The sequence below is a fragment of the Pristiophorus japonicus genome, chromosome 1 (assembly GCF_044704955.1).
Source record: "Pristiophorus japonicus isolate sPriJap1 chromosome 1, sPriJap1.hap1, whole genome shotgun sequence".
NCBI classification, from domain to species: Eukaryota; Metazoa; Chordata; class Chondrichthyes; family Pristiophoridae; genus Pristiophorus; species Pristiophorus japonicus.
Window position 1 is genome coordinate 125093254 of NC_091977.1, and position 288358 is coordinate 125381611.

Sequence of the window (288358 nt, forward strand, 5' to 3'; positions counted from 1 at the left end):
TGACCCTCAAATACAACTGCTCCTTCTCACTCTCTCCCTCGACTTCAACTCTCTGCGCATGTGCACCTGACCCCTGACCCCCAAAATCGCCGAGAAAAAGCATCTGTGAAAAAAAGAAAAAAAACCATTTGCGCATGCGCAGTTCAGTGCCGCACCATCCATCGAGAAGAAAGTCGATCTTGATCGACTATAATGCTGCATACCGCCCGCTGCACACTGCTCGCATACTGCTCGCATACCGCCAAAAAAAATGTCACCAAACTAGCGCTCTTCAGTCTCGGCGGTATTCCGGCGGTTTTAAATGACGCACCACTGGAATACCGCCGACAAATGGGCGGGCCTTATGTCCTGATGAATTTCGGGCCCATTGAAATGGTTAATTTAAAAACAACTTAAAGTATGAAAATAATTTAGAACTTCATTTGTAGAGAAACAATAGAAGGAATATTGCTAGTGTAGGTATTACCTTTTTATCAGATGAATGTAAAAGTGTAGCAATGTAACTTTTAAAAATGGGGAAGTCAATGTGATTTTAAAATCTGTCTCAGTTTCAATATTTGTGTCTATTGCTACACTAAAATGACTCTCTTTAATATTACTAACATTTCTAATGACTCATTTTACATTGTGGAAATATCAGGCTGGGTGAAATGTGCCTTTCCAAAGTGACTAATCACACTATTAAAAAATAAAAAGTATGGAAACAAATCTAGAATATAGAAAACTTTGGCTTTAGTTTGCTAATGCAGTTCAGGAATGTTTAGAAACTGTATCAGAATCACAGCAATTCATGAATGGGAGTGAATGGCTTAGTGGTGAGTCAGAAGGTGAAGGGATTGAGCCGCACTCCAGGCAGCTCTAGAACAATGGCCTAGAAATTTGATCGTGCTCGGAAATGGGCACATAGGGGTTGGAATCTTCCCAACCCTGTGAGTGCGAGTTTGGAGGCGGGCCCATTGTCAAAATGTCCGAGATTGACATCGGGTCAGGATCCTGCTCTAAACCCACCTCTGTGTCAGATCTGACCTGTCAGGATTGCGTGCGGATTGCAGACCCAACAACAAGTGATGGGCCAGCTACTTAAGAGGATTAAAAGTAGGCACTTATAATTTTACCAACCTTTTGATGGGTTTGTTGTCCCTCGGGGAGCACGGCAGGCAAGTGAAATCGGGTTCTCAGTGACTCTCCATTACCTTGGTTAGTTAACAGCTGCTGAAGTGGTATACCAGCTGCCATTTCATAGCTGTTCACTTTCCAATGTCAGAAGCTGAAGCCTTCATGATTTGGAAGAAACTTTTCACCTGTATGCACTTTGAAAGTGTTTGCAGTGAACTCTCTATTAACTGTCACCTCCTTGGAGCAACCTCTCTCACCATTGACAGATTGCTTCTGTCATCTCAACCTCACCTGCCATCTATTCCAGTAAATCTGTCCAAGAACTAAAGAGTTGAAAATAAATATTTCAATGTTTGACAATACATCAACATTAACAATACATGAACATTGGCTAAAGGACCCAAGTGCCTACCCTTGTGTATTGTTACTTGGTATGATTGGACAAGGATGAGGGTGAGTGTGAGGGGTGGCTAGTGAGATGGAGAAGTGATAATATAGATAGAGAGAGAGGAATAGGTGGAGGTGCAAGGTAAGTTGGTGTGAGTAAGGATGTGCAGGGGTAGAATAGGGAAGCTGGGGAGATGATGAGTGGCACAGCAGGATGAGGTTGAGTGTGGCTTTGCAGTAACATTTCATGATCTACTGAGATCATTGAAAGGTGTGTGTCACTGCAGCCTGGTCCTTCTGATGACATCCCTGCTTGTGCCCTTATGTTCAATGTGTAATCAGGCTGCATTGGTGTCCTGGGGAGGTCTCTTCCACCCATTGGAAGAGATGAGGGCCTCCCTGCATGCTCTGATTCCTTCCAGAAGCATCTAGAGGGAGTGATGGGAGAGCCTGGGTGCAGCCGTGCACCTCTGTGCAGTGCTGCATAACACTGACAGAAGAACTGTCAAAAGCAAGTGCAAAAGCAAAAGCAAACCGGCTGATGATGTGTCATCACAGGACGTCATCAGACCGGTTTCCTGTTAATTGGTCAGGAACCCTGCAGGGCTGGCTTAACAAGCCCCATCAACGGAAGATTGGGTACAGAGGGTGGAATGGAGTTGAGAGTGGCTTTCCCACACGCCATCAATGCCAGCAGCACCCAACCCACCACGGGTGGCAACATCGTGGCTAGGGAGTGGGGTGAGCTCTGCCCTCGCCTGTTCACATAGTCCAGACAGCACGATAAATTTGAGCTAGGACCTCCTTAAAATGATTCAGACGTGCAGCCAGCATTACCCGCATTATTCGTTGGCTGCATGCCTGTTGGGAAGAGTGGAAATCGGACGTCTCTGATGCCACTTAAAGGCAGCCAGCACCTCTTAAAGGCTGTGGACAAGAGGAAACGTTGTCATGGAGCTAAAATGCCTGCTAAATGTAGAGACGGGGCAACCTGGTTCTTTAATGCTACATTGTAAGACCTGGTGCAGGCAGTGGACAGGAGGAGGGAGATCCTCTTCCCCCCAAGGGGGCAGAAAACTGCTCCAGGCAACACCTCTGTCGCCAGTGGGAAGAGATCACAGAGGAGGTCAATGCCAGGAGCTTATCTCCCAGGACATGGCTGCAATGCTGCAAAGGGTTAACTGACCTAACCAGAGGCGTCAAGGTAAGAATACTGCTCTCTTTCTCTTTGCTCTCATTTCCACCACCTCTGACCTCACTACTCACAATACTCCTCTTGCCCGCATCCCTTCACCCTTCTACAATCAGTGTACCATGCAATATTCCATCTCCTTCTTCTCCTAATCACACACGATTGCAACCCTCACTTCCCCTCACATCTTACAACTATTCAACCATGACAGGCACATTCTTTAAAGACCTTACAAGAGTATCACTCACACACTCCCACCTTTCTTGCAGGAGAAGGTCACTCACAACGTACGACAGGAGGCTGCCACCGGAGGAGGCCGAGCCGCCTGCACACCCTCATGGAAGAAAACATGTTAGCCTTCAGGAGCAGGGGGAGAATCATGGCCATGGCGAGTATCAACACTGAAGGAGACGTCAGGCAGGATTTCTTCACACCTAATCCATTTTTTTCCTTCTTCTATCTCTCCCTAGATACTCTGAATGACAAACCACAGATGCTTTCATCACACACTTCTCTCTGTTCTCCCTTCACACTAAAAGTTAGCCCTTCTCCCTCTTTTTCATTTCGAGTGCTGAAAATGTGGAAATACCTCTGCCACTTCAGTAAGAGGTGGATAACCTCCTTCTTTCCTAAATGGGTTTCTATGTTTTAGCGCCTTTGTTCAACAAGTTGCTTGTTGGCTACAATAGCATCGTTAAAATTTTAACATATGCAGCTTCTCTCGATCTGATCCTAGCAAGCACCAGCTCAGATATTGGCACCATGTATTCATTAGAGAGTAGGCTAATGGAGGTGTCTTCATGTGTTGAATCACAGGGCACAAGTGTGCAGGAGCTAGGGCAGGGAATAGGATGCATAGGCACCAGCTCACCATAGGGTGAGGTCGCATGCTAGCTAGACAACTCAGATGAAGACTTTGAGGAACCAGGCTAACCAAGAAGGCTGATGGGCATACACCAGGAATTGCTGAGAGCTCTAGTAGCCAGGGGCACTGGAGGTTGATGCTGTTCCTGCTCTTCCTCGTCTTCATGCTTCTCCTTCTCCTGTTCCTGCTGTAAATGTTGCTGCACAGGTGATGCAAATGGCTGGTCTCTCAATATGGCAAAGTTATGGAGCAAATAGCAGATGGCTAGAAGTCTGGATGCCCGCTTTGGGGTATACTGCAAAGCCCCTCCCGAATGCTCCATTCCTGAAGCGAAAGCATTGTTTGAGCACGCCAAGTGTCTACTCTGTGATGTTTCTGGTGGCAGGATGGCTCTTGTTGTACGCAAGCTCTGTAGCTGTGCCCGGGTTCATTACAAGAATCAGGAGCCAAGTCTGAAGTCGATGGACTTTGTCATCCAATTGAAGGTAATTATTGACCTCATTAGGAGATTGGCTAGAAAGTAGAGGACAGGGAATAGGAATAATGGGTATGTACTCGAATTGGAAGGAAGTGACTGATGGTATTCCTCAAGCATCTCTGCTCGGGCCTCAGCAATTCATTATATTTATTAATTATGTAGATATTACAAGAGAGAGCTAGATATCCAAGTTTGTTGATGATACACAGATTAGTGGCATAATAAGTAGCATAAAATTACAAAGAGATAGATAGATTTCGATGCAGGTAAGTGTGACCAAAAAAGGATCGATCCGAGTATTATTTAAATGTTGAAAAGCTAGGAGCAGTGGAAGTTTAAAGAGAGTTAGGGGTCCATGTACATAGATCTCTAAAATGTAATAATCAGGTACAAAAAAATAATTTAAAAAGGGTAATGAAATGTTGGCTTTTATAACTAGAGGGCTAGAATATAAAGGGAAGGAAGTTTTGCTACAGTTGTACTAAACCCTGGTTAGCTCACAACTGGAGTACTGTTTACAGTTCTGGGTACTGCACCTTAGAAAGGATATATTGGCCTTGGAAGGATTGCTGTGCAGATTCACCAGAATGTTACCAGGGCTCCAAGGGTTAGATTATGAGGAGAATGTAAATGAACTAGGTTTGTATTCCTTGCAATATAGAAGGTTAAGGGGTGATTTGATTGAGGTTTTTTGGATTTTGAAAGGATTTGATAGGGTGGAGAGAGAAATTTCTGTTGGTGGGGGAGTCGAGAGCAAGGGGACATAATCTTAAATTCAGAGTATGCAGGAGAGAAATTAGTAAACACTTCTTTATGCAAAGGGTGGAAGTAGTGTGGAACTCTCTCTCCTACAAAAAACCATAGATGATAGCTCAATTAATAATTTTACATCTGAGATTGATAGATTTTTGCTAGCCAGGAGTATTAAGGGATATGAGCCAAGGCGGGTAGATGGGGTTAGGTACAGATCAGCAGAACAGGCTGAATGGGCAGAATAGTTTACTCCTATTCCTATATTACCAAATGAATCATGACTGCTGCCAGGAAACCGGGCACAGACCTGTGCTGACTGTAATGGCAAACCAGCTGGATGTTGAGGGAGTGGAATTTCTTTCTATTGAGAAAGATCCCAGATTGGTGGTGTTGTGTATGAAGAAAGAGTCAGACTGAACACTGTGAGATCAAAGTAAAGTGTGACCTTAGTCTTTTACTGCAGGTCTCCAGAGTGCCTCTCCAACCAATGAAGCCTTCTTAAATACCTGTGCTCCCAAGGGATTATGGGATCCCTTGGGACTCCGGGGAATGGGCCCTCTGGTGGCTGTACAGAGTAAATACAAGTCCACATAGAAACAACATTCCCCCCAAAGTCAATAGTGTAACTATTTACAATGTGAGTCGATCTGGGGCCCTTCTTGCCCTGGTTGATCGTCTCGGTGTGAAAGCTGGTGTTGTTGAATCATTTGTTGGGCCCTCGCTGGGCTGCTGTGCAGCTGGCCTTGCTGGGCTGCCTAGTGTGTTGGGCCCTGCAGGGCTGCTGTGGATGATGGGTTCTGTTTCGTGGTCAACTGTGCTGTCGGTTGCCACTGGTGTGTGTGTTGGGGGATCAAAAAAGGTAGGGTCCAAGGTGGGTTGCTCAGGGTAGTCCGTGAATCTGAGTTTGATTTGGTCCAAGTGTTTCCGGTGAATGAGTCCATTTGAAAGTTTGACCCGAAACACCCTGCTCCCCTCTTTGGCCATGACAGTGCCGGGAAGCCACTTGGGACCTTGTCCATAATTTAATACAAATACAGGATCATTGACTTCAACCTCGCGTGACACATTTGCGCTATCATGGTATGCACTTTGTTGAAGCCACCTGCTCTCTACCTGTTCATGTAGATCAGGGTGAACTAACGAGAGCCTTGTCTTAAGTGCCTTTTTCATGAGCAGCTCAGCAGGTGGGATCCCAGTGAGTGAGTGTGGTCTCGTGCAGGAGCTAAGCAGGATTCGGGATAGGCGAGTCTGCAGTGAGCCTTCAGTTACCCTCTTCAAGCCTTGCTTGATGGTTTGCACTGCTCAATCTGCCTGGATGCTAGTTTAAACGGGGCAGATGTGACATGTTTGATCCCATTACGGGTCATGAATTCTTTGAACTCAGCACTGGTAAAACATGACCCGTTGTCGCTCACCAGGACATCGGGTAGGCCATGTGTGGCAAACATGGCCCGCAGGCTTTCAGTAGTGGCAGCGCACATGCTAGCCGACATTCTCTCACATTCAATCCACTTGGAGTGCGCATCTACAACCACAAGGAACATTTTACCCAAGAATGGGCCTGCATAGTCGACATGTACCCTAGACCACGGTTTGGAGGGCGAAGACCATAAACTTAGCGCCGCCTCCCTGGGCACATTGCTTAACTGCGAGCATGTATTACATCTGTGAACGCAGGACTCTAAGTCCGCATCGATATCGGGCCACCACACCTGGGATCTGGCTATCACTTTCATCATTACAATGCCTGGTTGGGTACTGTGGAGGTCATTGATGAAGGTGTCTCTGCCCTTTTTGGGGACCACTACTCGATTGCCCCACAGAAGGCAGTCTGCCTGTATAGACATTTCATCTTTGCGCAGTTGGAACGGCTTTATCTCTTCCTGCATTTCCACTGGGGCACTGGACCAGCTCCCATGAAGCACACAGCTTTTGACTAGAGATAATAAGGAGTCCTCGCTTGTCCAGGTTTTGATCTGCCGGGCAGTGATGGTTGATTGCTTACTCAAATGCTTCCATAACCATGGCTAGATTTGTGGGCTGCGCCATTTCCACCCCCGTGGTGGGCAATGGCAGCCTACTGAGAGTATCGGCGCAGTTTTCTGTGCCTGGCCTGTGGCGGATGGCGTAGTTGTATGCGGACAACGTGAGCGCCCATCTCTGGATGCGGGCCGATGCGTTGGTATTTATCCCTTTACTCTCCGAAAATAGGGATATAAGTGGCTTATGGTCAGTTTCCAATTCGAATTTTAGTCCAAACAGGTATTGATGCATTTTCTTTACCCCATAGACACACGCTAACGTTTCTTTTTCAATCATGCTGTAGGCTCTCTCGGCCTTAGACAGACTCCTGAATGCATAAGCAACCGATTGCAGTTTCCCGAAATCATTAGCTTGTTGCAATACAAACCCGACGCCATATGACGACGCATCACATGCTAGTACCAAACGCTAACATGGATCATACAACACAAGCAATTTGTTTGGGCATAACAATTTTCTCGCTTTTACAAAGGCATTTTCTTGGCTTTTGCCCCAAACCCATTCGCCCCCTTTTCATAGTAAGACATGTAGTGGTTCTAGCAGGGTGCTGAGACCCGGTAAGAAGTTACCAAAGTAGTTCAAGAGTCCCAGAAACGATCGCAGCTCTGTCACGTTCTGTGGCCTCGGCGCGTCTTTGATTGCCTTCGTCTTCGCGTTGGTGGGCCTGATGCCGTCCGCTGCAATCCTCCTTCCCAGGAACTCCACTTCAGGCTCCAGGAAAACGCACTTCGAGTGTTTTAACCTGAGCCCCACGCAGTTGAGTCGACGAAGAACCTTCTCCAGGTTCTGCAGGTGCTCGATTGTGTTCTGACCTGTGACCAAGATGTCATCCTGGAAGATCACCATGTGCGGGACCGACTTCAGTAAACTTTCCATGTTTCTCTGGAATATCGCCGTCGCTGATCGGATTCCAAACGGGCATCTGTTATAAACAAAAAGACCTTTGTGCGTGTTGATGCAGGTGAGGGCCTTCGATGATTCCTCCAGTTCGTTCGTCATGTAGGCTGAATTCAGATCCAGCTTCGTGAACGTCTTTCCTCCTGCCAGCGTTGCAAAGAGGTCATCGGCTTTTGGTAATGGATGTTGGTCCTGCAGGGAGAAACGATTGATAGTCACTTTGTAATCACCACATATTCTGATGGTGCCGTCCCCCTTGAGGACTGGGACAACAGGACTGGCCCACTCGGTGAACTCGATCGGTGAAATTATACCCTCTCGTTGCAGCTGGTCCAGTTCGATCTCTACCCCTTCTCTCATCATGTACGGTACTGCTCTCGCCTTGTGACGGATGTGTCGTGCCCCCGGAATTAGGTGGATCTGCACTTTTGCTCCTTGTAATTTCCCAATGCCTGGTTCGAACAGCGAAGGAAATTTGTTTAAGACCTGGGCGCACAAAGTGTCGTCAGCGGGCGATAGCACTCGGACGTCGTCCCAGTTCCAGCGTATCTTTCCCAGCCAGCTCCTGCCGAGCAGCATGGCACTATCACCCAGTACCATCCAGAGTAGTAGCTTGTGCACCGCTCCATCGTAGGAGACTTTTACGGTAGCACTGCCGATTACAGGAATCAATTCTTTAGTGTAAGTTCTTAGTCTCGTGCAAACAGGGGTTAAGACTGACCTTGAGGTCTTGTTGCACCACAACATTTCGAAAGTCTTTTTGCCCATGATGGACTGGCTCGCGCCCGTGTCCAGCACCATTGACACCGAGAGTGCATTTAGTTCAACATTCAGCATTATTGGGGGACAATTCGTGGTGAATGTGTGCATCCCATGTACCTCTGCCTGCTCTTTCTGAGGCTCTGGTTCATAGTGATCCTCCATGGATCTGTCCTTCTCTGCAACATGGTAGTTTGCAGGTTTACCAGGCTTCGCAGCTCACCTGCACACTTGTTGGAGGTGTCCCATTGTTCCACAGCCCTTGCAAACGTATCCTTTGAATTGGCATGAATGGAAACGATGATCACCCCCGCAGCGCCAACAAGGTGTTAATGGCCTTGCATTCATCACCCTTGATGGTGGACTCTGAGACATCTGCAAACGTGTTGCTGCAGGTATGTGTGACCTGCCCTGTACGTTACGATTCGAAAACAACATCACTTTGTTCACAGTACTTGTAGCAGCACTTGTGTGCTGAGAGATTTGCTTCATATTGTCACTGGTGGCAATGAATGCCTGGGCTATCGCTATGGCCTTACTCAAGGTTGGGGTCTCTACAGTCAAAAGCTTGCGAAGTATGGTTTCGTGGCCAATGCCAAGTACGAAAAAGTCTCTGAGCATGTGCTCCAAATATTCTTCAAATTCGCAATGTCCTGCAAGGCGTCTCAGCTCGGCGACATCACTCACCACTTCCTGCCCTTTAGACCTTTTGTAGGTGTAGAACCGGTACCTCACCATCAGAACGGGTTCAAATGCTCTCAGACCAGTGTGCACAAATCGCCTTATGATTTCTCCGTGGGTTTCGCTGAAGTGAGCAGATTCCTCATGAGGCCATACGTTGGTGCCCCACAGATGGTGAGAAGAATCGCGCTTCGTTTGGCAGCGCTATCTTCCCCATCTAGCTCATTGGCCACGAAGTATTGGTCGATTCGCTCCACAAAAGTTTCCCAATCATCTCCCTCTGAAAATTTCTCCAGGATGCCCACTGTTCTCTGCATCTTTGGGTTCACTATCTGTATCTCATCGCCAGTTGTTGTGTATGGAGAAAGAGTCAGACTGAACAATGTAAGCTCAAAGTATAGTGTGACCTTAGTCTTTTATTGCAGGTCTCCAGAGTGCCTCTCCAACCTGTGAAGCCTTCTTAAATACCTGTGCTCCCAAGGGATTATGGTATCGCTTGGGACTCCAGGGAATGAGCCCTCTGGTGGCTATACAGAGTAAATACAAGTCCACATATGTATAACAGGTGTTATAAAACAAATTTTGACACTGAGCCACATAAGGAGATATCAGGGCAGATGACCAAAAGCTTGATCAAAGAGGTAGATTTTAACAAGCATCTTAAAGGAGGAAAGGGAGTTAGAAAGACGGAGAGGTTTAGGGACTGAATTCCAATGCTTGAGGTCTTGTCAGCCAAAGTCACGGCCACCAATGGTGGAACGATTATAATCAGGAATGCTCAAGAGTGCAGAATTTGAGGAGTGCAGATATCTAGGGGCTTGTGAGGCTGAAGTAGATTACAGAGATAGGGAGGGACAAGGCCATGGAGGGATTTGTAAATAAGGATGAGAATTTTTTATATCTAGTCGTTGCTTAACCGGGAGCCAGTGTAGGTCAGTGAACACAGGAATGATGGGTGAACGGGACTTGGTTTGAGTTAGGACACGGGCAGCAGAGTTTTGGATGACCTCGAGTTTATGGAGTAAAGGATGTGGGAGGCCAGTCCGGAATGCATTGGAACAGTCTAGTGTTGAGATAACAAAGGCATGGATGAGGGTTTCAGCAGCAGGTGAGCTGAGACAAGGGCAGAGTCGGGTGATGTTATGGAAGTGGAAATAGGTGGTCTTAGTGATGGTGCAGAAATGTGGTCAGAAGTTCATCTCGGGGTCAAATATGACAGCAAGGTTGCAAACAGTCTGGTTCAGCCTCAGACAGTTGCCAGAGAGAGGGATGGCTAGGGAACAGAGTTCATGGCAGGGATTGAAGACAATGGCTTTGGTCTTCCCAATATTTAGTTGGAAGAAATTTCTGCTCTTCCAGGACTCGATATTGGACAAGGAGTCTGACAGCTTAAAGATAGTGGGGGCAACTTCTGCTGGGGTAGCGGCCAATATATCACTTCTCATGGGGTATACTGGCCATCGCTGTTCTGTTCGGCCTCTAAAATACCAGGGTCACAGAAACACTTAACATGGGAAGTCCTCATGTGAACTTTTGGACTTGGCATATCCCAACCTATTTTCAGCCTTTCTGTCACACTGTGCGCTGGTACAGTTCTTGACTCCTTTTATATTCATGTACTTTCTTTCCCAAGATGAGATGACCCAAAAAAGTGTTGGCTTGACGCTAAGAACGTTGCAGCATGTCTGTCAAGCACTCTACTTATCCCAAGCTCCAGCAGAAGTACTAACACACAAAACTCTTCAGTTAGTGATTTTGAGGTGAAGCAGAAGTGAACTGTGGTATGTAAACAAATCTTTTTCTTTATCTCACTTTCTTTGGGAGCTGATTTATTGCTCAGCAAGCTAAGAGATACAAGTGCTGTGAAATACAACACTTCCCATTTCATTCACATTAAGGCAAACTTTTTGAGGCTGATTAGCTTTGCATGTGGAGTGGGGAAATTAGCCACAAAAGCCCTATATCTGATTTCTCTGACAGGCATCTTTGGTGTGAAATTGAAGCTACGCTAATAGCATGTGTGGGCCTCATTTTCATTGAAAAATTACTTAAATGTGCTACCTCATTGGTTAGCCAGTTGAAATGTGTGCATCAGGGATCCTGGATCCATCGCACTTGTTGGCTCAGTGCCCACCTTTATCAATTCCTGTGGGTGGTGCCATTTTATTGATTCCTGATCCTGTTCATAACCTAAGTCATAACTGAAAACATCCTGGATTGCTTTTGCAAAAGCTATTACATGACCTGATCCTGTTGAGCCAGTTTTATTGTTTTTTTTCTGTGAATTAACTTTATTCTCAGGATGTCTGTCCCCTCAGGAAGGCTTAAAACATGTACAACATGGAGTTAAAACTCCACGGCATTTGGAGGCCCAACCAGAATTCCTCCCATACCCCCCGCTTCAAATCGCACACCAACAAATATCGGGGCCATTATTTCAGATTTATTTAGTGCACTGCAGCAGAAATAAAAGCACATTGTTCATTACAAGTAGGAAAATAATATTTGAATATAGAGAACAGATCATGTCAGGACACAGAACCATCTTACCCAATCACTGATATACATTTCAGAACTCAAATCATCATTTATTAATGGATGAGATCTTACTGGAAGAGGAATATACTGAAGCTCCTATTACTTGTACAATGTATTCAAGAGCTCTGTAAATGGAACGGGGACTTTTATTTATTGATTGGAACATACATAATGGACATTCTAAATTGAATGAGTAAAACTGCCCTGTAGAACGAGATGAAAAGCACATTTTAAACCTGCGATAAACTGATGGATCCAGGCTTATTTTTGCGAAATGTATGAAATTCTTGTTAGTTTATCAGGTTTAAAAGTTAAGCCAAAGATAACATTACAGTAGAATATAAATTGTAGAAATATTACCGGTCTGCTTTTTTGATATATTGGCTGAACATGAAAGTTATTTGTGCTACACAGAGACTCCTTTGTATTCTGGTCACAAGTTCTATTCTTTTTTTAGTTCCATTACACTAATCTTTACGTGATTATATTCTCCTTAAGAGTTCACAAACATACACATACACAAGATGGCTCTACAGGATCTTGTCAGTGACCTTGTCACATGATCCTTTTATTATATACATAGTAGTTGCTCTACCACAGAAGCCCACTAGGTGGAGCAGTAGTCCATTAAAGGGTTAAAGGGAGGTCTGTCTTACACTTTATCCACTCCCTTTTGATCCCTTAGCATCATTCACAATGGGTGACACGCGACCAGAATGTTGTTTACTTGGGTGGGTCAGGTGTGGGTCACCATGGCGGGTCGAGATTCCGTTGTTGATTCCAACCCGCTCCTAAAATCAACTTTGCGCTAATGGAGCCTATTAACCCTGCCCTGAACATTAGCCAGTCCTATTAAATGATGTAGGTCTGACGATGACATCGATGACATGTTTTCAACCGCAATATTTAAAGGAGCCATGGCCACCTTGCATTTGAAGGTTCACCTAGGATTGTGCAGACAGTACACTGCGCAACTGGACAGTTGCAAACAGTTCAAGAGATGATTGAACCGGGGCAGAGGGCTGCACCCAGGTTCTCCGATGACTCCCTCCATATGGTTGTAGAGGGAGTCAGAGCACGCAGGGAGGTCCTCTTCCCTTCTAATGGGCAGGAGACTTGCCCAGGCGACCAAAAGAGCCTGGCTTCAAATAGCTGAAGAGGTTATCAGCAAGGATGGTGTGAGAAGGACCTGGGTGCAGTATCGCAAACGCTTCAATGATCTCATTGGAAAGGTGAGTACAAAGCCACACTCAACTTCATTCTGCTGTGCCTCTTAACACATCCCCATCACTCTGTCTTCCCGACCCTACTCCTGCACATCCTTACTCACACCAACAGACCTTGCACCTCCACCCATCCCTCGCTCTCTCTCTCTCTTCATACTCACATCCCCATCTCAGTAGCCACCCCTCATACACACCCTCACCCTAGTGCAATCATACCAGCTAACAGCACACGTGGAGGCCACTTGGCTTTGGCACCCCACTCCATCATAGTCACCCTCTAAAGATGTAACCCAACCATTCCACACTCATTCCATCACTCTCACTCCACCTTCTCTTCTTTCCCTTCTTGCAGGAAAAGAGAACGCACAATAAGAGGGAGAGAGATATCGCCATCATTGGCAACCCTAACAACAGCAGAAGAGGCTGTCTTAGAAGTTTCTGGAGTTGCCGAGCAGCTGGAGGTGGGAGAGGGGGACATCTCAGTAACCTAGTGACAGAATTACATATCATACAGCAACATAGCATACATCAGTCACTCATATGGGATCTAATGTCAGCAACCAGTGAATGGTCATCATAGGTATAATGGTATCTGTACCAATTCTTTATATGACATATCTAACTCCGCAATAGCTTCTGCCTGAGGAAAGTGATCAACTGTGAGGTGAGACTTTTTAATTGTATTTTCCATGTTGTGCACCAATAAGCTGGATCAATGGCCACTCGACATCCGCCTCAGGTTGACAGATGTGGTTCCCGAGCTGCATAATTCCTGTGGTCACACAGGGAAACTTGAAAGGTAGATTTAAATAGACCCTTACGGGTCTGACAACTACCTGAGAATGATTTAAATTAGCTCGCCCACCTCTGCTGTTCAGGTCGCGGCTGGCAAATGCGCCCGAGGGAAAGGCACCTGGGGCAGGATAATGGCGGATTTCCGACCTGCTTCAAGATATTGCAAATTTCCACTGACCCGCCTCCAATCGCACACGCAGACCAAAAATATTCCGACCACAGTGCCAGTTGCTTTAAATGGGTTATCAGCCCTCCTAAAATATCAGAGAGAAATTTCAAATGACTATTATCCCATGGTCTAATTTCATGGCCAACTTTTGTGAATGTGATTATCATTATTTGGAAGGGTTCATTGTGCGGAGGAATTGGCCGAAGTAATTGACCATATAATTTGGGGAAGGGTCTCTTGAAAGTGTTTCATTAGCAATGGTGGCATAATTGGGCTTTTATTGTGCAAAGTTTACAGGGGTTGCGGGGTAGGCAGATGGCTGGAATGTATCTGATCTGATCAACTTGAAATGAGAAAGTACTCCATTGCCTCCAACGCAACCATACATCAACTTACTAAGAGCAAAAAGTACTTTTAAAAAGAAAATAAGGATGCTTTCCTCATGCATAGCTGTGGCTCAGCAGGTAGCACTCTTGCCTCTGAGTCAGAAGGTTGTGGGTTTAAGTCCCACTCCAGGAATTTCAGCACATAAAAATCTAGGCTAACACTCCAGTGTAGTGCTGAGGGAGCACTGCACTGTTGGAGGTGCAGTTTTCGGATGAGATATTAAACCAAGGCCCTGTCTGCTCTCTCAAGTGGACGTAAAAGATCTCAGGGCACTATTTTGATGAAGATCAGGGGAGTTATCCCCGGGGTCCTGGCCAATATTTATTCCTCAATCAACGTAACAAAAAAACAGATTATCTTATCATTATCACATTGCTGTTTGTGGGAACTTGCTTGTATGCAAATTGCCTGCCACGTTTCCCACATTACAACAGTGACTACACTCCAAAAATACTTAAATTGGCTGTAAAGTGCTTTAAGACATCCGGTGGTCATGACAGATGCTATATAAATCCAAGTCGTTCTTTTTTTTCTTTTACATTGTTTGTTATGTGCTTAAGCTTTTTAGTTAAAAAAAAAATCAAGTGATTCTTTAATAATTAAGGTAGTAACATAAGATAATGCTATCTAATATACAATTGGATGATTTAAGCTATCTCATTGATAATGATCACACATGAATAGAAATGATAGTATTCTTCTGGATCAGTAATAAACATGTGTGTTTACTGTTCAAAGTACCTATGTACCTCCATAGGTTAGCATGAGGTATATTTACTTTAGGTACATGGTTTACTACTGACGGTAGCATATATTGTATGTACTGAAGAAAGAATTAAGTGCCTGATTGGTTTTGCATTTTACTTGTACGGACTTGCCCTGAGCATTCACTATTACTGACGTAGAGCATAATCTCATTTATCAAACAGTGACTTAGTGAATAAAATCCAGGATCAGTGGTTATCATAATAGTTATAATGATGTTACCGACAACAACAAAACACCTGTGCTCCTGTCTGCTGCCAGATATGGAGTTGATAACTTTAAACTTCTTAAAACCTGCTAAATCTTTTCTTGCATATTTAAATGTGGAGTTTCTGAAGTTAGCACCATGTTGTGGTATATCTGTGTCTGAGAGAGGGTGAGGGGAGTTACTTATGTTTGTCTCTAATACAACTAAATTAGCTACTTGTGTGAGGTGAGACAAAGTATTATTATTTCTCGCACCACAACTTTGAGCATCTTCACTGTTTGAGCTTGACAAACTTAATCCGTTCGGATCGGGGCCGCTCGGATCGGGGCTGCTCGGGACTGCTCGGATCGGGGCTGTTCGGGGCCGCTCGGATCGGGGCTGCTCGAGGCCGCTCGGATCGGGCCGGCTGCTCGGGGCCGCTCGGATCGGGGCTGCTCGGGGCCGCTCGGATCGGAGCTACTCGGATCGGGGCTGCTCGAGGCCGCTCGAATCGGGCCGGCTGCTCGGGGCCGCTCGGATCGGGTCTGCTCGGGGCCGCTCGGATCGGGTCTGCTCGGGGCCGCTCGGATCGGGGCTGCTCGGGGCCGCTCGGATCGGAGCTACTCGGATCGGGGCTGCTCGAGGCCGCTCGAATCGGGCCGGCTGTTCGGGGCCGCTCGGATCGGGTCTGCTCGGGGCCGCTCGGATCGGGGCTGCTCGGGGCCGCTCGGATCGGGGCTGCTCGGGGCCGCTCGGATCGGGGCTGCTCGGGACCGCTCGGATCGGGGCTGCTCGGGACCGCTCGGATCGGGGCTGCTCGGATCGGGGCTGCTCGGGGCCGCTCAGATCGGGCTGGCTGCTCGGGACCGCTCGGTTCGGGGCCGCTCGGATCGGGGCTGCTCGAGACCGCTCGGATCGGAAACGCTCGGGACCGCTCGGATTGGGACTGCTCGGGACCGTTCGGATCGGGGCTGCTCGGGGCCGCTCGGATCGGGGCTGCTCGGATCGGGCTGGCTGCTCGGGACCGCTCGGTTCGGGGCCGCTCGAATCGGGGCTGCTCGGGACCGCTCGGACTGGGGCCGCTTGGGTCGGGGCTGCTCAAGGCCGCTCGGATCAGGACCTCTCGGATCGGAAACGCTCGGGACTGCTCGGATTGGGACTGCTCGGGACCGTTCGGATTGAGGCCGCTCGGGACCGCTCGGATCGGGGCCGCTCGAATCGGGCCGTTTGGGACCGCTCAGATCAGGGCCGCTCGGATAGGGACCGCTCGGATCAGGGCCGCTCGGGATCGCTCGGATCAGGACTTCTCAAATAAGGGCCGCTCGGATCGAGACCGCTTGGATCGGGGCCGCTCAGACCGGGGCCGCTTGGGACCGCTCGGATCAGGGCCGCTCAGACCGGGACCGCTCGGATCGGGACTGCTCGAGGCCGCTCGAATCTGGGCCGTTTGGGACCGCTCGGATCGGGACTGCTCGAGGCCGCTCGAATCTGGGCCGTTTGGGACCGCTCGGATCGGGACCGCTCGGATCAGGGCCGCTCAAATCGGGGCCGCTCGGATCAGGACTTCTCAAATAAGGGCCGCTCGGATCGAGACCGCTCGGATCCGCTTCGGATCGGAACCGCTCGAATCGGGGCCGCTCGGATCGGGACTGCTCGGGACCGCTCGGATCGGGGCCGCTCAGACCGGGGCCGCTTGGGACCGCTCGGATCGGGACTGCTCGAGGCCGCTCAGACCGGGGCCGCTTGGGACCGCTCGGATCGGGACTGCTCGGATCAGGGCCGCTCGGATCGGAAACGCTCGGGGCCGCTCGGATCGGAAACGCTCGGGGCCACTCGGATCGGGGTTGCTCAGGGCTGCTCGGATCGGGACCATTCAGATCGGGGCCGCTCGGTTCGGGGGCTCAGCTGGCAACATGGTCAGGGGCCACAGTTCCGGTTCACGCCGGGAGACATCTGGGATGGGGACTCGACCGGGCGGAGACTCCACAACAAAAGCAAGATACAAATAGTCACTTCAATGTTAATATAGATACAATTATTGGTAAGTAAGTTGTTGTTTTTAGTATGACCTTTTTAAACATACAAAGCTTGTCTGCCTCTTTAGAAAGTGAAATCGAAGCCCCATAAGCAGCTGTTATCTTATCTCCTGGTAAATAAATATTGCATGACACTAACAAAGGAAAGGACAGGAACTCACTGTACTGCACCTACGTAGCACCATTACCTGTGCGAATACTATCAGAGCTCCAGAGGACTTTTCAATTCATCTTTCCTTCAGAATGTTTTGACTCTGAAAAAGCAGTGAATGTAAGTAGCAGAATGTTTAATTGAAAATAATCTGATGTATTTGAAGTCATTTAAACTAGGAAGAAAGAGGATAGGGAAAATAAAAGCCATCAGGAAGAAAGAAGATTGGGAAACTAAAAGCCATCAGAAATATCAAGTAAAGAATTTAGAAATAGATGAGGTAAATGTATAAAGAAAAAATAATTGAGTAAAAAGAAAGCACACAGGAGAAATTAAGGGAATTATAAGTTGGGAAAAGTCTAAGATAAAGAACAAGGTGTGAACTTGAAACAAAATAATCAAATGAAAAGGAAATCAAATGACTAAATATCTAGATGAGGAGAACATAATTAGAAGCAGCCAACGCAGATTTCAGAAAGAAAGATGATGCGTGCCAAACCTGATACATTCTTTAAGGAGGTGACTTATACGGTGGATTAGGGAAATGCACTGGATTTGATATACATGGACTCTCAGAAAGCCTTTGACAAGGTACCACACAGGAGACTATTGAAGAAGATTAAGGGATATGGAATTAGGGGAAGGGTAGCAAATTGGAACAAAAATTAGTTAGAAGGGAGGGAACAGAGAGTAGGAGTTAAGGACAGTTTCACAGTTGGAAGTAAATGTCCCACAGGGTTCTATTCTGGGACTGCTTCTGTTCACTGTGTATATTAATTATTTGGAAAAAGGCTAAATGGAGTAATCTCCAAATTTGAAGAAAATACTAAAACAGGCTGGGGCTTCTGCCACACTTCCAGTGAAGTAATGCAGGTGGAGCGGAAGCAGCTCCATTACAGACAGTGTCAGCTTTGATGCTAATACATTTGTGGGGTGAAGACTTGGAATTGCATTTCCACTCATGATTGTACTTTGTTGGCTGAACTGGGGAAGAGCCAATCCCGAGGGGGTGGAGCACAGGTCATCATTTGTGTGGCACGTTCTGTTAATTTGTCCATGAACATTGCAAACGGGTCCTACAACCAACATAGGACCCCAATTTGCTTATGTACTATGGTAATAATTCTGATGATCAAAAGAAGCTGCAAAGGGGAACTTGATGAGAATTGGAATGGGCAAAAAAGTGTCAGATAGAATTCAGTATCAGTAAATGTGAGGTGGCACAATTGTAAAGGGATGAGACAGGGTAGATAGAAACAGAAGGGGCAATTTCAGTTACTAGCTACCTGATTCTCACCTGAAAGATTGGCAACTGCCAGTTGAAAATCATGGCAAGGTACCTCAGCCATGACACCGAAGATGGATCTGTAAATAGGTGAGCACTGCACTCACATGTATTGGGTGGGAAGCTGCTTACATATGCAAAGAGGGGGCCTATGTTGGTTGTAGGACCCGGTTTGAAATTTTCATGGACAAATGGGCAGAGTGCGACAATGCTCCGCCCAATTGTACTAGGGTTGAGCAGCTGAAGAACATAAGAACATAAGAAATAGGAGCAGGAGTAGGTCATAAGGCCCCTCAAGCCTGCTCCACCATTCAATAAGATCATGGCTGATCTGATCTTGGCCTCAAATCCACTTCCCTTCAGCAGTGGGAAACGCACAAGGAAATCATTTGAAAAAATGGACTTATCTTTCTGGGCCTGCTGCTCCTTTGTGCCCTATGCTCTTGGCATGGCTAGCACCAAGCACCAAATGCAACTGCCAAGGGATAAAATAGAGTCGCGTGTGTGAATTATATCATCAGATCTCAACTGTTGAATTTCAATGAGATCCTCGCTTGCCTGGTGTGAGGGGCTCACCAGCTCCTACCAGAGTCGTGTATCCTTTGCTGCATTTGTAATTCTACCCAGTGATTCCACTGCCCAAGCAACCTTAACTGAAAACATCCTTTTTCTACTGCTGTAATTGTGTCTTTTATCAATATTGCTACTCCCCCTCCTTTCCCATGTTCCCTAATCTTTCTAAAGATAGTAGAGCCTGGAATATTTAGCTCCTACTTATGCTCAGGTTGTAGCCAGGTTTCTGTAATGGCTACTACATTCATACCCTTTAAGCTGAATTTGTACTTCTAAATCACTGGTTTTATTTATTTGGCTACATGCATTTGTGCGCATAATTCTTACTTGAGTAACTGTCTCCACCCTGTCCATATGTCCTGCTGTTTCTTTTCTCACACTTTAGGCTTGTATTTTCCCCACCCACTATCCCAATTAGTTTAAATATTTCCCCACTGCCCTTTTCGCAAGGATACGGGTGCCTCTCCACTTTAGATGAAGGCCACCCCGTCTGTACAGCCTTCCCTGGCCCCAAAAGTAGTCCCAGTGTCCCAAGATTCGAAAACATTCCCTCATTTGTCAAAGACACAATTATACTTTTGTCTTATTGGTGATCATTTCTTGCTATTTCTACAAGGGTTCTCTGGAGGGAGTTTGGTAAATGCTACCATGCCCTGCCCTGAACACAAGGCATAAATGGCTAAAAGTCCCCATTTATGCCAATTCTCCAAGGGTTCTGCCAGTCTCCTGCCAAAGAAAATTCAGGACCTATGTTTCTAGACATAGAAAAGGAAGTTGGACAAGGACAATACCTTTTTATAAACATATCTTTATTTTTTAAATATATATGCATTCATCATCCTACTTATTAAAAGATGACATAAGAACATAAGAACATAAGAATTAGGAACAGGAGTAGGCCATCTAGCCCCTCGAGCCTGCTCCGCCATTCAATAAGATCATGGCTGATCTGGCCATGGACTCAGCTCCACTTACCCGCCCTCTCCCCGTAACCCTTAATTCCCTTATTGGTTAAAAATCTATCTATCTGTGACTTGAATACATTCAATGAGCTAGCCTCAACTGCTTCCTTGGGCAGAGAATTCCACAGATTCACAACCCTCTGGGAGAAGAAATTCCTTCTCAACTCGGTTTTAAATTGGCCCTTCTGTATTTTGAGGCTGTGCCCCCTAGTTCTAGTCTCCCCTACCAGTGGAAACAACCTCTCTGCCTCTATCTTGTCTATCTCTTTCATTATTTTAAATGTTTCTATAAGATCACCCCTCATCCTTCTGAACTCCAACGAGTAAAGACCCAGTCTACTCAATCTATCATCATAAGGTAAACCCCTCATCTCCGGAATCAGCCTAGTGAATCGTCACTGTACCCCCTCCAAAGCCAGTATATCCTTCGTTAAGTAAGGTGACCAAAACTGCACGCAGTACTCCAGGTGCGGCCTTACCAATACCCTATACAGTTGCAGCAGGACCTCCCTGCTTTTGTACTCCATCCCTCTTGTACTTCTGAATATTTTGGGTTTATCATTGCTCAATCTGTGGAACATAAGGGGTCATGTCAGGCATTGAGAGCATTTTCAGATTGCACCAGCTTAGTTCATATCCCACAATGCTGCAGCGTGCAAGCTCCTTTTACCACTCACCCCCTCCTCCCAATACAAGGAGAAATTGGAGCACAGTGTTTTACTACAATTTTAGAAGTAACAGACGGATCCAGGTTACACACTACATCTTATTGTAATTAATGTAATTAAAGTGTTAGATGATTTAATAAAGGAAAAAAAAACTCAATACCAGGATTTTAATGTTATTTCTGTTCTTTCTTACAATTCGTGGGTGGCTCAATCAAAAATGAAGTCACGGTTTCTCTTGTTTTTGCATATCTCATGATCAAAGTAAGGTAAATAGACTTCAAGGCAGGCATTATAGTGTGCTGATGTAACATGGCTTATATTTCACTGATTTTATGATGCATTGGTTAGTCTGATTACCGAAGAACTGCAAAACTAATAATGGGATTTATTTTTTTCACAGTAGCTGCAAAAGAAACCATAACAGAGACAAGAAAAAAATGAAGAAAATTACTGAAATGAGTGATAGTGACAGTAAGTTTGATAAACTCTCTGCACAGCATCACATATATGCCACTGGCAAAGTAGAGCATCAGTTCAAAACATGGACAAAAACTAGGTAAAGCTTTTAAAATATTTAGGGGGTGAAATTGCCCCACGCTCGGTTTGCGGCACTTAATTCGAATTAAGTAATTTATTTTTTGCCCAGTTGTTGTGAAAATAAACCACACGGAGTCATGGGTAGGCTATGATGTGAGAAACTTTATTACAAGCATGCAGGGGAGAGAACTTTAGCAAAGCGAAGACTCTCTCCAATCAAACAATTACATCAGATTTTATACATGATTGGGCAGAAGCGTAAGCTCGACAATTTATAAAGATAAGAAACGTCCATATATGTCTGACTGACAGCTGCTCAACCATTGACTCTGCCCATGTGACAGGTTAATGTCTACGCCTATAACCAGCTCTCTTCCATAACTAAAACAGAGCCTAGCATGTAGGCTTTGAGAGATGCTTTCCGTTATCTCAAATGTTTCAGTTTCAAGGCCCTTACATCTCACTTTCTGTGGTTCTTCAACCCCCATATCTGAAGTCACAAGTTCAACTTATTGTCCTTTGTCCTAAACTGCTGAAGCCTGCAGTTTTAATGTTTTTAGCTTACAAATGGCCAAGTTTCCCGTCATGCCTTGCGATTACAATGGCTTGTTACTGGCATAGCTACAGCATCCATTAAAAGTTTATTCTGACTTACACGTCATGGAATAATCGCGGCTTCTCATCACATCAGCATATTAAACAATGCTACAATCCTAACAGCCCCTTAAACCAGCTCCAGACCCTCCAGGTTGCCACATCATATCCATAGACGGATATAAGAACCCCGGAATTAGGCACTTTAACAAAAAAATCATCCGGGCACTCTCTGGGCGAGAGGGAGGTGGGAGCGGGCGCTATGAGTCAGCACAACACGGGCGTGTCGTGTCGCGCTGATGTGTTACAATGTCCCTTCCCTTCTCTTAAAGGGGAGGGCCACTGCCAACTCTGCAGCCACTTCTGTGGCGCCCACTGGGCCATCAGGGAGGGTTTCAGTCTGGCCAGCAACCAGGCACCCAAGAGGCCGGCCTGGCCGAACCAGCGTCTGCCATTGTCATACCGACTGCAAAGTTGGCTGACAAAAAAAAGAAAGATGGCGGTCGCGGCGCAAGGCTTTAAGGATGGATGAGGCGCCCCAACCACCAAAGCTTTGTGACCCGCAAAGCTGTTGGTGGTATCACCCTGCGCCATAGTGGCTCCCGCGGGCCAACTTCCCCCAATGGGCGTAAAGGGGCCGGCGCGGGGTGATTAGGAGTGGGCGGCACACTGATGACATCATCGCCATGTGCGCCGCCACCCGAGGCATAAAATACGGGGCGCAGCAGAAACCTGTTTGCGCTACCGCCATCCTGGGGACAATTCCAGCTGAGTCGCCTCCGCAGCCTGCCCCCGGGCAAAAAGTTATTATCGCCCCATTAGCGCCTCCTGGAGGTGCTAACTGGTCTTTCGGAAAGGGGCACTTTTGGCCCCTTAATCTTTGGGTATTTCCTGTATTTGCATTGTCTAATCACCAGTGTCACACTTTTGAACATAGAATTCTACTTTGTTTAAGTTAATGTTTATTGCAATAGATATAAATCACTACTGTATCTTGAGGTGTCTGCAATACAACTGAAGAGATTGAGTTAAAATGTGATTGCATGCTTGACATACATTTACCAATGTTGCATTACATTTTCCCAAATCAATCACATTCAAATCCAATTTGCTCTCTTACCAAAACAGAATTACAATTCAGCCCATCTTAATTCATCCATTCAGAACAACTCTACACTACCCCATTGCTGCATCTAATTTTTTTTTAACAATTCCAGTGATTTTTGCCTCCATCACTCTGCTTGGTGTTTTTCTGCATGAAGACGAACCACCTGACATTAGTTCTAAGGTTGCTGTTTATTAATTTGAACCTGTGTGCCCTTGTCCTACACTCACTGTTTATTTTAAAATCGATTAACCTTTTTCATACCTGTTGTATCTCTGTAAAGCATGCACTCCCATGTTCCGCCACCAGGAAGCGCAACCCCTGAAGTCCCAAGGGATCCCAGCATCCCTTGGGATCACTGTATATAAGCCGGCCCCGAAGGCTTGTTCCTCACTCTGGAATGTCTTAATAAAGACTGAGGTCACTGTTATTTTAACCTCCCTGTGTGCAGTCTCATCTGTGTTAGGAACACAATAATACCATTTACATTCTTGCATACCTCTTAGATGCTTCCTTTCCAAGCTGAAAAGTTCAAGTATCCCCCTGCCTTTCCTCCGAGGGATTAGCCTCGTAGCTCTTAGCTGCACTCTCTCCAATGCTTGAAAGTTTCCGTTTCTCAGCAACCAGAACTGGTGTGGTCTAACCAGAATACTGTTAAGTTTGATCATGACTTCTTCTGATTTGTATTCTTTTGTTTTGGTGTGTAGTTCAACATTTGATTGGCTTTGTTAACTGCTGCTCTGCATTGGTTGGGCACGATGAGCTCTTGGGCCCTGATATTTACGGGAAGATATTCATATATGGAAGGGGGAGGGGAGGCAGTAATATTGACCTCTTGGTCTTTTTCAGTCTCATCCTTAGCTATTGCAACACCATTCATGGTGTACGTGTGTCGTTTGCTTTCCTTTCCTGTATAATGCATTACATTCGTTTGGATTAAATTTCATCTGCTAGTGTTGGCCCAGTCACATATTTTGTTTAGCTCATTCTGTAATTTCTGAGCTGCCTCCTTTGATTCTGTTGTTCCTCTGAGTTTGGTATCATCTGCCAATTTGACCAATTTGTATTGAGTTTCTGACTCAAGTCATCGATGTAAATTAGAAACATTATTGATTCCAGTTCTATGCACAAATTTGGTGGTTTGGGGACCTGCTGGATGCTTCCAAAAATAACAGCCAGGTGGCTTTCAGACCCACAGCCTTGCTACACCCTGTAAAAAAAGTGCCATATTTACCAGGGGGCTGCTGATGGTCCCTTCATAAATAGAATTAGTGAATCATGGAATTTTACAGCATAGAAAGAAGCCATTCGGCCCATCATACCCATGCCGACTCTTTCCGTAAGAACTATCCACTTAATCCCATTACTGTGCATTTCTCATACCCTATTAATTAAAAAAATATATACTCATCCACCTCACTTTTAAAAGCCACTATAAATTCTGCAATCACCAATGTTTTTGGTAGACCATTCCATGGCCTAACAACTCTCGGCATGATAATAATTCTCATAACTTCCTTTTTTCTGTGGTCTGAAGGAACATTCCTATAACCTGTACCGCCTGCTTCTTCTGGCCAGTTTTGTATGCTGGGGAAAATGGGCATAAACCCAGAAAAATGACAGAGGCCTTATAATGTCATCAATGTTCCTGTTAACTTTTGTGGATGCGCGACCCCTTTAACAGGCTGCACGGGCCCATTCAAATTCCATGTGTGCACGTTTTTTCCATTTAAAAGCAGCTGAGCAGCCTGCAAGGGACCTCCAGACCTGAGTGGGAACATTGAATGTCACCCCATTTCATTTACATACAATTTAATTTGAATGACTTTAATTTAAATCCACTGCCTATTTTAGGTAGATAACTTTCAGCCCCTGCACTGTATCTAAAGCTCAAAGAAAGTGGTCCATCTGTGGCATTTCTCTTTGTTTTTCTGGACTTCTCACAACTACCTGGAATATGCTTCATCCTCATCGCATCCTGGAGAAACTCCATTTTTCCATCTGCTCCAATGATTCAAGCTTCTGCTGCAGAGCTTCTGAAATGTCCTTCCCTTTCCTCAGCCAAGGTTTCCTTTTCACTGTACTCAATAGAACTCTTGGCCAGTACTGCCTCATTTCCTTTACCTTTACTGTCACGCATCCCACTCCACTCACAACCATGACAACTGCCCTTCTCCTGACACCTTTCTGTGCAACCACAGGAGATGCAATATGTGCCCATTAACCTCAAAAAAAAAATTTATCTGGATCCCAAACACTCCTTCCATGTGACACAGCAATTCACGTGTACTTCATCTAATCTAATATACTGTATTTGTTGCTCCCTATGTGGTCTCCAAACATTGCGAGATCAAATGTAGATTAGGTGACCAACTTGCTGAATAGCTCTGTTCTGCCCACAAGTGTGACACTGCTCCCTGTAATTCCCCCTCCAGTTTCCAATCTCATCTCTCTGGGCTGGATTTAACTTCCAGGCAAAGCGAGCAGTGGGCCTATCACGAGTGGTAGCAGGGAGACGAGGCTGACTTTAATGGCTGGGCATCATTAACATGCCACTTGCCGACCAAAACCGTCGGGAAGTTGGCAGTAATTGAAGAATCCTTCTGTAATAAAACACTAGATTCCCATTTCTGCTTATGTTGGGAGTAGGTAATCAGTGGGAAGTATTCAAAGAAGTATTTGGTACAATACAAATCTAGTTTCAACACCCTAAAAGACAAAAACTCCACTGATGAAGTGAAGCAACCACGATCAACAAATGAGGTAAGATACAATATCAAGCTAAAAGAAAAGGCTTACACAAATTCAAAGAAAAAGCGAAATCCAGTTGACTGGGTGAGCTATAAAAAGCAACATAGGGATACAAAGAAAATATTAAGAACTGCAAAAACCCAATGTGAATAATAAAATCTACAAGGGATTTCAAAGCTTACAGCAAAAGTTCTTATAAATATATTCAGACTAGAGTATCAAAAGAATAGGTGAGGAAATTGCAGATGCATTTTCCAAAGCTCTCTTGATTTGGGAATTGCATTGTTGGATTGGAAAATTGCAAAAGTCACTCCATTATTTAAGAAGGGAGGGAGAGAGAAACCAGGTAATTACAGACCGATCAGATTTTCATCCACCTTCTGCGCATGCGCAAAAAAAAAAAGAAATTTTTGATGTGATCCCAAAGGGCGAGCATGCGAAGTACAGTTCCGGGTCTGCAATCGGCCATTTTTAAAAAGCCAGGTGTGCGTGTAAGAACGTTGAATGTTGTATGAGAGCATTGGAAACATCGGAGCTGCAATAGAAGATGCAACGCGGTACAAGGACCAATAATTTCTTACAGAATGAAGTGGAGGCACTAGTTACTGTGATTGAGGCCAGATGGCAGGAGCTGGACACCAGCAGAGGTCACATAAAAGTTCAACCCAAATAAATGAAGAAACACTAGAACCAAGTTGTAGAAGATTACTGTGCAATGGTGACCACCACGAGATTTGGAGGCCAGTGTAAAAAGAAATGGCAGGACCTTGGCCAAGTAGTTAGTGTAAGTAATATTTTCATTTCTTCAATGGAATTGTAATTGTAAATGTGACCATCTGTATATGTCCCACCCAGCAGAAAGAAACCCTCTCTAAAAAGTTGTATTTTCATTGGCAGAGGAAGGTGGCACATAACAAAAGGGAAAGAACTCAAACAGCAGGAGGCCCGGCAAATCTGCATCCACTGACACCCTTGGAAGAGAGGGTCGCTGCTATGATGGTTCCTGCCTGGAGAAAAGCAACCACCACTGCACAAGCTGAGCCCACACTCGAAGGAGAGGGTATGTCTGGAAAATTCCACAGTCTGGCTTTGCTAAATGTTAAGTATTGCGCGGGCTAGCCATGGGGATGTCTCCGTCAGCTACGCTTCGGTTGATGCAATGTGCTATCATTTATGGAGTCCTTCAAATCAGCCTGCTGCCTGTGCTGTGTGAGCCGACTCATGCCACCCATCCTGCCCCCTCCTCTGCTGCTAACTATTTGTCTGTGTTCTGTTATGCAGAACTTGAGGCCAACCCTGCTTATGCAGAAGAAGATTCAGACGAGGACAAGCCTGAAGAGAAGACCATCTTCCAAACCCACCCTCCAGACCAAGAGCATGGGGGTGAGGGTGAGGGGATGGAGATGGATGAAGCCCCCACTGTTTTATAGAATTTGGAAGAGGTGCAGATGCCACCCATTGAGGTGCCAGCCCCTTCCGTGACTAGTGGTTTGAGTGTTGGTGGGACATTCCATGGTTTCCTACCGTCCGAGGCTGTGGGTCCCAGTGGTGGGGTGCGAGCCACACCCTTGGGGAGGAGGGGAAGGAGAGCTCGACTGCGCTCGCCTGAGGTGCAGGATGTAACAGATGTGCTTCAGATGATGGCAATCAGTGCGGAGAGCATTGACCTTACGCGATCACTCCTGGACACCATCAATGGGGTGGGTGATGAGGTAGCACGACTGTCGGGAGAAGTAACAGCAATCTCACGAGAAATGGGAATGATGTCCGGGACCATGAGTGAGGGAATATTCCAGTCAGCTGATGTGCTGTCAATGAACATCAGGGAGGAAATGTCAGAGATGGTGCAATTACTATCAGTGAACATGAGGGAGGGAATGTTGCAGGTAGTTGAGACACTTTTGCTCAACATGAGGGAGGGAATGTTGCATGAGGGATGGCATGTTGGAGTTAGCTGCTGCAATAAGGGAACATGCCCAGATCCTGTGTCCATTGACAGAATCAACTGCCACTCCTACATCAATCCCCCAACCAGCCTCTGAAGAGCCCCAAGCTGGGGCCTCCACATTGTCCCCTGGGCCCTCCACATTGCCGCCTGCCTCCCACTACCACCCCTCCATCAATAGTGCTCACTACCCGAGATCTTAGAAAGAATAAGCTTGGTAGCAACCCCAGAAACACTGCGCCACCGTCTGTGGGCAGGGCTGGTGGGGTCACCAAGAACAAGCATGGCGGGCGGTCTTAGAATAAGGTGGAGGAGAGATGGGTGCAGCCTTTCTTTGCTGCTGTTGTTGTTGTTGTTGTTATTTTGTTACTGTTGTAACTGTTGTTCTCAACTTAAAAGTTTTTTGTAAGTTATGTAAATTTACAAGTTTAAAAGTTAGTAAATGATCTTAAAGTTTTTAAGTGATTTTAGAGTTTGTAATTGATCTTAAAGTTTGTAAATGATCGTAACTGAAAACTTAAAAGTTTGATTCAAGAATAATTTTATTAAAGTTAAGTACAAAGAACAGTTTGTTAAACTTTTGAATAAAATATATTTTACATTAAAACTGAATAATTTAAATTATTTGTTCCATTATTAACACAAATTTTGGAACTCAAGAAGAATCATTTACTTTATTTGTTTGATTATTAACACAACTTTTGAAGTAAACACTAATCATTTCCATCATTTGTTCCATTAACACAACATAACATTACGGAACAGGTCCAAACAGTAAACATGGTCCACATGGAATAGTTGTCGCTGAGCCTTCAGGACAAAGTGTTCACAGATGAGCTGCTGGCGCAAGGCTCGAGCAATTGTTAAAGGGGCATGATGGCCCGCCCTCCTCCGCCGTCGTGCCTCAGGTTCAGGTACCAGCATGGCTTCCTCGTCCTCACCCTCGTCCTCCTGCTCGTCATCTGCATCTTGCTCATCATTATCATCAGCCACTCTCACCGCAGGTGGGTCTTCCCATTTCAGCTGCTGCTGCCTCATGTTATGCAGCATGCAGCACACAATGGTGAACTGACCGACAATCTCAGGGGAGTATAGCAAGTAGCCTCCGGAATGGTCCAGGCATCGGAAACGCTGTTTCAAGATGCCAATGGTCCTCTATGAAGCTGCATGTCCCAATGCGCGACATGTATTCCCAGTCAGCTTCCCTCCGGGTTACGCATAGGTCCAGGTGGCGAGGCCATAACCTTTGTCTTGCAGTAGCCAGCTCTGCCTTTCTGGCTGCTGTTGAAACATGGCAGATATAGCGCTGTCGCGTCGGATGAACACATCATGAGTGCTCCCAGGGTATCTTGCATTGACTGCCATGATGCGTTGCATATCGTCAATATGAGCTGTACATTAATGGAATGGAAGCCTTTTCTGTTCCTGTACATCTTGGAATCCTCCAAAGGTACTCGCTCGACGATGTAAGTACAGTCAATGCGGCCCTATACCGTTGGGAAGCCACCAATCCTGGAGAAGCCCTCAGCCCTGTCATGCATCGCCTGGGCGGTCATGGGGAACTTTATGTAGTCATTCCCCCAGGCATATAGTGCAGCTGTTATCTGCCGAATGCAGACATGTGTTGCATGTTGAGAAATGGTGCACATATCCCCAGTTGAAGCTTGAAACGATCTGGAGACATAGAATGAAAGTGCCGCTGTAACCTTCACTTCAACTGATAAAGCAGTCCTCCTGATGCTTCTAGGTTGCAGGTCTGCTTTCACCAACTCACAGAACTCAGTTAAAATTACTTTGCGGAAACCCAGCCTTCTGACATAGTCTGCATCGAAAAATAGAAACATAGAAAATAGGTGCAGGAGTAGGCCATTCTGCACTTCGAGCCTGCACCACCATTCAATAAGATCACGGCTGATCATTCCCTCAGTACCCTTTTCCTGCTTTCTCTCCATACCCCTTGATCCCCTTAGCCGTAAGGGTCATATCTAACTCCCTCTTGAATATATCCAATGAACTGGCATCAACAACTCTCTGCGGCAGGGAATTCCACAGGTTAACAACTCTCTGAGTGAGGAAGTTTCTCCTCATCTCAGTCCTATATGGCCTACCCCTTATCCTAAGACTGTGTCCCCTGGTTCTGGACTTCCCCAACATCGGGAACAATCTACCCGCATCTAACCTGTTCCGTCCCGTCAGAATCTTGTTTGTTCCTATGAGATCCTCTCTCATCCTTCTAAACTCCAATGTATAAAGGCCCAGTTGATCCAATCTCTCCTCATATGTCAGTCCTGCCATCCTGGGAATCAGTCTGGTGAACCTTCGCTGCACTCCCTCAATAGCAAGAATGTCCTTCCTCAGATTAGGAGAGCAAAACTGAACACAATATTCCAGGTGAGGCCTTACCAAGGCCCTGTACAACTGCAGTAAGACCTCCTTGCTCCTGTACTCAAATCACCTAGGTATGAAGGCCAACACACCATTTGCCTTCTTTACCGCCTTCTGTACCTGTATGCCAACTTTCAATGACTGATGAACCATGACACCCAGGTCTCGTTGTACCTCCCCTTTTCCTAATCTGCCACCATTCAGATAATATTCTGTCTTTGTGATTTTGCCCCCAAAGTGGATAATCTCACATTTATTGCATTATACTGCATCTGCCACAGGTTTGCCCACTCACCTAACCTGTCCAAATCACCCTGCAGCCTCTTAGCGTTCCCCTCACAGCTCACACCGCCACCCAGTTTAGTGTCATTGGCAAACTTGGAGATATTACACTCAATTCCTTCATCCAAATCATTGTTGTATATTGTAAAGAGCTGGGATCCCAGCACTGAGCCCTGCGGCACTCCATTAGTCACTGTCTGCCATTCTGAAAAGGACCCGTTTATCCCGACACTCTGCTTCCTATCTGCCAACCAGTTCTCTATCCACATCAGTATATTACCCCCAATACCATGTGCTTTGATTTTGCACACCAATCTCTTGTGTGGGACCTTGTCAAAAGCCTTTTGAAAGTCCAAATACACCACATCCACTGGTTCTCCCTTGTCCACTCTACTAGTTACATCCTCAAAAAATTCCAGAAGATTTGTCAAGCATGATTTCCCCTTCATAAATCCATGCTGACTTGGACCGATCCTGTCACTGCTTTCCAAATACGCTGCTATTTCATCCTTAATAATTGATTCCAACATTTTCCCCACTACTGAAGTCAGGCTAACCGGTCTATAATAACCCGCTTTCTCTCTCCCTCCCTTTTTAAAAAGTGGTGTTACTTTTTAAAGTACCCTCCAGTCCATAGGAACTGATCCAAAGTCGATAAACTGTTGGAAAATGATCACCAATGCATCCACTATTTCTAGGGCCACTTCCTTAAGTACTCTGGGATGCAGACTATCAGGTCCCGGGGATTTATCTGCCTTCAATCCCATCAATTTCCCTAATACAATTTCCCGCCTAATAAGGATCTCCTTCAGTTCCTCCTTCTCACTAGACCCTCGGTCCCCTAGTACTTCCGGAAGGTTTTTTATGTCTTCCTTCGTGAAGACAGAACCAAAGTATTTGTTCAATTGGTCTGCCATTTCTTTGTTCCCCATTATAAATTCACCTGTATCCGACTGCAAGGGACCTATGTTTGTCTTCACTAATCTTTTTCTCTTCACATATCTATAGAAGTTTTTGCAGTCAGTTTTTACGTTCTCGGCAAGCTTCTTCTCGTACTCTATTTTCCCCCTCTTAATTAAACCCTTTGTCCTCCTCTGCTGAATTCTAAATTTCTCCCAGTCCTCAGGTTTGCTACTTTTTCTGATTAATTTCTGCCTTTTCCTTGGATTTAACACTATCCTTAATTTCCCTTGTTAGCTACGGTTGAGCCACCTTTCCCATTTTATTTTTACTCCAGACAGGGATGTACAATTGCTGAAGTTCATCCATGTGATCTTTAAATGTTTGCCATTGCCTATCCACCGTCAACCCTTTAAGTATTATTTGCCAGTCTATTCTAGCCAATTCATGCCTCAAACCATCGAAGTTATCTTTCCTTAAGTTCAGGACCCTAGTTTCTGAATTAACTGTGTCACTCTCCATCCTAATAAAGAATTCTACCATGTTATGGTCACTCTTCCCTAAGGGGTCTCGCACAACAAGATTGCTAATTAGTCCTTTCTCATTACACATCACCCAGTCTAGGATGGCCAGCTCCCTGGTTGGTTCCTCGGCATATTGGTCTAGAAAACCATCCCTAATACAGTCCAGGAAATCCTCCTCCACCGCATTGCTACCAGTTTGATTAGCCCAATCAATATTTAGATTAAAGTCACCCAATGATAACTGCTGTACCTTTATTGCATGCATCCCAATTTCTTGTTTGATGCTGTCCCCAACCTTACTACTACTGTTTGGTGGTCTATACACAGCTCCCACTAGCGTTTTCTGCCCCATGATATTCCATAGCTCCACCCATACTGATTCCACATCATCCAAACTAATGTCCTTTCTTACTATTGCATTAATTTCCTCTTTAACCAGCAATGCCACCCCGCCTCCTTTTCCTTTCTGTCTATCCTTCCTAAATGTTGAATACCCCTGGATGTTGAGTTCCCAGCCTTGGTCACCCTGGAGCCACGTCTCATACATCATACCCGTTAACAGCTCTCTGCGCAGTTAATTCGTCCACCTTATTCCGAATACTCCTCGCATTGAGGCACAGAGCTTTCAGGCTTGTCTTTCTAACGCACTTTGCCTCTTTAGAATTTTTCTGTAATGTGTCCCTTTTTGCTTTTTGCCTTGGGTTTCTCTGCCCTCCACTTTTACTTTTCTTCTTTCTATCTCTTCTACCCCCATTTTACTTCCCTCTGACTCCCTGCATAGTTTCCCATCCCCCTGCCATTTTAGTTTAACTCCTCCCCAACAGCACCAGCAAACACTCCCCCTAGGACATTGGTTCCGGTCCATGACTCAGGTGCAGTTACAAATGCCTGTCGCGATATACCCGAGGTGTATAAAGCCTCCTGCCCAACACCCTACAGGCTCTGAAGTTCCTCATGTGATGACGTCGAATCATTTGTCTCCTCCTTAGCACCATGATGCAGAAGGCTCACACAAGTTATGGCATTGTTAGTATTGCCCCCATGCTGAAATTTTACCTTTGCAAGAAGCTCACAAAGGGAGTCAGGACAGGTTGTTTGTTATCTCTCCCCAAGGTCTGTATGGACTACACCCAGGTCTCAGCAGTCTTGGGACTTCTCCCCCCATCCCCCCGGACTCATTGCATTCTTGTGACTTCTCCTCCCCCGAGCTCATTTGCTGCCTAGTGAAGTTTTCCAATCGCCAACTCCGCATCCCCCTCCCCCCGTCCCTGGACTTGTTTTGCAGCCGAGCCCTGAGCCCCTGTGTCTGGGCGCGGGGCCGATTCTACTGGCCGACGCTGCGACCCTCCAGCCCTGTTTGAAGATATTCGGTGGTGGCGTGTGAGTAAAAAAACAATGAAAACTTCAGAATTCCATGAAACTTCCATGTGCTCTGTTGAAAGGTGAAACATTTCACCTTTATATTGGATAATTAAAGTGTTCTTGACTCCCTCCAAAAACTTCGATGAAAAGCAATGGCGTCTTTCAGCGCCAATTTCTCAATGTGCGCTGCTTTCTGTTAACTCTCCAGAAGGTTTTTCGGGAGTCGCCAGATACACCAACCTAGCAGAAATTTTTTTTTGGCCAAACCGTGAAAAATCATCAAAACTGGCGCAGACATGAGGGAATGCCCCCTATAACGTCCAAAAAATTTAACGTAAAAAAACGTAACTAACTCAGTTACGCTGGTGCAGATTCCTGGGGGAAACTGATTTAAATACCTACCCCCAAAAATACGGCGTGCGCCAAAAAAATGCCGCAAATGACCCGGGAAAATTGAACCCTTGGTCTCGTTATTTAAGGAGGGATATACTTGCATTGGAGGCAGTTCAGAGAAAGTTCACTCGGTTGATTCCGGAGATGAAGGGATTGACTTATGAAGAAAGGTTGAGCAGGTTGGGCCTATTATACTCATTGGAGTTTAGAAGAATGAGAGGTGATCTTATTGAAACATATAAGATACTGAGGATGCTCGACAGGGTAGATGCAGAGAGGATGTTTCCACACGTGGAGGAATCTAGATCTAGGGGGAATCTCGAACAAGGGGGCATAGTTTAAGAATAAGGGGTTGCCCATTTAGAATTGAGATGAGGAGGAATTTCTTTTTTTAAGAGGGTTGTAAATCTGTGGAATTCTCTGCCCCAGAGAGCTGTGGAGGCCGGGCCATTGAATATATTGAAGGTGGAGATAGACAGATATTTGAACAATAAGGGAGTCAAGGGTTATGGGGAGCAGGCGGGGAAGTGGAGCTGAGTCCATGATCAGATCAGCCATGATATTAAATGGCAGAGCAGGCTCGAGGGGCCAATGGCCTACTCCTGCTCCTATTTCTTATGTTCTTATGTTCTTATGCAGTGCCTTGACCAGATCTCATCTGGAGAACTGTGATCAGTTCTGGGCACCACACCTCAGGAGCAGTGCCGCACAGATTCACCAGAATGTTACTGCGGCTTAAAGGGTTATATTATGAAGACAGATTACATAAACTCAGCTTGTATTCTCTTAAATTTAGATGGTTGAAGGACAATCTAATTGAGGTGTTTAAAATGAATAAAGGATTTGATAGGGAGGATAGAGATAGATTGTTTCCTCTGTTGGGGAATCCAGAACAAGGAGAGACTTTTTCACACAAAGAATAGTAGCAAGCCATATGTAACACTTTTCCCCAAAAGGCTCTTGCTCCTTCTGGCCTACAAAGAAACTAAAAAGAAATGTAAACAATTTACCTTGCTGTGCCTCTTTTGGCCCTTGCTGCTGTTCCTGGTAGTTTTGGCTTGGCAGAGAAGCTCTCACTGCTCCCCAGCTGAAACCTCAGTTTAAGATAGCAGATCAGGCCTCGATGATGTCATTGAAGTCAATCTGCATATTTAAAGAAGACCCCGTCATCTTATGGTGGGTGTACTTGCTGCCTCCAATTTAACATTTCCGTTGGCCAGACAGAGATGTGTAAGGAGCGGGTAAGTACCCCGTTCCATTTTAAATGCCAGGCAGGGGGAGTTAAAATCGATCCTTCTATCTTTAGCTTCCTGTATGGTTCCAACTATACAAGCTCCAGGAATAATAACTCCGATTTCTCCTGGCATTCCTGCAGCTTCTGCCTGAATATTACTTTTGTAATTTCAGACCTCAATAATTTCCTCCGTTTCCCTTACAGCATGGTGTGCTGGTGATGTGGGATGGGTTTGTCATTGTCCAGGGGCTGGCGACCCTTCGTCATAACAAATGCTTGTGGGAAGGGGGAGGTCTGAATCCTTAATATTGGCCTGCTTTTTCTCTTTTTGAGGGCTCAAGGATTCATTGTTTTGTCTGCATTTTCTCTTTAAATTTCAGACCTTATCTGAAGGCTTTCTGTGTTTTCAATTTCTCTAATTTTCTTGGCATTTTCCCTGAGTGGACCTTTCACTAACTTATCTATTGGCACAATCTTTTGTTTCTTTTATGCTTTTCATTTCTTCAATGTTTCCTTTTGTTGCCCGATTTTTTACATCATGTAACAATCTCCTGCTTTTCTTTTAAGCAGGTTATAGGTCATTTACTGATTAACTCCCTCTCTGTGCAAGGTATTCTTTAACTCCGCCCCACCCCCTCACCCTTTTTACCGACTTTATTAAAACGTTTGCAAATGTTTCATCTTTTTTCCTGAAGATTTCTCTACCTAAACCTGGTGCTGACTGACCTGCTGTCAGCTTCCAGCCATTTATTTTTTGCGTCAGAATTCCAGCATTTGCTGTTTTTTGTTTTGTTTTTTAAGAAATTAGGGAAATATGGAATAAAACTTTTCAATCTATTGTGCAATTTCCTCGAAAATACATGTACTATTTAGACTGTCCCAGACTTAACCAGCTTGTTTAATCTCTATGCATGACTACAGATAGCATTTTTAAGAAGATACGACACCAATATTTCTACCTGACCCACAAAGATAATTAAGTCAAATCTTGTGACATCACTAGCTACATTTTCAATGCTGATTGATTGCATTCCACGGATGACATTTTCAGAACAACATAAGTACATTCTCAAATATATTTTGCAACTACCAAGGGTGGAGTTGGGATATTTCTAACCTGAAATATTCTACATTTGCGCTGAACATTAACTGAACCCTAAGAAAATCACTGCAATTAATTTTCAGAGTCAAAACAAGCTGTGTAGGTTTACATTTTTAAAGCACTGTTCTACTAAATATTGCCTATCCTTTTTCCTCAAATCGATTATCTCCTTTCTCACATTCAATTCAGCATTTCAGTCATGAACTGACCATGCTCACCCACCAAGACAAGTACATTTGAATGGAAGGAAGTCCAAGGGCTCAGAACCTTTATGAGTTCCGAGCATGGAGTCAAGTGTGACTGCAGTTTGAGTTACTGGGCTGGCCATTAGTCTGCATATGTATGATTAGCCTTATCATATCAGAAAGCAATGCAAGAACACATCTGTGAAGTTTTCATTTGATGCTTCTGTCAGTTCTCTGACATTTACCTTTCATTTTCGCTTTCCATTAATCCCTTTATCACAGTTCATTCAAGTTAATTATGTTCTTATTTTGCGTAAACGAAAGACAAATGTTGATGCACAGAATCAATAAAGCTTCACAAAATAAACAACTGTACTATTCCAAATTGTATTTATTAATACATTTTTAACAATATTAGGGGGCCAAAGTTCAGTTTCCTGAAAAGGCCTTTGACCGTTTGAAAGTGGCAGTGATGCGGCGGAGTCGAATGGCCGCCGATTTGGGGTTGAATGGCCGCCGCCAGCAAAATTCACCTCGGGGGTTTTTCAGGCGGTCCCTACTTTCACCCCACTGCTGCCGACCCACCCTAAGTGCGTAATCAAAGTGCGCACCGCCGATCTCATGCACATCCAGCCAAATTCACCGTGAAAAATCTTTGATCCGCCGCGTGGTACCCCCGACAGCTTTTTCTGTCGGTGCACCGTGTTGGAGTGTGTGCGACATGGCAGCATGGTGGTTATTCAAGGGGAGGGTGCACTGCCATGGCCGCCAAGTTTTTTTTTGTCAGCCGACTGCTATGTCGGGCCGCCAATTATGCCCCCAGGTTCGGCCGGGCCGCCAACAGGCAGCCTGGCATCCCCTTGTGGGTGCCAGGCTGCTGGCCCAGTAGAAGGCCTCCCTGGTAGCCCAGTGGATCAAAGTTTCAAAATGAAGAAGAGTGACGCACAAAGTGACGCACATGGGTCATGACATCATCACCGCTCTGCTGATGATTGATAGTGGCGGTGACTCCGTCCCGCTTCCACTTCCTCCCCTCTTGATGTTCATCTTCTGCTTACCACCCCACTTCTGCCCCCATTATGACCGACTTCCGGTCCGCCTGAAAAAAAAATGACAAAGAGCTAAATTTCGCGAAAGAGGCAACCTCATCCGACGCGGCGGAAAAAACACTTTAAAAATGGTGTGCCAGGTTTCCGGAAGGCCTGAATTTCTACCCCAAGGTATCAAAACATCTGTGTTCAAATCCAACAGCAAAACAATTGTTTGAAATGCATCCCAGGCTGTTGAGCGAAGTAAAAGTGGAAGTAGCATGGGTCTTGACCATCATTTTCCAGTCCTCTTTGGATCTGGGCATAGTGCCGGAGGATTGGAGGACTGCTAATGTAGTACCCTTGTTTAAGAAGGGTAAAAGGGATAGGCCGAGTAACTACAGGCCTGTCAGCCAAACCTCAGTGGTGAGAAAATTATTGGAAAAAGTCCTGAAAGACAGGATAAATCTACATTTGGAAAGGCAAGGATTAATTAGGGACAGTCAGCATGGATTTGTTAAGGGAAGATCGTGTTTGACTAACCTGATTAAATTTTTTGAGGTAACCAAGAAGGTCGATGAGGGTTGTGCGTACGATGTAGTGTATATGGACTTTAGCAAGGCTTTTGATAAGGTCCCACATGGTAGCCTGGTCATGAAGATTAAAGCCCATGGGATACAGGGCAAAGTGGCAAGTTGGATCTAAAATTGTCTTGGAGGTAGGAAGCAAAGAGTAATGATTGATGGATGTTTTTGTGACTGGAAGGATGTTTCCAGTGGGGTTCCGCAGGGCTCAGTACTGGGTCCCTTGCTTTTTGTAGTATATATCAACGATTTAGATTTGAATATAGGGAGTATGATTAAGAAGTTGGCAGACGACACTAAAATTGACTGTGAAACATAAACATAGAAACATAGAAAATAGGTGCAGGAGCAGGCCATTCAGCCCTTCGAGCCTGCACCGCCATTCAATGAGTTCATGGCTGAACATGAAACTTCAGTACCCCCTTCCTGCTTTCTCGCCATAACCCTTGATCCCCCGAGTAGTAAGGACTTCATCTAACTCCCTTTTGAATATATTTAGTGAATTGGCCTCAACTACTTTCTGTGGTAGAGAATTCCACAGGTTCACCACTCTCTGGGTGAAGAAGTTTCTCCTCATCTCGGTCCTAAATGGCTTACCCCTTATCCTCAGACTGTGACCCCTGGTTCTGGACTTCCCCAACATTGGGAACATTCTTTCTGCATCTAACCTGTCTAAACCCGTCAGAATTTTAAACGTTTCTATGAGGTCCCCTCTCATTCTTCTGAACTCCAGTGAATACAAGCCCAATTGATCCAATCTTTCTTGATAGGTCAGTCCCGCCATCCCGGGAATCAGTCTGGTGAACCTTCGCTGCACTCCCTCAATAGCAAGAATGTCCTTCCTCAAGTTAGGAGACCAAAACTGTACACAATACTCCAGGTGTGGCCTCACCAAGGCCCTGTACAACTGTAGCAACACCTCCCTGCCCCTGTATTCAAATCCCCTCGCTATGAAGGCCATTTGCTTTCTTAACCTTGAGGTTGATAATGAAGAAGAAAGTCATGGGCGGCAGGAGTATATCAATCTACTGGTCAGGTGGGCAGAGCAGTGGCAAATGGAAGTATGAAAAGTGTGAGGTGATGCACTTTGGGAGGGCTAATAAGGAAAGGGTATACATATTAAGTGGTAGGCCACTTAATAGTGCAGATGAACAAAGAGACCTTGGAGTGCTTGTCCACGGATCCCTGAAAGTAGCAGGCCAGGTGGATAAGGTGGTAAGAAGGCATACAGAATGCTTGCCTTTATTGGCCGAGGCATAGAATATAAGAGCAAGGAGGTAATGCTTAAATTGTATAATACTTTGGTTAGGCTCAGCTGGAGTACTGCGTGCAGTTCTGGTTGTCGTATTATAGGAAGGACGTGATTGCACTTGAGAGGATGCAGAGGAGATTTACTAGGATGTTGCCTGGAATGGAGAATCTTTAGTTATGAGGACAGATTGGATAGGCTGGATTTGTTCTCATTGGAACAGAGGAGGTTGAGAGGAGATCTCATTGAGGTGTACAAAATATTGAGGGGCCTGGACATAGTGGATAGTAAGAGTCTATTTCCATTGGTTGAGGGGTCTATTACGAGGGGCATAGTTTTAAGGTTGGTTGGTGGAAGGTTTAGAGGGGATTTGAGGGGGGGGGGCTTCTTGTGGGGATCTTGCTGCCTGGAAGAGTGGTGGATGCTGAAACCCTCACCACTTTTAAGAGATGGTTGGATGGGCACTTAAAATGCAGGGTTACGGACCTAGAGCTGGTAATTGGGATTAGACAGGATGACCTTTTGTTGGACGGCGCAGATATAATGGTAAGTACTGCAGGGAATAGAATACGGCCAGGGTGATCTCCTGGACTAGTTTCGATTGCCTAGATTGGTCAGAGAGGAATTTTCCCAGATTTTTTCTCCCTAAATTGGCCTGGGTTTTTATCTGGTTTTTGCCTATCCCAGGAGATCACATGGCTGCGGTTGGGGTGGAGTGTAGAATGTTTCAGTATAAGGGATGTTGCAGTTGTGTGAGACAGACTAGTTGGGCTGGGTGTTCTTTGCCTTTCCGTCATTGTTCATAGGTATAAACCTTTAGGGCTGCTGACCAAGGGCCGTGTGGCTCTTTTTCGGCTGGCGCGGACACAATGGGCCGCAATGGCCTCCTTCTGCGCTGTGGATTTCGAGGTTTCTATGTTGCATCTGGGCTCTTTTTGAGTAGTCTAAAAAAAACAGTTTGCAGATGCTCAGTGTCTCAGCCCACGCAAAAGGAATGGTCACTTGGCCAATGTACCCAAAGAGTGTTGATATGCATGTCATTGTAACCAGTATGAGATGATACCTTCAGGAAAGGAGGATAGAAAACTTGCAAAATGTCAAATAAGTTGATGTTTAGACCGATATGTTTTAGCTAGCCTGCCAGAGTTCTATTACATGATATTCTGAGTAGGTGGGAAATCAAACCAGGCACAAACAGCAAAAGCTGAGATGTGAATCAACCTTTTCATTTTAATATTTGTGCTTTATATGCAGACGTTTACCCGAGCACATCTTCTGGTGAGCATATACCACTGTCTCCAAGGTTTTGGATGCGGAAGAAAACCACTGTGTCTCCGACATCTGAAAACCCTGTGCAAATAGGTAAGAGACATTTATAACACAAGATGAACTTATTTTTATTGCACACTGGAAGAATGGCTGCAAATTTCCTCCTCTTACCACCAGCATTTATGACCCACCACAAGGCCTTCGATCGCATTCCCGGACTACGTCCCCACCTCCGATGCCCCGGCTCTGATGCTTCCCTGCCGCCGGATGCTCCGATGCTACTCTCCTCCCAACCAATGCCCCAATGCTTTCCCACTGATGCTTCAGCCCCGATACTCTTTCCCCCCCCCCCGATCCTCCTCCAGCCCCCGAACACCCCCCTGACTCTACCCGATCCCTCCCTCCTTCCCTCTCTATGGCCCAGTGGCGCAGACCTATCCCAGTCAGCCAGCCTGTCGATCTGGCTACTTCGGGTGGGAAATGGAGGTTTACAATGCAAACCAGGGTCTGCCATTAAATTCGGAAAGATCTGTGGGAAACCTGTTTTCCCGGGTTTCCTGACCACTTCCCAGCTTCCCCCCCGCCGCCCCCACTCACACTCCCAACCCACCAACTGATTAAAATTCAGGCCTAGCTCTAACAGTGACAGTACAAAATGCAATTCTAAACTTGAGAGACCTTGACCTGAATTTTCCTGAAGAAATATGCTCGATTCTCAAGCAGTCATCTAGCAGTTTGGCATGTAAAAAGGGGCAGTAAAACCCTCTGTCCCTAAAAATAGGGACTGCAATTTCCCTCCCCTGATCCCACTGTGAACCTAATCTGCTCGCTAGAAATGTGTCCCACCCCAGGTAAATGAAGCAGGGGGCATGGCCAAGTACTCCTCAGATATCTCTGCATTTCTGCCCACTTACCACTCCTGAGTATTACCACCACTGCAAAAGTATGGTGCCTCACAAAGCAACATGAAGGAGCAGATCATGAAAGAGATTATGAAGTTGAATGGTCACACAGGAGGGAAATTTTTCGACACTATTTTGGCTGCTTGTCACTTTCACTACTTTGAAGCCACAGTTACTGAGCATTTAAAGATACTTCACTCTACGGCATCTGCAGACGATGGAGACATAAGAACATAAGAAATAGGAACAGGAGTAGGCCATATGGTCCTCGAGCCTGCTCCACCATTCAATAAGATCTTGGCTGATCTGATCATGGACTCAGCTCCACTTCCTTGCCCGCTCCCCATAACCCCCCTTATCCCCTTATCGTTTAAGAAACTGTCTATTTCTATCTTAAATTTATTCAGTGTCCCAGCTTCCACAGTTCTCTGAGGCAGCGAATTCCACAGATTTACAGCCCTCTGAGAGAAGAAATTTCTGCTATAAATGGATGGCCCCTTATTCTAAGATCATGCCCTCTAGTTCTAGTCTCCCTATCTGCATTTTTCCTGTAAAACAAAGTCTGGGAGGGCTGCCGCCTCCTCAGACACCATCAGACATATGCTAGTTGTTGAAACCTGACTTTCAGTTATTTTCTATTGTAGGACTGCCTTGTCTGTGGCTGTGATGGTGAAAAATGCATCTGGATGCTTCCAGGTGGCCTCTAGTTGCTGCATTGGACACATCACAGGTGCCTGTTACGGTATACCTTAGAGTTAATTTAGTTTCACATGGATCCATCAATGTATGGAGAGAGCCATTAACTTCTTCCTAGTTGTTTCCAAATATGCAGGATTTCCAAAAATGCAGGGTAACATTGATGCCACCCATGTGTCTATGAAAACCCCATCTGAAAGCACCATCAGCAGGAATGTCAAGATAGTGAGTGCTGCTAACCACCTCATTAAGTATGTCAATGCCTGATACCCAGGGAGTAGCCATGATTCTTTTATTTTCAGGTAATGCAGGATATCTGCACTTCTCAGCCACAGCAACATGACAGGGTAGCTGATTGTACAGGGTTACCCAGTTCAACCTTGGCTGATGACCACTCTTTTGGAATCCAAGATCAGAGGCTGAAAACAAGCTCAATGACTTGGGCGTTAACAGTAATTCCTGAGGAACAGACCATTGGAATTCTTGGACTAGACTTTCCACTTCACATCGCCCATCTAAGGCCCATCTATCTCCCAAAACAGACCTCTATCGCCCATTTTGAGCAAAAAGTGGAAACTAGGCCCAAAACATCGCCGGAAAAATAGGCCCACAAGTTTCCACTTTGAGCGCCGAGATGATCGCCCAAATGATCGCCCATACAAGGCCCATCCCAAGTTTCAGCACCTATCATGCACTTCGCTGGGCCGATGCAAGGCCCAAAAGAGTGCTCAAAAATATTTGCTTTTTCAGGACCTGAGAGAGGGAAATGGACACTACGGACGCCATTTTTAGCTTCTGAGGAAGGGTGGAGAATTAATTCTGAGTTATTTAGAGAGTAAAATTGAAGCAAATTGTACTCATAAATTTGGGACAGGGAATATAAATAGGTATTATCAACTTATTTTGCTAAATAGATCTCATATATTGGAATTATTTAGTGAATAGCTTCTACATAATGAAGTTATTTAATGATATCAAACTGACTGGTTTACAGCTTAGAGACTACAGAAAGGGCAGACTACAGTGATTAGAGAGTATAGAGTGCAGAGATTATTAAAATCAGTGAAAGTAATTATTGATATTGATAGTGATTATGGTGCCGATGCTTTCCCTGCCTTTAATTGCAACTGCTCACACACTTGTTACTGAAAGGATCAATCAAAGAGGTGGCACAGTAATGCGTAGACGGAGACGAAGACACAGGAGGAGACCGTACAGCCAACGAAGGTACTTGGAGAAGCAATCCTACCTGAACTTGTCTGAAAATGCTTGTCTTAGGAGGCTGCGATTCCGGAAGGAGGTCATGGATGAGATATGTCAACTTGCCAAGGATGATCTGCAGCCTTCCAGCACCATCAGAACCGTACTGTCCGTTGAGGTGAAGGTTACTGCTGCCCTAGCCTTCTACGCATCGGGATCTTTTCAGGCACCAGCTGGCGACATCTGCCATATCTCTCAGCACGCTACACACTGCTGTATTTGACAGGTGACTGAAGCCCTTTACGCTCGCAGGATGGAAAGCTTTCCAATGACCAGGGAGGCACAGACCAAGAGTTTATTGAGAACATAGGGGAGCTTAATCAGCCTGGCGATCTAGCACCGGTACCACCACACCTTTCCCGAAGACCAGTAGCCAATGGCAGTTACACGGCCGCTAAGCTTTTGCGTCAGCATCTCTTTAATGTTAGCTTCACATGAACTATTATTGTTGATATTCAAACATTCAATTACAGTTACGTTTAAACAAAAGTTTCATTTCCGTGGAGAAACAGAATAAACAAACAAATATGCATGAAAAATTGTACGTTGTAAAACTTATGTAAGTAAGAGAGAAGGTACAAAAGTTGTAGAAACATTTTTTTTTATTGAGAAACATTAATTTTTTAAAGAACTAATGAACGACACCCTCCCTCCAACCCCCTACCTCCCGCACCAATCCACCCTTCCCTCAAAATCCCCAAAACGTTAGAAGAAGAAGAAATTGAACATTTTAAAGAACAAGTGGCCATTTAAGTAATAATAACAAATGACTGTTTTAGTCATGACAACAAGTGACCATTTCAGTCATGAAAACAAGTGACCATTTTAATCATGATAACAAATGACCATCTCAGTCATGATAACAAGTGACCATTTCAGTGATGCTAACAAGTGACCATTTCAGTTATGATAACAAGTGACCATTTTATCAGGATAACAGGTGACCATTTAAGTCATGATAACAAATGACCATTTCAGTCATGACAATAAGTGACCATTTAAGTCATGCTAACAAGTGACCATTTCAGTAACGATAACAAGTGACCATTTCAGAAAGATTGGCAAGAGAACAGTTAAGTAATGATAACAAGTGAACATTTAACTATTGAATACAAGTGGCCAATTTAGTAACAATAATAATAAAGTAACAATAACAAGAGAATAATAAAGTGATAATAACAAGTGATATTTTAAAATAAATGAACTTTTGAGAAGCACTCCCCTCTCCCTACTTGCGGCCACATTTCCCTCCAGATCCTGTCCCACCCCTTGTTCGCATCCCATCCGCCCGTTTTGGTCTCCGCAGGTCGTGCAGAGTGCGACGGCAAGACTTCCTGCCGTGGTGGAGGTAACGAAGCGGAAGCAGACGCCTCAGGCTCTACTTCTGAGTCAGGAGGAACTGTGTCCTCCGTACTCGCTTGTGTGCTTGGGGTCTCGCTGCGAGCAGACACGACACCTTGGGGTGCAGCGCCGTGTCCAGCCAGCAACATGTGCCGGAGGGCATTTGTTGCGGCTGTCTGCTCCCTGATCGCCTCCAACGTCTCCCGGGCAGTCTGTGACTGCTCAGAAGACCAGCTGGAGAAGCGCGAGCAGAACTCGCTTCAGGTTGTGGAGAACTGGCTCCAATTGTCTGAGAAACCGCGAACCCCTGGATAAGGTCGCGACTGATCACGACCGTCTCCCTGCACAGGGAAAGTAAGCTCTCCGTCTGGTCCTCTGTGGCAGGCGAGTGCATATCACGCTGACCGGACCGCCGTGGGGTCAGCGTCTGCAATATCACGGCCTTGGCGTCACCACCTGCACACCGCTTGGTCCCGGTGCCTCACCTGTCTCAAAAGAGATGGCCACAGGTTGTTCCCCCCCCCACAAAAAAAATCTCCTGTTCTTCTTCCTCCTCCTCCTCCTCCTCACGCACAGCCGCAGCAGGAATCTGCACTGGCTCCTCCTCCTGGGAGTTTCCTGATTGGTTAGTGGACGTATCCGTTGACTCCATCAGTACTTGTTGACCTTTGAAAGACAAATGGAAGTTATAAACAACGTTTAACAATGCAAATCAATTCATCTCAATTAAGAACTCAAAACATTACCATTAGCCCATATGCACAAGCGGTCACCAGGCCTAACATGACCTCATCTGAAGATCATGAAAACATAGAAAATAGGTGCAGGAGTAGGCCTTTCGGCCCTTCTAGCCTGCACCGCCATTCAATGAGTTCATGGCTGAACATGCAACTTCAGTACCCCATTCCTGCTTTCTCGCCATACCCCTTGATCCTCCTAGAAGTAAGGACTTCATCTAACTCCTTTTTGAATATATTTAGTGAATTGGCCTCAACAACTTTCTGTGGTAGAGAATTCCACAGGTTCACCACTCTCTGGGTGAAGAAGTTTCTCCTCATCTTGGTCCTAAATGGCTTACCCCTTATCCTTAGACTGTGACCCCTGGTTCTGGACTTCCCCAACATTGGGAACATTCTTCCTGCATCTAACCTGTCTAAACCCGTCAGAATTTTAAACGTTTCTATGAGGTCCCCTTTCATTCTTCTGAACTCCAGTGAATACAAGCCCAGTTGATCCAGTCTTTTTTTGATGTCAGTCCCGCCATCCCGGGAATCAGTCTGGTGAACCTTCGCTGCACTCCCTCAATAGCAAGAATGTCCTTCCTCAAGTTAGGAGACCAAAACTGTACACAATACTCCAGGTGTGGCCTCACCAAGGCCCTGTACAACTGTAGCAACACCTCCCTGCCCCTGTACTCAAATCCCCTCGCTATGAAGGCCAACATGCCAATTGCTTTCTTAACCGTCTGCTGTACCTGTATGCCAACCTTCAATGACTGATGTACCATGACACCCAGGTCTCGTTGCACCTCCCCTTTTCCTAATCTGTCACCATTCAAATAATAGTCTGTCTCTCTGTTTTTACCACCAAAGTGGATAACCTCACATTTATCCACATTATACTTCATCTGCCATGCATTTGCCCACTCACCTAACCTATCCAAGTCGTTCTGCAGCCTCATAGCATCCTTCTCACAGCTCACACTGCCACCCAACTTAGTGTCATCCGCAAATTTGGAGGTACTACATTTAATCCCCTCGTCTAAATCATTAATGTACAGTGTAAACAGCTGGGGCCCCATCAATAGTACATCTCAGTAGTATAACTCAATTTCATATCAAATTAAAGTATCATTGCATAGGATTACTCGCGTAACAAATATTTACTATTGATTCAAACATTGCACAATGCACAGTTCTCTTTACTCACGTGATTCTAGGGTGGGTTCGGCCACACCACAGGGTTGTAACCGAACGGTTTTCTGGCCCCACCAAGGCCACTGCAAGCTCCTCGTACGCATTGCCCCCCCTGGTTGATGGAAATCTTCTTCTGTAATGGATAAGATAACACTGCACAGCATAAGCAAATGGATTTGGCAATAAACATTTAGGACTGACATATTTGTAAGTTCAATTTGAAGTTTGCAATACATTGCATATGAAGATATTTCATACTGTAACATTAAAATTTATGTTACGGTACATAAATGTAATCATAATTTAATCCTAATTTAGTTACTTAGTCATGCTTAAAGATTACGATATAACATTGCAGATTCTAATTAGATTTTCCATACAACGTTAAATAATAAATATGGATGATTTCTAATTTAAATTTCAACTTACTCTTGCAGCTGCCAGTAGACTGCTCCATCTTTTCCGGCACTGGTCCGGTGTCCGGGCTTCATTTGCATGTCGGCAATCTCTGCCCAAATCCTCCGATATGCATGGGGTGGAGGTTTCCCATGCCCACCCTGTGTCAGATTCTCCCACCTTGTGCTTACACAATTCACCAGGGTTTCATTTGCCTCGTCGCTGAAGGGTTTGGCCCTTCTCTTTCCTACACCTCCCTCCATCTTTTAAATTTATTTGTATTTTCAATCGCACTAGATAACCTGCTTCCTTTCTCCTCTCTCTCTCTCACCCAGACACACACAGAGCTTCTGAGCATGTGTGAAGACCTTTGACCTCTCAAAACACGGGAAGGAGCATCAACCTGAAAATAAAATCAACCTGCACATGCGCAGTAATGCGTTGCTGGGGAAGCTTTTTTTTCATTCACTTCTGTTTTCTTTGGGCGATCATGAGATCGCCGAGAAATCACATCGCCCATTTGATATCACTGGGCTAAGGCCGAGTGGAAAATCACAAAAAAAAAATGGGCCTTGAGCCGGCGATCAGTACGGGCGATAGGTCCCGCAGCGCTCGACCAAGGCCCATTTTTTCCGGCCTTAGCCACAAAGTGGAAAGTCTAGCCCCTTGTTTCTTGTGCATGGACAGGTCAGGGGAAGCCTTGCATTATAGTTCAGCAGTGGTTTCCACAATTGTAGTGGCTTGCTGTATGCCCCATCATTTTGTTATTACAAAAGGAGTGTGTTTGCCAAGCATAGAAGTTGAAAAGGAAGAGGATGCTGATCATGACAAAGAAACGCTAGAGTGTAAAAAGGGTGCCCTCCGTCTGCATGACACAGACAGCCCTTAATAATTCCATGCTTTGCTATCAGATAATCATTCAGTTATTCTGTAAAACCACTAGGAGCCAAAATTGGCCTTTTCTATAAGGCCCATGGCCGCCTGAAAGTGGTAGTCACGGGTCGGTGTGGACTAGCCGTCGAGTCTCCGTGGAGGGGCCGCAATTTTAGATGTTGCCGTTCCTCAGTTTTGGAACAGTGCAGGGGACCACCCCGCCCGTTTTCCTGCTGCGGCGTGCATGCGCCGACCCCTTACTGACCAGCGGCAACCCTTTCCCTAAATTGCCCGGCGGGAAATTGCCCCACAGGAGCGGCGCCGCCTTTTGCTGTTGGTACCCTTTCGGCCACCCTTAAAGGGGAGGTGATGCTGCCGGCGACTCCACGTTATTTTCTTTTGTCGGCCAACTGCCAGGTTGGGCCGACAATAATGCCCGCGGTTTCCTCCCTGGTGGCTCAATTTTGGCCACTAAAGTGGCTGCAGAGTGTGTAGTGATCCTCCTCTTTAACTAAAGGGAGGAACATTGTGAAGCACCAGTGCGATAATGTCATCAGCGCAGTGCTGATGACTTGTAGCGTCGGCCACTCTGACACCCCCCAATTTCGCCCCACTAGTGGTGGCTACTCCAACCCAACTGCACTACCGTCCCAATGATGAGGCCACTTCCGCCCCGTTCCAAAAAAACCCACAAAGTGCTGAATTTCTCCGGATTGTCCGCCCCATGAATTGGGGTGGACGGAACACATCACAAATGGTAGGTGCGACTCACTTTGTGTAGTGAGCAATTTCGGCTGCCTAATATCCTCTCTGGGAGAGGACAGCTACAAATATTATTCATCATAGAAGACAGCTAACATGATGTGATTGGGATTACGGAGACGTGGCTCCATGATGATCAGGGCTGGGAACTCAACATCCAGGGGTATTCAACATTCAGGAAGGCTAGAATAAAAGGAAAAGGAGGTGGGCTAGCATTGCTGGTTAAAGAGGAGATTAATGCAATAGTTAGGAAAGACATTAGCTTGGATGATGTGGAATCTATATGGGTAGAGCTGCAGAACACTAAAGGGCAAAAAACGTTAGTGGGAGTTGTGTACAGACCTCCAAACAGTAGTAGTGATGTTGGGGAGGGCATCAAACAGGAAATTAGGAGTGTATGCAATAAAGGTGCAGCAGTTATAATGGGTGACTTTAATATGCACATAGATTGGACTAGCCAAACTGGAAGCAATACGGTGGAGGAGGATTTCATGGAGTGCATAAGGGATGGTTTTCTAGACCAATATGTCGAGGAACCAACTAGGGGGGAGGCCATCTTAGACTGGGTGTTGTGTAATGAGAGAGGATTAATTAGCAATCTCATTGTGCGAGGCCCCTTGGGGAAGAGTGACCATAATATGGTGGAATTCTGCATTAGGATGGAGAATGAAACAGTTAATTCAGAGACCATGGTCCAGAACTTAAAGAAGGGTAACTTTGAAGGTATGAGGCGTGAATTGGCTAAGATAGATTGGCGAATGATACTTAAGGGGTTGACTGTGGATGGGCAATGGCAGACATTTAGAGACCGCATGGATGAATTACAACAGTTGTACATTCCTGTCTGGCGTAAAAATAAAAAAGGGAAGGTGGCTCAACCGTGGCTATCTAGGGAAATCAGGGATAGTATTAAAGCCAAGGAAGTGGCATACAAATTGGCCAGAAATAGCAGCGAACCTGGGGACTGGGAGAAATTTAGAACTCAGCAGAGGAGGACAAAGGGTTTGATTAGGGCAGGGAAAATGGAGTACGAGAAGAAGCTTGCAGGGAACATTAAGGCGGATTGCAAAAGTTTCTATAGGTATGTAAAGAGAAAAAGGTTAGTAAAGACAAACGTAGGTCCCCTGCAGTCAGAATCAGGGGAAGTCATAACGGGGAACAAAGAAATGGCAGATCAATTGAACAAGTACTTTGGTTCAGTATTCACTAAGGAGGACACAAACAACCTTCCGGATATAAAAGGGGTCAGAGGGTCTAGTAAGGAGGAGGAACTGAGGGAAATCTTTATTAGTCGGGAAATTGTGTTGGGGAAATTGATGGGATTGAAGGCCGATAAATCCCCAGGGCCTGATGGACTGCATCCCAGAGTACTTAAGGAGGTGGCCTTGGAAATAGCGGATGCATTGACAGTCATTTTCCAACATTCCATTGACTCTGGATCAGTTCCTATCGAGTGGAGGGTAGCCAATGTAACCCCACTTTTTAAAAAAGGAGGGAGAGAAAGCAGGGAATTATAGACCGGTCAGCCTGACCTCAGTAGTGGGTAAAATGATGGAATCAATTATTAAGGATGTCATAGCAGCGCATTTGGAAAATGGTGACATGATAGGTCCAAGTCAGCATGGATTTGTGAAAGGGAGATCATGCTTGACAAATCTTCTGGAATTTTTTGAGGATGTTTCCAGTAAAGTGGACAAAGGAGAACCAGTTGATGTGGTATATTTGGACTTTCAGAAGGCTTTCGACAAGGTCCCACACAAGAGATTAATGTGCAAAGTTAAAGCACATGGGATTGGGGGTAGTGTGCTGACGTGGATTGAGAACTGGTTGTCAGACAGGAAGCAAAGAGTAGGAGTAAATGGGTACTTTTCAGAATGGCAGGCAGTGACTAGTGGGGTACCGCAAGGTTCTGTGCTGGGGCCCCAGCTGTTTACATTGTACATTATGGCACTAAGTTGGGTGGCAGTGTGAGCTGCGAGGAGGATGCTATGAGGCTGCAGAGTGACTTGGATAGGTTAGGTGAGTGGGCAAATGAGTGGCAGATGAAGTATAATGTGGATAAATGTGAGGTTATCCACTTTGGTGGTAATAACAGAGAGACAGACTATTATCTGAATGGTGACAGATTAGGAAAAGGGAAGGTGCAACGAGACCTGGGTGTCATGGTACATCAGTCATTGAAGGTTGGCATGCAGGTACAGCAGGCGGCTAAGAAAGCAAATGGCATGTTGGCCTTCGTAGCGAGGGGATTTGAGTACAGGGGCAGGGAGGTGTTGCTACAGTTGTACAGGGCCTTGGTGAGGCCACACCTGGAGTATTGTGTACAGTTTTGGTCTCCTAACTTGAGGAAGGACATTCTTGCTATTGAGGGAGTGCAGCAACGATTCACCAGACTGATTCCCGGGATGGTGGGATTGACCTATCAAGAAAGACTGGATCAACTGGGCTTGTATTCACTGGAGTTCAGAAGAGTGAGAGGGGACCTCATAGAAACGTTTAAAATTCTGACGGGTTTGGACAGGTTGGATGCAGGAAGAATGTTCCCAATGTTGGGGAAGTCCAGAACCAGGGGTCACAGTCTGAGGATAAGGGGTAAGCCATTTAGGACTGAGATGAGGAGAAACTTCTTCACCCAGAGAATGGTGAACCTGTGGAATTCTCTACCACAGAAAGTAGTTGAGGCCAATTCACTAAATATATTCAAAAGGGAGTTAGATGAAGTCCTTACTACTCGGGGATCAAGGGGTATGGCGTGAAAGCAGGAAGGGGGTACTGAAGTTTCATGTTCAGCCATGAACTCATTGAATGGCGGTGCAGGCTAGAAGGGCTGAATGGCCTGCTCCTGCACCTATTTTCTATGTTTCTATGTTTCTAACAGAAAGTCTCCCTGAAAAAAATATACAAACACACCAAATTACCAGAAATGTACCTGTTTACTATCATCTTGTTCCTTCATTGTGTCTCACGACTGCAGCTGCCTCTTATCACCATGACTACTTCTTCTGCCGAAAGCACTTTTCACTCACTCCCCTTACCTCTTATTCCTATGTGGTGCTATCTCAGTATCGGAGGTTTGAGGTTTGTGGCTGGGATTGTAATGATAGAGCCCTTGGGGACAGGGCTTCCAGCCGTGTCGCCCCCAGGACGTGGTTCCAGTGCCCAAAGAAGTTTAATGACCTCAGATGAGCCCTTGACATTTCAGTGAAACCAATATCCTTGAAGGATTTGCTTCCTGTCATGATGCTTCTCCATCAATTGCCTACCAGGCCAAGACCAAAAGCTCCCCCCTGTGCTAGTATTGGCATGGGCTATATTGATGCTGGCACATTATCCCTGCCATGACAAACAGCAACCTCTGTGAACCTTTCTTGCAGCTTATGAATGCTGGGCCCGGACTCAGTTAGACTTAATGTTCAATATGAGAAGAGTTTGAATCATCCCAACTAATTCCTAAAAGTCCAAAACTCGGGTACTGTTTAGGTCATCTATGCAAGCAGTCATTGCTGCCATTCTGGAAGTGACAGATGCCCTCATGTCTTGGATAAAGGGGAATCAGTGGATGTGGTGTATTTGGACTTCCAGAAGGCATTTGACAAGGTGCCACATAAAAGGATATTGCACAAGATAAAAGTTCACGGGGTTGGGGGTAATATATTAGCATGGATAGAGGATTGGCTAACTAACAGAAAACAGAGAGTCGGGATAAATGGTTCATTCTCTGGTTGGCAACCAGTAACTAGTGGGGTGCCGCAGGGATCAGTGCTGGGACCTCAACTATTTACAATCTATATTACTGACTTGGAAGAAGGAACTGAGTGTAACGTAGCCAAGTTTGCTGAGGATACAAAGATGGGAGGAAAAGCAATGTCTGAGGAGGACACAAAAAATCTGCAAAAGGATATAGACAGGCCAAGTGAGTGGGCAAAAATTTGGCAGATGGAGTATAATGTTGGAAAGTGCGAGGTCACACACTTTGGCAGAAAAAATCGAGCAAGTTACTATTTAAATGGAGCAAGATTGCAAAGTGCCACAGTACAGCGAAACGTACAAGATTATGAGGGGGCTTGACAAGGTGGATGCAGAGAGGATGTTTCCACTGGTGGGGGAGACTAGAGCTAGAGGGCATGATCTTAGAATAAGGGGCCGCCCATTTAAAACACAGATGAGGAGAAATTTCTTCTCTGAGAGGGTTGTTAATCTGTGGAATTCGCTGCCTCAGAGAGCTGTGGAAGCTGAATAAATTTAAGACAGAAATAGACAGTTTCATAAACGATAAGTGGGTAAGGGGTTATGGGGAGCAGATGGGTAAGTGAAGCTGAGTCCATGATCAGATCAGCCATGATCTTATTAAATGGCGGAGCAGGCTCAAGGGACCGTATGTCTACTCCTGCTCCTATTTCTTATGTTCTTATGTTCTTATGTGGATGCAGAGAACATGTTTCCACTGATAGGGGAGACTAGAATTAGGGGCATAATCTTAGAATAAGGGGCTGCCCATTTAAAACTGAGATGAGGAGGAATTCTTCTCTCAAAGGATTGTAAATCTGTGGAATTCGCTGCCTCAGAGAGCTGTGGAAGCCGGGATATTGAATAAATTTAAGACAGAGATAGACAGTTTCTTAACCAATAAGGGAATAAGGGAATAAGGGGAGCGGGCAGGGAAGTGGACCTGAGTCCATGATCAGATCAGCCATGATCGTATTAAATGGCGGAGCAGGCTCGAGGGGCCATATGGCCTACTCCTGCTCCTATTTCTTATGTTCTTCTGTTGTTATGCTCGCCTGGACTGCCACAGTCACGAGGGTATTCCTCATATCAAGGCATACAGCCTGCATTGTGTTACAAGTATGAGTTGTGGACTATATTGTTCCACCATCTGCACCACATAAGAGGAGACTGTCTCCACTGCTTGTACATGAGATCTATGTTTATGAATGATAGAACTTTTAAAGATTGGGACCCTAAAATCTTGATCCTTTTGTCCCACAGTGAAGGACAGCTCCACTTGCCTCCTCCAGGGAGAGTCAGCTGTTTCCTCATCATTTCCTTCCAGCTCCTCCTGCTCATGGGTGCTTTGTGATTCACCCAGCGATATACCTGCTGTCTTAATAATGCCCTCATTCCGAGTGGGTTTATATGGAGTGATGCTTGACAAAGTAAGGTGCTATGACAGCATGGCTGAATCAGGTGGAGGAAGGGTCCCTCTGGAGATGCCAGGCTCCTTGTCAGATGCTTTCCTTTCTGTAAGTGGTCAGCATCTGTAAAAGAAAAGAAAAATGACATTAATTTTGGGAAGGTGTTCGCTGCTTTGTGAATGAGAAGATGTGAGTTAACAATAATATGCAGCCTTTCTAATCATCAGCATATCTGCAGACATCTAAAGCTCACAGTTGTGCAAGTGCTTCATCCCATTACCAGCATGAACTTGACTGATGTTCATCAACCTCTCCGTCTCTCACCACCTCGCCAGTGTATCTGCCCAGCTTCTTCCACATGCCAACTGAGGGGCCTGATGCTACCCATTCCTCCACTTGTGGTAGTCCTTTCCCCCTGGTTGTGGCTATGTTTCTCCTTTGCAAAAAAGACAAAGGTCATGATTTTCAAGAGGTTTTCTGAGCGGGTTTTCACAGCGATTTGGCCCTCCGTGGTGCCATTCTGGAAGTGACAGATGCCCTCATGTCTTGGATAAAGGGGAATCAGTGGATGTGGTGTATTTGGACTTCCAGAAGGCATTTGACAAGGTGCCACATAAAAGGATATTGCACAAGATAAAAGTTCACGGGGTTGGGGGTAATATATTAGCATGGATAGAGGATTGGCTAACTAACAGAAAACAGAGAGTCGGGATAAATGGTTCATTCTCTGGTTGGCAACCAGTAACTAGTGGGGTGCCGCAGGGATCAGTGCTGGGACCTCAACTATTTACAATCTATATTACTGACTTGGAAGAAGGAACTGAGTGTAACGTAGCCAAGTTTGCTGAGGATACAAAGATGGGAGGAAAAGCAATGTCTGAGGAGGACACAAAAAATCTGCAAAAGGATATAGACAGGCCAAGTGAGTGGGCAAAAATTTGGCAGATGGAGTATAATGTTGGAAAGTGCGAGGTCACACACTTTGGCAGAAAAAATCGAGCAAGTTACTATTTAAATGGAGCAAGATTGCAAAGTGCCACAGTACAGCGAAACGTACAAGATTATGAGGGGGCTTGACAAGGTGGATGCAGAGAGGATGTTTCCACTGGTGGGGGAGACTAGAGCTAGAGGGCATGATCTTAGAATAAGGGGCCGCCCATTTAAAACACAGATGAGGAGAAATTTCTTCTCTGAGAGGGTTGTTAATCTGTGGAATTCGCTGCCTCAGAGAGCTGTGGAAGCTGAATAAATTTAAGACAGAAATAGACAGTTTCATAAACGATAAGTGGGTAAGGGGTTATGGGGAGCAGATGGGTAAGTGAAGCTGAGTCCATGATCAGATCAGCCATGATCTTATTAAATGGCGGAGCAGGCTCAAGGGACCGTATGTCTACTCCTGCTCCTATTTCTTATGTTCTTATGTTCTTATGTGGATGCAGAGAACATGTTTCCACTGATAGGGGAGACTAGAATTAGGGGCATAATCTTAGAATAAGGGGCTGCCCATTTAAAACTGAGATGAGGAGGAATTCTTCTCTCAAAGGATTGTAAATCTGTGGAATTCGCTGCCTCAGAGAGCTGTGGAAGCCGGGATATTGAATAAATTTAAGACAGAGATAGACAGTTTCTTAACCAATAAGGGAATAAGGGAATAAGGGGAGCGGGCAGGGAAGTGGACCTGAGTCCATGATCAGATCAGCCATGATCGTATTAAATGGCGGAGCAGGCTCGAGGGGCCATATGGCCTACTCCTGCTCCTATTTCTTATGTTCTTCTGTTGTTATGCTCGCCTGGACTGCCACAGTCACGAGGGTATTCCTCATATCAAGGCATACAGCCTGCATTGTGTTACAAGTATGAGTTGTGGACTATATTGTTCCACCATCTGCACCACATAAGAGGAGACTGTCTCCACTGCTTGTACATGAGATCTATGTTTATGAATGATAGAACTTTTAAAGATTGGGACCCTAAAATCTTGATCCTTTTGTCCCACAGTGAAGGACAGCTCCACTTGCCTCCTCCAGGGAGAGTCAGCTGTTTCCTCATCATTTCCTTCCAGCTCCTCCTGCTCATGGGTGCTTTGTGATTCACCCAGCGATATACCTGCTGTCTTAATAATGCCCTCATTCCGAGTGGGTTTATATGGAGTGATGCTTGACAAAGTAAGGTGCTATGACAGCATGGCTGAATCAGGTGGAGGAAGGGTCCCTCTGGAGATGCCAGGCTCCTTGTCAGATGCTTTCCTTTCTGTAAGTGGTCAGCATCTGTAAAAGAAAAGAAAAATGACATTAATTTTGGGAAGGTGTTCGCTGCTTTGTGAATGAGAAGATGTGAGTTAACAATAATATGCAGCCTTTCTAATCATCAGCATATCTGCAGACATCTAAAGCTCACAGTTGTGCAAGTGCTTCATCCCATTACCAGCATGAACTTGACTGATGTTCATCAACCTCTCCGTCTCTCACCACCTCGCCAGTGTATCTGCCCAGCTTCTTCCACATGCCAACTGAGGGGCCTGATGCTACCCATTCCTCCACTTGTGGTAGTCCTTTCCCCCTGGTTGTGGCTATGTTTCTCCTTTGCAAAAAAGACAAAGGTCATGATTTTCAAGAGGTTTTCTGAGCGGGTTTTCACAGCGATTTGGCCCTCCGTGGTGAAAACCTGGTCGCAAAGTTTAGGTAAGATCCTCAGGTACGTGTTTGCGGTGGCGCTTCCACGTAACGCTGGGAAGAAGTGCGCCAATGTGCAACGACTCCGATTGCGTTTGCATCGAGTTTCGGCACTCTCCCGACCCGTACGCCGTGCCCAGAATAGCGACAGGTCAAACCTGTCATAAATGTTTTTGGAAAGTTTCCGCTCCTCCCCCCCCCCCCACCCCCGCCCCGCCCTCCCAAGGCCTCTCTCACAGCGTAAACGACCCCGGACTAAAGTTGCTGAAACTTGTGTTTTGGACCGAGAATAATTGTGGAATGCTTTCTTTACCAACCCTGGCGCAGACCCCAAAGGCCTAAAGTTCGACCTAAAAAGAGTAGTGCAGCGAAAATGGTAATTTTCACGTATCACTACCGTTTTCGCCGAAAAACCCTAAAAGCCGAAAATCTGGCCACTGGATTTAGACATGCTACAGACTAATTCACAATGGTCTAGAAAGCCCACACTATTGTCTGTTTACCTTCAGGGTATAATCAGTGCAAGTAACTTTTATTGGCAGAAAAATGGGCAAGAAACCGTTTATGCCGGTTTTCTGCCTTAAAATCAATCCCCCCGAATTCCCGAATGCATTTTGTCCCTTCCCACGACCTACTTGCTGAGTTCCCAGTGAGCTCAGTTACATATATTACACTGAGAGTCAGTCGTACTGCAGCTCTGAATTTGGATGAAAATGGGTGCTCCTGAATTTCTGTCCTGTTTTGTCTTATAAGACATTTCATCAAACATTTAGAAAACATATAGGAAATATGGTACAAGTACAGGAACATTTATCAGAATAGTTTCATCAGAACATTAATAGATATAACAGAATGGATAATACCGTAGATAGTTTGAGAAAAAATACGTGTAATTTACTCACTAAAGTGTCTTTACTTGCAGATGCCTGGGAGAGAAATGCTCCAGTGCCGGGTTGTCCAGTAACTGTTCACAGATCTAAAAGTATTTCTGAGTTGGAAGATTGTATGACTGAAAGTGTTGATCTGCCTGGAAGTATACCAGACATGAAGGAGAAATTTGACCATTACTCATCATGTGCTGTTAGAAACACTAACATTGATGAAAAATCTGATCAGAGTAAGTTCACTTTACTATACTTATACAGGTATTTTTGAAAGATTGTTAGAGACTTGAAAGTAGAAAAGAAATAACAAAACTAAAAGACATATCTCAAAGGAGCAATGAGGTCAATTTTCGCCTTCACTGCCTGGGCACTAATCTGGTGGAGTGAGTCGCCCATCTGTTACCATAGAAGCATAAATCATAGATGTTTACAGCACGGAAGGAGGCCATTTCGGCCCATCGTGTCCGTGCCAGCCAACAAGAGTCTATCCAGCCTAATCTCACTTTCCAGCTCTAGGTCCGTAATCCATCAGGTTACTTCAAGTGCACATTCAAATACTTTTTAAATGTGGTGAGGGTTTCTGCCTCTACCACCCTTTTAGGCAGTGAGTTCCAGACCCCCACAACCCTCTGCGTGAAGAAATTTCCCCTCAAATCCTGTCTAAATCTTCTACCAATTACTTTAAATTTATGCCTTCTGGTTGTTGACCCCTCTGCTAAGGAAAAGAGGCCCTTTCTATCCACGATATCTAGGCCCCTCATAATTTTATACACCTCAATGAGGTCTCCCCTTAGCCTCCTCTGTTCCAAGGTAAACAAATCCAGCCTATACAATCTGTCCTCATAGCTAAGATTCTCCACTCCCGGCAACATCTTCGTAAATCTCCTCTGTACCCTCTCCAGTGCAATCACAACCTTCCTGCGATGACCAGAACTGCACACAGTACTCTAGCTGTGGCCTAACCAGTGTTTTGTACAGTTCAAGCATAACCCCCCTGCTCTTGTATTCTGTGCCTCAGCTAATAAAGACGAGCATTCCGTATGCCTTCTTAACCACCTTATCTACCTGGCTTGCTACCTTCAAGGATCTGTGGCCATGCACTCCACGGTCCCTTTGTTCCTCTACACTTCTCAGTGTTCTACATTTAATGTGTATTTCCTTTCCTTGTTAGCCCTTCCCAAATGCATTACCTCACACTTCTCCAGATTAAATTCCATTTGCTCACCTGACCAGTTGATTGATATTTTCCTGCAGTCCGCAGCTTTCTTCTTCATTATAAATACACAGCCAATTCCAGTATCATCTGCAAACTTCTTAATCATACCACGTATATTCAAGTCTAGATCATTAATGTATAACCTCAAAAAGCAAGGAACCTAGTACTGAGCCCTGCGGAACCCCACGAGAAACATCCTTCCAGTCACACAACCACCCATCAACCATTACCCTTTGCTTCCTGCCTCTGAGCCAATTTTGGATCCAACTTTGCCCTGGATCCCATGGGCTTTTACTTTCGTGACCAGTCTGCCATGTGGGACCTTATCAAAAGCTTTGGTAAAGTCCATATACACTACATCATAAACACTGCCCTCATCAACCTTCCTGGTTACCTCCTCGAAAAATTCAATCAATTTAGTCAGACATGACCTTCCCTTAACAAACCTGTGCTGACTGTCCTTGATTAATCCATGTCTTTCTAAATGAGGATATATCCTGTCCTACATAAGAACATAAGAATTAGGAACAGGAGTAGGCCATCTAGCCCCTCGAGCCTGCTCCGCCATTCAACAAGATCATGGCTGATCTGGCCGTGGACTCAGCTCCACTTACCCGCCCTCTCCCCATAACCCTTAATTCCCTTATTGGTTAAAAATCTATCTATCTGTGACTTGAATGCATTCAATGAGCTAGCCTCAACTGCTTCCTTGGGCAGAGAATTCCACAGATTCACAACCCTCTGGGAGAAGAAATTCCTTCTCAACTCGGTTTTAAATTGGCTCCCCTGTATTTTGAGGCTGTGCCCCCTAGTTCTAGTCTCCCTGACCAGTGGAAACAACCTCCCTGCCTCTATCTTGTCTATCCCTTTCATTATTTTAAATGTTTCTATAAGATCACCCCTCATCCTTCTGAACTCCAACGAGTAAAGACCCAGTCTACTCAATCTATCATCATAAGGTAACCCCCTCATCTCTGGAATCAGCCTAGTGAATCGTCTCTGTACCCCCTCCAAGGCTAGTATATCCTTCCTTAAGTAAGGTGACCAAAACTACACGCAGTACTCCAGGTGCAGCCTCACCAATACCCTGTACAGTTGCAGCAGGACCTCCCTGCTTTTGTACTCCATCCCTCTCACAATGAAGGCCAACATTCCATTCGCCTTCCTGATTACCTGCTGCACCTGCAAACTAACTTTTTGGGATTCATGCACAAGGAAAATCCCCTCCGTGCCTTTCAGTTCCGCGCGGAGGGGTTTCCTGTACGGGCTGCTCCTGCACACCCTCAACTTTGCCATCCTCGCCGGCCGTCCGGACACGCCATGGCGTACCATCTTGCCGTCCGGAGGAGGCGGGGGTCCCCGATGGAGGGCACTCTACGCAGGGGTCCTCCCACTATTCATCGGGGACTTGGCCTGGAGGGTGGTGCACGGAGCAGTGCCGTGCAACAAATTTTTAAGCTGGTTCACGGACTCCCAGGCCGCCTGCAATTTCTGCGGTCTGGAGGAGTCCGTGTTCCATGTTTTTTATGGAATGCACAAGGTTGCAGCCCCTGTTTTATTATTTGAAGGGGCTGCTCCTGAAATTCTGGCTGCACTTCAGTCCCACTCTCCTGATCTTTGGGCACCCTGTGCGGAGGGGAGCGGGTAGGTCCGAAGGCCTCCTCGTAGGACTGCTCCTGGGCACGGCCAAGGGTGCCATCAGCCGGTCCAGGCAGCGGGCGGTCGAGGGGGTCGTTCAACCTGACTGCCTGCCTCTCTTCCGCTCTTACATCCGGTCCAGGGTGTCCTTGGAGATGGAGCACGCGGTGTCCACCGGTACGCTCGCGGCCTTCCGCGAGAGGTGGGCACCGGAGGGACTGGAGTGCATCATCACGCCCGGCAACCAAATTTTAATTTGATTTTACGTTTTAAAGTTTAATTTGTTTTAATTGCCGGTACTTTTAGTGTCCCCCTCTCCTTTTATAGGGGGCACTGGAAAAAGGAAAAATTTGATTTTAGTGCCCAAAAAAAAAACCACAAAAAAAAAAGGGCCTTGTAAATGTCTCGTGTGTGTCATCCAGGTCGGGTGGCACGGATACATGTTTTATGTTTTGCAGGTAGACTCTAAAAGAGTTTCATGCACAAGGACCCCCAGGTCCCTCTGCACCGCAGCATGTTGTAATTTCTCCCCATTCAAATAATATTCCCTTTTACTGTTTTTTTTTCCAAGGTGGATGACCTCACATTTTCCGACATTGTATTCCATCTGCCAAACTTTAGCCCATTCACTTAACCTATCCAAATCTCTTTGCAGCTTCTCTGTGTCCTCTACACAACCCGCTTTCCCACTAATCTTTGTGTCATCTGCAAATTTTGTTACACTACACTCTGTCCCCTCTTCCAGGTCATCTATATACAGTTGTGGTCCCAGCACCGATCCCTGTGGCACACCACTAACCACCGATTTCCAACCCGAAAAGGACCCATTTATCCCGACTCTCTGCTTTCTGTTAGCCAGCCAATTCTCAATCCATGCTAATACATTTCCTCTGACTCCGCATACCTTTATCTTCTACAGTAACCTTTTGTGTGGCACCTTATCGAATGCCTTTTGGAAATCTAAATACACCACATCCATCGGTACACCTCTATCCACCATGCTCATTATATCCTCAAAGAATTCCAGTAAATTAGTTAAACATGATTTCCCCTTCATGAATCCATGTTGCGTCTGCTTGATTGCACTATTCCTATCTAGATGTCCCGCTATTTTTTCCTTAATGATAGCTTCAAGCATTTTCCCCACTACAGATGTTGAACTAACTGGCCTATAGTTACCTGCCTTTTGTCTGCCCCCTTTTTTAAACAGAGGCGTTCCATTAGCTGCTTTCCAATCCGATGGTACCTCCCCAGAGTCCAGAGAATTTTGGTAGATTATAACGAATGCATCTGCTATAACTTCCGCCATCTCTTTTAATACCCTGGGATGCATTTCATCCGGACCAGGGGACTTGTCTACCTTGAGATCCATTAGCCTGTCCAGCACTACCCCCCTAGTGATAGTGATTGTCTCAAGGTTCTCCCTTCCCACATTCCCGTGACCAGCAATTTTTGGCATGGTTTTTATGTCTTCCACTGTGAAGACTGAAGCAAAATAATTGTTTAAGGTCTCAGCCATTTGCACATTTCCCATTATTAAATTCCCCTTCTCATCTTCTAAGGAACCAACATTTACTTTAGTCACTCTTTTCCGGTTTATATTTCCGTAAAAGCTTTTACTATCTGTTTTTATGTTTTGCGCAAGTTTACTTTCGTAATCTATCTTTCCTTTCTTTATTGCTTTCTTAGTCATTCTTTGCTGGCGTTTAAAATTTTCCCAATCTTCTAGTTTCCCACTAACCTTGGCCACCTTATATGCATTGGTTTTTAATTTGATACTCTCCTTTATTTCCTTGGTTATCCACGGCTGGTTATCCCTTCTCTTACCGCCCTTCTTTTTCACTGGAATATATTTTTGTTGAGCACTATGAAAGAGCTCCTTAAAAGTCCTCCACTGTTCCTCAATTGTGCCACCGTTTGGTCTGTGTTCCCAGTCTACTTTAGCTAATTCTGCCCTCATCCCACTGTAGTCCCCTTTGTTTAAGCATAGTACGCTCGTTTGAGACACTACTTCTTCACCCTCAATCTGTATTACAAATTCAACCATACTGTGATCACTCATTCCGAGAGGATCTTTTACTGGGAGATCATTTATTATTCCTGTCTCATCTCCTTCATGATCTTTTCTAATAATTTTCCCACCACTGAGGTTAGGTTGACTGGCCTGTAGTTACTTGGTCTATCTCTTTCTCCCTTCTTAAACCAAGGTATGGCATTAGCAGTCCTCCAGTCCTCTGAGGATTGGAAAATGATAGTCAAAGCCTCTGCTATTTCCTCTTTTGCTTTGATTCGCTTAACGGCCTGAGATACATTTCATCCGGGCCTGGGGACTTATCCACTTTTAAAGCTGCTAAACCCCTTAATATCTCCTCTCTTATTATGTTTATTTCATCGAATATTTCACACTCCTCCTCCTCGATAGCAGTGTCTGCATCGGCCTTCTCTTTTTTGAAAATAGACGTAACGTATTAAGAACCATACCTACATCTTCCACCTCCACACACAGATTACCCTATGGTCTCTAATAGGCCCTACCCTTTCTTTAGTTATCCTCTTGCTCTTAATATATTTATAAAACATCTTTGGGTTTTCCTTGATTTTACTTACCAAAAATTTTTCATGCTCTCTCCTTGCTTTCCTAATAATCTTTTTAATTTCACCCCTGGACTTTCTATACACCCCTAGAGGTTCTGCAGTATTTAACCCTCGCTATCTGATATAAGCCTCCCTTTTTTTCTTTATCCTAACCTCTATGTCCCTCGACATCCAGGGGGCTGTAGATTTGTTAGTCCCACCCTTTTTTTTTTAAAGGGCACATATTTGGCCAGAACCCTCCAGATCTCCTCCTTGAATGCCTCCCACTGCTCTGACAAGTAGCTGTTTCCAGTCCACTCTGGCTGAATCACCTTTCAGCTTAGCAAAGTTGGCTTTTTCCAAATTTAGAACTTTTATTCCTGGTCTATCCTTGTTCTTTTCCATAACTACCTTAAATCTAACTGAATTATGGTCACGAGTACCTAAATGCTTTCCCACTGATGCCCAGCTTCATTCCCTAAAACTAAGTCCAGAACCGGCCCCTCTGTGTTGGGCTTTCTACATACTGGCTAAAAAAGTTCTCTTGAATATATTTTAGGAATTCTGCACCCTCTATACCCTTCAGACTAATTTTTTCTCAGTTAATATTAGGATAGTTGAAATCCCCTACTATTACTGCCCTATGGTTTTTGCACTTCTCGGAAATTTGTCGACATATTTGCTCTTCCATCTCCCTCTCACTGTTTGGGAGTCTATAGTACATGCCCAGCAGATCGCCCCGTTTTTGTTTTTCAGTTCAACCCATATAGCCTCGTTTGATGATCCCTCTAACATATCGTCCCTCCTCACAGCTGTAATAGTTTATTTAATCAATCCCGTGACTCCCCCCTCCATTTTTACCCCCCTCTCTATCCTGTCTGAAAATCCTGTAACTAGGAATGTTGAGCTGCCATACCTGCCCCTCTTTTAGCCATGCCTCTGTAATAGCTACAATATCATACTCCCAAGTGTCTACCTATGCTCTCAGCTCATCTGCCTTATTCGCTATACTCCTTGCATTGAAGTATATACCATTTAGTACAGCCAGACCTCCCTATTGACTACTTTCTAGTCCTTGTTTCCTCTGTCCTTCAAATTCACGTTCTACATTTTTGCTTTCCAATTCCAGCTTTATTTCCCTCCCTCCTGAATCTATTCTCAGGTTCCTATCAGTCTGCCAAGCTAGTTTAAATCCTCCCCAACAGCACTAGCAACCTCCCCTGCCCCCCACTCCCCCACGAGGATATTGGTCCCGGCTCTGTTGAGGCACAACCTGTCCGGCTTGTACAGGTCCCACCTCCCCAGAAGTGGTACCAATGCCTCAGAAATCTAAAGCCCTCCCTCCTGCACCATCTCTCCAGCCACGCATTCATCTGCTCTGTCCTCCTATTTCTGTACTCACTAGCTAGTGGCACCGGGAGTAATCCGGAGATTACTACCTTTTGAGGCCCTGCTTTTTAATCTCTCTCCTAGCTCCCTAAACTCTGCCTGCAGGACTTCATCTCTCTTTCTACCTATGTCATCGGTACCGATATAGACTACGACCTACAGGGTGATCTCCTGGACTAGTTTCGATTGCCTGGATGGGTCGGAGAGGAATTTTTCCAGATTTTTCTCTCCCTAATTTGGCCTGGGTTTTTAATCTGGTTTTTGCCTCACCCAGAAGATCGCATGGCTCCGGTTGGGGTGGATTGTAGAATGTTTTGGTATAAGGGATGTCGCAGTTGTGGTGAGGCGGATTGGTTGGGCTGGGTGCTCTTTGCCTTTCCTCATTGTTCATAGGTTTATATGTAATCTTTAGGGCTGCTGACCAAGGGCCGTGTGGCTGTTTGTCAGCCGTCGCGGACACGATGGGCCGGAATGGCCTCCTTCTGCGCTGTAACTTTCTATGTTTCTATGTTTCTACGACCTCTGGCTGTTCACCCTCTCCCCCCAGGATGCTCTGCAGCCGCTCGGTGACATCCTTGACCGTGGCACCAGGGAGGCAACATATCATCCTGGAGTCATGTCTGTGGCTGCAGAAACGCCTGTCTGCTACCATACTATTGAATCCCCTACCACTATAGCTCTTCCAGTCTTCTTCCTACACCCCTTTGTAGCTGAACTATCTGTGCTGCCGTAGACTTTGCTCTGGCAGCACTCCCCAGAGGCACCATCGCCCCCACCAGTACTCAGAAGAGAATACCGGTTGGAGAATGAGATGGACTGGGGAGTCTCTTGCATTACCTGCCTAGTCCTCCTCTTCTGTCTGGCGGTCACCCACTCCCTCTCTGCCTGCACACTCTTAAGTGCAGGGTGACCACCTCTAGAAACGTACTATCCACGTAACTCTCAGTCTCGCAGATGCACTGCAGTGACTCCAGCCGCTGCTCAAGCTCCGAAACGTGGAGCTCGAGTTGGTGCAGCTGGAGACACCTCCTGCACACATGGTCATCCAGGCTGCGCAAAGCATCCAGGACTTCCCACATGCCATAGGATGTGCAGTCCATGGGAATGAGCTGCCCTGCCATCCCTCTAATTATACTCGGAACTATGAAGCAGAAATAAACTCTAAACTTCAGCAAAACACACCCAGCAGCTACTCAGTAAACAGCTGGTTTAATTAATTAAGTTTTTTAGATAATAAATATAATTTATCTATTTAATTGTGGCTCCTAACTTACACCAATGCCCAAGGTTTTAAAAAAAGAAAGGGTAAAACTCACCAAGCAACTGGCCAATCACTTGCCTGCTTGGCTGTGATGTCACACTTTGATTCTTTTTACTTTTTATCTCTTACCCACGCAGGTCAGTTTGGCGCTGCTGCAGATCGCTCTCCCCGATCTCCGGCTCTCCTGCTGTGTGACGCCTTTGTAGTCCCGCACCGGTGAGGTCTCGCGATGTTAGGTCGCTCCTCCCGATCGGGTTTTCATTTAATTGATTTGCACGATGTGGTTTTGGATGATATGGAAGTTCTGTAAAGGACAGACATTCCACTCCACCAGACTACTACACAGGCGGTGAAGTCAACATTTTACTCCAATATTTTAGTATGGTGTCCTGCAAGGTACTTTAGTGATGAAACTCTACCATAGTTTAGAGCTAACCCAGGTGCCAAATGTTCATTAATTTGTGTTTGCTCGCATTAACAAAGCATCTGTTAATTTTTGCCCAAAATCCTAAAATTCCTTATCAGATTGAACCAGCTCAATGCATGTTAACCAACAAACCTGCCATTATTGTTTTTGTTTTGGTTCGCTAAGGGCTTTTTAAGCACTAATTAAAGGTTAATGTATAAATTTGCTAATGTAGCCTTCCTGCCAAATCATGTTAAAAATTCCCACTTTAAAAATGGTGCTAAGGTAGTGGAGAGAGTGACGCAAAGCAGGAGACATCGAACAAAGTGATTCAGTTGTTTCAGTCCACACTGCGGCATACGGCATCAGCAAATCTCATTATTCTGGTCATGTTGGAAGAGCAGGAGGATAATCAGCAGCTGAGATAAAGCAGGGAGGTTTTTTTTTTGCTTGCAATATGTCAAGTACAATGAGACTTGATGGTGAGTGAAAACAATGTTCCATACAGCTTCAAAAATTTAATTTTAATCCTTTGCATATCTACTTCACTCTGAGTGGTTATGACCCAGATAAAGATTTGCCATCCTCACTGGCACCCTTAATAATATTGTAAGGTTACTTTGTAAAAATGTCAGCTTTGCATATTGAAATAAAATCAACATTTCCAAGGCAGCATGTGTAGAGCAGATGTCCGAGCTGCCAAAGTCTCATCAAGTAGTAATGTGTGAGGAGGCTACCCGATATTCCTCTCTGTACAGCTAGGCCATTCAGGTGTTAAATCATGGAGCACTTTTTCACACAAACGGTAATGGAAATCTTGAACTCACTCCCCAAAAAGGCTATGGATGCTGGGTCAATTGAAATTTTCAAGACAGAGATTAAGAGATTTTTCTTAGGTAAGATTATCGAAGGATATGGAACAAAGGTGGGTAAATAGAGTTGAGATACAGATCAGCTATGATCTAATTGAATGGTGGAACAGGCTCAAGGTGGAATTGTCGATTCCTGTCCCTATGTTACTCTGCCCGGGGAATACTAATAGCCTAATAAATTCAATGGATACAGAGTAAGATCTGGGTCTACATTTTACAAAGGAAGCCACTGATAAATGGTATCATTTCTTAGAACCAGATCTGTAGGCATACAGCACCATAAGGTCCATATTGCCAGTAAAAGTACAACATCAATTAACCATTTTGCCCTTCCAGGTAAGGGTCAGTCAATTTGCTTTTCATTGCTATATTGCTCAGATCACATTTGTTCTATTTTACCGTGATGGTGACTACACTGAATTTAGCTCCATGATTCAGCAACAGGAGAGGCTGATAAGCTTTTATATGGGGGCAAAATTGCCCTCTGCCCCAAACGGAGCAGATAATTCGAATTAAATGAAGATTCTCTGCCCCGATCCTTGGGGTGGAGAATAGAGGGATTTTGCCCTCTTTTCCTGTGTGATTTAGTCGGGGTGGTGTTTCGGACGGCTCAGGGGAGGAAGTGGGTTGGGAACGGGACGGATGGTGGGCAGTGTCATCACGCCGCATGGACGTGCCACGTCATGCTGGCGCATAGCTACGTCCCTCCCCTTCAGTTAAAGGGGAGGGCTGCTGCGAGCTCTGCAGCCACTTTAGTGGCGTCCACTGGGCCACCAGGGAGGATTTCGGCCGGGCCAGTGGCCCAGCACCCAAGACGGGGTGCCGGGCAGCCTGTTGACGGCCCGGCCAAACCCGTAGCCGCCATTGTTGGGCCGACTTCAGAGTTGTCTGACAATTAAAATAAAATGGCGGCCACGGTGGATTGCCCTTCCCTTTAAGGGCGGATGCGCCGCCCAGCCACTGGCAGCTTCCCGCTGGGCAAAGCTGTCGGGGATACTGACTGGCGGCTGCTCCGCTCCTGCAAGGCAATTTCCCTCATGGGATGGAAAAAGGTTGCCACCGGGCGGGTTGGAAACTCGTTTCCACTGCTCCTGGCCTGGGGGCAATTTCTGATGGGTTGGCCAATCCGCCTGCCCCTGGTTGGAAAGGCCTTACTGCTGTATTACTGCCTCAGGCAGTAATGGACCTTAAGGGGGGGGTAATTTTGGCCCCTAGCCCTTTTAGTGTATGGGACAACCATGTACTTCACCCATATAGTCATTCAAGTACCCATGTGACATCCTACGGTGCACATCAACAGAAAAAAATACCATTCACAGATGATCAAATGGTGTGTGACCATCATTAAATAATCCTGGATGTGAATCCCCAGTCTTCAGGACCTCCAAAAATGCCCCTGTCTTTAGAGAATCATGCTGGAGTGAGTTGGTGGAATAGTACAGCATAAGAAGGAAGAGGAATTCAAGGAGGATGACAAGGAGCTAACAGAAGCAGAGCAGCCACTACAAGAAGCAACCGTGCTCTGTCAGGCTAGGGTTAAGGAATCCTTTCCTAAGTCTACCTTTATGTTTCATTAGACATATTTTCTATGTTTTTATAACCAATCTTGCATTATTAATACTGTTTGATTTGAAAACATACATTTAATAAATAACTACAAAGCTTAAGATGATGTGTGTGTCTTTACAAAAAAAATGATGGTTTGCTTACTGTGATGTGTCATAGTGCTTCATAATGTGTTATTAGCAGTGCACTGTGATTTTTCTGTGATATTACTCCTATATGATGTACTCCTATATAATGTAATAATAAAAGGAGTAGGTATGGAGAATTCAGAAGAGCGTTTCTGTATGCTGCATTGGGATGATTCTGACTGAGTGCCTGAAATGCCTATAATGGCTCTGGGGATCTGATTCAAGGACTTCTTTCTGACATTTATGCAGTTCCTATGCTTCGATCTCCAGATTCTTCTTGCAGTGTAATTCTGCATGACAGCGCAAACTCTGCTTGATCACAAACTTGCAGACCTTTGAATCCATCATTCATGGTTCTCTGGCATCTGACTTCAAACAAACTAAAACCAGTCATTATTGTGTCTTGGATTTTGGATCCTAGCACCTTAATGGCATCAATGACAGCATTGTTGAAGATCCTTAACTGAGAGATGGTGGTACAGCCCTGAGGCCAGGAAATGGAGGGAGAAGGCCTTGTCAAGACCTCATAAGAACATAAGAAATATGTGGTGACGCACATGCGCAATGACGTCACTACCGCTCCGCTGCTGACTGACACCAGACTGATTCCAGAATTGGGGGATTGTCCTATGTGGACTAGGCCCCTTGAGGCTGCTCCACCATTCAATAAGATCATGGCTGATCTTCTATCTCAACTCCACTTTCCTGCACTATCTCCATATCCCTGGATTCCCTTAATATACAAACATCTAGCGATCTCTGTCTTGAATATCCTCAATGACTGAGCCTTCAACGCCCTCTGGGGTAGAGAATTCCAAAGATTCACCACCCTCTGAGCAAAGAAATTTCTCCTCATCTCAGTCCTAAATGGCTGATCCTTTATTCTGAGACTTTGACCCCTGGTTCTAGACTTCCAAGTCAGGGGAAACATCCTCCCTGCATCTACCCTGTCAAGCCCTGTAAGAATTTTGTATGTTTCAATGAGATTATCTCTCATTCTTCTAAAATCCAGAGAATATAGGCCTAGTCCACTCAATCTCTCCTCATAGGACAATCCCCCATCCAGGAATCAGTCTGGTGAGCATTCGTTGCACTCCCTCTATGGCAAGTATCTCCTTCCTCAGGTAAGGAGACCAAAACTGTACACAATACTCCAGGGGGTAGAAATTCACCCCCACCAGAAACCTGGCACACCTACCGTTTTCCAAGTGTTTTTACCATCACGTCAGACAAGGCGGACTCTTGATCCATTTTCAGCTCTTTGGCAATTTTTTTGGAGCGGAACGGAATCCGGTCATAATGGGGGTGGAAGTACAGCGGTAAGTACTGGTGAGGTACAGAAGTGTCAGTCAGCGGCAGAGACGACACTGCGTGTGTGCGTCACCACGTCTCTCCCCTCATTTAAAGGAGAGAGAATCAGCGATTGTTTAGGTTCGGCCCACTGGGCCACCAGGGAGGGTTTCAGCTGGGCCAGCGGCCTGGCACCCAAGAGCGGATGCCAGGATGTATGTTAGCGGCTCGACCGAACCCAGGGCCATAATTATCCAGCTGATCGAAAAAAAAATAACATGGTGGCCGTGGCAGTGTGCCCTTCCCTTGAAGGGCCGCCACGCTGCTGTGGCTCACACAGTGAAAGGAAAATGCACCGATAGAAAAAGCTAGCGGGGGCATCACATGGCGCATCGTGGATTTTCTCACCTAAACTTCACGGGGGGTGCCATGTAGGTGCAGGCAAGCGGCGGTGCACACTTTGATGACGCGCTTTGGACAGTCAGCAGCAGTGGGGCGGAAGTGGGGACTGCCAGAAAATTCCCTGAGGTGAATTTCGATCGTGGCGGCCATTGGGCCGGAAGTTGACGGCCGCTTGACTTCGCCGCCTGGCCGCCGCTTTCTGGCGGTAAATGGCCTTTTTGGGAGGCTGAATTTCAGCCCCCAGGTGTGGTCTCATCAGAGCCCTATACAATTGCAGTAAGACGTTTTGACTCTTATACTCAAATCCTCTTGTAATAAAGGCCAGCATACCATCTGCTTTCTTAATTGCTTGCTGTACCTGCATGTTAACTTTCAGTGATTTGTGCACAAGGACACACAGATCCCTCTGAACACTAACATTTCCCAATCTCTCACCGTTTTGAAAATGCTCTGCTTTTCTATTTTTCCTACCAAAGTGGATAACTTCACATTTTTCTATATTATATTCCATTTGCCATGTTCTTGCCCACTCACTTAGCCTGTCTATATTCCCTTGAAGCCTCTTTGAATCCTTCCCAACTTACATTCCCACCAGGCTTTGTAACATCAGCAAACTTGGATATATTACATTTGGTCTCCTCATCCAAATCATTGATATAGATTATAGACCTCTTCTTCCTTCATTTTGCAAACAGCACTTACCTGCTGAAAACATTGGTCTCACTGCAGCCAGTTGGGAGTCTCCTCTTGGCAACGGGCAGGAAAGATCTTCTTGGTGGCGGAAGTCCTGCCAAGAGGTGCAACAGATTTGACCATCAATCTAGGGACCTAACTTAAGACCTGAGGAGGTTTCAGAGGCATGGATAGAAATCCAACCCTGCTGAATTCGGCCCCAAAAGAAGAGAATGCAGTCCAATATTTGGGACTTTATTGATGATCAAACTTTTGAAGTGATTTTTTTGAAAGACCAATCATGGTTGATACCGCCTGTAAAAACTCATTTTTGTTTTAGTTACGCAAGTCACACCTCCTAAAGAATCCTTTATGAAGCGATTTGGTGTAAGAATAAAACAGATGTCACCCTTCAAACAATTAACTGCACGAGAAAGGAATGACAGTGCTTCAAATGAAGGTACTTACGTAAATTACATGATGGTCACATATCAGTTTAAATTTTAGTGTGCTTAAGTTGTCATTCATAAGAGGTTTGAAGAACCTTGAAATATAGGGCCAGAATTTGCTATGCAGGGTATCTAATGGTGTCTGCCGTTAGTTAGACCTGCTCCTACACCCTTCAGCTCAACATTTTTTCCCCACAAAGTTGCTGAAAGTGTGAGCTTATAAAGGCGCAGCGAGGGAAACAGGGCATGTGGGACCTGAGTGAACAAGGCAACCAACAGGTATCGCCTTAACCAATGAGATTTAAGGATTGGGAAATAAACAGAGGAAGGACTGAGAAGGAAGATGAATTCAATATCAAATCAGGTACAGAAAGAGAAATAAAAAGGGTGAAAGAAAGATTGGCGAACGAGAGAGAGAAAAAAGAAATAGCAAAAAATAAATGTATTTTTAAAATCTTCCCAAAAAATTCAAAACCTGAAGGAATGAGACTCCATACTTGTAATAGTTAAGTTTCGGTACCAAAGAGGCAGTCATTAACACTTATCAGGTCATTCGAAGGGTGCTTGGTTGGAGATAACCTTGCAACCCTCTGGAGCAACTTTATAGAGCTGATTCTTCAACCTGCAGTCGGAGCTATTTACTGAAATAAAAACAGAAAATGCTAGAAATACGCAGCAGTATCGGTGGTGAGAGAAACCGAGTTAACGTTTCAGGTCGATTAACTTTCGTCACAACTGGAAAAGGTTCGAGACGTGCTGAATTCTAAGCTTCCTGCTCTTTCCCTGCATTTTTAAAATTATTCTTCATGTACTTATATAATTCCCTCGTATGTTTTTGTCCATAAGAATGACCCATTATCTAGTTGATGTGCTAATGCAGCCACTGTGCAAACTCTTCCTTTTATTTGTTCCGACAGGTTTCTACTTAGCGTGTTAGCCACAGTCCAAATTTTCTTTCAGTCAACATCAGAAATACTGAAGGGAGCACTTTACCTCTAAATCATTCAGGCTATGTAAATTATTTATTTACTATCAGAGTGCATATTTAAACTTTACTTTGACTCTTATGTCCAATTATTTTCCACGGCTTCTTGCTTTAACAATATAGTTGATTCCCAAGAATTCCCGATATAGTGAGAAGAAATTTATGATATTTAATATGCTTTATAAAATGTGATTTACAACCCACTTTGTTAATGGGATAGAACACTATCCTAGATTAAGTAATTTGAATTTTAGATAGGCTACAGTATCAGATCACAATTTTTTCTTTCCTTTTTCTGACAACTGATCGATGTCCTGTGTTGTTGTACATAGTAAATTGGAGAATATGATATCTCCCTCTTGCCTCTCTCTCTTTCCTTTGTGTTGTTTAAATCCCTTTATAGCCTTGCCATTCCCTTTCTCTGTAACCCTGCACACCCCCCCAACCCCCACCCCCAAACTCTCCGTTTCTCTGATTCTAGTCTATGGTGCATCCCTCCCTCCCTTCATCCCACTATTGGTAGCCATACCTACAGCCATCTAAACCCCACCTTCCCTAAATCCCTTCGCCTGTCCACCTCGCTCTCCTACTTTAAGACTCCCCATAAAATCTATCTCTTTTGAACAGCTTTAGGTCAACCTTCATAATATTTCATTTCTTAATAGCATCCATTTTTGAAGCAGCCACTATGAAGCGTTTTGAGACATTTTTCTATGTCAAAGTTGTTGTGTCCTTAGATGCTCTAATAAGGACTCCATGAGGCAATGTGTTGTACTTGAACTGTAGTGACCTTAGTCCTTTATTTGTTAACTCCAGAGTGAGGATCACACTTGGTGATCTGCCTTTTATACTAGGCCAGGCACACCTGTACAGGTAACCTACAAGTCTCCCACTGCAGTGCTCTCTGGTGGCACACCTTGAGATAGTACCAACAGTAGCCATGTCTGATACATGACATCACTTCCCCCTAAGCCTTTAGTGCAAATCGCCTCTGCATTGACTGTGCTCTGGGCTTGGCTCTATCTGATTGACCCTTGGCAGGTCGTTTTAATCTTGGGTGAGTGGTTGGTGCAGTAGAGTGCTGGTGGTTGCTGTTTGTGTGTGTCCCTGACCATTCCATTCTCCCCCCCGCCCCCTCCCCCCCACATATAGATTATGCCGGAGGCTCATTGCATTCATATACATTCAAGTTCAGAAAAACAAGGTTACATTACATTCGATTAGTGAGATACATATCGATGCGGTGATCGGTGCGTGAGGACAAACTAGTTCCAGAACTGCTGGATGATGTCCCTGCAGTCTGGTGGCGACGCGGTGCCCAGTGCTGGCAGCGGGAACCCGGTTGGCTCGAGTTGCCTGCTCTTGGGGCTGTTGCCGTGGTTCCTAGCGTTGGGCAGGTTCACAGATGCCTGTGACCTCCCTGTCCTTTCTTTGAACCCTGGGTCGCTGCTGCTCCCTGAGGAGCTGTCGTCTAGCAGTGCACAGGGAATGGCTGACTCACTGGCCTGGGCGCTGTTTGGTTTGGGATCCTGGCTGGTCCCGGTCCCCTTTGGAGGAACTGTAGCAGGTGACCCATCGTTTACGGGTATGGCCTTGGTGGCGACGGGGTCTGGGGACTACGCCTCAGCACAGTCTGCTCTTTCAGGCTCGTGGCGGTTGGTGCCATCGGGTGCCTAAGAAGTGGAGCCGTTCAGGGGCAGGGTATCGATACCGGTGCCGTTGCCCTGCTGAGGTTGCTTGCTCTGCAGTTCATGTGTGTTGGCTGCTTGTGGCCATACTCCATGGTGCATAACTCTGGTTCCCGGGACAAAGGCTACAGCATTGGGTACCTTGCTGGACCTGTGTGCTCCCAATGGGTGTCTGCCCGCAGCATTGGCTGCGTGCAGTTGAAATCCTACATCGCACAACTTTTCATTACTTATGGTGGATACTCTGTAGCTCCGATCGCGATCGCGTGACTTTTCATCGCTGGTTGCATGTACACAATTCAGATAATCAATTACACATTTTACATGATCGCGTGACTTTTCCTACATATTGCATATACATAACTCTGATCATCAGTTACACATTTTGTCTCTCACTTACAGTTGCTATTACATTGCTTGAGTGTGTGGAACTTTCCCTTTAATTGTAGTAGGTTGTAGGCCTTCTTTAAGAGAGCCTTGCTTGCTTTACCCCAATCCTCTTCTCCGTTTGGTGCCACGTGTTGCTCCATTAGCACCTCACCTTGTGGTTTGGGCGCCATCTTTCCTCCATCCACAATGTCGACTGCGGTGATCCTCTTCTCCCCGGGTTTTGCCACCGAAGCTGGGAAGTTGCCTTTGGATCCGATTTATCTTCCTCCGGAGTCCTGCCACTGGAGCCTGGAAGGTGCGTTCGGGTTGTCTCAGCGGGATCATCTCCACGCAGTCATGTTGAGCGGTCTATGCCTCGGGTGCTGCACTGGTCTGCTCTCTGGTGCCGGGTCCACCCTCATGTGAGGGCTTGCTATGCCTCCGACCGCGGAGGACATCAATTGCTGGAGGGTTGAAGTCTTCCCACTTCCAATAGATCTTCTCCATCCACCTTCTGCTGAGCAGCGTTGGTCCATCACGTGCAACAATCCACAGAGGTAACTTGTGTACCGTGCCATCATGGAGTACCTTTACATGTGCACTACCAACGACTGGGATAATTTTACTGGTGTAGGTGTGTAACTTTGCCTGAACCGGGACCAACTTGGGTCGTTCAGCTTGATTGTCCCATAGCCTCTTAAAGGCTTCTTGAGTCATTACAGACTGGCTCGCCCCCGTGTCCACCTCCATGAAGACTGGAACACCATCAATCTCGACTTCCATCTTCATCAGGGAACACTCGGTGGTGCAGGTAAACATGCTATGTACCTCATCGTGGGGCTGAGTTGCCTCTCTGCCTATCGTTTCATAATCCGTGGTGGATTCATGGCCATATGCAGACTCTTCATCGACACAGTGAGTCATATTTCTCTTACACATTGACTGGAGGTGGCTCTTTGTGCTGCAGCCTTTGCATACATAGTCTTTAAAGCGGCACTGGTGAGCCCTGTGATTCCCGCCACAACACCAGCATGGAGCTACTCGATTAGCCCCCCTCGGCGGACTCTGAGTTAAGGGTCTCGGGGGCCTGTTCTCTCTTCCCTGAGAGGGTTCGCACTCTATAGTCCAGCCTCTAAACGGCGCCAGTCTATGCACAGTACTTGCCGGGTTTGAGTCCTGAGGGTGAGTCATCTGCCTAGAGCCACAGGTCGAGGTCATGAATGCCTGGCTCACGGAGATGGCCTTCTGCAGTGTGACTGTGGTATCCACCGACAGTAGCTTGTGAAGAAGGCCCTCATGACCAATTCCAATGACAAAAATGTCCCGCAGCGCTTCGTTGAAGTGGTTGCCAAACTCGCATGGCGCTGCCAGCCTTCTGAGGTCCGCGGCGTATTCCGCGATTTGCTGGCCTTTGGCCCGTCGGTGGGTCACTATGAGGATGCTCTCCTTGGGCTTGAGTTGCTCCTGGATCAGGGTTACGAGCTCTTGTACGTCTTGGTCGTTGTCTTCGCTGGTGCCAGCAAGTCCCTGACGAGGCCATAGACGGTGGGCCCACAACTGGTTAGCAAGATGGCTCTGCGCTTATCAGCTACTGTGGCTGGGTTGTCTCCTGCCAGGTCGTTTGATGTGAAGAAATGTTCGAGCCTCTCCACAAAGGCGTTCCAATCATCACCATCGGCGAACTGCTGCAACGTACCAAGGGTAGCCATTTTCCCGTGAAAGTTCGTAATCTCGTCGCCAATTGTTGTGTCCTCAGATGCTCTAATAATGACTTCACGAGGCAATGTGTTGTACTTGAACTGTAATGACCTTAGTCCTTTATTTTTTAACTCCAGAGTGAGGATCACACTTGGTGGCCTGCCTTTTATACTAGGCCAGGCACACCTGTACAGGTAACCTACGAGTCTCCCACTGCAGTACCCTCTGGTGGCACACCTTGATTTTGTACCAACAGTAGCCATGTAGGATACATGACAAAAGTCACGATATAAATGCTATAGTTCTTTCTCTCTCTGCCTCTTCTCTTCTGCTTCTGTCTGTATTTTTCTCTTTCTCATCTGCTTTTCACTCCCTAATTCTTCCCTTGGCTTTCTCTCTGTCTTCTGCTACTATCTTTGTATTTTTTTTCTGGTTTCCTTCAGGGTGGGAGATGGTGGATGGTAGGTGAAAAGGACAGGAACAGCTGGTCATTGCAGGTTCCATTTAGTGTGGGACTTGTGGAAAAAGTGTGCTTCCCTTCCCATTTCCTCATTCTCCTCACTCTCCCCTCTCATTCTATCCCCTACCCCTCAAGTTTTCTACTACTCCCACCCTTCCTACCAACCACTCACTCATTTTATTACTTCTACCTCTTCCCCTTTGAACTACCAATTCAACCCCTTCATCATCCCCTTCCTCTGGTTCTCTTGTCACTCATCTCACCCTTAACTCTCCATTCACTTTCTCCCCACTTTCACTCGCTTTCCCCAAGAGTAGGTGGCAAAAGGTCAGAGATCCTTTCACCCTCAGCCTGGAGCCTTTCACTTCTCTGCCTGACCACTTTCCAACAAAGAGGCATTGTTTTCATTCAAAATGTAACTTTCTTACTTTATTTAAGAATAAATCAAATTAAAATTAGTAAAGACACTTGGGATGATTTTATCTGTGGCTTTGAAGTGTGAAATAGGGCAGTAGTGGCCTGAGAGTGCACTTGGCCATTTATTGCTCCGTGTATGATGGAAGGCTCTCATATACACACTCACACCCTTCACACGCACACACTCTATTTAATCCTACTGCCCTGCTGGAAGGAGAGGGGTTGAGCTGGTTCACTTAGGTTGGGCCTAGGAGTGAGTAGAGGTAGAGGGTGGAAAAAATATGGAACTATCAAGAGGGACAAAAAAACCTTCAATGATTTGACTGATCCATGCTGTCACGTGATTATCATGGATCAATCAGCAACATTACATACTCATTATTATTACACAGACACAAGTTTATGGATAGAGGGAGGGAGGAAGGGATGGATGCTATATTACTTATTATTGATATTTGACCTGTCTTCTGTACTTACACCAAAGTCCTCTTCAACTATTTGTCACCACGGAAGAAAACTCATAGAAAGAATGTAGGAACTTCCGAAGATCTCATGTCTGATGCAATGGCTTACATTCCATATGAACACGCCAGGATTCACATTGTCAAGGTAAAAGAAAAACAGTAATCATCTTTAATGTTTATTACTTTTTACTTAGAGGACTTGATAATATGTCACTGTAGCATGCTGATATTTTTTAAGATTAATAATTAAAAAAAATAAAGCTCTTCCAAAGTCACAATGATTGATGATTTAAGGAAATTGCATGTGTTTTTCCATCCAGACTTTAGACAATCTGCACAGAAAGTGATATCTCAGGGTTGATTTTAACCCTACCCATCCAGCAGAAACTGGGCGAGTGGGCTGTTAAGAATGAGTAGGTTACTTACCTACTCAGATCTGACCATTTGAGATACCCGCCTAAAGTATGTGGGAGCCTACTGACTGGGAGACTGTGATGTGGGAGCTTTGCAGAGACATGAAAACGTGGGGCCGTAATTTGCAGCCCCTATAGGTGCGAACCAGGTCTGCATGCGCCCGTAAAGGCCACGCAAATCGCATGCACGAAAACTCAGAACTTGCGATCTGTCAAGAATTTTCTTGACAGATCCAACGCATCCCCAGGAAAAGGGCAACCACGGGCAGAGAGGTGGGCTATTTGCCCAACTTCTGCCCAACAAATGCCTGTGAAATTCTTATGCCTGGTAAAAGCAGGAATAAGGCTTGATTTTACCAGCGTAAGAGTTTAAATAAACATAAAAATAATTTTTTATCAATCATTTATATCGTAAAAAACCTATACAATAAGTTAAGATTATTTTTAGCCCCTTTAAAACATTTAATTTATTTTTCAAAAAATTAAATACTTATTTTAAATATTTAATTAAATGGTATTTTAATTAATTTTAAATATATAGTGTTTTTTTTATTTATTTGATGTGTAGATGTATTTTTTGAGTATTCCCATTCAAGTGTATGGGGTTTCTGTACATACAGAATCCCCATAAGCATGAATGGAGATTCTCTTTTTTTATTGTTGGGCTGGCCCACGTGATCTCAGGGGTGCTCGCGGAACCGTGTACACCCCTGGGATACGTGGGCCTCTACCCACGGGTTCCCGGAAAGGTCCAGGACTGCGAGTCTCCATACCTCCCGGACCACCAGGTATGCAGGCATTTTATTTGCAGATCGGAGGCATTTCCCCCGCGGGAAGTGTCCGACCGCAAATTCAGGGCCATGATGTCAACAACAGCTTGTTATAACTAAGACCTGGAGATATTCCAGAAGTATGGTTTGCCCCCATTTAGAAATTACTCTATCTGCTATTGTAGCTGAGAGAATTGTTGGAGAAGCATATACAGAAAGTGAATTTGAACAATGGAATTTTTTTCCAGTATATAAAAAGGGGTTTCAGCAAATTCTCATTTGTTAAAAGTGGAATCTACTGTGCTCTTTTTGTGGTGTAAGCAGTCAGAGGTAGAAACACATTTACCTTAATTGTGACTTACCTATCTCAGGTAGTAGAAGATATGCATCAGATGAGGAATAAATATAGAAAACTCATCTGTGAAATTGAAGAAAGTTTACAGACACCAGGAAAGGAAAATCAGGTACAAAATGCTGAGATGCTAATGTTCTTATAATTAGAGATATTTAAATATTTATCATCTAAAATATAGTATAGTATCAACTAATACAGTAATTCAATGTGATTCACTCACGGAACATTTTGCCCACGATGGACTTTGATATATATGATTACAGAAGTTTCCATTCCTGCAGCAGTATGTATTGTAAGAAAAATGTAATTGTTTATTGCTACAAGCAAAAGTTTTAAACTTGAATCAAAAAATAAAGGTTCAGAGTAAAAAAATGTAATGTTTACTAAATTGAATAATTTGCTTTATTTGACTCAGGAACAGTGCATGCAAATCTTGAAAAAGCAGTATAGTGACAAGATGAACATTTTTAAAGAAGCACTCAAAGCATATCAAGAGCACATAAAGAAGAATAACAAGTACTGGGAAGAAATGGTCCAGGTACAATCTAGAAGAAATATGCAAATGTAGACTTTATATCACTTAGCGCCTATGGCATTGTGCTTTCTATCTTATAACTTTAACAAAAGTATACCTTACTGAATTTGCTCAAAAGTCCTGAATGTCATATTATAATGTGTCTTAGTTATTTCATGCTACTGTACTTTAAAATCAGTGAAATAGGCAGCCTGGGGGTAGACATTTTGTGTAGAACTACTCTGTCTATCACTTCATAAAATTCCATGCAGTGACATGATGAAATGCTGCCCACTGCCGATCTTCACGATGTCATTGGGATAAACTTTGTGGGATAATTTTGACTTTGTGCAATAGTGTAAAACGAATGATTGCGAATCGGCAGTCTGTTTACATCTCTCCCGATTTCTATGTTCATTGCAGTCACCTGTTTTGCACCATCAGACAAAGTCAAGATCTCCCCCTGCGAGTCAATGGATGGAAAGTTCAATACAAAGGTTTGGGAAAGGGCTAGGTATCTTCTAAATAAAATTTTACAGATTACAGTGTAATATTTACAGAAAACGTCCGTGTGGCTTCCTTACAAAATGGGGGCAGGGGAGGGTGCTGATATTCCCCTGGAATGACATCTAATGTTTCATTTAGCAGCATTCCAGGGTAGGAGGGCTTAGTCCCAAGATGCACTCCAAGTGTCACGGGAACTCCCCGATAATAAGTAAAACAGGTGACCTCCCAATGACCCTGCATACTCCAGTAAGGTCAGCGATGGAGGTTACCGGCAGGGGTGATCATGACATAATTAGCCAGATTACATCCCCAAAGATGCTCTGCCCCAAAGTAGATTTTGTCCATGATAAAATAAATTGAAGTTTATTAATCTGCTATTTTGTTAAATAATTCTAGTATCTGAAGAATGAAAATAACCAACTGATCCAAGAAAAGTCTGATGTCCACATCCAAAATAAACAGGAATATGAGAAATGGGAGAATGAGAAGGTAAAATATCACTGTCAACTGCGGTAAAATGTGTACCTGATTCAAGCAGAGAAATTCAATCTACTAAATTGCTTTCCTTTTTGCGTACAGACCTTTTGAACCACATATAATATTTGAACATGAAACCATATTCCAAATATAAAAATGTTTTCCAATTATCTATTTTTTTAATTCCTATTTTCTTGACTTTTTTGTGTTATTAAGGTGACAGAGGTGCTGGGGACTAGAATATTTTTATAAGCATCAGACAGCAAAAAACATGTTCATTTCTATCATACTTAATCAAGTTGGCTGGAGACAAAGCTAACTTTTCTACCTATTGGTGATGAATAAACAAGAAACTAGCTTGCAGTTAGCTGAACAGAATGACAATATCATCGATCTGCTAACTCCACTCGTCTGCAACTTTGCACTGTAGCTCAGGGTTGTTAGCGGTGAAATCTTCTTTGAGTATATTGATGAATTATTTGGGGATTTTTTTTTCAAGCAGCTTTGAGAGAAGCTGCAGTGAATTCTTGCACCATCTAATGGACAAGTTTTATAGAAATGTTTCTCCCAAAGTTATTCACATGGGCATATAAAAGTACAGAAAGAGAATGGCCCAGATTTTGCAGTGGTAATGACGGTGAACTATCAGCGTTCTCTGTCATTACCATTATAGAAACCTAGAAACATAGAAAATAGGTGCAGGAGTAGGCCATTCGGCCCTTCGAGCCTGCACCACCATTCAATAACATTCAATTATGAAATTGACTGGAACTTCAGGATTTAGCGCATGTGCATCTAAACCCGGAAATCCTGAAGTTGCTGTCAGTTATTCACTACTCCCATTAAATAATGCAATTAGATCAGAACAGCTTAGGTTTTCATCAGTTCGACTGATTTCACTGATTGTCACTATGGGGAGTTCCATGGCACAGCCTGTGGCGGAGCAGTGAATGACTGACCGCAACCCCATTAAAAGTTAAGCCTTGCTGGAATAGGTGTAACTGGGGTTTTAATGGTGTATTGACTGTTGAACAAACGTTCTGGCCCCGAAAAACAAATTTAATATTTGTGGAATGTCAAATTTTTCCATTATGATAGAAAATTATTAGATTTTTAAAATAATTTAAAAAATCATTAAAAAAAATGTCAAGTTATTTTTATCTGTTATGGGGATGTGGGCATCACTGGCAAGGCCAGCATTTATTGCTCATCCATACTTGCCCTTGAGAAGGTGGTGGTGAGCCTCTTTCTTGGATCGCTGCAGTCCATGTGGTGATACTTCTTTGCAGCAGTTTGGTACAACTCAGAGAGCTGTTAAGCGTCAACCACTTTACTGTGGGTTTGGAGTCACAGACCAGATAAGGACAACAGATTTCCTTCGCTAAAGGACATTAGTGAACCAGATGGGTTTTTACGATAATCTGGTAGTTTCATGGTCACCATGAAAAAGTTTATTTATGATATTTCATCTTCTACCTTAACCCCACATGTATGTCCCAATCTTTATTTCGTCTGTAATTTTTTTTTAAAGTAAATTGAATCAGTGATTTTTATTTCATGGTTTGCTGTCTGTGAGATTACTTCAGTGTGATTTCCTGCTTAGACAGCTTGATGATGTCACTACTGCATTGCACTGGGGATACCATCTTGAAAGCGCTACAATCAATTTAACATCGAAAAAGCTTAAGTTTAAGCCACAGAGATTACAAACCTTTGTGGGCAACTTTCTTTCTGGTCAACAGCGATCGTTGTTGCTTCGCCGCCAACTGCAATTTTTTTTTGCTCTTCTGGTTTTGTTTTCAAAGTCTATGACACAAGTGTCAGAACTTTCAACTTTAGTGTTTAACAGGCAGCTAATCCAATATCAACTATTTTACACCCCTGCCGACGTTGAAAGTTCTGCCCAAATTTTTTTGTAAAAGGGCATTGAGATGAAAGACAGGTAAATATTAATGAGCTAGGCTTTGATGTTATTTCCTTGAAAATTATAAATAATAAGCACTTTATTAGCCTGTCTTGGCAATCAATAAATGCCTCACACCCATTGTGTTGGGAGGTCACTGGTCCTGGCCAGTTAGCATGAGTTGTCTTGCATAAGTCCTCCCCTTGTGTTGTAAACACAGCTAGATTAAAAAACAAAGACACTTGCTGCTGTTTTACCGCCGTTTTTGGGCAGAAAAAGTAATTTTTTTTGGGTGGTAAACACGACACACAAAATTTAGCGCCAGGGTGGAAAATTCGGTAGCGGTTATGTGCAGGCGGGAAAATATATTGCCCACCCTTTTTGTTCACCATATTTATGATGTCAACCAGTGTGCAACGCCCCACTATCGCTGCGGGCGGGAAATTCGCTGATACCGCCATTTTTACCACCGGCCATAAAACCCGCCGTGAAAACTCAAGTCTTACCTGCTTGGGCCCACGATGCACTCAGCACTAACAACGCCATTTTGAAAAACGGAGCAGAAGTTCAGTGAATAAAAGGATTTTGAGAGAAGGCTGCGTTTTACATCTTGAGCATTATGTGAGTTCATAATTTGTTTTTAAGTCTATTTGAGGCTATTTGAGCACATTGGAGGACACGGGTTTTCAGGGAACAACGCTCATAACTGCAGCTTTCAAAAAGAGGTGGTCACAGAGATGTCAGCCCATAAAGGCAGACCTACAGCCTACCAGCAGGAACAGGACTGCACTGCGTTGAGGGAAGGTGACTGCGGCACTTGCCTTCTATGCCTCCAGTTCCTTTCAGGCATCAGAAGGGAACATATGCTGCATCTCACAGTTCACTGCACATAGCTGCATTCACCAGGTAACTATTACACTGTTAGGCTTGACAGAGACATTAATTTTGGGAGTTATATTTTAAGAGAGAATTGTATAAAACTTGGTGAATGCCTAATCAGATTTTGCTTAACAATCTAGCTAGAATCAGTAGATTGGTACTACTTCTAATGTGCTCTCAAAAAGAAAAATATTGTGCCATGGCACTGAAACAATTTAAAGACTACGCAGACCACAAAAGCTAATTGAACTGTCCAAGGAAATTTACACTACATGTTGTAATTGTTGTCAATTAAGTCAATTAAACATAACCACAAATGCATAATTTGATTATGATTATGTCCCAAGCAAAACAAAAACAATATGGACAATACCTTTAAACAAAGATCTACCCTTTAAGCATCAATTTGTTGGCACTTACAGAATAGTACATCTGTAGTGGGGAAAATGCTTGACATCTTGATAGGAACAGTGCAATCAAGCAGATGCAGCAAGGATTCATGAAGGGGAAATCATGTTTAACTAATTTACTGGAATTCTTTGAGGATATAACGAGCATGGTGGATAGAGGTGTACCGATGGATGTGGTGTATTTAGATTTCCAAAAGGCATTCGATAAGGTGCCACACAAAAGGTTACTGCAGAAGATAAAGGTACATGGAGTCAGAGGAAATGTATTAGCATGGATAGAGAATTGGCTGGCGAACAGAAAGCAGAGAGTCGGGATAAATGGGTCCTTTTCGGGTTGGAAATCGGTGGTTAGTGGTGTGCCACAGGGATCGGTGCTGGGACCACAACTGTTTACAATATACATAGATGACCTGGAAGAGGGGACAGAGTGTAGTGCAACAAAATTTGCAGATGACACTAAGACTAGTGGGAAAGCGGGTTGTGAGGAGGACACAGAGAGGCTGCAAAGAGATTTGGATAGGTTAAGCGAATGGGCTAAGGTTTGCCAGATGGAATACAATGTCGGAAAGTGTGAGTTCATCCACCTTGGGGAAAAAAAACAGTAAAAGGGAATATTATTTGAATGGGGAGAAATTACAACATGCTGAGACGCAGAGGGACCTGGGGGTCCTTGTGCATGAATCCCAAAAAGTTAGTTTGCAGGTGCAGCAGGTAATCAGGAAGGCGAATGGAATGTTGACCTTCATTGCGAGAGGGATGGAGTACAAAAGCAGGGAGGTCCTGCTGCAACTGTATAGGGTATTGGTAAGGCAGCACCTGGAGTACTGCGTGCAGTTTTGGTCACCTTACTTAAGGAAGAATATACTAGCTTTGGAGGGGGTACAGAGACGATTCACTAGGCTGATTCCGAAGATGAGAGGGTTACCTTATGATGATAGATTGAGTAGACTGGGTCTTTACTCGTTGGAGTTCAGAAGAGGAGCCAGAGGTTTACCAAAACCGAAAGGGATTCCACTCGCTGAACATACAGATTATCTGCGACCATACGAAGCGCATCATGGCAGTCAGTGCCCAGTTTCCAGGGAGCATCCATGATGCTTTCATCTTGCATGAGAGCAGTGTCTTTGACCTGTTTGAGCATCAGCCACAAGGCTATAACTGGATGTTGGGGAACAAAGGTTACGGCGTTGCCACCTGGCTCATGCCGCCTCTTCGGAACCCTCAGACTGAAGCCGAGCATCGCTACAATAACAGCCATAAGCAACATCGGCAAAAAGACAATTGGAGTGCTCAAGCAGTGCTTCTGTTGCTTGGACCATTCTGGAGGCAGCCTGCAATGCTCTTCTCAGCAGGTTACTGAGATCATTGTGGTGTGCTGCGTGCTACACAAATTAGCCATCATTAGACAGGAATTGCCAATGGGGACTGCAGGATATAGAAACATAGAAAATAGGTGCAGGAGTAGGCTATTCGGCTCTTCGAGCCTGCATTACCATTCAATATGATCATGGCTGATGATGCAACTTCAGTACCCCATTCTTGCTTTCTCTCCATAGCCCTTGATCCCTTTAGCTGTAAGGGCCACATCTAACTCCCTTTTGAATATATCTAACGAACTGGCCTCAACAACTTTCTGTGGTAAAGAATTCCACAGGTTCACAACTCTCTGAGTGAAGAAGTTTCTCCTCATCACGGTCCTAAATGATTTACCCCTTATCCTTAGACTGTGACCCCTGGTTCTGGACTTCCCCAACATCGGGAACATTCTTCCTGCATCTAATCTGTCCAATCCCGTCAGAATGTTATATGTTTCTATGAGATCCCCTCTCATTCTTCTAAATTCTAGTGAATATAAACCTAGTTGATCCAGTCTTTCTTCGTACGTCAGTCCTGCCATCCCGGGAATCAGTCTGGTGAATCTTCGCTGCACTCCCTGAATAGCAAGAATGTCCTTCCTCAGATTAGGAGACCAAAACTGTACACAATATTCAAGGTGAGGCAAGACCTTCCTGCTGCATTTCTAGCCCTTAGGTTCATATCTTGCTTTGTCTTACAAAACGTGTTCTTGGTTCTTCTTTGAAATTATTATAGACCTATTGGAGCACATGCAAAAGTCACAAAAGTTTGGTTCAAATTACAAGGGAATTCTATTGTTACATCCCTGGGTTATGCTATCTTATAGTTAGATATTGGGCAGTATGGGCACACCTCTAAATGCAAGATTCTTAGACTTCCTACGGCAGTGACTAGCTCTAGTCTAGGCAAGAGAATAAGGCAAGACCATAAGAAACATAGAAACATAGAAAATAGGTGCAGGAGTAGGCCATTCGGCCCTTCTAGCCTGCACCGCCATTCAATGAGTTCATGGCTCAACATGCAACTTCAGTACCCCATTCCTGCTTTCTCGCCATACCCCTTGATCCCCCTAGTAGTAAGGACTTCATCTAACTCCCTTTTGAATATATTTAGTGAATTGGCCTCAACAACTTTCTGTGGTAGAGAATTCCACAGGTTCACCACTCTCTGGGTGAAGAAGTTTCTCCTCATCTCGGTCCTAAATGGCTTACCCCTTATCCTTAGACTGTGACCTCTGGTTCTGGACTTCCCCAACATTGGGAACATTCTTCCTGCATCTAACCTGTCTAAACCCGTCAGAATTTTAAACGTTTCTATGAGGTCCCCTCTCACTCTTCTGAACTCCAGTGAATACAAGCCCAGTTGATCCAGTCTTTCTTGATAGGTCAGTCCCGCCATCCCGGGAATCAGTCTGGTGAATCTTCGCTGCACTCCCTCAATAGCAAGAATGTCCTTCCTCAAGTTAGGAGACCAAAACTGTACACAATACTCCAGGTGTGGCCTCACCAAGGCCCTGTACAACTGTAGCAACACCTCCCTGCCCCTGTATTCAAATCCCCTCGCTATGAAGGCCAACATGCCATTTGCTTTCTTAACCGCCTGCTGTACCTGCATGCCAACCTTCAATGACTGATGTACCATGACACCCAGGTCTCGTTGCACCTCCCCTTTTCCTAATCTGTCACCATTCAGATAATAGTCTGTCTCTCTGTTTTTACCACCAAAGTGGATAACCTCACATTTATCCACATTATACTTCATCTGCCATGCATTTGCCCACTCACCTAACCTATCCAAGTCACTCTGCAGCCTCATAGCATCCTCCTCGCAGCTCACTCTGCCACCCAACTTAGTGTCATCCGCAAATTTGGAGATACTACATTTAATCCCCTCGTCTAAATCATTAATGTACAGTGTAAACAGTTGCGGCCCCAGCACAGAACCTTGCGGTACCCCACTAGTCACTGCCTGCCATTCTGAAAAGTACCCATTTACTCCTACTCTTTGCTTCCTGTCTGACAACCAGTTCTCAATCCACGTCAGCACACTACCCCCAATCCCATGTGCTTTAACTTTGCACATTAATCTCTTGTGTGGGACCTTGTTGAAAGCCTTCTGAAAGTCCAAATATACCACATCAACTGGTTCTCCCTTGTCCACTCGACTGGAAACATCCTCTTGCAAACATAAGCTTGCAATATAATTTTTTAAAATATTTTTTATTTTATTTGACTTTCTAAAAATAAAAATTATTTGTTCAGGTAATTTTTTCATTTATGTTGGAAAATTGATTACCATTTCAAAATGAAGAATTTTAATGCTTGAGGGTTCTTTGCTGTGAAGTATCTCACTGACATGCAATTTCACGTGTAATGTTTTAATACCTTGGGGGAAATGTTCAACTTCTGTCCAAAACAGACATAAATTCGATAGAGCGGCCATGTCATCCGCCCAAACCAGAGTTGGAATGCTTGAGGTTCAGGCCTCAATTAAATGCCACCAGCGAGCTGCCGCTGTCAAACGAGGGATTCACAAGGGCTGGGAGCAGGCTGTTTTTCTTTTAACGTGGGCCCATTTGAAAATCACGTCCTTTGAGTCCTATTTGCATTACCTTATGCATTGACAATCGAGCTTGCTTTGTCCTAGTTTCTATTCCTTTAATTATCTGATGCACTGTAACCACTTTAGATAGAATTGTTTTAATAAAAGATCAAACATTTTTAGAAATTTCTCTGTGATCGCATCACAGTGCATGATAATGAATCAAAGCTATTATGCAAATTATATTAATAGATTCTTTAATCGTTGTGCACTAATTCATTATGGCTGTGTTTAACTCAATGAATTTTGAAGTAGTTCTATCAAAAGTAGCTATTTTGGCTTCAGTAGTAACTGGAGAGTAATGGCCTTGAAATTCCCGCCTCCCCGGGTCCGTATGGAGTTCCTATGGACCCGGGAAGGCATCGGAAATACTGGTTTCCAGCGCGCAATACGCATGCACTGGAAACCGGCATTTCGGATCTGTCAAGTTTCTGGCTTGACAGATTGTAGCCAGATCGGGAGTGAGGACAATTGTAAGTGTAAATTTCCGATATTTACGCTTACAAATGTCCTCAAAAATCTTGCGCCTGAAAAAGCAGGCGCATAGCTTACTTTCACAGGCACAAGTGTTTTAAAAATCACAGAAACATCTAAAAGTAAAGTTATTAAAACATATATTATCATTAAAAACGCTCCCCACAATGGTAAGTTTATTTTTAAAAACTTTTTTAAAAATCGGGAAATTATTTTATTTTAGACATTAATAACTTTACACTAATTACATCAAATGAATGTAGTGTAATTATTTTCCATTTTTTATTACTGTTTTGGGTAATTTGGGTCTATCACAATCATAGTAATAGCTGTTTAAGACCCTATGGAACTCCTTTTACTATGATACTGTTATGTATTTAACCCTTGGCAACCTGTATGACACCACCAGAGGGCTTACCTTTTGGAGTCCCAAGGGATCCCAGCATCCCTTGGGAGCACTGTATATAAACAGGCCATCCACGCGGTACCTGCACTCTGGAGTCAAATTAAAGGAGCTAAAGTCACACTTATTCATTGCTCACAGTACTCAGTTTCATCCTTTATTATGAGCGTATCAATTGGCGACGAGATAACGAACAACCGTGTGAAAATGAAAGAACAGTTGGAATCCTGGAGAAGTTCTCAGAAGGGGATGATTGGGAGGCCTTCGTGGAGAGACTCAACCAATACTTCGTGGCCAACAAGCTGGAAGGGGACGATAACGCTGCCAAACGAAGGCTGATCCTCCTTACCGTCTGTGGGGCAACAACCTATGGCCTCATGAAGAATCTTCTAGCTCCGGTAAAACCAACAACTAAATCCTATGAAAAATTGTGTACACTGGTCCGGGAGCACCTAAATCCTAAGGAAAGCGTTTTGATAGTGAGGTATCGGTTCTATACATGTCAATGGTCGGAGGGCCAGGAAGTGGCGAGCTACGTCGCCGAACTAAGGCGCCTCGCAGGACATTGCGAATTTGATGGATTCCTAGAACAAATGCTGAGAGACTTTTTTGTGCTTGGCATTAGCCATAAGGTAATCCTTCGCAAACTGATGACTGTTGAAACTCTGAATCTGAGCAAAGCCATAACGATGACCTCAGCATTTATGTCTACCAGTGACAACAACAAACACATTTTGCAGCATAAAGAGGTTTCGGCTAATACTGTGCACAAAGTAACATCGTTTTCGAGCAGGAATATACATGGCAGAATGTACACACTGGCTGCTGCACGACCTCAGATGACCCAGAGTCCGCCATCAATCGTTAATGTGAGGCAGTTGGCATTGTGGAGGTGATCATCGGGCCCATCAATGCCGCTTCAAGCAGTATGCATGCAACGGCTGCAGAACAATGGGACACCTCCAGTGAATGTGCAGGTGAGCTGCAAACCCTGCAAACCCTGCAAACCACCACGTTGCAGAGGAAGATCGGTCCACGGTGGATCAGGCTGAATTGGAGACTCGAACCTTGGAGGTAGAAGTGTACAGGGTACACACCTTCACCACGACATGTCCACCAATAATGTTAAAAGTTGAACTGAGCGGAATTCCAGTAGCCATGGAAGTGGACACAGATGCAAGTCAGTCCATAATGAGCAAACAAGGCAACAAGGTACACAGGCCCAAGCTCAGCCCCATTCACACCAAGCTAAGAACTTACACCAAGGAACTGATCCCTGTAATTGGCAGTGCAGAAGTTAAAGTCTCCGATGATGGAGCAGTGCACTAACTCCCATTATGGATTGTGCCAGGGGATGGCCCCACACTGTTTGGCAGAAGCTGGCTGGGAAAAATCCACTGGAACTGGGACGACATCCGAGCACTTTCGTCCGTTGACGACGCCTCATGTGCTCAGGTTCTGAGCAGATTTCCATCATTGTTCAAGCCAGGCATTGGAAGCTTATCGGGGGTGAAAGTGCAGATACATTTGGTTCCCGGAACGCAACCTATTCACCACAAGGCACGGGCGGTACCGTATATGATGTGTGAAAAAGTGGAAATTGAGCTGGACAGGCTGCAGCGAGAAGGCATTATCGCGCCGGTGGAATTCAATGAGTGGGCCAGTCCGATCGTCCCGGGACTTAAAGGTGACGGCACGGTCAGATTTGTGGGGACTATAAAGTAACGATTAACCAATTTTCGCTGCAAGCTCAGTATCCACTACCCAAGGCAGAAGACCTATTTGCTTCAATGGCAGGAGGGAAGACGTTCACCAAATTGGAACTGACCTCGGCCCACATGACGCAGGAGCTGGAGGAATCTTCGAAAGGCCTCACCTGCATCAACACGCACAAAGGTCTGTTCATCTATAACAGATGCCTGTTCGGGATTCGGTCGCCGCGACAATCTTCCACGGAGCATGGAGAGCCTGCTAAAGTCGGTCCCTCGCACCATGGTCTTCCAGGACGAAATACTGGTTACAGGTCGGGACACCATTGAGCACTTGAAGAATCTGGAAGAGGATCTCAGTCGGTTAGATCGCGTGGGACTCAGGTTGAAACGCTCGAAGTGTGTTTTCCTGGCGCTGGAAGTCATTTTCTTGGGAAGAAGAATCGCAGCAGACGGCATCAGACCCACCGCGCCAAGATGGAGGCCATCAAGAACGCGCCGAGACCACAGAATGTGATGGAGCTGTGGTCGTTACTGGGACTCCTCAACTACTTCGGTAATTTCCTACCCGGGTTAAGCACCTTGCTAGAACCCCTACATGTGCTACTGCGCAAGGGAGACGACTGGGTATGGGGAAATTCACAAGAGGCTGCCTTGAGAGAGCCAGAAATCTGTCGTGTTCAAACAAACTACATGGGTTATACAGGACAAGCAAACGATTAGCGCTAGTTTGCGATGAATCGTCGTACGGGGTCGGGTGTGTGTTACAACAGGCTAACGAATCGGGGATATTGCAACCGGTCGCGTATAAGTCCAGGTGCCTGTCCGAGGCCAAAAGGGCCTACAGCATGATTAAGAAAGAGGCTCTGGCGTGCGTTTATGGGGTGAAAATAATGCACCAATAGTTCTTTGGCCTCAAGTTTGAGCTTGAAACTGACCACAAGCGCCTCATATCGCTATTTTCAGAGAGCAGAGGGATTAACACCAATGCCTCTGCCCGCATCCAAAGATGGGTGCTCACGCTGTCGGCATACAACTATGTAATCCACCATAGACCTGGCACAGAGAACTGCGCTGATGCTCTCAGTCGGCTACCATTGCCCACCACCGAACATGCTCATGGTAATGGATGCATTCGAAAACGAGTAGTTTTTCTTTTTCCTTTCTTTATCAGTAGGTAACCTTTTAGCATTGTTGTTGCCAAATTAAGTTAATCTAAGGTTTAAGTCATAGCAGGAGAGCTCGGACACGTGTCATGCTCCTCCTGTAATATGTGGGAAGTCAAGGACGCTTCCAGTGTCCCTGGCGACTATACATGCGAGAAGTGCATCCGCCTGCAGTTCCTGACAGACCGCATTGCGGCACTGGAGCTGCGGGTGGATGTACTCTGGAGTATCAACGATGCCGAGAATGACGTGAATAGCACGTTTAGTGTGCTGGTCTTACCACAGGTAAAGGGTTCACAGCCAGATAGGGAATGGGTGACCAACAGGAAGAGCAGTGCAAGGAAGAAAGTGCAGGGGTCCCCTATGGTCATCCCACTGCAAAACAGTTACACCACTTTGGGTACTGTTGAGGGGGATGACTCATCAGGGGAGAGTAGCAGCAGCCAAGTTCATGGCACTGTGGGTGGCTCTGCTGCACAGGAGGGCAGAAAAAAGAGTGGGAGAGCTATAGTGGTAGGGGATTCTATTGTAAGGGGAATAGATAGACGTTTCTGCGACTGCAACCAAGATTCCAGGATGGCATGTTGCCTCCCTGGTGCAAGGGTCAAGGATGTCTCGGAGCGGGTGCAGGAAATTTTGAAAAGGGAGGGTGAACAGCCAGTTGTCGTGGTGCATATAAGTACCAATGATATAGGTAAAAAACGGGATGAGGTCCTATGAGACAAACTTAGGGAGCTAGGAGCTAAATTAAAAAGTAGGACCTCAAAAGTAGTAATCTCAGGATTGCAACCAGTGCCACGTGCTAGTCAGAGTAGGAATAGCTCAGATGAATACGTGGCTTGAGCAGTGGTGCAGAAGGGAGGGATTCAAATTCCTGGGACATTGGAATTGGTTCTGGGGGCAGTCTGCACCTGGGCAGGACTGGAACCAATCTCCTAGGGGGCGTGTTTGATCGTGCTGTTGGGGAGGAGTTAAACTCATATGCCAGGGGGATGGGAACCTATGCAGGGAGACAGAGGGAAGTAGAATGGGGGTAGAAGCAAAAGATAGAAAGAAGAAAAGTAAAAGTGGAGGGCAGAGAAACCTAAGGCAAAAAGCAAAAAGAGCCACATTACAGCAAAATTCTGAAGGGGCAAAGTGTGTTAGAAAGACAAGCCTGAAGGCTCTGTGTCTCAATGCGAGGAGTATTCGGAATAAGGTGGACGAATTAACTGCGCAGATAGCAGTTAACGGTTATGATGTAATTGGCATCACGGAGAAATGGCTCCAGGATGACCAAGGCTAGGAACTCAACATCCAGGGGTATTCAACATTTAGGAAGGAGAGACAGAAAGGAAAAGGAGGCGGGGTGGCATTGCTGGTTAAAGAGGAAATTAATGCAATAGTAAGGAAGGACATTAGCTTGGATGATGTGGAATCGGTATGGGTGGAGCTACGGAATACCAAAGGGCAGAAACGCTAGTGGGAGTTGTGTACAGACCACCAAACAGTAGTAGTGAGTTTGGGGACAGCATCAAACAAGAAATAAAGGATGTGTGCAATAAGGGTACAGCAGTTATCATGGGTGACTTTAATCTACATATTGATTGGGCTAACCAAACGTAGCAATACTGTGGAGGAGGATTTCCTGGAGTGTATTAGGGATGGTTTTCTAGACCAATATGCCGAGGAACCAACCAGGGAGCTGGCCATCCTAGACTGGGTGATGTGTAATGAGAAAGGACTAATTAGCAATCTTTTTGTGCGAGGCCCCTTGGGGAAGGGTGACCATAAAATGGTAGAATTCTTTATTAGGATGGAGAGTGACACAGCTAATTCAGAAACTAGGGTCCTGAACTTAAGGAAAGGAAACTTCGATGGTATGAGGTGTGAATTGGCTAGAATTGATTGGCAAATGATACTTAAAGGGTTGACGGTGGATAGGCAATGGCAAGCTTTCAAAGATCACATGGATGAACTTCAACAATTGTACATCCCTGTTTGGTGTAAAAATAAAATGGGGAAGGTGGCTCAACTGTGGCTAACATGGGAAATTAAGGATAATGTTAAATCCAAGGAAGCGCATATAAATTGGCCAGAAAAAGCAGCAAACCTGAGGACTGGGAGAAATTTAGAGGAGGACAAAGGGTTTAATTAAGAAGGGGGAAATAGAGTACGAGAGGAAGCTTGCCGGGAATATAAAAACTGGCTGCAAAAGCTTTTTTAGATATGTGAAGAGAAAAAGATTAGTGAAGACAAACGTAGGTCCCTTGGCAGTCGATTCAGGTGAATTTATAATGGGAACAAAGAAATGGCAGACCAATTGAACAAATACTTTGGTTCTGTCTTCACGAAGGAAGACACAAATAACCTTCCGGAAGTACTAGGGGACCGAGGGTCCAGTGAGAAGGAGGAACTGAAGGATATCCTTATTAGGCGGGAAATTGTGTTAGAGAAATTGATGGGATTGAAGGCCAATAATTCCCCGGGGCCTGATAGTCTGCATCTCAGAGTACTTAAGGAAGTGGCCCTAGAAATAGTGGATGCATTGGTGATCATTTTTCAACAGTCTATCGACTCTGGGTCAGTTCTTATGGACTGGAGGGTAGTTAACGTAACACCACTTTTCAAAAAGGGAGAGAGAGAGAAAACACGTAATTATAGACCCGTTAGTCTGACATCAGTGGTGGGGAAAATGTTGGAATCAATTATTAAGGATGAAATAGCAGCGCATTTGGAAAGCAGTGACATGATTGGTCCAAGTCAGCATGAATTTATGAAAGGGAAATCATGCTTGACAAATCTTCTGGAATTTTTTGAGGATGTAACTAGTAGAGTGGACAAGGGAGAACCAGTGGATTTAGTGTATTTGGACTTTCAAAAGGCTTTTGACAAGGTCCCACACAAGAGATTGGTGTGCAAAATCAAAGCACATGGTATTGGGGGTAATGTACTGAAGTGGATAGAGAACTGGTTGGCAGACAGGAAGCAGAGAGTCGGGATAAACAGGTCCTTTTCAGAATGGCAGACAGTGACTAGTGGAATGCCGCAGGGCTCAGTGCTGGGACCCCAGCTCTTCACAATATACATTAATGATTTAGATGAAGGAATTGAGTGTAATATCTCCAAGTTTGCAGATGACACTAAACTGAGTGGCGGTGTGAGCTGTGAGGAGGACACTAAGAGGCTGCAGGGTGACTTGGACAGGTTAGGTGAGTGGGCAAATGCATGGCAGATGCAGTATAACGTGGATAAATGTGAGGTTATCCACTTTGGGGGCAAAAACACGAAGGCAGAATATTATTTGAATGATGGCAGATTAGGAAAAGGGGACATGCAACGAGACCTGGGTGTCATGGTTCATCAGTCATTGAAAGTTGGCATGCAGGTACAACAGGCGGTGAAGAAGGTAAATGGTATGTTGGCCTTCATAGCTAGGGGATTTGAGTATAGGAGCAGGGAGGTCTTACTGCAGTTGTACAGGGCCTTGGTGAAGCCTCACCTGGAATATTATGTTCAGTTTTGGTCGCCTAATCTGAGGAAGGACATTCGTGCTATTGAGGGAGTGCAGCGAAGGTTCACCAGACTGATTCCCGGGATGGCTGCACTGACATATGAGGAGAGACTGGATCAACTGGGCCTTTATGCACTGGAGTTTAGAAGGATGAGAGGGGATCTCATAGAAAGATATAAGATTCTGACGGGACAGGACAAGTTAGACGCGGGTAGAATGTTTCCTATGTTGGGGAAGTCCAGAACCAGGGGACACTGTCTTAGGATAAGGGTAGGCCATTTAGGACTGAGATGAGGAGAAACCTCTTCACTCAGAGAGTTGTTAACCTGTGGAATTCCCTACCGCAGAGAATTGTTGATGCCAATTCATTGGATATATTCAAGAGGGATTTAGATATGGACCTTATGGCTAGGGGATCAAGGGGTATGGAGAGAAACCAGGAAAGGGGTACTGAGGGAATGATTAGCCATGATCTTATTGAATAGTGGTGCAGGCTCGAAGGGCCGAATGGCCTACTCCTGCACCTATTTTCGATGTTTCTATGTTAAAAGTCACCTGTTATGTCCCACCAGATCAGAACCTGGACCGGCCAGGATCCTTTACAGTCCTTGGTAAAAAAACTGTATTCTCCAAGGGAGCTGGTCCAGCGTCCCAGCAGAGATGCACGAGGCGATTAAGCCGTTCCGCCGCCGCAAAGACAAAATGTCCTTGCAGGCGGACTGTCTGTTGTGGGGTAATTGCGTGGTCTTGCCCAAGAAAGGCAGAGAAACATTCATTTGTGACCTACACAGCACCCACCCAAGCATTGCAATGATGAAAGCCATGGCCAGATCCCATGTGTGGTGGCCCGGCATCGACTCAGATTTAGAGTCATGCGTGCGCTAGTGCAACACTTGCTCTCAGCTGAGCAATGCACCCAGAGAGGCACCGTTTGTGGTCGTGGCCCTCCAAACCATGGTCGAGGATCCATGTGGACCCATTTGTAGGCAAAATGCTCTTGGTTGTCGTGGATGCTTATTCAAAATGGATTGAATGTGTAATAAGTCTGTAAGCACGTCCACCGCCACCATCGAAAGCCTATGAGCCACGTTTGCCACACACGGCCTGCCTGATGTCCTAGTCAGCGTCAATGGGCCGTACTTCACCAGCGTTAAATTCAAGGAATTCATGACCCGCAATAGGATCAAGCACGTCACATCTGCCCCGTTCAAGCCCGCATCCAATGGCCAGGCAGAACGGGCAGTTCAGACCATCAAGCAAAGCTTGAAACGCATGCCGGAAGGCTTTCTGCAGACCCGGTTGTCCCGAGTGCTGCTCAGCTACTGCACCAGACCCCACTCGCTCACTGGGGTTCCCTCAGCCGAGCTGCTCATGAAAGGGGCGCTCAAAACAAGGCTCTCTCTTGTCCAGCCTGATCTCCATTATCACGTCGAGGGCAGGCAGAATCAGCAAAGTATGTACCATGATCGTGCAAATTTGTCACGCGATATTGAGGTCAATGACCCTGTGTTTGTGCTCAATTATGGACATAGTCCCAAATGGCTCACTGGCATGGTCATAATCAAAGAAGGGAGCTGGGTGTGTCAGGTCAAATTGGCCAATGGACTAACGTGCAGAAAACATTTGGACCAAATCAAATTGTGGTTCACCAACAGCTACGAACAACCCGAAGAAGACACCACCAACTTTGACCCTCCAACACACACACAAGTGGCAACCGACATCATGGTTGACCATGAAGCCGAACTCACCATCTCCAGTAGCATCCCCAGTCTGGGCAAGGCCGGCTGCCCAGCAACCCAGCGAAGAACTAACCAACTCACCCACATCCACATTTGTACCGAGATGATCGTCTCACCCTGTAAATAAGTGTACTATTGACTTTACGAGGGAGTGATGTTATGTATTTAACCCTTGGCAACCTATATCACACCACCACCAGAGGGCCTACCTGTTGGAGTCCCAAGGGATCCCAGCATCCCTTGGGAGCACTGTATATAAATAGGCCACTCACGAGGTACCTGTTCTCTGAAGTCTTATTAAAGGAGCTACGGTGACACTTACTCATTGCTCACAGTACTCAGTTTCATCCTTATGAGCGTATCAGATAGCTTACCTGATTGGCTGCCCAGAGCCATGTGACATCAGCTCCAGCACTGCGCACGCCCCACCGTGCATGCGCTGCGACTGCCAGTCGAAGGAGGCCATAGGCTCAGAAGTGCAGACGTGGGCAGCAGCTTAAGGTAAGTATGGATTTTTTCTCTAAAATGCCCGCGGGAAGGCCAAACTGGAATTTCAGGGCCTTTATTACTACAGAATGGACATGAACAATAACTTTTTATTTTATAGACTAAAATTCTGGAAGGATTTTCCCAGAAGTTGGACCTGTTACACACACATCAGACTTCAAGTAAGCACTTACAGCATTAAAAGACAATTGTTGTTAATTGTGTTTTTTTTTTTAAATGAACAAATCCCATTCTCAAATGCATCTGATTTAAAATTTGGCCAAAAGGATTCATTTTATAATCCTGCGTGATTTTTCTAAGAATCTTTCTAGGAGTTTAAAATAGGATACAGTATTTAATATGATAAATTATGAAGAGATTATTGTCTTAATTGCATTTGTATATATTTGCTTTATACTCAGTAGATAACAATTTAACTTTAATAACTTGGGTGAGATAATTTTAGACAAATTGTTTGTGATTATTCATAAATAGTATATACTAACTTCTATTTCCTAATAATTAGCAATTGTTATTTTTTGCTTGATAAATAGCAATAATCTTTAATCCTTAGTATGTTAGTTATGATGCATCAACTGTAAAGAGTGTTCTGGCTATCAATGTCTTCTAATAGCCTGAACTGAAAATGGACTAAAATTCCCTTCCTTTTAATTGCTACATGATATATTGCCAAAACGAATAGGAGTGATTTCAAGCAATTAATCTGAATTCCGATTCATTCTGCAATTCCACCCCCCCACCCCCGCCCCGCCGCTCCCCCATCTTCACCCCAGCACTCACTAGACTAATATCCTCCAGAGGACCGATCTCCTGCTCCTTCGACTCCCTCCCCACCCAACTCCTAAATATGCACATACCTCTCGTCATAATGTTCACTGAAATCTTTGTGACTCCTTTTGCTCAGCTATCATTTCCCTCCCTTTCAAAACTGCCATCGTCATAACCACCTCAAAAAAACTATCCTTGATCTTTCTATCTGCTCCAACTACAACCAATATTTAACATCCCTTTCTTTCCAAGGTCCTTGAATGCATTACTTTCACTTAGTTCCAAGGTAATCTCTTCCACAATTCGCTCCTTGAATCCTACAATCTGGCTTTCACCCTGCCCATAATACAGACATCACCTTAATTAAAGTTACTAATGACATCCTCTGACTTTGGTACACAATCCTTCCTTGTCCTCTGTGATCTCTTTGTGGTATTCAACACAATTAATCACTCCATCCTAATCCACCATTTTTTCTGTGTGGTCTACCACTGAGGAATACCCACCCCTGGTTCCACTCCTATTGATCCCAGCAAAACGAGAACATTTCCAGCAATAGTTTTTCTTCCTGCAGCTACATAGTTGCCCTCCAGAGTACTGCATGATTAGATCCTTGGCCACATCTTCTATGTTTACATGCTGCCCCAGGTTACATTATCTATGAACATGGGATCAGTTTTCAAATGTATGCTGACACCACCACCCTTGATTTCACAACCACTTCTGTTTTGATAGAATATCTATCTGACATCAAGTTGTGGATGAGCCAGAAATTTTTCCAATTGAACATCAGGAAAATCAAAGTCATCTTACTCAGCTCCCACAAAAATATTTATCCACTGTAACCCTCATCCACGCTTTCCTGACCTCAAGATTTGACTTGTTGAAAGCACTTCTTGCCAGCTTTTGACCTCCCCACAAAAACTCTAACTTATCAAAAACTCTGCAACCCATATTCTGTCTCACAATAAGTCCCAATCGGCCATCATCCATATCTCATATCTTCTCAGACTTGTGCTGGCCCTTATCTCCCAACTCATTGAATTCAATATCCTTGTCCTAGTTTATGAACAGGGTGGGGGGATGGTTTCCTGCCCTATCTCTGCAATTTCCAATAGCTATTCATCTCAATCTGCATCATCTAATCCTAACTCCTCTTCATCTTCAGTGGCAGACACATAAACTGCCTTAGCTCTACTCTTTGGAACTCCCACCTTAAAATCCTCTTTATATTCTTTCCCACTTTAAAAAGCCTTTTCAATAACCAAACTTTTGGTCATCTTTCTTCACCCTCTTGCAAAGGTTTGGTGCCTGTTCCTCGACTCCTTTCCAAAGTACCTTGGAATATTTTTCTATATTAAATATCTGGGTCTGTTACAGACAAATTGATAGAGATTTATTGCTATTATTAGTCAATAACTCTGTTATGTATTTAACCCTTGGCAACCTGTATCACACCACCAGAGGGCCTACCTTTTGGTGTCCCAAGAGATCCCAGTATCCCTTGGGAGCACTCTATATAAGCAGGCCACCCACGCGGTACCTGCACTCTGGAGTCGAATTAAAGGAGCTAAAGTCACACTTACTCATTGCTCACAGTACTCAGTTTCATCCTTTATTATGAGCGTATCAATTGGCGACGAGATAACAAACAACCGTGCGAAAATGAAAGAACAGTTGGTATCCTGGAGAAGTTCTCAGAAAGGGACGATTGGAAGGCCTTCGTGGGGAGACTCGACCAATATTTTGTGGCCAACGAGCTAGAAGGGGACGAGAATGCTGCCAAATGAAGGGCGATCCTCCTTACCATCTGTGGGGCAACAACCTATGGCCTCATGAAGAATCTTCTAGCTCCGGTAAAACCAACAACTAAATCCTATGAAGAATTGTGTACACTGTTCCGGGAGCACCTAAATCCTAAGGAAAGTGTTTTGATGGCGAGGTATCGGTTCTATACATGTCAATGGTCGGAGGGCCAGGAAGTGGCGAGCTACGTCGCCGAACTAAGGTGCTTTGCAAGACATTGCGAATTTGGTGGATTCCTTGAACAAATGCTGAGAGTCGTTTTGTGCTTGGCATTGGCCATGAGGTAATCCTTCGCAAACTATTGACTGTTGAAACACCGAATCTTAACAAAGCCATAACGATAGCCCAGGCATTTATGTCCACCAGCGATAACACTAAACAAATTTCACAGCATAAAGAGGTTTCGACCAGTACTGTGCACAAAGTAACGTCGTTTTCGAGCAGGAATATACATAGCAGAACATACACGCCGGCTGCTGCACGACCTCAGATGACCCAAAGTTTGCCATCAATCGTTAATGCGAGGCAGTTAACATATTGTTGGCATTGTGGAGGTGATCATCGGCCCCATCAGTGCCGCTTCAAGCACTATGCATGCAACAGCTGCAGAACAATGGGACACCTCCAGCGAATGTGCAGGCGAGCTGCAAACCCTGCAAACCCTGCAAACCATCACGTTGCAGAGGAAGATCGATCCACGGTGGATCAGGCTGAACTAGAGACTCGAACTGAGGAGGCAGAAGTGTACGGGGTACAGCCATTCATCACGAAATGTCCACCAATAATGTTAAAATTTGAACTAAACGGAATTCCAGTATCCATGGAACTGGACACGGGTGCAAGTCAGTCCATAATCAGCAAAAAGGCCTTCGACAGGCTGTGGTGCAACAAGGCACACAGGCCCAAGTTCAGCCCCGTTCATACCAAGGTAAGAACTTACACCAAAGAACTTATCCCTGTAATTGGCAGCGCAGAAGTGAATGTCAACTATGATGGAGCAGTGCGCGAACTCCCGCTATGGATCATGCCAGGGGTGGCCCCACACTGTTCGGCAGAAGCTGGCTGGGAAAAATCCGCTGCAACTGGGACAACATCTGAGAGATTTCATCTGTCGATGACGCCTCATGTGCCCAGGTGCTGAGCAGATTTCCATCGTTGTTCGAACCAGGCATTGGAAGTTTCTCAGGGGCGAAAGTACAGATCCATTTGGTTCCCGGTACACGATCCATCTACCACAAGGCACGGGCGGTACCATATATGATGCGAGAGAAAGTGGAAATTGAGCTGGACAGGCTGCAGCGAGAAGGCATCATCACGCCAGTGGAATTCAACGAGTGGGCCAGTCCGATTGTCCCGGTACTCAAAGGTGATGGCACGGTCAGAATTTATGGGGATGATAAAGTAACGATTAACCATTTTTTTGCTACAGGACTAGTACCCGCTACCCAAGGTAGACGACCTATTTGCGACCCTGGCTGGAGGGAAGACGTTCATCAAGTTGGACCTGACCTCGGCCTACATGATGCAGGAGCTGGAGGTATCTTCGAAAGGCCTCACCTGCATCAACACGCACAAAGGTCTGTTCATCTATAACAGATGCCCGTTCGGGATTCAGTCGCCACGGCAATTTTCCAACAGAACATGGAGAGCCTGCTAAAGTCGGTTCCACGCACCGTGGTTTTCCAGGACGACATACAGGTCACAGGTTGGGACACCATCGAACACTTGAAGAATCTGGAAGAGGTTCTCTAAGTCGGCTAGATCAAGTGGGACTCAGGTTGAAATGCTCGAAGTGTGTTTTCCTGGCACCAGAGTTCGAGTTCTTGGGAAGAAGAATCACAGCAGACGGCATCAGACCCACCAACGCCAAGACGAAGGCCATTAAGAATGCGCTGAGACCACAGAACTTGATGGAGCTGCGGTAGTTTCTGGGACTCCTCAACTATTTTGGTAATTTCCTACCCGGGTTAAGCACCTTGCTTGAACCCCTACATGTGCTGCTGCGCAAGGGAGACGACTGGGTATGGGGGAATTCACAAGAGGCTGCCTTTGAGAAAGCCAGAAATCTGTTGTGTTCAAACAAACTGCTTGTTCTGTATAATACATGTAAACGATTAGTGCTAGCTTGCGATGCGTCATAATACGGCGTCGGGTGTGTGTCACAACAGGCTAACGAATCGGGGATTTTGCAACCGGCTGCTTATGCGTCCAGGAGTCTGTCCAAGGCCGAAAGGGCCTACAGCATGATTGAAAAAGAAGCTCTGGCGTGCGTTTACAGGGTGAAAAATATGCACCAGTATTTGTTTGGTCTCAAGTTTGAGCTTGAAACTGACCATAAGCCTCTCATATCGCTATTCTCAGAGAGCAAAGGGATTAATACCAATGCCTCTGCCTGCATCCAAAGATGGGTGCTCACACTGCCGGCATACAACTATGTAATCCGCCACAGACCGGGCACAGAGAACTGCACTGATGCTCTCAGTTGGCTACCATTGCCCACCACCGGGGTGGAAATGGCACAGCCTGCGGACTTACTCATGGTGATGGATGCATTCAAAAACTAAAAGTCACCCGTTACGGCCCGCCAGATCAGGACCTCGACCAGCCAGGATCCTATACTGTACCTGGTAAAAAACTGTGTCCTCCATGGGAGCGGTCCAGCGTCCCAGCGGAGATGAAGGAAGAGATTAAGCCATTCCAGCGGCGCAAAGACGAAATGTCCTCACAAGCGGACTGTCTTTTGTGGAGTAATTGCGTGGTCTTACCCAAGAAAGGCAGAGAAGCATTCATACGTGACCTACACAGCACCCACACAGGCATTGTAATGATGAAAGCCATAGCCAGATCCCATGTGTGGTGGCCCGACATCGATGCAGATTTAGAGTCATGCGTGCGCCAGTGCAACACTTGCTCTCAACTGAGCAATGCTCCCAGAAAGGCACCACTAAACTTGTGGTCGTGGGCCTCCAAACTGTGGTCGAGGATCCACGTTGACTATGCAGGCCCATTTCTAGGCAAAATGCTCTTGGTTGTCGTGGATGCTTATTCAAAATGGATTGAATGTGTAATAATATATGTAAGCAGGTCCAACGCCACCATTGAAAGCCTACGAGCAATGTTTGTCACACATGGCCTCCCTGATGTCCTAGTCAGCAACAATGGGCCATGTTTCACCAGTGCTGAATTCAAGGAATTCATGACCCGCAATGGGATCAAGCACGTCATATCTGCCCCATTCAAGCCCGCATCCAACAGCCAGGCAGAACGGACAGTCCAGACAATCAAGCAAAGCTTGCAACGCGTATCGGAAGGCTCCCTGTAGACCCGCCTGTCCCAAGTTTTGCTCAGCTACTGCACAAAACCCCACTCGCTCACCGGGATTCCCCCAGCTGAGCTGCTCATGAAAAGGCCGCTCAAAACAAGGCTCTCTCTTGTCCACCCTGATCTCTATGATCACGTCGAGGGCAGGCGGCATCAACAAAGCATGTACCATGATCACGCAAATTTGTCACGCGATATTGAGGTCAATGATCCTGTGTTTGTACTCAATTATGGACATGGTCGCAAATGGCTTGCTGGCACGGTCATAGCTAAAGAAGAGAGTAGGGTGTTTCAGGTCAAATTGGCCAATGGACTAACATGCAGAAAGCATTTGGACCAAATCAAATTCACCAACAGCTACAAGCAACCTGAAGAGGACACCACCAACTTCGACCCTCCAACACACACACACACAAGTGGCAACTGACATCATGGTTGACCACGAAGCCGAACTCACCATCCCCAGCAGCCCAGCAAGGTCGGCTGCCCAGCAGCCCAGTGAAGAACCAACCAACTCAACCACACGTGCATTTGTACCGAGACGATCGACAAGGGAGTGAAAAGCCCCAGATCGTCTCACCCTGTAAATAAGTGTACTATTGACTTTATGAGGGAGTGATGTTATGTATTTAACCCTTGGCAACCTGTATCACACCACCACCAGAGGGCTGACCTGTTGGAGTCCCAAGGGATTCCAGCATCCCTTGGAAGCACTGTATATAGACAGGCCACCCACGAGGTACCTGCACTCTGGAGTCGAATTAAAGGAGCTATGGTCACACTTACTCATTGCTTACAGTACTCAGTTTCATCCTTTATTATGAGTGTAACAAACTCCTTTAATATTGAATCATGCGACTACCAGGATGGTAGAAAGTGAATTAGATGGATCTTGGTCTTTTTTTGTCTTGCAATTCCTATGTTCCTACTATGTAAACACAAATTGTTGTACCATACAGTCCTCCAACTCTGGTCTACTGCACATCTCTCTCCCTCTCTATCATTGGGTTGATTTTAATGGGGAAGGCAGGTTGGGAGAGTGGATTTCCTCCAGGCCCTGCCACATTTAACCGTAGCCGACTCTGGGCATCTAGGCCTGCGGCACTTGGCTGCACAGAGGAGCAAGGGAGGGAGGGATCGCGCGGGGCCTGGGGGGTGGCTGGAGGAGCAGCAGAGGGCTGTTGCAAGAGGATCAGGGTCTGCATAACGGCCGCAGGAGCGAGGGCAAGGGTGTTGGGAGGGTCGCAAGAAGATGGGGGGCCTAGCGAGCGGCTGGAGGAGCATGGTGGGGGGATTCAGAAGAGGGTCGGGGACTGGAGGAGCAGGGCAAGGGAGGCCATGTGGGGGGCATTGGAGCTTTGGGGCGAGGGGGGTGGTTTGGGGGGACTGCTGCATGAGGGAAATCGGAGGCCTAGTGGGGGGATCAGAGGCTTCAGTGGGGTGGGGGAGGAGCCTCATGGGGGATCGGATGCCTCGGGGGTGGGGGGGGGGGAAATCGGGAGTCTGGGTGGCATTTGAGGCTTTGTGGAGGGGGGTCTCCGGTCACAGGGAGTGGGTTAGGCAGGGATGCTGGATTTGGGAGGTAAGGGTAAAAGCAGTCCTCACTTTGCATTAGCTAGCGGGTTTCACGAAGCGTGCAAAATCCGACCAGCTAAAGTTCAATTCAAAATGGAGGTTATAGCAGAGGCTTCCAGCCTCATTATAATATTATAATAGACGACCCGCCTCCTGGCAGCAGATTGGTTGCCCGCCCTCGCCCCGGCTCCGTTAAAACTGGAGGGTTGGAAGGTTCAGAGCGGGATACACATTTTTAACACTTTAGCTACCCTCAAACCACCTTTTTTAAGGTTAAAATTCCCTTCCTCCTCAGTGGCACAGCATTCATTTCTTATTCTTTGGAACTCCCTTCCTAACTCTTATTAAATTACTCACAATTTTATTTTCAGTTGTAAGATTAATGTTCTGCTAATCACAAAGATTTCTTGTGAATATAAAATAGAACAGGATTGGCTCAGAATACAGAAGATTAGTGAAAGACACATTGAAGCCTAAATTTTCCTCTGGGTTGGTATTGCTGCTGGAAGTCAGTCAAGGCAGGTCGTCCTGCCTGACTCTGATCCTGACCCATTTTCCAGGGGCAGGGTCAATTACATATGAATGGTGGACTCTCAGCAATATCTCTGCTCCTCAGAGTGAGTCCACCATTGCCGGGGACAAAAATGTTGAGGCGTTCACTGTAAATGGACAGGATTACTTCTGAAGGGTTCAGAAGATCCCTAAACGTGCAATACAGTTAAGGGTGTAATAATTGTGAATGAGCCCTTATGTAACCAAAGCCGACAATTGGAGAAGCTAAAAGAGGGAGAGCAAAGTGGCAAATCAAGATTATCTCCTTTTTAGGGAATCCTGATGCCCCTGCAGCACCAGTCCCTCTACCTTCTTCTTGCCCACCTAGCCATGTTGGTTAGTGGTACAGAGGCAGGAAGGAAGGGAAATTAGTCAGAATCCCAAGCCCTGCTCCTTTCCATCATTTACATGTGGCAGGGTGAGCAAAGTGCAGGCAGCTGACATTAATGGCAGTGTGGGGAGAGGACATTTTCAGTGATCCATTGTGGGGCAGGAAGTCGATGGCAGATCTCCCCACCCCAAGTTTCTCCCAACATTGGAAAAGGGCAGATTCTGAGGGGCAGAGCCCAGTCCTTAAAATATATTCGGAAACATGTAGCTGAGTCTCGTGGCCATCAACTACAATTAGCATAATGGAAAAAAAGGAAAGAAAGTGAGTTATTTCAGGTTTAGAGGACAAACTGGTACAGTAGTATAAGTATGTTCTCCTGTACAAAAATATGACTGCATGTGATATTTTCTGTTGGAAAGACTGATCGGCAATTGCCTAAGGAAATTCCTGTATCATTTTGACAGGATTATACAAATGTAGATTCTGTGAAAAGAAATGAAGCATACTTTTCACTTGAGGACCGTTTTAAAGTGCTTCTGTTCAGCAAATTGTCTTCCCCTACTAGTTACTGTGTAATAGTGCATTTTGAAAGGAGTTGAAAGTAACCTGAAGCTGGAAATATGGTCCCAGCATGGAAGATGTGGAAGTAGGGGAAAAATAATCTGGGACTTAGAAAATGACCCCATAAGCAGTTGTGTTAATCTTCCTTTTGAATGACACGGTGCCTGACTTTAATTTACAAACTGTTACCCTAGCCCTCAAAGAACTTCAGATGACTAGACTAGAGCTAGAAAGAGTGCAAGAAATGCTAAAACCCCAGCAAGAAACTATCACAGAAAAACAGGAGAAAAATTGTCTGCAAGCGACCTCAGAAACAAAACTATCAGATGGTCCTGATTTGGAAGCACAGCAGAACTATTCACAGGAGGTTCAAGGACAAAGGCAAAACCCAAAGGTAAGTGTAATGGATGTCTCCTTGCTTCAGTCAATTCTTGGCAGAATTATGGGATGCCCAATTGTAATAATGCTTTTCATCTCAGTTATTTATCTCGGCCCTGAAAGTCCATGGGATTTTGTGTGGAATTTCAGGGCTCTCATGTCTACAGAACAGTCCCATGAATACTTTCTAGAGTTTGACATTCGAGATTATATTAGATCATTTAAAATATGATGTGTTCATGATATAAGCTCCAATTATGTGAGAGAACATCATAATTGCATTCATGAAGAACCACAAAGATAAATACTGTTGAGGGATGCCGATCTAGCTTATCCCTCCAAATTCTTTCCTTGACTTCATTACCTAGATCATTCTAGGTGCTGATCACTCTTTGCATGATGAAGTGCTTTCTGACATCAGTCTTGAATTTGTATTTCATCAATTTGAACTATGTTCCCTTGACCTACAGACCTGGTTTCAGTTAAAATAGTCCTCAGGATCAACTTTGTGTATTCCACCTATATATCACTATAGGATACCGTCTCCTCACTTACATACCCAAGCCTGTATTTCAAGCCTCGTGATGCGATGTAGTATTCGGAGGACTTTTGAAAGTGCTGGACGAGGGCAGTTATAGTTACAATACCTGATTAAAGGGATTTTGTGTTAAGATGATTAGGTGGCTGAAATCGCCCCTTTCTATAAGAACCGTGGCCGCATCAAAGAGGCGACTATAGATCGGTAAGCCATTTTACAAATTGCCCTCGTGGATTTTCCCAGCGGTCTGCCCACGTTGTCGCCCCGTCGACTCCTTACCGACTGGCGGCAACCCGCTTTCCGACCCAAGTGGGAAATTGCCCCGCGGGAAATTGCGCCGCGGGAGCGGATCGGCCACCGCTCGGTGCTCCCGATAGCTTTTCCCATTGGGAAGCTGTGTGTGGTTGGGCAGCGCGTCTGCCCCCTAAAGGGGAGGGTGAACTGCCGCGCCGCCATTTTATTTTAATTGTCGGTCGACTGCCAGATCGGCCCGACAATGGTGGCCACGGGTTCGGCCGGGCCACCAACAGGCAGGCCAGCACCCCCTCTTGGGTACCGGGCCGAAACTTTACAGGTGGCCCAGTGTTTGCTATTAAAGTGGCTGCAGAATTTGCAACAGCCCTCCCCTTTAACTGAAGGGGAGGGACATTGTGACATCAGCACTGCGCTGATGACTCAGAGTGACGGCTGTTCCGACCCGCCCGCACTTCCGCCCCACTGATGACACCACATCCGTCCCGTTCCAAAAAAAAACTAAGAGCTGAATTTCCCCGGATTGTCCGCCCCATGCATTGGGGCGGACGGAGCACTTAAAAATCGGTAGGTGCGCCCTGATTCGGGCGGAGGAAAATTTTGGCGCTCAGAGCTCTCTACATCCACATTTACAGCATGCAGGAGTTCTGGTCTGCAGCCTCTGAGTTGACGTCAAACTCCTGATAATAGACAAAACTGATTTAAAAAAATTATGTTGATAACTTGAAGGGCTGGATTTTCCACCACAATTTGAGACATTAAGGAGCGATTGGGAGAGAGAAATGTGATTAGTACCATTCCACTGGAAGTGATTTCCGACATTGGATTATAGGGGTAGTGTTCAAATGATATGTTAATGATGGGAGTACATCATTCAACATATTTCATGTGATTAGTAACTTAATAATGTTGGGCACCAGGATGCATTCCTGATGTTAACATAGTGGAGGGGGGAGGCCTTAAAAATTAAAGGGTCACCCTGTCTAGTTCAATGAATTGAAGAGTGATCGGATGCACTAGACAAGGCATGATATTTAAGAAAAAATGTTTATTAAAGTATATCTTCATGTTATGATGTGACAGTTGCTGTAACCATTTCCCTCCCATCTACCCACTTGTTGTGGTTAGCTGAATAATAAATGTAATATAGCATCTGCCCTCATATCCTGGTGTACACATTGTTCAAAGAGACAGGGGCCGATTTTGGTTTGTTTTGGTAATTGGGCAGGTGGCAGCTGTTGCAATTGCGCCACCCAATCGCAGCCAGAACCATCTTGGTGGTCGGGTCTCATTAGCATGCAGTTGATGAACTGCAAGCACCAGATAGGCCTCCAAGGCAGCTCACTGGTCGGCTCCTACTCCGAGCCAGCCAACAGTGTGGGCCTGGCGAGAAAGGAGATGGCATTTCTAGTGAGATTCTACAAGAACTGGCTGCAGGCTAGAGTATTTTTGTGGGACCAGGAGAAGTGGCCAGTTAATCTGTTTTGGGTGGTGGTGGTTGAGAATTGAATGATTTTAGATCATCTACTTTTGTTAAAATGAGAGAAAACAGAAATTTCTACCTTTGTGCTGCCCTAGTAAACTGTGGAGAACTTTTAAGATCAAATACAAATTGAGGTCTCTTTTTGCAAGCAAAGAATTGATCTGACGAGGGATCTTCTGTAATCCCACTGGATGATTTCAACTGTGTCACATGCAAGAACCAATTTATACATTATTCCTCTCACCATTTCTAACCTTATTTTCTTCTGTAGAATTGGATAGATACATTGGGAGAAACAGAAAATGCTGGAATAGAAAAATGGGCTACTGTCATAGGACCACCAGAAGAAGATCAAGAAAAAGATGTATGCATTAATGCTTCAGAGGTAGGGTTTTATTACCGAATGAAAAAGGGTACTAATGCTAAGCACTGTTTAAAAATGCATGGCAAGCTGACTCAAGACTGTGAAAAGGTAATGATCAGCTGACAACAAAATGCTTTAATAGCTTAAACACTAATATCAGACACTATCCTTGACATTTGGGACCAATGTTAAACCCTGTCCAGAAAAATAAGATGCTGGTTGTGTCTCTCCGATTACTGTTGGAAGAAGAGTGCACAAGTAATTGCACTTCATGACTCATCATCTAGTGGTATCTTCCTGTGAGAAGATTTAAAAGTATGGAGAAGTGCAATGCCGCAAAGGTGCAGTTTAGTCACGATGCTTTCTGAGGATGGAGGTAACATGTATTCATCCACAATGACCTGAGTGTAGTCAGCATTGTTAATGAATATTTTGTTCTAGATTACAAGCGACATTCATATTAAGGAGCAACAATATAAAAACTTTTCTATTTTCTATTTACCCTGATGTGAAAATATTGCATGTAATTACTAAAAAGTAGTTGCTTGTTAAAATGGTAATCATCACTAGTAATCACCAATTGACATCAGTTTGTAATATTCTTTAGTCAATGATATTGATCTTCAGTTTTGACCATTATAGTCTAGAAATTACTGTTGGCAATATTAACAGATGAGCACTTATTGCATTTGTTTGACACCACTTTGTCTGCTATTTTAGCAGACACTGGGGGGCTCTTCTGGGTGAATATCCAGCAGGGTGGGCCTTCTGCCGACCCCTCTGTAAATACCCAAACCCCAACTTTCCTGGGTTGGGGCGCTTTACGTATGCACGATTGTAAAGAGGGTACCTGTAAATGCAATCAAGGAATCTCCGGCGATGCTGCAGCGGAAGATCAATGCAGCACCAGAAGAGCGTGTAGGCAACCTTAAAAGGAAAATTCACCCTGATGATCAGAACGAAGGCTCCCATTGAAGGTCTTGGCTGAGACTGAGGTCTTCAGCAAGTAAGTGTTTGGGGCTAACTAGCGGTAGAGGAGGCTGCTGCAAGGCCCTCTCTCTCCACTGGGGGAACTTGGGGTCTTTATTGTTTCTTTGCAAGACTTACTGTCACTTTCTTCATGGCAGCTTGGGAAGTGTTGGTAACTGGGACAGAAAGAAAATAAATCCTTCAGCAATCGAGGTTCCAGCCCTGCTCCCTGCTACCAGCTGAATGTAGTAGGTGGGGAAGGAACAGACAGTGCTGGCTGAGGTGTAGGGAAGGAAATTTCAATCACTGTGACAAGCAGTTGTTGGCATTGTTGTGTATCTGTAAAGAATGCACTCCCATGTTCCACCACCAGGGAGCGCATCCCCTGAAGTCCCAAGGGATCCCAGCATCCCTTGGGAGCACTGTATATAAGCCGGCCCCTAAGGCCTGTTCCTCACTCTGGAGTGTCTTAATAAAGACTGAGGTCACTGTTACTTTAACCTCTCTGTGTGCAGTCTCATCTGTGTTAGGAACACAATAACTGGCGACGAGTATATGAATCCAACGCAAAGATGCAGCAAACTGTGGGCATCCTAGAGAAGTTCTCGGAGGGTAAGGACTGGGAAGCCTATGTCGAACGGCTAGACAAGTACATTGTAGACAATGAACTGGACGGAGAAGGAAACGCTGCAAAAAGAGTGGTCCTCCTCACGGTCTGCGGGACACCGACCTACAGCCACATGAAGAATCTTCTGGCTCCGGTGAAACCCACGGATAAGTCGTATGAGGAGCTGTGTACACTGGTTCGGGAGCATCTTAACCCGAGGGGAGAGCGTGCTGATGGCGAGGTATCGGTTCTACATGTGCCAGCGATCTGAAGGTCAGGAAGTGGCGAGCTACGTCGCCGAGCTAAGGCGACTTGTAGGACAATGTGAGTTTGATGGCTACCTGGAGCAAATGCTCAGAGACTTTCTTGTACTGGGCACTGGCCATGAGACCATCCTATGAAAACATTTGACTGTAGAGACACCGACCCTTAGTAAGGATATTGCGATAGCACAGGCGTTTATGTCCACCAGTGATAACACTAAACAAATCTCTCAGCACACAAGTGCTAGCAATGTTCATAAATTAACTGGAACTGTGTATGCGAGCAGAAATGTACAGGGCAGAAAGCACGAGTCTGTAACTGCCAGCAAGCCTCAGGTGACCCAGATGACTCAGAGTCCGCAACAAAAGATGAATGCAAGGCAATTCACACCTTGTTGGCATTGTGGAGGCTTCCATTCAGCCTATTCATGCCGCTTCAAAGGATATGTTTGCAAGAGCTGTGGAACAATGGGACACTTCCAAGCTCTACAAAACCGGCTAACCACCACGAGGCAGAGGAAGATCGGTCCATAGTGGAGCAAAGCAATTTTGAGCCTCAGAGAGAGGATGCAGATGCTGAAGTACACGGGGTGCACACATTTTTGACGAAATGTCCACCTATAATGCTAAATGTAAAATGGAATAGCTTACCCGTAGCCATGGAACTGGACACTGGCGCTAGCCAATCCATCATGAGTAAAAAGATGTTTGAGAGACTGTGGTGCAACAAGGCACTCAGACCAGCCCTGAGCCCCATCCACACAAAACTGAGAACGTACACCAAGGAGCTTATCACTGTCCTGGACAGCGCCATGGTCAAGGTCACCTACGAGGGCACGGTGCACGAACTGCCACTCTGGATCGTCCCGGTCAATGGCCCCACACTGCTTGGAAGGAGCTGGCTGGGCAAAATCCACTGGAACTGGGATGACATCCGAGTGCTATCACATGTTAATGAGGCCTCATGTACCCAGGTTCTAAACACATTTCCTTCCCTTTTTGAGCCAGGCATTGGAAACTTTTCCGGGGTGAAGGTGCGGATCCACTTGATCCCAGAGGCACGACCCATTCACCACCAGGCGCGAGTGGTACCTAACATGATGAGGGAGAGAGTGGAAATCGAGTTGGACAGGCTGTAACGCGAGGGCATCATCTCCCCAGTGGAATGCAGCGAGTGGGCCAGCCCGATTGTCCCAGCACTCAAAAGTGATGGCACGGTCAGGATTTGCGGCGATTATAAAGTAACTATTAATCATTTCTCGCTACAGGACCAATACCTAAGGCAGATGACCTATTTGCGATGCTGGCAGGAGGCAAGACATTCAGCAAGCTCGAACTGACTTCGGCCTACATGACGCAGGAGCTGGAGGAGTCTTCGAAGGGCCTTACCTGCATCAACAAGCACAAGGGACTGTTCATCTACAACAGATGCCCCTTTGGAATTCGGTCAGCTGCAGCGATCTTCCAGAGAAACATGGAGAGCCTACTCAAGTCTGTACCATGCACAGTGGCTTGTCAGGACGATATATTGGTCATGGGTTGGGACACCGTCGAGCACCTACAAAACCTGGAGGAGGTCCTCCAACAACTGGATCGCGTAGGGCTGCGTCTTCATGGTAACAGAAGTGGAGTTTTTGGGGAGAAAGATCACGGCGGACGGCATTCGGCCCACAGACGCCAAGACAGAAGCTATCAGGAACGCGCCCAGGCCACAGAACATCATGGAGCTGCGGTCGTTCCTGGGACTCCTCAACTATTTTGGTAACTTCCTACCGGGGTTAAGCACCCTTTTAGAGCCCCTACATGTGTTATTGCATAAAGGTGAGAACTGGGTATGAGGAAAAAAACAAGTAATTGCTTTTGAGAAAGCCAGAAACATTTTATGCTCCAACAAGCTGCTTGTATTGTATAACCTGTGTAAAAGACTTGTGCTAGCATGTGATGCATCGTCCTACGGAGTCGGGTGTGTATTGCAACAAGCTAACGTTGCGGGGAAGTTGCAACCTGTCGCCAATGCCTCCAGGAGCTTGTCTAAGGCTGAGAGAAAGACATCAGAAAATGCATCAGTACCTGTTTGGCCTCAAATTTGAGCTGGAAACCGATCACAAGCCCCTCATATCCCTGTTCACTGAAAACAAGGGGATAAATACTAATGCCTCAGCCCGCATACAAAGGTGGGCACTCGCGCTATCAGCGTATAACTATACCATCTGCCACAGGCCAGGCACCGAGAACTTTGCGGATGCTTTCAGTCAGCTACCATTGCCCACCACGGGGGTGGAAATGGTGCAGCCCGCAGACTTGTTGATGGTCATGGAAGCGTTTGAAAATGATAACTCACCTGTCACGGCCCGCCAGATTAGGACTTGGACCAGCCAAGATCCTCTGCTATCCCTAGTAAAAAACTGTGTACCGCATGGGAGCTGGGCCAGCATCCCCATTGAAATGCAACAGCTCATCAAGCCGTTCCAGCGGCGAAAGGATGAGCTGTCCATTCAGGCAGACTGCCTGTTATGGGTAACCCCGTAGTGCTACCCAAAAAGGGCAGGGAGACGTTCATCTCGGATCTCCACAGCACACACCCGGGTATAGTAATGATGAATGCGATAGCCAGATCCCACGTGTGGTGGCCCGGTATCGACTTTGACTTAGAGTCCTGTGTACGACAATGCAGCATGTGTGCTCAGTTGAGCAACGCGCCCAGAGAGGCACCACTAAGTTTGTGGTCCTGGCCCTCCAGACCATTGTCCAGGATCCATGTCGACTATGCGAGCCGTTTCTCGGTAAAATGTTCCTGGTGGTGGTGGATGCTTTTTCAAAATGGATTGAATGTGAAATAATGTCGGGAAGCACCGCCACTGCCACCATTGAAAGCCTGAGGGCCATGTTTGCCACCAACGGCCTGCCTGACATACTGGTCATTTACAATGGACCATGTTTCACCAGTGCCGAATTTAAAGAATTCATGACCCCCAATGGGATCAAACATGTCACCTTGGCCCCATTTAAACCAGCCTCCAATGGGCAGGCAGAGTGGGCAGTACAAACAATCAAACAGAGCCTTAAACGAGTCACAGAAGGCTCACTCCAAATCCGCCTGTCCCAAGTACTGCTCAGCTACCGCACGAGACCCCACTCACTCACAGGAGTGCCCCCGGCTGAGCTACTCATGAAAAGAACACTTAAAACCAGACTGTCGCTGGTTCACCCCAACCTGCATGATCAGGTAGAGAGCAGGCAGCAGCAACAAAATGTAAACGATGGTCGTGCCACTGTGTCACGGGAAATTGATCTGAATGACCCTGTGGTATGTGTTAAACTATGGACATGGTCCCAAGTGGATCGCGGGCACGGTGATAGCTAAATAAGGGAGTAGGGTGTTTGTAGTCAAACTAGACAATGGGCAAATTTGCAGAAAGCAGCTGGACCAAACGAGGCTGCGGTTCACAGACTGCCCTGAACAACCCACAGCAGACACCACCTTTTTTGAGTCCACAACACACACCCAAAGGATCAACGACACCACGCCGGACCAGGAAATCAAACCCATCACGCCCAACAGCCCAGCAAGGCCAGGCTCACCCAGCAGCCCTGCAGGGCCAACAACACGCCAGCCCAGCAAGGGCACAGCCAACACATCAGAACAGACATTTGTACCGAGGCAGTCCACCAGGGAAAGAAAGGCTCCCTACCGCCTCACCTTGTAAATAGTTTTCACTTTGACTTTGGCGGGGGAAGTGATGTTGTGTATCTGTAAAGCATGAACTCCCATGATCCACCACCAGGATGTGAATCTCCTGAAGTCCCAAGAGATCCCAGCATCCCTTGGGAGCACTGTATATAAGCCGGCCCCTAAGGCTTGTTCCTCACTCTGGAGTGTTTTAATAAAGACTGAGGTCACTCTTACTTTAACCTCTCTGAGTGCAGTATCATCTGTGTTTGGAACACAATAGGCTTCACAACCCAAATTCTCTGACATTTTCCGTTGTAATTCCATCCAATTTTGGGCAGGATTGCGGGGGAGATTGACTCATTTAAAATAAACAGGATAACGTCTCCATTAAAAAAAAACATGCAGAGGAGTATCAGTGAGCACACTGGGGGTCAATGCTGTGATTCTCAGTGCCTGTATCACTGGTGTGCATTGGGTCCCGAGTCCTGACTCTCTGCATTATGGGTCGATGATGCCTAAGGCCTATTTAGCCTTCTATTTGCCTGACATGCTTTATGTACCTAAATGTGTTTGAGCAGCAGGCTAATGAACACCCCAGTCTTAATGCAAGTTATGGGTCCTCCCCATAGTGAAGCTGAAATGTCTGAGCAGTGCTCTAGATGCACGATGTCTGTTTAAAATGAACACTTAACAGAGATCCTCACCAAAAAATGAATTATTGCCTCTGGGGTGGCTCTCCCTCAAGAGAGCCATCCTTCTTCAATGTCACTTCTTGGACCTCCAATAAAAGCGGTTATTATAGAATCATAGAATCATAGAATGATTACAGCACAGAAGATGGCCATTCAGCCCATCGAGTCCATGCCGGCTCTCTGCAAGAGCACGTCAGCTCGTCCCACTCACCCGCCCTTTCCCTGCAGCCCTGCAGATTTTTTTTCCTGAATATAAAAAAATGGCAGTGCAATACCATCAGCCAGCAGTTCTTTCACAACTGTTGACACCAATATTAGATTTACAAGACTCTGTTTCAAACCTTCTAAAGCCAAATTTGAACCAATAATTGGAACAAGATTGTTGGGTAATACTATGCCTGACAATGAATCGAAGCAATTTTACCTAAAGAATCACTGACAGACTCCTGGAATGTAATAAGCTTTTAGAGTTGACAGAAGCTATTGAACCTGTGGTATAAGGTGAATTGTCAACCCATCAATATTCTCAGTAACTATTGCACCCCTCACATAAACTTACATTCAACCCCCTCAACTGCAACCGGTGTTCCTATATTGGTCAGTGCATTCTAACTGTCTTATATGATAATGTATTACAGCCTGCTAAGGGAGATATTCAGGAAAAGGCTTACATGATGTCTCCCAATCCAGAGAAGACCAACATGACAGAGGATAGAGTGCTGGGGACCAATCAGACAAAAATCAAAGAAGCTCACGTCAGGCTGGAGAAGCTGAAACGGACCCTGAGTAACAAAGAAGATGAAATTATTGAGCTTTTAAAAAATAAAAATAAGCTAGAAAATGATTTTTGTACATGGACCAAACAACAGATTGTCCAGGTTGACACATCAAGTGTAGTTCTATTGAAGAGAATTTTAGAAAAGGTGAGAATTTTAAAACCATGCCTATTCAATGTTATAGTGGTGATTTTTATGCACTGATTGTTGAGTTAGTCTTTTCAATTCTCATTACCTGTATCAGCTTGACTTTGCTGCTTTTGAGTCAGAATGTTATGAGTTCAATCCCAATCTAGTAACTAATCTAAGCTGATACTCCAGTGAATTACTCCAGTGAATTACTGAGGGAGTGTTTCATTGTCTGAGGTGATGTCTTTTGATGACACTTTAAACCAAAATCCCATTTGCCTTTTCAAGGTGATGTTGTTTGAAAAATAGCCATTCCTTGCATATTCCAGTACAGATGGTCACAGACAATTTGCACAGTGATAGAGTGATAGCACTTATGATTCATGGCTGCACAGTTGTTGTGTTCAGACCACATGTGTACAATCAATAGTGCTACTGACGATGGAAAATTCTACTCTTTGAAAAAAAAATCCAGTTCCCCTGGTAGATGCTCTGCTGCATTCTCACATGCTTGGTATTCCTCTATTCTTTTTCTTCTTTTTCCCTCTTTTTAATATTCCTGTTACTTATGGGTGAATCTCAAGGGCCTACCAGAGTGGGGTGGGTGAGTAGTGGTGAAGAACAGCTGCCACAGCCCCAGGTGACTGATTTATTTAGTATGGAATCTTTGTCTTTAGTGGATCAAGGCCAGGCCTCAGGCCTGTTCCCACCGATAAGCCCCACTTCAGCAGGCCAGTATGCGGCAGGTCGGGACCATAAAAGGAACGGTGTGGAGGCATACTACTCCAGGGAACAGTGCGAGCTGATGCAGGAGGGCGACGGCAGCGAAGAATGATGTAATCAAGGTCCAGGTCGGTGATTGGAGTGTGGGCAGATACAGCAGGAGGTCGGGGTGAAGGAGCGGCGAGAGAATGTAGGAACGTGATCGGGGCCCAGGAGAGGCGTGAGTTCGGGGCCAGGGGCCCAGGGGCAGCACGGGCCAGCTCACACTGCGATATGTTGTGCGCACTAGGTCTGTGGAGCTGAGCTGGTCTCCAGTCATCTTGGGTAATCCTTGCCACTGGACCAAGACCTAGCTCTGTCAAGCCCATGTGGTGGCTGATGTGCAACGGCCACCACACATTAAAAAAATCCACACACAGGCATTTTCCACCCTTGAGGATGTAGTTCGGGTCCTTCATTGAAACACCTGTGAACTCATCCTTTTTTGGCGTGGAAGCAAGTCATCCTCGTTTTGAGGGACCGCCTATGATGATGATGATGATGCCTCCTCTCACTTGGAATAGCAGATTACTGATGTATCCCTGGATTGAGTCCGAGGAAACTCTCTGCTTGGGCGTTCCCGTCCCTTGACCATGTCCCCTCCGACATGGATAGGGCATATGGAAGTTCCACTCCAAACAAGGTCCCGTGGAAATTAGGAGCTTGGACTGGTATCTGGCATATCTGGGTTCTGACTTATTTTGCAAGCCTTCAGTTGCATTCCTGCTCTCCTTACAGCAGAAGTGTGCCAGAAGGCCAGTGGATTTTTGGGCCCATTGAATGTTTACTTTTATAATCCTAGATGCCCAATTTATATGTGTGAAATTATTAAGAAACAGTGGGTCTGAAAATCTGCAACACTTTTGATACACTGCCATCATAGCTCCAGCTCCAGGTTTCCATAGGTTTTATAAAGGTGGAGCATCCACCTCCTCAAGTATGATCGGTGGTGCAGGAGAGCATGTGGCTGGGGGCAGGAACTTACAGATTGGTTGTCCTTGGCCTAGGAGGAAAATGGTGGGCCATTACGCTAAATGAAAGCCTGGCAAATCGAAGATGTGGATCCAATCTATGCATCGAAGCCAGAATTATGGCCTGGCACTCCAAACCCCCCTGATTCCACAATTCCAGCCTGGTCACCCGAGGTTAGAATTCCTGGCCTCTTGACATGGTGGATACCTGAGATCAGCCCCAAATGAGGTGATCACCTTCCCAGGTTATGCAAATTAGATCACTTCCCTTTGATCCAATAAACTTGAGGTCAGTGCCAGAAGTCATGGCGGGTGGATCCAGGTATTTATGCCAGGGACAAAGACCCGAATGTTTTCAGCTTGTTACAGGTCATCTCCCACCACTGATCACCCACATTTAACAACTGGTCTTTTTCCAGACTGAACCATTCATCCTTGCATCTAGCAGTGATGTGAGAAGTCAGTGCCGAAGCACAAAAGCCATAATAACCCTATTACATTCTTTGTCAATCTAACCAAACAGCTAGCAACTATTTAAGTCATTTATGGCAACATAATCAAAACAAATTAATTTGTATCTGCCTCATGTCCTGCATATGCCTGTGGATGTTTGCCTCCAGCCTATTCTAATGCTTCTTCTTCTAAGTGCCTCCTCAGTGTCTGTGATGTGGATGGCTGTGCCACATTAGAATGAAATTAGAATTAAACTGGTTTATTTATGAAATGATGCATGAATAAACAGTATAGAGTTTTCATTGTTTTACAATTTCCCCAATACTCCTCAGTTATGGAAAACAAAAAAAATACAACTTACTGTTTGGATCTTATCTAAGCTTCTGAAGCTGAGCATGTCCACACTTTTAGAACACAGACAGCTTCAAGTTGCTGCCTTGCTGCGTTTGCAAGAGAAAGAGAGAACGCATACACAAGAGCACCACCCCGCCCCTAAACTTGATGAGATGAGGGGTTACTCAGCCCATGGAGTTATCAATCAAACTGCTAGACTGAGGTGAATGCTTACCCTTTCATATGTGAGCAGGAGGTAGCCCAACACCTACCTTAGTTAAGCTTACCAATGTGCGAACAGAATGGAATGACATCTGATGCCTCAGTTGCCATCAGAAGTGATCTTCTTACTACCTGTACAACCTGAAATGTTTGAGATTGTAGATAACAATCCGACCTGCCTACTAATTAGTACCCCAAATCACTATTGCTGGGACTAGTTCCAGCGAGCTGGCATATTGTTGAGAAAAATGCTGAAGCATTACAACATTATTATGGGCTGGAAATTGGCCAGCCTTGCACTTGTTTTTTGGCGATATTTCACTGTTTTTAGTGGATAAAGGTGATCAGGTAAATTAACCAAAGTCTTGCGTCGGCTGTTTTGAAATACCGCTGAAAAGCAGACCGCCATCGTGCAAGACGAAAAAAAGCACCATCGCTTTAAATTGGCCGTTTGACACACCCGTATTCTGGGTGAAAAAAAACGCCGAGGAAAGCCTGCATTGCAGCCCCAGAAATAGCAGTAAGTATGAAGACCTGCAAAAAAGGTAAGTTAAAGTTTTTATTTTTTTAATTTTTTTTCAGCGGTTCACTAGATAACTTGTGAATGTTTTGTGATTTTTTATTTTTTGTTTTTTTCAATTTTTTTTGTGTTTTCCTCTTCTGTCTATCTTTTAGCGGTAATCGGCCTTGGACTAAAGTTGACGAGGACCGCGGTTTCCGCCGCAAATCTTCGTGCAACGCCGATTTTTACCGCTGAACACTTTTTTTTTGCCAATTTTAGGTCTTTAAAAAATCGCAGAGTGATGAGCGATATTTTTGGTGGAAAATGCCAAAAAAATACCGCTATCATCAAAAGACCAATTTCTAGCCCGAAAAGTTAAAATAAATCAACTCTGGCAACTTAAGCAGCATTCAATTTGCCACATATATATGTAATGCTTTCAGTGCAGGTTCTGGCAAAACAATATGGTAAATAGAGATGTGAGTCCTGTACTTTTTATTCTAACCTTTTTTCAATCCGAGTTATTCCATTCTTTATAAAACAAGTAATTTTTGTCTATTTTCTGCCAGCTTCATTTTGTTTACAATGCAGTTCCAGAAGCACAGCGATTCATTGACAGCCTCTTAAATGACAGTAGTGGGAAGGCAATGGCAGCCAAGGAAACTTTGAACAGAGTACAACAAAATGTGATAAACTCTAAAAGAACATTTGGCAGAAATCCCACAGATTCTAACAGGTACAGAAAAAACCCAGTCCTTCAGATGAAGTAGTCTGTTCCCTCATTCTCCCTACCATGTAATTTATGCTATTCCTCAGAAAAACTGTTAATTTTTTCCACATATATAGCATAAGGCAGTGCAAGTTAGCTGCTTCATTGCGTCATTTTCTGTAATGATACTGGGACCTCTGCTGTCAGTGCAGAGAGAGTGACAGACCAGTCCAACTGTACCATCAGCATGAGTTATATGCAAATCAACTGAATGGAGAAGCTAGCTCTTCTGCTGACCATTGTAAATGACTCATGCCTACATGTGACTCCTGTGGTTAGTGTTGCTAACATGGGAAGTTGTTGAAAGAAGTACAACGGACATGATCTTCACCGTGCGACAACTACAAGAGAAATGCAGGGAACATCACCAACCCTTGTACATAGCCTTCTTTGACCTCATAAATGCCTTTGACACTGTCAACCATAAGGGATTATGGAGAGTCCTCCTTCATTTCGGCTGCCCTCAAAAGTTTGTCACCATCCTCCGTCTGCACCATGATGACATTCAAGCCGTGATCCTGACCAATGGATCCACCACAGACCCAATCCATGTCCGGACCGGGGTTAATCAAGGATGCATCATCACACCAATGCTCTTTTCGATCTTCCTTACTGCAATGCTTCGTCTCACCCTTTGCAAGTTCCCCGCTGGAGTGGATCTAAAAGTGGAACTAAAATGGGGGAATCTATTCCAACTCCATCGCCTCCAGGCCAGATCAAAGGTCGTCCCAACCTCTGTCATTGAACTACAGTAGGCGGGCGATGCTTGCATCTGTGCTCACTTAGAGGCTGAACTCCAAGCCATCGCCAACACCTTCACCGAGGCCTTAAGTTAAACATCCGTAAGACAAAGGTCCTCTACCAACCTGACCCCACCACACAGCACTGCCCCCCGATGATCAAAATACATGATGAGGCATTGGACAACGTGGACCATTTTCCATACCTCGGGAGCATAGTGTCAGCAAGAGCAGACATCGACGACAAGGTCCAACACTGCCTCCCGTGTGCCAGCGCAGCCTTTGGTTGCCTGAGGAAGAGAGTGTTTGAAGACCAGGACCTCAAATCCAGCACCAAACTTATGGTCTACAGGGCAGTAGTCATACCCACCCTCCTATATGGCTCAGAGACGTGGACTATATACAGCAGACACCTCAAAATGCTGGAGATGTACCACCAATGCTGCCTCCCCAAGATCCTGCAAATCCATAGGAGGAGCAGGAAGCCTTCGGCCTCCCCCAGCTCTGATTGCCAACCTCCCCCATTCCATGATTGCCGACCTCACCCCAGCCCCCTCGAGCATGGGCCTCTCTGATCTCCCGATTGCCAGGGACTATTACCAAGTGTCCATGGCTGCATCTTACTGCTGCTGGTGTTCACCATCTGCCCACCAGTCAGGCTGTCCATTTGGCCGGTTGCTGGGCAGGAAACAGAGCTAAAGAATGTTAACGAGGCCCTGCTGTTAGATCAACAGGACCTCTGCATCCCCGGCCTTGTCAAGTTCTTTGGTCATTTTCAAGCTCACCTGATTGATCCAGGAACTGATTTTACATCCAGAACTATCCAGGCAGATGACACAGATCCTTCAACAATGTACTGTTATTCTGTGAAGTGCTTTACCCTGCAGCTGCCAATGCATCAGGGACTACTCAGAGCTGGTTGACCTGTTTTGCAGGGATCAGATTCCACAGGAACTTTACAAAAGTCTGGAAGAAGCACAGGCTGATCTTTGGGAAGCAGAAATGGTGCTGAAAGCACTAAGCAGCATTAGGTCTGGATGTATTAATGATCAGCTGAACCCTATTATGGCAGGTGAGATCACTAATTCTAATAGAAAAAGTACCTTGTGCACCTTTCATTGTAAATGATTCAGAAGTATTTATTGTTAAAATGTTATTGATCATCTTTTCTGCAATTCCTCTGTTGATCTCCCTGTGCTCTGCTAATATCATGAAACAAGTACAGCTGAAGAAGGTCAGTATTAGTTTATCCATCTGTAAAGGCCCTACTGCTCCCTTACCGCCCCCCACCCCGATCACAGCATCCAACTCTTCCTTAATAATTCTAGTGTTTTCACCTCCACCAACTCCCCTATAAATCTATTCCACAGGGGTGGAAATGGCATAGCCCACAGATTTAGCCATGGTTATGGAAGCATTTGAAAGTGAGCAATCACCCGTCACTGCCAGCAGATCAAAAACTGGACGAGCCGGGACCCGTTCTGCCTTCTGTGGGGCAATCGAGTAGTAATTCCCAAGAAGGGAGGAGATACCTTCATCAGTGACCTCCATAGTACCCACCCAGGCATCGTAATGATGAAAGCGATAGCCAGATCCCACGTGTGGTGGCCCGGTATCGATGCGTTCACAGATGTAATACATGCTCGCAGTTAAGCAGTGTATCCAGGGAGGTGCCGCTAAGTTTATGATCTTGGCCCTCCAAACCATGGTCTATGGTACACGTCGACTATGCAGGCCCATTCTTGGGTAAAATACTCTTTGTGGTTGTCGATGCGTACTCCAAGTGGATTGAATGTGAGATAATGTCGGCTAGCACGTCTGCTGCCATTACCGAAAGCCTGTGGGCTATGTTTGCCACAAATGGCCTACCCGATGTCCTGGTGAGCGACAACGGGCCATGTTTTACCAGTGCTGAGTTCAAAGAATTCATGCGCAACGGGATCAAACATGTCACATCTGCCCCGTTTAAACCAGTGTCCAATAGTCAGGCAGAGAGAGCAGTGCAAACCATCAAGCAAGGCTTGAAGAGGGTAACTGAAGGCTCACTGCAGACTCGCCTATCTCGAGTCCTGCTTAGCTACTGCACAAGACCCCACTCACTCACTTGGATCCCACCTGCTGAACTGCTTATGAAAAGAGCACTTAAGACAAGGCTCTCGTTAGTTCACCCTGATCTACATGAACAGGTAGAGAGCAGGCGGCTTCAACAAAGTACATACCATGATAGCGCAAATGTGTCACACGAGATTGAAATCAATGATCCTGTATTTTTATTGAATTATGGACAAGGTCCCAAGTGGCTTCCCGGCACTGTCATGGCCAAAGAGGGGAGCAGGGTTTTTTGGGTCAAATTTTCAAATGGACTCATTCACCGGAAATCAAACTCAGATTCACGGACTATCCTGAACAACCCACTTTGGATCCTACCTTCTTTGACCCCCCAACATACACACCAGTGGCAACTGGCACCACGGTTGACCACGAAGCAGAACCCATCACCCACAGCAGCCCAGCAGGACCCACCACACCAGGCAGCCCAGCAAGGCCAGCTGCACAGCAGCCCAGCGAGGGCCCAACAACACCAGCTTTCACACCGAGACGATCAACCAGGGCAAGAAGGGCCCCAGATCGACTCACATTGTAAATAGTTACACTATTGACTTTGGGCCAGGGGGAGTGTTGTTATATATGCATACTTGTATTTACTCTGTACAATCATCAGAGGGCTCATCCCCTGAGTCCCAAAGGATCCCGTAATCCCATGGGAGCACAGGTATTTAAGGAGGCCTCACAGGTTGGAGAGGCACTCTGGAGACCTGCAATAAAAGACTGTCACACTTTACTGTGAGCTCACAGTGTTCAGTCTGACTCTTTCTCCATACATAACAGATAGTATGCAGGTACAGCAAGTGATCAGGAAGGCCAATTGTATCTTGGCCTTTATTGCAAAAGTGATGGAGTATAAAAGCAGGGAAGTCTTGCTACAGCTATATAAAGTTTTGGTGAGGCCACACCTGGAATACTACGTGCAGTTGTGGTTTCCATATTTACGAAAGGATATACTTGCTTTAGAGGCAGTTCAGAGAAGGTTCACTAGGTTGATTCTGGGGATGAGGGGGTGGACTTATGAGGAAAGGTTGAGTAGGTTAGGCCTCTACTCATTGGAGTTCAGAAGAATGAGAGGTGATCTTATCGAAACATATAAGATTATGAGGGAGCTTGACAAGGTGGATGCAGAGAGGATGTTTCCATTGATGGGGGAGACTAGAACTAGAGGGCATGATCTTAGAATAAGGGGCCATTCATTTGAAACAGAGATGAGGAGAAATTTCTTCTCTCAGAGGGTTGTAAATCTGTGGAATTCGCTGCCTCAGAGAGCTGTGGAAACTGGGACATTGAATAAATTTAAGACAGAAATAGACAGTTTCTTAAATGACAAGGGGATAAGGGTTTATGGGGAGCGGGCAGGGAAGTGGAGCTGAGTCCATGATCAGATCAGCTATGATCTTATGGAATGGTGGAGCAGACTCAAGGAGCCGTTTGGCCAACTCCTATTCCTATTTCTTATGTTCTTATTATGTTCTTAAGTTTACCTGGAGTGGGACTTAAGCCATTAACCTTCTGACTCAGTGGAAGTGTGCTCTCAATCCCTCAACAGCCTCTGTATTGTATGATTTCTTGACTGACATCAAATGATAGATGAGCCACAACTTTCTTTGGCTCAGTATTGCGAAGAACATAATCTTTAGCAGTCGCAACAGATTATGGGGCCAAAATTCAGGGTCCGTATAAGGCCGTTTTGCGGCGGCCAAGCGGCGGAGTCAAGTGGCCACCGCTTTGCAGTCCATTGGTCGCCCCCAACTCAAATTCACCTCGGCCTATCCCCACTTCCGACCTGCTGTTGCCGACCACCGCAAGCGCATCATCAAAGTGCGCACCGCTGCTATCCCGCACCTACAAGTCAATCTGCCCCAAATTTAGTGAAAAAAATCCACGAGCCGCTGCATGGTTCCCCCGACAGCTTTTTCTGTCGGTGCACCTTGTTCTGCCTGTGTGCGGCACGGCAGCGCGATGGTCCTTCAAGGGGAGGGTCCACTGCCGTGGCCGCCATGTTGTTAATTTTGGAGGCCGACTTCCCGATCGCCTGGCAAATTATTGCCCCGGGCTCGGCTGGGGCGCCGACAGGCAGCCTGGCACCCCCTTTGTGTGCCAGGCCGCTGGCCTGGCCAAAACCCTCCCTGGTGGCCCAGTGGACCGATGTTTGTGAATGCCAAATGCTCTCCCCTTTAAGTGAAGCGGAGAGCATGGTGACGCAAACGCGTTGTGATATCATCTCCGCTCCGCCGATGAGTGACAGCAGCGGAGACTCGGTCCCACCCCAACTTCTGCCCCTCACCAGGACTTACCACCGCACTTCTGCCCCCATTATGACCGACTTCCGGTCCAAATGAGAAAAAAAGTTTAATGTAAAAAAAATAACTCGGAAGACCACTTCATCACACATGGCAGTAAAAAAAGGTTAAAACTCGTGGATGCACCAGCTTTCTGGCGTGCCTGAATTTCGGCCCCTATGTTTTCTTGTCCCAGATTCTAACCTCCTTCCTGGCCCCTTTCTCAGGCTGAACCAGACCATTCGCACCCTTGGTATAATACTTGATCCTGAGCTGAGCCTTAAATATCACATCCTATCCACCGTCAAAATTGCCTGCCTCCACCATTACTTCAACCCCTCTCTTGTTGAAACCCTTGTACATGCATTTGTCACTTCCAAATCCGACTGCTCCAACACCCTCCATACTGTACTCGCATCAACTTCAACTTGTCCAAAACTCCATGGGGTCGAAATTCACCTTCGCCGAAAACGGATCACATCTACCGTTTTTCCCGTGTTTTCACCGCACGGTGGATGCAGTGGCCTCCTGCGTGAAATTCAGCTCTTTGTCTTTTTTTCCCGAGCGAGGCGCAAGTCAGTCATAATGGGGGCTGAAGTAGGATAGAGAGCAGAAGATTGGTCATAAGAGGGGCGGAAGTGGGAGTGGGCGGAGTGGTCGCAGCTGTCAGTCATCAGTGTAGCGCTGATGATGTCATCATGCTGGCGCATTACCATGTCGCTCCCCTTCACTTAAAAAGGAGAGTTGCTGCGAGCTCTGCGATTATTTTAGTTAGGTCCACTGGGCCACCAGGGTGGGTTTCGGCCAAGCCAGCGGCCTGGCACCCAAGAGCGGGTGCTAGGCTGCCTGTTGGTGGCCTGACCGAACCCAGGGGCATAATTGTCAGGCCGACCTGGCAATCGACCGACAAAAAAATAAAATGGGGCCGCACCGCCATTTTGCACACACTGCAAACACAGTGCACCGACAGGAAAAACTGTCGGGGGCACCACGCGGTGGTCGTAAGATTTCTTTTGGTGATTTTGCTTGCGGTGCAGGAGTTTGGCGGTGCACGCTTTGATGTCGCACTTAGGAGGATTCGGCAGCAGCAGGGCGGAAGTGGGGACCACCGGAAGAATTTCGCAAGCGCCGGTCATTCGACAAATAAAACGGCGGCCATTCGACACTGCCATGTGGCAGCCGCTTTCCGACAGTATCAGGCCTTATTGGGAGTCTGAATTTCGGCCCCACATATCTCATGTCCTGTTCCACAATAAGCCTCATTCATTTTCTACCCGCATCCTCACTGGTTGTACAAAATCTTAAATTTAAAATTCTCAGGCCTAGAGATTTGAGGCTGCTGCAAACCTGCCGATGGCACCACAAGCCGCAGTAAATGGTTACCAAACTCTATAGTGCTGGCAGTACCAGTAAATTGGTAATTAACATTAGCGCAGCGCTAAACGCACTGTGCAAGGCCGTTTTCATGGTAGTAGTGCCAGTTGGAGGCCCAATGTAGCATGGCCATGGTGTCATTGCAGCAAGTACAGCCTTCTCTTAAAGCAAGGCTGTCATTCCCCTTAAAGGAGAACTGCCTTCTAAAATGAATAAAATAAAAATAATTTTAAAATAGGCCGTTTTTAGCTCTTAATGCTCAACTGCCTTCTGAAAATAAAATTAACAATAAAAAAAATTCCCAAATGGCAGTCTTCAGCTCATGAAGCTGAATTGCCTTCGCCACTTAAAAAAGTGGCAAAAGTGCTTCAGCACTAAAACAGTGGCTGAGCAAGCCAGGGAAGGACATCCAGAGTCTCGCTGCAGTACTCCAGCTTTGCACAGGGGGTCAACGCTGTGGCCACAGTGGCCAGGAGGCCGTCCAGAAAGAAGGATGTGGAAATGTATCACCAAGGCTGCCAGCAATGTTGCCCCCACAACCTGGCTCCAGTGCCCAAAGAAGTTTCATAACCTCAGACCAGTGGTCAATGTCAGTGAATGCACTCCTACCAACTGCAACACTAGCCTTGCACACTGCTGAATGTAGTCCCCCGCCCCCTCCACCACACCCCCCCCACCCTCACTGCCTGCAATCACTCACCTACCAACAATCTCTACCAATTGCGAGGCACACCTCCTATTCCTAGCTTCACTTCACTCCCTTGGAAGAGACTGTGTTGCCCATTCTTGGCAGGGGCATGGCTGAGCCCAGTGACAGCGCTCTGGCCCTCACCAAAATGGTGGCTGCTGGGTATTGCGCCAGAGGCGGGCATTAGAGCGATGTCAAATTTTTGGGGCTTATAATACTCTTGTGAAGTGCCTTGGGATGTTTTACTACGTTAAAGGTGCCATATAAATGCAAGTTGTTGTTGAAGTAAATTGTTTGACCTCATCCTCACTAACTTACCTGCTGCAGATCGGTCTATCGATTATATTATTGGTAGGAGTGACCACCGAATGGTTTGGCCTCCATGGTGAGGTCAGCAAAATTGTATACGACTATAATCTGTAAATTCATGCCCTGGCACATTCCTCCCCCCCCCTTCCCCCACACCGATCAATATCAAGTTGCGAGACCAACCCTGTAACAATGGGAATCTCCTGGTCCTGCTCAGTGCTTTCTCACAGTGGCTTCATCTCTCCCAATTTGATGCAGACATTGTTTCACATAACGCCCCTAATAATGGATAACATAACCCAACATTTGAAACTTAAAACAAAACCTAAACTTACATTTCTAATGATAATTGTGCAGAACAAACTTGTGTTAAATATAGTATGCAACATCTATTGACTTTTGGTTACTTGTCTTTTGCTCTGTGCATCCATTTTTTGTGGAAATTTTAATCGGGCTGTCAGTACAGAGCAAAAACATTTTCATTTAGCTTGAATCAATTTAAAATGATGAATTTTGCTCCCAGCTAGCTTTTAGATGATTAATGTAGAAAAGTTAGTTCCATTTTTTTGATTGAGCTTAATAGAAGTGCTTTAGCTTTATTAATTACATTAATTAAATGATAATCATAAAATTGCAGCAATCTCATCAATAATAATTTTTTAAATTCTGTGTGTATGGAAGGTTTTAGAAAAACGGAAGAAGCAACATTGAGGCTTAATCTGGGACAGGAGGAAATTAAACAAATTGCTGCTGATAGCATCATAAATGATGGACAGGTGAGAGAAAATTACAGTATATTCATCTTAAGAGACTGACATTTTATTAGAAGGGTGAATTTTCATGTCAATTCTTGTGAAGCATGTCAGGTCTGAAACTGGGACCCGTCTTTACTTTGAGGCACACTCAGTGTCAACAACCTCACCTGTATAAAATATATATATACAATGAAAGTTCTGCCCCATCATTTTATCTTAACTACAACGACAGAAGCTTTCCTCGAACTTCAGAAGATTACCTCCAGCTACACAATCTGACACTTTCATTGACCCTCCAGCTATTTTTATAATCATTCCAAGGGTGATGCCAATTTGTGCATTTTTCTCCTAATACTGTCTCTACCCTCATATCTTTATTTCTCAAGTTCACGGGTGCTGATTTATTGCCTGCAATGCTCTGAAAGCGTATGTTTTTCAATTCACTGACAGGATATTCACATTTCTCAAGATTAATGTTCATTCAAAGCTGAAAGCATTTTGCACAAACGCTAAAGTTGGAAGATAAATTGGGTGCAAAGGCCACAGACTCATTTAAAAGCAAGGCCCCCTCCTCCAAGAAGCCTCTCTCCTCACTCACTCTGGTATCAGGTTGGGGTATGATGACACTGGATTCAGGCGGCATTTACACTAAAACTCCAGCATTGTTGTAATGCAAAGTCACTTTACAAAGTTGTACTGTAAATGCATTTTAAGAGCAGATTTGCTCCCTATGTGTCAGAAAAGCACAAGTGAACATTATAAAACAAAGAAAACATTAGGCCCCTTAAAAATAAGTTAAGATCAGTGAGGACCTCTGCAGTAATACTGAAACACTAACACTGAACACTGAAACTTGTGTTTCTGTTTGTGTTAACAGAAAGTTAAATGTTGCATGACATAGAAAAAAAAAGTACAATCCGAACATTATAGCAAGAACTTATAAGAACATAAGAAATAGGAGCAGGAGTAGGCCATTTGGCCCCTCGCGCCATTCAATGAGATCATGCCTGATCTTCTACGTCAACTCCACTTACCTGCACGATCCCCAGATTTCCTGAATATCCAAAAATCGTTCACCCTCTGTCTTGAATATATTCAACCACTGACCTTCCACAGCTCTCTGGTGTAGAGAAATCCAAAGATTCACCACCCTCCTTATCCCAGTCCTAAATGGCCAACCCTTTATTCTGAGACTATGACACCTGGTTCTAGACTTCCCAGTCAGGGGAAACAGCCTTCCTGCATCTACCCTGTCAAGCCCTGTAAGAATTTTGTATGTTTCAATGAGATCGCCTCTCATTCTTCTAAACTCTAGAGAATATAGGCCTAGTCTATCAATCTCTCCTCTTGTTGCACTCCCTCTATGGCAAATATATCCTTCCTTAGGTAAGGAGACCAAACTGTACAGAGTATTCCAAGTGTGGCCTCACCAGGGCCCTATATAATTGTAGTAAGATGTCTTTACTCTTATACTCAAATCCTCTTCTACTAAAAGCCAAACTCAATGCCTTGAAGAAAGAACATAATGGGCCTGAAATAGCTTTTCCAATCTGTCAAGTTCTGGGAGAGAAGAACATTCGCATGGGCAAGATTGCACTATTTGCCCATCTCTTGCCCAGCGAATGTCCTTAAAACTCTTGCGCTGGTAAAAGCAGGTACATAGCTTACTTTTACCAGCATAAGAGTTTTAAAACATATAAAAAATATTTAACAATAACATTTAAAAACACACTTTTATGTTAAAAACCCTGCCCACTAAGGTAAGTTTATTTAAAACCCTAATTACAAAACTTTAAAAAAAGCCGAAAAATATATATTTTTTCTAACACATTTATTAACTTTAATTTAAATTAATGTTAAATATGTGAGATCATTTTTAAATGTTTTTATTTGTGTTTGGGTGTTTGGGGGGTGGGGGGGTGTTTCTCATTCATAATAACGAGAACTCCTATTTACGAAGTTCCCATTATTATGAATGGGAATACTGTGCCTTCATTGGCTGGCCAGTGCCACATGACTCCAGCTTCTCCCTCCGCATCTCCCAAGACGTGAACATGCTCCGATGCGCAAGGAGAGGAGGCCTCCGACTGGGATCGCTGGAGGGCGCAATAGCAAAAGGTAGATGCAGAACTTTTTTTACTATCTTCAGGCAAGCGCCTGCGGGAAGCCCAGAACCGGGATTTCAGGCCCATTAATGTGATAATCGGAACTGGATGTGCAGTAGAATAGTAATCACACATGAATATTTTGATAATCAAAATTGAAATTTGCTTTCCTTCACTTCGCTGCTATTCTAATACGGACCAACCACAGCAAGCAAAATAACTTTAGAAGAAACTTTTTTTACAGTAATATTTTCTAATACATTTTCTGTTCTTTAAATGAATCTATGTTAGAATCATACTAGAGAGAGTACAGAGGAGATTTACAAGGATGTTGCCTGGACTGGAGAATTTTAGCTTTGAGGAAAGATTGGATAGACTGGGTTTGTTTACTTTCAAACAGAGGCTGAGGGGAGACCTTATTGAGGTGTATAAAATTATGAGGGACTATATAGAGTGGATAGGAAGGACCTCAGCAGTGGGGTCAACTACTAGGGGGCATAGATTTAAAGTAATTGGTAGAAGGTTTAGAGGGGATTTAAGGGGAAATTTCTTCATCCAGAGGATGGTAGAGGCAGAAACCTTCACCACATTTAAAAAGTACTTGGATGTGCACTTGAAGTGCTGTAACCTACAAGGCTATGGACCAAGAGCTGGAAAGTGGGATTAGACTGGATAGCTCTTTGTTGGCCGGCACAGACACGGACATGATGGGCCAAAATGGCCTCTGTCCGTGCTGTAAAGTTCTATGACTCTATGATTTTATGATTAGCTAGATGCGGACGGTCGGCATGGCAGCTCAGAACTCCTTGCTTCTTTTCATACCGGTGACTTTCCGTTACTGGCATTACCCAGCCCTATTAAATGGTGCAGGTCTGAGAACGTCATCGATGACTTATTTCCAGCGGGGTTATTTAAAGCAGCCTTGGCCACATTGCATTTAAAGGTATATCCAGGCGTGTGCAGGCAGTACACAATACCATCTGGTTATTGCTGAGCCTTGCAGAGATGGCTTCACAGAGACAGAGGGCTGTACCCAGGTTTTCAGATGACTCCTTACATATTCTTATGGAGGGAGTCAGAGCATGGGACTCGAGATACTTGACTATATCTTGCAAGTGTACAGTCCTCCTCCAAATCTCCCTGTTCGATAGTGTTAATTTTGTTCAGAATTTTCCTCAAGCCGTTTCTAACCATAGTTACTGAGCCTTCTAGAGTGGCTAAATCAAAAATATTGACAAAGTAGGTACCGGTGTTAAAGGTGGTTGCAACATCATTCCTTAAGCTCCGACGCCTTCTGACATGCCATGTATCATTATTGCCCTTCCCAGTTCCCTTCATAGTCTCGGTCTTAGTTACTTCCGAGATAACATTCAATCCAGAATAATTTGGAAATTCGCTGTAGTACAGGGTCTCCAAATCCTCCTCTACCAGTGTGTCACAGGTCCTTTCCCAAAATCCCTCGATTCATTTATGCATTAATCGTTCATATAATTGTATGGTTTTAGATTTGCACCATGCCAGCATCCCTAAGCCTGTTAAATTAATTATTACTGGCGTGACTTCATCATGGACGTCATGGTATAGAACCTTTTGGGTTGGGATTATACTAGTCCATTTATTGGTCCTGGGGTGTGTTTAGGGCAAACAACTGGAAATGTGTTTTATTCATCAGGAAAGGGATTTGCGGACGAACCTTTAACTCTAGTGCATGTATGACTGCACTTCCAATCCTGTACCCTTCCCTCTACCATTAGCCATTTTGGCTTTTAGTACTAATAAAGTTGAAATCTTAGGGCTGTCATTCTCTTTCTTTTACTACGTTGTGAGGTAGTAAGAATCTGTAGGTCTCGTCTGTGAATAGAAGGTGGCTCCGGACCTAGGGCCAAGGAGGCTTCTACAGCTCCTGCTCCCTGTCCATTTTCACTTGGATCATGTGGTACCTGGTGAGGTGCGTGCCATTGGGCATTTCCTCCGTGTCGTCCCAGTAGACCAGCTGCATCCCAATCATTCACATAATCGTGGTTTGCGGTCTCCTTGACCTGCTTGTGGGCCAAAAAAGCTTCATCTGGTTAATATTAAACCATTTCATTCTCTTGGGTAGCTGAACTGCATACACCATGGGGCTAGCCTTATCGTTGATACTGTATGGTCCCTTGTATCGCGCAACTTCGAACCATCACCTGGCTACCGACCTCTCATTCTTGTGGCTTACTCGGGTTTAGAGGTAATCGATTGCCTTGCCCCGATATTGTGGGCAGCTGCCAGGTGTAACTCTCTGAGTTTCTCACAAGTAATTTAAGAACTTATCCCTGGTTAATTCTTTGATCTGTTTCTCTGCCAATGTAGGAACAAGTGTGTTGGGGTTCTCTTGGGTCTCCCTGTAACCAATTCATGAAGAGAATATCCCATTCCCTTCGACTCTGGACTGCGTATATTCATTAGAATTAGAGGCAGTATTTCGTCCCACTTGGTGGATTTTCATTCAGTTCTTTATGTAAAGCAGTTTTAGGGTATGGTTCATTCTCTCCACAATTCCCGACAACTACAGGTTATGGGCTACATGCCATTTTCCTTCAATCCCCAACAGTTTAAGAGTAGCCTGCATCACCTGACCTGTGAAATGGCTCCCTTGGTGTGACTCCACTACACGAGGGAATCCCCATCTCGAGAACACCTCTTTGACTGGTGTTTTTGCTGTCCACAGTGCCGTGGCTGTTTTACAAGGGAATGCTTCCACCCACTTAATGAAATTGTCCACTAACACCAGACAATATTTATTGCCCTTCTGAGTAAGGGGTAAGGGTCCAATAAAATCAATCTGGGCACATTGCCATGACCCTTCAGCCCTTCGGCTATATCCTAGAGTTGCCTTTTTCAAGTGTGGGTCGGGATTATTGGCAGCACATATCAAGCAGCTTTTCCGAACATCCTCCACATCTCCCCTAAGGTGCTTCCACTCTATTCCAGGTGGTTTCGGGTCCTGGATGCTCTGCCCCGGACCTCCAGATGCTAGTTGAATGAATTCCTCCCAGTATCCCTCTGGAACTATCCACTTGTCACCTTTAAATGGCATCCTTTCTCTGATTTCTACATCTCTAGCTCTGCAGGGTGCCTCTATGTCTCTTCCCTCTTCCTTTTCCTTTATAATTGCCCTTAGCGCCACATCTTTTAACTGAATGGTTTTAAGATGCGGTGGAAGGGGTACTGTACTCTGAGCAGAGGCGGCAGTGACCACCACTCCTGACTGGTAAGAGTCCCATGAGACACCTCTCTCTGCACCCCTCCGAACCAGTTTGTCAGCTTTCTGAATGCCTTTCCACCTGGGCTCGGTTGTAGAGTGGGCCTTGACCTTGTGGATGTAATACTTGTATTCTTTTCCCTTTACAGCTTCCAATATTGTTGCCAACATTGGGGCTGTGATCAACGGCTTTCCATCTGCTGACTTAAACCCTCGTCTGTCCCAAAAGGCCAAATATTCTGTACATGAGTTGCATGTGAACATTGAGTCGGAGCAGATGGTGTAAGGAGGGGGAAATTCAGTGGGGCATGTGACCACATAGATGACTGCGACCAATTTTGTCTGATGAGCAATTCCGTTGGCAACACCACCTGTTAACCCCGAAGAGGGACGGCTAATGGGCAGCTAAGTACTTACCGCCGGTGGTGACCGGTTCTTCAGCTCACGGTAAATTTAGTTGGGTGGTGGGGGCAATGCCAAGAGGTACAGCTGCACCTTGGCAGGACCGGAACCAATGTCCTAGGAAGAGTGTTTGCTAGTGCAGTTGGGGAGGGGTTAAACTAATATGGCAGGGGGATGGGAACCTACGCAGGGAGACAGAGGGAAGTAGAAGGGGAGCAGAAGCAAAAGATAGAAAGAAGAAAAGTAAAAGTGGAGGGCAGAGAAACCCAAGGCAAAAATCAAAAACGGCCACATTACAGCAAAATTCTAAAGGGGCAAAGTGTGTTAAAAAGACAAGCCTGAAGGCTCTGTGCCTCAATGTGAGGAGTATTCGGAATAAGGTGGACGAATTAACTACACAAGCAGCAATTAATGAATATGATATAATTGGCATCACGGAGATATGGCTCTAGGGTGACCAAGGCTGGGAACTCAACATCCAGGGGTATTCAACATTCAAGAAGGATAGACAGAAAGGAAAAGGAGGTGAGTAGCGTTGCTGGTTAAAGAGGAAATTAACGCAATAGTAAGGAAGGACATTAGCTTGGATGATGTGAGATCTGTATGGGTGGAGCTGCGGAATACCAAAGGGCAGAAAACACTAGTGGAAGTTGTGTAAAGACCACCAAACAGTCGTAGTGAGGTTGGGGACAGCATCAAACAAGAAATTAGGGATGCGTGCAATAAAGGTACAACAGTTATCATTGGCGACTTTAATCTACATATAGATTGCATTAACCAAACTGGTAGCAATACAGTGGAGGAGGATTTCCTGGAGTGTATTAGGGATGGTTTTCTAGACCAATATGTCAAGGAACCAAATAGAGGGCTGGCCATCCTCGACTGGTTGATGTGTAATGAGAAATGACAAATTAGCAATCTTTTTGTGCGAGGCTTCTTAGAGAAGAGTGACCATAACATGGTAGAATTCTTTATTAAGATGGAGAGTGATGCAGTTAATTCAGAGACTCGGGTCCTGATCTTAAGGAAAGGTAACTTCGATGGTATGAGACGTGAATTGGCTAGAATAGACTGGCAAATTATACTTAAAGGGTTGATGGTGGATAGGCATTGGCAAACATTTAAAGATCACATGGATGAACTTCAACAATTGTACATCCCTGTCTGGAGTAAAAATAAAATGGGGAAGGTGGCTCAACTGTGGCTAACAAGGGAAATTAAGGATAGTGTTAGATCCAAGGAAGAGGCATATAAATTGGCCAGAAAAAGCAGCAAACTTGAGGACTGGGAGGAATTTAGAATTCAGCAGAGGAGGACAAAGGGTTTAATTAGGAGGGGGAAAATAAAGCATGACAGGAAGCTTGCCGGGAACATAAAAACTGACTGCAAAAGCTTCTATAGATATGTGAAGAGAAAAAGATTAGTGAAGACAAACATAGGTGCCTTGCAGTCAGAATCAGGTGAATTTATAATGGGGAACAAAGAAATGGCAGATCAGTTGAACAAATACTTTGGCTCTGTCTTCAAGAAGGAAGACACAAATAACCTTCCGGAAATACTGGAAGACCGAGGGTCTAGTGAGGAGGAGGAACTGAAGGAAATCCTTATTAGTCAGGAAATTGTATTTGGGAAATTGATGGGATTGAAGGCCGATAAATCCCCAGGGCCTGATAGGCTGCATCCCAGAGTACTTAAGGAAGTGGCCCTAGAAATAGTGGATGCATTGGTGATCATTTTCCAACAGTCTATTGATTCTGGATCAGTTCCTATGGACTGGAGGGTAGCTAATGTAACACCATTTTTTTAAAAAGGAGGGAGGGAGAAAACGGGGAATTAGGGACCAGTTAGCCTGACATCGGTGGCGGGGAAAATGTTGGAATCAATTATTAAAGATGAAATAGCAGCGCATTTGGAAAGCAGTGACAGGATCGGTCCAATTCAGCAAGGATTTATGAAAGGGAAATCATGCTTTACAAATCTTGTAGAATTTTTTGAGAATGTAACGAGTAGAGTGGACAAGGGAGAACCAGTGAATGTGGTGTATTTGGACTTTCAAAAGGCTTTTGAAAAGGTCCCACACAAGAGATTAGTGTGCAAAATCAAAGCACATGGTATTGTATTGATGTGGATAGAGAACTGGTTGGCAGTCAGGAAGCAGAGAGTCAGAAAAAAACGATCCTTTTTAGAATGACAGGCAGTGACCAGTGGAGTGCTGCAGGGCTCAGTGCTGGGACCCCAGCTATTTACAATATACATCAATTATTTAGATGAAGGAATTGAATGTAATATCTCCAAGTTTGCAGATGACACTAAACTGGGTGGCGGTGTGAGCTGTGAGGAGGATGCTAAGAGGCTGCAGGATGACTTGGACAGGTTAGGTGAGTGGGCAAATGCATGGCAGATGCAGTATAATGTGGATAAATGTGAGGTTATCCACTTTGGTGGCAAAAACAGGAAGACAGAATATTATCTGAATGGTGACAGATTAGCAAAAAGCGAGGTGCAACGGGACCTGGGTGTCATGGTACATCAGTCATTGAAAGTTGGCATGCAGGTACAGCAGGCGGTGAAGAAGGCAAATGGCATTCTTTGTTTCTATGTTTCTATGCTCTACTGCCACCCACGTGGTGACATCATCGAGTATGCAATGCCCCCTTGCTGCCACGGCATGGACTTGGGTAAGTATGGTGGCCTTACCGGCATGCATTTGTACAGCCTGGAAAAGCTGGCGGGACTCGGGGATCCCGGGGCAGTAGCGTCTAGAGATCCAGGTCAATGGTTATGTTTATTTTTTTTCGCATTTATGTATTAATGGGATCAGTGAGGAGGTGTGGATGAGGGAAATTTTTGGCTACTTTAAAAAAGAAAATGTTTTCAGCTCGCATACAGTCGGGAAATTCAGTAGGCCTCCTGAGATGCCGTTCCATTGGCGCCCAAGGATGAGTGTGCAATGCCACTTTTCGCGCTGCTCTCTCACTTTGAGTGGGAAGACTGAATTTTTCAGTTTGAGGCGGCACCCACCGCCTGGCGTTACAATCAGCAATCAGCCAGTGTCACCACCTCAAAAATGGCGACACCGAATTTCGACCCCTAAGAGTATTGTGGAGTAACAGGGCCAATTCCACATTCCGATGCAGGCTAATCTTAAACTGTTGGGATTGAAGGAAAATGGCTTGTAGCCAATACCTGCAGTCATCGGGAATTGTGGTTAGAATGAACCCTTAACAAATCCGTGCTGAATGTCCCTAATTAATCCTTGCCTTTCCAAATGTAGATTTATCCTGTCTTTCAGGATTTTTTCCAATAATTCTCCCACCACTGAGGTTAGGCTGACAGGCCTGTAATTACTCAGCCGATCCCTTTCTCCCTTCTTAAACAAGGGTACTACATTAGCAGTCCTCCAATCCTCTGGCACCATGCCCAACTCGAAAGAGGACTGGAACATGATGGTCAAGGCCTCTGCTATTTCCTCTTTTACTGGGGACTTATCTACTTTCAAAGCTGCTAAACCCCTTAATACTTCCGCACTCACTATATTTATTTCATCCAGAATATCATACTCCTCCTCGACAGCAGTATCTGCATTGCCCCTTTTCTTTGTGAAGAACTTTACCAACATCTTCTGCCTCCACACAAAGATTACCCTCATGGTCTCTAATAGGCCCTACCCTTTCTTTAGTTACCCTCTTACTCTTAAATATATTTATAGAACATCTTAGGGCTTTCCTTAATTTTTCTGACCAAGAATTTTTTGTGCTCTCTCTTAGCATTCCTAATATCCTTTTTAATTTTGCCTCTTAACTTTCTATATTCCTCTCAAGATTCTATAGCATTTAGCTGTTGGTATATGACATAAGCATCCTTTTTTTTCTTTATCCTCCCCTGTAAGTCCCCAGACATCCAGGGCGCTCCAGAATTATTACTCCCACTCTTTTTCTATAAGGGCACATGTTTGACCTGAGCTTTCCGGATCTCCTCCTTGAATGCCTCCCACTGTTTCGACACTGATTTACCCACAAGTGGGAAATTCTAAGAGAGTTACACCTGGGAGCTGCCCACAATATTGGGGCAAGGCAATCGATTACCTCTAGCCTGAGTAAGCCACAGGAATGAGAGGTCAGTAGCCAGGTGATGGTTCGAAATTGCGCGAGGGTTGGTGTACAAGGGACCATACAGTATCATCGATAAGGCTAGCCCCATGGTGTGTGCCCCAGAGAGCTGTGGAAGCTGGGTCATTGAATATATTTAAGGCGGATATAGATTTTTGTATGATAAGGGAATGAAGGGTTATGGGGAGCAGAGAGCAGTTCCCGAGCCTGGTTGGGTTAACTCCTGCACAGCTTTACACTTAGCCTCATCTATCACGCATTCTCCCGGTCGAATAGTGAGTTCCAGAAACCGAACCTCCTCTTGACCTATCTGTGCCTTCTTGGGATTAACCTTATATCCGGCTGTTTTAAGTAATCTTAACAACTCCTCCAACAGTTTCTCATGTTCTCCTTCACTTTCAAAAAACAACAGTAAATCATCTACATACTATATCCATTGATCTGGGTGACTGAACTCCTGTATGCATGCTTCCACACACTAATGAAAAATAGAGGGACTGTTATGGAATCCCTGTGGCTGGCAAGTCCATGTATACTATTGTGCTTTAAAGGTGAAGGCAAATTTGTATTGATCCTCGGGGTGCAACGGGATAGACCAAAATCCATTTGATATATCTCGGACCGTAAATATCGTGCCGTGCCTAGGGATGTTACTAATCAGATCTACTATGTCTGCTACTCTAGGCGTACAAGCAGGGATGTTCTTGTTCAACACCCTACAATCGATATCCATTAGGCAGGAGCCATTCGGCTTCTTTACTGGCTATATAGGAAAGTTTACGTGTGTAGCCAAAGATCTCCCGATTCCATGTTCCACAAGAGCTGTTACAGCCTTTTCCAGGTCCCTCTCTGCTTCTTTGGGGAAGGTATATTGTTTTTGTGGGCGGAGCATGGGCTCTCTTCCTACCCTGACTTCTACCCTTGTCACCCTCCCATAGTCGAGCTTATGCATGTAAATTTTAATTTTATTATGTCCCCCACTGTACTCCACAGCTGAAATTTCCTACTACCTACCAAAAATGTATCGATGATGTGCCTAAAAATCTCGGTTTGCAGAGGCTGTATTCAGGAATTTTGCTAATGGAAGGAATGTAATTTGGGACATCATCTAGATGGGGAATTTTAACCCCAGAAATGGGGATATCAAAAAAATGTGAAATCTCAAATCAGAACTTAACCCACCTCGAACCTGCCCGCTTCTAATTTTAAAGGAGGTGGGATAGGGGTGGACAAGCAGCCCACTCCCAGGAGGCAGGTGGCTCATTTAAATATTTTAATGAGGCTGCATGCCTCAGATTCTTTTTTTGGCTCCTGGGATGTGAGTGTCGATGGCAAGGCCAGCATTTATTGCCATCCCTAATTGACCGTGAGAAGGAGGTGGTGAACTGCCTTCTTGAACAGCTGCAGTCCCTGTGGTGAAGATACTCCCACAGTGCTGTGAGGCTGGGAGTTCCAAGATTTTGACTCGGTGACAATGAAGGAACGGTGATATATTTCCAAATCGGGATGGTATGTGACTTGGACGTGAACTTGCCGGTGAAGGTGTTCCCATGCACCTGCTGCCCTTGTCTTTCTAGCTGGTAGAGGTCGTAGGTTTAGGAGGTGCTGTAGAAGAAGCCTTGGCGCGTTGCTGCAGTGCATCTTGTAGATGGTACACACTGCAACCACGGTGCGGCTGTGATGGAGGGAGTGAATGTTAAAGGTGGTGGATGGGGCGCCAATCAAGCGAGGTGTTTTGTCGTGGATGGTGTCGAGCTTCTTGAGTGTTGTTGGAGCTGCACTTATCCAGGCATGTGGAGAGTATTTCATCACACTCCTGACTTGTGCCTTGTAGATGGTGGAAAGGCTTTGGGGAATCAGGAGGTGAGACACTCGCTGCAGAATACCCAACCTTTGACCTGCTCTTGTAGCCACAACATTTGTGTGACTGATCCAGTTAAGTTTCTGGTCAATGGTGATCCCCAGAATAGTGATGGTGGGGAATTCAACTATGGTATGCTATTGAATATCAAGGGGAGGTGGTTAGACTTGCTCTTGCTGGAGATGGTCATGCCTGGCACTTGTATGGCACAAAGGTTACTTGTCACTTATCAGTCCCAGCTTGAATGTTGTCCAGGTTTTGCGCATGGGGACATGGACGGCTTCTTTATCTGAGGAGTTACGAATGGAACTGAACACTCTGCAATCATCAGCAAACATCCCCTCGGATTCGGCAGAGTCAACACGGATTTATCAAAGGGAAATCATGTTTGAGAAATCTGTTAGAGTTTTTTGAGATTGTAACTAGCAGATTAGGGGGGCGACCAGTGGATGTGGTGTATTTGGATTTTCAGAAGGCCTTCGATAAGAGTAAAGACGCCATACTGCAATTATATAGGACCTTGGTGAGACTGCACCTGGAGCATTGTGTACAGTTTTGGTCTCCTTTCCTAAGGAAGAATATACCTGCCATTCAGGGAATGCAATAAAGGTTCAGCAGACTGATTCCTGGGATGGGAGGTTGTCCTTTGAGGAGAGATTGATAGACTAGGCCTATATTCCAAGAATGAGAGGTGATCTCATTGAAACATCCAAAATTCTTACTGGATTTGACAGGCTAGATGCAGGGAGGATGTATCCTTTGGGAGAGGAGTCTAGAATCACGGGTCACAGTCTCAGAATAAGGGGTCAGCCGTTTAGGACTGAGATGAGGAGAAACTTCTTCACTCAAAGGGTGGTAAATGTCTGGAATTCTCTACCGCAGAGGGTTGTGGAGGCTCTATTTTTGAGTATATTCAAGACCGAGATAGATAGATTTTTGGATATTACAGGAATCAAGGGATATGGGGATAGTGCAGGAAAGTGGAGTTGAGGTAGAAGATCAGCCATGATCTCATTGAACGGCATATCAGGCTGAAGGGGCTGAATGGCCTACTCCTGCTCCTAATTCTTATGTTTTTATGTATGTTCTTATGTGCGGTCCTTGCGGATCCTAAACTGAGAATTAGTGAGCAGTTATTGGTTATTGATCGCACTGTCGACGACACATCCATCACTTTGCTGATGATTGAGGGTAGACTGATGGTACAGCAATTAACCAGGTTTGATTTGTTCTTTTTGTGGACAAGACATACCTGGGTAGTTTTCCACATTGTCAGGTAGATGCCAGTGTTGTAACTGTACTGGAAAAGCTTGGCTGGAGATGCGGATAGTTCTGGAGCACAGAACTTCAGAACGGCAGCTGGGATATTCTCAGGGCCCATAGCCTTTGTGTATCCCGTGTGCTCAGCCATTTCTGGATATCACATGGAGTGAGTCAAATTGGCTGAAGACTGGCTACTGTGATGTTGGGGACCTCAGGAAGAGGCCAATATGGATCATCCACTCAGCACTTCTGGCTGAAGATGGTTGCAAATGCTTCAGCCCTGTCTTTTACACTCACGTGGTGGGCTCCGCTATCATTGAGAATGGGGATGTTCATGGAGCCTCCTCCTCCCATTAATTTAATTGTCCACCAATTCATGACTGGATGTGGCAGAACTGCAGAGCTTTGCAGATCTGTTGGTTGTGGGATCATTTAGATCTGTCTATAGCATGTTGCTTCCACTTAGCATGCATATAGTCCTTTGTTGCAGCTTCCCCAGGTTGGCACCTCATTTTTAGGTACGCTTGGTGCTACTCCAAGAATGCTCTTCTACACATCTCATTGAACCAGCATTGATCCCCTGGCTTGATGGTAATGGTAGAGTGAGAAATATGCCGGACCATGAGATTACAGATTGTGGTGGAATACAATTCTGCTGCTTCTGTTGACCCACAGCACCTCATGGATGCCCAGTATTGAGCTGCTAGATCTGTTCTGAATCAATCCCATTTAGCACGGTGGAAGTGCCACACAACACGATGGAGGGTGTCCTCAGTGTGAAGATGGGACTTTGGGGGGGAAATTGCCCTCTGCCCCGTTTGGGCGGATAATTTGAATTAAATGGTGAAGTACCGCCAGGATAGATGGAGAATAGAACAGAATTCGGCACTTTTCTGTGAAAAAACAGGGCGGTGTTGGGGAGGGAAATCGCCTCCGCGGAGCGCTGTAGGGACGAAATCAACAACTGAGAACCCAATTTCACCTGACTCGCATTCATTCATAACAAGGCTCCTTGGCCTTCTTAAAGGGCAGGTATATCAAGTAGGTACTACACATTTTGATCAGTAGGATTGTTGCCTTTGTTGTGTCTTGAGTGGGAAAATGGCAAGTCCGAGAGGAAGCACATTGAGGCACTGCTACAAGCTGTGGAGGGCAGGAGGCACCTCCTACTTTCAGAGTCTGGCAGGCCCTCTCGGCAGGTCTCCCACAATGCTTGGGCAGAGGTGTCAGCCACCTCTATCCTGGACCGGAAGGCGATTCAGTGTCGAAAGAGGTTCAACAACATCACTCAAGTGATGAAAGTGAGTACATGCTCCCCCTACTATTGACCTTCAGCCTCTGAGCCTCTCCTTCTCCAACTCTTATTTACCTACCTCTATTTGTAGTCAGCAAACCACCATTTCACTGATGAGTCAACCATATGTCATGTGTACATACTCACAGCTGATGACCCCTTTCAGTTATGCCTTACACTTGCAGCTAATGAAGCTGCACATCCATTAGTTCCACATGTCTAACTGGACTGCTACTCACCAACCGTTCTTTGCTTTGTAGCCCAAGATGGTACACAACCGTCGGGAGCAACAGAGAACGGGAGGTGGAGAGGCGGAACCGTGGCAGCTCAGCGATGTGGAGGAAAGAGTTCTGCAGCTAGTGGGACTGCAGGGTGCTTGCCCAGTGGCTGTCAGCACCGTCGATCCCGCTCGGGGCAGCATTGAAAATGAAGGCTTTCCTTTGATACCATCTGCCCGGAATTGGACAAACGCCTATCAGTAACGTGGCCAGCAATGTGTGCATTTTGGTTGCCGTATGCTGCACCCCCCTCTCTCACCTTCATGCCACTTTTTTCCTATTTATGCTTGCAAATGATGCTCCAGACCAGCCTGAGCCTAGGCCAAGTGAGGCGAGTGAGCAAATATGGGAGGAGGATGCTGAGGAAGAGACATATCCAAGCACCGTGTCACTGCTTCTCACCCTCAGACGCACCAGCTCAGACACTGGAAGTACGCGTTCCAAACAGCTTAGCTTAGGAGAGGGGTCTGCACTGGGTGATGCACCGGGGCCTAGCGGGCTGCAGCATGGTCAAGGGCAAAGGGAACCTCGGGAGCCAGCTCCCCGGAGGGCGACTTCGCGCGCGGGTTCTGCTGGACAGGACTCAAATTAGCACCTCGATGTGGAGGCATTCGAACAAAGGATGCAAGTCGTGCACTCGGAGATGCTTGGGGCAATGGCAAGGGTGCTGGAGAGCCTGTTGCAAGTGATAAGGAGCGTGGAGGAATCTGCCTCCCATATTGTGGACAGCTCTGCGCACATCATGGAGCCCATCATTGCCAATGTGCAGACGATGGTGGACTCCTAGAGAGACTGTGCGGATCCAGATCTCATGACACGTGTCATGGGCGATGTGGCAGCTGCCATTACAGCACAGGTGGAAGCGACCCAATGTCTTAGTGCTGTTGGATGGGAGGATGGCTACTGGCATAGAAGCTCAGAATGCTCTAACACAGTCTCAGCAAGAGGCCCCGCAGCTTCTTACCGCTGTCATGCAGTCAGTGGCTGATGGCATCGAGTGTGTGTCTGCTCTCATGCAGTCTCAGCTGGATGCCACGTGAGATCTGACTGCTGCCATCACCGTTGGGTCCACCACAGTCCACCGGGGTTCTGACTGTGTCACAACAGCTCACCCAACTGTGCTCCAGCAGATTGGTGGGGATGCTGAGGTGCTAACCTGGGGGAGTGTCACCGGGTCATTGGAGCAGGAACCTGCTGTGTTCTCTCAGGATAACAGCATTCCCGATTCCAGCCTTTCCACTCCGTCATTGCAACCAGCCATGGCTTGCACCCAGCCAATCCAAACTGCTGGTGCCGAGGCTGAGGCGGCCCAATCAGCAGCCAGCCCTTCCAGGGTCAGAGCTGGTCGAGGGCGACCTAGAAGGACATCTGTAGCATCTGGAGGTGAAAGAGAGCAGCCTTTTCATAGCCATGCTGCAGCCACAGGGGAGACACTGCGGCGTAGTTGTAGAGTAGGTCGATGTAAAAGGGGCTATAAGGAAATGCACACGGGTGATTGAGAATGTGGATGTTGTTGCACATTATTGTTCTAGAAATGTTGATTAGAAACTTTAATATCTATTGCTGTGTCTCATTTCAGTGTGGGGAATGATGTGTGGAAGAGCTCATTGGTGTGGACAAGGGGTGCACAGAGGAAGCTGGAAGTGGCGACCAACTTAGTAGAAACGAGCAGCAATGAGATGTTGTCGTACTTACCTTGAAGGATTAGGATGGTGAGGCCGCTTCCAGTGTGCTCGTGGAGCCTCCTCCTGCTCCACCTCCGCCTCCTCCTCCTGCGCCTCCTCCCCCAATTGATCAGCTGAGGGAGGGCAGTAGGTAGTAATCAGCAGGAGGTTTACTTGCTCGTGTTTGATCTGAAGCCATGAGACTTCCTGGTGCTCAGAGTCAATGTTGTGTACTAGAAACATAGAAACATAGAAAATAGGTGCAGCAGTAGGCCATTCGGCCCTTCGAGCCTGCACCACCATTCAATATGATCATGGCTGAACATGCAACTTCGGTACCCCATTCCTGCTTTCTCTCCATACCCCGATCCCTTTAGCCGTAAGGGCCACATCTAGCTCTCTTTTGAATATATCCAACGAACTGGACTCAACAACATTCTGTGGTAGTGAATTGCACAGGTTCACAATTCTCTGGGTGAAAAAGTTTCTCCTCATCTCGGTCCTATATCGCTTACCCCTTATCCTTAGACTGTGACCCCTGGTTCTGGACTTCCCCAACATCGGGAACATTCTTCCTGCATCTAACCTGTCCAAGAGTGTTATATGTTTATATGAGATCCCCTCTCATTCTTCTAAATTCCAGTGAATATATGCCTAGTCGATCCAGTCTTTCTTCATATGTCAGTCCTGCCATCCCGGGAATCAGTCTGGTGAACCTTCGCTGCACTCCCTCAATAGCAAGAATGTCCTTCCACAGATTAGGAGACCAAAACTGCACAAATACTCAAGGTGTCGTCTCACCAAGGCCCTGTACAACTGCAGTAAGACCTCCCTGCTCCTATACTCAAATACTCTCGCTATGAAGGCCAACATGCCCTTTGCTTTCTTTACTACCTGCTGTACCTGCATGCCTACTTTCAATGACTGATGTACAATGACGCCCAGGTCTCGTTGCACCTCACCTTTTACTAATCTGTCACCATTCAGATAATAATCTGCCTTCCTGTTTTTGCCACCAAAGTGGATAACCTCACAGTTATCCACATTATACTGCATCTGCCATGCATTTGCCTACTCACCTAATCTGTCCAAGTCACCCTGCAGCCTCTTAGCATCCTCCTCACATCTCACACTGCCACCCAGCTTAGTTTCATCTGCAAACTTGGAGATATTACATTCAATTCAGTCGGCCAGGTGTGAGTTCCCTAATGAGCAGTCTGAAGACTTAAAGATGTTACAGTAATCAATTCCAGAGAGTACTGAATACCTCCGAATGCAGGAATGGAGGTCCTCGTTTTTCTGTAGGGAGTTATAATTTATCTTTGCTACCTCATTAGCTTGTTAAGGGTTTCTCTCCCCCTTCCCTGCCCCCCCTGTCAGAGTTGTGATATATTCTTACAACATCACTAACAAATACAAATTACAAGATGGCTCCTCAACAGAAAACTGTCATCATGTGACTTTGCCACATGATCCTTTATTATTTACATCAGTAGTTGCATTACCACAGTAGTCCATTAGGTGGAGCAGTAGTTCATTAGGGGGGCTCTGTTCTACTTCTCCCTCCTGATTGAAGAAGTAATCATAACAATATCATCATCATATATAACTTGCATGGTTATATACAACAAAAGATATGAACTTATTTTTTCAAAGTTACAAATCAAACTTAAGCACTGGTTTTCTGTTTTGAACAGAACTTTCCAAACGTGATGTCAAACTTAGACTAATTCTAGGCTGAGCCTGAAGAGAGTTTTTCTCCAAGGGCAACCCTTAATCTACATTTGGACTCTCAACTACCTCAGACTGTTCATCTGCCTGACTTGGACTCCGATTTAAATTCTGATTTTTTTTCCTGGACTTGTTTCTAATACATCTGATGTAGGATTTGCTACTGATACTCTACTTGTAACAAGACTATCTCTGACGCATCAGAAATAATCAAATCATTCCAACTTTCAACTCCTTCCACATCTGTGGGTAAAATATGATCAATCTGAAAAAACTTTTATCCTGCAGGCAATTCACCTTGGTTGTCTGACAACTGGAAATAATGCGAAATTCTCGGAAGTATTGGTTGACCATATTCATCGACATGTTCTGCCAAGCTAAATCAAAAGTAAAGTTAGGGGTTGTCAACAACTTCCACCTGATTTCTTCATTTTTCATCCCACAAACAAAGCGGTCACACAATGCATGGTCCTGAAAGTTTCCGAAATGACAGTGACTGTAGCGTTTTTAAAGCTACAATGTACTCACTGATACCCTCATCAATTAATTGATCTCATTTTCCAAAATGATAACCTTCAGCGTTTTCCAGGATTGTAGTGCTGTTCTCTCTGTCAGTGATGTGTCCTTTGGCTTAACAGCAACAAGCACATTTTTCAAGGTGTCATACGCATCGGTGACTGTTTCAGACAAGAAACTAGCCCGTTTTCTTTCTAAAACCACCTGGTTATGGTTTTCATCATTGGGGACTTCAACATGCTAATCACGGTGGAAAACATTTCTAGCCGCTCCACATATGCTCCGAAAGTCTCTGGGTCACGCTGGAACTCACTCAAATGCCCTATTATTGCCATAAGCCCGGCTATCTGGACTCTGGCAGTTCAGCTAAGTGTGCTTGTAATTTACCTTGGATTTTTAGTTGTTCTGCAAAACAAAGAACCTCTCAAAGTCGCTCTTTTGTTTGGCAGTAACAACCTCCAACAAAATTTTCAGCTAGGGAATCCAGAAATCCTATCCTCATGGCCAATATGATATTTTCTTACGACATCACTAACAAATACACATTACAAGATAGCTTCTTAACAGAAAACTGCCTTTATTATTTACATCAATAGTTGCATTACCACAGTAGTCCACTAGGTGGAGCAGTAGTCTGCTAGGGGGAGCTTTATTACAAGAGTGCATGTTGCTGTTTCAATTTTCTGCCAGCATCTCAGGGCAGGAACCTTTGTTGTGCTTTTACAGGTGTAAGCTGCTTAGCAAAATGACCCCAACCCCTTGATTTAGGATGGGGTCAACAAAATGGGATCTCAACAATTTTAAGCCCAAAATTATAAATAGCCCAAACAATTATTAAAACAAATCTTCTCATGTGAATCCATAGTCGCATGATCTAAATGAGTTAACATATTTCTGATAATACAGGCAAAGACATTGATGTGAAGTTCAGATTCTTGATGTATTATCTTACTTCAATTTAAAAAATGCTTCAGCTTTTTTTATTTGCGTTAATGAAACAAAAGGATTCTGAAATTTAGTGCCTTACTAGCATGGGAATACTGAAGATGTTTTTCGGAAATTCCTCTCTCTGCTATTATTGCAAAGGTGTTAAACAGTTTTAAATAAATGGGTTAATGGCCCTACTAAAATAGCAGAGAGGAATTTCAGATGAGAACATTAAGTATTCATACATTGACATTCTATGATCTTGTAATTTCAAAGCCAGTATTTATTTGTAATTACATTATGCAATGCAATTTTTTTGCCATGTTATTTATTTTTTTTACTGGTCTTAGAGCCTGAAGGACGAATTGGATAAAAGGACAGCAGAGATACAGAGCTTAGCACCACCTGAACACAAGAATGCTGCTAATAAATTCCAAACACTACAGGCTGAGGTGGATAAACATACTCTCACTTGAGCATAAGGGCAGTAACTGTCATTCAATGCTATACATCAAACATCTTTCTCAGTGAACATCTTTCAATGATGTTTTGTAAAAATACAAATAATACAACAGAAAATAAGAGGTTTGTAAAAAGTTGCACAATATGTTCCACTAAATGCTTCTCACATCCAAACCCACGGCATTAGGTGCTTTAATACTTTAAAAAATGGTCTATTGCAGAGATGTTTCTGATGCCCGATTACGAAGGTGGAACAGGGTTGAATGTCCTAGTTCATATCTTAAATAATTTGCTTAAACATTTTTAGATGCAAACCTGACAAAGTCAACATTAGGGGTCCATTACACACCACCAGGTTAGCATTAGAAAGAAGACAGTTTGTTTTATGACGAGATAAATAGGGTATGTGAGATGAGGAAAGTTATTTTAATGAGCAACTTCAATCAAACAAATGGAAACAGAAAAGCCCAAGTGGTTTAGAGTTAATGCATGACTGCTTCATGCCCTAATGTGCCAGGGAAGCCATGAGAGGCAGTGAACATCTTGACCTGGTATTTGAAAATAACACAGAGACATGAAGGAAATGGAAGTTGTGACTGTCAGAGGACAGTGACCATAGAATGATCAAGTATGACATGATCTAGGCTTCAAAAATACCAAGCAACAGAAGCAAAATTGCCCCTTGCCCCGACTGAGGTCGGTAATCTTCTGGGGCCAGGACTTTTATAGCTTGGCCCGGAAGCCCCGCCCCCAACGCGGAATTGGGCCTATAGTCCCTGAAAGGAAGTGGAGTGCTGTCTCTGGCACTCCGCTTCGTATAAGGGCGGTCGCAGGGCGCTACTGCGGCACTTAGTCCAGCGTTATGCGGGTGTTCTGCATAGTGCTGATGCGCTACAATGCCCCTCACCTTCGATTAAATGGGAGGGCCACTGCACACTCTGTAGGTACTTTGGTGGCTGCTACTGTGCCACCAGAGCAGCGTGAGACCAGTGTTCAGCAACTCGGCACCCAAGACGGAATGCCGGACTGCACGATGGCGGCCAAGACCACGCAAAATCGCTATGGTCAAGCCGACCCAAGAGTCAGCCAACAAACAAAGATGGCAGCTTGGGGCACTGCTGGCCTCCCCTTTAAACAGTGCCCCGAGAGCAGATGTCAGCCAGCTTCCCGGGTCGTGGGGCAATTTCCCCCGTGGGACGTTAAGGAGTCGCCGCGAGGCGGTGAGGGGTCGCCGCGCATGGCGATGACATCATTGCCAGTTGCACGGCAGTCCATGGGGCGTGGCGCTGCCGGGTCATCACCTCCCAAACCTTCCGAGCAATTTCTTGGGGGGTGGTGGTGCCCCCCTCTCTCGGGCGAAAACTGCCTTGTAAAAGGGGCAATTTCGCCCTCAGGTAGATAACCTTAAACGGGCTAACTTAAAAGAAATAAGGGAACAGTTGAGAGAAATTGATTGGGCAGGGGAACGGGTTGGGGAGCAGCTAGTTTAACAGTGCTTCAGCAGAGGACAAGTGCAACAATTTTTTTTTTAAACCATTCCCAGGAAATTGCTTGGCTGCATGTGAGAGGAGGGAGGGGAGGTGAGGGTGAACGGAAGTTACACCATGCCAGGATGAGACAGGCTTGTTGGACCAGCTGGCATTACCTGTTCTTCTTTTCTATATGTTCGTATGTAAAGGCACAATGCCGAGTATCCAGGATAATATATGAATATGACCAATCGCAATACCAAATGAATTAACAAATTAATCAAAAGTGAAAAAAGAAGGAAAGACAAATTCTACAAATCTGCAGGGAGAAATGAAAAGTTCATTTGGATGAATATGGAAACATGCAGAAGAAGAAAGAAAGTAAGACTTGGAATTACATAGCGCCTTCCACGACTATTGGACGTCCCAAAGCACTTTACAGCCAATGAAGAAAGGGTGGTCAAAGGGGAAAAGAGAGACCTAGAAAAAAGCATAGATGCAGATAACAAGCCTAATCGGAAGACATTATTTCAGTACTTCAACAGTGAGGTTGCAGTCAGAGAAAAGGTAAGAACCTTAAAAAGTGGGCTCAAAAATGAGGATGAGCACAAAATATTTAATACTCTGAAATGAAATAAGTAAATTATAAAATTGGGCCCTCTATTCTGGTGTTGACCAGGTGCAGCACTTCCAAAGTAGGCTGCACAGGTCCAGGGTGAGCTACAGGCAAATTTGGCTTACTCTGCCATTAACATGGTCTGGTTGCTCACCTGTCGCAGGCCTGCCCCTGGCAGGGCTTTGTGCCAGCCTCTGAGTCAGAAGGTTGTGGGTTCAAGTCCCACTCCAGAGACTTGAGCACAAATATCGATGCTGACACTCCAGTGCAGTACCGAGGAAGTGCTACACTGTTGGAGATATCATTTTTCAGATGAGACGTTAAACCGAGGCCCTCTCTGCCATCTCAGGTGGACATAAAAGATCCTATGGCACTATTTTGAAGAAGAGCAGGGGATTTATCCCCTGTGCCCTAGCAGATATTTATCCCTCAATCAACATCACTAAAACAGATTATCTGTTCATTATCACATTGCTTTTTGTGGGAGCTTGTTGTGTGCAAATTGGTTGCCGTGTTTTCTACATTACAACAGTGACTACACTCCAAAAAGTACTTCATTGGCTATAAAGCGCTTTGGGATGTCCAATGCCTGTATAAATCCAAATCTTTCTTTCAAGTGAGGGAGCAAAAAGTAGTGTAGCTGCAGGGTTACAGGCCTGGCGGATAATCTTAGGACAATAGTCAGAAGGCCTCAAGGACCTGATGTTTGCCTAAATGAAAAATATGACCACCTACCTTTTAGGATGCTCTTTAGCTTGCTGCTAGAGCCACTAGGTTCTGATGGGGTCCTAGCATAAGGCTGATTGTCGGCTTTGCAGGGAGCCTCTGCACCTGGCCATCCCTGGGCTGCAAAAAGGAAATTGAATAGCATGTGAATGGTAGGACTGCAGTGCGTGCAGCCCAAGGTCCATCCTTTGGAGGAAGACTCAGAAATTCCAACACAAGCTAAAGAAGGCAGACATCCAACATAACTTTTGCATGTGGTGAATAAGTGTTCTACAGGGGCAAAGATCAGGAAAATTGATCCCTCTATTTTAATCACCGGGAACTGATCAATGCATCATTGGGAAGAATTTATAAGGATTTTTTAAACAATTGTTTCTACTTTTAATGAAAGCAAAGAAGACTCTTTCACTATCATACAGTTTTTTTTCTGTGTAGTTAAAACAGCTGAAGTTGGAAAATAAGAATCTGGCCGAGAATTTTAATTCTGAGAGGACACTAAGAAAGAAGTACTATAATATGGTGGAGGACTTGAAAGGTGTGTATGAACATTGTGTGCGGGATAAAATTCATGTCAGACCTCACAACACTCATCTGACAAAAGTACCACTAGGTAAATGTGTTTGTCCAGAATTAACAAAGCTTCCTGCAAAATAAGATGGAACAGCACACAAAGAATTTATAAATGTAGCCTGACTAGGTCAAGTGTGCATTGCTTGTGATCTCATATCCTGAGGTACAAGTCCTTAGTAAGATAATGTTTAATGTATATATTGACCCTGTATAATTTTTTTTACTCAACTATTATTTCTTAATATACTTGCAGCAATTTGGTCACAACTGTTAATCCATCAGTGAAGGCACCATTGCATTATAACAAAATGACCATTGGCACCTGCACTAAGAGCTGCAGTGTATACATTACAAAAAAATACCATTTCAAGGCTGTTGTCTCATTTTTGGGTTTAAGTAACAGTTATAAACATTTTGCTCTCCTAGCATATGACATCTATGATCATCCAGTAACCTCTGTACAAAGTACCACTTGTTCACCTCTAACTAATTTGAAGGTTATCTATTTTCCATGCCCTTTATCCCATTAAATGTCTAGGAAACACTTTTATAATCATGACATAGTCTAAGAAACACATACATTTTCCATTCTTATCACGGATATCCTTGGAAAAAGATCACGGGGAGGATCACGGTGTAGGTCTTGCAGGGTCACACAGAAAATTCCTATTTTTAATTCCTGATTTTTGAACGAATCCGGGCAATAGCAAATCGCTTGGTCTAACTATATAGAACCATATCCTGGAGCCCAAGGTGTGCCAATACTGGTGTGGGTGCTTGCAACCATTATGCAAATTGTCTGACCTCAGGAATTCTGACTGAATCAGATACTTGCATCATCGGCAGGTCACAGGCAATAGTTATGCTAATATAGAGGATTTGTCGATTTTTGAGTCTATTTCCTCCCTCCAAAGCAGCACTTATCCTTGGAGGCTTTAATTGTCTAAGTCTGTATGTTCCTAAAACCACCAATTTTAGACTAAGCCAGATATTTATGATCTCAGCTTCAATTGATGTTGCTGGGAGTCTGTTCCAAATATCTACCACTCTGTGTGGGAAATTATTTAAATCAGTTTATCTAAATCACGGCAGTAATAGCCCACCAATGATGTTCCAGCAAGGTCGAGAACACACAGCACAGAGATCTCCAGCTTAACCTACCTGCTGATTTCTAGTATAAGAAAACTGTTCAGCCCCATTAGGTGGCTGTGGTGAAAACTGGACATCATTGGCCTGAACAGCTGCAGCACGAGAAGATCCCATAATGAATGTACAATGATTTTGGTGACCTTCTAAAATGTTTTTCTGCAAAAGGTAGCAAGTAATTATTTGCAGAAAAGGATTTCCAACAGACCTACAAAAATGTTGTACATAAAGACCTGAAAAATTAACCATGATGAACTGTGATAGCACTTTCTGTTACATAGGAAAAATCCGGGTTTTCTGTCGAATACGACCTTTGAGTAAATCTGAGCTAGCCCATGGAAGCCAGTGTATTGTCAATTCTCCTGATGAATACACTGTTACCATCAAAAGTAATCGTGGTGCTAAGGAGTTCCGGTTTGATCATGTTTTTAACTGTTCCACATCACAGGAAGAAATCTTCAGAGATACCAACAGGTCAGTTTTATTATCAACCGTCCAAAATTGCAGTAAGCAGTCAATGATTTGGAAACTATGTCGAAAAGAAACAGTTTAGTACTTTTAAGTCTTTGTTTTTGACTCATTTTTTAAATAATTTTATCTCTTTCAGAGATTTCAATTAATAACTCTCTGATTGCTCAGTTAATAACAGTACAGGTACAGCGTCGAAAATCCGGAGTTCTGAAATTTGGAATGTTCCGGAATCAGGACACCGGGCCGATCCATGGAGGGGTCGTCCGGAAACCGAAAAATGTTCCGAAATCCACATTCCCCCACCTCGGCCGCCCCCTCGACCCTCCGCCTTTGCCGCCCGTCCTCCGGCCGCCCGATCTCCCCCTGCCTCGGCCCCCTGCCTTGGCCGCCCGATCTCTGAACACCACCCACCAACCTCGGCTGCCCTACCTTACCCTGCCTCGGCCGGCCGACCTCCCCCTGATTCGGCCGCCTGACCTCCGACCCCCCTACTTACTTCAGCTGCACTCTAAAAAAAGAAAAAAAAGCTTACTTATCTGTCATTTTGCCAGAATGGGGATTATCGAAAAAGGACATTTGGTAAAAGAGTCTGAAATAATGAGCTACATGTTTGGGAATTAAATAAAGTTAACCTGTTTTGGGCTAGTTTTTAGTAAGAATATGAAAGAATGGAAGTGGAAGTTTCCATACATCTAGTACCGTACTCTCATAAATATCTAGGCTGCACTCCCCTCCCCTCCCCTACCTACGTTGGCCCAGGCGTTTCCAAATTCAGGATGTGAGAAAGATGTTCTGAAGTCCTGAAATTCGCAGAATCCGGAACAGCCTTGGTCCCGAGGCTTCCGGATTTTCGGCGTTGTACCTGTACTGCCCAGTGTGGAACTATGGGACCTCAGCGCCCTCTTTTGATGATTTTAGAAAATAGCATCACACAAAGCCCACTTATATTTCCTTTCTAAGCGTTTGTTAAAATATATTGAAATGTTTGCAAATGATTCAACTCGTTCTACAGAAGTATTGGATTCATGGATGCTTTGACTTGTTATGCCAAATCAGCCAAAATATTTAAAATAAACCTTCAACAGTTAATCATGCCATATCAATAGCCTGGTAGGCATTTCAGAGTTAGAGTGTTGCTCGAAGTATTCTCTTGCAGAAGGACTGAATAGCACAGTGGACCAATACAGTCCTTTCCTTGTTTTAACAACTGGGCCTGGATTTTCAGTCTTCTGTCGTCCCTGTTAGCGCCGCGGAGGAGCGGCAGTGACGGCGGTAAGCACTTCCAGGCAGGCGGCCAGCTTACTGCGCCTCGCCGTGACCTTCAGTGCCGGTTTCGACAGGGCGCGCAGCAATACCGCCCGGAAGAGGCAAACCAGTGTGCAACGCCCCTGGTTACGACACCGGCTTGATCTTTGGATGCTGCCCGATCTGTGGCACTCCATAGAGTGCCCTATTGGGACTGCCTGTGAAAGATGGCGGTCCGAGCTGTAGCAGCCACAGTGAGGGAAGTAACATCGGCCTGAGGTAAGTGTGATTGTTTTTTATTTTTTTTTGCGATTTATGTTGTGGTAGTGTGAGTTATTTATTGGGAATATTTTTGGTGAGTATTTTTCAGGGATTTATTTCCCCCCACGCCTCTCTTACAGTACTCTGAGACTGGCTGTTTAGCTCGGGATTTTTGGTTGCTCAGCCGGCCTAGCGTCCTAAGAGAGGTGTGTAACGCCTCCCTTAGCGCTCCACCCCACGCTCAAGGCCCAGCTGATGAATTTTGCTGACTAAGGCACAAACTATTCCCGGATGAAAACTTTACTGCCCCACCGCCATTACCATTCAAAATGAGCAGAATCGAAAATCCAGATCCTGAAGTCCTAATTATGGCGCACTGATGAAGCAAAGTACAGGAAAATTTACTTCCTATATTGTTACAAGCTATTCTTGAAAATGCTTGTTGTTGACAAACCTGGGACAAATGCTCCCTTTCGTATCATCATCATAGGCAGTCCCTTGAAATCGAGCAACATTTGCTTCCACTCCTAAAGTGAGTTCTTGGTGGCTGAACAGTCCAACACGAGAGCCACAGACCCTGTCACAGGTGGGACAGATATTCGTCAGGGGAAGGGGTGGGTGGGACTGATTTACCACACGCTCCTTCCACTGCCTGCGCCTGACCTCTTCACGCTCGCAGTGTTGAGATTCGAAGAGCTCAACGCTCTCCCGGATGTACTTTCTCCACTTAGGGTGGTCTTCGGCCAGGGACTCCCAGGTGTCAGTGATGATGTTGCACTTCACCAGGGAGGATTTGAGGGTGTCCTTGTAACGTTTCTGCTGCCCACCTTTGGCTCATTTGCCGCTCCGCATAGAGCAATTGCTTAGGGAGTCTCGTGTCTGACATGTGAACTAAGTGGCCTGCCCAGCGAAGCTGATCGAGAGTGGTTAGTGCTTCAAAGCTGGGGTGTTAGCCTGGGCGAGAACACTGATGTTGGTGCGTCTGTCCTCCTGGAGATTTGCAGGATCTTGCGGAGACATCGTTGGTGACATATTTCCAGCATCTTGATGTGTCTCCTGTACATCATCCATGCCTCTGATCCATACAGGACGGTGGGTATTACTACAGCCCGGTGGACCATGAGCTTGGTGGTAGATTTGAGCGCCTGGTCTTCGAACACTCTTTTTCCTCAGGCGGCCAAAGGCTGCACTGGCGCACTGGAGGCGATGTTGAATCTCCGTATCAATGTCTGCCTTTGTTGACAAGAGGCACCCGAGGCATGGGAGGTGGTCCATGTTGTCAAGAGCCGGGCCATGAATCTTGATGACTGGGGGCAGTGCTGTGCAGCGAGGACAGGCTGGTGGAGGACTTTTGTCTTACGGATGTTAAGCGTGAGGCCCATGCTTTCATATGCCTCGGTGAATATATCAACTACATCCTGGAGTTCAGCCTCAGAGTGTGTGCAGACGCAGGCGTTGTCCGCGTATTGCAGGTCAACGACAGAGGTTTGGGTGATCTTGGACCTGGCCTGGAGTTGGCGTAGGTTAAACAGCTTCCCACTGGTTCTATAGTTTAGTTCCACTCCAGCGGGGAGCTTGTCAACAGTGAGGTGGAGCATGGCAGCGAGGAAGATTGAGAAGAGGATTGGACGCAGCCCTGTTTGACCCCGGTCCGGACATGGAATGGGTCTGTAATGGATCTGCTGGTAAGGATCATAGCTTGCATGTCATCGTGGAGCAGGCAAAGGATGTTGACAAACTTTTGGGGGCATCCAAAATGGAGGAGGACGCTCCATAAGCCCTCACAGTCGACAGTGTCAAAGGCCTTTGTAAGATCGAAAAAGGCAATGTATAAGGGCTGGCGCTGCATTTTTCGTGCAGTTGTCGTGCTGCAAAGATCATGTCCATTGTTCCCCGTAGGGGACGAAATCCGCACTGTGATTCCAGGCGGAGCTCCTCGGCCACAGGGAGAAGACGGTTGAGGAGAACTCTAGCGACAACCTTCCCAGTGGTTGATAGCAGGGAGATTCCCCTGTAGTTGCCGCAGTCGGATTTGTTCCCCTTTTTAAAAATGGACACGATCACTGCATCTCTAAGATCTCCCGGCATGCTCTCCTCCCTGCAAATGAGAGAGATGAGGTCATGTATCCACGGCAACAGCGCCTCTCCACCATATTTTGGCACCTCGGCAGGAATTCCATCTGCACCCGTAGCCTTGTTATTCTTGAGCTGTTTTATGGCTTTGCCTACCTCGTGAAGGTTGGGGTTTCACTGAGGTGGTGGCGGGTCGCATGCTGCGGGATGGAGTTGAGAACATTCAAGTCAAAGGCAGAGTTTCGATTGAGGAGATCTTCGAAGTGCTCCTTCCAGCGGGCCCTGACAGCCTCGGTGTCCTTGATGAGTGTTTTCCTGTTCTTGGTCAGGAGTGGGGTGGGGCCTTGGGAGTTTGGACTGTAGGTGGCCTTGACTGCAATGAAGAATCCTCGCATGTCGTGGCTGTCGGCTAGTTGTTGTATCACCTGTGCTTTCTCCGTCCACCACCTGTTCTTTAGGTCCAGGGTTTTTTGTTGGACCTCAGCCTTGAGCCATCTATAACGTTGCTTTGTAGCTCCCAAGTTGGGTTGTTGCTTGAGGCTCAGAAAGGCTCTGCACTTACGATCTATTCGTTCTTGGATCTCCTCATCATTTTCATCAAACCAGTCCTGGTGTTTTCTGGTTGAGTAACCAAGTGTCTCTTCACAGTCACTGGTTATGGAGGCATGGAGGGCAGACCAAGCGCTGTGGGCATTGATCATCTCAGGATCATCAAGGCACACCAGAATGGCTTTGAGGCGCTGGCTATATAGGGCTGTCTTAGCTGGGTCTTTAAGTGCCCCGGTATTAACTTTTTTGCGGCACTGCTTCTGTTGTCCACTCTGCTTTGGGGCTATGTTAATATTGATGATGGATCGGATTAGGCGATGGTCCATCCAGCAGTCATCAGCTCCTGTCATGGCATGGGTGATGCGCACATCCTTGCGATCCCTGGCTCAGACGATGACCTAGTCCACAGGTGCCAGTGTTTGGAGCGAGGATGTTGCCACGATGCCTTTATTTGCCCCTCTGGCGGAACAGGGTGTTGGTGATGAGGAGTTTGTCAGGAGTAGGGTGCCGTTGGAGTTGGATTTCCCTACTCCCTCTCTGCCAATCATGCCTCCCCAGAGGGCTGTGTCTTTGCCGACCCTGGCGTTAAAGTCACCCAGGAGGATCAATTTGTCGCCCGTGGGGACATGGGACAGGGATGTCTCGAGGTTGGAATAAAAACCCTCTTTAGCCTCATCCGTTGCATCGAGTGTTGGGGTGTATGCACTGATGACTGTGGCGCATTGGTTCCGGGATAGGGTAAGGCGAAGGGTCATGAGGCATTCGTTAATCCTGCAGTGGTTCAATGACTCATGGAGGGGGCTGACCAGTTCATTTTTGATGGCGAAGCCGACTCCATGATGGTGGTGTTCTTCCTCTTGTTTTCCTTTTCAGAAAAATATATAACCTCCACCATGTTCCTTGAGCTAGCCTTCCCCAGCCCGCCAGGTCTCACTTAGGGCAGCGATGCCGATGTCAAAGCATCTAAGTTCCCAGGCAACTATGGCGGTGCGGCGTTCCGGCCTGTTGCTGTTGAAGTTGAATATATTCAATGACCCAGCCTCCACAGCTCTCTGGGGCAGAGAATTCCACAGATTTATGACCCTCTGAGAGAAGAAATTCCTTCTCATCTCAGTTCTAAATGGGCAACTCCTTATTCTGAAACTATGTCTCCTAGTTGTAGATTCCCCCATGAATGGAAACATTCTCTCTGCATCTACCTTGTTGAGCCCCCTCAGTATCTTACATGTTTCAATAAGATCACCTCTCATTCTTCTAAACTCCAATGAGTACAGGCCCAACCTGCTCAACCTTTCTTCATAAGTCAACCCCTTCATCTCAGGAATCAACCTAGTGAACCTTCTTTGAACTTCCTCCATTGCAAGTATATCCCTCTTTAAATAAGGAGACCAAAACTGTACACAGTACTCTAGGTGTGATCTCACCAATATCCTGTACAGTTGTAGCAGGACTTCTCTGTTTTTATACTCTATCCCCCTTGCAATAAAGGCCAACATTCCATTTGCCTTCCTGATTACTTGCTGTACCTGCATACTCACTTTTTGTGTTTCATGCACAAGGACCCCCAGGTCCCTCTGTACTGTAGCATTTTGTAATCTCTCTCCATTTAAATAATAATTTGCTTTTTTATTTTTCCTGCCAAAGTGGATAACCTCACATTTTCCCACATTATACTCCATCTGTCAAATGTTTGCCCATTCACTTAGCCTGTCTATATCCCTTTGCAGATTCTTTGTGTCCTTCTCACAACTTGCTTTCCCATCCATCTTTGTATCATCAGCAAATTTGGCTACCTTACACTTGGCCCCTTCATCCAAATCATTAATATAGATTGTAAATAGTTGAGGCCCCAGCACCGATCCCTGTGCTACCCCATTAGTTACCATTTGCCAACTGGAAAATGACCCATTTATCCCGATTCTCTGTTTTCTAATAGTTAGCCAATCCTTTATCCATATTACCCCCAACCCCGTGAGCTTTTATCTTGTGCAGTAACCTTTTATGTGGCATCTTATCGAATGCCTTCTGGAAATCCAAATACACCACATTTACTGGTTCCCCCTTATCCACCCTGCTTGTTACATCCTCAAAGAACGGCAACAAATTTGTCAAATATGATTTCCCTTTCATAAAACCATGCTAACTCTGCTTGACTGTATTATGCTTTTCCAAATGTCCTGCTACTGCTTCCTTAATAATGCACTCCAGCATTTTCCCAACGACAAGTGTTAGGCTAGCTGGTTTATTGTTTCCTGCTTTTTGTCTCCCTCCTTTTTTAAATAGGGGCATTACATTTGCGAAATTCCAATCTGCTGGGATCTCTCCAGAATCCAGGGCATTTTGATACATTGCAACCAATGTATCCATTATCTCTGCAGCCACTAAGCATTATTACAGCCACTAAGCATTAATCATTATTACAGCTAAGCAAATCCTATTGTTCTATCGATTTTTATTCTGTCCCTTTAACTGCTCTTAATTGCCGTACAATTGTGCAAACCTAAAATAAATAAATCTCCGGGGTTGGATAAGATGTTGTGATAGAGCTCCACCTCGTGGACTACTGCTCCACCTAGTGGACTACTGATGTATTGCAACTGCTGATGTAAATACAATGAAAGGGTCATGTGAAAAAGTCACATGATGACAATTTGGAGTTATCTTGTCGATCTTGATTCTTCGTGATGTCGTAAGAATATATCACAGATTTATCCGAGGAGCCATAAGGAACTAAGGCGAAAATTGTAGGAACTCTCGTAAAATCTTCCAGAAATCACTGGGGAGATGGATAAAGTGACCCAAGAAACTACAGATCAGTCAGTTTGACATTAATTGTGGATAAAGTTATGGAAACCTTTATTAAAGATAAGGTCATGGAGCATCTGGATAGAAATAAAATCCTTAAAGATAGCTAATATGGGTTCCTGAAGGGGAGGTCTTACCAATCTAATTTACTGGTTTTCTTTGAGCGTGCGACACAGGAGCTTGATAAGGGTAAGGCAGTGGATGTGGTGTACTTGGATTTCAGTTGGACCTTTTTAATATAGTTCCTCTGGAAAGACTGATAATGAAAATAAAGAAAGTGTGACTCAGTGGAAATACTTTATAATTTGTATGTAATCGGTTGACTGACAGAACTACAGGGATTGTCATCAGCCTGGGAGAATGCTAACAGTGGGCTCCACAGGGCCTTGTTTTGGGACCTCTTTTGTTTAATAGCTTCATAAATGATCTGGAGCTAGGAGTCACAAGCACAATGGCAACATTTGTAGATGATATAGAGCTAATGAAGGTGATAGACTGCAAAACTTAATAGGATAAGTTACAGGAGGATTTAAATATACTTGGGACATGGCCAGACAGGTAGCAGATGACATTCAGTGTACAGCGCTTCATATGGGAACTAAAAATACAGGAAGAGACTTTTATAATGTGCATGGAAAATGAAAAAGACCTGGGGGTCCTGATTGACAATAAATTGAAGATATTGCAACTACGTATAGTGGCAGTGAGTAAAGCAAATAAGATGTTGGGATGTATAAAAGGCCAATATTGAGCCGAAATAGTGAGGTAATCGTGCCACTTTATAAATTATTGGTGCAAGAAGCATTTAGAATAGATAGATAGATTCTTTCATAAAATAATATGTTGGGCTTCAGTATATGAATAATTTAAGACATGACATATGGTAAGTGCAGCATGCTTGGGAAGAACAAGTGACTTTGTACCTATGGTTCCCAAAGCTTTCCACTACTGGGGTTTTCTCACCTCATGTCTGGAACTGTTGTAGACTAATTGATTGTCATTGTTCAACAACTCCATTATTATTGCATCATATGACTACCAGGATGGCAGAAGGTGAACTGGATGGACCATGCTCTCTTTTTGTCTAGCAATTCCTATGCCCAATTTCAAAGGACAGCATCAATTTACACTCCTGCTCCAGACTTGTTTCAAGTCTCTTTTCGTCTCTGGGCCTATTTTGAAATCCTCCTCAGACTTCAGAGTATTGCATCCAAAAAGAAGTTTACTGAATGCAGATGGCTGCCCATCTACACAGAGAAGTTCTGCAGATCAAAGAGTTAGAAAGCAAATGATTTATCTGCAGTTAATTGAAATTTTAACTATAATAGATGATGTATAAAATTGGTCCTTTTGGCTATGAATAAAGAATTGTATATGTTTCATTAGCTGTTGTAAAGTATGACTTTAATAGGTTGAGCACTTTTGCAAGACTGCACATTTATATATTTTATTATAAATTTGTTTAAAAATGCAATATTGTCATTAAAGTTTCAGAAATTTGGGGAAGTAATTTATTTAGACATTAATAGGAAGAAAATGACTTATCTATTTTATAAAATAAATTAGTTATCCAGGAAGAAAGAAAATTACTTCAAGGTAGGTTTTAATTATTTTCTCTGATTAATTAATGTATTCTCTATTTCAGCTCAGCTCACTATAATTTATGTAAAGCTGCTCAAGCACTATGGGTGAATGAGGGCTAATGGTGTATGATATTGTTCAGACTTTGTGACTGCTTGATGGATTATAATGGTCATTTCCTATAGTCAGTTATTATAAATATATATTTTATTTTGTTATCGAATCAAAACAATATTATATTAAATATTTCAATACTAATAATTAATTATAAAATAAAAAAATAATACAAGTTTCTCAGTTAAATCACAGAAACATAATTCAGAAAGGCATTTAAGACTCTCTTGAATTAGCCCAGATAATGAAGCATCCCATGTCCGCATGCAGCAAGACCTGGACAATATTCAGGCTTGGGCTGATCAGAAGGCAACTAATGTTCATGCCACACAATTGCCAGGCAATGACCATCTCCAACAAGAGAGAGCCTAACCACCATTCTTGACATTCAAAGGCATTACCATTACCACGCCCCCGACCATCAGCATTCTAGGAGTCACTATTGACCGGACACTCAACTGGACTAGTCACTTAAATGTTGTGGCTACTGGAGCAGGTCAGAGGCTGGATATTCTGAGGCAAGTGTCTCACCTCCTGATTCCCCAAAGCCTTTCCACCATCTGCAAGGCACAAGTTAGGAGTGTGATGGAAAACTTTCCACATACCTGGATAGGTGCAGCTCCAGTAACACTCAAGAAGCTCGACTCCACCCAGGAGAAAGCAATCCACTTGATCAGCACCTCATTCACTAGCCTAAACATCCAACCCCACCACCACTGGTGTACCATGGCTGCAGTGTGTGATATCTACAGGATGCACTGCAACATCTCCCATAGCTGAGACCTCCGCCACCTAGAAGGACAAGGGCAGCAGGTGCATGGAAATATCATCACCTCTAGGTTCCCCTTCAGGTCACACACCATCCTGACTTGGACATATATCATCATTCCTTCATTGTTGCTGGGTCAAAATCATGGAATTCCCTCCCTACCAGCATTGTGGGAGCACAGACTACAAGGGTTAAGAAGAGGTCCATGACCACCACCTCAGGCAATAAATGGCAATAAATTCCGGCCTTGCCAGCAAAGCCCACATTTGAGAATGAATGAAAATGAAGCTGATTTCAACAAGCACAGTGGTAGGGATGCTGTAGTTGACCTCAAGGATAAAAAAATCAAGGATTCCTGCTCGTGATTGTTATTCAATGAGTGTACATATATGCGGCATTTGAGTGGGGGTGGTTCAGGCTAAGCTCTGATGCCTTTCACAGCTGAATAGTCTGCTGACACTCACTCTCTAGGTTCTCATGCATGAAGAAAAGGTGAAGTACCAGAGGCTGACCAGCACACATTGTAAAATACCCTATTCTTATATACATTTATACATAGGATTAGGATTTGGTTTAATCTCATGATTAAGGTTTTTGCTTTTTTAAAACTTATAAATAGTTTGTAGATGTGTACTCTCACCACAAATAATAAAATGGTCAAGTTGCTTATTCCCAGAATTCATCAGGGTATGGATGACATTTAGCAAGAAAAAGCTTTGTCAGCAAGGGGAGGTAATTTGTTAGCAACGAATGCTGAATAAGGGGTCTGTGGTCTCCCAGATAAGAGTTTAGCCTATATCACAAAAAAATAAAGACAATGATCAACAGATCAGTTAGGAAACTGAAACACAACTCCTTTTAAGGGAAGGTGATGTGTGACTAGAGCCCTATAAAGATCTTAAGCATTCCATCATAATTCCTAGTGAAAGACATGGCTGAAAGAATCGACAAATGATTACATTCTCTATCCATTCCGCATTTAAGCGAGTGATCAGGCAACCCTCTCCCAGGCCTCAAGTCATGCAGCTCTTGACTTGGTTGGTTAAGTGCATGAAATTCTCATGTTCTCTATAAAAGAAAGAAAGACTTGCATTTATATAGCCTTTCATGACCTCAGGATGTCCCAAAATGCTTTACAGCCAATGAAGGACTTTTTGAAGTATTGTCACTGTTATAATGTAGCAAACACAGCAAACAATTTGTCCCACAAACAGCAATGTGATAATGACCAAATAATCTATTTTTATTATGTTAATTGAGGGATAAATATTGGTCAGGACACCAGAGATAACCACGCTACTCTTCTTCGAAATGCTGCCATGGGATCTTTTTGTCCTCCTGAGAGAGCAGATGGGGCCTTGGTTTAATGTCTCATCTGAAAGACGGCACTTCCAACAATGCAGTATTCCCCCAGTACTGGACTAGAGTGTCAGCCTAGATTTTTATGTTCCAGTCTCTGGAGTGGGACTTGAACCCACAACCTACTGACTCAGAGGCAAGAGTGCTACCAACTGAGCCACGGCTGAGGAAAGATTAGGAAGTCATCACATGAAGAATCAGATGGCACAACCCAGCATCCTTATATATTGGATTGACATAGGACTGTGCTATATCATTCGAGATGTAATTATTCTCAGTCAAATATCAATAATGTTTCCAAGCACTCTATAATTATTGAATCAATAATTAATGTTTTTTTATGCCCACAGACTAATTCAATCAGCTGTAGATGGCTACAATGTGTGCATCTTTGCATTTGGTCAGACAGGCTCCGGAAAAACATTTACAATGATTGGAGAGAAGGAATGGACAAATTCAGGAATAACACTCAGAGCGTTCAAGAGAATATTTCAAATTATTGTTGAAAACCAAACTACATTTACATTTAAGGTGAGATGATAAATACATCTAGAATTATAATTTAAAATATTAATTCAACTTTCTCAAAGCATTGGAATGTTTTCTTATTTATCTCAAATTACAAATGCACCACGGTGACAAATGTAGAGTAGTCCGAATCCTGGATATGTGAGGTGCTGATGCACATTATTGAAGACATGTTGATATCTTTGGAGTGGGTGGCAGGTCCAGAGCCATCTGATTCACAGCCCTAAAGGGCTGAGGCCTTGTTACCAGTTTTAGGTTCTCTCAAAAGTGTTCAGACGGTTGCAATACAGACCTTCAGCTGCACTTGGCAATCTCCTCAATGGACAGACTCACCAAAGAGGCAGCTCAAATAAGAAAGAAAATATCTACTGCCTTGTGCAGTGTCAATCCTGTCATGGGGTCTGATAATCTTCATATCTACAGGGAAAGTGGCAAAGAGGCCAGGAGAGGCAGTGAGTTGTAACGGACCATGGACATTGGTGCTCTCCCTCATGAATAATCCCCCGTATTATTGCACAGCAGCCTGAAAGGAGGCCAGGCCAAGCTTCCTTCGCATCAGAAGAAGAGTTGCAGTCTGAAGCTAGTCCACCTGATGTTCATGCTAAGAGATCATGTGCCACCTAGGGTCCTGGAACTTGATCCAGACATGAAAAAAGGACCAGACTAATTAGCTGTGCAAATATGACACCTACAGGGACATGCAAATATTTTGTTTGACAGTGAATCTGTGCAATGGAAATCTGTGCAATAAAGATGTTGGCTGCAGATGATGCTTTGTTCAAAATAAGTAATCAGGAGGTCAGATATCTGTAGCAGATGTAATGGTGGTGGTAGGCACTGTAGATGGATTCTGGGTTGGCTTAGTTTATCAATTAATTCTCGGGATATGGGCAGCGTTGGCAAGGTTGACATTTGTTGCCCATTCCTAATTGCCCAAGTAGGTGTTGGTGTGCTGCGTTCTTGAACTGCTGCAGTAGTGGTTTGATACAGCTGAGTAGCTTGCTAGGCCACTTCAGAAGGAAATTAAGAATCAACCACATTGGTGGGGGACTGGAATCACATATAGGCCAGACCAGGTAAGGGCAGCAGGTTTTCCGCCTTAATGGAGTAGGGCTTTTAGGACATCCAACAGCTTCACGGTCACTTTTACTGATACCAGCTTTTTATTTCTAGCTTTTTTTCTCAAACTGCTATGGTGAGATTTGAACTCACGTTATCTGGATTATTAGTCCAAGCCTCTAGATTAATAGTCCAGTAACATAAGCACTACGCTACCGTACTCACAGTTATTAAAGAATGATGTCAAGAGGGAGGTATTAAATGCAGGGGTTAAAATGGCTGAAATAACCTGTTTGCTTGATAAGGTTCTAAAAGATAGTTCTCCCAGTAGGAGCTTGACTGACAGCTCCTCTCTCTAGATCTTCTTAACATAGAAACATAGAAACATAGAAAATAGGTGCAGGAGTAGGCCATTCGGCCCTTCTAGCCTGCACCGCCATTCAATGAGTTCATGGCTGAACATTCAACTTCAGTACCCCATTCCTGCTTTCTCGCCATACCCCTTGATCCCCCTAGCAGTAAGGACCTCATCTAACTCCTTTTTGAATATATTTAGTGAATTGGCCTCAACAACTTTCTGTGGTAGAGAATTCCACAGGTTCACCACTCTCTGGGTGAAGAAGTTCCTCCGCATCTCGGTCCTAAATGGCTTACCCCTTATCCTTAGACTGTGACCCCTGGTTCTGGACTTCCCCAACATTGGGAACATTCTTCCTGCATCTAACCTGTCTAACCCCGTCAGAATTTTATATGTTTCTATGAGGTCCCCTCTCATTCTTCTGAACTCCAGTGAATACAAGCCCAGTTGATCCAGTCTTTCTTGCTAGGTCAGTCCCGCCATCCCGGGAATCAGTCTGGTGAACCTTCGCTGCACTCCCTCAATAGCAAGAATGTCCTTCCTCAGGTTAGGAGACCAAAACTGTACACAATACTCCAGGTGTGGCCTCACCAATGCCCTGTACAACTGTAGCAACACCTCCCTGCCCCTGTACTCAAATCCCCTTGCTATGAAGGCCAACATGCCATTTGCTTTCTTAACCGCCTGCTGCACCTGCATGCCAACCTTCAATGACTGATGTACCATGACACCCAGGTCTCTTTGCACCTCCCCTTTTCCTAATCTGTCACCATTCAGATAATAGTCTGTCTCTCTGTTTTTACCACCAAAGTGGATAACCTCACATTTATCCACATTATACTTCATCTGCCATGCATTTGCCCACTCACCTAACCTATCCAAGTCGCTCTGCAGCCTCACAGCATCCTCCTCGCAGCTCACACTGCCACCCAACTTAGTGTCATCCGCAAATTTGGAGATACTACATTTAATCCCCTCATCTAAATCATTAATGTACAGTGTAAACAGCTGGGGCCCCAGCACAGAACCTTGCGGTACCCCACTAGTCACTGCCTGCCATTCTGAAAAGTATCCATTTACTCCTACTCTTTGCTTCCTGTCTGACAACCAGTTCTCAATCCATGTCAGTACACTACCCCCAATCCCATGTGCTCTAACTTTGCACATCAATCTCTTGTGTGGGACCTTGTCGAACGCCTTCTGAAAGTCCAAATATACCACATCAACTGGTTCTCCCTTATCCACTCTACTGGAAACATCCTCAAAAAATTCCAGAAGATTTGTCAAGCATGATTTCCCTTTCACAAATCCATGCTGACTTGGACCTATCATGTCACCTCTTTCCAAATGCACTGCTATGACATCCTTAATAATTGATTCCATCATTTTACCCACTACCGATGTCAGGCTGACCGGTCTATAATTCCCTGTTTTCTCTCTCCCTCCTTTTTTAAAAAGTGGGGTTACATTGGCTACCCTCCACTCCATAGGAACTGATCCAGAGTCAATGGAATGTTGGAAAATGACTGTAAACGCATCCACTATTTCCAAGGCCACCTCCTTAAGTACTCTGGGATGCAGTCCATCAGGCCCTGGGGATTTATCGGCCTTCAATCCCATCAATTTCCCCAACACAATTTCCCGGCTAATAAGGATTTCCCTCAGTTCCTCCTCCTTACTAGACCCCCCGACCCCTTTTATAACCGGAAGGTTGTTCGTGTCCTCCTTCGTGAATACCGAACCAAAGTACTTGTTCAATTGGTCCGCCATTTCTTTGTTCCCCGTTATGACTTCCCCTGATTCTGACTGCAGGGGACCTACATTTGTCTTTACTAACCTTTTTCTCTTTACATATCTATAGAAACTTTTGCAATCCGTCTTAATGTTCCCTGCAAGCTTCTTCTCATACTCCATTTTCCCTGCCCTAATCAAACCCTTTGTCCTCCTCTGCTGAGTTCTAAATTTCTCCCAGTCCCCAGGTTCGCTGCTATTTCTGGCCAATTTGTATGCCACTTCCTTGGCTTTAATACTATCCCTGATTTCCCTTGATAGCCACGGTTGAGCCACCTTCCCTTTTTTATTTCTATGCCAGACAGGAATGTACAATTGTTGTAGTTCATCCATGCGGTCTCTAAATGTCTGCCATTGCCCATCCACAGTCAACCCCTTAAGTATCATTCGCCAATCCATCTCAGCCAATTCACGCCTCATACCTTCAAAGTTAGCCTTCTTTAAGTTCTGGACCATGGTCTCTGAATTAACTGTTTCATTCTCCATCCTAATGCAGAATTCCACCATATTATGGTCACTCTTTCCCAAGGGGCCTCTCACAACGAGATTGCTAATTAATCCTTTCTCATTACATAACACCCAGTCTAAGATGGCCTCCCCCCTAGTTGGTTCCTCGACATATTGGTCTAAAAAACCATCCCTTATGCACTCCAGAAAATCCTCCTCCACCGTATTGCTTCCAGTTTGGTTAGCCCAATCTATGTGCATATTAAAGTCACCCATTATAACTGCTGCACCTTTATTGCACGCACCCCTAATTTCCTGTTTGATGCCCTCCCCAACATCACTACTACTGTTTGGAGGTCTGTACACAACTCCCACTAACGTTTTTTGCCCTTTGGTGTTCTGCAGCTCTACCCATATAGATTCCACATCATCCAAGCTAATGTCCTTCCTAACTATTGCCTTAATCTCCTCCTTAACCAGCAATGCTACCCCACCTCCTTTTCCTTTTATTCTATCCTTCCTGAATGTTGAATACCCCTGGATGTTGAGTTCCCAGCCCTGCTCATCCTGGAGCCACGTCTCCGTAATCCCAATCACATCATATTTGTTAACATCTATTTGCACAGTTAATTCATCCACCTTATTGCGGATACTCCTTGCATTAAGACACAAAGCCTTTAGGCTTGTTTTTTTAACACCCTCTGTCCTTTTAGAATTTTGCTGTACAATGGCCCTTTTTGTTCTTTGCCTTGGGTTTCTCTGCCCTCCACTTTTCCTCATCTCCTTTCTGTCTTTTGTTTTTGCCTCCTTTTTGTTTCCCTCTATCTCCCTGCATTGGTTCCCATCCCCCTGCCATATTAGTTTAACTCCTCCCCAACAGCACTAGCAAACACTCCCCCGAGGACATTGGTTCCGATTCTGCCCAGGTGCAGACCGTCCGGATTGTACTGGTCCCACCTCCCCCAGAACCGGTTCCAATGCCCCAGGAATTTGAATCCCTCCCTGCTGCACCATTGCTCAAGCCACGTATTCATCTGAGCTATCCTGCGATTCCTACTCTGACTAGCACGTGGCACTGGTAGCAATCCCGAGATTACTACTTTTGAGGTCCTACTTTTTAATTTAGCTCCTAGCTCCTTAAATTCATTTCGTAGGAACTCATCCCTTTTTTTACCTATGTCATTGGTACCAACGTGCACCACGACAACTGGCTGTTCTCCCTCCCTTTTTAGAATGTCCTCCACCCGCTCCGAGACATCCTTGACCCTTGCACCAGGGAGGCAACATACCATCCTGGAGTCTCGGTTGCGGCCGCAGAAACGCCTATCTATTCCCCTTACAATTGAATCCCCTATCACTATCGCTCTTCCACTCTTTTTCCTGCCCTCCTGTGCAACAGAGCCAGCCACGGTGCCATGAACTTGGCTGCTGCTGCCCTCCCCTGATGAGTCATCCCCCTCAACAGTACTCAAAGCGGTGTATCTGTTTTGCAGGGGGATGACCACAGGGGACCCCTGCACTACCTTCCTTGCACTACTCTTCCTGCTGGTCTTCCATTCCCTCGCTGGCTGTGGACCCTTCTCCTGCAGTAAGACCAACTCGCTACACGTGATACTCACGTCATTCTCAGCATCGTGGATGCTCCAGAGTGAATCCACCTTCAGCTCCAACTCCGCAACGCGGACCGTCAGTAGCCGGAGGTGGACACACTTCCCGCACATGTAGTCGTCAGGGACACTGGTGTTGTCCCTGTGTTCCCACATGGTACAGGAGGAGCATATCACGTGACCGAGCTGTCCTGCCATGACTTAACCCTTAGATACACTTAAATTGCCGACAACAATGTTAAAAGTTACTGACTAATAAAGAAAAAGAAAAACTACTCACCAATCAGCAGCCAATCACTTACCACGTTGGCTGTGACGTCACCTTTTGATTTCTTTCTACTTCTTTTTTGCCTTCTCTCCCAGCTGGAGCTGCACCGGTACGCCTCTCTCATATGTTGAGTCATCCTGGTCCTCCTCTGGCTGCTCCACTCTTGATCCTCCAGGTATATGTCCGAGCCAATAGTCAGGTTGTGGAGCACACAACAGGCAACAATAATTCTGGGAACTTTTGCAGAAGTGTACGACAGGTCTCCCCCTGAACGATCCAGGCTGTGGAATCTCTGCTTTACTAAGCCTATCGTGTTCTCCATTGTCACAATGGTGGAAGCAGTAGCATCATTATATCTCTGCTCTGTTTAATTACAATGAAATGGTGTCAATAAGCACAGCCATAGTTGGTTGTCAAGGTCCACTAAGAGCCATCTCTAGAATCCTTGCCCGTCCTCAAACAAGGGGGGATTTCCAGATTGGAGTAGGATGAAGACACTGTGTGAGTTGCCCTAGGCCCTGCCATTGATATAGAAACATAGGAACAGAAGTAGGCCATTCAGTCTCATGAGCCTGCTCTGCCATTCAAAGAGATCATGGCTGATCTGCAACCTAACTCCATATACCCACCCGCCTTTGGCCCATTCCCTTAATACCTTTGGTTAACAAAAAGCCATCAATCTCCAATTTAAAATTAACAATTGATCGAGCATCAATTGCCGTTTTCAGAAGAGAGTTCCAAACTTCGACCACTCTTTGTATGTAGAAGTGTTTCCTAATTTCACTCCTGAAAGGTCCGGCTCTAAGTTTTAGACTATGGGGTAGAAATTCACCCCCGCCGGAAACCTGGTATACCTACCGTTTTCCAGTGTTTTTACCGTCGCATCAGATGAGATGGACTCTTGATCCATTTTCAGCACTTTGGCAATTTTTTTGGAGCGGAACAAAAGTCGGTCACAATGGCGGCGGAAGTGCAGTGGTAAGTACTGTAGTGGTGCAGAAGTGGGGGGGGGGAAACGGAGTCACCACCGCTGTCAGTCAGCGGCAGAGCGGTGGTGACGTCACTGCACATGTGCATCACCAAGTCGCTCCCCTCATTTAAAGGAGAGAGAATCAGCGATTGTTTAGGCGCGGTCACTGGGCCACTAAGGAGGGTTTCGACCGGGCCAGTGACCTGACACCCTTGGGCAAAAAAAAACATGGCCCGTGGCAGTGCGAGCTCCCCTTGAAGGGCCGCCGTGCTGCTGTGGATCACACAGTGAAAGGAAGGTACACCGCCAGAAAAAGCTGTTGGGGGCATTGCGCGGCGGATCTATGGTTTTTTTCAGCTAAATTTTGCAGGGGGTGCCATGCAGGTGCGGGAGTGCTTTGATGCCACGCTTTAGATGATCGGCAGCAATGGGGTGTAAGTGTGGACCGCCAGAAAAATCCCTGAGGTGAATTTCGATTGTGGCGGCCATTGGACCGGGAGTCGGCAGCCGCACGACTCCGCCACCTGGGGGCCGCTTTCTGCCGGTAAATGGCCTTTTTGGGAGGCTGAATTTTGGCCCCTATGCACCCCCAATCCTAGAATCCCCAACTAGCAGAAATAGTTTCTCTCTACCTACCCGATCTGTTCCCCTTAATATCCTGAAAACTGCAATCAGATCACCCCTTAACCTTCTAAATTCGAGGGATTACAACCCAAATTTGTGTAATTTCTCCTTGAAGTCCTGGTATCATTCTGGTAAACCTATGCTGCATGCCCTCCAAGGCCAATGTATTCTTCCTGAAGTGTGGTGCCCAGAACTGCTCACAGTACTCCAGGTGTGGTCTGACCAGGGTTTTGTACAGCTGCAGCATAACTGCTACTCTTTGTACTCTAATCCTCCAGATATAAAGGCTAGCATTCCATTAGCCTTTTTAATTATCTTCTGTACCTGTTCATGACATTTTAATGATCTATGTACCTGAACCCCCAAGTATTTTTGGACATCTACTGTTTTTAGCTTTTTCCCATTTAGAAAGTACCCTGTTCTATCCTTTTTAGGTCCAAAGTGGATAACCTCACATTTGCTTACTTTGAAATCCATTTGCCACAGTTTTGCCCGTTCACTTAATCTATCAATAGCCCTTTGTAATGCTACACAGCCTACAAAGCCACCTATCATGTGTCATCGGCAAATTAGGATATATGACTTTCTATGTCATCATTTAAGTCGTTAATAAATATTGTTAATAGTTGAGGCCCCCGACACAGATCCCTGCTGGACACTACTAGTCACATCCTGTCAATTTGAGTACCTATCCATTTTCCCTACTCTGTCTCCTGCCACTCAGCCAATTTCCTAACCAGGTCAATAATTTGCCCTCAATTCCGTGGGCTCCTACCTTAGATAACAGTCTCTAATGTTGGACTTTAACAAATGCCTTCTGGAAGTCCATATGAATAACATCCATCGACATTCCCCTGTCCACTATTTTAGACACCTCTTCAAAAAATTCAATCAGGTTTGTCAGGTATGACCTACCTTTCACAAATCCATGCTGGCTTTCTCTGATCAACTGGAAATTTTCAAGGTATTCAGTCACCCTATCCTTACTTATAGACTCTAGCAATTTTGTGATAACAGACATTAGGCTAACTGGTCTATAATTCCCTGGTTTCCCTCTCTTGCCATTCTGAAAAAGGGAAGTGACATGTACAATTTTCCAATCTAAAGGGATGGTTCCTGAATCTAGAGAACTTTGGAAGATTATAGTTAGGGCATCTGCAATGTCCTCACCTACTTCCTTTAAAACTCTGGGATGGAAACCATCTGGTCCTGTAGACTTGTCATTCTTTAGTGCCATTATTTTCCTTAGTACTGTTATTTTACTTATGCTCATTTTATTGAGCTCCTGTCCCCGATTCTATGTTGGTTTCTTTGGGATTTCAGACATGCTATCCTCTTCTTCTACTGTAAATACTGACGTAAAGAAATTATTCAACACGTCCGCCATATGCATTATCTTGTTCCAGCAATCATACACTTTCTTGACACTAATTGAGTCATAACTCTTCTGAGTCATGTAAGGGGCAGTCTTCTCCACTGGAAATCACATGCCCACATGAGCCCTGTCAATAACACTTTGGCAAACCAGCGAGATGGTAAAATCATGGGCACGTGGTTGTTGTGACCATAGTGATATTTAGATAGCAATAGTATTTGACACGTTGGGCTAGAATTTTGGTTGTCAGGAAAAATGATAGTTTTACACCAAAATTACCGTTTTCGCTGCACTACCGTTTTTAGACCTAAATTTCGGCCTTTACTATCGGTAAACTCGACGTTGCATTCATGGCGCAAACTGCGAGTTTTGGCAACTTTAGTCCGAGGCCGGTAGTGGTGCGAGAGAGTTCTTGGGAGGGGGAAAAAAACATTGCAAAAAACATTGAAAAAACATTCACAAAACATTCACAAAACCCTTACCTACTAAATCGCTGAAAAATAATTTAAAAATAAAAACTTTAACTTACCTTTTTTGCAAGTCTTCATACTTACTGCTGCTGGCAGGGCTGCACCACAGGTTTGATCCTATTGGTATTCTGGGCATGGCGGAGAGTGCCGAGATTATGACGGTACAATCGGCACACCTCTCCCCGGCGGTACGTGACTGGGTTTTCACCATGGAGGGTCAAATCGCGCCGAAAACCTGGTCGCAAAGTCAATGAAATTCTAACCTCTTATATTGAAGTGTAGTACAGCAAAAATGAAAATTGTGAGAAAGACCAGCGAAAGAAGTACAAAGGCTGAAATAACATTATTGTATGCGGAACCTTGTAGAAAGAGACGAAAAAAAAGAAAGGAAAAAAACGAGAGGGGAAGGAGGGACAAGAGGGGAAGGAGGGACAAGAGGGGAAGGAAGGTCGAGGGGTAGGAGGGACGAGAGGGGAAGGAGGGACGAGAGGGGAAGGAGGGATGAGGGGGAAGGAAGGTCAAGAGGGGAAGAAGGGACTAGAGAGGAAGGAAGGAAGGAAGGACAGTATTTCAGTGTTTTATAACTGGTTGCTGTATTATTGTTTGCTATAGGTCTTGACCTACATGTTGGAGTTGTACAATGAACAACTTTTGGATCTTTTTATCAACCCTAGTGAAGGTTTCACCACAAAGCTTGAAATAAGGAAGGACAAAAAAGGATTTGTATACATCCAGGGAGCAGAAATAAAGGAGGTCACCAGTGCAGAAATGCTCTGTGCATTATTTGAGCAGGGTTGTACAAATCGTCATACAGCAGCCACAAGTAAGACTACCCCGTGTCACATGAAAAACCTCATGATATCCACTTATTTAACAAATAAGGCCAAGTTTTACTTACCTATTTATGTTAGTATAATATGCCATATGATTTTAATAGAGCAGTTGAATGTGCCATATGCCTTGTTTATTCCATTATAATGCCCAGGTCAACATCTACTTGCTGATTACATATTGCATTTGAACTGAAGAAAGGGGGTTGGGGGAGAGAAATGAAATTGTAATGATGCTAATAATAAATCTGTCATAAATATAAAACATGCTGTAAATTAAATGCACCACACAGTGGAATCTGCATAGAAATATTCCAGATAGTTCAAAGTGCTGTAGCACACTTGAGTATAAATTTATCGTAGATCATGTATTGTTATTTATTCTCTTTTTTCCAATATTTTGGTCATTAACTCATTTTACTGTGACTTGTTCACATTTATGCAAAAAAAGACAGACAAATCTAAGTATAGGATTCTAATAACTTATGCTAATCTCCTAAGTGTATTCCAGCAAAAATAATGTAATTGTTTAGTACAGGGAATGAATTGCCAGCAACTAATATGAACTAGAATTTTTTCTTGACTATTACCTATTAACACATCTCAGATTGATTTATAAATTGCGTGTGCGGTATTTAGACGATTACTTAACTGCATAGAAAACTCAGAATTTCCTCACGGGTGCTCCTGATCAGTCGCTTTGGCAGAAGTTTAGCAGAAACTCCAGATAGATGCATAAACAAGGCCCCCGCTGATACTTCTGCCACCAAAGGAGAGCTCACTGCTGCCAGGCTGCAAAATTTAACTTTCTTCAACAGAAATTCAAACTAAATTAGCTGATGTGTAGTTGTTTATAAAATAACAAAGTATAGAAAATGTGCTCTCAGTGCTAAGCTGTTGGAAGTGCAGAAGAACATGAGTTCAATCCTCCTGTTTGCCCTCACCTTGACCCCGTTCCAAATGCTAGGGACAGGGCCATTTAAATAATAGGGCCGACACTCACACCAGTATTGATGCTATTGGTGCACCAGCTCATAGGCCTGGTAAGATTTCAGAGCAGCATCCTGCCGGGGGTAGGGGGATCCTGACTGTTGTGTCCTTAGATGCTCTAATAATGACTCCACAAGGCAGTGTGTTGTACTTGAACTATAGTGACCGTAGTCCTTTATTAGTTAACTCCAGAGTGAGGATCACACCTGGCGGCCTGCCTTTTATACGAGGCCAGGCACCTGTACAGGTAACCTACGAGTCTCCCACTGCTGTGCCACCTTGATATAGTACCAACAGTAGCCATATAGGATACATGACACTGGCAGTCCTGCCTCCTAACCTGGTGATGTCACAATGGGTTTGGAGAAGGTGGGGGGGGGGCCGTGTCAGCATAAGAAGCACTCCCCCTCCACTTCCCACATTGGAATTTGTCTTCCGAGCCAGAAAGGGGCAGAAAACTTGCAGAAATGGGTTCTGTCCAAAATTCCTGCTCCTCCGCTCTCACTAAACCAGGTTTCCATCTCTTATGTGGTATAACTTGACTTTCCTAGATATGAGTCGTCCAGGAATTGCATAATGTAGTCACATGCAGCACATTTTATGTCAGTTCACTCCTGTGAGACTATCATTTTTTTCAGAAATGAATACTGAAAGTTCACGTTCCCATTTGATTGTTGGAGTGACCATAAACAGCACAAATCTCACCAATGGATCTGTAACTTCTGGAAAGCTCAGTCTGGTCGATTTAGCAGGAAGTGAGAGAGCATCAAAAACTGGAGCTGCAGATGAACAGTTAAAGGTCATTCTTACCCACATTCTTAACTGGTTTCTCTCATTCAAATTTATATTTCTTATGCATTGGTGTTTAATAAATATTCTTGGTGGCCTGAGGAAGATATGATTTCATGTTCAGTTTCTCTACTTAATCCGCCCAATGAATCAATTACACTTGATCCTCGGATTCATGCTGTCATTAAAAATATTCAGATTAATTTCAAACTTTGTACTGCCAATGCAGAGCATCACCTACCAAATGTGCTTGTTGGAAATTGAAGAATGCACTTTGCCTAATTGACCATCAATTTAAATCGTGTGCAGTGTCCACCTGAATTTTCAGTGTGTCAACCTCTCACCAACAACACACAAAAGAAAAAAAGAAAGACTTACATTTATATAGTGCCTTTCACCACCACCAGACATTTCAGAGCACTTTACAGCCAATGAAGTACCTTTGGAGTGCAGTCACTATTGTAAGGTGGGAAACACGGCAGCCAATTTGCACACAGCAACTCCCACAAACAGCAGTGTGATAATGACCAGATAAACTGTTTTTGTTATGTTGATTGAGAGATAAATATTGGCCAGGACACCAGGGAAAACTCCCCTGATCTTCTTCGAAATAGTGCTATGGGATCTTTTACATCCACTTGAAAGAGCAGACAGGCCCTCAGTTTAACGTCTCATCTAAAAAATGGTACCTCTGACAGTGCAGCACTCCCTCAGCACTGCACTGGAGTGTTAGCTTAGATTTATGTGTTCAAGTCCCTGGAGTGGGATTTGACTACCCACTGAGCCACAGCTGATATGCTAAGTACCTCTTACATGCATACTTTTCTTCTAAACAGGCCAGAACTTACTTAACATGTCAATGTACGTATGTGCAGTGGTGATATCCCATCGTGCCAGCTTGGCTCAGTTCGTAACACTCTCACCTCTAAGTCAGAAGGTCATGGATTTAGATCCCTTCCAGAACTGCCGTGCAAATTCTAAGCCAACTCTCTAGTGCAGAGGGAGTGCTGCATTGTTGGAATTGTCATTCACTAGATGAGACATTAAACTGGAGTCCCTTTTGTCTGTCATACAGCGGTAAAGATTTCCTGGTACTGTTTGAAGACCAGGGAATTTCCCTGGCCAACATTCCTCCCTCAGCCACAACCAAAAACACATATATGCTAAAAGTGCTACCTTTGTTTAAGAAGGGAGAAAGGGATAGACTGAGTAATTACACGCAGGTCAGCTTTACCTCAGTGGTGGGAAAATTATTTGCAACTATCCTGAAGGACAGAATAAATCTACATTTAGAAAGACATGGATTAATCAGGGACAGTCAGCATGGATTTGTTAAGGGAAGATCGTGTCTGACTAACTTGATTGACTTTTTCGAGGAGGTAACCAGGAGGGTCGATGAGGAGAGTATGTATGATGTAGTGTATATGGATTTTAGCAAAGCTTTTGATAAGGTCCCACATGGCAGATCGGTCACGAAAGTAAAAGCCCATGGGATCCAGGGCAAAGTGGCAAGTTAGATCCAAAATTAGCTCAAAGACAGGAAGCAAAGGGCAATGGTTGATGGGTGTTTTTGTGACTGGAAAGATGTTTCTGGTGGGGTTCCGCAGGGCTCAGTAGTAGGTCCCTTGCTTTTTGTGGTATACATCAATGATCTAGACTTGAATGTTGGGGGTACGATTAAGAAGTTTGCAGATGATACTAAAATTGGTTGTGTGGTTGATAATGAAGAAGAAAGCTGTAGACTGCAGGAAGATATCAATCAGCTGGTCAGGTGGGCAGAACAGTGGCAAATGGAATTTAATCCAGAGAAGTGTGAGGTAATGCATTTGGGGAGGGCTAACAAGGAAAGGGAATACACATTAAATCGTAGGATACTCTGAAGTGTAGAGGAACAAAGGAACCTAGGAATGCATGTCCACAGATCCCTGAAGGTAGCAGGCCAGGTAGATAAAGTAATTAAGAAGGCATACGGAATGCTTGCCTTTATTAGCCGAGGCATAGAATATAAGAGCAGGGAGGTTATGCTAGAACTGTACAAAACACTCGTTAGGCCACAGCTGGAGTACTGCATGCAGTTCTGGTCACCACATTACAGGAAGGACGTGATCGCACTGGAGAGGGTACAGAGGAGATTTATGAACATGTTGTCGGAAATGGAGAATCTTAGCTATGAGGACAGATTGGACAGGCTGGGTTTGTTTTCCTTGAAACAGAGGAGACTGAGGGGAGACCTCATTGAGGTGTATAAAATTATGAGGGGCCTAGATATAGTGGATAGAAAGGGCCTATTTCCCTTCGCAGAGGGATCAAAAACCAAGGGGCATACATTTTAAGTAATTGGTAGAAGGTTTAGAGGGGATTTGAGGGGAAATTTCTTCACGCAGAAAGTTGTGGGGATCTGTAACTCATTGCCTGAAAGGGTGGTAGAGGCAGAGACCCTTACCACATTTAAAAAGTACTTGGATGTGCACTTGAAGTGCTGTAACCTGCAGGGCTATGGACCAAGACTGGAAAGAGGGATTAGGCTGGATAGCCTCTTGTTGGCCGGCACGGACACAATGGACCGAAATAGCCTCCTTCCGTGCTGTAAACTTCTATGATTCTCTGATTCTATATCTCATTGCTGTTTAATGTGGTCTTCTTGTGCACAAAATGGCTGTTGTGTTTGTCTACAAAACAGTCATTGCATTAAAGTAACAAAGCATTTTAATGTATTACTAAGAGATGCAATAAGATGCTATATATTAACCAATCTAATCTTAAAAGTTCATCTTGGAGCACTGTTGCTCAAGGCAAACCAAGAAATAATTGAGGTACTTCTTGCTGATAGCTGTTGAGGATAATAATGTTCGCTACTAGTCACTAAGAAATTGTGTTTACAGAATAAAATTATGTAAAGAGTAAACGATTTTCATCTGACAATTTTCCAGAGACTCATTTCAAAATGTTTGTGTTGGTAGAGTCAGTGAAAAAGAAAAGATAATGGCCTGTCATTTGCAGGCCCCAATATTTTTTTGCTGTGTACATGTATTTTTTGGGGTATTTCCATTCATGCTTATGGGGTTTCCGTACATACAGAGTCCCCATAAGCATGAATGGGAGTCCCTTTCTATCATTCGTTGGGCCGGCCCATGTAATCCTAGGAGCACTTGCGAACCACATGCGCCCCTGGGATACGTGGGCCTCTACCAGCGGGCACCCGGAGCGACCCAGGACCGCGAATCTCCGTACCTCCCAGACCACCAAGTACACAAGCATATTATTTGCGGATCAGAGGTATTTCCCCGTGCGAAGTCATGACCGCAAATTCAGGGCCAATAAACAAGAGCCTGAAAGTTGCATCCAAAGCTGTGCCCATTTTGCCACTGCCAAAAAACACCAAACCCAAACCTGTATATATTCTTCTTTGAGTCTTAAAATTTAAAGTTTCAACTCATTCATGCACATCAGGTACAGCATGCTTAAAGAACCTGCAATCAGGGTAGCTTTTCAATTTTTAAAGCAATTTACCCTTTGCCATAAAAAATGCTAAAAGAAACAAATAATGCAGAGCAGGTCTCAATGAGAATACATTTATATAAACTGCTCAAAAATTGCAATGAAAAGACCATGCTATGCCTGAAAATCTGGATGCAATGTTGAGAGACCCTCCTCCTCTCCCTGCCTCCCAAATAAGCTCAATTGGAGGATACTCGCATTTGAGATCAGGGCATGGCCAGTTTTGTGGGTGGGGATTCATTCAGATGAAAGGTTTGATGGATAGTAATAACTTTTATTTATATAGTGCCTTTAACGTAGTAAAACATCCCAAGGTGCTTCACAACAGTGTTACAGACAAACAGATACATTTGACACCGAGCCACAGAAGAAATTAAGGCAGATGATCAAAAGCTTGTTTAAAGAGGTAGGTTTTAATCGTCTTAAAGGAGGAGAGGTAGAGAGGTATAGAAACTTAGGGAGGGAGTTCCAGAGCTTAAGGCCCAGGCAGCTGAAGGCACGTCCACCGATGGTTGAGCAGGTATGTTCAAGAGGCCAGAATTTGAGGAGCGCAGACATGATGAATGTGAAAGGTCAAGGAGATTTGGGCAGATTGTAGTTATGTGTGTGACTCACTTATGTCTAAAATTCCGTGATCTTTTAAGCCATATGATATGGTGGCATTGTGGTTATGTTACTGGACTAGTAATCCAGACTAGCAGCAGAACTGGTCTCCAGTCATCTTGGTGAATCCCGTGTGGTGGCTGGTGCGCAACGGCCATCACACGTTAAAAAAATCCACGCAGAGGCATCTTCCACCCTTCAACGTGTAGTTCGGGATCTGGAATATTAGGTCCTTCATTGAAACTGTTGTGTATCTGTAAAGCATGCACTTCCATGTTCCGCCACCAGGGAGCGCATCCCCTGAAGTCCCAAGTGATCCCAGCATCCCTTGGGAGCACTGTATATAAGCCGGCCCCAAGGCCTGTTCCTCACTCTGGAGTGTCTTAATAAAGACTTGGGTCACTGTTACTTTAACCTCCCTGTGTGCAGTCTCATCTGTGTTAGGAACACAACAACTGGTGACGAGTGTACGAATCCAACGCAAAGATACAGCAAACTGTGGGCATCCTGGAGAAGTTCTCGGAGGGTGAGGACTGGGAAGCCTATGTCGAACGGCTAGACCAATACTTTGTAGCCAACGAGCTGGACGGAGAAGGAAGCACTGCAAAAAGGAGAGCGGTCCTCCTCATGGTCTGTGGGGCACTGACCTACAGACTCATGAAGAATCTTCTGGCTCCGGTGAAACCCACAGATAAGTCGTATGAGGAGCTGTGTACACTGGTTCGGGAGCATCTTAACCCGAGTGAGAGCGCGCTGGTGGCGAGGTATTGGTTCTACACGTGCCAGCGATCTGAAGCTCAAGAAGTGGCGAGCTACGTCGCCAAGCTAAGGCGACTTGCAGGACAATGTGAGTTTGATGGCTACCTGGAGCAAATGCTCAGAGACTTTTTTGTACTGGGCATTGGCCACGAGACCATCCTACGAAAACTTCTGACTATCGAGACACAATCCCTCAACAATGCCATTGCCACCAGTGACAACACCAAACAAATCTCTCAGCACACAAGTGCTAGCAATGTTCATAAATTAACTGGAACTGTGTTTGCGAGCAGAAATGTATAGGGCAGAAACTACGAGTCTGCAACTGCCAGCAGGCCTCAGGTGACCCAGATGACTCAGAGTCCGCAACAAAGAATGAATGCAAGGCAATTCACACCTTGTTGGTGTTGTGGAGGCTTCCATTCAGCCTATTCATGCTGCTTCAAAGGGGTAAAGAAAATGCATCAGTACCTGTTTGGCCTCAAATTTGAGCTGGAATCCGATCACAAGCCCCTCACATCCCTGTTCGCTGAAAACAAAGGGATAAATACTAATGCCTCAGCCCGCATACAAAGATGGGCACTCGCGCTATCAACGTATAATTATACCATCCGCCACAGGCCATGCACTGAGAACTGTGCCGATGCTCTCAGTCGGCTACCTTTGCCCACCACGGAGGTGGAAATGGCGCAGCCTGCAAACTTGTTGATGGTGGCGCAGCCCCCAGACCTGTTGATGGTCATGGAAGCGTTTGAAAATGATAAATTACCTGTCACGGCCAGCCAGATTAGGACTTGGACCAGCCAAGATCCTCTGCTGTCCCTAGTAAAAAACTGTGTGCTGCATATGAGCTGAGCCAGCATCCCCGTTGAAATGCAAGAGCTGATCAAGCCGTTCCAGCGCCGAAAGGATGAGCTGTCCATTCAGGCAGACTGCCTGTTGTGGGGTAACTACGTAGTGCTGCCCAAAAAGGGCAGGGAGACGTTCATCTCGGATCTCCACAGCACACACCCGGGTATAGTAATGATGAAAGCGATAGCCAGATCCCACGTGTGGTGGCCCAGTATCGACTCTGACTTAGAGTCCTGTGTATGGCAATGCAGCGTGTGTGCTCAGTTGAGCAACGCGCCCAGAGAGGCACCACTAAATTGTGGCCCTGGCCCTCCAGACCATGGTCGAGGATCCATGTCGACTATGCGGGCCCGTTTCTCGGTAAAATGTTCCTGGTGGTGGTGGATGCTTTTTCAAAATGGATTGAATGTGAAATAATGTCAGGAAGCACAGCCACCACCACCATTGAGAGCCTGAGGGCCATGTTTGCCACCCACAGCCTGCCTGACACACTGGTCAGTGACAACAGGCCATGTTTCACCAGTGCCGAATTTAAAGAATTCATGACCTGCAATGGGATCAAACATGTCACCTTGGCCCCGTTTAAACCAGCCTCCAATGGGCAGGCAGAGCGGGCAGTACAAGCAATCAAACAGAGCCTTAAACGAGTCACAGAAGGCTCACTCCAAACCTGCCTGTCCCGAGTACTGCTCAGCTACCGCACGAGACCCCACTCGCTCACAGGCGTGCCCCCGGCTGAGCTACTCATGAAAAGGACACTTAGAACCAGACTCTTGCTGGTTCACCCCAACTTGCATGATCAGGTAGAGAGCAGGCGGCAGCAACAAAATGTAAACGATTGGTCGCACCACTGTGTCACGGGAAATTGATCTGAATGACCCTGTGTATGTGCTAGACTATGGACATGGTCCCAAGTGGATCGCGGGCACGGTGATAGCTAAAGAAGGGAGTAGAGTGTTCGTAGTCAAACTAGACAATGGATAAATTTGCAGAAAGCACCTGGACCAAACGGGGCTGCGGTTCACAGACTGCCCTGAACAACCCACAGCAGACACCACCTTTTTCGAGCCCACAACACACACCCAAAGGATCAACGACACCACGCCGGATCAGGAAATCAAACCCATCACGCCCAACAGCCCAGCAAGGCCAGGCTCACCAGGCAGCCCTGCAGGGCCAACAACACGCCAGGCCAACGAGGGCACAGCTAACACACCAGAACAGACATTTGTACCGAGGCGGTCCACCAGTGAAAGAAATGCTCCCAACTGCTTCACCTTGTAAATAGTTTTAACTTTGACTTTGGGGCGGAGAGTGATGTTGTGTATCTGTAAAACATGCACTCCCATGTTCCAACGTCAGGGAACGCATCCCCTGAAGTCCCAAGGGATCCCAGCATCCGGTATATAAGCCGGCCCCTAAGGCCTGTTCCTCACTCTGGAGTGTCTTAATAAAGACTGAGGTCACTGTTACTTTAACCTTCCTGTGTGCAGTCTCATCTGTGTTAGGAACACAATGGAAACACCTGTGAACTCATCCGTTTTTGGCATGGAAGCAAGTCATCCTTGATTCGAGGGACTGCCTATGATGGAGTAATCCAGAGACCTGGATGAATGATCTGGAGATGTGAGTTCTAATCCCACCATGGCAGCTTGGGAATTTAAATTCTATTCAATAAATCTAGAATAAAAAGCTCGTATCAGTAATGGTAATCAGCAAACTACTGGATTGTTGTAAAAACCCATCTGGTTCACTAATATCCTTTAGGGAAGGAAATCTGCCATCCTTACCTACATTGCAACAGTAACTACACTCCAAAAGTTCTTCATTGGCCTACATGTGACTCCAGACTCATAGCAATGTGGTTGATTCTTAACTGCCTTCTGAAATGGCTGAGCAAGCCACTCAGTTGCATAAGGCAGCTCACCACCATCTTTTCAAGGGTAATTAGGCATGGGCAATAAATGCTTTGCTGGCCTTGCCAGTGATGCCCACATCCCATGAATGAATTTATAAAAAGTCATGTCATTGGTTTCTGCCCAGATCACTGTGTCTTAACTGCAGAGGAAACTCCATACCAAGAACTCCAATGAGACCAAACATTTCTTCTCCTTCTTAGGCGGTCCCTCGGACTGAGGATGGCTTGCTTCCACACCAAAAAGGGATGTGTTCTGTTATGTCTTCAGATGCTCTAATAATGCCTCCACGAGACAATGTGCTGTGCTTGAACTGTAGTGACCTTAGTCCATTTAATGTAACGCCAGAGTGAGGATCACACATGGTGGCCTGCCTTTTATACTAGGCCTGGCATACCTATACAGGTAACCTACAAGTCTCCCACTGCGGTGCCTTCTGGTGGGACATCTTGTAATAGTACAAGCAATAACCATGTCGGATACATGACATGTTCAATGAGCTCACAGGTGTTTCAATGAAGGACCTAATATTCCAGGTCCCGAACTGCATATTGAAGGGTGGAAGATGCCTGTGCGTGGATTTTTTTATGTGTGGTGACCGTTGCATACCAGCCACCACACGGGCTTGACAAAGCTTGGTCTTGGTCCAGTGGCAAGGGTTAACCAAGACGACTGGAGACCAGCTCTGCTGCACAGACCTTGTGCACACACATATTGTAGTGTGGGCTGGCCCGTGCCGCCCCTGGGCTCACACCTCTTCTGGGCCCCAAACTCGCGCCTCTCCTGGGCTCCGATCACATCACTCTGCAATCTCTCGCTGCTCCTTCGCCCCGACCTCGCCACTCCTGCTGTACCCGTCCATGCTCCAATCACCGACCTGGGTTATGGTGATGTCCAATCCAGTCGCTCTCTTCATAGCCATCGCCCTCCTGCACCGGCTCGCGCTGCTCCCTGGAGTGGTTTGCCGCCATGCTGCTCCTTTTCTGGCCCCGACCTGCCGCTGATATTCCCACGTAGGTCGGGGCTGCTCTCAGGCCGTCAGTCACCGCTCCTTAAACATCACTGCTAAAAATAAATGATATAATTGTTGCTCTTTTTGCAGCATCCTGCAGAAAATGTTAATAGAATGTTAACCTGGGTACTTTTATCTTCTGATGATCACAGGAAGCCAATTCCATCAACAAGTCTCTGAGTTCATTGAGTGATGTCATCTCCGCCCTCTCAGCAGAACAATCTTTCATTCCATACCGTAATAACAAACTCACGTTGCTCATGCAGGACTCATTGGGTGGAAATTCAAAAACACTGATGTTTGTGAACATTTCCCCAGCGGATTGCAATGTTGAGGAAAGCATCAGCTCATTGACGTAAGTATTTAACTGAAATAGAATTGCAGCGCAAAGTATGCAAAGTCTCTGTAACACTCAGATAAATAAAAATCCAATTAGCATTCCAATCTAAGGCACATGGTACAATAGTACTCTCGTAGTCCAAGATGTATGTTACAATAGCACTCTAGCTCGATTAATGTGCTACTCTAGCCCAAGTCTTCACAAACAAGGATCAAAATTCTTGTGTGTGTGATATCGAGGCAGGTCCAGTGTTTAGTTGGATATCTGCCTGTTGTGCAATGCTATTATCATGTGTACTTGAGGGATTTACACAGTGAGTTTTTTAAGTGGCGCCAGTGAAGCCTGATTTCTCACCCCCCCAAACAGGCATCCAGCCAATAAGCAGTGTGAGAAGCGCTGGCCGTATTATACGGAGCTACCTGCACAAATGTCACTTTGTCCTTGCACCTACGTGAACAGGTGCAGCACCCTGCACGCTCGTTTTTGGACATGTTCACATTTCTAGGCATATCTGTTTTATATTAGGTGCAGTATGTGGGGTGCACCTTTCCTTAAAAACTCATTTTAATTACCTACAGTGCCTGTTACTCCTATAGGTGGTATAGTGATGATTTTTCAACGGTTAAGTTGTCATTCTGTGTGACAGACAATTAACTGCTATTTTATAGTGAAGGTATATCACCCTGTGATTGATCAATCTAGCCACCAATTTCCCCCAAAACACTCAAAATGCTTTCTGGTACTTTTAATTAATTTATGCACTATTTCTTTCCTCGGTAACTGAAATTTCTATGTGTAAAATAAGGGTTTAAACAAATAAAACATTGAAAAAAATCTGTTTCTCAATAACATGATTACTTTTATCCACTGGTTTCCCTTTTATATGTTTCAATGCCTTAATTAAAGGTTTGAATTGAAGGCCTCACCCTCTCCTAAAAGCTTGCAAATTAGCAAAGCAACACTGCTCCTTGCAGCAGCGAGCTGCCTGTGGCTCCCTGTTAGTTACTGATTTGAGTGTTAGCTAGAAGACGAAGTTGCAGTGAACATCACCCTGTCCTCACCGAGCTCCACCGTTCTCCATGGCCTAGCAGCTCAATTTCAGAATTGTCATCCCCATTTTCAAATGTCTCTATGATCATGCCCCACCCTACCTTTCCTTACTGATCATCCTTTACCGTATGTTTCTGCAAACACCCTCTGCTTCCTTTAACACTGGACTGCCAATCCCTCAGTTCCTCTGCTCCACCATCGGCGGCCACACTTTCAGCCACTATGCTTTGGTCCTCTGAAATTCTGCAGCCTCTGCTTTGCTGTTTCTTTTCATACACTTAAATCCCTCCTTTTCAACCATGCCGTAGGTTGCCAATCCTAACCTCGCCATTCGCCTTCACTTTCCCCATCCACAGTGTCCACTGAACCCCTTTCCCTCTTCATTGTAAAGTGCTCTCAGATGTGTTTCTACATCTGATGAGTGCTTTTTAAGTACAAGTTATTATGTCACTTTCAGTGAGGAGAGGTCAGGAAACCTCCACAGTGCAGCCACAATCAACACGCTGTCCTTTCTTCCACCACAAGATGGTGTGAGAGAGAAACCAGACTTGAAACAATTATTTGGACACTATATTATGTATCATAATAAACAAATGGCACTAGTTATAATTGTTGCTCGGACTTGGGCATAGGATTCCTAATTAATTTAAACTCTGCTCATTCACATGATCAGCAGAACATATAACCTTGTAACCCACTACTTCTTATTATCCTAAAATGCCCAAAGGAAGAATCAATTTTAAATGCCCTGTAGATGGGTTGAATATTACCAATAAACATCTTTTACTACTTTCAGAAGATTCATTTTATCATTAAGTATTATTGTTACATATGAATTTTTGTATTTGAGCTATGCAACCAAGTATTTTAGTGATTTGTTCTTAAACAAGAAAATTAACTGTAATTATTCTCCTTTTGAAAATGTTGGATTAAAAAAACATGCTCAGATTTAAACAATATCTTTATTTCACCAAAGCAGTTATGCATCTCGTGTTAAGTTGATAACAAATAATGCACAGAAGAACTCCGAGACGAAAGAGATAGCTCGACTGAAGCAGGTAATGAGAATTTTTAATGAACATTTAGAAACACGGTGTAATTTTAACCCGCAAAAATGGTTGGGTTTGGGTCAGGTGGGAAGCTTAAATGTAAAAAAAAATCTAAAACGCAAACACAACCTGCCTCGAACCTGTACATTTTGGGTTTTATCTGACACCAGATTTGGGGCGGGCGACCACCCACTCCTGGGAGGTGAGTCGCTCATTGAGATATTCAGTAAGCTTGTGTGCATATGATTTTATCTGTACTTCAGGCTAAATGCTGACCGACTGGGATCCTGGGCTTTGGGAAACCCGTCAGCTGAAGGGAGGCAAGGATTGCTGCATGGAGCACACAAATGCTTTTCCAGCTCTGCTTGTGGGCCAGGAGGAATAAAAGTGCTTCCCCCCAGCACCCCAAACAAACCTGTACATCTCCTCAGTGAACAGATACCCGCCCCCCGCATGATCAATTCCCAATTGCGATCACCTACCCCTCCCCGCGATCGCCTACACCCCCCGCGATCGCCTACCACTCCCCGCGATCACCTACCCCTCCCCGCGATCACCTACACCCCCCGCGATCGCCTACCACTCCCCGCGATCACCTACACGCCCCGCGATCACCTACCCCTCCCCGCGATCACCTACACCCCCCGCGATTGCCTACCACTCCCCGCGATCACCTACACGGCCCGCGATCACCTACACTCCCCGCGATCACCTACACCCCCCGCGATCACCTACACCCCCCGCGATCACCTACACCCCCCGCGATCACCTACACCCCCCGCGATCACCTACACCCTCCGCGATCACCTACACTCCCCGCGATCACCTACACCCCCCGCGATCACCTACACCCCCCGCGATCACCTACACTCCCCGCGATCACCTACACCCCCTGCGATCACCTACACTCCCCGCGATCACCTACACCCCCCGCAATCGCCTACCACTCCCCGCGATCACCTACACGCCCCGCGATCACCTACACCCCCCGCGATCACCTACACTCCCCGCGATCACCTACACCCCCCGCGATCACCTACACCCCCCGCGATCAACTACACCCCCCGCGATCACCTACACTCACCGCGATCACCTCCACTCACCGCGATCAACTACACTCCCCGCTATCACCTACACTCCCCGCGATCACCTACACCCCCAGCGATCACCTACACCCCCCCCCGCTATCACCTACACTCCCCGCGATCACTTACACCCCCCGCGATCACCTACACCGCCCCCCCGCTAACACCTCCACCCCCCGCGATCACCTACACCCCCCGCGATCACCTGCACTCCCCGCGATCACCTACACCCTCCGCGATCACCTACACTCCCCGCGATCACCTGCACCCCCCGCGATCACCTGCACTCCCCGCGATCACCTACACCCCCCGCGATCACCTACACTCCCCGCAATCACCTACACCCTCCGCGATCACGTACACTCCCTGTGATCACCTACACCCCCCGCGATCACCTACACTCCCCGCAATCACCTACACCCTCCGCGATCACGTACACTCCCTGTGATCACCTACACTCCCCGCGATCACCTACACCCATTGTGATCACCTACACTCCCCGCGATCACCTACACTCCCCGCGATCACCTACACTCCCCGCGATCACCTACACCCCTCCCCGCGATCACCTACACTCCCCGCAATCACCTACACCCCCCACGATCACCTACACTCCCCGCAATCACCTACATTCCCCGCAATCACCTACACCCCCCGCGATCACGTACACTCCCTGTGATCACCTACACTCCCCGCGATCACCTACACCCATTGTGATCACCTACACTCCCCGCGATCACCTACACTCCCCGCGATCACCTACACTCCCCGCGATCACCTACACCCCTCCCCGCAATCACCTACACTCCCCGCGATCACCTACACCCCCCACGATCACCTACACTCCCCGCAATCACCTACATTCCCCGCAATCACCTACACCCCCCGCAATCACCTACACCCCCCACGATCACCTACACTCCCCGCAATCACCTACATTCCCCGCAATCACCTACACTCCCCGCGATCACCTACACCCCCCCCCCCCCGCAATCACCTACACCCCCCACGATCACCTACACTCCCCGCAATCACCTACATTCCCCGCAATCACCTACACTCCCCACGATCACCTACACTCCCCGCAATCACCTACATTCCCCGCTATCACCTACACTCCCCGCTATCACCTACACTCCCCGCAATCACCTACATTCCCCGCAATCACCTACACTCCCCACGATCACCTACACTCCCCGCAATCACCTACACCCCCCACGATCACCTACACTCCCCGCAATCACCTACACCCCCCGCAATCACCTACACCCCCCACGATCACCTACACTCCCCGCAATCACCTACACTCCCCGCAATCACCTACATTCCCCGCTATCACCTACACTCCCCGCTATCACCTACACTCCCCGCGATCACCTACACTCCCCGCGATCACCTACACCCCTCCCCGCAATCACCTACACTCCCCGCGATCACCTACACCCCCCACGATCACCTACACTCCCCGCAATCACCTACATTCCCCGCAATCACCTACACCCCCCGCAATCACCTACACCCCCCGCGATCAACTACACCCCCCGCGATCACCTACACTCACCGCGATCACCTCCACTCACCGCGATCAACTACACTCCCCGCTATCACCTACACTCCCCGCGATCACCTACACCCCCAGCGATCACCTACACCCCCCCCCGCTATCACCTACACTCCCCGCGATCACTTACACCCCCCGCGATCACCTACACCGCCCCCCCGCTAACACCTCCACCCCCCGCGATCACCTACACCCCCCGCGATCACCTGCACTCCCCGCGATCACCTACACCCTCCGCGATCACCTACACTCCCCGCGATCACCTGCACCCCCCGCGATCACCTGCACTCCCCGCGATCACCTACACCCCCCGCGATCACCTACACTCCCCGCAATCACCTACACCCTCCGCGATCACGTACACTCCCTGTGATCACCTACACCCCCCGCGATCACCTACACTCCCCGCAATCACCTACACCCTCCGCGATCACGTACACTCCCTGTGATCACCTACACTCCCCGCGATCACCTACACCCATTGTGATCACCTACACTCCCCGCGATCACCTACACTCCCCGCGATCACCTACACTCCCCGCGATCACCTACACCCCTCCCCGCGATCACCTACACTCCCCGCAATCACCTACACCCCCCACGATCACCTACACTCCCCGCAATCACCTACATTCCCCGCAATCACCTACACCCCCCGCGATCACGTACACTCCCTGTGATCACCTACACTCCCCGCGATCACCTACACCCATTGTGATCACCTACACTCCCCGCGATCACCTACACTCCCCGCGATCACCTACACTCCCCGCGATCACCTACACCCCTCCCCGCAATCACCTACACTCCCCGCGATCACCTACACCCCCCACGATCACCTACACTCCCCGCAATCACCTACATTCCCCGCAATCACCTACACCCCCCGCAATCACCTACACCCCCCACGATCACCTACACTCCCCGCAATCACCTACATTCCCCGCAATCACCTACACTCCCCGCGATCACCTACACCCCCCCCCCCCCGCAATCACCTACACCCCCCACGATCACCTACACTCCCCGCAATCACCTACATTCCCCGCAATCACCTACACTCCCCACGATCACCTACACTCCCCGCAATCACCTACATTCCCCGCTATCACCTACACTCCCCGCTATCACCTACACTCCCCGCAATCACCTACATTCCCCGCAATCACCTACACTCCCCACGATCACCTACACTCCCCGCAATCACCTACACCCCCCACGATCACCTACACTCCCCGCAATCACCTACATTCCCCGCAATCACCTACACCCCCCGCAATCACCTACACCCCCCACGATCACCTACACTCCCCGCAATCACCTACACTCCCCGCAATCACCTACATTCCCCGCTATCACCTACACTCCCCGCTATCACCTACACTCCCCGCGATCACCTACACTCCCCGCGATCACCTACACCCCTCCCCGCAATCACCTACACTCCCCGCGATCACCTACACCCCCCACGATCACCTACACTCCCCGCAATCACCTACATTCCCCGCAATCACCTACACCCCCCGCAATCACCTACACCCCCCACGATCACCTACACTCCCCGCAATCACCTACATTCCCCGCAATCACCTACACTCCCCGCGATCACCTACACCCCCCCCCCCCCCGCAATCACCTACACCCCCCACGATCACCTACACTCCCCGCAATCACCTACATTCCCCGCAATCACCTACACTCCCCACGATCACCTACACTCCCCGCAATCACCTACATTCCCCGCTATCACCTACACTCCCCGCTATCACCTACACTCCCCGCAATCACCTACATTCCCCGCAATCACCTACACTCCCCACGATCACCTACACTCCCCGCAATCACCTACATTCCCCGCTATCACCTACACTCCCCGCTATCACCTACACTCCCCGCGATCACCTACACTCCCCGCTATCACCTACACCCCCCCCCCCCGCTGTCACCTACACTCCCCGCTATCACCTACACTTCTCGCGATCACCTACACCCCCCCGCGATCACCTACACCCCCCACGATCACCTACACTCCCCGCGATCACCTGCACTCCCCGCGATCACCTACACTCCCCGCGATCACCTACACCCCCCGCGATCACCTATACCCCCCGCGATCACCTATACCCCCCGCGATCACCGACACTCCCCGCGATCACCGACACTCCCCGCGATCACCTACACCCCCCGCGATCACCTACACTCCCCAACCCCCACGATCACTGACCCCCCGTGATCACCTAACCATCCATGGTCACCTACCCCCACCGCCCCCGTTGTGATCACTGATGCCATCCCCCCGCCATCACCTACCCCCTTCCCGGGATCACCAATCCCCCCAACGATCACCAACCAGCCCCGTGATCACCTATCCCCCGCGATCACCTAATCCGCCTCCCCTCTGTGATCACTGAGCACACCCACCGCGATCATCAACCCTTCTGCGATCATGACCCCACCACGATCACCAACGCACCACATGATCACAGACCCCCACCCAGCAATCACTAAACCGTCTCCCACCACAATCACCAACCCCCCCGTGATCACCGACTCCACCAACAATCACCAACCCCCCTCCAACCCCCGCCCACGTGATCACTGACCACCTCCTGTGATCACCGAGCCCCTCTATGATCACCGATCACCTTCACGAACACTGAGCCCCTTCTCCCATGATCACCGGCCCTCCCGATTTCATCAACCCCCTTGGCATCATCAACCCCCCCAAGATCACTGACCCCCCACTCCCCGCTTGCAATCTTCGACCCCCATTTTGTGGTCCCAGAACCCCCCTCGCGATCACTCACCCACCCCACGATGACTGACGCCTTGCCTGGAATCTCTGTCTCCCCCACGATCACCCATCGCTCCCTCCCCTTTCCTCCCAACCTCCCATTTCGGTCCCCAATCTCTCTCCACCCCCCGTAATCACACTCCGACCCTCCAAACCCCACTGGGTTTCTGAGCTTGAGGAGCACTGCAGGGCATACGGGAGTCTAAGAATTTCCTGGAGTGCACATTCCAGTAGGTGGTCACCCCTCAACTACAGAGAGTTCAGGCGGATAGTTAATGGTTGGCTATTCAGTAGGGTGGGAAGACGCAGGCTGTGCAGGAATCCTCTGGGAGTTTATCACTCTCAAACAGGTTTCCAGCTTTGAATACTACTGAAGGTAATGACACCTTCGTGGAGTGCAGTCTAGAGCACATCCATAGCATTGTGGAGCAAATGACTGCATACGGAAGCACAGCAAAGTGTAGAAATGCAATGGTCATAGGGGATTTCATAGTCAGGAGGATAGATAGGTGTATCTGCAACAGCCAACGCGAGTCCTGCAGGGTACGTTGCCTCCCTGGTGCTTGATTAAGGATGTCACTGAGAGGGTGCAGAACATTTTGAGGGGGGCGGGGAACAGCAGAAAGTGTGGCCATGTGAGAACCAATGTCACAGGAAAGAAAAAGGTTGAGGACCTACAGTCAAAGTTTCAGGAGATAGGGAGGAAATTAAAAAGCAGGACCTCAAAGGTAGTAATCTCTGAATTACTCCCAATGCCACTTGCTATTGAGTATAGGAATAGAAGGAGAGACAATTAGCGGCAGGTCGGGGCCATAAAAGGAGCGGCGAGCATAGAAACATAGAAAATAGGTGCAGGAGTAGGCCATTCGGCCCTTAGAGCCTGCACTGCCATTCAATAAGATCATGGCTGATCATTCATCTCAGTACCCCTTGCCTGCTTTTTCTCCATACCCCTTGATCCCTTTAGCCATAAGGGTCATATCTAACTCCCTCTTGAATATATCCAATCAACTGGCATCAACAAATCTCTGCGGCAGGAAATTCCACAGGTTAACAACTCTCTGACTGAAGAAGTTTCTCCTCATCTCAGTCCTAAATGGCCTACCCCTTATCCTAAGACTGTGTCCCCTGGTTCTGGACTTCCCCAACATCGGGAACATTCTTTCCGCATCTAACCTGTCCCGTCCCGTCAGAATCTTATACGTTTCTATGAGATCCCCTCTCAGCCTTCTAAACTCCAGTGTATAAAGGCCCAGTTGATCCAGTCTCTCCTCATATGTCAGTCCAGCCATCCCTGGAATCAGTCTGGTGAACCTTCGCTGCACTCCCTCAATAGCAAGAACATCCTTCCACAGATTAGGAGACCAAAACTGAACACAATATTCCAGGTGAGACCTCACCAAGGCCCTGTACAATTGCAGTAAGACCTCCCTGCTCCTATACTCAAATCCACTAGCTATGAAGGCCAACATACCATTTGCTGCCTTCACCGCTTGCTGTACCTGCATGCCAACTTTCAACGACTGATGAACCATGACACCCAGGTCTCGTTGCACCTCCCCTTTTCCTCATCTGCCGCCATTCAGATAATTTTCTGCCATCGTGTTTTTGCCCCCAAAGTGGATAACCTCACATTTATCCACATTATACTGCATCTGCCATGCATTTGCCCAGTCACCTAACCTGTCCAAATGACCCTGCAGCCTCTTAGCATCCTCCTCACAGCTCACACCTGCACCCAGTTTAGTGTCATCTGCAAACTTGGAGATATTACACTCAATTCCTTCATCCAAATCATTAATGTATATTGTAAAGAGCTGGAGTCCCCGCACTGAACCCTGCGGCACTCCACTAGTCACCGCCTCCCATTCCGAAAAGGACCCGTTTATCCCGACTCTCTGCTTCCTGTCTGCCAACCAATTCTCTATCCACGTCAGTACATTACCCCCGATACCATGTGCTTTGATTTTGCACACCAATCTCTTATTTGGGACCTTGTCAAAAGCCTTTTGAAAGTCCAAATACACCACATCCACTGGTTCTCCCTTGTCCACTCTGCAAGTTACATCCTCAAAAAATGCCAGAAGATTTGTCAAGCATGATTTCCCTTTCATAAATCCATGCTGACTTGGACTGATCCTGTCACTGCTTTCCAAATGCGCTGCTATTTCATCCTTAATGATTGATTCCAACATTTTCCCCACTACTGATGTCAGACTAACCGGTCTATAATTACCCGTTTTCTCTCTCCCTCCTTTTTTAAACAGTGGTGTTACATTAGCTACCCTCCAGTCCATAGGAACTGATCCAGAGTCGATAGACGGTTGGAAGATGATCACCAATGCATCCACTATTTCTATGGCCACTTCCTTAAGTACTCTGAGATGCAGACAATCAGGCCCCGGGGATTTATCGGCCTTCAATTCCATCAATTTCCCGAACACTTTTTCCCGCCTAATAAGGATAGCCTTCAGTTCCTCCTTCTCACTCGACCCTCGGTCCTCCAGTACATCCGGAAAGTTATTTGTGTCTTCCTTTGTGAAAACAGAACCAAAGTATTTGTTTAACTAGTCTGCCATTTCTTTGTTCCCCATGATAAATTCACCTGAATCCGACTGCAAGGGACCTATGTTTGTCTTCACTAATCTTTTTCTCTTCACATATCTATAGAAGCTTTTGCAGTCAGTTTTTATGTTCCCGGCAAGCTTCCTCTCGTACTCTATTTTCCCCCTCCTAATTAAACCCTTTGTCCTCCTCTGCTGAATTCTAAATTTCTCCCAGTCCTCGGGTTTGCTGCTTTTTCTGGCCAATTTATATGCCTCTTCCTTGGATCTAACACTATCCTTAATTTCCCTTGTTAGCCACGGTTGAACCACCTTCCCTGTTTTATTTTTACTCCAGATAAGGATGTACAATTGTTGAAGTTTATCATGTGATCTATAAATGTTTGCCATTGCCTATCCGCCGCCAACCTTTTAAGTATCATTTGCCAGTCTATTCTAGCCAATTCACGCCTCATGCCGTCGAAGTTAGCTTTCCTTAAGTTCAGGACCATAGTCTCTGAATTAACTGTGTCACTCACCATCTTAATAAAGAATTCTACCATATTATGGTCACTCTTCCCCAAGGGGCCTCGCACAACAAGATTGCTCATTCGTCCCTTCTCATTATACATCACCCAGTCTATGATGGCCAGCTCTCTAGTTGGTTCCTCAACATATTGGTCAAGAAAACCATCCCTAATACACTCCAGGAAATCCTCCTCCACCGCATTGCTACCTGTTTTGTTAGCCCAATCTACATGTAAATTAAAGTCGCCCATGTTAACTGCTGTACCTTTATTGCGCACATTTCTTGTTTGATGCTGTCCCCAACCTCACTACTACTGTTTGGTGGCCTGTACAAAATGCCCATCAACGTTTTCTGCCCTTTGGTATTCCGTGGCTGCACCCATAGCAGTGGCCTGGGAGCAGCGTGGAGGCATGCCACTCCAGGGAGCAGCGCAAGCTGCGACGGCAGCGAAAAGTGACATCAAGGCCCAGGTCGGTGATTGGAGCATGGGCAGACACAGCAGGAGCGGCGAGGTCAGGCGAAGGAGCGGCGAGAAACTGTGGAGGGATCTGATCGGGGCCCAGGAGAGGCGTGAGTTCGGGGGCAGGGGCCCAGGGGCAACACGGGCCAGCCCACAATGCGATATATGTGCGCACTAGGTCTGTGCAGCAGAGCTGGTCTCCTGTCATCTTGGATAATCCTTGCCATTGGATAAAGGCCTAGCTCTGTCAAGCCCGTGTGATGGCTGGTGTGTAACGGCCACCACACGTTAATAAAATCCATGCACAGGCATCTTCCATCTTTCAGGATGTAGTTCAGTATCTGGAATTTTAGATCCATCATTGGAACACCTGTGAACTTATCCTTTTTTGGCGTGGAAACAAGTCATCCTCGTTTCGAGGGACCGCCTATGAAGATGATGAGTAGGATAAAACAGGTCAACACGTGGTTGGAGAAATGGTACAAGGGCTTCAGATATCTGGGGCATTAGGAACAGTTCTGAGCAGTAGGGATCTGTTCAAGGTGGATCGATTGCACCTCAACAGAGCTGGGACCAATATCCTTGTGGGAAGGTTAACTAGTGCTGTGAAGAGAATTTCAACTAATTTGGCAAGGGGAGGAGAAAAAGGTGCGGATTACTGAGAGAGGCAAAAACATTAGTGTGAAGAATAGTTCCGAAATAGGAGGGATCAGACAGGGGGCCAATGCACACAGTCTAAGATGGGTTAGGTGTGCATGTACTTGAATGCACGGAGAAGAAATAAGGTTGAATTACTAAATAATGTTGCTGAGCTGCAGACATAAATCGTCACATGGGACTATGATATAGTAGCAATAACACAGACCTAGCTCAATGAAGAGGAGGATTGGGAACTTAATATTCCTGGTTACAAGGTATTCAGGAAAGATAGGGAAGGAAAAAAAGGAAGAGGTGGCAGTATTGATCAAATAAACTATTATAGAACTGGAGAAGGATGATGTAGTTGAGGAGTCAAGGACAGAATCTATTTGGTTAGAATTAAGGAACGATAGAGGAACTATTAAGTTACTGGGTATATACTATAGGTCAACAAATAGTGGGAAGGAGATAGAGGAGCAGATTTGCAGGCAAATATCAAAAGATGCAAGAACTAAAGAGTAGTGATAATGGTGGACTTCAATTATCCCAATATAGGGCCCAACTTTGGCCATGACTTGATCAATTTTTTTGGAGTAAGTTGGTTTTTCTGGCATGTTAGAAAATGCCATTTTCCCCCAAAAATTTGCTCCAGAGTAAGGCAGTTAGGTACAATTTTTTTTAGGTCAGTATTTTTTTCAAAAGGGGCGTTCCCAGACACTTATGACAGTTTTGGCCATTTATGCCACTTTGACCATCAAAAACGTACTCCAAATCCACTGAGGTCAGCGTATGTATCCAGCTCTAAAAAACCTTGGGGCAGTTAAGAAAAAGCAGCGCACATTTGGCAGACATTAGGGCAGAGATAAGGGAGGGAAGGGAACTGGAAAGGAGCTCAATAACCAAGCACCAAACATTAAGGAAAAGCTCAAACCATTAAAATACAATAAAAAAAAGTAGTAAATCCTATCTTATCTTTAAACTCTGCCCGGTGATTTCGGTGAACACCTCACCGAAACGCTGCAGGATATCTTTGTTATCGGAATCGGCCACAAGGGTCTTCTTCACAGGCTACTATCTGCGGATACCACAGTCACACTGCAGAAGGCCATCTCCATGAGCCAGGCATTCATGACCTCGACCTGGGCTCTAGGCGGATGACTCATCCTCAGGACTCAAACCCGGCAAGTACTGTACACAGAATGGCGTCTTTTAGAGGCTGGACTGTAGAACATGAATCTCCTCAGGGGAGAGAGAACTGGCCCATGAGTCCCTTAACTCTGAGTCCGCCGAGGGGGGCTAATCGATTAGCACCATGCTGGCGTTGCGGAGGAAACCATCGGGCACACTAGTGCCGTTTTAAGGACTATGTGCAAAGGGTGCAGCACAAAGGGCCACCTCCAGCAAATGTGTAAAAGAAATGGGACTCACCGTGTTGATGAAGAGTCTGCAGAGGGCCATGAATCCAGCGCAGATTATGAAGGAGTGGTCAGAGAGGTAGCCCAGCCCCACGATGAGGTGTACGGAATGTTTACCTGCACCACAGAATGTTCCCCATTGAGAATGGAAGTCAAAATAAACGGTGCTCCAGTCTTCATGGAGGTGGACACGAGGGCGAGCCAGTCAGTAATTAATCAAGAAGCTTTTGAGAGGCTATGGGACAATCAAGCTGAATGACCCAAGTTGGTCCTGGTCCAGGCAAAGCTGCACACCTACACCAATGAACTTATCCCAGTCGTTGATAGTGCAGATGTAAAGGTACTCCATGGCACGGTGCACAAGTTACCACTGTGGATTGTTGCAGGTGAGGGACCAATGCTACTCGGAAGAAGGTGGATGGAGAAATCCATTGGAGCTGGGAAGATTTCATCCCTCCAGCGATCGACGTCCCCCACGCTCAGAGGCAAAGCAAGCCCCCACCTGAGGTTGGATCCGGCATCAGAGAGCAGATCAGCACAGCACCCGAGGCACGTACTGCTCAGCACGACTGCATGGAGATAATCCAGCTGAGACAACCCGAACGTACCTTCCAGGCTCCAGTGGCAGGACTCCGAAGGAAGAAAATTGGATCCAGAGGTGGCTTCCCAGCTTCGGTGGAAGAACCTGGTAAGAAGAGGATCACAGCAGTCGACATCGTGGATGGAAGAAAAATGGTGCCCAAACCACGAGGAGAAGCACTGAAGGAAAAGATGGCGGCAGCCAGACCACGTGGTGCAGCGCTGAGGGAGCAACACATGGTACCAAGTGAAGAAGATGGTTGGGGTAAAGATAGCAAGGTTCTCTTAAAGGAGGCCAGCAACCCACCACACTTAAAGGGACAGTTCCACCTTCTCAATCAATGTAACAGCAACTGTGAGTTAAATGTAAAGCTTGTAATTAATGATCAGAGTTTTATACATGTAATAAGCAAAGAAAATTCATGCGATTGTGATCGGAGCTACAGTTTATCTACAATGAGCATTGAAACATTGTGCGATGCAGGATTTCAGCCGTATTCAGATAATGTAGCGGGCAAACACACATCGGGAGCACACAGGTCCAGCAGGCTAGCCAATGCTGTAGCCTGCGTCCCTGGGACCAGAGTGATGCACCACAGTGTGTGGGCACAAGCAGCTAATATAGACAAGCTGCAGAGCAAGCGATCTCAGGAGGGCAACGGCACCGGTATCGATACCCTGCTCCTGATCGGTTCCACTTCTCAGGCATCCGATAGCATCAACCGCCACGAGCCTCAAAGAGCAAACTGCGCTAAGGCGCAGCCCCCAAACCCTATCGCCACCAAGGCTACAGCCGGGAACGAAGGGTCACCCGCAACGGTTCTCCCAAATGGGACCGGGACCAGCCAGGATCCCAAACCAAATAACGCCCAGGCAAGCGAGTCAGCAGTTCCTTGTACACTGCTAGACGACTGCTCCTCAGGGAGCAGCAGCGACCTGGGGCACAAGGAAAGGACAGGGAGGTCACAGGCATCTGTGAACCTGCCCGACGCTAGGAGCAACGGCAAAGGCCCCGAGAGCAGGCAACTTGAGCCAACCGGGTTCCCACTGCCAGCACTGGGCACCGCGCCACCACCTGACTACCTGAACACCATCCAGCAGTCCTGGAACTAGCTTGTCCTCACGCACCGGTGCTGACACCTGTACTGAGTCCAAGTATGTATCAAGAATGTACCTCACCAGTCAAATGTACTTGCCTCACAACTGTACCACAAATGTAATGATGTAAATGCAATGTTTTTTCTGGACTTGAATGTATATGAATGTAACGAGCCACCGGCATAATCTATATGTGGGGGGGAGAGAATGGAGTGGTCATGGACTCTCAAACAGAAACCACCAGCACCTCTACTGCAAACGAAACACCACCTACTCACCCAAGATGGAAACAACCCTCCAAGGATCAACCAGATAGAGCTAAGCCCAGAGCACAGTCAATGTATGAAGGCGATTTGCACTAAGGACTTGGGGGAGCATGATGACATGTTTACTGCTTGTACTATTACATATGATGTGCCACCAAAGGGCACTACCATGGGAAACTTGTACACCAGCTGTATGGTCACTAAGGGGTGCCACCAGAGGTCACCACAGTGGGAAACTTGTAGCTTACCAGTACAGGTGTGCCAAGCCTAGCAAAAAAGGCAGGCCACCATGGGTGATGATCACTCGAGAGTTATATTAAATGGACTAAGGTCACTACAGCTCAAGTGCAATACCGTGCCTTGTGGAGTATCCTCTCCCCTTCCCTGGGGTCCTGACCTGCTCCCCCTGCCCAAGTTCCTGACCTTCCTCTCCCTCCACCACACCACCAGCCCCCCCCGGGTTCCTGGCGTTCTCACCCCAAAAAGTTCCTGACCTTCCCCGCACCACCGCGCCCCCCCCCCCCAGTAGATGGATCATTGTTTATGTGGGTCATGGATTGTTAACAGGTTTATTGGGGATGAAGTGAATAGTAACAGTGTCATGACTTCTGGATTTCGTCCAGTGCAATTATGTCACTTGCCACACACGCACCAATCTTTCCGAGAAATCAACCAGGTATAGGGAGCTGAGAGGGAGAATATGGTGCGGGTATCAAGGGGGTGGAGGTTGGAACAATGTGATCTGTCTTCCATTCTGGACCACATTCTTGCTCTCTTGCCTCCCTTCCCGCCCCCCCCCCCCACCAACCCCCCTTTAGACCTGGATCACGATCTTCCCCCATCCCCATTGTGCTCTCTGTGCTCTTTACCCTCCCCTCCACCCAGAGTTCTTGACCTTCTCTTCCATCAACTTCCTGACCTCTCTCCCCCGAGTTCCTAACCTCCTCTCCCCCTCCGATCCTCTCTCTCTCTCTTCCCTTTGATCTTCTCTCTTCCTCCGCCCTGCCACCAATGGATCCCCTGACCTTCTCTCGCACGGAGCCATGGAAAGCGTGGCCCAAGGTGCAGGCTTCGGTAAACAACACGCATGCTCAGCTCATAAAGGTGCTCGTGCAAATAATCTTAAATAACACTTAACTTCCCACATGCCCCCCAACTCACCCATTTCTTAAGGTTAAAATTCTGCCCATACAGTACAAAAGCAAGAAAATTATGCTAAACACTGGTTAAGCCTCAGGTGGAGTATTGTGTTCAGTTCTGGGCACCACGCTTTAGGAAGGATGCCAGGGCCTTGGAGAGGGTGCAGAAGAGATTAACTACATTGGTACCAGGGATGTGAGACTTCAGTTATGGAGAGAGACTGGTGAAGCTGGAGTTTTTATCCTTAGAGCAGAGACAGCTAAAAGGTAATTTGATCGCAGTTTCAAAATTTTGAATAGTTTTGATAGAGTAAATAAGGAGAAACTGTTTCCACTGGCAAAAGGGTTCGTAACCAGAAGACACAAAGTTATGATTGGCAAAAGAACCAGTGGCCACTTGAAGAAACATTTTTTTACAAGCAAGTTGTTGTAATCTGAAATGCATTGCTTGAAAGGGTGGCGAAAGCAGATTCAATAGTAACATTCAGAAGGGAATTAGATAAATACTTGAAGTTGAGGCGAATAATATACATTCTTATAAGGAGAGGCTAGATAAGCTATGAGGGAGAATGGAGTAGAGGGTTATACTGATAGAGTTAGATGAGGAAGGATGGGAGGAGACGAGAGTGGAGCATAAATGCCAGCATGGACTGGTTGGGCCGAATGGCCTGGTTTTGTGCCGTATATTCTATTGGGAAAGAGCGGAGGAATGGGACTAATTGGGACTAACCAAGGAGTCAGTCACGATGGGCCGAATGGCCTCCTTCTGTGTTGTATCATTCTATGACCCAGGAAAATGGGCCAAGATCGTGGTGGAATTCCCAATCCAACGCTGTAGGAACAAGAAAAGAAAAATCCAGTCCATACTTTGCAGTGTGATGGGTAATATTAATGCTCATTCAGACCACTAGATGGCGTTTCTAATTTGAAGGAAAACAAGAGACCAGCAGACTGGTTCAGTTATGTCAGTCACAGAGCCGAGATAGTACATGAGTTTGGAGAGAAGTCATTCATCATGAACTTGACTGAAATGTAACTGTACACAATGAATTACTTATATATGTAACATGTCATAAACTAAATTAAGTTAGCACAGAAGCTTCATGGAAACAAGTATTTTCTACAAGATATTTGTCCTCAGGCTCTAGTTTAGTCTGTACCTTCTGGCCCACCCCCGGATCAGTAAAGGGATGGATGGCGGGGGGGGTGGGAGGGTAACCGTGAGTCACTGTGATGTGGTCATAAGGAAAAGACAATCTCTGGAAAAATGCATTTCTTCTGCAACATTCACCAACATAGAAAAGTGTTGATAGTTATTTGGCTGACATGTTTTCAGAAGAGAGTTAGAGCTAGTTTAATACAACAGGGCTTGGGATTCATAAGCAATGTGACAGACACAGTACATTTTAAAGCTAATTGTTAAAAAAAATGAATACGCTATTTATTTCCTTTTCCAGATTATTGCAAGATTGAAATCTGGGGAATCTGTGGAAGAGGCATACTGACTGATGCTCCAGTTTTAACATGAAACAGGTTTACGAATCATGGCAAACTCAATGAAAGAACAAGAAACGACTTTTTATTAGAGGAACTCCAGCAGCGATATAATGAACCTATCTGTATAAAATTCTTCTATCTACTATGTTATCAAAGTTATTACTCAACCGCAATATCTAACATTTCAAATAAATATGGTACATTCAATTTAGATTTGAAAATATAATAGCTCGGAATCTGTGGTCAACATTAATCTCTGCTGGCCCCAAAGGGAGCTGCCCACAAAGATCTCGCCATCTCTATGGCAAGAACTTTTGTCTTTTTCAACGTGCAAGTGAGTTTAGTGCAATATAATGGCTAACTTCCAGAGCGCTCTACTATGACATCAATATGCTGTCTAAGCAGCCAATCACAATGCAGAATTCTCACAGGCAGTGAAGAAGTTGCTTTTATTCAGACTTTAAAAATTTTTTACAGAGAGCAAATCAAAGTTTGGGGATCTCACATGGGGAAAAGGTAAACCTGAAGTAAATATAAACAAACTTAAAAAAAAAATTAAACATTTTTTTTTAAGTTTCTTAACAATTTACATTTTTATTAAAAAGTTACATTTGACAGTGGCCAAAATTAAACTTAGTTTTTCAGGGCCATAACATTTGTTTAGCAGTCAATATACTATTCAAACCCCAGTTACACCCAATCCAATGAGGTCTAACATTTAATGACGGTATTTAACAGCGATATTACCGCAGAAAAGCCCCCGCTGCCACCGACTGCCGCTGAGTTTTCTGGGAAGCCTCCCCTCCGTGCCAATTTTGTGGAGGCCTCCCGCTGGCGGGGAGGGAAGACCGCTGGGAACTACCCGCTGATGTAAGCTAGCGCGCAACTGACGTAAGTGGCCACCCGCCCACCGAGCTGCCAGTGTGCTCTGGGTGGGAATCGGCAGCAACAGGGAGAAGGACCTCTGCGTGGAGGCAGGCCTAACCCCAACGGTAAATATGAAGACCTGCAAAAAAAGGTTAGTAAACTTCTTTTCTTTTTATTTCACCGCGATCCAGGTGGATGGCATCCCCTGAAGGTTTTCCAGTGGGTTTTTTTGTGTAAATTTTTATTTTTATGTGCTCCCCCTCCCTGTGCCCAACTCAATCCTCGGCGGTACTTTGCCGAGGATTGTATTTGTCGCCGAGATTGAGAGCTGCCGCCCAGATTCATGGCTTAAGTTATTTTTTTGCCATTTGGGGGGACATTCAAATACATTTTAACGAAACTCCCGCTCAAAGTACTGTCAGGTCTCTCAGCGATCCTTTGGGTGGCACTTGGGTGGAACTTAGCTTCCACCAAGTTCAGGCCCATTGTTCTCATCAGTTTCACTGATTACGCTGATTGCCGGTTACTGGGAGGCGGGGTGGTGGGGGTGTGGAGAGGGGAGTGGGGGGGGGAGTGTCCATAGCACAGCCAGTGTCGGAGCAGCAAATGACTGACCGCAATTTCAGGATTTCTGCGTTTAAATGTGTATGTGCTACATCCTGAAGTTATGTCAATTTCAAAGGGATAATAACAGCAAACACTTTAGTCCAGTATTATTACCCACCACAAATTCCGGCCCATTCTAACATTTTCGCTGACAAGTAAAACTGTGATGTTGCTGAAAGGGCTGACATAGTAATAGAAAAATATTCACAGTCTCCATGGCTTTTAGATCACAAAAATAAATATGTGAAACCAATGTAAAGTTTTGATTGACAGTCAGTGATACATTTTTAACAATGTGTTAGCATTTAAAATATTGCTTGATTCAGATTGCAATGTAAACTTCCACTAGTCACTGTTATTGCAGAAGAAATAAATCTCAATTATTTAATAAACATAATTAAACCTAGGTTCAATATATATTATTTTATTTTCAACATTAGCGGATTTATTTTATTTGCTTATTATTTAAATAAAGTAAAAAGCAACTTCAGGTCTTAAGCGACAGTCCTTTTGTCGAATTTCCTTAGAACACAATTTAACAGCCAAAACAGAATGGAAAAAATTTGTGGACACAGAGAGGTAGCTTGTGCAAACTTACACTCTATTACTTCTGGACTCAAGTCCAGTCAGAATAACATAAAGAGATATTAGGAACAGGAGGAGTTCATTCAGCCCCTCTAGCCTATTCTGCCATTGAATTCGATCGTGGCTGATCAGTACCTTAACTCCATCTATCCACCTTGGTTCCCGAACCCTTAAAACCCTTACCTAACAAAAACCTAGCAATCTCAGTTTTAAATTTTTCAATTGACCCCCAGCCTCAACAGCTTTTTGGGAGCAAGAGTTCCAGATTTCCACTACCCTTTGCGTGAAGAAATACTTTCTGACATCATCCTTGAATGGCCGAGTTCTAACTGTAAGGTTATGCCCCCTTGTTCTGGACAGCCCCACCAGAGGAAATCGTTTCTATCTCTCTATCCCATCAGATCCTTTAAAGATCTTAAACACCTCAATAAGTTCACCTATTAATCTTCTATACTCGATGGAACACAAACATAGTCTACGCAATCCATCCTCGTAATTTACCTCTTTTAGTCCCGGTATCATTCTGGTGAATCTACGCTGTGCTTGTTGAATTGTCCCTTTAAGTCACTCTGGAGTTACGTTATAGATATTTGTAAATACACCAAGACAATCAGAGCATTTTGATAGTGGAAATAACTAAGTGTTTTTTTGATTGGGAGTTTGGACATAGTTATTTACATGAGCAAAATGCTCTGATTGTCTCTGATAGGCTCTCCATGACCACTTGACCTGATTGTTAATTGGTCACCTTGGAGGATAAGACACACCCAGAAGGTTCTCTGGAATGTGAAATTAGAACTGCTCAGCCCAAGTTCTGAGTGATTTTGCAAAGTATAGTTTGAACCATTCAGACTTCAGACACCAGACAGGATAGAGCTCCCCCATCCCAGCTAAAGTTCCTGACACCCCCCAGCCCAAGTTCCTGCCACAGTAGCCTAAGTTCATCCCCCCCCCCAGCCCAAGTTCCTGCCACCGTAGCCTAAGTTCATCCCCCCCCCAGCCCAAGTTCCTGCCACCGTAGCCTAAGTTCATCCCCCCCCCCAGCCCAAGTTCCTGCCACCGTAGCCTAAGTTCATGCCCCCCCCCAGCCCAAGTTCCTGTCACCGTAGCCTAAGTTCATGCCCCCCCCAGCCCAAGTTCCTGACGCTGTAGCCTAAGTTCATGCCCCCCCAGCACAAGTTCCTTATCCCCACCCCAGCCCAAGTTCCTGACCCCCCTCAGCCCAAGTTCATGCATCTCCTGCCCAAGTTCCTGCCCCATCACAGTCCAGGTTCCTGACGTTACCCCTTCCCCTGTCCCGCACCATAGACGGGGCATTCTGTGTGGGTCACGGATTGTTAACAGGTTTATTGGGTAGGAAGTGAATAGTGACAATATCATGACTTCTGCATTTCATCCACTCCAAAGACATCCCTTGTCACACACGCACCGAGCTTTCTGAGAAATCGGGTGTGGGTGTAAAGGGGGGTTGGGTTAGAAGAACGTGATCCGTCTCCCCTGAGTTCCCTCTCCCCCACCCCCGTCTGTCTCCCCCCTCACCCAGTCTCTCTCTCAGTCTCTCCCCCCGCCCAACTCCCATCGGTCTCTCTCTCCACCCCTGCCTCTCTCTCTCCTCCCCCCCCCCCAGCCCAGTCTCTCTCCGCCCCCCAAAATCTCTCCCACAGAAGGCTGTGAAAATGTGGCACTGCTCCAAGCGGTACAGCTGCAGCTCACAATACAAGCCCGACTTCCGATGTCGGGTTCGAGGAGTCTGCACATGCGTAGGCTCGGGGGCGGAGTCCAAGGCACACAGGCGCTGAAGACGCTCAAAACACTAGTGCAAATAATAACTCTGTTTAAAAAAAAACACATAGCAGCTTCATTCTTATTCCTGGATGTGTCTCAGTGGGGATTGACAATTTAAATGGGAGTCTCTCTTTTCCATCCATGGTCCTCATTGGTCTGTTTTATTACTTAGCACAAAATCCTAATACACCACTCGCCCTTCACCCCCCCAAAAAAAACCACATCCACAGTGCAAAAAAAAATCAACATTTTAACACATGTATCGGGAGAGAATACCAGCAACAAGAGGATGTAGTCAGCAGCTGCCCTCAATTGCAGGCCAAAGATATATTCCCCATTGGATGGGGTAGGGTCGTCCAGGGCAGCATTGCCCCAAACATTGAAGCTTTTTGCCCCCAACCATACGGATTTGATATAAGGATCCATTAAAATCACCAATCCGCCTTCCCCCATCCCACACACACTGTACAAGTTGTTTTTGTACTATTCACTTCTGTTACTGCTGTGGTGACATTTCAAAATCTACCCTTTGTTAAATGCACTACTGACACAAGGTCTGACCTCTGATCTTCTAGATTATTACATGGACTGTCTGGAAAGAGTTTTTCACAGTTGCTTGCCAATGTAACTTATTATTTAAAAAAAACAATACAAGAACTGGAGATTGCTGTACACTGAGGCTGCATTAGAATCCAAACTGCCAGTACACAGATTGTGGTATTGTCCTCCACAGGATGGTTCCAGATGTTTTAGACAGACTTCAGAAAAAGCATAAAAACTATATGTCTTCACAAGGTTGATGGTATAAATGTGAGATTTTCTCATGCCTATACATAACTGTGAGGCATTAGCTATGCTGTTTGATACCTTGGAGAAACGAAACTTGAGAAAATTTTATTCCTCTTGTATTGTTATTTTATTAAAAAAATATGCACTCTCATTCACGTTGAAGTGATTTTAACTTCAAAGACTTACTCTTAAAATCAAACACAGCTCCAAGTGTTAGGTTTGCCAACTGACGGGTTTTTCAATGGTCCAACTGGATTTTTCTAACTTGATGTGTAATTGAAAGCCAGCCAGCTGGCAGCCCGAGTTTAAATGGGTTTGTGATCTGCCTTACTGTTTTCGCTATAATATCCCACTTCTAATATTTTCTTCATGTTGATTGCCCTGCAATGTCCTTGCAAGCAACAAAACACTTTCTCCTGCGCCTATAGGAACCAATGTCCTGGGGGGGTTGGGGGGGTAGTTTTTTAGTGCTGTTGAGGAGGGGTTAAACTAATATGGCAGGGGGATGGGAATCTATGCAGGGAGACAGAGGGAAGTAGAGGGGTGCAGAAGCAAAAGATAGAAAGAAGAAAAGTAAAAGTGGAGGGCAGAGAAACCCAAGGCAAAAAACAAAAAGGGCCACATTACAGCAAAATCCTGAAGAAGCAAAGGGTGTTAAAAAGACAAGCCTGAAGGCTCTGTGCCTCAATGCGAGGAGTATTCGGAATAAGGTGAATGAATTAACTGCGCAGATAGCAGTTAACGGATATGATGTAATTGGCATCACGGAGACATGGCTCCAGGGTGACCAAGGCTGGGAACTCAACATCCAGGGGTATTCAACATTTAGGAAAGATAGACAGAAAGGAAAAGGAGGTGGGGTGGCGTTGCTGGTTAAAGAGGAAATTAATGCAATAGTAAGGAAGGACATTAGCTTGGATGACATGGAATCTGTATCGGTGGAGCTACGGAATACCAAAGGGCAGAAAACGCTAGTGGAAGTTGTGTACAGACCACCAAATAGTAGTTTTGAGGATGGGGACAGCATCAAACAAGAAATTAGGGATGCGTACAATAAAGGTACAGCAGTTATCATGGGCGACTTTAATCTACATATTGATTGGGCTAACCAAACTGGTAGCAATGCAGTGGAGAAGGATTTCCTGGAGTGTATTAGGGATGGTTTTCGAGACCAATATGTCGAGTAATCAACTAGAGGGCTGGCCATCCTAGACTGGGTGATGTGTAATGAGAAAGGACTAATTAACAATCTTCTTGTGTGAGTTCCCTTGGGGAAGAGTGACCATAATATGGTAGAATTCTTGATTAAGATGGAGAGTGACACAGTTAATTCAGAGACTAGGGTCCTGAACTTGGGGAAATGTAACTTCGATGGTATGAGATGTGAATTGGCTAGAATAGACTGGCGAGTGATACTTAAAGGGTTGATGGTGGATAGGCAATGGCAAACATTTAAAGATCACATGGATGAACTTCAACAATTGTACATCCCTATCTGGAGTAAAAATAAAACGGGGAAGGTGGCTCAACTGTGGCTACCAAGGGAAATTAAGGAGAGTGTTAAATCCAAGGAAGAGGCATATAAATTGGCCAGAAAAAGCAGCTAACTTGAGGACTGGGCGAATTTTGTAATACAGCAGAGGAGGACAAAGGGTTTAATTAGGAGGTGGAAAATAGAGTATGAGAGGAAGCTTGCTGGAAACATAAAAATTGACTGCAAAAGCTTCTATAAATATGTGAAGAAAAAAAGATTAGTGAAAACAAATGTAGGTCCCTGACAGTCAGATTCAGGACCAGTAAACAAATACTTTGGTTCTGTTTTCACGAAGGAAGACACAAATAATCTTTCGGAAATACTAGGGAACCAAGGGTCTAGTGAGAAGGAGGAACTGAAGGAAATCCTTATAAAGCGGGAAATTGTGTGAGGAAAATTGATGGGATTGAAGGCCGATAAATCCCTGGGGTCTGATAGTCTCCATCCAAGAATAATTAAGGAAGTGGCCATAGAAATAGTGGATGCATTGGTGATCATTTTCCAGCAGTCTATCGACTCTGGATCAGTTCCTATGGACTGCAGGGTAGCTAATGTAGCACCACTGTTTAAAAAAAGAGGGAGAGAGAAAACGGGTAATTATAGACAGGTTAGCCTGACATCAGTAGTGGGGAAAATGTTGGAATCAATTATTAAAGATTAAACAGCAGCGCATTTGGAAAGCAGTGACAGGATTGGTCCAAGTCAGCATGGATTTATGAAAGGGAAATCATGCTTGACAAACCTTCTGGAATTTTTTGAGGATGTAACGAGTAGAGTGGACAAGGGAGAGCCAGTGGATGTGGTGTATTTGGACTTTCAAAAGGCTTTTGACAAGGTCCCACAAAGAGATTGGTGTGCAAAATTAAAGCACATGGTATTGGGAATAATGTACTAACGTGAATAGAGAACTGGTTGGCAGACAGGAAACAGAGAGTTGGGATAAACGGGTCCTTTTCAGAATGGCAGGCAGTGACTAGTGGAGTGCCTCAGGGCTCTGTGCTGGGACCCCAGCTCTTTACAATATACATTGATGATTTAGATGAAGGAATTGAGTGTAATATCTCCAAGTTTGCAGGTGACACTAAACTGGGTGGTGGTGTGAGCTGTGAGGAGGATGCTAAGAGGCTGCAGGGTGCCTTGGACAGGTTAGGTGAGTGGGCAAATGCATGGCAGATGCAGTATAATGTGGATAAATGTAAGGTTATCTACTTTGGGGGCAAAAACACAAAGGCAGAATATTATCTGAATGGCGGCAGATTAAGAAAGGGGGAGATGCGACGAGACCTGTGTGTCACGGTTCATCAGTCATTGAAAGTTGGCATGCAGATACAGCAGGCGGTGAAAAAGGCAAATGGTATGTTGGCCTTCATAGCTAGGGGATTTGAGTATAGGAGCAGGGAGGTCTTACTGCAGTTGTACAGGGCCTTGGTGAGGCCTCACCTGGAATATTGTGTTCAGTTTTGGTCTCCTAATCTGAGGAAGGACGTTCTTGCTATTGAGGGAGTGCAGCGAAGGTTCACCAGACTGATTCCAGGGATGGCTGGACTGACATATGAGGAGAGACTGGATCAACTGGGCCTTTATACACTGGAGTTTAGAAAGATGAGAGGGGATCTCATAAAAACTTATAACATTCTGTCGGGACTCGACAGGTTAGATGTGGGAAGAATGTTCCCGATTATAGGGAAGTCCAGAACCAGGGGACACAGTCTTAGGATAAGTGGTAGGCCATTTAGGACTGAGATGAGGAGAAACTTCTTCACTCAGAGAGTTGTTAGGGAAATATAGAAACATAGAAAATAGGTGCAGGAGTAGGCCATTCAGCCCTTCTAGCCTGCACCGCCATTCAATGAGTTCATGGCTGAACATGAAACTTCAGTACCCCCTTCCTGCTTTCTCGCCATACCCCTTGATCCCCCGAGTAGTAAGGACTTCATCTAACTCCCTTTTGAATATATTTAGTGAATTGGCCTCAACTACTTTCTGTGGTAGAGAATTCCACAGGTTCACCACTCTCTGGGTGAATAAGTTTCTCCTCATCTCGGTCCAAAATGGCTTACCCCTTATCCTTAGACTGTGACCCCTGGTTCTGGACTTCCCCAACATTGGGAACATTCTTCCTGCATCTAACCTGACTAAACCCGTCAGAATTTTAAATGTTTCTATGAGGTCCCCTCTCATTCTTCTGAACTCCAGTGAATACAAGCCCAGTTGATCCAGTCTTTCTTGATAGTCAGTACGACCATCCCGGGAAGAAGTCTGGTGAATCTTCACTGCACTCCTTCAATAGCAAGAATGTCCTTCCTCAAGTTAGGAGACCAAAACTGTACACAATACTCCAGGTGTGGCCTCACCAAGGCCCTGTACAACTGTAGCAACACCTCCCTGCCCCTGTACTCAAATCTCCTCGCTATGAAGGACAACATGCCATTTGCTTTCTTAACCGCCTGCTGTACCTGCATGCCAACCTTCAATGACTGATGTACCATGACACCCAGATCTCGTTGCACCTCCCCTTTTCCTAATCTGTCACCATTCAGATAATCGTCTGTCTCTCTGTTTTTATCACCAAAGTGGATAACCTCACATTTATCCACATTATACTTCATCTGCCATGCATTTGCCCACTCATTAACCTATCCAAGTCGCTCTGCAGCCTCATAGCATCCTCCTCACAGCTCACACTGCCACCCAACTTAGTGTCATCCGCAAATTTGGAGATACTACATTTAATCCCCTCGTCTAAATCATTAATGTACAATGTAAACAGCTGGGGCCCCAGCACAGAACCTTGCGGTACCCCACTAGTCACTGCCTGCCATTATGAAAAGTACCCATTTACTCCTACTCTTTGCTTCCTGTCTGACAACCAGTTCTCAATCCACGTCAGCACACTACCCCCAATCCCATGTGCTTTAACTTTGCACATTAATCTCTTGTGTGGGGCCTTGTCGAAAGCCTTCTGAAAGTCCAAATATACCACATCAACTGGTTCTCCTTTGTCCACTTTACTGGAAACATCCTCAAAAAGTTCCAGAAGATTTGTCAAGCATGATTTCCCTTTCACAAATCCATGCTGACTTGGACCTATCATGTCACCATTTTCCAAATGCGCTGCTATGACATCCTTAATAATTGATTCCATCATTTTACCCACTACTGAGGTCAGGCTGACCGGTCTATAATTCCCTGTTTTCTCTCTCCCTCCTTTTTTAAAAAGTGGGGTTACATTGGCTACCCTCTACTCGATAGGAACTGATCCAGAGTCAATGGAATGTTGGAAAATGACTGTCAATGCATCCGCTATTTCCAAGGCCACCTCCTTAAGTACTCTGGGGATTTATCGGCCTTCAATCCCATCAATTTCCCCAACACAATTTCCCGACTAATAAAGATTTCCCTCAGTTCCTCCTCCTTACTCGACCCTCTGACCCCTTTTATATCCGGAAGGTTGTTTGTGTCCTCCTTAGTGAATACCGAACCAAAGTACTTGTTCAATTGGTCTGCCATTTCTTTGTTCCCCGTTATAACTTCCCCTGATTCTGACTGCAGGGGACCTACATTTGTCTTTACTAACCTTTTTCTCTTTACATACCTATAGAAACTTTTGCAATCCGCCTTAATGTTCCCTGCAAGCTTCTTCTCGTACTCCATTTTCCCTGCCCTAATCAAACCCTTTGTCCTCCTCTGCTGAGTTCTAACTTTCTCCCAGTCCCCGGGTTCGCTGCTATTTCTGGCCAATTTGTATGCCACTTCCTTGGCTTTAATACTATCCCTGATTTCCCTAGATAGCCACGGTTGAGCTACCTACCCTTTTTTATTTTTACGCCAGATAGAAATGTACAATTGTTGTAGTTCATCCATGCGGTCTCTAAATGTCTGCCATTGCCCATCCACAGTCAACCCCTTAAGTATCATTCGCCAATCTATCCTAGCCAATTCACGCCTCATACCTTCAAAGTTACCCTTCTTTAAGTTCTGGACCATGGTCTCTGAATTAACTGTTTCATTCTCCATCCTAATGCAGAATTCCACTATATTATGGTCACTCTTCCCCAAGGGGCCTCGCACAATGAGATTGCTAATTAATCCTCTCTCATTACACAACACCCAATCTAAGATGGCTTCCCACCTAGTTGGTTCCTCGACATATTGGTCTAGAAAACCATCCCTTATGCACTCCAGGAAATCCTCCTCCACCGTATTGCTTCCAGTTTGGCTAGCCCAATCTATGTGCATATTAAAGTCACCCATTATAACTGCTGCACCTTTATTGCATGCACCCCTAATTTCCTGTTTGATGCCATTCCCAACATTACTACTACTGTTTGGAGGTCTGCACACAACTCCCACTAACGTTTTTTGCCCTTTGGTGTTCTGCAGCTCTACCCATATAGATTCCACATCATCCAAGCTAATTTCTTTCCTAACTATTGCATTAATCTCCTCTTTAACCAGCAATGCTACCCCACCTCCTTTTCCTTTTATTCTATCCTTCCTGAATGTTGAATACCCCTGGATGTTGAGTTCCCAGCCCTGATCATCCTGGAGCCACGTCTCCGTAATCCCAATCACATCATATTTGTTAACATCTATTTGCACAGTTAATTCATCCACCTTATTGCGGATACTCCTTGCATTAAGACACAAAGCCCTCAGGCTTGTTTTTTTAACACCCTTTGTCCTTTTAGAATTTTGCTGTACAGTGGCCCTTTTTGTTCTTTGCCTTGGGTTTCTCTGCCCTCCACTTTTCCTCATCTCCTTTCTGTCTTTTGCTTTTGCCTCCTTTTTGTCTCACTCTGTCTCCCTGCATTGGTTCCCATCCCCCTGCCATATTAGTTTAACTCCTCCCCAACAGCACTAGTTAACCTGTGGAATTCCCGACCGCAGAGAGTTGTTGATGCCAGTTCATTGGATATATTCAAGAGGGTGTTAGATATGGCCCTTATGGCTAAAGGGATCAAAGGGTATGGAGAGAAAGCAGGAAAGGGGTACTGAGTGAATGGTTAGCCATGATCTTATTGAATGGTGATGCAGGCTCGAAGGGCCGAATGGCCTACTCCTGCACCTATTTTCTATATTTCTATGTTTCTCTCCAGAAAATGTCAGCAATTGTGAAAGTGGAGGAGATGTCAACACCAGGTTGTTACGCAACACACTGTCATAGAGACCTTTCCCTGATAAATCTCATAACTTTGTATAATTGCCAGATTCATAGTAATTTCGGCCTCAGTACTTCCATCAAAACTGCAAAACATTGCATGCTGCTCACCAATTGAGCTGACTGCCCTAGGGGTTTTTGATTTAAGATAAGGACTTTCCAAAGTATAGTTATGTATATAAAAACATGAGTATCGCCCAAACATTCAGAACATTCTTACTTGGGTTTTCCTGTGATCTAAAGAAGTACAGTCAACAAGCTTTTCAACCTTTACTTTTCGTATCACAATATAGGATTCCACAGAGCTAGAACTGCCGGTGATGGAAGTAACTCATGTTTTCTTTGTTTTTTTGCCAGAACACTTTCAATATTATCTACAAATTAGTTGAACTGGAAATTCGGAAACAGTTACAAAGAGTGATGGCTCTGGGTCACACCAACTTGTTGCTGAGTACCCAGGAGAGACGTTAGTCTTCCAGTGGCACGGCTCTTCGCCAAGTAGGCTCACATAAGGACCTCGATTAAGTAAACAGTGTTAAGTAAATCTGACACACAACTTTGGACTTGTAGAGCATTAAGTGGTTGGCACTTTGCAAGCTCTCCTGTATAGGTCTTTCCACCATAATGGAGATGAATGTTGTTGTACAGTTGATGAGAAAACAATGCTTCTGACAGCCACTGTTGTAAGATGTGGACTCATAGTCTTATATCCAAAGTTCAGTGCTTACCGTGATTGGGTTGCAGTGAGGAAGGCATCAACTTCTGAGGCTTCACATTGCCCCAACAGTTTGATGGGGTGCATTCTGCATCCATGCTGTTCAATAGAATGATGGCAATACACACACTATCATGGTAAGTTGTACTGCTCGTCATGAAGAGTTCCTGAACCCTACTATCCAGTCGTAATTGACTCTGAGATGAGCTTCCGATCATATATCCATGAGCAACCTCCCAAGAGGCAGGCTGCTCACCTAAATATTTTAATGAGGCTGCGTGCCATTAATGCTGGCTGGCTGGATTTCCCAGGCCTTGAGAAAACCAGCAGCTAAAGGGAGACGAGGACTGCTGCATGGAAGAGGGAAGTGCCTTTCCAGCACTGCTTGTGGGCTAGGAAGATCAGGAGTGCTTCCCCCCGGCCCTCCAAGCAAAAATGTTAACCTCCTCAGCGATCGGACGCCGCCTCCCCCATGATCTGATGCCCTCCCAATGTCCACCACGGCACCCTGCAATTTTCTCCCCTCCTCCGATCTCTTCAGCCCCTTCCATGATCATCTCCAATCTCCCCACACCTCCATCAATGATCCCTCGCCCCCCCCCCTCCCCCACCGAACCCCAATCTCTCCCTCCATCCTCTCTACTCCCCGACTGTGGTCTGGTTCTGAAGGCCTACCTGCCTGACAGCCAGGCAGCCTCTCAATCTGGCTGGCTGCAGCCGGGAAACAGATTCAAAAAATGGTAATCAGGTCTTGCCTTTAAATGCGGCAGAGCTGCAGAGAATCTCATTCTTCCAGGTTTCCTGACCGCAAAACTGTTGGCTCAGTTTGTACTTGACTTAACAGTTCCTTTTTTAATTTGTGATGTCAGATATTCAAAATCCCAGAAGTCTCAGCAACTCTTCTGGGTTTTAAAAAATCTGATTCCATGGCCCCTCTCGGACCCCTGTATCCTGTCTCCTCCCCTTCTTGTCATCCAGTCATGCCATCTTTTATTTCTCTTCTTTCAGATATCTTAACCCCCCCCCCAATAAGTACCCCAACCCTGCCTTCCTAATCTCATGCCACCATCTTAGGCTTGCACCCCCTTTGGATAAGCCCACAGCTACCTCTATGCCTCATTCAACATTCTCCAAAGGGCCCATGAAAACATTTCAATTGCTTCCTTATGAGTACAACCCCGACAGCTTCATCCTCACCATATTCTCTGTCCAGCTTGCCTGCCAGGGGCTACTGTTGCCAGCCTCCTTCCTATCACCCTCATCTCACCTACCGTTGACCTCTTGGGCTTTGCCAATATTACCCCCCCCCCAACTCCTCTTTCCCTCCAAAATGTTTGTTCACTCACAAACAAGGCCCTTGCCATCCACAACCTTATTATGAATGATTGCATTAACATCATGACTTTAACAGAAACTTAATTCCTGAATGGCAAAATGTTGCCTCTTATTGAAGCCTCTATGCCTGACTATATTTTCCACCACCTGCCCCTGCCCAAACCGCCATGGTGGCAAAGTGATGGTAATCACCAAGGGGGAGAAATTCAGGAGCACCTCATTTAGGGCGTTAACTTTTAAAAGCTGAAAAAATAAGCGCCGGGTGCTATGGACCTTGCAGCACAGCCACGTTGGAAGGCTCCTTCCATCCCTTAAAGGGAAGGGCCATTGCTGTATGCTCTGCAAAGGAAAACCTTATCTACTCCCCAACAGCAGCCGCGATCCAACCCGATCAGCCAGATGCACTGCAGCAGAGTGCCGGGCTGATCGATTGCGGGTGTAAACCATCGAAAAAAATTGACAGAGAGCGGCGTTTCATATTTTTTTTCACCTACCTCAGCCAGCTCACCTTTAAGCATCGCCCCTGAAGCGCCCACTGATTCTGTAGGGGTCAGAACTGAAGTTCGGGTCCGGGGCGTTACAGGGGCGATGTGCACAGAAATGACATCATGATCTCTGGGTGAAGGAGATCAGGGCGTAACACCATACCACTGCCGCCAACCTCCCGTCGAATATAGCGGGAGTCAATCTTCTCGCCGCGCCCAGTCAGTAAACGCTTAGCACCCCGTTATCGGCCCCCAGGAGGCGATAAAGGGAGGTGCTAAAGAGGCCAATTTCCAGGCCCAAATCTCACCTCTTCCCCATATTCCTTTGGCATCTTCTCCTCCTTTGAGCACCCCACCTTGTTCCACTCCTCTCGCCTCTCCTTTAAACTCCTCATTCTCTACCATCCCCCCTCCCCCCCCCAAACCCTACCCTCAGCTTCTCACCAGGATATTCACAATTCTTTCCTCCTTAGCCTCTGCACTGAGCGCCTCCTCATCCATGGTGATGCTGCCACCATTATTTCAAGGTCCAAGAAGACAAATGGACGGCTGCGACAAGATCAAGTCATGGTTTCTACAGTGATTCCATTGTCTTTCCATCAAAGTTACAGCGACATAGTGGGATCAACTTTAAGGAAATTGCTAGCCAGAAGTTATCCACTGGAGCCATGGTTCATGAAACCTTTGAGATACCTTTTTCAGACTGGAGGGAAGTATACAGTGGTATCCCCCAGGGATCGATATTAGGACCACTACTCTTTTTGATATATATTGGCTTGGGTATACAAGACATTTCAAAGTTTGCAAAGGACACAAAACTCAGAAATGTAGTAAACAATGAAGCGGTTAGTAACTGACTTCATTGAGAACATAGATGGGTGAACTGGGAAGACACATGGTAGATGCAATTTAATACAGAGAATTGTGAAGTGATACATTTTGGTTGGAAGAATGAGGCAAGGCAATATAAAAGAAATGGTACAATTTTAAAGGGGATGTAGGAACAGAGCGACTTGGGGGTGTACATACACAAAGCTTTGAAGGTGACAGGACAAGTTGAGAAGGCTGTTAAAGCATATGGGATCCGTGGCTTTATAAACAGAGGCATGGTGTGCAAAAACAAGGAAATATACTAAACCTTTATAAATCACTGGTCCGACTCCAGTTGGAGTCTTGTTTCGAACTCCAGACATCATACTTTAGGAAGGATCTCAAGGCCTTGGAGAAGCTGCAGAGGGGATTTACTAGAATGGTGCCAGACATGTGGGAGTTCAGCTAAGTGGAGAGACTGGAGAAGCTGGGATTGTTCTCCTTAGAGCAGAGAAGGCTAAGAGGAGATTTGATAGAGGAGTTTAAAATTACGAAGGATTTAGATAGAATAAATAAAGAGAAACTGTTCCCAATGGCTGATGGGCCGATAGCCAGGGGTCACAGATTTAACGTGATTGGCAAAAGAACCACAGGCGACATAAGGAAAAACGTTTTTGTGCAACGAGTGGTTAAGATTTAGAATGCATTACCTCATAGAGAGGTGGGTGCAAATTCGATAGTAGCCATCAAAAGGGAATTAGATAAATGCTTGAAGGAGAAGAAATTGTAGGGATATGGGGAAAGAGAGGGGGAGTGGGATTAACTGTATTGCTCTTCGAATGAACCGGCACAGAAATAATGGGCCAACTAGCTTCCTTTGTGCTGTACTATTCTATGATCCTATGATTATGGATTAGCAAAGGTTTATGCACCCATTCTCCCTGGAGGTATTTAAATGAACAACTTAGCATAAGTGATTAATATTTTATTTGAACATTTCTGGATAAATGACAGTAAACATTGGCCCAAAAATTGCTGTCCGCGACATAGCTCCAGAGTACACTGCGGACCTGAGCAAAGAATATGCACCTATCTGATGGGGGCCCTCCTTCATAAACTTGCTTTCTAGTGCTGCATATTGCAGTGCAGCTTAATGGCCTATGGATCCCAGGGGTGCTGCCTGTTCGGAAACGTACCTTGGATCACGTTGGCCTCCAATCAGGAAACGGAATTAGATTTTACATCATTTCAGAAGGGAATCCTGTAATCAGATTTAATTACAATTATTTTACAAGATTGGAATTTAATTTCCAATTCGCTTCATTCCACCAACTTCATTATATCATGGCTCTGTTAGTAAAAATTTACTTTTTCTAATAATAATTATCAACATCATTAAAACTGCAATCTTTGCAGAAATAAGAAAAACTCATGTGATACGATTAAACTATCAGATTTCCAAGCTGAAAATGATTAAAACATGCCTGAGGTATCCCCTTACGCTGATGCAAACAGGCCTTGTGATTATTAAGTATTCACCCTTGTGCAATCCCTTAGTGCCTCTCGTTACTGTGTCTTTGCCTCCTCCAGTGCTCCTACGTAGGGATCAATTTTCCCCAAAGCTGTTTGTTGGCATACTTGAAGAGTTATGCCCGTTTTTCTGTGGCCCAAGTACGCCAAAAAAATTCATCCAAGTTTCCCCGTTTAAATTCTTCATTTTGGCGCCGCCTAGCCTGTCGTTTATTTTTGGGGGTGGAGCCCAAGATCTGTGCCAAAAGGATCGGGTTGCAACAGTAACCATGAACACAATGTGGGCTGAGGCTGGAAAGTGAAACATACAGCCAGCTCACAGCAACCTACACAAGCACATTAAACATTGCAGCAACTTGCCTCTATTAAATTATTAAAGCCCCGCGCCCCCCGCCCCCGCCCCCCCCAATGCCGGTCCCGACTCCTATTCCTGGCCGAATGGCCTCCCGGTCCTGGTCCCCACCCTCTCTTCCCTCTCCTGCTGCTGCTGTCCGGGCATCTGCTGCGCTGATTTACTTACCTGCGCCAATTTTCTTAACTCACCAGAAGGTTTTTCTGCAGAAGCCACATACGTCGGCCTAAGAAGAATTGGAGTAAATCGGAGCTGGCCAAACTTGCCTAAATGGCCAGAATTGGCACGGGTGGCAAGTTACGCCCCCTATGACTCAAAAAAAACCAAACCTAAAAAAATCGTAACTGAGTTACGCTGGCGCACATTGATTGGGGAAACTCGTATTTTTTAAAATTAGGCCAAAAAAATCGGAGACGCCAAAAAAATGGCACAAATCACTGGGGAATATTGAGCCCATAGTGTTGGCCCAGTGGCTACAACAAGGCTGGTGGAAGGCTGCTGAGTGCCTGTGCAGGAGACTTCAGATGGTTTTGCAGGACACCCGCGACCAGCTCTGGGCCTGGAAGGCCCGGCTTCAGACTACACCACCTCGGCATGGATGGTAGCAGTCTGGGCTGGCTGGGTAGGCAGCGACAAGGGCAATGGTGGAGTGGCAGTGGTGAGAGCAGGAATGCTGTCATCCTGAGAGAGGAAGTCAGGTTCCTGCTCCACAGACCCATTGCCATTCCCCCGAGACAGCACCTCAGCATCCCGAGCTATCTGTTGGAGCACAGATTACTGGCCTGCTGAAACCCGTGAAAGCTCCTGTCAATGGTAGTACAGCAGCCACGGTGGCAGCAGTCAGAGCTTGCGTGGCATCAAACAACGACTGCCTGAGAACAGTCTGAGATTAGATGCCATCAAGCATAAGCTGCATTACAGCACTCTTTATGTCTCTTCCATCTGTGCTGCAATGGAAGCCGCCAGATCATCCATCACTTGTGTTTGGGTGATGTGCCTGTCATAGTTGAACAGCTGTCATTGTGTGCAAGGTGTGAGACGCACGTGTGAATGTTGGTCGTTAGAGATTGCTGGTGGGTGAGTGCTGGGGGTGTGGCCCTTTGGGCAGTGTGTGAAGACTGTGGTTCAGATCGTGGTACGTAGCATTTGTTGAAGCATTCACTCATCTTGACCACCCGAGTGAGTTTGTTAAATTTCTTCCTGCACTGTGTGTGAGTCCTGGGGACCACCGTGCTGCCCGACATTTGCTGCACTATCTCCCTCCACGTGGTGCAGAAGACCTGCGGCGAGAGCCTCCTGCCACTTGCTGAGTACAGCACTGCCCTCCATCTCTTCACAGCCTCCAATACTTGATCACAGAATCTGCGGGCTCGCTCCCTGGAGCATGGATCTGCCATGAGTACAGCTGCTTCAGTCCTTCGACTCCTTCTCCTTGACCTGCTGCCACTTGCTGAGGCAGCTGCACAGCCAGCAATGCTGAGAATGAGGTTCTGCATCAATGAATCTTCCCTTTAAGAACTTGATAAAGCCTGTGGCAATCATGACTTGCGTTTAGACTGCACCTGATATTGGTCCACCCTTTGAGTGTAATGCCAATGAGCTTGGGCCTAAAAACTTGAATTAGGACTCCAATCATTTCTTTGAGCAGTGAGTATGAATTTTATATGCCTAGCGCTAATTATCCAACTTTTCTAATTATACCACCCATTCCTGGGCTATAATAAATTTTTAACCCCATGAACTCGATTAGACCCCATTTAGAGACATGCATTCAGTTCTGTGCACCGCACCTCAGGAAGAATATATTGGCCAAGGGGTGCAGTACAGATTCACGAGAATGGTACCAAGGCTAAAAAGGTTAAATTATGAAGACAAATTGCATAGTCTAGGCTTGTATTTCCTTGAGTATAGAAGATTAAGAGATGGTCTAATTGAGGTGTTTAAGATGGTCGAAGGAATTGATAGGGTAAATAGAGAGAAACTGTTTCCTCTGCAGGTGATGTCCAGAACAAGAGGGCATAACTATTAAATTAGAGCCAGGCTATTCAGGGGTGATGTCAGGAAGCACTTCTTCACACAATGGGTAATGCAAATCTAGAACTTTCTCCCCCAAAAAGCTGTTGAGGCTGGGTCAATTGGAAATGTCAAAACTGAGATTGATAGATTTTTGTTAGGCAAAGGTGTTAAAGGTTACAGAATCAAGGTGAGTAGATCAGCCATGTTCTAATTGAATGGTGGAACAGGTTCAAAGGGATGAATAGCCTACTCATGTTCCTATGTTCTAATGAGATGTTTGTATCCAGAAGGGCACTCAACTCCTTCATATTCCTTAAATTTACAGGAAGTGTAATTTTCAATGCCCAAAGCCAGCTTATATGGAAAGCACAAGTATAAACCTGGCTGCAAACTCCATGCTTTCTGCCTTGCCTAAGGCTCAAGTACTCTCAACACTGCATGCTACTTCAACTCACAAGCCCCAATTTTAACCCCACACTCCTGACAAGAATGGGGCATGTGGGGTTATAATGGGGCAGAGTACTTGCCTCCCAGTTTGTGTCACACTCGTGCTGGCTGATATTTTAACTCCCAAGTTTCAGAAAGTGTGTGACATGCTTGCTGCAGGCAGGGGAGGGCCTCAGAAATATTCAAAAGTCGTGGTCTGATGACATCATTTGGACCCTGACGGAAATTTACCCCTGGGCCGTGCAAATCTCGCTGAGTGCTGAGCGCGCCCGGGACAGTTCCAATCGATGGATCCAGGGCCAGTAGAGACTCAGCACAATAAGTTTCATTTTTTTATATTGGTTTCCTTGTGCTTCTGCTCCAAATCCTGCTTCTCCAGGCCGCACAAGGAAACCATGAGCGTCCCCAAGCCAGGCTTCCCCTTCTCCCCCATCTCGATTTTCTCTCTATCACCCCCTTGATGACTTATCCTGGAGTCTCCATGTTATTGCCGCGAGTTTTGGCTGGAATCAGCATTCCAAAATTTAAATGAGCCCCAAGAGTTAAAATGGCTCAGACCTCACGCTGACACAACCTTGCAAGCCAGTCACTTGTTTTGGCTCCCTCACACGAACATCCCCAGTTAGTCCCTAACAACACAGCCCAGTTCTGCAACATTGATTCTCTTTTAGTGGTGCTCAGCCCCTGGCTCATTGCTTCACTCATATACTTGTCAAATGTAAGTTCCAAATAAATTGGATCTTGGTCAGGAGGTTGGCAAGATGCCACTACCCATGTGCCAATGCAACGATACAAACTTGCAGGCTATTCGTGAACTCTTGATTCAAAAGCTATCTCATTAAATGGTGCGTGTAATCACAAGGTATGAGCACAAGGCCATTTGGCAGCATTTTGAAACATAGTGAAGTAAATGAAAGTTCAAAGCGACTCGTAGACCATGGGTTGTACACCAATGAAATATACAGTTTAGGACTGTGTACTCAAGTAAGGGCTGTTATGGTAACATAGAAACATAGAAAATAGGTGCAGGAGTAGACCATTCGGCCCTTCGAGCCTGCACCATCATTCAATAAGATCATGGCTGATCATTCCCTCAGTACCCCTTTCCTGCTTTCTCTCCATACCCCTTGATCCCTTTAGCCGTAAGGGCCATATCTAACTCCCTCTTGAATGTATCCAATGAACTGGCATCAACAACTCTCTGCGGGAGGGAATTCCACAGGTTAACAACTCTCTGAGTGAAGAAATTTCTCCTCATCTCAGTCCTAAATTGCCTACCCCTTATCCTAAGACTGTGTCTCCTGGTTCTGGACTTCCCCAACATCGGGAACATTCTTCCCGCATCTAACCTGCCCAGTCCCATCAGAATCTTATAAGTTTCTATGAGATCTCCTCTTATCCTTCTAAACTCCAGTGTATAAAGGCCCAGTTGATCCATTCTCTCCTCATATGTCAGTCCAGCCATCCCGGGAATCAGTCTGGTGAACCTTCGCTGCGCTCCCTCAATAGCAAGAACATCCTTCCTCAGATTAGGGGACCAAAATTGAACACAATATTCCAGGTGAGGCCTCACCAAGGCCCTGTACAACTGCAGTAAGACCTTCCTGCTCCTATACTCAAATCCCCTAGCTATGAAGACCAACATACCATTTGCCGCCTTCACCACCTGCATGACAACTTTCAATGACTGATAAACCATGACACACAGATCTCGTTGCACCTCCTCTTTTCCTAATCTGCTGCCATTCAGATAAACTCTGCCTTGGTGTTTTGCCCCCAAAGTGGATAACCCCACACTTATCCACATTATACTGCATCTGCCATGCATTTGCCCACTCACCTAACCTGTCCAAGTCACCCTGCAGCCTCTTAGCATCCTCCTCATAGCTCACACCGCCACCCAGTTTAGTGTCACCTGCAAACTTGGAGATATTACACTCAATTCCTTCATCTAAATCATTAATATATATTGTAAAGAACTGGGGTCCCAGCACTGAGCCCTGTGGCACCCCACTAGTCACTCCCTGCTATTCTGAAAAGGACTCATTTATCCCGACTCTCTGCTTCCTGTCTGCCAACCAGTTCTCTACCCCCAATACCATGTGCTTTAATTTTGCACACCAATCTCTTGTGTGGGACCTTGGCAAAAGCTGTTTGAAGTCCAAATACACTGCAGCCACTGGTTCTCCCTTGTCCACTCTACTAGTTGCATCCTCAAAAAATTCCAGAAGATTTGTCAAGCATGATTTCCCTTTCATAAATCCATGCTGACTTGGACCGATCCTGTCACTGCTTTCCAAATGTGCTGCTATTTCATCTTTAATAATTGATTCCAACATTTTCCCCACTACTGATGTCAGGCTAACCGGTCTATAATTACCCGTTTTCGCTCTCCTTCCTTTTTTAAAAAGTGGTATTACATTAGCTACCCTCCAGTCCATAGGAACTGATCCAGAGTCGATAGACTGTTGGAAAATGATCACCAATGCATCCACTGTTTCTAGGGCCACTTCCTTAAGTATCCTGGGATGAAGACTATCAGACCCCGGGGATTTATCGGCCTTCAATCCCATCAATTTCCCTAACACAATTTCCCGCCTAATAAAGATATCCTTCAGTTCCTCCTTCTCACTGGACCCTCGGTCCCCTCGTAATTCCGGAAGGTTATTTGTGTCTTCCTTCGTGAAGAGAGAACCAAAATACTTGTTCAACTAGTCTGCCATTTCTTTGTTCCCCATTATAAATTCACTTGAATCTGATTGCAAAGGACCTATGTTTGTCTTCACTAATCTTTTTCTCTTCACATATCTATAGAAGCTTTTGCAGTCAGTTTTTATGTTCCCAGCAAGCTTCCTCTCATACTAGATTTTCCCGCTCCTAATTAAACCCTTTGTCCTCCTCTGCTGAATTTTACATTTCTCCCGGTACTCAGGTTCGCTGCTTTTTCTGGCCAATTTATATGCCTCTTCCTTGGATTTAACACTATCATTAATTTCCCTTGTTAGCCACGGTTGAGCCACCTTCCCCGTTTTATTTTTACTCCAGACAGGGATGTACAATTATTGAAGTTAATCCATGTGATCTTTAAATGTTTGCCATTGCCTATCCACCATCAACCCTTTAAGTATCATTTGCCAGTCTATTCTAACCAATTCACGCCTCATACCATCGAAGTTATCTTTCCTTAAGTTCAGGACCCTAGTCTCTGAATTAACTGTGTCACTCTCCATCTTAATAAAGAATTCTACCATATTATGGTCACTCTTCCCCAAGGGGCCTCGCACAACAAGATTGCTAATTAGTCCCTTCTCATTACACATCACCCAGTCTAGGATGGCCTGTCCTCTAGTTGGTTCCTCGACATATTGGTCTAGAAAACCATCCCTAATACACTCCAGGAAATTCTCCTCGCCGCATTGCCAGCAGTTTGTTTAGCCCAATTAATATGTAGATTAAAGTCGCCCATGATAACTGCTGTATCTTTATTGCACGCATCCCTAATTTTCTTGTTTGATGCTGTCCCCAACCTCACTACTACTGTTTGGTACTCTGTACACAACTCTCACTAGCGTTTTCTGCCCTTTGGTATCCCGTAGCTCCACCCATACTGATTCCACATCATCCAAGCTAATATCCTTCCTTACCATTGCATTAATTTCCTCTTCCTCTTGCATCAGCATTTTGGTTCACAAACCTTCAAACACAAGCAACAGCCTCCTTCAGGTATCATTCTACTCGGAGATTTTCTTCCAATGATTAGAATTCATTTTATCATGACCAATAAAAACGTGACTAAATTTGTTTTAGGAGTTGATTTCAGAAAGTAATTCAGGAAAACAGGAACTACATTCCTTATATGCATTTTCTGCAGCTGTGGGTTAGAACTTGAATAGTTGTTTTAACTATTGTTATACCGCATATGAGCCACTGCAAGCTTTGCAAATTGCAAACACTGGGAGATCAAAACTATTGCTTTCGACTTCCACGACTAACTCTGTTCCCCTGCAACTAATTCCATCACCTCCCTGCTCACACTCTCAGGCTAAACTAGATTGTTTGCAAACTTGGCATCCTACTTAACCCTTAGCTGAGCTTCCAGACCCATATCTTCTCCATCACTAAGACCGCCTAGTTCCATCGCTGTAATATTATCTATCTCCACTGCTGCCTTAGCCCATCAGCTGCTGAAATGCTGATCCATGCTTTTGTTACCTCCAGACTCAACTATTCCAATTGTCTCCCAACTGACATTCCATCTTCCACCCACCATAAACTTAGGCTCATCCAAACTCTACATAATTTTCTGTCCTTTGTACTCTATGCCTTTATTTATAAAGGCCAGGATCCTAAATGTATTATCACTGCATCCGGGAGGTCACTGAAGCTCTATACAGCAGGAGAAGGGACTACATTGGCTTCCTGATCAGCAGAGAGAAGCAGGATCAGCATGCATGTGGCTTTGCCAAGTGGTCTTCCCGAATGTGCTGGATGCCATTGATTGCACCTACGTGCTTTGACTGCTCGGCACAACAATCCTGAGATCTTCCATAGCAGCAAAGGCTACCACTCACTTAATGTGCAGTTGGTGTGCGATCATACACAGCGAATCCTCAACGTCAATGTCCACTATCCTGACAGCAGCCATGATGCCTTCATTCTTGCCAGACCAGTGTGCCAACACTCTCCCAACCACCACATCAAGCTTGCAGCTGGCTGCTCGGAAACAGGGGCTATCCGCTCTCCAACTGGCTCATGACTCCTCTCCGCAGCCCAACAATCGTGCCCAGCACGCATATAATGAGAGCCATGCTGCCAACAGGAGCATCATCGAGCAGACCATCGCCTATTGAAGCAACAGTTATGCTGTCTTGACCGCTTGGGAGGAACCCTCCAGTACTCGCTGGAGCGGGCGATCCATTGTTGCATGCTTCACAACTTGCCCATCATGAAGGCGCAGCTATTGGCAACAGGGATTGCGGGACCACCTCAAGGGAATGATGAGGTACAGGAGGATGAGGAGGAGGAGGAACAGAAAGGAGGGAAGGGTCAGTGAGACAATTGGCCTTCCAGACGGGCTGTCTGTGACTGGCTCATCAGACTCCGATTCACATGAAGGAAACCCCAGATCCCTGTATCTCACCACATCCCCATCATGCAATTCCTGTTTTGCACCATGTCACAGCATCCTCCTAAGCGCAAAGCTGAAATAAGAGAGACCACGAACTATTCCAAGCACCATTAATAAATCTATCTATAAATATATCACATTATCACATGAATTCTAAAAACTACAGACCCTTGTGCCTGCCTTAATTGACTACCTGTCATTGTGTGGAAGGCGTGAGATGTGGATGTGAGCGTTGCTAGGTACATATTGTTGGCGGGTGATTGCTGGGGCTGTGGTGCATTGAGCAGTGTGTGAAGCTTATGGTGCAGATGGTGGTATGTAGCAATTGTTGAAGCCTTCACTCACCCTGATCACCCATGTGAGCTCGTTAAACTTCTCCCTTGAAGAGATCGCAAAGACTCTATTTAAAGAATGGACTCAGTCGAGAATATTTCGTGGACTTTATGGGTCTTTTTTTCTCTGATGGTACTTTCCCTGTGATGGGGTCACCCTGTGCAGATACGTAAAAAGGCTGGTTTGTTAAAACTCCAGAGACCGCATGGCAGTTGGCTGTGACAAAGAACTGTCAGTCATCCAGAATGTATGGGTTCGCCCTAGCAAAGGGAAAGGGGCTCAGATATCTGAGGCATGCATAAACTATTGGAAAACCACTCTAATATGCAAAGGCACTTCTCACCTCCATCTCAGAAGAGAAGCAGAACAATGGACCCACTAGCCTGGCCAGACCAAGAGGGGCCAGTTCTTCCCTACACAAAAGCCGAGAGATGTCCCAGACCCAGGGCCATTGGTACAGTACACATGGGTCTGATGGTCCATCACCAACTAAGCACTGGAATACTTAGAAGCAAAAGGATTTCAAAGATTGGCAGGAGAGATAAGTGCAGCAGAACTCCTTTAAAGACAGACTCTTTTCCACCATTCTCTAGCGTTCCCTCTCTCTCTCTCTTGCTCCACCAAGACCGACGTGACAAAAAGAAGGACCAGCTGAGCGATCGATGGTCGCGAGTGTTCCAAGCCGGTAACCAGAGAACCAGGCGAGCTGTGTGGGGTGTAAAGGGCTCAGAGTTTTCTTGGAAGTGAAGCTTTTTCGGGCCATTCTGGGGAGGGAGCTTCATGCGGCTGGTTAATTCACTGGTAGGAGGGAGTTAGACTCCACCATAGCAACAAGGAAATTACTGCATGTCACCGGTCCCCAGTGTTGTACTGTCGGTTATTTTAACCTGGATCTTATTCTCCACAGAGACAATGATTTTGTTTAGTCGTGCATGTTTTAGACAGTGTATGTTAGATCAAATAAATAAGTGCGATTTTTCACCGAAGCATTCCTGATCTTGAATTATTCCATTTACACTCTGAATAATAATCCCCGGGTGTAGAATTCTCGTAAGACGGGGGTGATTCGAACCGTTGATCTAGCCATTGGGCTAGGATCAAAACCACTTACATCTCATGACGACCACGAAGGGATCTGGGTTAAAAGAGTGTAAATCAGTCATGGACAGTGCTTCTGGCGAAAAATCCCAAATGGAGGAAGGGATTTCTTCATATGTATTTAAGAAGGTTAACATCACTAAGAAGTGGGTGCTAGGTTTGTTGTGTGCTGAGCGTCTATTGGACGCAGTGGCAGAATGGACGGAGGACAAGGAGCATAGGCACAGTATTGAAAAGGCGATATACCTTGTCTGTCAACAAAGACAAATCCAACTGCTAGATGAGCAGGTTGGTAAGTTAGAGGCAGAGCTCAGGGAGTCCGAGGCAGAGTCAGACGCAAGGGCTGTAGTAGGGATCAGTTTATGTACGCAGCTAAGGGATGAGAAGAAGAGAAGAAGAAGCCAGGAGAAAACCTTCCATAACCATAAGGAGTTCCTGCAATGCCAGGTAACTGAGGCAAAGGGGAATGAGAGGGCGGTTAGGGAGGAGAACGCTCGCTTGTCGAGTGAGGTAAAGGCGCTGGAAGAGCAGTTGAAGGATATTGAGGTGGCATACAAAGTCACCAGCACTAGAGAGTTTGATATGGGTAATCATGGTCTTTGCCAGGAGCAGATCCTGAATTTAACCGATGCTCTATCTAAGCCCAAAGGGATGGTCTGCTTGGTAGCTCCGGGAATGGCCTGGATAAATGAGGAAGAGCAGGGGAAAGTTAAGGAGGACTGTGAGGCAGAGGATCAGCGCCCGAAGTGCTGGGACCAGGACCCATGTACCCTGTCTGGCAGCGGAAGTACGGTGCAGTCGTAGGCGGTCAAGAGCAAGGACCACTACAGAGTGACTTCATGGTCCCATCTATGACCTCCCAGCTGCAGGCAATGGACTCTAACCTGACCAAACTGACCAGCAAAGGGGACCCACCTGTCCATTTTATGGATGTGGAGCAGGTGGGGAGGATCAATAATTGTAATGAAGCTGAGGCAGCCAAATTATTTTTGTTTTCCCTGGATAGTAGGTTGTACCAGTCGCTCTCAGCGGGTAGCAAGAGGGGGCAGGGTACGTTAGAGGGGATAAAGGATGACATCCTAGAGGCTATGGGCCTCAAGGATGGAAGTCCCTTCTCCCGAGTGGAAAGGACACTGCAGTTAACTGTGGAGGCACCGCAGGCTTTCGCGGACAGGCTTTGCCCCGACTACCAGAGTGCCTGCGCGGGGGTGCCCGACCGGGCGCAGCTGCAGGGGGATCCTAGGGCTAACTGGCTGAGCACCCTGGTGGTGAACAGCCTGCCCAGAATCAAGGCCAAAGCAGAGGGGTGATTCGATTCCAGGGATCCCCAGACCACAGAAGAGGGGGTGATCCGGCAGTTAATTCTCTCTTTTAAGAATGGTAGTGGTGAGGATGACAAACCAAAGGGCAGAGTGCACGAGTTAAAGCCTAGTGGAGGCAATGTTAGAAAAGAGTGGCACCAGGAAGAGGGTAGCTCAGAGAAGAAGCAGGGTTGTTATTGAGGGAGTAAAGGGCACTGGAAGAAAGACTGCCCAATCCCTGACAAAGGGAGCGGGATAGGGGATCCTCCAGCGCCAGCGCGGAAAGCCGCAGCTGTGGCAGGAAGCAGCACTGATTCATTCGCGCTATTAGTGGCTGCTCGCCGCGCAGTCTTTCTGGCAGGGCAGGGTAGGGTGGACGTGGCAGCAGGCAGCATGCTCCCATCCACCTCGAACAATCCCGACCCATGACTAGGGGCTTCTCAGCCCGTTTACCTGTGCCCACTAAGTTATGATGCTTGGAAAAGACCATGCGTGAAGATGGGGGTGGAGAAGGTGTAAGGGACCTATCTGCTGGACACTGGAGCTTCAAGCACCATGGTCTATGCGGATAACCCGGCCACATCACCTCTATCGAACGGGGTCCCATATAAATTAGTAGGGTTCACCGGGAACAAACGAACTGGATCTTTCTCCATCCCGCTAGCCATTGACCTGGGGACACTCCATACGGAGTGGAAATGTGTCCTGATGCGGTGGGAGCGGGAGGGAATAGGCATTTTGGGGGCAGACTTCATACTGTCCCACAAGATATTGGTGGATTTCCAGAATCACTGTCCATGGGGGGCATTATGCATGGGAAAGGAGAAGGAGGTGGTAGTTATACCAAGGAACTGTGTGTACAATGAAGACGAAGGGTAGTTATGACGTTGAACTTTTGGTCACTTCTACCCCGGCGGAGTACAGGGTGGATGTTCAAGCCAACCTCGCAACATTCGCTACACACTACGGGAGGGTAGCAGGGATGGAGGTCAGAGTAGAAGGAGACCCCATGGCCCGACCACAGAAACAGTACAACTTCCCCAGAGAGACAGAGGCAGATTTAGAGACGGCATTGGTATCACTGGTTGAGCTGGGTGTGTTGAGATCCATAGCAACCCAGTTAGGAAACCGGACAATTCATGGAAAGCCACTGTGGACGATCGGGTTCTTAACAAGAACATCCCAGCCTGTGCCTCCACCGTCACAGCCATAGCCAACCTGATCGGGAGTATCTCTGCATCCGCGAAAACATTCACAGTGCTGGACATTTCGAAAGGATTCTGGTCTATCCCTCTCAGAAGGGAGGACCAGTATAAGTTCGCATTCACTTTCGAGGGTCAGCAGTACACATGGACCTGCCTTCCCCAAGGGTTTCTATTTTCCACCAATGTATGGCCAACTGTTTAAAAGGGTTCAGCAGACCGCAGCAGCTTGTGCAGTACGTGGACGACCTGCTTTTATTCTCCGACAAGGGGGAGGAGCATGGCCCGCTGCTCGCTGAGCTGCTGAGTCTGTTAAAGGAAGCTGGGTTCAAGGTTAATCCCAGGAAAGTACAGATCAGCCAGCAGGAAGTAAAATTCCTCGGGCTGACCATGCGTGCTGGGGAAAGGGCCATCGATGAGGCGAGGAGGAAGGCGGTACAGGCGCTACCTGCCCCGACTGATATGTCCTTACTATACAGTATAAATGCACACGAGGTCCATACTTGAGATAAAGTCACTCTGTGACCAGTTACCTTTATTACCAAGACTTCAAGTGATGAAGGTGGGTGGAGCTTCCCCTTTTATACCTGAAAGTCCAGTTTTGTTTCCCACAAGTTCACCCCCTTGTGGTCAATGTTCTCAAGCTGTCCAACTTAGGTCAGCTTATACATGGGTTACAATGATAGTTGAATGTATGACATCACCTCCCCCCCAAAGTCTTATTGAGATCACAGGTTAAGTCTCTCTGGTGGTTTACGCTCCCTTGTAGAGCGCTTGAGTTGGGGCTCCGGTTGTTGGGCGTGGCCGGAGTGTCTGCTGTTTGCGGTGTCTCAGGCCTGTCCGGACTGCCCACAGTGACTGGGCTCTCCTCCACTTGGTTCCGGTGTTCAGTCACCTGTGGTGGAGTAAACTCTACGTCATGTTCTTCCTCTGCTTCTTCTATGGAGTTTCTGAACCTCCTGTTGGTTTGATCCACGTGTTTGAGGCACGTTTGTCCATTGGTAAATTTAACTACCAAAACCCTATTCCCCTCTTTGGCAATCACAGTGCCTGCAAGCCATTTGGGCCCTGCAGCGTAATTAAGGACAAAAACAGGGTCATTGATATCAATACATCGCGCCCTCGCATTCCTGTCATGGTAGTCACATTGTGACTGACGCCTGCTCTCAACAATTTCTTTCATAGTAGGGTGTATAAGGGATAACCTGGTTTGGAGCGTTCTTTTCATTAGTGGCTCTGCGGGTAGAACCCCTGTGAGCGAGTGTGGTCGGAATCTATTGGCCAACAGGAGGCGTGATAAGCGGCTTTTTTAGGGAACCCCCTTGGATTCTGAGCATCCCCTGTTTGATTATCTGCACTGCTCGTTCTGCCTGGCCGTTTGAGGCTGGCTTGAACGGTGCCATTCTGACATGGTTGATTCCATTGCCTGCCATGAAGTCCTGGAATTCAGTGCTTGTGAAGCACGGGCCATTGTCGCTGACCAAGACATCCAGTAGACCATGGGCGGCGAACATTGCCCGTATACTTTCTACAGTGGCAGAGGATGTGCTTGAATTTAAAATGGCACACTCAATCCATTTGGAGTAGGCGTCTACTACAACCAAAAACATTTTTCCCATGAAAGGACCTGCGTAGTCCATATGGATGCGTGACCATGGCTTGGTGGGCCAGGACCAGAGGCTAAGGGGGGCTTCCCTGGGTGTGTTGCCCAGTTGAGCACACGTGTTGCACCTGCGAACACAAAGTTCCAGGTCTGCATCTATCCCTGGCCACCAAACGTGTGACCTGGCAATTGCCTTCATCATGACAATGCCGGGTGCTCATTGTGAAGTTCTCTGATAAACACATCTCTGCCCTTCTGGGGCATGACTACTCGGTTTCCCCACAGTAGGCAATCGGCCTGAATCGAGAATTCATCCTTGCGCCTATGAAACGGCTTAAATTCCTCAGGGTATACGTGGCTGCTCAGTCCCCATTCAGGACACATTTCTTAACTAAAGATAGTAGTGGGTCTTTATTTGTCCAGACTTTAATCTGACGGGCTGTCACAGGTGAGCCTTCGCTTTCGAAAGCTTCAACAGCCATGACCATCTCAGCATCATGCTCAGTTGTCCCCTCAGTGGTGGCTAGTGGGAGCCTGCTGAGTGCATCGGCACAGTTTTCAGTGCCCCGTCTGTGCTGAATTGTGTGGTCATAGGCGGCTAACATGAGTGCCCACCTCTGTATGCGGGCCGATGCATTCGCATTTATGGCCTTGTTGTCAGCCAAAAGGGACGTTAGGGGTTTGTGATCTGTCTCCAGCTCAAATTTCCTGCCAAACAGATACTGGTGCATGTTTGGAATGCATATCCACATGCTAGCACTTCCTTTTCTACCATCCCGAAGCCCCTTTCTGCCCGGGACAGACTTCTAGAGGCATAAGCTACCGGCTGTAACTGACCATTGGCATTCGAATGCTGCAACGCACACCCGACCCCATAGGATAACGCATCGCACGTTAAAACAAGTTTCTTACACGGGTCATATAACGTTATCAGTTTGTTGGAGCATAACAAATTGCGTGCTCTATCAAAAGCCCTTTCCTGGCTGTCCCCCCAGACCCAATCGCGACCTTTGCGTAGGAGCACGTGTGTAGCGGCTCTAACAGTGTGCTCAATTTGGGAAGAAAGTTACCAAAATAGTTCAGGAGCCCCAGGAACGAACACAGCTCTGTCGTGTTACAGGGTCTGGGTGTTCTCTGGATCGCTTCCGTTTTGGACGCAGTAAGTCTGATCCCGTCTGCTGCTACCCTCCTCCCCAGGAATTCTACCTCTGGAGCTAAGAAGACGCACTTCGCCTTTTTCAGTCGCAGCCCTGCCCGGTCCAGTCTGCGTAGCACCTCCTCCAGGTTGTGGAGGTGTTCTTCAGTATCGCGACCCGTGTTGAAGATGTCGTCTTGAAAAACCACCGTCCTTGGAATTGACTTGAGGAGGCTTTCCATATTTCGCTGAAAGATCGTGGTGGCCGAACGAATCCCGAATGGACATCTGTTATACTCAAACAACCCCTTGTGTGTCGTGATGGTAGTCAGCTTCTTCGACTCACTCGCCAGCTCCTGGGTCATATAAGCTGAGGTCAGGTCCAAGTTTGAAAAAAGTTTGCCACCGGATAGCGTCGTAAATAGGTCCTCCGCTCTCGGTAGCGGGTACTGGTCTTGGAGTGACACCTGTTTGATGGTGGCCTTGCAACCACGACATATCCTGACCGACCCATCCGCCTTGAGCACCAGCACGATCGGGCTCACCCAGTCACTGAATTCGGCTGGCGAGATGATGCCTTCCCTCAGCAGGCAGTCCAATTCGCATTCTATCTTTTCCCGCATCGCGTATAGCAACACTCTGGCCTTGTGGTGTACTGGCCTGGCGTCAGGGTTTATGTGAATCACTACCTTGGCCCCCATGAAAGTGCCGATTCCGGGTTGAAATAATGAGTCAAATTTGTCCAGGACCTGTGAGCATGATACTCGCTCCACAGAAGAAATTGCATTGCCATCGCCCCATTTCCAGTTCATGTCAGCAAGCCAACTCCCCCCCAGTAATGCAGGACCGTCCCCTGGGACAATCCAGAGTGGCAACCTGTTCTCCGAATCTTTGTGGGTCACGACTACCGTGGCGCTGCCTAGCACCAGAATGATCTCCTTTGTATATGTCACTAGCTGTGCGTCAATCGGCAATAATTTTGTCTTCCTGGCCTTGGACACCCACAACCTTTCGAACTGTTTGATACTCATCAGGGACTGGCTGGCCCCCGTGTCGAGCTCCATTAATACTGGGATGCCATTGAGGAGCACTTTCATCATTATCGGTGGTGTCCTGGTATAGGAACTGAATATGTGCTCCACCTGAACTCGCTGAATTTCAGCTTCCAGCGATTTCCCCCAGTATTCATTTGGCCTCGTAGGGCTTAGTTTGGGCCTGTCCTCCTCGTACATCGACCTGGCTGCAGGCTTCCTGCACATACGCGCCAAGTGACCGCTGACGTTGCAGTTTCTGCAGGTATATTGCTGATAGCTGCAAGCTCTGGCTGGGTGTTTGCCTCCACACCTCCAGCATGAGCTGGAGGCCACATTGTTGGAAACAAAAGGTCCATTACCAGTTGATCGTCTCTGACTGTCTCTGTAACTGTCCTTAAGCGCACCATTGACAGGTGTTGATGGCCCCATTACTGGCCGCATTGTCCATTGCGATGGCATGAATCGCCGTTCAGCTAGCCATTTTCTCTGTTGAATTCTCCCTTTGGGTTCGACTACATGCTGAGGCATGTCCGATTGCCCTTGTCTGCCTAGAGAACTGTGTGCCGCGTTAACAATGTTGACTCCCTGGTCGTTTGCCGCATTTGAGCCAAGATTTTTGAAATATATCATTCTGGTCTCTTCCTCCCCTGAGATAAATGTCTGGGCTATCAGAGCCGCCGCTTCCAAGGTCAAGTCTTTGGTCTCAATCAGTTTCCTGAAAACCCCAGGGTGCCCAATGCCCTCAATAAAAAAGTCTCGCAGCATCTCCACTCTGCATGCATCTGGGAACTTACATAGTCTCGCCAGTCGCCGGAGGTCTGCCACAAAGTCTGGAACGCTTTGCCCTTCTCGCCGCCGGTGCGTATAAAACCGGTGTCTCGCCATGTGCATGCTACTCTCCAGTTTAAGGTGTTCCCCTATCAACTTACTGAGCTCTTCGACTGTCTTGTCCGCTGGCTTCTCTGGCGCTAGAAGGTCCTTCAACAGGAAGTACATTCTGGATCCACAAACCGTCAGGAGATGAGCCCTGCGTTTGTCGGCCGAATCCTGACCCAACCTTCCTTAGTGACAAAACTTTGCTGTAGTCGCTCAATAAAGTCGTTCCAATCATCACCAACACAGTACCTCTCTTCTGTGCTGCTAGTGGCCATGCCCGCGTGGTTTAAATCCCAGTTTCTCGTCGCCAATGATATGTCCAGTATAAATGCACACGAGGCCCATACTTGAGAGAAGGTCATTCTGTGACCAGTTACCTTTATTACCAAGACCTCAAGAGACAGATGGTGGGTGGAGCTTTCCCTTTTATACCTGAAAGTCCAGGTTAGGAGTGTCTCCCACAAGTTCACCCCCTTGTGGTCAATGTTCTCAAGGTGTACAACTTAGGTCAGCTTACACATGGGTTACAATGATAGTTGAGTACATGACACCGACCATGGTAACGGGCGAAAGATCCTTCCTGGAATTCACAGGCACTTCAGGGATTTCATATAGGACAATGCCACAAGGCAGCCCCTCTACTCTGGCTCCTCCACAAGGGAGTGGGCTGGGAGTGGGATGAGGACTGCATGGCAGCTTTTAGTCGTCTGAAGAGAGATCTGCAAACCACACTGACTTTAGGAGCGATTGATGGGGGAGTGAAGTTCTTTTTAAGGTAGCTGCCACAGGGAACAGTTTAAGCGCAGTGCTGCTCCAGGAGCGACATGGCAAGCTGAGGCCTGAGGTATACTCATCAAGAATCCTCACAGATGTAGAGAGGGGGTACTCCAATTGTGAGAGGCACCTGCTTGCCACACATTGGGCCATGAAGAGATCACAAATCTTCACGAAGGTGTCCCCGATAACTCTCTTAACCCATCATACGCCCACTCAGATGCTTCTGGATGGGAGGATAAAGGACGGCACGGTGAGCAGTGCACGCATTGCTCACTGGACTTTATTGCTCTCGCAGTAGAATTTGAGCGTGAAGGGCCTCTGTGAGCCCAAACTCGCCGCAAATTTGATCTACCCAGGGGTGGCCCACAAATGTTCTGTTGAAGGAGTATGGGACGTAGACATAGGGTTTCAAAGAAACATAGAAACAAAAATAGGTGCAGGAGTAGGCCATTCGGCCCTTCGAGCTTGCACCACCATTCAATATAATCATGGCTGATCATGCAACTTCAGTACCCCATTCCTGCTTTCTCTCTATACCCCTTGATCCCTTTAGCCGTAAGGGCCACATCTAACTCCCTTTTGAATATATGTAACGAACTGGCCTCAATAACTTTCTGTGGTGGAGAATTCCACAGGTTCACAACTCTCTGAGTGAAGAAGTTTCTCCTCATCTCGGTCCTAAATGGCTTATCCCTTATCCTTAGGCTGTGACCCCTGGTTCTGGACTTCCCCAACATCGGGAACATTCTTCCTGCATCTAACCTGTCCAATCCCATCAAAATTTTATATGTTTCTATGAGATCCCCTTTCACTCTTTTAAATTCCAGTAAATATTCGGGCTGGGAGCCATCCCACAGGCCGTGAGATCTATGTAGACGGGTCCAGTACAGTGGTGGCAGGAGAGCGACTCACTGCATGCGGGATTTTTGACCCAAAGGCAGGCATCATGAGCACCATGAGCATCCAGCACGCTGAACTGTTGGCGGTGATGTATGTGGTTACCCACCCCGAATGGTTCCCTACACCCTCGGACAGCATGTTCACTTGCAATTCATGTACAGAATATTTGGCCATTTGGTTTGATCATGGGTTCACATCTGCAGACAGGAAACCCCTAGCAACCAAGCCATTGTTGCAACAGATCATAACATTGATAGGAACCCAGGAGGATTTCTATATCCACAAAGTCAAGGCCCATTCACAGAACCCCGTGCAGAGGGCAATCAGCAGGCTGATGTACTGGCCAAAGAAGGTGCTCGAATGGGCACGTTTTGGGATCCTTATGGGTCGAGTCCAGTTGCCGCAATCAGAGACAGAGGTGGGACACAAGGGAGTGCAGGGCTGGCATTGGCCCCGGACCTAAAGGTGGTCCAGACACAGGATCCCGTCCTAAAGTCTGTTCTGGAGATGCAGGCTAAGGGAGATAAGGTAGAGGGTCCGTACGGAGTGGCAGGCATTACGGTAAAGGAAGGGATGGTTTTCAGAGGGGAACAGTGGGTAGTCGCGCAGCAGCACCGGAGAGAATTCCTTCAGTTGTCCCACGAGGATCCAGGAATGGGGCACCCCGGGCCGGAGACCACCTGGCAACGGGTGGAACAGGCAGAGTGATGGCCACAACTGAGGGAGGACGTCCGCGACTTCTGCGCGGATTGCTTGGTGTGTGCTGCAAACAATCCTGACCCCCAGAAAAGAAAGGTATCCAGTACATGGGACACACTAGGTCCTGGTAGATGTGTTCCCTTACCGAACAGCCACAGCTTTGGGGACTGCAAGGATTCTAGTGAGAGAAGTGTTCTCTAGGTGGAGGCTACCACAGTATGTGGAGTCCGATCAGGGGAGTCACTTCACAGGAGCAGTCATGCAGGCAACTCTGACGATGCTAGATGTAGAGGGTAAATGGCACGTCGCCCACAACCTGCAGTCATCAGGGATTGTGGAATGAATAAATAGGACCATCAAGGAAAGATTACGAAAGGAAACGGGATACTCGCCTCAAAAATGGGTGGAGGTCTTGCCGTTAGTTCTGATGGGGATCCGAGCCAGCCCGTCTAGAAGCACAGGGTATTCCCCGCATGAGCTCGTGACTGGCAGGGTCATGAGAACGCCCAGCCATGTACTAGCACCGGTTCTCACGGAAGGTCAGTTGAGAGAGGTGAACCAGGAAAGGATTGGTAAGAATCTGTTTGAGCATCCATTGGCAGGCTGCCAGTAATATGGGGCAGCAACATCGTTGAAATGGTTTATTGCTTGAGACTCAGAAGCACCACGAGTGGAAGATCGGAGATCATTTAATGGTCAGAAACTTCGCCAGGGTAGGGACTGTTGAACCGCTATACATGGGACCGTATAGTATCATGGATAAGACAAGTCTGATGGTATATGCGGTCAAAATGCCCCAACGCACTAAGTGGTTCCATATCAATCAGTGCAAGCTTTACAACCCTGGGGAAAGAGCTGACAAGAGGAGGAAACAGCAGGGAGTGGTAAGCTGCGCTACAGATGTGGATCTCCAGCCCATAATCTGGGACTGTGAGGAGCCCACAGAGGGACCAGCCGTTCCGCCTGTGGGGGCAGGAGTGAGGAGGAGTGCCAGGATCCCATGGCCAAGGGCACCGTGGATGCCTCCTTACACACCGATGCACAAAGGAAGCTGGGGTCGTAAGAGACCCAGGGTCGAGGAGACCTAGTGTGGCCACTCAGAGACAGGTGGCGCTACACATAACTTCTTTCTCTCCTGTCTGTTGCCTTAGCTTGTCTGTATATTCCAGTTACCAAAGATAATTGTGTGTAGCTGCATCTGGAAAAGTGAGGCATCACCCCAAGGACAACATTGTCTTCAGGGAACGCCTAAGAACAAGATGAAGTTAGTCATAGTAATCCGGATCATCATGATTGAAGCCAGCAAGGGCGACACCGAGGAATCTGTTGTTTTCGGTTGCACCGGCGGAGAAGGACCAACCGTGACCACTGGAGGTGGCTCGAAGGATGGGGCGAGCATCTATCTCCACAAGGGGAGATGGCCAGGATGGCTGGGGTCCAATTCCACCCAGTATTCCAGCCATGACAAGTTCACCTATGGTGAAGCGTCAATCCCATGCCCGAGAATAGGGGTAACCACCTCCCGGATTAAGGTAACGGAGGGTAAACGGGTGTGCCTTAGCTGTAGGGGACACATTCCATTGGGAAGATGGCTCAGGAAACTGAGCATGGACACAGGGGACCAGACAGCTGACTGGGAATGACTAAGTAACGACACGTACCGGACGATCACGGGTTCTCAGGGAGGAGTGAATGTGTGTTGGGATAAGTGGTGGGAATCCGAGGAAGGGATTTATGTGTGCATGTGGGGGTCGGAAAAGATCTGCCCAACTGGTATGTCGATCGCGTTTAGCAGGTAGTGGCATGACACCAGTTGTGGGATTGGTTGGGATCAGAGTGTGGACTCCTATGTGATCTCAAATCCCCAGAACACCATCAACGCCACAGAGCTCATCTCATACACCAGGAAGCCCAGAGCCCCGATGGTACAGGCGACTGTAGATAGGTGTCTCACCACCACCAGGGGTCCAGGGAATGGGTTGGTGTTTATCCCCACTGGCAAAGTTTTGTTTCAGAACGTGCACTACTCCGTGGCATCCGTGATCCTGAACCTGACTAAAGTCCACCTGCCTGTGTGGTACCCGAAGATGGAGAAGCTTTTTAAAGCTCTATTAAAAGTGATGTTTCAGGAGTTTTATGAACAGGACTATGGAAATGTAGATAAAGAACAGCTTTATGATCTGAATGTTGGGAATAGTGTGGGGTCCGGGAGGCAGAGAAGAGAGACCTGGAACAATGTAGCAACAGTGTTCAGTACAGGAACGGGTGTTGTTAATAGTATGGATGATGTACAACTCCAGATGCAGAACACTGGGTTAAAGAACCAACTGCGTAAGATTCTAGGGGAAGAGAACACAGTGGTGGGTTCAGAGCTTGATGAGGACCAGGCAATGACTGTTCATTTAAAGGAGGTCATTGCAGAGCTGGAGAGGCAAGCTAAAACTGTTAATGATTTAATACGGGAGGACAGGAACGCCTTGGAGCAGGCTGCACGGAATGAGGTGTGTGTGTTGTATGGAGCATGGTTGCTGGGCAAGGGCCGCAGTAACCTGGAGGACCTGAGGCAAGGTCACGTCCCTTCATGGATAAGCAACAAGCATCTCGCCGCGCTGCACCCGTATAGCAATTCGCTGAGCCCATGCCAGCTTCGTTTATCCTTTGAAGCCTACCCTGTCCCTGTAGATCGCGGGCGGTCCAACCATACAGTGATGGGAATTGTAGTAAGGATGCTGGCAATGGGCGGGTCATCCCGGCCAGCACCGGTATACAGGGTTGAGAATATCGGGGTCAATCGTGAAGGAGTGCATGTTCGTTTTAAAGCAGTCCTGCCGTATGTCATAAAACGGGAGCATGCTATGACGGGCACTGACCTCTCCAGATGCCAGAGCCGGGGTGCACACGTAATACTGTGCCCCCAGTACTTGAATGCTTTTGCTCGATCAGGATGTGGGTTTGCTTCTGCAGGCGCGGAACCTATCAATTGCACCATAGAAGTGATGGCACCAGATCACGTACCTCCACAGGTTGCATACGTGGGAAGTGGGACATACTGTGTCACTACAAGTGCACTCCACTATCGGTACAGCCAGGACATGTGATGTCCAGGGAGCGACAGCAGTTTTTGTTTCAAACCCAAGGCTGAGGTTCAAGTGGCACAAGAGCGAATTACTCCCATCCACGAACCCTCGACCATTCACCTCACTGTGAACAACACCTTTGCACACCTTTTCTGCCGGAACACCTCACTGAGTTAATAAAGGTTGTTGAGCTCTCCCAGAAATATTTTTACACTTTAGAGCAAAAGACAATGGAAGTGGGGAAGGAGATCAAGATGATTGTCTCACCGCTGTGGTGGGGCATCGGTCTCCCCCCTGGATCCGCGACTGTTCCCTTGCATTAGTCATCATACAATTGTTGCTTGTAAGCTATTTGCTATTTGTTGTACACCAGCTGCAGCGACGGAACCAGGTCCTCTGAACGCAGTGGCAAGGGATGTTAGATCGGCACGGAGAGGTGTAATTGTTGATGATGCTTTTCTCCCAGGCAAAACTTGTAATGTACCAAAGTTCTGGAAGCAAGTGTATTATATTCTGGTTATAGTTACACACTCTGTATTGCGCGATGTGCGCTGTTGTAGTTTTTGTAATGTGTCACCACCTATCAATGCTGTACTGTGTGATGTGTGCGGTGATTATGTTTTTTTTTGGTAACGTCTTGTGGATCTTGTGTGAAGAAGCCGTTTTCTTATGTTTTGACTCTGTAGAAGGGAACTGTGACACGCTGTAAGAGGTATAGTTCTGGGGTTTTAAAACGCAAAATCAGGGGAACAGCTTCACTTGTGGGAGACTTTGGCCTTTGCTCTCTCATCGAGTGATGTTTTATGGAAAGAAAAAGCATCAAACAGGGTACTGGAGTGATCGCAAAGTCTCTATTTAATGAATGGACTCAGTCGAGAATATTTTGTGTACTTTATGTTTTTTTTTCTCTGAGGGTACTTTTCCTGTGATGGGGTCACCCTGTGCAAATACGTGAAAAGGCTGGTTTGTTAAAACTCCAGAGACCACATGGCAGTTGGCTGTGACAAAGAACTGTCAGTCATCCAGAATGTATGGGTTCGCCCTAGCAAAGGGAAAGGGGCTCAGATATCTGAGGCATGCATAAACTATTGGAAAACCACTCTAATATTCAAAGGCACTTCTCACCTCCATCTCAGAAGAGAAGCAGAACAATGGACCCACTAGCCTGGCCAGACCAAGAGGGGCCAGTTCTTCCCTACACAAAAGCCGAGAGATGTCCCAGACCCAGGGCCATCGGTACAGTACACATGGGTCTGATGGTCCATCACCGACTAAGCACCGGAATACTTAGAAGCAAAAGGATTTCAAAGATTGGCAGGAGAGATAAGGGCAACAGGACTCCTTTAAAGATCGACTCTTTTCCACGATTCTCTAGCGTTCTGGAGTGTTCTCCAGCGTTCGAGCGTTCCCCCTCTCTCTCTCGCTCCATCAAGACCGACGTGACAAGAAGAAGGACTAGCTGAGCGAGTGTCCCAAGCTGTGAACCAGAGAATCAGGCGAGCTGTGTGAGGTGTAAAGGGCTCAGAGTTTTCTTGGAAGTGAAGCTTTTTCAGTCTATTCTGGGGAGGGAGTTTCATGCGACTGGGTAATTCACTGGTAGGCGGGAGTTAGACTCCACCATAGCAACAAGGAAATTACTGCATGTCACCGGTCCCCAGTGTTGTACTGTATGTTGTTTTAACCTGGATCTTATTCTCCACAGAGACAGTGATTTCGTTTAGTAGTGCATGTTTTAGCCAGTGTATGGTAAACCAAATAAATAAGTGCGATTTTTCACGGAAGCATTCCTGTCCATTTACACTCTGAATAGTAATCCCCGGGTATAGAATTCTCGTAAGGCGGGGGCGATTTGAACTGTCCATCTAGCCATTGGGCTAGAATCAAAACCGCTTACACCCTGCACTGCGTTTGTGTCCTGGGGAGCACAGTGCCACCTCCTTGCACAAACTCTGACAGACTTGTGGCGAGGGCATCCTGCCAGGTGCTGGGTACAGGGCCACCCGCCTTATCTCCACTGCTAAAGCCTCCAAAGCTTCATTGGACAATCTCCGTGCTCTCTCCCTGGGGCAGTGATCTGCCATCAACCTTTGTAATTAAGCGCTACTTCTCCTTTTTCTTATTGTTGTTGAGTTGTTGAGGCAGCTGCTCAGCCAACAATGCTGAGAATGGGGTGCTGCAGCATCAATGAACCTTCCCTTTAAGTAGTGAGCAAAGCATGTGGCAATCATTACTTGCATTTAGATTGCCACCAATATTGGTTCAGCTTTTCATTGTAATGAAAATGAGCTTGAATGTTTAGACGAGAATCATGACTTTAATCATTTTAATGAGGAGCGAGGGCGATTTTTGCGTGCAGCCTAGACAATTTTCAGGTGGTGCTAATTAATCGTTTTGGGGTAAAATTTCCCCACACCCCGTTTGGGGTGCACAATTTGAATTAAATGAATATATAGCGCCTGGCGAGATGAGCTGCTAAATGTCGCTGAATTGGGGTCTTTGTCTGAAAAACCTGTGCGGGGTGGGATCAGACGCGTGATTCGCCTCCCGTGGGGTGTGAGGCTCAGCGCGACATGGACGTGCTGCGCCGCATTTGCGCGTCACAACGTCCTTCACTTTTTTTAAAGGGGTGGACTGCTGCGAACTCTTCAGCCATTTCCTTGCGCCCACTTAGCTACCAGGGAGAGTTTCGGTAGACCATTGGCCCTGCACCCAACAAGGGGTGCCAGGCTGTATGTTGGCGGCCCGGCTGAACCAGTGGCAGACATTGTTGGGCCGACTGGAAAATCAGCCAACAAAAAAAAGATGGCGGCTGCAGCGCACGCCTTCCCCTTTAAAGGCGGTTGGGGCAACCAAGCCACGACAGCTTCGCGATCCGCGAAACTGTACTTGGCATCGCCCCACGCCAATCTCGCATCTCGCAAATGGGTTGGCGTGGGGCGATAAGGTTTCGATGCGCATGATGATGACGTCATCACAGTGTGCACCCCCACCCGGGGCGAAAAGTAAGGGGCACAGCACAAACCCCTTTTCGCCTGCACACCCCAGGGGCAATTTCAGGCAGGTCGCTTCCGACACTCGCCCTCGAGCGATAAATCATTAGTGCCCGGTTAGCGCCACCTAGGGATGCTAACGGGACTATTAAAAGGGACAATTTCTTGGCTATAATGAATTTCTAGCCCCTAGACTTTACCTGAACAATCTCCTCTTTAAAAGTCACTGCTCCATTACATAATGAATCATATAATTGTACATGGCTATTACTTGCAGCCTATAAGTATAAATCTTAATGCTAATTATTTTACAACCTGGTACCTGTTCTGTCAATTAATTACATATTTGAATTGTGCAGCTGCCAAAATATTGTGTAATAAACTGCTTTAATGAAAATATATTTAATATATCCTCCAATGTTAAGATTTTAAACTTGCTGCTTAAATTGAATTATCTATTATAGCCAATATGACAATGTTCTCAAACAGAGGAGTAACATAGATTTTTGTTAATTTCTCACAAATGCCAAATATTGATCTCAAAAAGTGCCACAGCACTGCAACAAGTAATAATTACAGTTCATTCCGGCAACAAGGGGGAAATATGTTTTAAAAGGGGCCGAAATTGCCCCTTTGCTGAAGGCCTTTACCACCGGAAATCGGCGGCCATGCTGTGGAGTGGAATGGCCGCCAATTTTTCGTCGAATAGCCGCCATTTTGAAAATTCCGCTCCTCCAGTATCCCAGCAGTGAGCCGCTCTGCCCACTACCGTCCCGCTGCTGCCGATCTGTCCCAAGTGCGTCATCAGAGCGTGCATTGCCGATGTGCAAAATTCCGTGCAGAAAATCTTGCTCCTGCTGCTCGGTGCCACCGACAGCTTTTGCTATCGGTGCACTCTGCTTGAACTGCTTCGAAAATGGCATTAAAGGGGAGGACCTACTGCTGCGGCCGCCATCTTATTTTTTTGCCTTGAGTACCAGGCAGCTGGCCCGACCGAAACCCTCCCTGGTAGCCCAGTAGACCTAACTTAAAGAATCACAGCGGTTCTCCCGTTTAAGTGAAGGGGAGAGACGCAGTGACGCGCCAGCGTCATGATGTCATCAGCGCTACGCTGATGAGTGACAGCGGTGGACACTCCGCTCGCCCCTACTTCCGACCCTCTACTTACCAAACTTCCGCTCACTGCCGCACTTCCTTCCCCATTATGACCAACTTCCGGGCTGCTCGAAAAAAAAAAGTCAAAGAGTGGAATTTCACGCAAGAAGCCAGCACATCTACCACTGCGGTAGAAACAGTCGAAACACAGTCGGTGCGCCGCATTTTCAGTGGGGAGAAATTTTGGCCCAGAGCAGTTCATCAATATTGTGCAAATCCTGATTCTGCCCGACTTAAAAGCCAAATGATCATATGCACTTCATTCGGGAGGTGGAGCGGCGAGAGGTGAGAGGCCGACTAAAGGCCCAGCAGCAAGCTACTGCAGGGAGAAAGGGCAAAAAAGAAGTAAAACAAAATTGAAAGGTGACGTCACAGCCAAGGGGGTAAGTGATTGGCTGGTGATTGGTGAGTAGTTTTTCCTTATCTTTATCTTTTTCTTATCAGTAAGTAACCTTTGGCATAGTTGCCAAATTAAACTAATTTAAGGGTTAAGTCATGGCAGGGGAGCCCAGTCCCATGTCATGCTCCTCCTGTGCTATGTGGGAAATCAGGGACAATGTCGCTGAAGACTATGTATGCAGGAAGTGTATCCAGCTGCAGCTCCTGTCAGACCGCGTGACGGCGCTGGAGCTGCACATGGATTCACTCTGGAGCATGTGCGATGCTGAGGATGTCGTGAATAGCCCGTTTAGTGAGTTGGTCATACCGCAGGTAAAGGTTACAAAGGCAGATAGGGAATGGGTGACCAGCAAGCAGAACAGGAATAGGAAGGCAGTGCAGGAGTTCCCTTTGGTCACCTCTCTCCAAAACAGATATACCGTTTTGGATATTGTTGGGGGAGATGGCTCATCAGGGGAAGGCAGCAGCAGCCAAGTTCATGGCACCGTGAGTGGCTCTGCTGCACAGGAGGGCAGGAAAAAGAATGGGAGAGCTATAACAGTAGGGGATTCTATTGTAAGGGGAATAGAAAGGCATTTCTGCTGTCACAACCGCGACTCCAGCATGGTATTTTGCCTTCCTGGTGCAAGGGTCAAGGATGTCTCTGAGAGGCTGCATGGCATTCTGGAGGGGGAGGGTGAACAGCCAGTTGTCGTGGTGCATATAGGTACCAACGATATAGGTAAAAAATGGGATGAGGTCCTACAAGCTGAATTTAGGGAGCTAGGAGTTAAATTAAAAAGTAGGATCTCAAAGGTAGTAACCTCAGGATTGCTGCCAGTGCCACGTGCTAGTCAGAGTAGGAATCACTTGGGGAGTGGTGCAGGAGAGAGGATTCAAATTCCTGGGACATTGGAGCCGGTTATGGGGGAGGTGGGACCAGTACAAACCGGACGGTCTGCACCTGCGCAGGACCGGAACTATTGTCCTGGGGGAGTGTTTGCTAGTGCACTTGGGGAAGGGTTAAACTAATATGGCAGAGGGATGGGAACTTATGCAGGGAGACAGAGGGAAGTAAAATGGGGGCAGAAGCAAATGATACAAAGAAGAAAAGTAAAAGCGGAGGGCAGAGAAACCCAAGGCAAAAATCAAAAAGAACCACATTACAGTAAAATTCTATAGAGACAACGTATGTTAAAAAGACAAGCCTGAAGGCTCTGTGCCTCAATGTGAGGAGTATTCATAATAAAGTGGACGAATTAACTGTGCAGGCAGCTATTAATGAATATGATATAATTGGGATTACGGAAACATGGCTCCAGGGTGACCAAGGCTGGGAACTCAACATCCAGGGTTATTCAATATTCAGGAAGGATAGACAGAAGGAAAAGGAGCTGGGGTAGCTGTTGTGTATATGTAAAGCATGCACTCCCATGTATCGCCATGAGGGAGTGCATCCCCTGAAGTCCCAAGGGATCCCAGCATCCCTTGGGAGCACTGTATATAAGCAGGCCCCTAAGGCTTGTTCCTCACTCGGGAGTGTCTTAATAAAGACTGAGGTCACTGTTACTTTAACCTCCCTGTGTGCAGTCTCATCTGTGTTAGGAACACAATAACTGGCGACGAGTATACGAATCCAACGCAAAGATGCAGCAAACTGTGGGCATCCTGGAGAAGTTCTCGGAGTGTGAGGACTGGGAAGCCTATGTAGAATGGCTAGACCAGTACTTTGTAGCCAATGAGCTGGACGGAGAAGGAAGCGCTGCAAAAAGGAGAGCGGTCCTCCTCACGGTCTGCGGGGCACCGACCTACAGCCTCCTGAAGAATCTTCTGGCTCTGGTGAAACCCACAGAAAGAAAGAAAGGAAAGACAGATTATGAAGGTAAACTTGCGCAAAACATAAAAACGGATAGTAAAAGCTTTTACAGATATATAAAACGGAAAAGAGTGGCTAAAGTAAATGTTGGTCCCTTAGAAGATGAGAAGGGGGATTTAATAATGGGAAATGTGGAAATGGCTGAGACCTTAAACAATTATTTTGCTTCGGTCTTCACAGTGGAAGACACAGAAACCATGCCAGAAATTGCTGGTCACAGGAATGTGGGAAGGGAAGACCTTGAGACAATCACTATCACTAGTAGTGCTGGACAGGCTAATGGGACTCAAAGTAGACAAGTCCCCTGGTCCTGATGAAATGCATCCCTGGGTATTAAAAGAGATGGCAGAAGTTATAGCAGATGCATTCGTTATAATCTACCAAAAGTCTCTGGACTCTGAGGAGGTACCAGCAGATTGGAAAGCAGCTAATGTAACACCTCTATTTTAAAAAGGGGGCAGACAAAAGGCAGGTAACTATAGACCGGTTAGTTTAACATCTGTAGTGGGGAAAATGCTTGAAGCTATCATTAAGGAAGAAATAGCGGGACATCTAGATAGGAATAGTGCAATCAAGCAGACGCAGCATGGATTCATGAAGTGGAAATCATGTTTAACTAATTTACTGGAATTCTTTGAGGATATAACGAGCATGGTGGATAGAGGTGTACCGATGGATGTGGTGTATTTAGATTTCCAAAAGGCATTCGATAAGGTGCCACACAAAGGTTACTGCAGAAGATAAAGGTACGCGGAGTCAGTGGAAATGTATTAGCATGGATAGAGAATTGGTTGGCTAACAAAAAGCAGAGAGTCGGGATAAATGGGTCCTTTTTGGGTTGGAAATCGGTGGTTAGTGGTGTGCCACAGGGATCGGTGCTGGGACCACAACTGTTTACAATATACATAGATGACCTGGAAGAGGGGATAGAGTGTAGTGCAACAAAATTTGCAGATGACACAAAGATTAGTGGGAAAGCGGGTTGTGTAGAGGACACAGAGAGGTTGCAAAGAGATTTAGATAGGTTAAGCGAATGGGCTAAGGTTTGGCAGATGGAATACAATGTTGGAAAGTGTGAGGTCATCCACCTTGGGAAAAAATACAGTAAAAGGGAATATTATTTGAATGGGGAGAAATTACAACATGCTGCGATGCAGAGGGACCTGGGGGTCCTTGTGCATGAATCCCAAAAAGTTAGTTTGCAGGTGCAACAGGTAATCAGGAAGGCGAATGGAATGTTGGCCTTCATTGCGAGAGGGATGGAGTACAAAAGCAGTGAGGTCCTTCTGCAATTGTATAGGGTATTGGTGAGGCCGCACCTGGAATACTGCGTGCAGTTTTGGTCACCTTACTTAAGGAAGGATATACTAGCTTTGGAGGGGGTACAGAGATGATTCACTAGGCTGATTCCGGAGATGAGGGGGTTACCTTATGATGATAGATTGAGTAGACTGGGTCTTTACTCGTTGGAGTTCAGAAGGATGAGGGGTGATCTTATAGAAACATTTAAAATAATGAAAGGGGTAGACAAGATAGAGGCAGAGAGGTTGTTTCCACTGGTCGGGGAGACTAGAACTAGGGGGCACAGCCTCAAAATACGGGGGAGCCAATTTAAAACCGTGTTGAGAAGGAATTTCTTCTCCCAGAGGGTTGTGAATCTGTGGAATTCTCTGCCCAAGGAAGCAGTTGAGGCGAGCTCATTGAATGTATTCAAGTCACAGATAGATAGATTTTTAACCAAGAAGGGAATTAAGGGTTACGGGGAGCGGGCAGGTAAGTGGAGCTGAGTCCACGGCCAGATCAGCCATGATCTTGTTGAATGGCGGAGCAGGCTCGAGGGGCTAGATGGCCTACTCCTGTTCCTAATTCTTATGTTCTTATGTTCTTATGTCATATGAGGAGCTGTGTACACTGGTTCGGGAACATCTTAACCGGAGGGAGAGCGTGCTGTTGGCGAGGTATCGGTTCTACACGTGCCACCGATCTGAAGGTCAGGAAGTGGCGAGCAACGTCGCTGAGCTAAGGCGACTTGCAGGACAACGTGAGTTTGATGGCTACCTTGAGCAAATGCTCAGAGACTTTTTTGTACTGGGCATTGGCTACGAGACCATCCTATGCAAACTTTTGACTGTAGAGACATCGACCCTCAGCAAGGCCATTGCGATAGCACAGGCGTTTATGTCCACCAGTGATAACACCAAACAAATCTCTCAGCACACAAGTGCTAGCAATGTTCATAAATTAACTGGAACTGTATTTGCGAGCAGAAATGTACAGGGCAGTAACCACGAAACTGCAACTGCCAGCAGGCGTCAGGTGACCCAGATGACTCAGAGTCCCCAACAAAGGATGAATGCAAGGCACCTCATATCTTGTTGGCGTTGTGGAGGCTTCCATTCAGCCTACTCATGCCGCTTCAAAGGGTATGCTTGCAAGAGCTGTGGACCAATGGGGCACCTCCAACGAGCTTGCAAACCTGCTAACCACCATGTGGCAGAGGAAGATCAGTCCATACTGGATCAAAGCAACTTCGAGCCTCAGAGAGAGGAGGCAGATGCAGAAGTACACGGGGTGCACACATTTTCGACGAAACGTCCATCTATAATACTGAATGTAAAATTGAATGGCTTGCCAGTAGCCATGGAACTGGACACTGGCGCTAGCCAATCCATCATGAGTAAAAAGATATTTGAGAGACTGTGGTGCAACAAGGCACTCAGACCAGCTCTGAGTCCTATCCACACGAAACTGAGAATGTACAGCAAAGAGCTTATCACTGTCCTGGGCAGCGCCATGGTCAAGGTCACCTACGAGGGCACGGTGCACGAACTGCCACTCTGGATTGTCCTGGGCGATGACCCCACACTGCTTGGAAGGAGCTGGCTGCTGGAACTGGGATGACATCCGAGCGCTATCACATGTCGATGAGGCCTCATGTACCCAGGTTCTTAACAAATTTAATTCCCTTTTTGAGCCAGGCATTGTAAACTTTTCAGGGGCAAAGGTGCGGATCCACTTGGTCCCAGAGGCACGACCCAATCACCACAAGGCGCGAGCGGCACCTCACATGATGAGAGAGTGGAAATCGAGCTGGACAGGCTGCAACGCGAGGGCATCATCTCCCCAGTGGAATTCAGCGAGTGGGCCAGCCCGATGTTCCAGTACTCAAAAGTGGTAGCACGGTCAGGATTTGCGGCGATTATAAAATAACTATTAATCGTTTCTCGCTAAAGGACCAATACCCGCTACCTTAGGCAGGCGCCCTATTTGCGATGCTGGCAGGAGGCAAGACGTTCACCAAGCTCGACCTGACTTCGGCCTACATGACACAGGAGCTGGAGGAGTCTTCGAAGGGCCTCACCTGCATCAACACGCACAAGGGACTGTTCATCTACAACAGATATCCGTTTGGAATTTGGTCGGCTGCAGTGATCCTCCAGAGAAACATGGAGAGCCTACTCAAGTCGGTAACACGCACGGTGGTTTTTCACGATGACATATTGATCCCAGGACGGGGCACCGTCGAGCACCTACAAACCTGGAGGAGGTCGCGTAGGGCTGCAGCTGAAGAGGTTGAAATGCGTCTTCATGGCAACAGAAGTGGAGTTTTTGGGGAGAAAGATCGCGGCGGACGGCATTCGGCCAACAGACGCCAAGACAGAGGCTATCAGGAACACGCCCAGGCCACAGAACGTCTCGGATCTGCGGTCGTTCCTGCGACTCCTGAACTATTTTGGTAACTTTGTGGTCCCAGTACTCATGATGGCCAGCATCCCTGTTGAAATGCAAGAGCTAATCAAGCCTTTCCAGTGGCGGAAGGATGAGCTGTCCATTCAGGCAGACTGCCTGTTGTGGGGTAACTGCGTAGTGCTACGAAAAAAGGGCAGGGAGACGTTCATCTCGGATCTCCACAGCACATACCCGGGTATAGTAATGATGAAAGCGATAGCCAGACCCACGTGTGGTGGCCCGGTATCGACTGTGACTTAGAGTCCTGTATACGGCAATGCAGCGTGTGTGCTCAGTTGAGCAACACGCCCAGAGAGGCACCACTAAGTTTGTGGTCCTGGCCCTCCAGACCATGGTCGAGGATCCATGTCGACTGTGCGGGCCCATTTCTCGGTAAAATGTTCCTGGTGGTGGTGGATGCTTTTTCAAAATGGATTGAATGTGAAATAATGTCAGGAAGCACCGCCATCACCGCCATTGAAAGCCTGAGGGCCATGTTTGTCACCCACGGCCTGCCTGACATACTGGTCAGTGACAACGGGCCATGTTTCACCAGTGCCGAATTTAAAGAATTCATGACCTGCAATGGGATCAAACGTGTCACCTCGGTCCCGTTTAAACCAGCCTCCACTGGGCAGGCAGAGTGGGCAGTACAAACAATCAAACAGAGCCTTAAACAAGTCACAGAAGGCTCACTCCAAACCCGCCTGTCCCAAGTACTGCTCAGCTACCGCACGAGACCCCACTCGCTCACAGGGGTGCCCCTGGCTGAGCTACTCATGAAAAGGACACTTAAAACCAGAATCTCGCTGGTTCACCCCAACCTGCATGATCAGGTAAAGAGCAGGCGGCAGCAACAAAATGTAAACGATGGTCGCACCACTGTGTCACGGGAAATTGATCCTAATGACCCTGTGTATGTGCTAAACTATGGACATGGTCCCAAGTGGATTGCAGGCACGGTGATAGCTAAAGAAGGGAGTAGGGTGTTTGTAGTCAAACTAGACAATGGACAAATTTGCAGAAAGCACTTGGACCAAACGAGGCTGCGATTCACAGACTGCCCTGAACAACCCACAGCAGACACCACCTTTTTCGAGCCCACAACACACACCCAAAGGATCAACGATACCACTCCGGACCAGGAAATCGAACCCATCACGCCCAACAGCCCAGCAAGGCCAGGCTCACCCAGCAGCCCTGCAGGGCCAACAACACGCCAGCCCAGCGAGGGCACAGCCAACACACCAGAACAGACATTTGTGCCGAGGCGGTCCACCAGGGAAAGAAAGGCTCCCGACCGCCTCACCTTGTAAATAGTTTTCACTTTGACTTTGCGGGGGGAGTGATGTTGTGTATCTGTAAATCATGCACTCCCATGTTCCGCCACCAGGGAGCACATCCACTGAAGTCCCAAGGGATCCCAGCATCCCTTGGGAGCACTGTATATAAGCCGGCCCCGAAGGCCTGTTCCTCACTCCGGAGTGTCTCAATAAAGACTGAGGTCACTGTTACTTTAACCTCCCTGTGTGCAGTCTCATCTGTGTTAGGAACACAATAGTAGCATTGCTGGTTAAAGAGGAAATTAATGCAATAATAAGGAAGGACATTAGCTTGGGTGATGTGGAATCTGTATAGGTAGAGCTGCGGAATACCAAAGGGCAGAAAACGTTAGTGGGAGTTGTGTACAGACCATCAAACAGTGGTAGTGAGGTTGGGGACAGCATCAAACAAGAAATTAGGGATACGTGCAATAAAAGTACAGCAGTTATCATGGGTTATATATAGAGTGGGCTAACCAAACTGGTAGCAATACGTTGGAGGAGGATTTCCTGGAGTGTATTAGAGATGGTTTTCTGGACCAATATGTTAAGGAACCAACTAGAGGACTGTCCATCCTCGACTGGGTGATGTGTAATGAGAAAGGACTAATTCGCAATCTTTTTGTGCGAGGCTCCTTGGGGAAGAGTGACCATAATCTGGTAAAATTCTTTATTAAGATGGAGAGTGACACAGCTAATTCAGAGACTAAGGTCCTGAACTGAAGGAAAGGTAACTTCAATGGTGTGAGACGTGAATTGGCTAGAATAGACTGGCAAATGATACTTAAAGGGTTGATTGTGAATAGGCAATGGGAGACATTTAAAGATCACATGGATTAACTTCAACAATTGTACATCCCTGTCTGGAGTAAAAATAAAATGGTGAAGGTGGCTCAACCATGGCTAACAAGGGAAATTAGGGATAGTGTTAAATCCAAGGAAGAGGCTTATAAATTGGCCAGAAAAAGCAGCAAACCTGAGGACTGGGAGAAATTTAGAATTCAGCAGAGGAGGACAAAGGGTTTAATTAGGAGGGGGTAAATAGAGTATGAGAGGAAGCTTGCTGGGAACATAAAAACTGACTGCAAAATCTTCTATATATATGTGAATAGAAAAAGATTAGTGAAGACAAACGTAGGTCCCTTGCGGTCAGAATCAGGTGAATTTATAACGGGGAAGAAAGAAATGGCAGACCAATTGAACAAATACTTTAGTTCTGTCTTCACGAAGGAAGACACAAATAACCTTCCGGAAATACTAGGGGACCGAGTGTCTAGCGAGAAGGAAATCCTTATTAGTCAGGAAATTGTGTTCGGGAAATTGATGGATTTAAGGCCGATAAATCCCCGGGGCCTGATAGTCTACATCCCAGAGTATTTAAGGAAGTGGTCCTAGAAATAGTGGATGCATTGGTGATCATGTTCCAACAGCCTATCGACTCTGGATCAGTTCCTATGGACTGGAGGGTAGCTAATGTAACAACACTTTTTAAAAAAGGAGGGAGAAAACGGGGAATTATAGACCGGTTAGCCTGACGTCAGTAGTGGGGAAAATGTTGGATCAATTATTAAAGATGAAATAGCAGCACATTTGGAAAGCAGTGACAGGATCGGTCCAAGTCAGCATGGATTTATGAAAGGGAAATCATGCTTGACAAATTTTCTAGAATTTTTTGAGGATGTAACTAGTAGAGTGGACAAGGGAGAACCAGTGGATATGGTATATTTGGACTTTCAAAAGGCTTTTGACAAGGTCCCACACAAGAGATTAGTGTGCAAAATTCAAGCACATGGCATTGGGGGTAATGTATTGACATGGATGGAGAATTGGTCGGCAGACAGGAAGCAGAGATTCGGGATAAACGGTTCCTTTTCAGAATGGCAGGCAGTGACAAGTAGGGTGCCGTAGGGTTCAGTGCGGGGACCCCAGCTATTTACAATATACATCAATGATTTAGATGAAGGAATTGAGTGTGATATCTCCAAGTTTGCAAATGACACTCAGCTGGGTGGTGGTGTGAGCTGTGAGGAGGATACTAAGAGGCTGCAGGGTGACTTGGACAGGTTAGGTGAGTGGGCAAATACATGACAGATGTAGTATAATGTGGATAAATGTGAGGTTATCCACTTTGGTGGCAAAAACAGGAAGGCAGAATATTATCTGAATGGCGACAGATTAAGAAAAGGGGACGTGCAACGAGACCTGGTGTCATGGTACATCAGTCATTGAAAGTTTGCAAGCAGTTACACCAGGCGGTGAAGAAGGCAAATGGCATGTTGGCCTTCATAGCTAGGGGATTTGAGTCTAGAAGCAGGGAGGTCATACTGCAGTTATACAGGGCCTTGGTGAGGCCTCACCTAGAATATTGTGTTCAGTTTTGCTCTCCTAATCTGAGGAAGGACGTTGAGGGAGTGCAGCGAAGGTTCAACAGACTGATTCCCGGGATAGCAGGACTGACATATGAGGAGAGACTGGATCAACTGGGCCTGTATTCACTGGAGTTTAGAAGAATGAAAGGGGATCTCAGAGAAACATATAAAATTCTGACAGGATTGGACAGGTTAGAGGCAGGAAGAATGTTCCCGATACTGGGGAAGTCCAGAATCAGGGGTCACAGTCTAAGGATAAGGGGTAAGCCATTTATGTCCGAGATGAGGAGAAACTTCTTCACTCAGAGAGTTGTTAACCCCTGTAGAATTCTCTACCTCAGAAAGTTATTGAGGCCAGTTTGTTAGATATATTCAAGAGGGAGTTAGATATGGCCCTTACGGCGAAAGAGATCAAGGAGTATGGAGAGAAAGCAGGAAAGGGGTACTGAGGTGAATGATCAGCCATGATCTTATTGAATGGTGGTGCAGGCTCGAAGGGCCGAATGGCTTACTCCTGCACCTATTTTCTATGTTTCTATGTTTCTATTCACTAGTTATGGTACACAGACCCACCAAATGTTTATTAGTTTGGCACCTGTGTTCTATTTCTCAAAACTCTGGTGGATCCACTGCCAGGATTACAGATTGCTGCACAATCGGAAGAAAATAGACAGCAAACAAGCCATTTACATTTATGTGTTTATAAGTTTATTTATTTATTTGTTTATATAACAGTGATGATATGCCAGAAGTAATTAATTATCTGTAAAGCACTTTGGCCTGTCCAGAGGATATGAAAGATGTTGCATGTCGTGGGTGGTGGGTCTGTCAGCTTGCCTTCCTGACCAGAGGGGTTGCGAGTCACTCCCACTCCCTGGTTCTCGAGCTTGGATTTATTAATCAGGGTGTGATATCGTGCAGCAGTTGACTGTTTTGTACAAAGGAGGTTTGGGTTTCATTCAAGAAAGCAAATAACACAAATACACTCCAATAAAACTGTAAATCTTACAAAAAGTTTCTAAACAGTGGGGAATACTTTATTACAGGTGATAAACAAGACAGAAATATCTCCCACTGCCCACCTCTCACTTATTCTCTAACGAGGTCAAACTCTTAGGCTCCAGGGATTCATGCTCACCAACTCCTTCCTTTGACAGCGAGGGCTGTTTCGCGGTTTCAGGGTTCCTTGGTTATAGCCGGTTTGCCTTGCCTTGACGTGGTAGAAGACCTCTGCTGCATATTGAAACTAGTTGGGTTGAGTCCGCTGATGCGATTAGACGTGTTTTGGATTTTTCTGCAGTGCTCGATCATATTTTGTGGTTCCCTCCCTGATACAATCCTTAAGTTCAGCTAGGGCTTGTCCAGCACCCTCACTTCTGCCCCTCACCCTGCAGGTAGTACACCATAAATAAAAAATAATCATGAGCTGGCAGATAACTAAAGCGCGGGAAGGTATTCTGATCCAGGGAGGGACCTCAATATTTCTGACAATATCCCACCAGGATGGAACGGTGATATCTAAAATTTCACCCCCTATCTCAACTGTTTTTTGTTCTAGAGTATAGAAATGTTTTTGTGATACTTCTACAGCTTTCAGTCGGGCGATAAGATGTTCGGGTAGAGGAGGGATTTCATATCCAAAATGTGCAACGTAATCTTATAAATTTGTGAAATTGTTATTTACAGTGAGGTGAATAGTGGAAGGTTCAGGAATGGGTACAATCTGATTTTGGGCCACTTGAACTTTCGCCTCGGGTTTAAAACAAAAACTGCGGTCACTCACCGGACACCAAATGTTGTCCATGTTGGTAGTGGGGCGCACTTGTGGTGACACAATATGTCCCACCCCCTATGTATGTTACCTGTGGAGCAACATGGTCTTGTGCCATTACCTCCATGGTACAGTTGATAGGCTGTGCGCCAGCAGCTTTAAACCGCATTGTTGTCTGGAGTAGGCATTCAAGTGTTGGAGGCACAGTATTATGTGTGCACCCCGGCTCCGGCACCTGGAGAGGTCAGTGTCTGTCATAGCATGCTCCCACTTTATGACATAGGGTGGGACCGCTGTGAAACGAACATGTGCAAATCCTTGAATGATCCCAATATTCTCCACTCTGTACACCGGCGCAGGTCGGGCTGTCCCACCCATAACTGCATCTTTACAACTATCCCCATGATGGTATGGTTGGATCGCCCACAATCTACTGGGGCAGGGTAGGCTTCAGAAGCTAGACGGTGCTGACACGGGTTTAGCGAATTACTAAATGGGTGGAGTGCTGCAAGGTGCTTGTTGCTGATCCAAGAGGGGACTTGGTCTTGCTTTAGATCCTCTAGGTTGCTGCGGCCCTCGCCCCAGCAACTATGCTCCATACAGCACACACTTCTCATTCCTCGCAGCCTGATCCGAGGCATTCCTGTCCTACCGTACAAGTGCATTTACTGTTTTTGCGTGTCTTTACAGCTCAGCATTAATCTCCTTTAAATGGACCGTCATAGCCTGGTCCTCGTCTAGCTCTGAGCCTACCACTATGCTCTCTTCCCTTAGGATCTTCCGTAGTTGGTCTTTTCGACCATTTATTTGCATTTGAGTTCCATATCGTCCATGCTATTTATCACAGAGCAGCCTGTATTATATGCAGTGAAAATATCCTTTCAGGTTCCCCTCCTTTGTCTCCCTGTGCCCATAGTGTTCCCAGCGTATAGTGTGTATAAATCTGCTTTGTCTACATTGCCAAAATCTAATTCGTTAAATTTCCTGAACATTTCTCTGAGTTGGGCCTGGTATAGCTGCTCTGTCTCCTTCGGGCACCATGCAGGTCAGTGTACTTCTGTAAGATTTAAGATGACAAAAGCTACTGCATAGTGTACCCCCTGGTATCGATATCACCTGTGTGACTCGTTCTCGCCCCCATTAGGGCGAGCAGGAGCAAGGCCCCTCTCATCATTCGGTTCCTTCCCTGTAGGGACACAAAATAGATAGCCTTGCCCTTGAGAAAAACAGTTCTCTGGCTTGGCAAAGGTGATCCAGTTCTACAATCCAACTTAAACTCTAAAGTTGTAAAAATTCCAACTAAAATACTAAAACTTAAACTAAAAAAACAATCCTGGAAAAGCTATATACACTGCCACCTGTCCCCAGGTGGCCAAGCTAGGTCCTGCTTGCCCCATGCTTTTTCCAGTCCTTTGGCTGCTTGTACATTTGAGTGTACGATGGCTTGTGCCTTCCCACAGTAGCTGGGGCCTTTCCCGAATCCCAGATAATGGGTGGGATAGCTCCTCCTGTACTACAGTTCACCACCCCTTGCTGTAGGGCTGGTGATTCCGCTACTTCTGCGGTGGGTTCTGCACAGCTGGAGGCTGCCGGCTGGGGGCCCTCATTTGGTTGCTGGTCCACCACTACCTCCCCTATGAGTCCCTCACCGTTGAAGACTGCAGGTTGGGGATCCCTATCCCGAGAATGATCCTTGACCTTGGGCATTCTTTTACGGGCTGCAACCCTCTCGGGGCTGAACCACTGAAACTGGGGTGCTGGTGACCACGGTGTCTTTGGCCATGGTGTACAGGGATTCCTTCTCCTTAGAGCTATGGCTACTAGGAGTCTATCCGAGTGCCAGCTGATGGGTGGGATAGCCCCTCCTGTAGCGCAGCTCACTGCCCCCAATGGTAGTGGGATGGAGAATGACCCAGGCTGTTTGTTCCCTGTGAAACCCATTAGACTGTACGGGACCCCGTTAGATCGAGGTGAGGCGACTGGGTTATCTGCGTATACAATGGTGCTTGAAGCTCCAGTATTTAGCAGATAGGTCCTTGTCACCTGCTCCACCTCCATCTTAATGCATGGTCTCTTGTGTGCATCGTATTCTAGGGGACACAGGTTCACAGGCGGCGCCGGTTCTAGTCATGGGTCGGGATTTGGCAGGACGGATGGGGCCGTAGCTACCTTCTCTGGGCCGCCCAATACGGACTGGAGCGCGGCCACGAACTCCTCGAAGGAAGAGGGAGAGTTCTGCATTCCGGATCCGGGTCCAGCCTTTTGGGCAGGTGCTGGGGGTTCCTTAGCTACGTTATGGTTTTCGAGACCAATATGTCGAGGAACCAACTAGGGGGGAGGCCATCTTAGACTGGGTGTTGTGTAATGAGAGAGGATTAATTAGCAATCTCATTGTGCAAGGCCCCTTGGGGAAGAGTAACCATAATATGGTGAAATTCTGCATTAGGATGGAGAATGAAACAGTTAATTCAGAGACCATGGTCCAGAACTTAAAGAAGGGTAACTTTGAAGGTATGAGGCGTGAATTGGCTAGGATAGATTGGCGAATGATACTTAGGGGGTTGACTGTGGATGGGCAATGGCAGACATTTAGAGACCGCATGGATGAATTACAACAATTGTACATTCCTGTCTGGCGTAAAAATAAAAAAGGGAAGGTGGCTCAACCGTGGCTATCAAGGGAAATCAGGGATAGTATTAAAGCCAAGGAAGTGGCATACAAATTGGCCAGGAATAGCAGCGAACCCGGGGACTGGGAGAAATTTAGAACTCAGCAGAGGAGGACAAAGGGTTTGATTAGGGCAGGGAAAATGGAGTACGAGAAGAAGCTTGCAGGGAACATTAAGGCGGATTGCAAAAGTTTCTATAGGTATGTAAAGAGAAAAAGGTTAGTAAAGACAAATGTAGGTCCCCTGCAGTCAGAATCAGGGGAAGTCATAACGGGGAACAAAGAAATGGCAGACCAATTGAACAAGTACTTTGGTTCGGTATTCACTAAGGAGGACACAAACAACCTTCCGGATATAAAAGGGGTCAGAGGGTCTAGTAAAGAGGAGGAACTGAGGGAAATCTTTATTAGTCGGGAAATTGTGTTGGGGAAATTGATGGGATTGAAGGCCGATAAATCCCCAGGGCCTGATGGACTGCATCCCAGAGTACTTAAGGAGGTGGCCTTGGAAATAGCGGATGCATTGACAGTCATTTTCCAACATTCCATTGACTCTGGATCAGTTCCTATCGAGTGGAGGGTAGCCAATGTAACCCCACTTTTTAAAAAAGGAGGGAGAGAGAAAACAGGGAATTATAGACCGGTCAGCCTGACCTCAGTAGTGGGCAAAATGATGGAATCAATTATTAAGGATGTCATAGCAGCGCATTTGGAAAATGGTGACATGATAGGTCCAAGTCAGCATGGATTTGTGAAAGGGAAATCATGCTTGACAAATCTTCTGGAATTTTTTGAGGATGTTTCCAGTAAAGTGGACAAAGGAGAACCAGTTGATGTGGTATATTTGGACTTTCAGAAGGCTTTCGACAAGGTCCCACACAAGAGATTAATGTGCAAAGTTAAAGCACATGGGATTGGGGGTAGTGTGCTGACGTGGATTGAGAACTGGTTGTCAGACAGGAAGCAAAGAGTAGGAGTAAATGGGTACTTTTCAGAATGGCAGGCAGTGACTAGTGGGGTACCGCAAGGTTCTGTGCTGGGGCCCCAGCTGTTTACATTGTACATTAATGATTTAGACGAGGGGATTAAATGCAGTATCTCCAAATTTGCGGATGACACTAAGTTGGGTGGCAGTGTGAGCTGCGAGGAGGATGCTATGAGGCTGCAGAATGACTTGGATAGGTTAGGTGAGTGGGCAAATGCATGGCAGATGAAGTATAATGTGGATAAATGTGAGGTTATCCACTTTGGTGGTAAAAACAGAGAGACAGACTATTATATGAATGGTGACAGATTAGGAAAAGGGAAGGTGCAACGAGACCTGGGTGTCATGGTACATCAGTCATTGAAGGTTGGCATGCAGGTACAGCAGGCGGTTAAGAAAGCAATTGGCATGTTGGCCTTCATAGCGAGGGGATTTGAGTGCAGGGGCAGGGAGGTGTTGCTACAGTTGTACAGGGCCTTGGTGAGGCCACACCTGGAGTATTGTGTACAGTTTTGGTCTCCTAACTTGAGGAAGGACATTCTTGCTATTGAGGGAGTGCAGCGAAGATTCACCAGACTGATTCCCGGGATGGTGGGACTGACCTATCAAGAAAGACTGGATCAACTGGGCTTGTATTCACTGGAGTTCAGAAGAATGAGAGGGGACCTCATAGAAACGTTTAAAATTCTGACGGGTTTAGACAGGTTAGATGCAGGAAGAATGTTCCCAATGTTGGGGAAGTCCAGAACCAGGGGTCACAGTCTGAGGATAAGGGGTAAGCCATTTAGGACCGAGATGAGGAGAAACTTCTTCACCCAGAGAGTGGTGAACCTGTGGAATTCTCTACCACAGAAAGTAGTTGAGGCCAATTCACTAAATATATTCAAAAGGGAGTTAGATGAAGTCCTTACTACTCGGGGGATCAAGGGGTATGGCGAGAAAGCAGGAATGGGGTACTGAAGTTTCATGTTCAGCCATGAACTCATTGAATGGCGGTGCAGGCTAGAAGGGCTGAATGGCCTGCTCCTGCACCTATTTTCTATGTTTCTATGTCTATGTTTCTATGTTATCCTTCCAAGGGTTCCTGAAATCTTTTCACAATGCCCACTTTTCTCATACCCAAAGCAGTTACGCTTGGTGTCGGAAGATATAGCCCCTTCCTGGTGCAATTCCCTCTTTGCTTGGTGTGGCCTTAACTCATGTACCCTCCCCTTGGGTGGGTTCTCCTCCATCCCTTAGCCGCACCTAAAAGCCAGGGTTAGTTGCCTAATCACTGACTCCTCGGTGATGTTGGGATTCTTAGGATCGAACCACAGCTCGACTTTGGCCTTCACCCATGGCAAACTGTTTGCCACCAGGCTCCGGAACCAGTGGGCCCTCTCATCCCAGGTCAAGTGATCCCGGTTGAGGGTCCCACTGCAGGCACTCTCGTAGATGGGCCACAGCCTGTCTGCGAAAGCTTGTGGGGTTTCCCCTATCTGCTGTGTCATCTTCTCAACTCTGGAGAAGGGACTCTCGTCATTTAGGCCCATGACTTCCAAGACTTCTTCCTTGACAGTAGCGTATGTACTCTGCCCTCTCCTGCTTTCCACAGAGAGAGACTGGTATAGTCTACTGTCTAGGGAGAATGGGAGCATTTTTGCCATTTCAGAGTCGTCGCAACTGTTTATCTCCCCCACCTGTTCCACCTCCATGAAGTGGACCGAGGGGTCCCCTTTGTGAGTGAGCTTACCCAGGTGGCTTACCATAGCCCTAAGCTGTTGGGTGCCATGGGGAACCATGAAGTGACTTTCGAGGGGCACCTAGCCTCTACCACCGTAGGGCGGGCCAAACTTTTGCTGCCGGATCGGGCACATCGGCCCGGTTCCGGCCCTTCTTGCATTGGCTCGCCCACCTCTCCCTGCTGCCAAACCGAGCTAAAACCCGGTGACACAGGTGGTGGTGGTCCGCAATCCCTGCCTGCCTCACAAATCTTTCGCCCCTCCTGCTGCCGAACCAGTTCCAACCCCAGCGCCACAGGTAATGGTCGAAAGTCTCTCCCCGTTTGCCCCTCCTGCTGCCCGACCGAACGGTTTCCCCCTGCTCTTCCAGGTCCACCCAAGCCGCACCCAGGCTTATTAGGCATACCATACCTTTGGCCTTGGAAAGAGCAAGGTTCAGACTCTCAATTTGCTTTTGGCAGGGACCGTGGTCTCCAGTCACGAACCCTCTAGTGCTTGCTACTTTGTAAGCTGCCTGGACGTCTCTCAACCTCTCCTCCTGCTCTTTAATTATCCTGGTGAGGCGGGCGTTTTCTCCCCGCAACACCAGCTCTTGACTCTTCGCTTCGGTGACCTGGCACTGAAGATAATCCTGGCGGTTTCTATGTGTTTCCACTAACCGTAGTTTCCCTTGCTTTTGCTTGCCTAACTCCTCAAATAATCGCTCCCCCATGATAGCTCTGGCACTCGAGTGTTCCTCGGACTCCCTGAGGTCTGCCTCCAGCGACTCGACTTTCTTGTCCAATTGCTGGACCTGTCGCTGTAGGCAGACTAACCATATTGCTTTCTCCACAGAGCTCTTAAGTTCCTTACTCTCAGTCCATTTGGCTGCAGCGCCCACAGGACGCTCAGCGCGCAACAGGTCCAGTACCCATTTCTTTGTTATATTGAATATGTAAGAGGAAATCCTCTCTTCCATTTTGCTTCTTTCCTCAAAAACAGTGTCTACTGCATCACACCCTTTTGACTAAGCTCCTACCTGGCTCGCCATTCTGTAGTGGGTGGTGTGTGGGGTCAGCTTGCCTTCCTGACCCAGTGCGGTTGCGAGTCGCTCCCACTCTCTGGTTCTCGAGCTTGGATTTATTAATCAGGGTGTGATAAAGTACAGCAAACAACTGTTTTATATCTGTAAAAGCTTTTACTATCTGTTTTTATGTTTTGCGCAAGTTTACCTTCGTAATCTATCTTTCCTTTCTTTATTGCTTTTTTAGTCATTCTTTGCTGTTGTTTAAAATTTTCCCAATCTTCTAGTTTCCCACTAACCTTGGCCACCTTATACGCATTGGTCTTTGATTTGATATTCTCCTTTATTTCCTTGGTTATCCATGGCTGGTTATCCCTTCTCTTACCATCCTTCATTTTCACTGGAATATATTTTTGTTGCGCACTATGAAACAGCTCCTTAAAAGTCCTCCACTGTTCCTCAATTGTGCCACCGTTTAGTCTGTGTTTCCAGTCTACTTTAGCCAACTCTGCCCTCATCCGACTGTAGTCCCCTTTGTTTAAGCATAGTATGCTCGTTTCTGACACAACTTCCTCACCCTCAATCTGTATTACAAATTCAACCATACTGTGATCACTCATTCCGAGAGGATCTTTTACTCGGAGATCGTTTATTTTTCCTGTCTCATTACACAGGACCAGATCTAAGATAGCTTGCTCCCTTGTAGGTTCTGTAACATTCTGTTCTAAGAAACAATCCCGTATGCATTGTATGAATTCCTCCTCAAGGCTACCCCGTGCGATTTGAGTTGACCAATCGATATGTAGGTTAAAATCCCCCATGACTACTGCCGTTCCTTTTTCACATGCCTTCATTATTCCCTTGATTATTGCCCGCCCCACCGTGAAGTTATTATTTGGGGGCCTATAAACTACGCCCACCAGTGACTTTTTCCCCTTACTATCTCTAATCTCCACCCACAATGATTCAACATTTTGTTCATTAGAGCCAATATCATCTCTCACACCTGCCCTGATATCATCCTTTATTAACAGAGCTACCCCACCTCCTTTCCCTTCTTGTCTATCTTTCCAAATCGTCAGATATCTCTGTATGTTTAATTCCCAGTCTTGGCCACCCTGCAACCATGTTTCTGTAATGGCCACCAAATCATACCCATTTGTAATGATTTGTGCCGTCAACTCATTTACTTTATTTCGAATGCTGCGTGCGTTTAGGTAGAGTGTTTTAATCTTAGTTTTTAAACCATGATTTTTAGTTTTGACCCCTCCTGCAGCCCCTTTATATTCAGTGGCCCTTTTTGTTTTTTGCCTTGGGTTTCTCTGCCCTCCACTTTTAATCATCTCCTTTCTGTCTTTTGCTTTTGTCTCCTTTTTGTTTCCCTCTGTCTCCCTGCATTGGTTCCCATCCCCCTGCCATATTAGTTTAACTCCTCCCCAACAGCACTGGCAAACACTCCCCCTTGGACATTGGTTCCGGTCCTGCCCAGGTGCAGACCGTCCGGTTTGTACTGATCCCACCTCCCCCAGAACCGGTTCCAATGCCCCAGGCTTTTACAGATATATAAAACGGAAAAGAGTGACTAAAGTAAATGTTGGTCCCTTAAAGATGAGAAGGGGGATTTAATAATGGGAAATGTGGAAATGGCTGAGACTTTAAACAATTATTTTGCTTCGGTCTTCACAGTGGAAGACACAAAAACCTTGCCAAAAATTGCTGGTCATAGGAATGTGCGAAGGGAGGACCTTGAGACAATCACTATCACTAGGGGGGTAGTGCTGGATAGGCTAATGGGACTCAAGGTAGACAAGTCCCCTGGTCCTGATGAAATGCATCCCAGGGTATTAAAAGAGATGGCGGAAGTTATAGCAGATGCATTCGTTATAATCTACCAAAATTCTCTGGACTCTGGGGAGGTACCAGCGGATTGGAAAGCAGCTAATGTAACGCCTCTGTTTAAAAAAGGGGGCAGACAAAAGGCAGGTAACTATAGGCCGGTTAGTTTAACATCTGTAGTGGGGAAAATGTTTGAAGCTATCATTAAGGAAGAAATAGCGGGACATTTAGATAGGAATAGTGCAATCAAGCAGACGCAACATGGATTCATGAAGGGGAAATCATGTTTAACTAATTTACTGGAATTCTTTGAGGATATAACGAGCATGGTGGATAGAGGTGTACCAATGGATGTGGTGTATTTAGATTTCCAAAAGGCATTCGATAAGGTGCCACACAAAAGGTTACTGCAGAAGATAAAGGTACGTGGAGTCAGAGGAAATGTATTAGCATGGATAGAGAATTGGCTGGCGAACAGAAAGCAGAGAGTCCGGAATCATGGATCCTTTTTGGGGTTGGAAATCGGTGGTCAGTGGTGTGCCACAGGGATCGGTGCTGGGACCACAACTGTTTACAATATACATAGATGACCTGGAAGAGGGGACAGAGTGTAGTGTAACAAAATTTGCAGATGACACAAAGATTAGTGGGAAAGCGGGTTGTGTAGAGGACACAGAGAGGCTGCAAAGAGATTTGGATAGGTTAAGCGAATGGGCTAAGGTTTGGCAGATGGAATACAATGTCGGAAAGTGTGAGGCCATCCACCTTGGGAAAAAAAACGGTAAAAGGGAATATTATTTGAATGGGGGGAAATGACAACATGCTGAGGTGCAGAGGGACCTGGGGGTCCTTGTGCATGAATCCCAAAAAGTTAGTTTGCAGGTGCAGCAGGGAATCAGGAAGGCGAATGGAATGTTGGCCTTCATTGCGAGAGGGATGGAATACAAAAGCAGGGAGGTCCTGCTGCAACTGTATAGGGTATTGGTAAGGCCGCACCTGGAGTACTGCGTGCAGTTTTGGTCACCTTACTTAAGGAAGGATATAGTGGCTTTGGAGGGGGTACAGAGATGATTCACTAGGCTGATTCCGGAGATGAGGGGGTTACCTTATGATGATAGATTGAGTAGACTGGGTCTTTACTCGTTTGAGTTCAGAAGGATGAGGGGTGATCTTATCGAAACATTTAAGATAATGAAAGGGATAGACAAGATAGAGGCGGCGAGGTTGTTTCCACTGGTCGGGGAGACTAGAACTAGGGGGCTCAGCCTCAAAATACAGGGGAGCCAATTTAAAACCGAGTTGAGAAGGAATTTCTTCTTCCAGAGGGTTGTGAATCTGTGGAATTCTCTGCCTAAGGAAGCAGTTGAGGCGAGCTCATTGAATGTATTCAAGTCACAGATAGATTTTTAACCAATAAGGGAATTAAGGGTTACGGGGAACGGGCGGGTAAGTGGAGCTGAGTCCACGGCCAGATCAGCCATGATCTTCTTGAATGGCGGAGCAGGCTCGAGGGGCTAGATGGCCTACTCCTGTTCCTAATTCTTATGTTCTTATGTTCTTATAACTGTTTTGAACAAAGAGGGTATGGATTTTATTCAAGAAAGCAAATAGCACAAATACACTCCAATAAAACTGTAAAAGCTTAAACAATGGGGAATACTTTATTACAGATAATAAACACGACAGAAATACCTCCCACCTCCCACTTACTCTCTAACTAGGTCAAACTCTAGGGCTCCAGGGATTCATGCTCACCAACTCCTTCCTTTTTGACAGCTCGGGCTGTTTCGCGGTTTCAGGGTTCCTTGGTTATAGTCGGTTTGCCTTGCCATACCCCGGACATGGTAGAAGACCTCTGCTGCATATTGAAGCCAGTTGGGTTGAGTCCGCTGATGCGGTTAGACGCATTTTGGATTTATCTCTGGTGAGTGCCCAATTTCCTTTGTTAGCAATAGGGTTTTAAGTTCTTTAGGTAATTTTTACTCGCTGGATATTCTAGGCTTACCAAGTCAGTTGGTATTGATGTTCCACTGATTGTTTTTTGACGTTCTTTTCGCCGATGTTGCAATGTATCTTCCTGTAGTTTCTCGTCGCGTGCTCTCGATTTTGATTTTGTTGTTCCGAAGTGCTTGGTCAGAAAAGTTTTCCTGTGATGGTCAGAACAGTTCTTCCTGTGATGGTCAGAATGGAGGTACGATAGGCCCTCAATTATACTCTGAGAGGCTGCTTAAACTTCACGCCAAATCTAACGTTTCTTTTGTTTGAGTTTTGTTGCCCATTGATTTTAAGTGGTCTTCTTTGTATAAGTTTTGGCGGGCTAGCTAACTGAAACTTGATTAAATGTTTTAATCTGGTGTTGATAGACTTTGGGATTGTGATACCCCTTATTTATGAGCTGATGAACTCTTGTGCATTGTGACAGCACTGCTTTGGCTTCGGGAAGTCTGGGCTGAGCCAGATATTTCTATGCATGTTGAAAAAGGTGCTGGAATATGTTTGTGATATTTGGGTCCTGTGGGTGGGATGGATAATGTTTCTTCCGTGGTCAATTGTTTAAATGCTAATGTTTTCTGGGGCCTGACTATGGTTGAACTCCCCCAGACAAACTGAATAGCTACAATATCCAAAATCTAAATCCCACCCCTCTGTCTCTGCAGCTTTCCCCACAGGCCCAAACATGCCTTTTAAAATCCCAAACTTGGTTAAAACTCGTAGATTTCTTCCATATGCATTTTAGGATCCCAAACTTTCTGTTTAATAGGTCCAAATCGAATTTCCTTTTCAGTGATTCCAAACACTGGGGGGTTTCCACGAATTTTGGAATCTTACATGCATAAATGCAAGATCTTTATTTCCATATATTGCTTAACTTTGACAGTTTTTGCTAAATTAGTTTCCAGCTGTGATTGCAGACAGTTAATAAGCCTTATCCTCAGCTGGTGTTTTCAAGTTTAACCAAGGACAGAGTTGGGGCTTGTTGTTGCCAATTATGAATAAATATTTTGCAATCCTTTGCGTGACTAAAATCATGATAGCAGTGAAATATAATCTTGGGAGAACAAGGGCTGTAAAAGTGCAGCATGCAATTCAGAAACACTGTGCCGCATAATCTGTGGAAGATATAATGAAGATATAAAGGGGCTGATATTGGCGAGAACAGCACTCGCCATGGAATTGGGCAGTGGTAGTGCCTTGTTCCTGCTGGAAGTGACCCGCTTGGCTGCGCCCGGCGATGATGATGTCATCACCGTGCGCAGCGCCCTGTTATCCCCCCAGAAATGAAATTTGGTCATGCCGCCTCACTTACGACCTGGCAGTGACAACGACAGCTTCAGCTGTTGAGTTTGAGTCAGGAGTCGACTGGACAAGTGCTATTTAAAGATGACATCTTGAAAAAAAAATTATCGGCCATTGCTCTTTGCAGCTTGTGAACACATACGCAGAGTGGCTGGGGGACAGATTGCAGCAATTTTGACTTCAAGGACTGTTCTGTCACATAACTATTCCCTTGTATCATTGAGGGAAGATTTGAAATCACAACCTTTATCTCGTTTCATGGGGGCACATGAAACCTTGCTCCGACATCACCGCGGGGACTACTTAGGCGGACAAGGGTGGAGAGAAATGCAGAGGGAAAGGCCGGGAGAAGGACAGGGAGAATGACAGGGAGCAGGACGGGGAGAAGGACGGGGAGCAGTGTTGTGTTCCTAACACAGATGAGACTGCATACAGGGAGGTTAAAGTAACAGTCTTTATTAAGATACTCCAGAGTGAGTAACAGGCCTTAGGGGCCGGCTTATATACAGTGCTCCCAAGGGATGCTGGGATCCCTTGGGGCTTCAAGGGATGCGCTCCCTGGTGGCGGAACATGGGAGTGCATGCTTTACAGATACACAACATCACTCCCCCGAAAGTGAAAACTATTTACAAGGTGAGGCGGTCAGGAGCCTTTTTTTCCCTGGTGGACCGCCTCGGTACAAATGTCTGTTCTGGTCTGTTGGCTGTGCCCTCGCTGGGCTGGCGTGTTGTTGGCCCTGCAGGGCTGCTTGGTGAGCCTGGCCTTGCTGGGCTGTTGGTCGTGAGGGGTTCAATTTCCTGGTCCGGGGTGGTGTCGTTGATCCTTTGGGTGGGTGTTGTGGCCTCGAAAAAGGTGGTGTCTGCTGTGGGTTGTTCAGGGCAGTCTGTGAACCGCAGCCTCGTTTGGTCCACGTGCTTTCTGCAAACTTGTCCATTGTACAAACACGCAACTCCCTTCTTCATCTATTACTGTGTTCACAATCCACTTGGGACCATGTCCATAAGGTCATTCAGATCAATTTCCCGTGACACAGTGGCACGAACATCGTTTACATTTTGTTGCTGCCGCCTGCTCTCTACCTGATCATGCAGGTTGGGGTGAACCAGTGAGAGTCTGGTTTTAAGTGACCTTTTCATAAGTAGCTCAGCCAGGGACGCCCGTGAGCGAGTGGGGTCTCGTGTGGTAGCTGAGCAGTACTCAGGACAGGCGGGTTTGGAGTGAGCCTTCTGTGAATCATTTGAGGCTCTGTTTGTTTGTAGTGCGCGCTCTGCCTGCCCATGGAGGCTGGTTTAAACGGGGCCGAGGTGACATGTTTGATCCCATTGCAGGTCATGAATTCTTTAAATTCGGCACTGGTGAAACATGGCCCGTTGTCACTGACCAGCATGTCAGGCAGGCCGTGGGTGGCAAACATGGCCCTCAGGCTTTCAATGGTGGCGGTGGCGGTGCTTCCCGACATTATTTCATATTCAATCCATTTTGAAAAAGCATCCACCACCACCAGGAACAATTTACCGAGAAACGGGCCCGCATAGTCGACATGGATCCTCGACCATGGTCTGGAGGGCCAGGACCACAAACTTAGTGGTGCCCCTCTGGGCGTGTTGCTCAACTGAGCACATACGCTGCATTACCATACACAGGACTCTAAGTCAGAGTCGATACCGGGCCACCACACATGGGATCTGGCTATTGCTTTCATCATTACTATACCCGGGTGTGTGCTGTGGAGATCGGAGATGGACGTTGCCCTGCCCTTTTTGGGTAGCACTACGCGGTTACCCCACAACAGGCAGTCTGCCTGAATGGACAGCTTGTCCTTTCGCCGCTGGAATGGCTTGATTGCCTCTTGCATTTCAACGGGGATGCTGGCCCAGCTCCCATAGAGTACACAGTTTTTTACTAGGGACAGCAGAGGATCTTGGCTGGTCCAAGTCCTAATCTGGCAGGCCGTGATAGGTGATTTATCATTTTCAAACGCTTCCATGACCAGCAACAAGTCTGCGGGCTGCGCCACCATCAACAAGTTTGCAGGCTGCGCCATGGGTGGGCAATGTTAGCCGAGTGAGAGCATCTGCACAGTTCTCGGTGCCTGGCCTATGGTGGATGGTATAGTTATACGCTGATAGCGTGAGTATCCACCTTTGTATGCGGGCTGAGACATTAGTATTTATCCCCTTGTTTTCAGCGAACAGGGATATGAGGGGCTTGTGATTGGTTTCCAGCTCAAATTTGAGGCCAAACAGGTACTGATGCATTTTCTTTACCTTGAACACACACGCTAATGCCTCTTTCTCAATCATGCTGTAGGCTCTCTCGTCCTTATACAAGCATAGGCGACAGATTGCAAATTCCCCGCGACGTTAGCTTGTTGTAATACACGACGGACTCCATATGACGATGCATCACATGCTAGCACGAGTCTTTTACACGGGTTATACAATACAAGCAGCTTGTCGGAGCATAAAATGTTTCTGGCTTTCTCAAAAGCAATTCATTATTTTTTTTTCCTTACCCAGTTCTCACCTTTACGCAATAACACATGTAAGGGCTCTAAGAGGGTGCTTAACTCCGGTAGGAAGTTACCAAAATAGTTGAGGAATCCCAGGAACGACTGCAGCTCCGTGACATTCATTCCTGATAGCCTCTGTCTTGGCGTCTGTGGGCCGAATGCCATCCGCCGCGATCTTTCTCCCCAAAAGCTCCACTTCTGTTGCCATGAAGACGCATTTCGACCTCTTCAGCCGTAGCCCTACGCGATCCAGTCGCTGGAGGACCTCCTCCAGGTTTTGTAGGTGCTCGACGGTGTCCCGACCTGTGACCAATATGTCGTCCTGATAAACCACCATGTGTGGTACCGACTTGAGTAGGCTCTCCATGTTTCTCTGGAAGATCGCTGAAGCCGACCGAATTCCAAACGGGCGTCTGTTGTAGATGAACAGTCCCTTGTGCGTGTTGATGCAGGTGAGGCCCTTCGAAGACTCCTCCAGCTCCTGCGTCATGTAGGCCAAAGTCAGGTCGAGCTTGGTGAACGTCTTGCCTCCTGCGAGAATCGCAAATAGGTCGTCTGCCTTAGGTAGCAGGTATTGATCCTGTAACGAGAAACGATTAATAGTTACTTTATAATCGCCGCAAATCCTGACTGTGCCATCACTTTTGAGTACTGGAACAATCGAGCTGGCCCACTCACTGAATTCCACTGGGGAGATGATGCCCTCACATTGCAGCCTGTCCAGCTCGATTTCCACTCTCTCTCTCATCATGTGAGGTACCACTCGCGCCTTGTGGTGAATGGGTCCTGCCTCTGGGACCAAGTGGATCTGCACCTGCGCCCCAGAAAAGTTTCCAATGCCTGGCTCAAAAAGGGAAGGAAATTTGTTAAGAACCTGGGTACATGAAACCTCATCGACATGTGATAGCACTCGGATGTCATCCCAGTTCCAGCGGATTTTTCCCAGCCAGTTCCTTCCAAGCAGTCCACCCAGGACAATCCAGAGTGGCAGTTCATGCACCGTGCCCTCGTAGGTGACCTTGACCATGGCGCTACCCAGGACAGTGATAAGCTCTTTGCTGTACGTTCTCAATTTCTTGTGGATGGGGCTCAGGGTTGGACTGAGTGCCTTGTTGCAGCACAGTCTCTCAAATATCTTTTTACTCATGATGGATTGGCTAGCGCCAGTTTCCAGTTCCATGGCTACGGGTAAGCCATTCAATTTACATTTAGCATTATAGGTGGACATTTCATCGAAAATGTGTGCACCCCATGTACTTCAGCATCTGCCTCCTCTCTCTGAGGCTCGAAATTGCTTTGATTCATCATGGACCGATCTTCCTCTGCCACGTGGTGGTTAACACCTGCAAGCTCGTTGGAGGTGCCCCATTGTTCCACAGCTCTTGCAAACATACCCTTTGATGCGGCATTATTAGGCTGAATGGAAGCCTCCACAACGCCAACAACATATGAATTGCCTTGCATTCATCCTTTGTTGTGGACTCTGAGTCATCTGGGTCACCTGAGGCCTGCTGGCAGTTGCAGACTCATGGTTTCTGCCCTCTATATTTCTGCTTGCAAATACAGTTCCAGTTAATTTATGAACATTGCTAGCACTTGTGTGCTGAGAGATTTGTTTGGTGTTATCACTGGTGGACATAAACACCTGTGCTATCGCAATGGCCTTGCTGAGGGTCGGTGTCTCTACAGTCAAAAGTTTTCGTAGGATGGTCTTGTGGCCAATGCCCAGTACAAAAAGGTCTCTGAGCATTTGCTCCAGGTTGCCATCAAACTCACAGTGTCCTGCAAGTCGCCTTAGCTCGGCGACGTAGCTCGCCACTTCCTGACCTTCAGATCATCGGTACGTATAGAACCGATACCTCGCCATCAGCACGCTGTTCCTCGGGTTAAGATGCTCCTGAACCAGTGTACACAGCTCCATATATGACTTATCTGTGGGTTTCACCGGAGCCAGAATATTCTTCATGAGGCTGTAGGTTGGTGCCCCGCAGACTGTGAGGAGGACCACTTTCCTTTTTGCAGCTTCCTTCTCCATCCAATTTGTTGGCTATAAAGTACTGGTCTAACCATTCAACATAGGATTCCCAGTCCTCACCCTCCGAGAACTTCTCGAGGATGCCCACAGTTTGCTGCATCTTTGCGTTGGATTCGTATACTCGTCGCCAGTAGGTGTGTTCCTAACACAGATGAGACTGCACACAGGGAGGTTAAAGTAACAGTGACCTCAGTCTTTATAAAGACACTCCCGAGTGAGGAACAGGACTTAGGGATCTGCTTATATACAGTGCTCCCAAGGGATGCTGGGATCCCTTGGGACTTCAGGGGATGCACTCCCTCGTGGCGATACATGGGAGTGCATGCTTTACAGATACACAACAGCTACCCCAGCTCCTTTTCCTTCTGTCTATCCTTCCTGAATATTGAATAACCCTGGATGTATCCACATTATACTGCATCTGCCATGCATTTGCCCACTCACCTAACGTGTCCAAGTCACCTTGTCAAAAGCCTTTTGAAAGTCCAAATATACCACATCCACTGGTTCTCCCTTGTCCACTCTACTAGTTACATCCTCAAAAAATTCTAGAAAATTTGTCAAGCATGATTTCTCTTTCATAAATCCATGCTGACTTGGACCGATCCTGTCACTGCTTTCCAAATGTGCTGCTATTTCATCTTTAATAATTGATCCAACATTTTCCCCACTACTGACGTCAGGCTAACTGGTCTATAATTCCCCGTTTTCTCCCTCCTTTTTTAAAAAGTGTTGTGACATTAGCTACCCTCCAGTCCATAGGAACTGATCCAGAGTCGATAGGCTGTTGGAAGATGATCACCAATGCATCCACTATTTCTAGGACCACTTCCTTAAATACTCTGGGATGCAGACGATCAGGCCCCGGGGATTTATCGGCCTTAAATCCATCAATTTCCCAAACACAATTTCCTGACTAATAAGGATTTCCTTCTCGTTAGACACTCGGTCCTGTAGTATTTCCGGAAGGTTATTTGTGTCTTCCTTTGTTCAATTGGTCTGCCATTTCTTTCTTCCCCATTATAAATTCACCTGATTCTGACCACAAGGGACCTACGTTTGTCTTCACTAATCTTTTTCTATTCACATATATATAGAAGCTTTTGCAGTCAGTTTTTATGTTCCCAGCAAGCTTCCTCTCATACTCTATTTACCCCCTCCTAATTAAACCCTTTGTCCTCCTCTGTTGAATTCTAAATTTCTCCCATGATAACTGCTGTACTTTTATTGCACGTATCCCTAATTTCTTGTTTGATGCTGTCTCCAACCTCACTACCACTGTTTGATGGTCTGTACACAACTCCCAGTAACGTTTTCTGCCCTTTGGTATTCCGCAGCTCTACCTATATAGATTCCACATCACCCAAGCTAATGTCCTTCCTTATTATTGCGTTAATTTCCTCTTTGACCAGCAATGCTACTATTGTGTTCCTAACACAGATGAGACTGCACACAGGGAGGTTAAAGTAACAGTGACCTCAGTCTTTATTGAGACACTCCAGAGTGAGGAACAGGCCTTAGGGGCCAGCTTATATACAGTGCTCCGAAGGGATGCTGGGATCACTTGGGACTTCAGGGGATGCACTCCCTGGTGGTGGAACATGGGAGTGCATGCTTTACAGATACACAATAAGGACAGGGAGAAGGACAGGGAGAAGGACAGGGAGCAAGGCTAAATGTGGCCAGAGGAAGAAGGGCAAACAGGGCTGGCAACAGTAGACCTTACCCTCACAGCAGTTCTCCTACATCAATTTTACTGAGAAACAGTGTGTTCGAAGGCTGCGCTTCAGCAAGAACGTGGTCACAGAGCTGTACCATCTACTGCAACCAGACCACGAGCCTCAGACCAAGGTGAGGACGGCTCTCTCTGTGGCAGACAAGGTCACCATCACGCTAAATTTCTAAGCCAGTGGATCCTTTCAGGGAGTGATAGGAGACATCGCCAACATCTCCCAGTTTGCCATCCATTGCTGTATCCATGAGGTCATAGATGCTCTGTACAGATGGAGGAGGGACTACATTTCCTTCCCCATGATGAGAGAGAAACAGCATGAGGTGCATGTGGCTTTGCCAGGATAGCGGGCTTCCGCATGGTGCAGGATGCCATTGACTGCACCTACGTCGCTTTGCGGGCACCGCATCACAATCCTAAGGTATTCCATAACTGCAAAGGTTACCACTCACTGAATGTGCAGCTGGTGTGCGACCACACACACAACAACTTGTATTTATATAGCGTCTGTAACGTAGTAAAATGTTCCAAGGTGCTTCAAAGTAGTGTTTTAAGCCAAAAAATTAAATTTGACACCAAGCTTGATAAGAAGAAATTATGGCAGATAACCAAAAGCTTGGTCAAAAAAGTAGGTTTTAAGGGGCGTCTTAAAGGCCAAAAGAGAGGTAGAGAGGGTGGGGAGGTTTGCGGAGAGAGTTCCAGAGCTTAGGTCCCAGGCAGCTGAAGGTACGGCCACCAATGTTTGAGCAGTTATAGTCAGGGATGCTCGAGAGGGCAGAATTAGTGGAGCGCAGACATCTACATAGACATATTGAAAATAGGTGCAGGTGTAGGCCATTCGGCCCTTCGAGCCTGCACCGCCATTCAATGAGTTCATGGCTGAACATGCAACCTCAGTACCCCATTCTTGCTTTCTCGCCTTACCCCTTGATCCCTCTAGTAGTAAGGACTATATCTAACTCCTTTTTGAATATATTTAGTGAATATATTTAGTGAATCTCTGGGTGTTGTGAGGCTGAAGGAGATTACAGAGATAGGGAGGGGTGAGGCCATGGAGGGATTTGTAAACACGGATGAGAATTTTGAAATTGAGGCATTGCGGAAGTCAATGTAGGTCAGCAAGCACATGGATAATGGATGAACGGGACTTTGTGCAAGTTAGGACGAGTTTTGTATGACCTCAATTTATGTTGGGTAGAATGTGGGAGGCCAGCCAGGAGTGCATTGGAGTAGTCAAGTCTAGAGGTAACAAAGGCATGGATGAGGGTTTCAGCAGCAGATGAGCTGAGGCAGGGGCAGAGACGGGAAATGTTATGGAGGGGGAAATAGGCGGTTTTAGTTATGCCGCGTATATGTGGCCAGAAGCTTATTTCAGGGTCAAATATGATACCTAGTTTGCAAATAGTATGGTTCAGCCTCATTCAGATGCTAGGGAGAGGGATGGAGTCAGTGGCTAAGGAACATGGGTTGTAGCGGGGACCAAAGACAATGGCTTTGGTCTTCCCAATATTTAATTGGAGAGCATTTCTGCTCATCCAGTACTGGCAGAATCCTCACCGTGAATGCCCGCTATCCTGTTAGCAGCCACGATGCCTTCATCCTGATCCAGACCAGTGTGCCAGTTTGTTCCAGCCACCACATCAAGATCACGCTGGATGCTCAGAGACAAGGGCTCTCCACTCTCCACCTGGCTCATGATTCCCCTCTGCAACCCCAACACTGCTGCCCAGCTCTCATACAATGAGAGCCATGCTGCCATCAGGGACCTCATTAAGCAGACCATCGGAGTGCTGAAGCAACAGTTTCCACTGCCTTGACCATTCAGGAGGAGTCCCCCAGTACTCACCTGAGCAGGTGACCCCACGCTGCACAACCTCACCATCATAAGGGTCTCGTTTTTCTTGAAAAAAGAAGGCTGAAGGGTGACCTAATAGAGGTCTTTAAAATTATGAAGGTTTTGATAAAGTGGATACAAAAAGAATGTTTTCACTTGTGGGGAAGAGCATAACTAGAGGCCATCAATATGAGATAGTCACCAAGAAATCCAATAGGAAATTCAGAAGAAAATTCTTTACCCAAGAGCGGTAAGAATGTGGAACTCTCTGCCACAGGGAGTGGTTGAAGCAAAAAAGTATAGATCCATTTAAAGGGAGGCTAGACAATCATTTGAGGGAGAAGGGAATAGAGGGGTTATGCGGATAGATTTAGCTGAGGAAAGTCAGGAGGAGGCTCGAGTGGAGCATGAACTGGTTGGCCGACTGGCCTGTTTCTGTGCCGTATATCCTATGTAATCCTATTTATTAGGAGGCTCCACTTTACCAAGGAGGTAGTCACAGAACTCCGCCACCTCCTGCAATCAGACCTGCAGCTTCAGAGTAGGGCAATCACGGCTCGCCCAGTGGCCCTCAGGGTCACCGTGGCCCAAATTCCATTTATTATTTTTGGTTATGTGGTCCCTTTAAGGGGCTGCGCAGCCTATTCAAAATAATGCACATGCACTTTTTTTCCTAGTACGGGAGCTGTAGTGTGCTGTGCGGCCACGCGACCGTGCAGCTTAAAGGTGGCATTGCTGTGGACCTCAATTTTTAGCCACCGTATCTTTCTCGTCTGGAGCTGGAGACATAAAAAAAGAAAGACTCGCATTTATATAGCGCTGTTCATGACCACTGGACATCTCAAAGCACTTTATAGCCAATGAAGTACTTTTGAAGTGTAGTCACTTGTAATGTGGGAAATGCGGCAGCCAAGTTCCGCACAGCTAACTCCCACAAACAGCAATGTGCTAATGACCAGGTAATCCGTTTTCGTTATGTTGATTGAGGGATAAATATTGGCCAGGTCACCAGCGGTTACTCCCCTGCTCTTTTTCGAAATAGTGCCATGGGATCGTTTACATCCACTTGAGAGAGCAGACAGGGCCTCGGTTTAACTTCTCATCTGAAAGACGGCACCTCCGACAGTGCAGCACTCGCTCAGCACTGCACTGGAGTGTCAGCCTGGATTTAAGTGCTCAAGTTCTTCGAGTGGGACTTGAATACATTGCCCGAGGAACTGCCTTGCCCCATAACTACGAAGGGACCAGAGAATGGGATTGTAATGTACAACGAGGGGGAACTGTTGTATGATAATGTTAAACATGAAATTGTGCCTGTTCTGATCAATATTTCAGGCATCCAGATGCCGGAATACTGTACAGAACAGTCAAGGAAGATGTACAATGTATTAAGTAAAGTTGTAATGCAGCAGGCTGCCGATGCAATGGGTGCCAGTAGGTTCCGGGGACAGGGGTTAGCCCCCAGGATGAAGAGGGAAATAGTTAATGATGTTGCTACCGTTTTCAATACAGGGACCTCCGTAGTGAACTCGATAGACATACAAGGATTAAATGAGAGGGTGGAACAGCTTAGAGGGGTGATGAAGGGGTTATTGGAGAGGGTGGAGCAAAACCAGGAAGACCAAGCCAACCTAGGAAAGGAGGGTGCCAAAATCCAGCTGGATGGCATCTCAGTCCTGGAAGCTCAAGCCAGAACCATCAATTACCTCATTGATAGAGAACAGGAAGATACAGGGAAAGCAAAGACAGGGGCAACTCTGTCACGCTTATGGTCTGTGGATGGTGGGACAGATCCGCCACAATCTCGACCAGATCCAACGCGGGGAAGTACCCGATTGGATAGACAGTTCACATTTAGCTCAGTTGGCTAACCAAAGGGGGACACTGGATAATTGTACGCTGAAGGGACTGACCAGAGTATACCCAGAAATTCCAGATTGCCAGATGGGTAGGACTACCGGGATAGGGATAGTCCTGATGATCCCTATAGCCACGCCGGACTCAGGGCCGTTCCCCCTATACCAACGAGAGAATATCGGAATAATCCGGGAAAATGTCTCCATACGCTACTACCTGACCACCACCTCTGCCGTTCGTCGAAACAACATACTTACCGGGATTTCCCTAGCAGATTGCAAGCAAAAGGGGGAAATCACAGTATGCCCTCACCCGGTGGGCAGAGGGGAGCGAGACGAGTGCGGGTTTAACCGAACCGACGGGTGTGTACTAGAAATAGTGCCCGCACACATGCACTTCGCGAGGGCAGGCTACGGAGGGAAGGGAAGATACTGCGTCTCTACTACTGAGCGTTCAATCCAGTATAATGACCTGCAGTGCCCTATACCACAGCCAAACTTTTGCTTTACACCACTACGACCTGTCGCGATCGGGCAAGCGCATATCACCCAGGTTAGGCGCCGGAAGTCCGAAGTTATTGAGGTAACCGATCAGCTCCATGATCATTTACAGGCTTATGATGAACCAGATCAGGTCCTTATCCCACATCTAACCGAAGTATTACGAGAGTTGAGGCTCAGAGTGGGTCAATCCGTAAAGCTCTACCACCAACTACAAACTAAAATCAAAGTACTGGAAGAAGATACCGAGGTAGACTTACAAAGTCAGAGTTGGTGGAGAAAGGTCTGGGACTGGGGAATAAATGTGAACATCCACCCATGGATTCGAATAATTTCACATATACTGGTCGGGATACAATTGATCTTAGCAATAACATGGGGCGTAATGGCCTGCCAGGCATGCAGACACCACGCACAACGAAGACGGACAAATCACCGTTCCCCGGATACTAAACAAGCCTGTTTTATAAGGGGGCAGGAGGATTTGGCCTTTGTCAATTCGATTTAAGCAACCGGGACTCCTGAAACCGCGTGACTGGCCAGCACGTTGAGGCAGGGAGTACCGGGCCGTGCACAAAATCTAATAAAGGTCGAATGGTCGGTTAAAAGGGGACTAGGACTAGTCCCTTTACCGAAAGGGGGAGTTGTTGTAGGAGGTAGGCACCTTTAGAATATACCAGAATACTAGGCATTAGGCACCTGCTAGATATATCTAAACGCATATAAGTTTAAAGTGGACACACACATAAAATGGCTGCCCAGGCATGATGGGAAATCAGGTAGTCAAGCTGTGAACTGTTGAACGTTCAATAACCAAGCAATAACCCTGTGAGGCCCACTGTAGGAATGCCTGGGATGCGGGAAGACAGAGATAAGAAGGAAACCATCTCCTGTGAACAAGGTCATAAACCAATTAATTCCCCAGGAAGAAAGATAAGAGGGAAACCATCTCCTGTAAACAAGGTTATAAACCAATTATTTCTCCCAGATGAAAGAACTAGGGAGAGAAACCTGGATACGGTCCTGAGTTTTTCCTCCCCGCTGAGCGTAATAAAAGCCGCATCAGCATTGGAACCGACTCTGAGTGTTGAGTGATTCTTCTGAGAAAACACTAATGCTAACAGTACCACTCATTTAATATGCAGTTGTTGTGTGACCACGCCCAGCACATCAATGCCCGCTATACTGGCAGCAGTCATGATGAATTTATCCTGCACAAGTCCATGTGCCAGCAATCTTCCAGCCACCACTTCAAACCCGAGGGTGGCTGCTCGATGACAAGGGCTATCTGCTCTGCATCTGACTCATGATTCCCCTCCGTAACCCCACCACATGTGTCCAGCACTCATATAATGACAGTCATGCTGCCACCAGGACAATCATCAAGCCGACCATCGAGGTGCTCAAGCAACAGTTCCACTGCATTCATTTCTCGGGAGGGGCCCTCCAGTAAATCCTGGAATGGGTGGCCCATTTTGTGATTGCATGCTCCACAACTTGGCTATTATGAAGGCACAGCCCTTGCCACCATGGGTTCCAATACCACCTCAGGAGGAGGAGGAGGAAAGGAGGAGGCAGGTTGCAGAATCCCGTTCTGACAAGCTGTCCGGTTCCAATGAATGAAACCCCAGATCCCTCTTGCTCACCACTTCCCCATCTTACCTTCACTTTATCACTGATCATCACATTGTCTTCTTGGCCACAGTGCAAAAATAAAAGCCAACACAAAATACACATTACAAATCAAATTTCTAAATCAAATCATGCCATATTGCATACAAAATTAAATTAATTTTTCTTGTGCATTCCTTTACAGCCTTTCTTCCATGTGTCTTTGCCTGTCTTAGAGCGCTTATGAAATCATCATCATCATAGTTCTTCGAAATCAAGGAAGACTTGCTTCCACTCTTAACATGAGTTCATAGGTGGCTGTGCAGTCCAAAATGGGAATTACAGTCTCTGTCACAGGTGGGACAGACAGTCGTTGAAGGAAAGGGTGGTTGGGACTGGTTTGCTGCACGCTCCTTCCGCTGCCTGCGCTTGCTTTCTGCATGCTCTCAACGACAAGACTCGAGGTGCTCAGCGCCCTCCTGGATACACTTCCTCCACTTAGGGCAGTCTTTGGTCAGGGACTAGGTGTCGGTGGAGATGTTGCACTTTATCAAGGAGGATTTGAGGGTGTCCTCGAAACGTTTCCTCTGCCCACCTTGGGCCCGCCTGCCGTGTAGGAGTTCAGAATAGAGTGCTTGCTTTGGGATTCTTGTGTCAGGTATGCGAACAATGTGGTCCACCCAACAGAGCAGGTCGAGTGTGGTCAGTGCCTCAATTCTTGGGATGTTAGCCTGGTAAAGGACACTAACGTTCTGTCCTCCCAGGGGATTTTCAGGATCTTGCCGAGACAGTTGGTGGCATTTCTCCAGCGCTTTGAAGTGTCTGCTGTATATGGTCCACGTCTCTGAGCCATACAGGAGGGCGGGTATCGCGACAGCCCTGCACACCATGAACTTGGTGGCAGATTTGATATCCTGATCTTCGAATACTCTTTTCCTCAGGCGGCTGAAGGCTGCGCTGGTGCAATGGAGGCGGTGTTGAATCTCGTCGTCGATGTTTTCCCTTGCCGTTAATAGGCTCCCGAGGTATGGAAAGTGGTCCACATTGTCCAGGGCCACGCCGTGGATCTTAATGACTGGGGGGCAGTGTTGTGTGGTGGGGACAGACTGGTGGAGGACCTTTGTCTTACGGATGTTTAGTGTATGGCCTATGCTTTCATACGCCTCAGTGAAGATGTTGACTCAACTACTCCAAACGACCCCCACAACCCCAGGCGACCCCTGACGATGCCCAGGCCTCCCTTCCTCCGGCGACATCCAGGCCTCCTCTCCTCTGGCGATGTCCCCAGCCTTCCTTCATCCTATGAAGTATTGCCACAGTGGCTGCAGCATGGCTGGTGGAACATAACATAAGAATTAGGAACAGGAGTAGGCCATCCAGCCCCTCGAGCCTGCTCCGCCATTCAACAAGATCATGGCTGATCTGGCCGTGGACTCAGCTCCACTTACCCGCCCGCTCCCCGTAACCCTTAATTCCCTTATTGGTTAAACATCTATCTATCTGTGATTTGAATACATTCAATGAGCTAGCCTCAACTGCTTCCTTGGGCAGAGAATTCCACAGATTCACAACCCTCTGGGAGAAGAAATTTCTTCTCAACTCGGTTTTAAATTGGCTCCCCCGTATTTTGAGGCTGTGCCCCCTAGTTCTAGTCTCCCTGACCAGTGGAAAGAACCTCTCTGCCTCTATCTTGTCTATCCCTTTCATTATTTTAAATGTTTCTATAAGATCACCCCTCATCCTTCTGAACTCCAACGAGTAAAGACCCAGTCTACTCAATCTATCATCATAAGGTAACCCCCTCATCTCCGGAATGAGCCTAGTGAATCGTCTCTGTACCCGCTCCAAAGCTAGTATATCCTTCCTTAAGTAAGGTGACCAAAACTGTACGCAGTACTCCAGGTGCGGCCTCACCAATACCCTGTACAGTTGCAGCAGGACCTCCCTGCTTTTGTACTCCATCCCTCTCGCAATGAAAGCCAACATTCCATTCGCCTTCCTGATTACCTGCTGCACCTGCAAACTAACTTTTTGGGATTCATGCACAAGGACCTCCAGGTCCCTCTGCACCGCAGCATGTTGTAATTTCTCCACATTCAAATAATATTCCCTTTTACTGTTTTTTTTCCCCCAAGGTGGATGAACTCACACTTTCCGACATTGTATTCCATCTGCCAAACCTTAGCCCATTCGCTTAACCTATCTCAATCTCTTTGCAGCCTCTCTGTGTCCTCTACACAACCCGCTTTCCCACTAATCTTTGTGTCATCTGCAAATTTTGTTGCACTACACGCTGTCCCCTCTTCCAGGTCATCTATGTATATTGTAAACAGTTGTGGTCCCAGCGCCGATCCCTGTGGCACACCACTAACCACCGATTTCCAACCCGAAAAGGACCCATTTATCCCGACTCTCTGCTTTCTGTTAGCCAGCCTATTCTCGATCCATGCTAATGCATTTCCTCTGACTCCACGTATCTTTATCTTCTGCAGTAACCTTTTGTGTGGCACCTTATCGAATGCCTTTTGGAAATCTAAATACACCACATCCATCGGTACACCTCTATCCACCATGCTCGTTATATCCTCAGAATTCGAGTAAATTAGTTAAACATGATTTCCCCTTCATGAATCCATGTTGCGTCTGCTTGATTGCACTATTCCTATCTAGATATCCCGCTATTTCTTCCTTAATGATAGCTTCAAGCATTTTCCCCACTACAGATGTTAAACTAACCAGCCTATAGTTCCCTGCCTTTTGTCTGCCCCCTTTTTTAAACAGAGGCGTTACATTAGCTGCTTTCCAATCCGTTGGTACCTCCCCAGAGTCCAGAGAATTTTGGTAGATTATAACGAATGCATCTGCTATAACTTCCGCCATCTCTTTTAATACCCTGGGATGCATTTCATCAGGACCAGGGGACTTGTCTACCTTGAGTCCCATTAGCCTGTCCAGCACTACCCCCCTAGTGATAGTGATTGTCTCAAGATCCTCCCTTCCCACATTCCTGTGACCAGCAATTTTTGGCATGGTTTTTGTGTCTTCCACTGTGCAGACCAAAGCAAAATAATTGTTTAAGGTCTCAGCCATTTCCACATTTCCCATTATTAAATCCCCCTTCTCATCTTCTAAGGGACCAACATTTACTTTAGTCACTCTTTTCCATTTTATATATCTGTAAAAGCTTTTACTATCTGTTTTTATGTTTTGCAGAAGTTTACTTTCGTAATCTATCTTTCCTTTCTTTATTGCTTTCTTTGCTGTTGTTTAAAATTTTCCCAATCTTCTAGTTTCCCACTAACCTTGGCCACCTTATACGCATTGGTTTTTAATTTGATACTCTCCTTTATTTCCTTGGTTATCCACGGCTGGTTATACCTTCTCTTACCGCCCTTCTTTTTTGGAATATATTTTTGTTGAACACTATCAAAGAGCTCCTTAAAAGTCCTCCACTGTTCCTCAATTGTGCCACTGTTTCGTCTGTGTTTCCAGTCTACTTTAGCCAACTCTGCCCTCATCCCACTGTAGTCCCCTTTGTTTAAGCGTAGTACGCTCGTTTCTGACACAACTTCCTCACCCTCAATCTGTATTACAAATTCAACCATACTGTGATCACTCATTCCGAGAGGAACTTTTACTAGGAGTTTGTTTATTATTCCTTTCTCATTGCACAGGACCAGATCTAAGATCACTTGCTCCCTTGTCGGTTCTGTAAGATACTGTTCTAAGAAACAATCCCGAATGCATTGTATGAATTCCTCCTCAAGGCTACCCCGTGCGATTTTGATTTGACCAATCGATATGTAGGTTAAAATCCCCCATGATTACTGCCGTTTCTTTTTCATATGCCTCCATTATTCCCTTGATTATTGCCCGCCCCACTGTGAAGTTATTATTTGGGGGCCTATAAACTACACCCACCAGTGACTTTTTCCCCTTACTATCTCTAATCTCCACCTAAAATGATTCAACATTTTGTTCATTAGAGCCAATATCGTCTCTCACACCTGCCCTGATATCTTCCTTTATTAACAGAGCTACCCCACCTCCTTTCCCTTCTTGTCTATGTTTCCGAATTGTCAGATACCCCTGTATGTTTAATTCCCAGTCTTGGCCACCCTGCAACCACGTTTCTGTAATGGCCACCAAATCATACCCACTTGTAATGATTTGTGCAGTCAACTCATTTACTTTATTTCGAATGCTGCGTGCGTTTAGGTAGAATGTTTTAATACTAGTTTTTAAACCATGATTTTTACTTTTGTCCTGCTGACTTTCAGTGGAGGAGACAGATGACCTTGCAAGACAACCTCGGGCATCTCGTGACCCAGAAAGCCCAGCGTCAGACCACATCACCTCGGCATTTGCGGCAGCAATCTGGGCTGGCTGGCTGACATGCAACAGCAAGGGCACTGGCGGAGAAATAGGGGTGGAAACACAATTGCTGTCAACCTGACAGGACAGCAGTTTCTTGCTCCACAGAGCCACTGCCATTCTCGTGGGGCGGCACTTCAGCATTGCTAGCCATCTGTTAGTGGACAGATTGTTGGACTGCTGTGATACCCTTTGAACACTGGTATCCAGAGCCATGATGGCAGAGGTCTGAACTTCCACTGCAGTACTCAGACATTGGGTGGTCGCTGCTTGTGGTGCAATGGAATTTGATATATCAGCTATCAGAAGCTGCATCATTGGGGGGGTTCCACAAGCGTGTTGATGGAGTTGGCTACCTGTTCCATGCTAGAAAGAATGTGCTCTAAGCTTTGCGCAAAGCCCTGTGTCAAGTTGGTGCCGGACTCCTCCATGTTCCTTGACATTGCACACAGGCTTTCCAGCAGGCTTCCCAATGCACCAAGCATTTTGGTCTGTACATCCATTGCCCTCTGTCACCAAACATCACAGCAGCCTCTTGGGAAGAAGCTGAAATGAGAGCCAGCACAAAACAAATATTCCAAACATAATTTATAAATTTACCAAAGCAACGTTAACTAATCACGCTTGTGCATTCCCTGTGTGTGTCTGTCTTTTGTGTACCTTTTACTATTCTAGTCCTCTTACAAAGTGCTCCCTCACACTTCTGTGCATGTGTGGATGACCCCTGACCTCCTGAAATGCAGGAAAACATGTCCACCAAAAGAAAACAAAACACGCATGCGCAGAAGCCCATGACTAGGGAAGCTTTTGCTTTCACCATCACTGCACTATCGCTGGGCGATGTCACATCGCTGGGCTTTTGCTTCACCCATGTCACATCGCTGGGCTATCGCTGAGCCGAAAATCGCAATCCAAAAAATGGGCGATGGTCCAGCGATCATAGAAACATAGAAATTTACAGGGCAGAAGGCGGCCATTTCGGCCCATCATGTCTGCGCACGACCCTTCGTCAGCAGCCCTAAAGGTTACATACAAACCCATGAACAATAACGGAAAGGCAAAGAGCACCCAGCCCAACCAGTCCGCCCCACATCACTGCAACATCCCTTATACTAAAAACATCGACACTCCACCCCAACTGGAGTTATGTGATCGCCTGGGAGAGGCAAAAACCAGATTAAAAACCCAGGCCAAATTAGGGAGAAAAAAATCTGGGAAAATTCCTCTCCGATCCATCTAGACGATCGAAACTCGTCCAGGAGATCACCCTAGCCGTATTCTATTCCCTGCAGTACTTACTGCAGTACATTATATCTGTGCCAACCAACAAAAGGTCATCCTGTCTAATCCCAATAACCAGCTCTCGGTTCTGTAACCCTGCAGGTTACGGCACTTTAAGTGCCCATCCAAGCATCTCTTAAAAGTGGTGAGGGTTTCTGCATCCACCACTCTTTCCAGGCAGCGAATTCCAGATCCCCACAATCCTCCGTCAAATCCCCTCTAAACCTTCCACCAACCACCTTAAAACTATGCACCCTCATAATAGCCCCCTCCACCAATGGAAATAAACCCTTACTCTCCAGCATGTCCAGGCCCCTCAATATTTTGTACACCTCGATGAGGTCTCCTCTCAACCTCCTCTGTTCCAATGAGAACAAACCCAGCCAATCCAATCTGTCCTCATAACTAAGATTCTCCATTCCAGGCAGCATCCTAGTAAATCTCCTCTGCATCCACTCCAGTGCAATCACGTCCTTCCTAAAATACGGTGACCAGAACTGCACACAGTACTCCAGCTGTGGCCTCACCAAAGTATTATACAATTTCAGCATAACCTCCTTGCTCTTATATTCTATGCCTCGGCCAATAAAGGCAAGCATTCCGTATGCCTTCTTAACCACCTTATCCACCTGGCCTGCTACTTTCAGGGATCTTTGGACAAGCAATCCAAGGTCCCTTTGTTCATCTACACTATTAAGTGGCCTACTGCTTAATGTGTATACCCTTTCCTTATTAGCCCTCCCAAAGTGCATCACCTAACACTTCTCTGAATTAAATTCTGTTTGCCACTGCTCTGCCCACCTGACCAGTAAATTGATATCCTCCTGCAACCCATGACTTTCCTCTTCATTATCAACCACACAGCCAATTTTAGTGTCATCTGCAAACTTCTTAATCATGCTTCCTATATTCACAAAAAGCAAGGGACCCAGTACTGAGCCCTGCGGAACCCCACTGGAAATATCCTTCCAGTCATAAAAACATCCATCAATCATTACCCTTTGCTTCCTATCTCCAAGCCAATTTTGGATCCAACTTGCCACTTTGCCCTGGATCCCATGGGCTTTAACCTTCATGACCAGTCTACCATTTAGTACCTTATCAAAAGCTTTACTAAAGTCCATATACACTACACTGTATGCACTACCCTTGTCGACCCTCTTGGTTACTTCATCAAAAAATTCAATCAGGTTAGTCAAACACGATCTTCCCTTCACAAATCCGTGCTGACTGTCCGTAATTAATCCTTGCCTATCCAAATGCAGATTTATCCTGCCTTTCAGGATTTTTTCTAATAATTTTCCCACCACTGACGTTAGGCTGACAGGCCTGTAATTACTCGGCCTATCCCTTTTTTCCTTCTTAAAGGGTACTACATTAGCAGTCCTCCAATCTTCTGGCACCATGCCCATATCCAAAGAAGACTGAAAAATGATGGTCAAGGACTCTGCTATTTCCTCTTTTACTTCGCTCAACAACCTGGGATGCATTTCATCCGGGCCTGGGGACTTAACTACTTTCAAAGCTGCTAAACCCCTTAATACTTCCTCGCTCACTATATTCATTTCATCCATAATATCACACTCCTTTTCTATAGCAGTATCTGCATTACCTCTTTCCTTTGTGAAAACAGATGCAAAGTATTCGTTAAGAACCCTACCAACATCTTCCGTCTCCTCACAAAGATTGCCCTCATTGGGCCCAAATTTCACGCAGCCCCGACCTGGACGCCTGTTTTTCGCGCCACAAAGTATGCCTAAAAAATACTTACCTATTCTCCGGCTCCCTGCAGGTCCTCTGGAGCTGGGCGCGGCGCAGCACGAGCTGTGGGGGGGCGGAGCCAGGTCCCTGCGCTGAAAACAGTGCCAGGACCTCTGCACATGCGCGCTACAGTGGGTGCGCATGTGCAGTAGCTCCAGGCGCCCAAAACTGTGTGGGAGGGGCCCAAAGCACACAGCCCCTAGCCCTGGCCGAATGGCCTCACTGGGGCTGCGTGGATCAGGCTGCACCTCCCACGCCCAGCTCCTGCTTCCTCCCAACTGGACCCCGGACCCGGACCGGACCACAACCCGCGCTCCCCCCACCCCCCGATCGGACCCAACCCGACCAGACTCCCACTTCCCGCCCTCGGACCCGACCCGAAGAGACTCCTACTCCCCGCGGCCCCCGCCCCTGGACCCGAACAGACTCCCACTCCTCCCCCCCCCCGGACCTGACACCCCCCGCCCGCGGACCGGACTGGACCCGAACAGACTCCCCCTCCCCCCCCGGACCCCCGTCCACCTACCTTTAAAATCAAGTCTCCAGCCCGTTCTGCCTCCCTCTCTCCCTCCCCCTCCTCTCCCCCCTTCCCCTCTCCCCCCCTCCTCTCTCCCCCCCTCCTCTCTCCCCCCCTCCTCCTCTCTCCCCCCCCCTCGCTGTCAGAAACACAGACACTGACAGAGAGTGAGGGATACACACACAGACAGAGAGATAGAGACACTGACAGAGACACACTGGGTGGGGGGGGGGGGGGGGCGGGCATACCAGCACACTGTTGGAGGGCTCCAGGTGCTGCAGTCGGTAAGTAGAAAATATTTTATTTATTGATTTTTAAATTTTTTTAATTAATTTTTGTTGATTGATTTATTGGTTGATTTATTGATGTTTTTATCATTTATTATTGATGATGGCTCTTTATTTGTAAAACTGAAGTGCTTAATGTTTGTAAACTTCCCTTTAAACACCCCACCCCCCATTCCCTACGCCTGATTTGTAACCTCTGCCTGATTTTCTAAGTGTAGGCAAGGTTTTTCTGAGCGTACAAAAATCTACACTTACTCCATTTTAAGTTAGTTT

The 288358-nt window shown here is 46.1% G+C and overlaps 1 protein-coding gene across 1 annotated transcript; it reads left to right on the plus strand.

Annotated features, from left to right (window-relative positions):
* Positions 1–16835: 16835 nt before the first annotated feature.
* LOC139265678 (uncharacterized) lies at positions 16836–203872 on the plus strand. Its single transcript, XM_070882902.1, has 24 exons — positions 16836–17279; positions 40328–40435; positions 57218–57412; positions 70934–71053; positions 77144–77268; positions 78678–78770; positions 79077–79199; positions 80079–80171; positions 96903–96963; positions 105911–106110; positions 108639–108752; positions 115574–115858; positions 119653–119819; positions 121528–121664; positions 128036–128130; positions 147848–147949; positions 151206–151305; positions 152768–152960; positions 164064–164244; positions 173823–174033; positions 175669–175829; positions 184612–184814; positions 186829–186907; positions 202464–203872. The coding sequence occupies exons 2-24, from the start codon at positions 40384–40386 to the stop codon at positions 202509–202511; spliced, it is 3138 nt and encodes a 1045-aa protein (XP_070739003.1). The 5' UTR covers positions 16836–17279; positions 40328–40383; the 3' UTR covers positions 202512–203872.
* The last annotated feature ends 84486 nt before the right edge of the window (positions 203873–288358 follow it).

Coding starts and splice junctions, on each gene's coding strand:
- LOC139265678 (XM_070882902.1), top strand. CDS start 40,384: ATGCGGAAGAAAACCACTGTGTCTCCGACATCTGAAAACCCTGTGCAA. Junction 78,771..79,076: donor CACCAGGAAAGGAAAATCAG/GTACAAAATGCT, acceptor TATTTGACTCAG/GAACAGTGCATGCAAATCTT. Junction 184,815..186,828: donor GAAAGCATCAGCTCATTGAC/GTAAGTATTTAA, acceptor TCACCAAAGCAG/TTATGCATCTCGTGTTAAGT.